General features: G+C 38.3%; 2 protein-coding genes, 1 non-coding gene and 2 pseudogenes across 6 annotated transcripts; 2 read left to right on the top strand and 3 right to left on the bottom strand.

Annotated features, from left to right (window-relative positions):
• Positions 1–4107: 4107 nt before the first annotated feature.
• Positions 4108–187439, bottom strand: SULF1 (sulfatase 1). 4 transcript variants are annotated; one of them, XM_077166959.1, is made up of 22 exons: positions 187137–187439; positions 178220–178313; positions 104535–104607; positions 104022–104245; positions 93257–93496; positions 83501–83652; positions 80778–80947; positions 70507–70657; positions 69434–69609; positions 68052–68180; positions 67728–67784; positions 66786–66915; positions 51050–51266; positions 34204–34456; positions 33289–33385; positions 32746–32840; positions 32352–32417; positions 31212–31384; positions 29752–29894; positions 29534–29657; positions 27664–27697; positions 6228–6372 (listed from the first exon to the last, which is right to left on the bottom strand). In XM_077166959.1, exons 4-22 carry the CDS (start codon positions 104191–104193, stop codon positions 6342–6344), a joined length of 2610 nt encoding a protein of 869 aa, XP_077023074.1. In that variant the 5' UTR covers positions 104194–104245; positions 104535–104607; positions 178220–178313; positions 187137–187439; the 3' UTR covers positions 6228–6341. The 4 variants fall into 4 exon arrangements, with proteins under 4 accessions (XP_077023071.1, XP_077023074.1, XP_077023073.1 ...); XM_077166958.1 differs by having other exon boundaries at positions 6228–6375; positions 187137–187438; XM_077166956.1 differs by lacking the exon at positions 27664–27697 and having other exon boundaries at positions 4108–6375.
• Positions 19278–19667, top strand: LOC143686290 (nuclear transport factor 2 pseudogene; annotated as a pseudogene).
• Positions 133653–133881, top strand: LOC143688711 (small nuclear ribonucleoprotein G pseudogene; annotated as a pseudogene).
• Positions 185812–185915, bottom strand: LOC143689203 (U6 spliceosomal RNA). The gene has a single exon (XR_013178664.1). It is a non-coding gene; the product is annotated as a U6 spliceosomal RNA (small nuclear RNA).
• A 3437-nt stretch (positions 187440–190876) lies between the features above and the next one.
• Positions 190877–211818, bottom strand: LOC143688710 (uncharacterized). The gene is made up of 4 exons (XM_077166960.1): positions 211497–211818; positions 210210–210240; positions 209125–209203; positions 190877–192351 (listed from the first exon to the last, which is right to left on the bottom strand). Exons 1-4 carry the CDS (start codon positions 211671–211673, stop codon positions 192252–192254), a joined length of 387 nt encoding a protein of 128 aa, XP_077023075.1. The 5' UTR covers positions 211674–211818; the 3' UTR covers positions 190877–192251.
• Positions 211819–234650: the final 22832 nt, after the last annotated feature.

Below are 234650 nucleotides of genomic sequence, written 5' to 3'. Positions count from 1 at the left end.
CACTTGCAGATTGCGGGGTTCTGTGCCTTTGAATATGGTTTGTAATAGACAGGATCGGCTAAGTTAGGTTGTCAATGGCGTGCTACCCTCCACATCACACTGGCTTACTAGCACAGAGGTGTATTTCGCATTCATATTAGATGTCTGTTTTGGGTCTGTTCCACATAGTCCTTCAGTGACTGAAACTGACCGAGGCCCCTCCATCGTCTGCAACTTTCAGGATTGGTCTTGGGGTTGCCGAGTCAGGGAAAGGAAGAGCCTACTGAATAGCAAAGGTGGCATTCTCTGCCACGCTTGAGAAATGTCACCTGTGTCTGCTTGTATTTCATTGGCCTGAACCAGCCAGCGGGCCCTGATTAACTGCTGAGCCCACAGGGAAGCAAGTGGTGAGAGTTAATTCATCTTTGCCACACAGCTGACGGATGGGTTAAAAATGATTTCGGAAGTCCAGTTTGTTCCAAACGCTTAAGGGAGTCTCACACATGCTAATAATGAACAAGAAGTAAATATCTAAACCTGGTCAACAAGGCAGTTAAAAACCCCCTTCCCCCAGTCTCTAGTGATCTTTGCTTAAGTGGTTTGGGGCTTTTCAAACTCCCCCCGGGAGAAAAGGTGCTGGACCTTGAGGTGTCTTCTGATCGACAGTAGAGTTTTCTAAACACAGTGGCATCTAAAACTTTTGGGTGAGAGGTGGAAGGAGGTAAAGGTGTCATGTAAATAACAGCATGACTCACAGACTGAAGCAGGAGGTGTTTATATTTAGAACCCTGCCTTGAGCGCTCTCTGGGAGGAAAGCGTGGGATTGATTTCCATTTCTCCCTTACCCACTACACACCTGAACTAAAGGGTCAGAATGGCCCAAGATACTAGGAGGCATTGTTGGGGGTGTGCGAACTTCTGAGTGACCCTTATTTTCCCCGTGGCTGAGTGCATTCACCAAGAAGCCATTGGTGCAAACAGCAACCCCTGAGCAAATATCTCCCAGTGATTCCTCCGTTATGTGTGCGTTTTTAGACCAAAGGGTTTTCTCCTAAATTTCTTACATTTTCCAAACTTTTTTGGGGGGTATAAACAGCCATTTTGGATATTGTACTTCTTAAAATAGATACATTAGACCTTTTCTCTAAGAAATATATAGAGAGAAAAGGTTGTGAATGTAGCCATTTAGCTTCCTTGCTTTAGCCCCAGACTTGGTACAACCTCAGAGTTTTAAGAGCTGTAAAAAAGCATCCAGTTCCTCTATTCTTTTTAAAACTGCCAGATGGGCAGAGATGGCCTGTGTGGCTTCAGTGTATGGGAGCCAAAAGACATTTTTAATTGCACAGAGTCATTGGAAAGCAAGGAGATCAATATTCGGTGCCCACTTTAAAATGTAAATGCCGAAGTTTGATGCCGTTCCAACTCATAATACCAGCATAAATCAGTACAAAGCTAAAATTGTTCTTTGGTCTGCTGGGATGGCTAAAATCCTAGGCACTGAAGAGAGAGTGGTCCTGCCATGGATCAAGTTGTTCTAGATGTGTTTCTGTCATAATGTTAGCTCTGAGAGAAGAGCTGCTGCTTTAGAAATCAAGAGATGGCAGCTTTGCCACAACCCAGACCTCTGGCGCCAAGTGAAGTCTTTAGCTGCACTAGAGCGCCACCTAATGGCTGAAGGAGAAATCATGTGCTCTACTCAATTTCTTCGACCTTCTGGTTTCAGGGTTTGGGGGTGTGGGGTTCTTGGGGTCCAGAAACATAGTAGAATGGAGCAAAGTTGATGATCTCTCCTCTTCTGCTGAAACCTATCAGAACTTGGAGTGGTTCCACTTTAGCTCTGGTCACCTGCCTTATTGGGGCTGGGGTCAGAGAGAAGATGGATGGGGGCAGATAATACAGGTTCTGGACTCCAAAGTCCTGGGAGGCCCACAGTGTGAGAGCTAGAAAACTCATCCCAGAGGGGAATTACCTTTTCTCAGCAGAAAAGCAGGAACACCCAGCCAAGAAACCCACAAAAACTGCAGTTCCCTTTGTCCCCCACCCCTCTGCAGTACTTTCCTGAACTTCAGGGGCCACAGTCTCTGGTTCCAACAGGAAAAATCTGAAATTTGAAGGTCATTCTCTCTAATTACTTCATACAGCAGGAGCTTAACTATAAGGCACGAGGTCCTGTACTGGTGAAGTCTCCAAAGTCAAGAACACAACTTAGAGGAAAGGGGTGAGCTCACCAGTTGCATCTGAAAAATCGTCACATTCGGGTAAGGAATGGGAAAGGATCAGTCATGCATGGGGCCAGTTATTCTCAACACTTTGGCCCCAGGCTTGGTATACATCAGTGCTTTCTTACTTGGGGGAACGTGGAAAATGGGGAAGATACTTGTGTCCAGGGGTAGGGGACTCAAGGGAAGTTTACATGGAAAAGGTAAAATGGGAAATGACAGAACTGAAAGGCAGATGAGATTTGTATAGGTTGGCATGGGGCATTGCAGTATATAATAAAGACAGAAGGGAAGATGGAAAACAAGAGAGGAATTCAGCCCTGGGAAGGTGGGGCTAATCTAGGGGAAGGGAATGGGGGTGTTAAGTATTCATTTCTTCTTCCTCTTTTTTTAAATCAAAATACCCTGCAAATGCAGATGGTCTTAGAATTCCTTTTTAAAAAAAGGCTAGGAGGGGCTTCAGAGATTATGTAGGTTGCACATGGCCAACAGGTTTTTATCTGGCACTCCAATACCGATTCAATAGTGTTGGTAGTAGGGAGTCTGAGAGCTGGGTTGAGGATTCTAAGGCTCCCTGCCCCCTGGCTCAGTGTCCTGATGGGTTAACAATGTCTGCCCTGGCACATTTTGGTAAAAGAAAGCACAGGGGCTATGTATCTGTCATCCTTGATTCAAATCTTGTTTTACAGTTGAGGAAGCTGTTTTAGATTATGTAAACTTTTTCATGATCACCCAGAGAGTAAAAACAGAGGTTAGAAAAAACATAAGTTAACTTTAAACTTACTGTCTATGTTCTTTCCACTGCTCTTTACTAAATGGGTTCCCGCTATGAACCCATTTCTTCCCCAGTCTAGTGTGTTTTTGGCATGCATGTGTGTGCACCTTTTTAATAGAGAGAGTCTAGATAGAGGGACTGGCCCTTGCCTCTGTTAAATCTTTTTCCCTGTTAAAGTAAATCTCTATTGTGGTGAATGGGAAGTCTAGAATAAGCGCAATCCTTCTGGGCATCAGCTTCTTCACAGAAAAAGGGAGCGGGTGGCCAGACGATTTCTAAAGGAGTGTCAAGAGCTGAGAGGTCCCTCTCAAGCCTCTTAAACAGAGTTAAGTATTGAGTATTGAATGGAACTAAAATGGAATCTCTTCTAGGTTAGCACATTTGGCATTACTGCTTTTTACAGGCAAGGGGCAAGGCACAAACACATACCTTTGGGGAAATAGTGTTATCTTGGATTCTGTTCTCTTGATGAAATTATCGTTCCCTCAATTATCCAATACTTGAATTTGGAGGTCCCCAGATTCTTTGCTTTTTCCCCTTTTAATCAGAATCTTCTGATTTTGGGATTTGTCACCAACTGTTAGCCCCTCTAACTGAAGGGGAAAAGCTTTCCCAGTACATGAAACAGAAGGAAGCATGTGGGATTTATTCAGCAGAAAACTTGGTCTTTGAAGTTGACTGGTTCTCCAGCAGTCTAAAAGAATGCACAGTGCCTTTGGTGGGCCTGGTTGTTTTCTTTTGAAAGTCTTGGTGTGTGCCGTTCAGGACTGGCTATCTAATTTGTAGGGCTCGGTGCAAAATAGAAATGCAAGGCCCTTTGGTTGAAATTCAAGGGTTCCACAGCAGAGCATTAAACCAAGCAAGGGGACCTTCTGGGCACTGGGCCATGTGGGGCTGACCGTACACGAGATACCAGGGAGCCGGCCAGGGGCTGCTGCTCCCATGTCCTTGCTGCTAGCACTCAGGTAAACCCATTTTGAAAATCATTTATCTCTGTTCTGTAGCACGGTGACTCTGAGCCATTTGTATAGACATTGCTAAGAATTCAACAAGGTAAAATGAAAATCAGGATTCAATTTTATTTGCAAGGAAAGGATAGACCACAAAAATTTAAGTTGCTATCTTTGAAACAGGTAAAGTTTAAACACCTTTTATTTCAAGAAATATTGCTTCTAGACTTTCCTGAAGCCAGAATTGTTCTATAAAAGTATCACAGAATATCATACAAGATTAAAAAACACAGTACGCATCCTAATAACTTGAAACCTCTTTACAAAGAACATCATTCATGATCATAAATATGTGTAGTCTGTCATTCAGCCAATGACACATATCTGATAAACAGCCAGTTAATTTTAACATATGTACAGAGTCAAAGATAAGACTTTTGGTAAGGTTATCAAAGATTCAACTATTACAAATTAAGGTAAGCTCTTTTAAAGAAAATTTAAACAGTTAAAACAATTTATGTGTTTGAATTATCTAAAAATAAAACCACTGTTATGTAAGAAAACAGAACAAACTAAGAATGAAAGTATGAATATTCTTGGAAAGTTAAATATGGTACTGCTAACTCTCAATGAGGTAATCTTTTTGCTGGTATTTAAAAATCTGACACCAAACAAGATTTTCAAGAATACAGATTTTCAACAACAATTTTAAATCATGCCTTAAAAAAACGAGAACTTGGTGAAGTCCTTAATCGCACAACACAATTTGTGAAAGTAACTGTGGTATGTTTCAGTCATAAAACATTTGTGAGTTTATTTTACTGAAAAACAGTTCTCTTATGTAAATTCAAAACTAAACATATTTTCTCAACACTTGCGCTTATTAACGAGCCCAAGAAGTTAAACACAATTTTGCAGTCTTAAGGATATGATGAGCACCTGGAGGCTAGATACAGAGAAAGCAGGCAACCTTTGTTTGGTTTATTTATTTATTTTTACTGCCAACAGCTTCATCCAGGCCTTTCTGCTAATCGAGTTTAGCAAGTCGAGGTAAAACACATGCAATATTTCCTGGCAAAAAGAGTAATGTGAAACTATCTGTGAGCTCTACCATGTGTCTGTCCGTGGGAGTTGGTTTTACTGCCACATTGGGAGTAGTGAGACTGTGACAAGCCATCAAGAAAAGTTGACTAACCAAATAGACACAGCATTCAGATATCAAAGTGCAAAATCACTTAACTAAATGGAGTAGAAAATTCCAGTGGTTAAAAGTGAATCAAAACTCCATTATGCAGGGAGTGGAAGTGTGCCGAAAAATTCACTCCTGTTCTAGAAACTTTGTCCTGTTTCTTGCCATCTCGATTAGATGACATTTATATTATACACATGTCCCCAAAATCTTTCAAAAGATAATACTGTTTTAGCACACACAAAAATCCTTTCTAGTTTTGAAAAATGGTAAATTAAAATACCGAGCCCCTGTGTGCATGGTGTTCATATGCACAGAAATTTCTACTGCATGACTGTATCTAGGATAGCTTGGAGTGCTGGTAACTATGATTGCCTTTATTAGTTTACTAATAAAAAGATAAAAAAAATACTGTGTATAGGGTAACAATGTCATCTAATGAGGGGAGAGTGGAGAGAAGGCACTGCCTTCTAAACTCTGTAAGTTCTCCCTTTTCTGAGTCTTCTCCACTTTGTCTGACATCCTGTCCCCCAGTGCTGGGGTCCAAAGGCTGCTCCACGGAGGACAGGCTGCTCACCTAAGGATCAGCGGTTCCATCAGAGCGCACAGGAAGATACAGCTGATCTTCAAAAACAGCTGTGTGTGCAGGGCCGTCCTGGGGGAATTCTTTCTGAAGCCTGTCACTGCGCTGCAGAAAGGGACTGTGCTCCATTGTGAGCTCTGTCCTGCCATTGCCACTGAAATCGGTTTCAAAACGATTCATCTCTTCCTGTCCCATCCGTTTTTCAGTTTTATGATATCTCCAGTGTTCAGAATTCAATCGACTGACTTCTGGAATGTCATTATTCCATTCAAGTTCATTCTCTGGACTTAACGTTGGTCGGTTCAAATACAGGGTTCTGAAGTTGGCTGGCATGGTCAAAGGAGGTAACGCCCCAGTTACAGGACTTGGGTCGTCGCCTGACTCAGCAGAGGCCGTCTCCACCGGCACAGAGCGCACAGGCGACAGAGCCAGGAACCCATCACTTTGAGCGGGTTTAGTCTTGTTTGTTTTATTTTGTTCATGGTGACTGTTCAGCAGTGCAAATACTCTATCTACATCCTTCAAGTAATTAGTCCAATCAATCAGACTAAGTCTATAATTTTGTCTGTACTCATAGATGCTTTTGTTGACACGGTATAAGCCATCCAGGCCTTGCCAGGTGATGTCTGCGGTAAGATTGGGCAGATTAACCTTCCCATCCATCCCATAGCTGGTCTCTGCTGAAAGACAGAGGAAGGTGGCTCATGAGTAGAGAAAATACCTACTTATCCCAACAAGCAGCTCATAAGAGTAAAAGGTAGGGACATGTGTGTGATAAAACCTTTACTTACAGAGCTGATAGGTGGATGATGGATTTAAAAGTATTTTAATGTAATATGCATGGTTGACTAGAAATTTTTATTCTACACACCCTACAATGACACTCTGTCTTTAATCAAATACTTGCATCTGTCTGTCTGGTTTTTTTGCCCTAAAAGTTCCATGCCCTAGGAAATCCATCCTGGAGTATTTTTCAGTGTATAAAGAATATACAAGCTTTCTCTCCCTAACGACCTTCCAAACCACTGTTCTGCAGAAAATTAGGTGTGGCCCAGATTAATGCACAAAACAATACAGAGCAGCAAGAACTACAATTGTACTCTAATGGAATCAGAAGACAGAAAATGCTCCATTCTTCAAATCATCTATAAGTAGAAAGTTAATGTCAACCCCCAGCACAGCTATATTTCACACAGCAGCCACAAGCCCTGGGGAAAGAGTGAATGGAAGAAACAAAAGGGAAATGAGGATGGAGCCAAAGACCAATCTAAAGCCATTGCTGTAAAGAATGTCAACTTTGAGTATAAAATGCTATAAAGGGATTCCATGAAGATGGTGGAATAAGGAGCAGCAGAACTCACTCCTCCACCAAAACACCTAAGGGACAGGCAGGGACAGACAAATGCCAAAGCAGCCGTTCTGGGGCTCGGGAGCCCAGGGAAGGACCTTGCAACATACCAGAAAGAGCTGGACAAAGAAACGGGAAAACTATGATGGAGAAACTTATTGACTCTACTCCAACAATTTTAAGGCTAAATTGGTTCTTGGGGGTCCCACAGTCTTGCCCCTTTCAGGACAGGTGCCTGTCATGCCATGATTTCTACCTCCCTCAGAGGTGGAACAGAGGGCTATAAAATAATAATTTGCCTGTATAGGGCCTGGGGGAATAAGTTGTCAAAGAGTGTCATCCGCCGGGCAGACTGGGAAAGTGTACTCTTTGGAAACGGCTGTCCTTGGTCAAGATCCTCTGGAACTGGTCTGCACACCCAGCATGGGACCCACCCTCTTTCCCTGGGAAATACCGATAGACCAAGCACCAAAGAAGAGCCTTCACATGCAATAAACCCAATCAACAACACAATCTTAGAAAAAAGGACACTGACTTTCAAATTTATATCAAGATAACCAGTTGTCCAGATACCAGCAAAAATTACAAGCCATACTAGGAAACAATGAGATGTGGCCAAGCCAAGGGAACATTTGGAACAACTAACCAAAGATATTTGAACATCTTTGTTGAACAAAGACTTATTTGAAAAAAGTCTCCTAAATCAATTCAAGGAGATGGCTAAAGAGATAAAGGATATTAAGACACTAGAGCATAAAGAAGAATTTGAAAGAATAAAATAGAAAATAATAGAACATATGAGAATGAAAGACAAAAGAGCTGAAATTAAAAATACACTAGATGAACACAACAGCACATTTAAAGATGCAGATGAAAGGGATACCGAGCTAGAAGACTGAGCAACTGAATTCAAATACACAAAAGAACAAATGCAGAAAAAATTGGAAAACCTTATATAGTCTCAAGAAAATGACTGGTAATACATAAGTGCACAAATACATACATCAAATTCGTTCCAGAAGAAGAAGGGAAAAGGGCCAGGGAGAATATCTGAAGAAATAATGGCTGAAAATGTCCCAACCATTATAAGAGACAAATACGCAAACTAAAGGAGGCTAATATATTCCAAATAGATTACTAAACCCACTCCAAGACACATACTGTCAAAAAATGCCAAAGGGACAGAAGAGGGTGGAACTAACTGACCCAAACAAATGCACTATACCCAGGCACTGCCCTGGTGGGAGAGGAAGGACCTGGTCTACTTCCCTTCCCCCTTCCTTGTTTAAGTGAAGCAATAGAAGCAGATGATCCCAGTGCTGGGGGGCTCTTGCCTGTATCATCTTTTGAGAGTATCCACCTGTTTTCTTACATGAGTATCTAATAAATTTCCTATGTACTTGCTCTGTTATCAAAACAAAACAAAAGCTATAAAGAGAAGGATAGAAACCTGCAGCAAAAGAAGAGAGATTCATCACACACAAGGGAAGCCATATAAGGCACAGTGCTGACTTTTCACCAGATACCATGGAGGCAAAAAGACAGTGGTATGATGTATTTAAGATACTGAAAGACAATAACTGCCAGCCAAGAATTCTATATCTAGCAAAGCTGCCCTTCAAACATGAGGAAGAGTTTAAATCTTCAGGATTAACAAACTAAGAGCATTTGTTAAGAGTCCTGCCAGCTGAAAAGAAAAAAACAGGCCCTACCAATCTCGATCTCCTATCAGTAAGTATAATTAAAGAGTAAAACTAGGGCCTGCCCATGTCACACACACACACACAAAATAATAATAAGATGACATAAAAAGCCAAAGGACAAAATGGCTGAAATACTGTCTTAACAGTAATAATAACATTGAATGTTAATGGATGAAACTCCCCAATCAAAACACACCAACTTGCAGAATGGATAAAAAGCATATGAGCCGTCCATACGCTGTCTACAAGAGATTCACCTTATACCCAAGGACACAAAAAGGTTAAAAGTGAAAGGTTTGAAAAAGATATTCCATACAAATCATAATCAGAAAAGGCCTGGGATAATATACAAATCTATGGACATTAAACAACAATGTTAAACAATTACTGGGTTAAAGAAGAAATTGCAAGAAAAATCAGTAAATATCTCAAGTTGAATGAAAACAAGAACACAACATGAAAACTTAGAGAATGCAGCAAAGGCATTGGTACAAGGGAAATTTATAGCCCTAAATGTCCACATTAAAAAGAACAAACATCCTATTATGATGATAAAAAAAAATATTTAAGCCTCTAGCCTCCTCTATTCTGGAGCAGCTGGCAGGAAAAATCTGAAAGGATGTTATGGTAGCCCATGACAAACTCTGGGATCTGTCCTGTAGCTGCTTGTTGAAGACTGTTTTGAAAACTACTGCTTTTATTTTTCTTTGTATATGCGCTATACTATACACCAAAAACAAAAACAAACAAAAAAAAACAAGCAAACATCAACAAAATGAACTAGAAAGAGAATAGCACACTTACCCCAAAGCAAGCAGAAGGAAGAAACAACAAAAATTAGAGCAGAAGTAAATGAAATTGAGAACCACAACCACAACAAAAAATCCACATCAGCAAAACCAAAAGTTGGTTCTTTGAGAAGATCAATACAATTGACAAACCCTCAGCTGGACTGACAAAACAAGAGAGAAGATGCAAATAAAATGAGAGAGGGAACATTACTACTGAGCCCACAGATTTTTTTTGGGGGGGGGAGTATTGAAAAAAACTTATTTTGTTTCATTAAATAGTAAACAAAAGTTTATTATTTAAACAGTAAAACCAGAAATTTAGCTAGTTGGACACAGAAAAAAAGAGAAGCTGCAAATAAACAAAATCAGAAATGAAAGGGGTGACACTACCACTGAACCCACAGAAATAAGTTCCTAATAGGATACTATGAATAACTCCATGCCAACAAATCAGATAACCTAGATTAAACGGACCAATTCCCAGGACACACCAACAATCTACACTGACTCTAGAAGAAACAGAATACCCCAACAAATCACTCACAAGTAAAGAGATTGTATCAGTCATCAAACACTTCCCAACAAAGAAAAGCACAGGATCGCATGCCCCACAGGTGACCCACAGAAATTCAAAAAGATTTTAAGAGGGTATTATGAACATCAATTGGACGACATCTAAATACACATTAACAGCCTACATGGACTCTAGATTAAAAGAGGACCTGAACAAACCAATCAGAAGAGACCAAAAACAGTCATCCATTACCTCCCAAGGAAGCAAGCCTTCTCGCATCTTGTTGTTAAGCCAAAAAATGAAAATAAATAAAAACTTTCCAACAAAGAAAAGCCCAGAACCAAATGGCTTCACATATGAATTCTACCAATCATTGCAAGAAGTATTAATACCAATCCCATTCAAACTCTTCCAAAAAAAATTGGAAGGAATACTTCCTGAATTCAATGAAGTCAACATCACTCTAATAACCAAACCAGATAAAGATATAAGAAAAAAACAACTTGCAGACCAATCTCTCTAGAACACAGATGCAACACTCCTCAAAAAAAAAAAAAAAAAAAAAAATAGTAACACACAAAATCCAACAGCACATTTAAAGAATTATACACCATAACCTGCAAGGGTAGTTCAATGCAGGGGAGGCAATCAAGCAATGCCATACACCATATTAATAAATTAAAGGGGTAAACCACATGATCATCTCAATTGATAAACAAGTCATTTTACAAAACACAGCATCATTTCCTGATAAAAGCACTTTGAAATATAGGAACATGACACATATGAAAGACACTGATACTGTTGTACTCAATATTTCCCTTTAAGATCAGGAATAAGACAGAGATGCTCATTGTCAGTACTGTTATTCATTAGTGTCCCAGAAGTTCTAGCTAGAGCAATTAGACAAGAGAAAAATAAAAGACATCAAATTGGAGAGGAAAAAGTAAAACTTTCCCTATTTGTAGACGGCATAATCCTATATTTAGAAAGGCCTGAGAAGTCTACAATAAAACTATTAGAGCCAATAAACAAGTTCAGCAGGGTAAAGGGATAAAAGATCAATGTGCAAATATCTAGTTTCTATATATTAGTCATGAGCAATCTGAGGAGGAAATCAAGAAAAAAAATCCATTTACAATAGCAACTAAAAGAACCAAATATTTAGGAATAAACTTTACATCCTTGGTTAAGGATCTGCCCACAGAAAACCACAAGACACTGCTACAAGAAATAACAAAAATAAGCAATAAATAAATGGAAAGACATTCTGTGTTCATGGATTGGAGGGGCTAAATGTTGTCAGTTCTGCCAAATGGATATACATATCCCTTTTCTTACACCTCATACAATAATTAAATGAATTAAATTAAAAATAAAACTCTTATAAGAAAACATAAGGAAGCATCCTAAAGATCTTGTGGTGGGGGGAAGGTTTTTCAACTTGACAGCCAAAGCCCAAGCAATGAAAGAAAAAAAATATATAAATGGAACCTCCTCAAAATCAAATACTTTGGGGCATCAAAGAATTTTTGAAAAGGTGAAAAGGTAGCGTCCTCTTTTCAAAAAAATACTTCGATGCCACGTATCCAATAAGGGTTTAATATCCAGAATATACGAAGAAATCCTACAATGCAATGATAAAAAGACAACCCAATTAAAAAATTGGCAACAGACTTGAATAGAAACTTCCAAAGATGAATTATAAATGGCTAAAAAGCAGCTCAACAGCATTAGCTATCAGGGAAATGCAAATCAAAGCCAGAATAAATATTTCATACCTCCTAAAATGGCTGCTATTAAACAGGAAACTACAAGTGTTGGAGAGAAGGTGGAGAACACCTTCTCAGTTCTTTTGAGACTGAGGATGATGGTGCAGCTGCTTTGGAAGGCAGTTTGGTGGTCCTCAGGAAGGTAAGTATAGAACTGCCACATCATCCAGCAATCCCACTGCGAGGTATATACCCAGAAGTGAAAGCAGGCTGAAAACATATTTGCACACTGATGATCACAGGGGCACTACTCACAATCACCAAAAGATGGAAACAACCCAACTGTCTATCAACTAATGAGTAGATAAACAAAAAGCTGTATATACATACAATATTATGCAGCAGTAAGAAGGAATGAAGTCCTGAAGCACGCACCAACCTGGATGAATCTTGAGGACATTATGTTAAGTAAAACTTGTCAATACAAAAGGACAAATATTGTATGATTTCACTAATATGAACTAATTATCATGAACAAATTCATGGAGTTAATATACACAATATAGGTTACCATGAGACCGAATGAGAGTAGAGAATGCTTAATGTGTGTAGCTTTTTAAAATAGGCTCAGTTTCAATGTTTGGAAACGGATAGAGATGACGGTAGCACATTAGCATGATTTTACCTAAAAGCACTGAATTATGTGTGTGATTGTGGTTGAAAGGAGAATTTTAGGGTCATGTATTTCACCAGAAGGAAAGCTAAAGGATGAAATGGGATTATATAATAAAGTGAACCCTGTGATGGATCATAACTGTGATTAGGAGCACAAATAAAAACATTCTCTCATGAAGTACAACAAATGTACGCCACCATTACAAGGAGTTAATAGAGTGGTATATGGGGAGAAAAGTACATATAGCAGACTACAGACTACAGTTAACAGTATATCTTTAATATTCTTTCAGCAACAGTAACAAATGTACAAAAAAAACACACTAATGCTAAGAGGCAATAATAGGAGATAAGAAGCATGGGATGTGTTGGTTTATTGAAAACGTACTAAAAGTGATTGTGGTGATCAATGCACAACTATGTGATGATATGGTAAACCACTGATTGCATACTTTGGATGGATTGAGTGATATGTAAATATACCTCAATAAAAAAAGCAAAAAATGAAAAAGGGCCTGGTTCATGACAGCACTGATGATGAGGAAGGGATTTCCAAGTGTGCATGATTCCATGTGGTAGTCCTTTACTCTCAAGGCTTCAGGGAGACAAAAGAGCACAAAGAAAGATAAAAGGACCTTTTGGAAAAAATGAAGCTAAAAAAGGAGTTTCAGATTCTGTAAGAACAAAAGAGAAAAACCTTGAAAGACATACAACCTCTCCTACCACAAATACATTTATTAAAAGATAAGTAGGTGAATTACAGAAGAGGATGTTTGTTCTTAAACATCAAATCTGGTAAATACTCCACATCCACAAAATTAATATAAGCAGTCAAAATTTTTACAAAATAGAAAATGAGAATCAAGACCTAACACCTTATGAAAATGTCCCTGTCAATAAACTGCAAGAGAACACTTCTTACACAATTAAATGTCCTCACAATCAAGGAATGTGAAGTCCATCTTATGTCAGATATTACATATGAACCAAAGATCATAGATCCATTCAAGCTCTACTTCAAATAGCAAGGCAACAGGCATCCAGAGAAAGATACCTTAACTCCAGAGAAAGGGCCTATAAAGTTTAGGGGTTCTCTCTTAGCTGGGAAGGCGCATGGTGACATCTGCTAGGTTTTCCCCCAGGATTCTTTAAAGGGCTTCCCTGGGGGCTTTTTCCAAAATAGTTCCTTCTTTAAGGCTCCAGTAAGCAACCCCACCTTGACTGGGTAGAGACGCATCTCCATGGAAACCATGTAACCAAAAGGTATCACCCACAGTTGGGTGGGTCAGATCTCCACAGAAACAATCAAGAAGCACCCACCTAGCAATAGTGAATGAGGATTTAAAGGACATGGCTTTTTGGGGTACACAATAGTTTCAAATCAGCACAAGATCAAACTCCAATTAAAGATGTGATGAAAGCAATCTGGTCCAAGAAAGGACTAGGCAAACTTCAGCAAAAGGATTAATAGTGAGCATTTAATGTGGTTATTAGTTCCAAAAGTAAAACATTCAAGAGTTACACAAAGGGAGGAACAAGAGTAGGATAACACATCCACACATACGATATATGAGACAAAGTAGAAATCATGAAACTAAAAATTGGAAGAAGAGCTAACAGAGAATAAGTTCATTGATTATAGTATCGGCAACAGTACATCAAAAAATGACATCAAAATATGGCCAACATGATGATAAAAAAAATTAAGAAAACAGAGGACTAGAAACAAGAAAAAGGTTTAAGTACAAAGGAAGCCAAGAGGACAAAAATACAAAATTTCCTAAGTTCCAAAGGAAATTTTTAAAAAAGAACAAGCATTTTTATAAAGAAGAAACTATGAAAAATATTAAGATAAATACATAGAAATATAATAATGGAAGACATGAGTGAAAACAGGTCAAATGAACTAAAAATAAGTAAAATGTTAGACCACAAAGAAAGGTAAGAATAAGTTGCATAAAATAGAAATATTATAAACAACTCTGAGAACACAAAATTAGAAATAAGAAAAACAAAAAAGCCCTTTCACCTAGAACTTAAATTTTCTATTAAACAACGCCTAGGTGAAGAGGGAAATACAATCCTAAAATTACAGAATTTCTTCAAATAAAAGAGATAGTCTATTTGCATTTGTGATACATTTAAAGCCATAAAAAAAAAAAAAAACACAACCTCAGACTCAAACAATTATTTATCAGACATGAATCGAATCCCAAACTCAAAAAACTAAAAAGAGAGCAATGTAAACCAACGGAAAACACAGGACGGAAATAAAAAGACAAAAGCAGAAATAAGGTAGAACAGAAAAATGATACGTCTAATAAATAAAAGTCCTGATTCTTGGTAAAGTATAACAAGATAGACAAATTACTAGATAACCTAATCAAGAAAAGGGGAAAAAGCTAAAATATACAAAATAAAAATGGAAAGAAAAATAATCATTGAAATATACAACACTTAAAAAAAATCACAGGAGGTTATTTGCAGACCACACTGTGAATAAATTTGAACATCCAGAAGAAATGGATAAGTTCTCAGATAAACACAATTTACTCAAACTGACTCCAAATAGAAGGCTTAAATTCCATAAAAGAAATAGGTTATCAAAGAACCAACTGACAAAGAAGCACCACGCCCATGATTTCACAGGAGAATTTTACCAAACTTTCAAGATAAAGAGAATTTCACTGCTATCTAAATTGTTCTGAATCCGTGGTGGACCCCAGAAAAGCCATGTCCTTTAATACTCATTCAATATTACTGGCTGGGAGCATTTTGATTGTTCCCATGGAAAAGTGATCTGCCCAACTGCAGGTGGTTAAGTTTTGTTCAGATAGTTTTCATGGTGTTGTGACTCCACCCATTAATCCTTTAAAAGAGGAAACATTTTGGAGAGAGTCTTTTTTGTAGAGTCATGAGAAAACCAGCAGACACTGCCATGTGAGGCAGGGAAGGCAGTGCTAAAGGAGAAGTTTATAATTCTAAATGCTTACATTAAAAAAGGCTTCATCAGAAAGCCGTCAGTGTTTTGGAGCAGCCAGAAGGAAAAATCTGAGATGAGGGCGTGGTACCCCATGACAAACCCTGGGAACTGTTCTGTAGCTGCTTCAGAAGTGTGCTTTGAAAATTATTGCTTTCTTTCGTTTCTTTGTATGTTGTATTTCAGAACAAAAAATGGTTTTAAAAAAACTGTAGGCAGTTATAATATTAGAGAAATTAAATTCTTGAATTTAAAAATTTGAAAATATTTAGTAACATAGCTCACTACCATAGCCAAGTTGATGTCTGTAGTAACTTTTTACTTGCTATTTTGAGAACACACACAATTGACAGTTAATCAGATGGTATTTAAGATAGTGCTTTAATATTTAGAATTTATGAAACTGATATCTGTATCTAGAGATTTTTTTTCCTTCCTTGCTTTAATTTTAAATTTGTTTATGAAACATATTTTACAAACAGGCTTTACAATAATTACTTAGATTTTTTTTTTTTTTTTACATAAGCCTATGGATAAGCTAACTAAGATATCCATTTTAGGTGGTTATAATTTTCATGTTAATTGTAAAAAATATTTGAGTCTTCATATTTTCCTGAAATCAGGAAAATATTTAATATTATAGGTCATTACTATAGCAATGCAGATATCTATAAGAACTTTCACTTGATATTTTGAGAACATTTACAATTTTGACAGCTGATCAAATGGTATCTAAGTTAGTGTTTAATACTTAGAAATTAAGAGCTTTGCTATCTAAATTTGTAAATTTTTTCCTTGTGGCCTTAATTTTAAATTGGTTTATGAAAGCTAATCTGCCAAACACAGGCTCTACAATACTTTTCTTAAATATGGCTATGGTTAAGATAACTAAGATACCCATTTCTGGTGGGTCTAAGTGTACCGTTTGTTTTCTTAAATAAAATAAATAAATGAAAAGCCTTTATCAGGATAGAATTAAGGTAATTCAGAACACAGGGGTAATGAAGACATATCTATATTTTATAACCTCATTTACTCTTTGAGACCAAAGGAAGAAAGGCTTATTTTGTCTAGAATCTAAGTTTTCTGTAGCTCATAATCTAACTTAACCTGTCTGGAGAGTTCATTTAAACAATCCAAACACAGCAAGCTCATAATAAGAATGAGGGCCTTTAATCCTATATAGCTTAATGTAATTCCTGGATACATCCCAGAATATATTAAGCAGATAATCAAAAAGTATTGGCAATGCCCCTTGAGGGATGGGAGAAGAAATATGGAACTATTTTAAACCTTACTACCAGGAGATCCCTGGATACTGTGTCAAACATTAGGGGTACCCAAATCAATAGACCTTGATCTTTGAGGCTCGTTCTTATGAAGCTCATGTAGGTAGCGGAAAAGCTTAGCCTACCTATAGGTATGCCTAAGAGTTATTTCTGGAGGACCTCTTTTGTTGCTCAGATGTGGCCTCCGTCTCTCTAAGCCCAACTCTGCAAATGAAATCATTGCCCTTCCGACTATGTGGGAGATGACTCCCAGGGATGAGACTGGTCCTGGCACCGTGGGATCAACAAGGCCATCCTGACCAAAAGGGGAAAAAGAAGTGGCAGAAATAAGGTATCAGTGGCAGAAACATTTCAAATAGAGAGGCTACTCTGGAGGTCACTCTTACTCAAGCCTCAGTTAGACATTGCTACTTTTCATAACTTGCCAAATGTCAATCAAAACCATTCCTGCCAATCCTAAAGAACACCTAGGGTAATATATAAGATTGTATATATATATAAATATATATACAAAGGTTCCATGTACTAGAGCAACTATCCAGAAACCTACAACCTCCAGAGGGGTTCCTGGACCAGTTAAGTCCTACAACCTAGAGGGGTCAGGGTCCCCAGAACATTAGCTAGTTCCATCTCTCTACCCCATATTATTGACAGCCCCTTCCAACAGAGAAAAAGTTTAAAATGGCCATAACCCAAATACCCCTAAAGAGAGGGATGGAAAGATCGAAGGTGCTAAGTGGAGTTATACAGAGAAGGTAGAGTTTAACAAACGAATATGACTGCTGAATCAATAAACTGATATTTCTTTTAGTCTCCAGTATCTCATAGCGGCTAGAAGTAAAAACCTAAAATGGTAGAATTGTAATCCATACCAAACTCTGAAATCTGTTCTACAACTAATTGTGATGTGCTTTGAAATTTAGTATTTTTGTATATGTTATTTTTCACAAAAAAAGAAAATAAAAGCTGACTGTGATGATAAAAGAAAAAAAAAAATCTTTCTAGCCTCCCACCATAGAGATGATGGTATGGTAGCCCATGACAAACTCTGGGATCTGTCCTGTAACCACTTGTTGAAGAGTGCTTTGAAAACTATTGCTTTTTCTTTCTTTGCTTTGTATATATGTTATGTTAACAATTTTAAAAAGTTAAGGGAAAAAAAAGGCTTCCAAACCTCAAAACTGGAAGACCTAGAAAAGGTAGAACAAACTAAACCCAAAATGAGCAGAAGAAAGGAAATAACAAAGAGCAGATCAGAGTGGATGTAAATGAAATAGAAAACAAAAAAACAAAGCAAACAAACAAGAGAATCAATAAAACCAAAGGTTGTTTCTTTGAAAAGATCAACAAAACTTTAGCTAGACTGACAAAAAAAGAGAAAGGATACAAATAAAGAAAATCAGTAATGCAAAGGGAAACATAACTGCTGACCCTGCTGAAATAAAAAGTATTCCTAGAGAATACTAGGAACAACTATATCCCAATAAATTAGATAACACAGATGAAATGGACAAATTCTTAGAAACCCAAAACTACCTACATAGCCTCAAGAAGAAGAAAACTACCTACATAGCCTCAAGAAGAAAAATAAAGAGATTGAATCAGTAATCAAAAACCTCTTAAGAAAATCCCATGAGATAGTTTCAGAAGAGAATTCTACTTAACATTCCAAGAAGACTTATTTCCAATTGTGTTCAAACTCTTCCAAAAACTGCAGTGTAGGGACTTCCCTAACTCATTCTATGAGGCCAACATTACTCTTACGCCAAAAACAGATACTACAAGAAAAGAAAACTCAGGCCAATATCTCTTATGAATATAGATGTAAAAATCCTCAATAAAATACAACCCAAATTCAACAGCATATTAAAAGAATTATATACCATGATCAAGTGGGATTTACTCCTGGCATGCAAGGTTGGTTCAACATAAGAAAATGAATTACTGTAATACACAAAATACTTTCCTTAGTTGCAGATACGATCCTCTATATGGATTTAAGTCCTGAAAAATCTACAGCAAAGCTCCTAGAGCTAATAAATGAATTCAGCAAAGTAACAGGGCACAAAAATCAATGCCCCAACATCAACAATGAACCATCAGAAGAAATCAAGGAAAAAAAAAATCCATTTCACAACAGCAACTAAAAGAGTCAAATATCTAGGACTAAATCTAACCAAGATGTAAAGGAGGTTCACAGAAACTAAGAAGACTTGAACTAAATGGAAGGACATTACATGTTCATGGATTGGAAGACTACTGTTGAGATGTCAGTACTACCCGAAGCAATTTATAGATTCAATGTAATCCTGATCAAAATTCTAACCACACTCTGCAACATTTACAGAAATTAAAAGCCAGTCATCAAATTGATATGGAAGGGCAAAGGGTGAATAGTTAAAACCACCTTTAAAAAAAATGAGGTTAGAGTACTTGTACTTCCCAATCTAAAAACTTATCACAAACCTACAGTAATCAAAACAACTGGTACAGGAGACCGTGCTGGACTGCCATTGTGCTGCCATCATGCCAGCCTCTAGAGTCTCAGTAAGGCTGGGTGATGCTCCTGAATGGAAGTCAATCCAGTCTGGAAGCAGATTGGCTCCAGCTTCATTCAGCCTTACTACCAGTTATTTGATAATGACAAAACCAACTAGGAGCAATTTATATTGACACATCATGTTTTAAGTGAAAACGACAGCAGTTCCAGGGAAAAGCTGCCACTGTGGAGAAATTGTCTAGTCTTCTGTTCCAGAAAATCCAGCACAGCATCACAGCACAGAATTACTAGCCTACGTCACATAGCTGCATCACCAGCATGGTTGTAGGCCAGCCTAAGGCCAATGAAGACCCCATCGTGGGGTTCCACCGGATGTTCCTATTAAAGAACATCAGTGATGCTTGGGTTTGCACCAATGATATGTTCAAGCTTGGCCTGCACAACTTTGGCTGACAGACTCCCTGCCAGGCACATATGCTGTTTCCTTCTCCCTCCTCTTCATGCTACTATTTACACTCTCCTCCAGATGCTCCAAATATCATAAACAAGAAGGCCCCAATGAGAGTGGGAGCTGCCACTGAGGTTGTACATGATGTTTGGATGCTAGACTAGTTGCATCTGACAGGTTTGTGTTGGGCCAGTGCATGCATTGGAAAAACTTAAGGAATTCCAAGAATTTTTCTTTTTTTGTCTTAATCTACTGACAAGTTGCTCTAGTAACCCAAAGAAGTGAAGGAGAAAGTAGCTGCCTCACCATCCAGATGATGATTTGTTCAGACTGTTTCATTGCCCCATTATACAATAGATGTTTTCTTAACAAAAACATCAGCATGTTACTGGCACCAGGACAGACCTTGGAATAGAATCGAGAGCTCAGAAATCAGCTTCCCCATTATAGCCAACTGACTTTTGACAGGTGACAAAGACCACTCAATTGGGAAAGTATAGTCTCTTCAACAAATGGTTGGAAAACTGGACCTCTATTTGCAAAAAAAGAAGGACGATTCCTATCATCACCTCAGATCAAAATGGATCAATGGCCTAAATATGAAAGCCAAAATCGTAAAATGCCTGGAAGAAAACATAGGGTAGCGTCTTTAGGATCTTGTATTAGGCAATGGTTTCTTAGACTTTACACCCAAAGCACAAGCAACAAAACAAAATATATAGATAAATGGTACCTCATCAAAATGAAAAATTTTTGTGTCAAAGGATTTTATCACCAAGTATAATTACAGCCTACACAATGGGAGAAAATATTTGCAAACCACATATTTGATAAAGGATTAGTATCTAAAATATATTAAGAAATGCATTATTCACAACTGGTAAAAAAAAATGCAAACAACCCAAATGTCCATTAACCAATGAATGGATAAACAAAATGTAGTTATAGATACAAAATAAAGTATTATTTAGCTGTAGGACAAAATGAAATCCTGATGCATGTGACAATATGGATGAACCTTGACTATATAATGTTGAATGAAATAAGCCAGACACGAAAAGACAAATACTATATGGTCTCACTGATTTAAAAATAATTAGAATGAGGAGACTCAGAGTCAGAGTCTAGAATACAGATTACCAGGGGATGGGGTAGGGAAAGGGAATGCAGTTAAGGCTTAAAATAAACAGGGTTCCTATTTGGAGTGATGAAAATGTCTTTCTCATGGATGATGGTGATGGCAGCACAATTGTGAATTTCAAAAACCTGTGAAACTACACTACACAGTGAGTTCTAAGTTGAACACAGACTTTAACAGTACAAGTATAAAAATGTGTTATCAGTTATAATAAATGATCCATACCAATACAGGGTTGTCAGTGCTATATGGGAATCCTGTATTTTATGCATGATTGTTCTGTAAACCCACAACTTCTCTAATTTAAAAAAAAAGAAGAAGAAGAAATGGAGCCCTTTAGAGAAATGGCTCATTACAGATATGGGCAGAGAAAATACAAGCTGAACCTGGAACATATTTGTAGGTTAAAAAGCAATGAAGTGCTCAAAAAATGCACTAAGAATATGTCAAAAGGATACAATAGCCTCCTGAAAAGGACACCCATTGGCCATTCTTTTGACATTTTGAGTATTAAAACAAATGAGTAAAAAAGAATATCCATGGACTAAAATAAGTATAAGTCCAGGCTGATACAAATAAATAAACTTATAAGGGAGAAGGGAAATCTCTTCCTTATAGAATACCACATACACGAAATGTAAAACAAATGACAATTGGAAAAATCATTTTGCAGCTATTATATTAACAATTCAGGCAAAAAAAAAATCACAAATGCATTTAGAAACTAGTTGATTAAAGTTTGATAAGGAACAGGGTATTACATGTTCTAAAAGCCTTCCCTTATAAGGTACCTATTACTTAAAGAGAAAATGATTATATAATGGGTTAACCTAGCAAAGAAGACTTCCACCAAATAAGCAAAGTTAATGCCACCAAACAGAGGTCATGCACTTCCTACCAGATCGCCCAAGGGGACTGTATGACTTTTGTGGTATTCTTGCCCAAAATGCATAATCTCAGTCCAATCTTGAGGAAATATCCAATAAACACCAAATGAAAAAAATTTTTACAAAATATAACTAGCCAGTCCTCTTTAAAATGTCATGAAACACAATGAGAAGTTGAGGAACTGTTTCAGATTAAAGAAGACTTAAAAGATATAAAAGTTTACTATAATGTATGATCCTTGACTGGATCCCAGAGGAGAAACCATGTGAACCAGAAATGTAAACATGACACTACTGGGACAGTTGGCAACATTTAAGTAAGGAATGTTGATTAGGTAAGTATATTGTAGCAGTGGCAAAATGCCCGCTTTTAATAAATGTACCATTTAGGTAACAGACAGTTCTTGCTCTTGGGAATACTTGTCTTTATATATAACAGAGTATGGGATCTCCAAATTACTCTCAAGTTATTTTTTTTTTTAAAGGTGTATTTGTGTGTATGTGTAGATGTGTGTGCAGAGAGAACAAGAGAAAATGATGGTGCAAACACGTAAGTTCTTGGTATTCTTACAACCTTGATAGAAATATGCAATTATATAAAAAATCTTTTAAACAACTTATCAGACATTAGAGCAAGTTTTCCATCCATGTGTCCTGATTTCTGCCAATCACATCCCACAAAATGAAGCCTTTTTCTTGAAAAAAGTTCTGAAATTCTGTATTTAGAGAGGAAGGGTGTGGATAGGTTTGTTCTGAAAAGTGAATTTTCAGAATAAATGTAGATGATTTCACTTTACAGGTAATTCTCATCTCAATCCCAGAAGTAGAAAGGCAGTGAAACCAAGGAGAATTCAAGAACATGAGCAGGTGGCAAGCACAGCCGCCTTCCTCTCTGGGTGATGTGCTTTTAAAACCATGGCCAAACGGCGACATCACACCTGAGTCTACAGGTGGATAACAGACAGCTTTTACGCATGGAGTTTTTAGGAACAACAATGAACAGTGTGATAAGCAGAAAACGGTTGTTTTATGGAGAGGACATGACTGTTACCTGCTTTTTCAGCCTCACTCCTGCCCTTCTCCACATGCCACCACCCTAGCGTCACAGAAGCTTCATACTGTTTTAGCAAAATGGACCCAAAATTGGGATGTGATGGAGCCAGGTCTGACCCGTTCTGACCCCCAAAACCCAAACTATTCATGTCAACCAATCTGAATGATCAAAATCCTATTGTATTATTCCCTCAGTTCAAAGCTCTTCAGTGTCTCCCCGGTTTCAGGAAAAAGACTGAGACTCTCCATGTGGCAAATAAGGAGGGTGATCATTCTTTCTGGTTGCCTGGGGCAGTCCCAACTTCTGGTCATTGCACTGAAAAACTGGTTAACAAATCATATGGTACCTATATATCACACGTTCCCTAAAATAGGCCGTTGAGCTCAAGAGTCAATTCTCTCTCCTCCCTTCCCTATAGTCTCACTGAGCTGACTGCCGTCCCTTAAATGAACCTCGACTTTGCACAAGCTGTCCCTACCGGGTGGGCTTTTTTCCTTCACAATCCTGTGTCTAGGCCATTCCCAAGGGTTCCTTCAGGATGCTGTATTCATACCACCTCTTCGGGAAACTTTCCTTGGTTCTGTGAATGGGGGGGGGGGGGGGGGTTGTCTCTGTGCTCTTTTAAACTTACTTTGCACACAATTATAATATGTGAGTGGAATCCCTTTGAAGGCAGCACCTTACACAGAGGCAGTCACTTACTACAATAAATATTTGTTGAATGGATGAATGAGGACAATTTTTTCCCTGTTTCTTTTCTCTCTCTCGAAACAGATTAAAGGTAAATTTCTTTCTTCAGTTTGAGGAGGATCTTAGAGTTTTGTAAATGCTATACTTCAGATTCCTCTGTGGGACAAGGACTGCAGCACTTTGAGTAGAATTCATGGGAAAGTAAGAAAAAGTTAAGAACGTCCTCTCAGAGTTTAGATTAACCCAAACCCAGACTCATCCAAGCTGGCCTCTGCTGTGTAAAGAAAAACGAGGCCCTACGAGGAGCCGTGGTCCGTCCTGCGGACGTCGAGCTTTATTTCAGCGGTAACGTGCTCTTCAGCAGCGCATCTCAGTGCAGCAGCCCCGGCTCTGATCCAGGCTCAACAAGAAAGAGCCTTGGCCCCCTCGTCACCGCGGACGGCCCTCTCCTCGGTCCCTTTAACCCCACACCCTGACTCTGACCTGTCTCCTGAGGGAGCTCTATGTGGACTTCAGACTTGATCACATTCAACAGAAGAACCCAACAACGCGGGCCAGGCAGCTAAAACACAGAGCAGAGTCCCTGAGGTCTAACAAGAGAAGAGATCAAGGGGAAGCTGCATAAAGCTGCATGAAACAGGACAGTAAACGTTTGTTTTCTTCTTCCCACTCACAAGGCTTAGGCAGATCAGAAAATAGACTCGTATACTTAACTAGTAGCTGCCGATGAGTGATAACGGACATGGTAAAGGCACCATGAATCTTTTTTCTTTTAAGAATATATATATATGTCAAAGTATAAAAAATATATAAAAGTATATATATATTTTAAAACACTTATGTTATTTACATATCAAATATGTAAAATTCTATAGCATATAAACTTAACTTTATATAAATTTATAGAGACATTCTTTGGAATTATATCACTTATACTAGCCCTTTGTCTAAATACTTTGCGTGCCACCAATAATACCCTCATTTACTGGGGTTTAGTACAGACCAGACTCTGTTTGTTCAGGAACAAGCGGGTATTTGAACCCAAGTTAAGTCCACTCTCAGCACCCCTGTGTGCAACCCAACTGCTGCACAACCTCTCACACCCAGCTGCACCTGCAGGGCATGAACCGTCTCTGTATGGGGAAGAGAACCAAAATAAGCAGAAGCCATGTGGACGGAAGCACGGTGGCCAAGGTGGGAGCGTGGCATGGTCCACTGGCCTGTAAGGCTTGTAGTGAAAGGGCCAGGAGGACGCAGCCCTGGCCTTTTAAAGCTGCCAGGAACTGTCGGCCCTGCGCTGTCACTGGACACCGGGGGTTCTTCTCGGACCTCAAAGGGCATTAGCATCAGCTTTCACAGGCAACGGGGAAAATAAACACCCCTTCAACCTGTTGTTCCTCCTCAATTTTGCAACACCGTTAGAAATTATTGCTTTCAACTCGGGCCAAAAATTAAAACCTGAGTCATCAGCGACACTTTCTGAGCTGTGCCATTACTCTGAGCTTGTCCTAACTGGAAAATGACCCCTGTGAGTAAGTGCTGGCGTGACAGCTGACCCTGTCTTACACATAAGCCACAGTGAGAAACAGGACAATTAGATGACTGGGGAGCAAACCTGCTTTTTGAACACCTGGGTAAGTCTAAACACTGATTTTTTAAAATCCACGAAAAAAGAAGGCAGTTTAAGAATACACTATTATACAGGGTAATTTCCTACAGTACTATATTGAATTTTCAAATTTCAAATTCCTCAATTTGGCTATTCTTTCTTTCACACTCTTTTGTAATCAGTGTCTAGATTATTAACATACATTTTAATTAACAATAAAAAATTTTATATTAAGTCCTCTAAAAGTCTAAGCGGTAACAGCAATGTAGGGGTCTGCTCTGCCATGGAGAGAACAGATGGCCATTCTTTTCAGCAGTTCAAAGCATCAAGTAGCTTGCTCTGAATCCATTCCCTTTCAATCCAACATGATACGGCGATTAGGCAAGGCCACATCAAAGACTGCATTTGAGTCACCAAGTGGTACTAGGCATAGACTTTTTTTTTTTTTTTTTTTTTTTTTTTTTTTTTTTTTTTTAAAGGAAAGACAGAGAGAAGGAAGGAAGGATAGAAGGAAGGAAGGAAGGAAGAAAGGGAAACATCTCCCAAACATTTTCTTGTTTTTTACTGTATTCTGTTTCTCCGTTTTTGCCACACGGGCCGGGGCCGGGAATCGAACCGAGGTCCTCCGGCATAGCAGGCAAGCACCTTGCCCGCTGAGCCACCGCGGCCCGCCCTAGGCATAGACTTTTAATAACCCCATCTCCTGATTTCCTGCCTGTAAAACAGACATCAAATGAAAGGTGGCTTGCTTCATGGATTATGCAATGGTGGGGGCTGAAAATGCTAGTAATCTTGAGTTATAAAACACCTTCTGATTTGTCATTTGATAAAAACTTAGGGGAGGAAAAAAGCAACAGGCCACCCAGCATGCTTTCAGTGGCCACCTCACTTGAAAAAAGATTCCATCAACAATTATCTTTCCCTTGCCAAGGCTGCGTCTAAATGACCTCAGAAAAGATTGATCTGGCCCACCACTTATTATTGGTGGTGGCAGGAACAGGGATGGAGGCGAGTCCCAGATGTTTGCCATTTAATCAATATGTCTGAGGTGCAGTTAGATATACTGAATCTTAAGGTTGTACAGGGATGACTTCACGGAAAATACCCCCCTGACTGTTCTGACCAGACTTGTCTCAAATACCCCATTAATACCCTTTTACCTTTTTTATGGCAGATATAAAGGAAGTCAGATTGAAAATCCTTTATAGCTACAAAATTGAGAGCATCAAAAAGTCAATACTTAGTGTTAGGTCTATTTAAAATGTCACAACTCGGAGATTTCTTAATGTGACCCTGGGGAAAATCATCCTGCGTATGGAATACTACTCATCAGCCCACTTCCTGAGTGAAACCGGCTTTAAATCCAGTTCTTCTGCTTTGTCTTGTAAGGGGTGACACAGGGTTGGCATGGGGACAAAGTGAGAGAAGGAAAGAAGAAGAAAAGCAGTAGAGAGAAGAAAAAGGAGATATATGTAAACGATTATAAAGCATCCTCCAAAGTCCTGCTTCCTTCATTTGTTTGTTTGCATCTTCACCACCACCTTTCATATTGTCCTTTAACCTATAGTCAAAGTAAAGGGCTGGCCCCTAAATGGAGGGACCAGGGACAGTGACTCAGAGGCTGGAGGAAGTGGCAATGGGGGGAACAGGGGACCTGGAACAACAATACTCTTTGGTTTCTCTGAGAAGATATCGATATGGATGGTGCCAACAGTCCAAATTTCATTGGCAGAAGCTTTTCTCCCAAGAGGATTCACTAACTAGGGCATGGATACATTCTGTCCTCAGACTTCCTGCAGTCCCCACTTGGTAGGCTCATTTCTAGCAGATTCACCTGAGGTCTACACTGGAAAATTAGTAAGGGCTGAAGTTGCTGAGAGACCAAGTGACAGGGTCTGAGTCCCCCTTCAGAACACAGAGGTAGAGGCATGGGGGGCATAACTGGGGTGAAGGTTGTTTATGAAGTTCTTGAGCCTCAGGCACTATTGTCTTGGCACTATTCCAGCAGCACAGCCCATACACTATGTCAAGACCTTTCTTAAGTGTCTAGACTTGAGGTGCCCCCTCCCCAACTCCTGTCACACTCTTTGCAGTTGGCACCCCTCTGTGGAGTTTTCTAAATTGCATTGCCACTGCTTCTCACCACCAATGTTAACAAAAAAGCTCTCCTCTTTCCTCTTACCTCTGCTTTGGAGTCCTTTAAAATTCCCTTTTCTCCTTTTGTGCCTCTGTGGTGATGTTACATTTAATAAAAACCTCTAGTTTCCATGACACTTCCCTGCCAAATTAGCGTGTATGCATCGCAAGAGATGATTCCCCAGCAACTCCCAAGACACCATCTGTTTTCCCATTCACATCATTCCATACTTAAAAGCATCATTCAACAAGCAGAGAAGCATGGGAGTGAGTAAATGCTCTGAAAGACAACTTATTGTGACAGTGAACTGATTTAAAAGCAAAATGACAGATCTGTAACCAAGGACAAATATGGCGGAGAATATTGTTAGAACATGCATGCACCCCAAGCTATGTGCTGTGCAACACAGTAAGAAACAGAAATTAGTTAAAATGTCTGGATCATGCAATTATTGGGAAAGATGCTGCCAAGGAGAATAAAAAAGTATGAATACCTGTGTAGGTCATAGCTTCCTCCATCTTTATTTCCTGATATAGGAAAATACAAGAGTAACTTATGTTAGCTTTAGGACTCATAAAATCATTCACAGTGTAGTTTTCCATGCACAACATCTAAATCCTAGAAAGAAATATATTGTGTTAAATACATAAAGTGCTGGAGTCCAGCAGAGCTTTTCTATTAGGTTCAAAATGAGGATTCAAAGCTATAAATAGAAAAAGAAGAGTTCACGTGAAAATGGAAAAATGCAAAAATGGGCGGGGGGTGAGAAAAGGAGAAAAGCCAATTTTAAAGCAGTCAGAAAAGTAGAAATCCAAGTAATTCTCAGTAAAAGTTACGTTTGTTATTTTTAGACAAAACACTTGGAAAAAAAGTCTAATAATCCTATCTTTTAGGAACAGGCTAGATGATAGAGAGGGCTGTCTGAAGCATAAATACTAACTGGCTCCATGTGGTATGTCATTTCACCATTAAGAGATTCCATCAGATTTCACTAACTAGAGTTTGTATGTCATCACTGAGAAATTCGTCTGTGATGTTCTTTGGGGGAGAAACATCCGAGTGTAATATTTCTATTGCCTCTAATAGTTGGTTAGTTTCCAGGCCTTGGTGGACAATTTTTCTTTTTTTGGGGTAAGATTTGAGGAAAACAGATAAGTAGTATATGTGAAAAGATTTGAACAGAGTAGAGTCAGTGCCCGAAAGACGTTATTGTGCAAGTCCGGTCCTGTCCAGGCTGGCAGCTTCCTCCACTAACGTGTTCACAGACAAGTGCCGACTGACCACTGGAATGTGCCCTCTCCCAGGACATACGTCATATTATGGGACAGCCACATTTGGAAAGCTTTTAGGAGCCTAAAATGGTAGAAATGGTAGTGAAGTAGATCACTCTAGGATGGGAACCCTTTCTTCAAGCCACATGACTTGAAGAAGAGCTGCCTACTTTAATCATGACCAGAAAACTCAGATGCCAAAACCACTCAGAGGGCTGCCAGAAAACTCAGCCCCTTGAAAACAAAGGGCTCGGCAGGTTCCTGAGCCCAGCTCTCTTCACTGATGTAGATGCCAATGCCCTGACCAGCTTCAGCTGCTTCTCCTTTCTTCTATGGACAGTTAATATTAACATTTCTACAGGAATTATGGAAGAAAATGAGTCTTCTCATTCACCGAGAAAAGAGCAGGGCTGACACAAAAGAACTGCGCACCCCACGAGCCACAGGAGAAAGCAGTTGGTTAGTTTAACCCTGCAGACCAAGGAGCGACATCTGATTCGTTACAGAGACCTTCTTACCCTTTCAGATCCCAAGTGTACAAGCTGCCCAAATATGTTTAGTTTCAGATATTATCCACACTGATGCCTTGAAATATCCTTAAAGAGACATGGGGAAAATTGGCAAAAGAATTCTAATTCACTGTCATGGGCAGGGACCCAACTGGGGGAGCTCCAAACTGTGACAAGAAGAAATAGGATACTGTGTGCTTCCGTCAAAGCTGCCTTTAAAAAAAAAAAAAAAAGGGATATCCTCTTTTACCTGTAGTATATCTTATCACTGTTGACAGCAAGAACAAATTCCCAAAGCTTTCATCTCATCTTCTAATGAGGAAATCAGATTTACTAATAAAATAGAGGTGTGGAAGGAACTGGAATGAAATGCTCATTAAATCTTACCATGCATTAAGTTTTTCATTAATACATCCAGAGTCAAGTTAAAGATAAAGAGGATGTTTGGGATTGCCTAGAGAGCTTCCCCCGTAAGTATCCAAAACTGTATTTTCCTATACATGTAAGACTTTCAGAGGCAAAAATATTGGTGATACAAAGAATTTTCCAGATAACACAGAAAAAAAAAATTTATTTTCCTTACCAACTTCAAGGCCCTTAGGTCTTGGGTTGCACTGCTTATAACCTTGACAGCTTCTGAGTTCCATCAGTTGTACATGCAGCTGATTCAAAATGCCCCGTTCTACTGTGTGAACTGTATTTGTGAGCTGCAGGTGAGGAGGACAGGAAAATATAATTGAGCTTATTTCCTGGTTATTCTATTTTCTACAAACTTCATAAAATGAAAACATACCGTCTTACCTGATAAGGATCTGTATTCATATCAAAATACTCCAAAAAGCCAGTAGCGAACTCACAGAAGAGAAAGTTATGCGTCTCATTAACTGTACGCAAACACCAGTAAGTGTTATTGTTCGAGCTTGTGCAGGCACAAAAAGATCCCACTGTTGGGTAAAAAAGGAAAACACAAAAATGAAAAAGAATGGAAAAGAAAACTTCGGCAGGCTATCTGTTTCAGCATTTCACGCTCTTTACATTTTAAAGTTCACATTTTCTTTTCCGTAAACACAGTGGTTAGATGTTGAAGATAACTGTACTTCCCTCTGCCTGGGGTCCCCCCCTTTCACCCACACACCCCTTCCTCATGGATAGATGTCTCAACCCTATAGGCTTTGGCTTAAATTTCACTTCTCAGAAAGGCCTTTGCAGACTTGGTTTACCGTTTTCTTTACGGTATTTACTACTACCGTAAACTTATGTCATTTACTTCCCTCCCCCCCCGCTGTCAGAATGTGTTAGGAGGGCACAGGTAAGGTATATCTTGCCCACTGATGTGCTACCGGTGCCCACTGCCCAGCAGAAAGTACAGCCCCAGTAACTGAATGGATCACCCTCAGAGGGCCCCACACCCTAGACTACAGAACTGCCTTAAAAGTGTTTAACTTTTAAGTGCTTGTTCTAAATGTGATTTTAATCATAAAATCTTAAAAATTCTCAGGAACAGGTGTTAGAGGTCATCAAAGAATCTTCTGTGGATTCCTAAGAGTCTCCAAATTCCAGATGGAGAAACACAGACCTGGGTGGTCTCCAGTGATCCTTCAAATTCTAAGATTCTGTTTCATCGACTCCACGGGATGGCAAGCCTTCACACCAGATGGCGTACATAAGAAGGTAGGGTATGGTTTCTATACTGCTTTACGAAAAATTGTACAAGACAACTAAAGTGCATATAAGAATTTTAAAAGTGCACAATTCTTATGATTGTATATCCTCAGCAATGCAATATAAAAACCAATATTTTGTTGAGCCCCTATTATTCTGTAAACCAGATATTAGGTGTTGCAGTAGAATGGAAAATAAGTAAGATATGATCCCCATCATTTGTTTTTAAATGTCCTTTTTGTATTTAGAGTATCCATTTGAAGTATAACAGAAGCAAAACATATTTGTGGCAAAATTGCTTCTCCATTCATTTAGTTATTGAACCATCTTTCTGAGTAGGTATGCAGGTACTGGGCACTCTGTGAAATGACATTATAAGGACAAAAACCCAAAGAAAAGCTTGCCATTTTAAAACAAACGACCACCACCACCAATATTGAAGAAGTAATTTTTGCCAAAATGATGCGAGTTGACACCATAGAAAATAATACAATGCTTCCCTCTGGACTCTTTCTGGATTCCTAGCCTAAGTTGCTGCTGCACGAGTCACCGTTTCCCTGCATGGTGGAGCTAAGTGGGATTTGGGATGAACAACTTACAGTTCCAGAACGGGGCCGTCTGCCAGTGGTTGTTGTCGTGGGTGAAGCAGGTGAGGCCAGGCAGGCTGCACTCATCTCCTTTCCGCTGGCGTTTCTTCTCCTTCCTCTCCTTCCTCCTCCTGCGATTCTCCTTAAAAAGTTGGAGTTTGCTGTCTACTTCCTGAGCAGCCTCCCTATTCCAATAGAAGGGGTTTGTTAGTGCTCAGAAAGGACCTTCTTGACTAAAGATATGATTGCTGCTATGAATCTCATGCAGATATCTACATGCACGGTACTGGAGACATAATAAGAGATGACTTTTATTTTTCAGGGGCCTCAAAACATAATCAGCTACAGTGAAAGGAAATTCAAGTGGCAGCTCAGAGAACTTTACTGGGCATCAATAGGATCAACATTTTTCTTCCTTGCTTACATTCAAACATTGATGGAAATAAATGTGTAGGTGAATCTCTGGGATTCCCCTTTGTATAAGACACTTTATTTCCTCATGGCTCAGTATTTGTCAGACATAGAATCTGATTTGATTTAATTCAGATTTTAAATTTAAAAATGTCTTGGACTAGAAGATTGACTGAATTAAATGGCTTGGACTAGAAGATTGCTAATATTTTCACAAAATTCTACAAGATGACTTAGGAAGAATTTTCTTTTTCTTCATTACTTTGTTTTTCCCCTAAGCCACTCAAACACTGTTGAGACTCAAACACTTTTAAGTCTCATTCAGTGCAAATTTTACCACTATTTTAAAAATATGTATATTTCTTCCTACTTTCAGAATTCAACATTATTGCTGGCTGCCCCATAGAATATAGTGCCTTAATCATAAGAGTCTACATCTCTCAACCATTCTCTACAAAAAAGGAGAGCACTGAAATGCTATCTACCCATCCCCTTAAATGAGATCAAGAGTGCACACGGAATCAGAGTGAACTCCACTTGGCTTTCTCTCAAAGGACTCCAGAAGCATTGTGTGGTCCCCTGGCAGGGTGTGGGGCTTTGTTTTCAATTTCTTGAGCTCTACGCCCTCCCAGGTGAATGCACTTCTTCCGAAGAGGCACCGCTTAGAACACAGGAGCCCCTCAGCCTTTCAGAAGTGCATTACAGCTCTCAGTCCAGCAAACGTGGAAAACAGTTACTTACTTGAATGGGTGAAGATGGGTCTTTAATTTGTCTGGCTTTTTTACACCTTTCTCTTTATTGTAATAACTGCAGGCAAAAGGATTAAGAAGTGCTTCATAAACTTTCATTCAATTAAAAAATTCATTTTAAATGAAGAAAGCAAAATAAAAGGAAAACTTTATTTTGTTGTAACTCTTTTAGCTTAATTAATGGACTTTTTTCTTCCAACCTTTTGTTTGGGATTATGACATATCTAATTTGTTCTAAATATTTTAGATTATTACAATACATCATAATGCATTTAAATTTAAGTTTTAATTCATAAAACAAAGAAATATGCCTAGGGCTGGTCACTTTAGCTTGTGCAAATAGTAGTGAGTTTGGAAAGTAGAGAATGGGATGGGTAGATGCTTACTTCTGTTTACTACAGACACATTCTTCAGGCTTTCTTCTTTTTAGGTGACCTCTCACTTCTCTTAAATTCTTAATTTTATCTTGTAGAGCTTCAATCTGGAAAATGTATTTGAACAACTACCTTTTAGGACCAGAACTTTCTTTGCAAAGTACCTTTCTTTTCACCTTATTTTCTGTGCTCCATAATTATAATATTCATTTGAGATGATAATTAGTTAGGAAACAAACTGGGCATAGTAGCCACTGGCTACTTCTGTTTTCCACCCAATGTCCTATAACATAACAGATACTTCTTTTACAATTGCACCATTTTATCAGAGATTTCAAAAGGTCATCGAGTCAATCCTTGTTCTCGTCTCACACTCTATTTTGTTTTCAGTGAAGACTATCACTGATTTGCTGGGGAAATAAATACCTTGATTGTATATATTCTGTTTTTTATAATTATGTGAGAAATAGGAAAACAGAGTATGTTTTAGCAAATGGCCACTGCAGGCAAGTGTGAGTTTGGAATCTGTGCTCCCAGCACACACGCAGGGCTCACCTCTTTATCAATGTACGCCTTGTGATCCTTCCAGGCTCTGGAAGACTGATAGAGCTCTCGCTCACAATGGATTGTGTCATTTGGAAGTATAAAGCACCTGAAGAAACAAATAAAAAATATTAGAAATACTATAAGGGAAACAAATCCTGGTCTAGCTCCCCTCATGTATAACTTTAAAAACTATACAGCACAGGGAAAACGTACCCAAAGATAAAAATCCTCGCAGAGTTCATGGTCTTCCCCCACCCTGCTATCAGCAGAGTGATAAAATTGAAGAGAAAACAAAGATGTTGGCTAATTCAGGAAGAAAATAGTTCTCCACCAGGAGTGTAAGTAGATTTTGAAAGAACCAAAAAACCATGCAAATTCACTAAAGCTATGATAGAATTACTCCCTTCCTTGTTACCATGACTTCTGAGGCCCCTTGCTGTCTGTGATTTGGACAGGTTAAGTGTTTCTGAATCTTTCATCCTTCCCAATCCATGCCATCTTTTATCGAGGACCTACCATCCTTCCCTGGGCTGTGTTTCATTTCTCAGATTGTTACGGGGCAACCACTTTGAGCAACAACTGCCATGAGCATGGAAGAGTCCCCAATAGTCCCAGTAATTATTTCCATCTATTTTCTAGGCTCTTACAAAGAGTCATGCTTAATGGCATGAGCTCCATGTCTGCTAAGTCAAGACGTGGCAGGATTACTCTGGCTTGATTTCCAGCTGAATCAACCTTAATATGAAAGTGAACCCAAAGCACATGTCCAAAGCTATAATTGCCTGGGCCCTTTATGGCTTCTTAACCAACAAGTGTAACATGGGGCAGTTCCTCAGGCACCCTCTTGCCGAGTAGTATGACTTTTTGTAAAGGGACAAGGGGTAACTTTGAACTCAACCTCAATAGTGCACCCTTCACGCCTACTTGTGTGTCACTCGGACAGTGGTGGGCAGGGCCACGGCGTTGCCACTGTCTGCCAGCATCCCGTCTCCGTTCCCACTGCTGGCAGCCCGGCGACCTCCCGGCCTCCTGGGGCCCTCGTCATGGCGCTTGGCAATGTTCCTTGGTCTCAACACTTGCAATTCTTCTTCTTCTAGGTTTATGTCATATATCTTGCCTTCAAATTCAACTGACAAGGAACGTGTCTGTCGAGTATGGACAAATCTGGGCTTGTACTCTGGAAATGAGGGAAGATACTTTAATATAGCTGTCTAGAGTTAGTTTTGTAGGGAGGAAAATGATTACGCAGTATGGTGAGCATCTTGGCAAGGGACAAAGAACACATGCTACATTGCTGGGAAGCACTGTGGTGCTATGGACAGCTCACTGGAATTCACGCTGGGGAGAGCTGGCCTCTTGTCCTGGCTTTGCAGCCAAATAGCAGTGTAATGACCTGCTTCTCTGAGCCTTGGGTCCTTTTTCCCTCCAGTGAGGGAAATGGTCTGGATGATTTCTAAGGTCCTTCCCACTCATGGCAGGTTGTGACTTTCCAAAGTCAAATGCTAATAAGACAGTCTGTCTAAAACTAAATTCCCATATATGGATTAATAATGACTAGCATTTATTAAGCTTTTTGTATGAATTACTCACTTTATACTCATTTAAGTCTTGAAAGACAGGTATTATTTTAAATAATTACTTACCCATAAATAATCTTATATGATTACCAAATCAGACTCATGAATTTGCTGCTCTATCCCTATTTTACAGATGAGAAAGCTGAAGCTCTGAATGCCACACACATTTATGGTTACACAGCCAATAGCTGTGGGAACTAGAAACATATATGATCTGCTGAACTCCAAAGTCTGTGGTCTTTCTACTACATTGGGTTGCTTCTTCAAAGAGGCAAATGCTTTAGCCACATTCTATTTATACAAATAATGGAAGATTATTCAATAAGAAAAAAATTAAATGTTGCCAAGGCCTTCATCACACAGCGGACTTCTAATAATTGGCAACTGGAGGGCAATGCTGGGGGTGGGAGGCCAGCAAATTTTCTGATCTCTCTTGAACACTGTCAAGCACCCACAGTAAGATATGAACAAATGTTGGCCCATGTTTATCAGACACACTTAGGCTCTTTGGGTATGTACTCATACAGCCTTAGCTTTCCAGCCTGTTAAAAGGGGATGAAGGGGAGCACATTGGCCATGGAATCAGAATTGTCACACCTCTGCTACGGCTCTCTGTGGGATCTAGTTCTGATGGCAGATCCCAGGTTAGGGACTAGCCAGTGGGTCCCTGGAGGGTACTCACGAGTTCCACCACTGGATAAAAAGGAGAAAATCGACCTCTGCACCGAACACACACAAGTTTCCACGCAGCTTGAAAAAACTACATTATCTCCTGTCTGTGCCCAATGCTCTAAGATCAACATTCTTTGTGGTCAGGCCTAGGGATGCCACCGCTCACTCTGTGGGAGAGAAGAGGTATCCCTGCCACTCAGCTGGATGTTGGTAGCTGGCATCCATTAAAGGAGTGCCAGAGATCCTCACTGATTTTCTATTTGAAGATTAAAATTTCTATCAATTATTAAACCTGGCGTTTTCTCCTAGGGAAGAAAAAAAAATTCCCAAAGCAAGATTCTTAGCCTTTCGGGTTAAGGAGTCTTTTAGGAATTTGTTGACTGGAAGATGGAACAAGGAGTTGCAGGGCAGGGCTCACTCCTCTCCCCCAAATAGCTAATAGACTCACAGAGACCATCCAGAACAACTGCTACATGAAAAAGCCTATTTTGTCAAAGACCTAACTGCAAAGGAAAAATAAAAACTGCAGCAGATAAACCCCAAAGGCACAAGGAAAGAAAAGATTAGATGCCTCAGGTGTGGCACCTGTGGTTGGGGTCAGGTGGGTTAAGGGCCAGGAGTCTCAAGAGCACCACCTGCTGGGGAGGAGAGAAAACGCCAGCCTGACAACCTGCCTATCTGCCTCGCTCTCACACAAAGCCCAAACTAGAACTCCATTGCCCCCGTGATAGCAGGGACTTGGTCTCATGGGGAAAGACAGGCAAATCAAATCCAAACAGGGAGCTTCAAAGCTAATACAAGGAGATAAAAAATCTTAGATGAGGCAAGGAAATACATCCTCAAAGTTACCTTAAGACATTTAAATGCCCCATCTATGACAGAAGATCATAAAATATATGAAGGACAAGGCAGATATGGCTCAGCCAAATGACCAAATTAACTCATCTGAAGGGACTCAGAATTTGAACAGCCAATTAAGGTTGTTCATAACAATATAAAGGCTATCAAGCAGACACCAGAAGAGCATAAAAAATAATCTGAAAGAATAGGATAGTATCAGATATCACAGGGACGAAAGATACTATAGACCAAATTAAAAACATATTACAGGCTCACAACGGTATATTTCAAGAGTCAGAAGAAAGAATAAGCAAATTAGAAGACATGAAATATATTTGAATTTTCAGAAGAACAAACGGGAGTTCTGGGAAGATGACAGAACAGGATAGGTTGAGTTCACCCCTGCTACAAGGAACAGCTACAGAAGGGACAGGAGGGCGACTGAGATGTGATTCCAAGGGGTAAGCGACCTGGGAGGGTCTTCTACACCACACAGGGAGGCCCTGGTTGCAAAAGTTGAGGAACTGAGAAGTAGAGAACTGGAGACCATCTGGCTGGTGCAAATGGCCTAATGCAGAAGGCTGGAATGGGGGGGGGGCAGGGCAACGGGACCAGGAAGTAAGCCAAGCTGCGTTCCTTGATGCACTACCCTCACCAGAGCACCCCCATGACTGAGAACTCACCCCATACCCCACACACCTGAACCCCATTCACCAGCTCCCTTCTCTGCACTCCTAGGGCCTGCCCCACAACCCTACCCCAAACACATGCACACCTGCTCAGCCCAAACCACCTTTCCTGCAAAAGTGCAGTCTTGCCCCATTCCTCCTGAGCCCTACCTCTCAGTCCCTGCCCCCTGAAGGCGGTTGATAATGTATAAAGGCTGTGGGCACTTACCTGCATATTCAGACTATACCTGCCCCATACAGTCATGCAACAACACCCCCAAGTCCACCCCCAGCTCTGCGTAAGTGTACATCAGTTTACAGCCATCCCAGATCAGCGCATGCACATGGCCCCCAGTCATGCCTATCCCTCCCAGCTTAGAGCAAGCATTGACCTGCACATGCAGTCATAGTGCTGACCTGCTGACCTGAGCTCTGTGCATGCACACAGAGGGCCCCACACCCAAGACCAGCACACCCCAGAGCTCCACCATCCAGTCTTGTGCACCCACACAGCCACATCCTCCCACCACTGGGCACCTACACTCACAAGCACCAGCGTAGCATCCCCAACCTGTACCTATACCTGTGCTGCAATGCATCACCACACTGTTGTGCCCCACCCTGCATTCTGCTCCACACCCATCCCACAAGTACAAGGCTTTAGCTACTGAAGGAAACCAACTTCCAAACTAAACCAATCAAGATATTTACATGCTACAAACACAGCAGAAGGTCACTAAGCATATGATGCAGACAGATATAGCCCAGTCTAATGACCAAATTAAAACACCAGAGGATACCTACACTTTGGAACACCTGATCAAAGATGTCCATATAACTCTACTAAAAAAAATAAATGGGATGGCTAATGACATAAAGGAGATCAAGAAGACTTAAGAGCATAAAGAGGAATTTGAAAGAATAAATTGAAAAACAGCAGATAGATAGCACAGCGATTAAGGATGCTGTGGACCAAATCAACATACTAGAGACACACCACAGCAGATTTGAAGAGGGAGAAGAAAGTAAGTGAACTAGAGAACAGGACACTGATTTCAAACACTCAAAACAGCAAATGGCAAAAAAAGACGGAAAAAAATTGAATTGGATCTCAGGGAAATGATAAACAAAACAAAGCACACAAATATAAGAATCATTGGTGTCCCAGAAGGAGAAAAGAAGAGTAAAGGACTAGGAAGATTAGCTGAGGATACAATGGGGGAAAACTTTCCAACCTTTATAAAGGACATAAATATGCACATCAAAGAAGCTCAGCTAACTCCAAATAGAATAAATCCAAATAGGCTTTCCCTAAGACATACATTAGTTAGTCTGTCAAATGTTGAAGAAAAGCAGAAAATTCTAAAAGCTGCAAGAGAAAAAACAATCTACTACATACAAGGGAAACCACATAAGAGTGAATTCAGACTACTCATCTGGCACTATGGAAGTGAGAAGGCAGCGGTATGATCTATTTAAGATCCTGAAAGAGAAAGACTTCCAGCCAAGAATTCTGAACTCAGCCAAGTTGTCCTTCAAAACTGAGGGGAGATTAAAATTTTCACACACAAACAAATCCTGAAAGAGTTTGTCAACAAGAGACTGGCCCTACAAGAAATAATAACCAGAGTTCTGCTAGTTGGAAAAAAAAAAAAAAAGAGAGGGAGGTCTGAAGGAGGGCACAGAATTGAATGTACCACTAAGGGTAAGTTAAAGGATAAAAAGAGAAAGAGGGAAAAGAATATATAGATCTGACAAATAAAATCCAAAGATAATATAATGGACTTAAAAAACACCTTTTCAGTTATTACTGAATGTTAATGGACTAACCTTACTAATTAAAAGATACAGATTGGCAGAATGGATTAAGAAGTATAATCCAGCTGTATGCTGCTTACAAGAGACTCATCTTAGACACAAGGATACAAACAGACTGAAAGTGAAAGGTAGGAAAAAGATGTTCCAGGAAAGTTGTAACCAAATGAAAGCAGGAGTAGCTATACTAATAGCAGACAAAATAGACTTTAAATGTAAAGACATTGTAAGAAACAATGAAGGTAAAAGGGACAATTCACCAAGAAAATTTAACAATCATAAATGTTTATGCTCCTAATCAAGGAGCTCCAGAGTACAAGAAACAGATATTGACGAAACTGAAGGGAGCGATAGATGTTTCAACAATAATAGTAGGAGACTTCAATACAGCACTCTCCTCTATTGATAGTACAGTCAGACAGAAGATTAACAAGGAAATAGAGAAGTTAAACAACTTGATAAACTTTATCTAATTTGATAAATGAATTAGACCTAATAGATGTACATAGGTCATTACACCCAAAACACCAGGATATACATTATTCTCTAGTGCTCATGGAACATTCTTCATGATAGATCATATGCTGGGGCACAAAATAAGTCTTTATAAATTTAAAAACACTGAAATTATTCAAAGCCCTTTCTCTGATCACAATGGAATGAAGCTGGATATAAAAAAAGAACAAATGGCAAGAGAGATGGAAAAAATGCAACTCGATCAAGGAAATGATAGACAACATGAAGCATACAAATACAAAAATTTTTGGCGACACAGAGGGAGAAAAGAAGAGTAAAAGGAAAGCTTTATTTAAACTATAACTAGGAAGGCTAGTTGAAGACATAATGAGGGAACCCTTATAACAGACATAAATATCCAAACCAAACAAGCCCGACAAGTCCCAAATAGAATAAATCCAAACAGGCTTACTCCAAGACATACACGTATCAGAATGTCAAATCTTGAAGAGAAGCAAAAAGTTATAAAAGCAGTGAGTTAAAAGAAATTACATGCAAGGGAAAGCATACAAGACTGAGCAGCTCAGACTATTCCACAGGTACCATGGAGGTGAGAAGGCAGTGGTGTGATATCTAAACGAGAAAGACTTCCAGCCAAGAATTCTTTATACTGCCAAGTGGTCCCGCAAAATTGAGGGAGCAATTAAAATCTTCACAGATGAAGAACAGCTGTGAGAATCTGCCAACAAGAGACTTCTACAAGAAATATTAAAAGGAGCTCTGTTGACTGGAAAAAGACTAGAAAGGGAGGTCTGGAGGAGGGTACAGAATTGAAGAGTATTAGCATGGGTAACAAAGGACAAAAAGTGAGAGAGGGAAAAGAATATATAGATCCAATAAATAAAAATTATAGGATATAAGATGCTAGATCCAAGAACTGCTTTTACAGTAATAATTTTGAATGTTAATGGACTAAAGTCATGAAAGTTAAAAGACACAGATTGACAAGAACAGATTAAATGATATGATCTATCTATACACTGCTCACAAGAGACTTATCTCAGACCCAAGCATACAAACAGATTAAAAATGAAAGGATGGAAATTGATGTTCTATACAAGCTGTAAGCAAAAAAAACAAAAAACAAAAAACAAATATCTATAGCAATATTTGATGAAATAGATTTTATATATTATATCACAGATTTTCATGTTAATTGTAAAAACATTTGCATCTTTATATTTTCCTGAAATGAGAAACTTGAAAGCATTCAGTAACATTAACAATGTGTGCAAAGTGGATGTTTCTTATTACTTTCTACTTGATTGAGTGTACACGGTTTTGATAACTAATCAAACGGTATGTAAGTTAGAGTTTAATATTTAGAATTCAAAAAATCTGCTATCTGTAATCTGTAGATTTTTTCCTTGTTTACTTAATTATAAATTCGTTTATGAACTTACTGTACAGACACAGGCTTTACAATGATTATATTTTATTTAATATGCCTATGGATAAGTTAACCAAGATATACATTTTTGGTGGGTAAGATTTTCATATATTATTTGTAAAAACATTTGTATCTTTGTATTTTCCTGAAAGAGACTTGAATGTTTAATAACAAATAACATAGGCTGTTACTACAGCAAAGTTGATATTTGTAGTAACTTTCTACTTGATTCCGAGAATGTTCACTGTTTTGAAAGCTAATCACATGGTATATAAATTAATGTTTAATATTTAAAATGTAAGAAACTCTGATACCTGTATTCATAGATTTTTTTCCACGGAACATACTCTAGGCGAGGCCATAGTTACACCACAAAATAATCTTAATGCATTTTTAAAAGACTGAAACCATTCCAATTACACTGGAATAAAACCAGCAAGCAAAGAAAAACTGGAAAATTCACATATGAGGAAACTGAACAACACATTCTTAAATGACCAGCAGGGCAAAGAAAAAAACCCACAAGGGAAATGAGAAAATACCTTAAGACGGTGACAACGCAGCACACCAAACTTCATGGGATGTAGCTAAAGCAGTACTAAGAGGGGACCTGAGAGTTGTAAATGCCTACATTAAAAATAAGGAAACTCTAATCAATAACTTAACCCACAAACCCTTAGCTAGACTGATTACAACAGAAAGAGGAAAGATGCAAATAAGATCAGAAGCGAGAGGGGGGCAGTTACCACAGAACTTGTAGAAATAAAAACCATCTACAATTAGATAACACCATGAACAACCGTGTGCCAACACAGTAGGCAACTTAGACAAAATGAAAATCTCTTAGAAACCCATGAACAACCTAAACTGACTCTAGAACAGATAGAAAATTTCAACAAACCAATCCAAGTAAAGAGATTGAAATAGTCATCAAAAACCTCCCAAAGGCACAATTAACACCAAAATATATATCAGAATATGGGGTAAAAAGGATGAATCGCATGTTGTGTTAGTAATAAAGGTGTTTAAAAAAAAAAAACTCCCAAAGGAAGCAAGCCTTCTAGCCTCAAACTGTGAGCCAATAAATTGCTGTTAAACTGAAAAAGTAAATAAATACATAAATAATCTCTCTTAAAAAATGGAAACAACCCAAGTGTCCACCAATCCATGGATGAAGAAAATGTGATATATACATATAATAGAATATTACTCAGCAGTAAGAAAGAATGAAGTCCTGAAGCACATGACAACATGAATAAACCTTGAGGACATAATGCTGAGTGAAATAAGTCAGACAAAAGAGGGCAAATATTGTATGATTTCATTAATTTGAACTAATTATAATATGTAAACTCCTAGCCATAAAATGTAGAATCTAAGTTATCAAGAGATACAATGAGAATAGAGAATGGGGAGTGGTTGCTTAATATGCACAGAATTTTTACCTAGGTTAAACCTAAACATTTGGAAATGGAGAGAGGTGATGGTAGCACATTATTGGGAGTTTAAGATACAGTGGTGAATTTTCTGTGTATATGGTTGAAAGGGGTTGTTTAGAGTCATGTATGTCACCAAAAGGAAAGCTAGATGCTAAAATATGGGAATTGTGCAGCACAGTGAACTTGTAGTGGATGATTTTGGTGATTAACACTACAAACATAAATTCCTTCATGAACCAGAACAAATGAATGACACTTTTACAAATAATTAATAACTGAGTGGTATATAGAAAAAAAGTACCAATTGCAACCCATGGACTATAGTTAATAGTAATATCTTAATATTCTTCCAACAGTAAGAAATGGACCACACCAATAATAAGGGAATAAGTGATACAGGATGTTTGAGTTTTACATCCTTTTATGGAGTAATACACACTCAGCAAAAAATAGTTTACAAAAATCTAAAATTGACTGCGGCGATGATTACACAGCTATGTGATGACACCATGAGCCACTGATTGTATACTCTGGATGGATTACATGTTGTGTGAATATCTCAATCTGCATTAAAAGAAGAGGTAACATCTAGATAATAAATACGTGAATAGATAAAAACAAAAATCCTCTTAATAAAGAAAAGCCCAGGACCAGATGGCTTCTCAAGTGAATTTTACTGATTACTTCAAGTAGAATTAAGAACAATCCTGCTCAAACACTTCTAAAACATTGAAGAGAAGGGAACAGTAAATCAATCTATGAGGCCAATATTACCCTCATACCAAAACCTAATAAAGAAACTAAAGAAAATTAAAGACCAATCTCTCTAATAAGCACAGATGCAAAGATACTCAACAAATTACTTGCAAATCAAATTCAACAGCATTATTAAACAAATTATGCACCATGATCAAGGTATGCAACAATGGTTCAACACAGGAAAATCAATTAATGTAATATAGCACATTAACAAAACAGGAGAAAAAAAAAATCACATGGTCATCTCAATTGATGCCAAAAAGGGATTTGGCAAAATCCAGCATCCCTTCTTGGTAAAAACATTTCAAAAGGTTGGACTCGAACGAAACTTGATCAGCATGGTAAAGGGAACATATGTCAATCCTACAGCTAACATTGTACTCCATGGTGACAAACTTGAAAGCTTTCTAAGATTGGGAACAACACAAGGATGCCCACTGTCACCACTGTTATTCAACATCATGCTAGAAGGTATAGCTACAGCAATTATGAAAGAAAAAGAACAACAAAAAGGCATCCAAATCATAAAGGAGGAAGTAAAACTTGACTACTTGCAGATAATATGATCCTATATTTACAAAGTCTTGAAAAACTTAGACAACAAAGACACTAGAGCAGGAACAAGACAAGGATGTCCACTATCACCACTATTATTCAACATTGTGTTGGAGGTTCTAGCCAGAGCAATTAGACAAGAAAAAGAAATACAAGGCATCAAAATTGGAAAGGAAGAAGTAAAACTATCACTGTTTGCAGACGATATGATACTATACGTCGAAAACCCAGAAAAATCCACAACAAAACTACTAGAGCTAATAAATGAGTACAGCAAAGTAGCAGGTTACAAGATCAACATTCAAAAATCTGTAGCATTTCTATACACTAGTAATGAACAAGCTGAGGGGGAAATCAAGAAACGAATCCCATTTACAATTGCAACTAAAAGAATAAAATACCTAGGAATAAATTTAACTAAAGAGACAAAAAACCTATATAAAGAAAACTACAAAAAACTGCTAAAAGAAATCACAGAAGACCTAAATAGATGGAAGGGCATACCGTGTTCATGGATTGGAAGACTAAATATAGTTAAGATGTCAATCCTACCTAAATTCATTTACAGATTCAATGCAATACCAATCAAAATCCCAACAACTTATTTTTCAGAAATAGAAAAACCAATAAGCAAATTTATCTGGAAGGGCAGGGTGCCCCGAATTGCTAAAAACATCTTGAGGAAAAAAAACGAAGCTGGAGGTCTCGCGCTGCCTGACTTTAAGGCATATTATGAAGCCACAGTGGTCAAAACAGCATGGTATTGGCATAAAGATAGATATATCGACCAATGGAATCGAATAGAGTGCTCAGATATAGACCCTCTCATCTATGGACATTTGATCTTTGATAAGGCAGTCAAGCCAACTCACCTGGGACAGAGCAGTCTCTTCAATAAATGGTGCCTAGAGAACTGGATATCCATATGCAAAAGAATGAAAGAAGACCCATCTCTCACACCCTATACAAAAGTTAACTCAAAATGGATCAAAGATCTAAACATTAGGTCTAAGACCATAAAACAGATAGAGGAAAATGTTGGGAGATATCTTATGGATCTTACAACTGGAGGCGGTTTTATGGACCTTAAACCTAAAGCAAGAGCACTGAAGAAGGAAATAAATAAATGGGAACTCCTCAGAATTAAACACTTTTGTGCATCAAAGAACTTCATCAAGAAAGTAGAAAGACAGCCTTCACAATGGGAGACAATATTTGGAAATGATATATCAGATAAAGGTCTAGTATCCAGAATTTATAAAGAGATTGTTCATCTCAACAACAAAAAGACAGCCAACCCAATTACAAAATGGGAAAAAGACTTGAACAGACACCTCTCAGAAGAGGAAATACGGATGGCCAAGAGGCACATGAAGAGATGCTCAATGTCCCTGGCCATTAGAGAAATGCAAATCAAAACCACAATGAGATATCATCTCACACCCACCAGAATGGCCATTATCAACAAAACAGAAAATGACAAGTGCTGGAGAGGATGCGGAGAAAGAGGCACACTTATCCACTGTTGGTGGGAATGTCAAAGGGTGCAACCACTGTGGAAGGCAGTTTGGCGGTTCCCCAAAAAGCTGAATATAGAATTGCCATACGACCCAGCAATACCATTGCTAGGTATCTACTCAAAGGACTTAAGGGCAAAGACACAAACGGACATTTGCACACCAATGTTTATAGCAGCATTATTTACAATTGCAAAGAGATGGAAACAGTCAAAATCTCCATCAACAGAAGAGTGGCTAAACAAACTGTGGTATATACATATGATGGAATATTATGCAGCTTTAAGACAAGATAAACTTATGAACCATGTAATAACATGGATGGACCTAGAGAATATTATGCTGAGTGAATCCAGCCAAAAACTAAAGGACAAATACTGTATGGTCCCACTGATGTGAACGGACATTTGAGAATAAACTTGAAATATGTCATTGGTAACAGAGTTCAGCAGGAGTTAGAAACAGGGTAAGACAATGGGTAATTGAAGCTGAAGGGATACAGACTGTGCAACAGGACTAGATACAAAAACTCAAAAATGGACAGCACAATAATACCTAATTGTAAAGTAATCATGTTAAAACACTGAATGAAGCTGCATCTGAGCTATAGGTTTTTGTTTTGTTTTGTTTTGATTTTACTATTATTACTTTTATTTTTTTCTCTATATTAACATTCTATATCTTTTTCGGTTATGTTGCTAGTTCTTCTAAACCAATGCAAATGTACTAAGAAATGATGATCATGCATCTATGTGATGATGTTAAGAATTAATGATTGCATGTGTAGAATGGTATGATCTCTAAATGTTGGGTTAATTTCTTTTTTTCCGTTAATTAAAAAAAAAAAAAAAGAGAAGGGATAATTGGAGATGAAGGGATACAGACTGTACAACGGGACTGGATATAAAAACTCAGAAATGGACAGCACAATACTACCCAATTGTAATGCAATTATGTTAAAACACTGAATGAAGCTGCATGTGAGGTATAGGTTTTTTGTTTTTGTTTTTTTTGTTTTTTTTCTTTCTATTATTGTTTTAATTCTTATTCTGTTGTCTTTTTATTTCTTTTTCTAAATCGATGCAAATGTACTAAGAAATGATGAATATGCAACTATGTGATGTTATTAAGAATTACTGATTGTACATGTAGATTGGAATGATTTCTAATTGTTTTGTTAATTCTTTTTTTTAATTAATTAAAAAAAAAAAAAAGACACTAGAGCTAATAAATGAGTTCAGCAAAGTGGTAGGATACAAAAATCAACATGCAAAAATTAGCAGTATTTCTATACAGTAGTAATGAGCTATCCAGGGAGGAAATCAAGGAAAAAAAGTTCCATTTATAATAGCAACTAGAAGAATCAAATACCTAGGAATAAATTTAACTAAGGATGTCAAGGACGGATATATTCATAAAACCACAAGATACTGGTGAAAGAAATCAAAGTAGACCTAAATAAATGGGAGGATAATCTGTTGATGGATTAGGAGGCTAAATGTCAACTCCATCTAAATTGATCTACAGACTCAATGCCACATCAACCAAAATTCCAAAAGCCTACTTTGCAGAAATGGAAAAGCTAATTCGTAAATTTATTTGGAATAGTAAGGGACCTTGAATAGCCAAAAGTAGAATATGAAGTGGGAGAACTCACACTTTCCGACTTTAAACCATACTACAAAACTACAGTGGTTAAAACAGCATAGCACCGAGTTAAAGATACCATATTGATCAATGGAATTGAATTGAAAGTTGAGAAACAGACCCATCTGTGGTCAAAGTATTTGACAAACCTTCCAAGTCCACTCAACTAGGTGGATATCTGTATCAAAAAGAATGAAAGAGGACCCCTATCTCATATGCTATGAAAAATTAACTCAAAATAGATCAAGGACCTAAAAATAATAGCTAGTACCGTAAGTACCATAAAACTCCTAGAAGAAAGCGTATGGAAGCCTAGTCAAGAGCTAATAATAGGCAGTAGGAGCTTTTTACGCCCAAAGCTAAAGCAACAAAATAAAAAAAATAGATAAAAGAGATTTCAAAATTGAGGACTTTTGTACTTCAAAGGACTTTGTCAAAAAGGTGAAGAGGCACCTACTTATTGAGAGAAAATATTTGGAAACCACAAATCCAATAAAGGTTTGCTACCCCGACTAAAAAGAAATTCTACAACTCTGTAAAAAGACAAACATCCCAATTAGAAAATGGGCAAACAAAAATAGAAATTCTTCCAAAGGAGATATATAAACAGCTAAAAAGCAAATGGAAGGATGTTCAACATTACTAGCCATTAGGGAAATGCCAATCAAAACCACAGTGAGGGCATTACACACCTACTAGAATGGCCACTATTAAACAGAACACTACAAATGTTGGAGAGGATGTGAAAATTAAGAACAGACAGTCACTGCTGGTGGGAATGTAAAACAGTCTAGCTGCAGCGGAAGACAGTTTGGCATTTCCTCAGGAAGACACAGCTGCCAGATGATCCAGCTATTAGGCATACCAAAAACTAGCAGAGATGTGAACAGACATTTGCACACCAATATTCACAGCTGCATTATTCACAATTGCCAAAAGATGGAAACAACGCAAGTGTCTATCAACGGATGAATGGGTAAACAAAATGTGGTATATACATATGATTAATTATTAGGAATGTAAAAAAGGAATCCCACCCGATGCATTGAGAACATGGATGAAACTTTGAGACACCTATGTTGAATGAATCAGTCAGTCACAAAAGGACTGTTAATGTATGAGCTCACTGATATGAACTAAAATGAGCTAATATCTAGAATATAGGTTACCAGAAGATAGAATGAGGGTAGAGAATGGAGAGCTGATGCTTAATTTGCATAACATTTCTAATTAGGTTGATTGTACATGTTTGGAAATGGATAGAGGTGATTGTACACATTATGGTGGGTGTAATTAGCACTGAATTATTCATGTGATTCTGGGTGAAAGGGGAAACTTAGGGTCATGTGTGCCACTAGAAGGAAAGCTAGGGGTTGAAACATCAGACTGTATAAAATAGTGAGCCCTGTTGGGTACAAAGGTGGTTAATAGTACAAATATTTTTCTTCCATGAACTAGAACAAATGTTATGTCACTATTACCATGTATTAATAATGGGGTGATATTTCGGGGAAAGGTATGCACCTAATGCAAACTAGGGACCATTGTTAACAGCCGTATTGTAATATTCTTTCATCAACAGTAACAAGAGGTACCAGACCAGTGCTGAGTGTCAAACAGCAGGTATAAGGAGTATTGGGTTTTTCTTTTTAGAACAAGGGAAATGTTTTAAAACTTGATTGTGGGGGTGAAAGTACAACTCTGCGATTATACTGAGAGCCATTAATTGGATGGATTGTATGGTGTGTCAATAAAACTGCTTAAAAAAAAAAGACATGAATGGGCATTTTTCAGAAGTGGAAACATGAAAGACCAATTGATGTAAGAAAAAGATCCACCTACTTAATAATCAGGAAAATGGAACTCAACATCACATGATATACAAATTTATACAGACCAAGTTAGCAAAAATGATGAAGTCAGATACCACCAAGCATTAGTGAGAACCTGGGCCAATGGGAACATTCACACTCAGCAGTACCAGCACTTTGCCCTGTAAAAAACTGGTACCAGCACTTTGGAAAACGAGATGGCATCATTTATAAATTTGAACTTTTGCAGATTCTACTGGCCCAGTAATTTTTCTTAAAACAAAACAAAAAAACTCAGAACATATTTACAAGACTATTCCCAAAGCTTAGTTCCTTGTAGCAAGAAAATGGAAACTATCCCAGTATCCATTAGTAAAAAATGGATAAAAGAAATTTGTGGCATAACTAACAGTAGTAAAAATGAGTAAGTGTCAATCATCCTTCCAAACTTGGCAGAAACATAATGTTGGATGAAAAAAATCCAGTTATAGAAACCATACATACAGTATGAAAGCATTGTTAAATTAAAAAACAAGCAAGCTAAACAATATATTGTTTACAGAAATATACATATCTGATTACTCTATCTTGAAATAGGAAGGGAATAATGAATCTAGAACTTGAAAACATGTTACCTCCGGGATTTGCAGAAACAGATATAAGATAGGCAGGAGTTGACAAGAAGATGAAAACATGGGTGGTGTTGCAGCTATTATAATTTAAATTTGATTAAATAAAATCATAGTTGCTTAGTCATTCCAGCCTTGTTTCAAGAGCTCAACAGCTACCTGTAGCCAATGGCTACTACATTAGCATAGATTTACAGAACATTTCCATTACTGTAGACAGTTTTATTGGACTGCTCTGTTCCAGAACAGGGGTCAGTAAACTTTTTCTGTAAAGGACCAGATAGTAAATTTGGGGAGTTTTGTGGACCATAATATCTCTGTTTTAGCTACTCAACTCTACTGTTATACCTCAAAAGTAGCCATAGGCAACATATAAATGAATGGACAGGACTGTGTTCCAGGAAATCTTTAGTTGCAAACAGGGAGAAGACCAGATCCAGCCTGCAAGCCATAGCTGAGCCACCACTGTCCTAAATCTTAGGTTGAGTCACTGGATGACAGATGATCATTTTTTATGCTTTATAATTTTCAAGCATTCTTACTTATCAAGCATTAAATATTTTAAAAGTGAATTTTAATGTACATATCTAAGGGCAATTGGCAGAGTCTTATTAAGTTCTGTAAGTTACATAACGGCATTGTACAGTGTGAATAACCCAACTTCTATCATGGTTCTGTGGTCATGTAAGAGGATGTCCTTGTTTTAAGGAAATACACAATAGAAGTATTTAGAGGTAAAGGAGCATCACACATGTAACTTACTCAAATGGTATAGAAAAAAATTATATACTTATATAATATAGATAGAGAAATAAAGCAAATATGGTAAAATATTGTTAATCTTTTAAAGGATTTAGCAAATGTACAGGGATTTTTTTGTACTATTTTTGTAATTTTTCTATAAGCCTGAACTTATGTCAAGACTAAGAACTTCACACATACAATATAGTCGTACAAGGTTTAAGATTGTAATTAAAATTTTACAATGACGTAAAAAAAAATCGTTGAACGTTATGGACATCCAAGAAAATGTGCATACACAGAAATTTTGGATAAAAATGCCAGGAGGATGATAACTCCTAAAATTCAGCTGTGAAGATTGGGCTAAAAACACCTTTTCTAAAGGCTTCATTGTTCTAGTGATTGATTTGATTTCTACATTTTAGACATGAAATTTATGTACGTTATTTCCACACCAACAAAGAAAGGAATAACCACAGAAATGAGTCACTTTGTGTATTATTCCACTAGATGGCACCAGACTCTCATTCTTTTATGGAAAGCGCTCGACTACTGGTTCTCCTATTTCTCATCACAGGTCTCTCAGAGCTGCTTATTTTAAACAAGGAAACCGCTAGGCAATGCTTTTCATACTGCATTCAACTAGTTTGACCCTGTCAGTCAAGAAAAGGCAACATCCAAATTTTACATTATATATAAATATAAAATTATATTATATATAGTACTAAAACAATTTAAAATACATGCCTTAAAAAAAAGTTTGTTTTTCCTATTAAGTTAATTTCTTATATACTAAAACCTTGGGATTTGTTTTTTAGCAACTTAAGGCTCACAAATCAGTATGTTAGTATTAAGGCAAACTAAAACTGACCTAAATCATGGCTGGTGCCCTTGGAATAACCACTTCATAACTCTCATGTGTGTGGGTATGTTTTGTGCTTCATGTTTTTATTGAATATATTTTCACTCAGTGCTTCAATGAGAAGGATGTTAATAAAGCAACATTTCAAATTAATCTCAGCTTTCTTATTTTGAACTGAACAAATGCTTGTTTTAGCCCGGCTGGCTAGCAAACAGTAGCCTAAAACTGTACTCTGATAGTATCACAGGTGTAGCAGCAATCATTTTGCCTCCCTCAAGTCCTCTCCCATGGCCTCAGCCTGCCACCAAGATGGTTCCAAGTGAATGGCTTACTTGGCGTCCCTTGGCTTCTCAGGAAGTGCCTCTGACTTTTCCTCTGGCTCCTGCTGGCCCGGTACCCAGCGTCCGCACAATTGCAGTCTTTGTCTTTGCCATGGAAGCCGCGAGAGTAGAGGCTCCGTGTGCTCTGCCTGGCCGTGAGCAGGTCACTGGGTCCTTTACACTTGTGAATCCGAAGCTTGCCAGACGTATCCTCGATGCACTGCCATTTCTGCAAAAGCCAACGTGAAAGCAGTTTACCAATTCTGATCCACGTGTTACTTATTAGGGACTGTTGCTTTAGTCTTCAAACACTGGCAACACCATTAGAAAGTGAAGGGGGAAAGGCAAGCTTTCCAGTGACCCTGCAATAACTCAGCTCCCTATTCTCTCCATTATTCCTTTCATTGTAGGCAAATGCAAGTGACAGTGAAATCTTTGGAGACCAGAACTACCTCAGTGACCTGAGAGCCAAGAAATGATACCTAAATCCTCAGCCCCCAGACTAAACAGTCTTGAATTGGAACATGTAAAAGCCCTTAATTCACTAAACCGCAGAACACAGCTGTCAGCGCTGTTTTCACCAGACCCCTCTTTCTCTAGAAAAACAAACTTGGCTGCTTTGTTCTCTGCCAGTGAATTTCTGATGCAAGCCAGGGAAGAGTGGCATGTGAGGAAGAGGGCAAATGAATTTAATTGGAGCCCCTCACAAAGAGGGCCAACTTTTATAGACTCAATATTTGAAAACTTACCAATGCTCTTTCCTGCCTTTCCTTACCCTCCTACAAACACTGTGTCCTCTAGAAGTGAGAGCTGCTATGTGATAAGCATGGGTCACCTTCTCAAGAGACACACGTACACAGGGAGATTGCATCACTTTCCAGATTGAGCCCATTTACTGAGCCTGGTGCACGAACTTCGGTCTCAATTCTGAGTAAATTACGGCACAGAAGCAGGTGTAAGTGTTCCTCGATGCCTCCCCACCCTTGGGATCCTTTGTACCACTCATAGAGACCTAATAACCTTCCTTTCACTTTTTATTTTCCCTCCCTAATATGTTAATTTGGGAGGCTGGAAGAACATAGGCCTGAATTTTAAGTTGACCACGGCTGTTACAACCTGCTGTAATGCAGCATTACCCTATGGGTGGATTTTACTTCTGTATCTGAGTATGACGTGTACTTTTACTACTTTTCCTTATGTTGACTCATTTTTAAACTGTAACCAAAACAGTATCTGTATCATGTGTTTGTTGTGCCAGTTACGTGTTTTCAAATATATATTAAAATAAATATTAAGTAAAAGTTGTTCTTTCATGTACCATTTAAAATGACCTCAGACCCTAGGTACCTGTACCATACCTTGGGTAAAATCTTGATTGCAAAGTGTCCAAAGGCAAGGTGAAATCTGACCAAGGGTCCCAACCAGGTGTCAGTAGACAAATGACACTCCAGTACAAAATGGGACGCGCCATAGACAATCAGCCCAAATGCGGGGTGGGGGTGGGTGTCATTTTCTCTTAAGAGAACTGTACAAGTTCAATAAGTGCTGAATTATCAGAACGGCTACACTTCTACCATATATATAGATGCCCCCAATCTCTGATATGTAGAGTTTGTTCTGGGATCTCACTTCAGCCCCTCCACACCCTCGGTGCTACCACTCTGGTTTCTGCAAGCCACCTCAGGGTACAAGCCTTCTTTGGTGGAAATGTTCATCATCTCCATCCAGAGAAGTGGGAACCCCAGAGACCAGGCAACCAACTACCTGTTTATAAAGCCATGAAAAACCAACATGGACAAGAGGAGCCTTAAAACTGAGAGGTGATTCAAAAAAAACAACACGAAGTCAACTTGAACAGGCACTCAGAAGTTATGTGAGATCTGTGATTCTCAGACCCAGTGGAGTGTGAGATTTTTTTGAAAGCTCTACAAGTGATTCTAATGTGCAGTTGGAATTAAAACCTCTCCTGCTTTAGATTAGCAACTGGTACTGGACCTCTTTGCAGCTGGATCCCATGTGCAAGGCAGAAGGGATGTATTTAGGTCTACACAGCTCAGATGAATGAGTCTTTGAGAGAGATGTATGTATTGTGTGAGTGGGTATAAAAAGGCAGCTGTGTCTAGAAAATTATTGACCTAATCAGGTCAGAAAATGACTCCTGCCAGTTCATCTATACCTGCAAAACTATGTGCTATATTTAAGAGTAACTAATTCTCCTTACTCTCTTTCCACAGTTCATTGACAAATGACAGAACTTAGTCTTAACAAAAACTACCTGTGTTTTGTTACGTTGGTTTTGCCCTTTAAGGTGAAGACCAGAGATTCCCAGGCCTGGGTGTGCAGCATTCACAGATAACATCAAATTCATTTTAGGAGTGCCTATGAAATACCTCTCAAAAATGATATATACACAAAAAACCTTATATAAAATCCATTAAGAAACAATTAAGACATAGAAATCTGGCTAGTGAAAACTGTCACCAAAATAACTTTTCATAGCTCTAAAATGTTTGGGAATCAGTGGTGCTTGAGTATCTATCTCAAATCCAAATGATCCTGAGAATCTCCACCTCCAGAACTGGCTACTTAATGCTGATGGTAGAAAAATGAGGAGGCCCTACACAATTCACAACTAAGTGGAAACTTAAGAAATGTTCTATTTTCTGGCAGACGGAAAAATCTGGCTAAGTGTGCCTTTGAAAAATAATGCCCTTATGTCTTTATATGGTTCCAATCTGCATCAACTTCTGTACAAATACTAATCTTTAAGGCACGCAACTATAGTGAAAACTTTCCTTAATTATAACCATAATGCATAAAAAGAAATTCTGCTTGTTTTCTTTCAACCTGGAACAGCTGAGGTACAAGTAGATTCCTATAGAGCAAAAAGATGTAGGAAGACTTTTTAGAGACTCGGCCTATCTGGAACCCAACCAACATTTTCCTTGATTTCCTATGGGATATGGAAGAAGAGAAAGAGGGTTTCCTTCTGTGAAGAGTTGAATTTAACCACACCTGTGTTCTGGCACTGACAAATCATGCCATACTGTTGTCGTCAGCTGGCTTGCCAAAATGCAATATAACAGAAATGGGCTAGCTTTTAACAACGGGAATTTATTAGTTTAAAAGCTTATTAGGGTACCCACAAGATGATACCTTCTTCCTGAAGGCAGGTTACTGATGACTGCATCACATAGCCAGGCAATGGGCAGTGTCTGCTGGTCTCTCCCTTCTCTTCTGGGTTTCGTGGCTTCCAGATTCAGTGGCTTGTGCTCTGTTTGCATGGCTTTCTCTCCCTTTCTTTGTTTTCATTCCATTTATAAAGGACTTCGGTAAGAGCATAAGACCCACCTGAGGCATGCCTCAACTGAATTAACCTAATCTAAAGGGCCCACCCTCAATACTTTTATACCCACTGGAAGGAAGTAGTTTTCAAGAACATGATTTTATGGGGTTCATTTGGTTTCAAACTACCACACCTACAAAAATCAAATATACGTACATACACATATGCACGAATACATACAAATACAATGCACACATACAAATCCATGTAGGAATATATACACATTCCTACATACATACTTGGATAAAGAGTCAGTGACAAAAATGGCAGTTATTTTCCATGCCATGGAACCTATGAAAAACTTACTAGACTTTTACATATATGATATATGTATTTCATATATATACATACACCTATAAATAATTAGCTAGAGGCTTTGAAAATTTTAGTTGCAGGTATACTAGGAATTTTAATGAAATGCAATTACCACACATTTGCCACAGTCATTTTAGTGTTCGATATCATGACAATTTTTATGGCTGAGCAATAAAACCTTGAAATAGCTGCAACTAAAATGGTCATCAGAATTTATAGAGGAAGGAGAAGAGAAATTTTAAAAGAATTGCTCTGAAACTCATGCCTCAAGCCATTTCAGTGGCCATAATAATGAGAAGTTTCAGGAATTTCAGGAAGGCCTGAGCTCAGGTGAGGCTCCTGCTAAGAGGCCGTGGGCCATGGGGTCAGGCCTCAGACATGGGCTTGTCAATCAAGTGCCCTAACCAAAATGCAGCTGCCACGCTGCCTCACTTTCAGCTGCTCCCTTGAAGCTTATCAGTAAATCACTTAATTGCCAAATTCAAAATTGTCTCCAGTCTTCTACAGCATACCCCTTCTGCTAATCCCTTTTCTGCTTTCTGAAACTACACTATCTCAATTTTCCACTGACCTCCCTGACTCATTAGTCTGTACCAAGAATTTAGCACACTTTTATCCCGCAGATATTTCCTTACATCTGCTGTGGGCTAGGTGCTAGGCAATGCCATCATTTAAATAATAACCTAAATGTAATTGAAGCCATTATTTCATTCTAGTTTTTCCCACCACCCTGGAACTTGGAATTAAGGGCAAGGACCATGGCTCATCCTCCTGAGTCTTTCCCACAAATCAGCTCAGCACAAAAGGAGTAAACTGAGTAACAGTGCTTTTGATTAATTAATCTACCTACATGTAAATCCTACTGGATGAAGTAGAGAAGGCTGGTTCTTTTGGTACATAGATTCATGCATACAGCTGGTTTGGTGGAATCAAGTCTAATGAGAAATATGGGCCAAATGCCTTCAGAAAAATTCCATTATTCATCCTTTTCACCACCATCTCAGCCTCTATTGACCTCTTGCTTGATGAACAATTTCTATGAATTCATCCTCACAACAAACTAAAGTGCTGTCAACTCATTTTTTGAAATAGGATTTTGTACTATATTATCAATATTCTGCCTGGGACTTGGGAATGGTATTTTATACCCATATTGATGTGGTTTAGTGGGAAAAGCTTGAACTTTCAAGTTTGAAATGCCTAGATTTGAATACTGGCTCCATCATGTGGCTATGCAGCCCTGAGCAGCTCAGCTACATAGCTGGAACCCTTGCAGGGCCATGAGGATCAGAGATAATGCATGGCCAGGAGCTCAGCAAAGGCAGATTTAATCTATTATTACTAGTTTTAGTCTTTAAATTCCCACATACTGATTATTGCTCATTACTTAAAGAATTTGATCTAATGTAAACTTGGTGAGGGGCAGCCATTTTTGTTGGTGATAAGTATTGGGTTGGGGATCTGAAGACCTCAATTTTAATTTTCTCTCACTGCTGACTCTATGGCCTTGAGCAAATTGCAGAATCCCTTTGTTCTTCCAGAGCACACATCTGGTAAAATAACACTTGTTCCTCCTGGCCTCAAGGATTTGTCATGAGAATAAATTGTTGAGTGTTTTCAGAGTTCTGAGAAAAAGATATATTATATGAATTCAAAGCAGGATTCTTATAAGTGGCTTTTTAAAATGTTTATCCAATCCTGGGCAAGTTCATGTTTCTGTTTACAAACTGTATATAGCACAGTAATTATTATTTAATGGAGAGCACTGGCTTTTGAGTCATACAGACCTCTGTTTGATCTCTGCTGACTTTGATCAAATAACTTTTCCTTTCTGAGCTTCAGTTTCATCCCATAAAAAATAGGCACAATATCTTTCTTATAGTTTTCAGGTATAAAATATTCCATGTAAAATGCCTAGCACTATATTAGATGATGGTAGAACTCTGATCACTTTCCATTCCTGAAGCAACCACTAGATAATCATTATGGTCTCTACATTTTGAACTGTATACATTTCCCAGATCAGGCGGGGATATTCTATATTCTTATCTATGCTACTTTTGCCTGTTTCCATGAGTAAGAAACAAAAATTTTGGCTATACCTTTTCAGAAGGTACACTCCAGGTAACTGATTCATTCAGTATAATTAATGCAGTCAGTAACCAACATCATAATTTCACACACAAAAGATTAGTTCTCCATTATAATATGTTCTCTGAAATGTACTAAATATACAGTAATTTTCTGATACTTTGATCATCCTTTATGCCAGTGCCAATATCATCAAAACTTACATGTGGACATGAGTATAACATTTACATCTCAATACTCATGTAATATAAAAAGACCATATATACATTTTTTTTTGTCTCAATGGCTATTTAACTCAAACCACTGTCAAATTTTATCATCAATATGGGTTGTTACTTGTGCCAAGGAGATCTACCTCCTTTTTACTTTGAGGAGAGGTGAGATTAGATAGTGAGGGGAAGGGAGAGTGGAAAGAGCAGAAGAGAGAAAATGTTTCCTCTTTTAGGCTGTAACCTGGGAAATCATGTGGAAAAGTCAGTGCTGGAATGTTGGAGGTATGGTTCTTACAGTTCAATGAAAATATAATTGGTTAACTGACTGTGTCCAATAATCCAGAGCCAGGCACTATGCAGGTCCTTTATACAGTTTAATCTATAATCTCTGCAGCAACCCTCTGAGTGAGTTGTTACCATCATCCCCATTTTATAGATGAAGAAGCTGAGGCACAGTTATGTTAAGTAACTTGCCCTAGTCACATCTCAAAGAAATGATGGGGCCAGGAAGCAATTCCATGGCTCTTGACAAGGATGCCAGTGACATCTGGGAAGACTGAGGCAACATTTTTCATGCAAATGAGAAACTGGGAATGAGCAAGCTATGTTTAAGACATGGGGCGGGGGATGCATGGATAGTGCAGTGGTAGAATTCTCGCCTGCCATGCAGGCAACCCAGGTTCAATTCCTGGCCCATGCATTAAAAAAAAGAGAGAGAGAGAGAGAATGAGATGGTGAGGAAGGGAACCTGACCAGGGTGAGTGGGATTAGGGAATAGTACAAGATAAGACAGTATAAATAAAACAGGATGGGAGGCACCTTATGCAGTTTATGAGTGGTGTGCTCTTATATTTGCCTGTTTCTAACTTGTTTAGAGCATCACTTAATATGGTTTGACTTTTAAGCCTGCTGTTGCATTTTGAAAAATGTAGAAGCCAAAACATTTTAGTAGATGAGTAATTGTTGTGATGCATCCTTCAGTAGAGGTGGAAGAAGCAACGGTCCAGGGCTGAGTGATGCATACGGGGGCCCATGTGCAGATGAAAGTCAGTAGGATTATGGATCTGGTGTCTCAGTTCTTCTGGCCAAGACCCTCTGGAATCAGGAGAGCCAGTGGGAACATCTGTGAGCCAGGCTGCATCTTTACCTAGGGTTCAGTGAGTTTCTAGAAACAGACTGTCAATTTCTGGCAAGCGAAAAATTCTAACCAGGTCTTACTGGTAAACATCTTTACATTGTTTCTCCAGCTGGTCACAAAGGTCAGAGGGATCGTTTTTAGATAAGGACATAGATTCTGGAACTAAACCACTTTACATTTAACAAGCTCCATTCTAATTTCCATTACAATAGTATCAGCTTGCTTGAGGTGGGTCCTTTCAGAATGTTAAGCGAATCTTTGATTTGATAGTATTATAATAGCAGAAGGAAATATATAAAGATTCTGGAATTTAACAGGTCAACGAAAGGATGTGACATTTGTTCTATAAAAACAAGGTGATTATTTCTTCTTAAATCCTAGAGAGTAAATAAAATGTACTTCAAAATTGGACACCAAGGGAATTTCACTTTTATTTAACACCTATTTCAAGAGACAATATCTATGCCTAGAAGAAAAACAATAGTGTTCACTCAACAACAGTGGTTCTCAATCTTGGCTACATATAGGAATCACCTCAAAGTTTGAAAACAAAACCAAATGCCTGGGTCCATCCCCGAAGATTCTGATTTGATCTGTCTGGGGTTGGACCAGGGTCTCAGTATATTCTTAAGCTGTCCATGTGTTTCTAACATGCAGCCAGGTTGAGAAACACTGCCCTAGATCCTGTGAGTGGGTCTTAAGATCCAGCTTTTGGCTCAGCCAAGCAAATGCCAGTTATAATTCCAAAGAGATTACCAACCATCTTATATTTTTGCAGAGACAGTATGGTTTAGACAAAAAGGATGGAACACAAAATGAACAGATGTAGGTTCTGGTTCTAGGTTTAGAGCTTAAGTTTTCTGAACCTAAAATTCTTATCAGTAAACTAATATAATTGAGCTAGACTGTTTCTAAAACGCTTTCCGACTGTGACATGTTACAATTTGAGGCCCATCTTTTATAACTGTGCCTAAAAAAAAATACAGTTGCCTTAGCTTCACCCCATGTTCTATGTTCTCTGTTGAATAGAAGATAGAATTTGGAAGGCCAAGATGGCGGCTTAGTGAGGTGTGGGATTTAGTTTGTCCTCCAGAGCAGCTAATAAATAGGCAGGAACAGTACAGAGCAACTGCTGGGGCCACGTCAGTGACCAGATACACAGTGAACACCAGTCTGGACCAGTTGGACGGGCTGCGAGCCCCCCGAGAAACATGAGCCCCCCAAGCCGTAGAGATGGGCACCCCTCCCCCACAGGCTGCTTCCCAGAGGGGAAAGGAAAGAGAGTTTACCAGCAGCAGGGGCTGAGTGCAACAAAACTCCAAATGTAGAATTAATTAACAAGTTCTGATTACTAAAAATAGGCCCCCAGTTCAGCTGAACCTCCAGTAAAAGCAGAGGTCGCTGGTTTTCACCTCTGCACAGAGGGGGCAGGGCTGATGGAAAAAAAAAAACTGAGGTTTTTTTGGATTTGAAAAGATCTGGCCCCTGAAGGAAAGGAGGGGGCACATAGGACTTGGAGATACACAGAGCAATGTTCCAATTTAAGCTCTTGATTGGCAATCAAGAGGAATGGGGCTTCTGCTCTGAAAAGGATTTTTCTCTTTCGTTTTGGTGGCTGTGTTTCTATGGCTTGAATGCTCTTTGCATACAGCTGCAAGGCTTCTCAGGCTTCACTGCTCCAGGCATAGGCAGAATTAACCTTGTTTAAATGTTTGTTTAGAGCCTATGTCTTCCCCAGGAGAGGGGTGGAGCCCAGCTCAGGTGGAATCCCTCCCTCGAGGAGTTCAGACCCCAGGGTCTGGAAAAGGGAAGCAATTAAAAACAGACTACAACCTCTCCTCTGTCTCCACCATGCCTCCAGCAGTGAGAGTCTGCTGAAGTTAAAGATAGGGCATCACCTTATGCCGGTGGGACCTGCAGGCACACAAGCACCACATACTGGGCAGGATAGGAAAAAACGGAAAGGCCAGAGGCTTTATGGAAAAGCCTTTCAATCTGCTGGGTCACACCCTCAGGGAAAACTGACGCAGGTGAGAAAATCTGGCTGGGGTCTATAATACCTAAGTAGAACCTCCTAAGTAGAAAGGTACCACACAGGCAGGGTAAGAAACAAAAAATAAGAACTGAAATATTCTGATCTGTTAAACAAAACCTAAGCTAGAGGTTCAGAATAAGCTGAACTGAATGTCAAAGAACAGACAGAAAACAAAGTCATCCAGCAAGAAAATCCTAGGTAAAAGAGTGAAAACAACATCCAGAATAAACTAATTAAGGTAATTAAATGCCTAGATGCCAACTAAAAATAACTAATCATACTAGAAAAATTGAAGATATGGCCCAGTCAAAGGAATACACCAACAATTCAAATGAGAAACAGGAGGTGAAACAGTTAATTCAGAATGTTTGAACAGACATGGAAAACCTCACCAAAAATCAAATCAATGAATTGAGGAAGGATATTAAGAAGACAAGGAATGAACAAAAAGAAAAGATCAAAAGTGTGAAAAAACAAATCACAGAACTTATGGGAATGAAAGGCACAGTAGAAGAGATGAAAAAAACAATGGAAACCTACAATGTCAGATTTCAAGTGGCAGAAGATAGGATTAGTGAACTGGAGGACAGGACATCTGAAATCCAACAAGCAAAAGAAAATATAGGGAAAAGAATGGAAAAATATAAGCAGGGACTCAGGGAACTGAATGACAACATGAAGCGCATGAATATATGTGTTGTGGGTGTCCCAGAAGGAGAAGAGAAGGGAAAAGGAGGAGAAAACTAATGGAGGAAATTATCACTGAAAATTTCCCAACTCTTATGAAAGACTTAAAATTACAGATCCAAGAAGTGCAGCATACCCCAAACAGAATAGATCCAAATGCACATACACCAAGACACTCACTAATCGGAAATTTAGATGTCAAACAGAAAGAGAGAATCTTGAAAGCAGCAAAAGAAAAGCAACCCATCACATACAAGGGAAGCCCAGTAAGACTGTGTATAGATTTCTCAGCAGGAACCATGGAGGCCAGAAGACAGTGGGATGATATATTTAAATTACTAAGAGAGAAGAACTGCCAACCAAGAATTCTATACCTAGCAAAATTGTCCTTCAAAAATGATGGGGAAATTAAAACATTTGCAGACAAAAAATCACTGAAAGAATTTGTGACCAAGAGACTGGCTCTGCAAGAAATACTGAAGGGAGGGAGCACTAGAGAGAGATACAAAAAGACAGGAGAGAGAGGTATGGAAAAGAGTGTAGAAATGAAGACTATCTGTAAAGGCAAAAAGAAGGAAAATTAGATATGACATATAAAATCCAAAACACAAAATGGTAGAAGAAAGTACTGCCCATACAGTAATAACACTAAATGTTAATGGGTTAAGCTCCCCAATCAAAAGACATAGATTGGCAGAATGGATTAAGAAACAGGACCCATCTATATGCTGTCTACTGGAAATACATCTTAGACCAAAGGATAAACATAGGTTGAAAGTGAAAGTTTGGGAAAAGATACTTCATGCAAATAACAATCAGAAAAGAGCAGGAGTACCTACACTAATATCCAACAAATTAGACTTCAAATGTAAAACAGTTGAAAGAGACAAAGAAGGACACTAGATATTAATAAAAGGAAGAATTCAACAAGAAGACATAATAATCATAAATATTTATGCACCGAGCCAGAATGCTCCAAAATACATGAGGCAAACACTGAAAAGAGAAATAGACACATCTACCATAATAGTTGAAGACTTCAATTCCCCACTCTCATCAATGGACAGAACATCTAGACAGAGGATCAATAAAGAAACAGAGAATTTGAATAACACAATAAATGAGCTAGACTTAACAGACATTTGTAGAACATTACACCCCTTCTCGACCAAAAGGGGGAGGAGCAAATTGAGACACAATAAAGTGTCAATGGCTGAGAAATTCCCAAAAGAGTCGAGAGGTTATCCTGGAGGTTATTCTTATGCATTAAATAAATATCACCTTGTTAGTCAAGATGTAATGGAGAGGCTGGAGAGAACTGCCTGAAAATGTAGAGCTGTGTTCCAGTAGCCACGTTTCTTGCAGATGATTGTTTAATGATATAGCTTTCACAATGTGACTGTGTGATTGTGAAAACCCTGTGTCTGATGCTCCTTTTATCTAACTTATCAACTGACAAGTAAAAAACATGGAATAAATAATAGGGGGAACAAATGTTAAAATATACTTAGGTTGAAATGCTAGTGATCAATGAAAATCCCATGTATGTATGAATTTTTTTCTGTTGTCTTTTTATTTCTTTTTCTGAATAGATGGCAAATGTTCTAAGAAATGATCATGATAATATGCAACTATGTGATGATATTGTGAATTTCTGATTATACATGTAGAATGGAATGATCAAAAGTTAAGTATGTTTGCATTTGTTTGTTGTTATATATATTTTTTCAATTTAAAAATTAATAAAAAAAAATTAATAAAAAAAATTAGGCCCAAGGGTCACCCCCAAGAGAATGTCTTTTGTTGCTCAGATGTAGCCTCTCTCTCTCAGCCAACACGACAAGCAAACTCACTGCCCTCCCCTTCTCTACGTGGGACATGACTCCCAGGGGTGTAAGCCTTCCTGGCAATGTGGAACAGAAATCCTAGAATGAGCTGGGACTCAGCAACAAGGGATGGAGAAAACCTTCTCGACTAAAGGTGGAAGAGAGAAATGAGACAAAAAAGTGTAAATGGCTGAGAGATTTCAGAGTTGAGAGGTTATCTTGGAGGTTATTCTTACATATTAAATAGAGATTACCTTTTTAGTTAAGGTATAACAGAGAGGCTGGAGGGAACTGCCTGAAAATATAGAGCTGTGTTCCAGTAGCCATGTTTCTTGAAGATGATTGTATAATGACATAGCTTTCGCAGTGTGACTGTGTGATTGTGAAAATCTTGTGTCTGATGCTTCTTTTATCTACTTTATAGACAGATGAGTAAAACATATGGATTAAAAATAAATAATGGGGGAACAAATGTTAAAATAAATTTAGATTGAAATGCTAGTGATCAATGAAAGGGAGAGGCAAGGGGTATGGTATGTATGAATTTTTTTCTGTTTTCTTTTTATTTCTTTTTCTGAATAGATGCAAATGTTCCAAGAAATGATCATGGTGATGAATATGTAACTATGTTATGATATTGTGAATTACTGATTATATATGTAGAATGGAATGATCGAAAGTTAAGAATGTTTGTGTTTGTTTGGTGTTTTTTGATATTTAAAAAAAATTTAAAAATTAATAAAAAATAAAAATAAATAAAGAATAGGGGGAACAAACATTAAAATAAATTTAGTAGATTGAAATGCTAGTGATCAATGAAAGGGAGGGGTAAGGGGTATGGTATGTATGAATTTTTTTTCTGTTTTCTTTTTATTTTTTTTCTGAATTGATGCAAATGTTCTAAGAAATGATCATGATGATAAATATACAACTATGTGATGAAAAAAGAATGTTCATATTGCATGTTGATTGGTTTTATTAATAAAAAACTTTTTAAAAATCCAAAACAAAACAACAACAACAAAAAATGATAGAATTTGGGATCTGCTGGGAGAGGGTGCTTGTGCACGCTTGTGTGTCAGGACATCAGTGTGCATGTGGGTTGATGTCCGGCTGAGAAAGAGATGGGAATCATACTCAGTCTTGTACCCATTCAGGAAAATGGAAGTAATGCAAACACACATGGCTATGTTGTCTTAATTAGTCCCTGCTGGTGGTTGTTTTCACATAGTTGAGAAGTGATGCCAAGTGTCTGGGATTCTAGCCCATTTGAATTTCCTGTTGGCTTTATCAGTATGAAAACAACAGGTAAGGTGGCATGGAACAATAACAACATCCAACATTTGCACACTGCCTTACAATTTACCTGGCATTTTACATATGATACTATATAATGCTCACAAGACTGAAATTAATTTTCTCCATTTTAGAGATAGAAGATTTGAGACTCAGGGGGAAAATTAAGTGACTTGTCCAAGAACACAGAACTAGAAATTGGCTAATAATTAGCCAATATTCTAACCCAAAACTTCTGACCCCAAATTCCTCTTTCCCCTATTTTATGCATTCACATTTGTTCCACTAAACATGGAGGGCAGGCAGGGGAGATGCATTAAGTGTTTGAGGATTAGGAGTGAAGAGAATGAGGCTAATGCTGCTGGTTTTTCCTCTCTGCCCCAAGAAAGGTCAGATCCTAGAGAGGATTGTGTTGCTTTGAATGAAGACATTTAACCTTCGTAAAAGGAGACAAGCCAGGTGTGAAACCAATGCCAAGAGAACAGGTTCCAAGCTACTCAGTTCTAGCCTTAACTGCCACTTTGATCCTGAATACTACAATTACATTTTTCTGGATTTTTTCTTCCTCTTTCAACATCTCTGTTATAGTAATCAAAATGATTATCTGTAAGCAGCCAGACAAATCAATGGTCCAAAATATAAAGATTCTACAAAATAGAATTTTGACCCACAGATTCAATAATAACCTTGGAGATGATTAAAATTTTTTCTTGAAGTGCTCAGATTTCTTAAACTATGGTTTAAGTACCAATAGGCAAAGCCATAGGTTAAAATAGTGGTCTTCAAATATCAGTGAGCTTCAGAATCACCTGGAGTCCTTGTTAAACCACAGATTGAGGGCCTCCCCTCCAGAGATTCTGATTCAGTAGGTCTGGGATAGCTGGAGAATTTGTATTTCTGACAAGCTCCCAAAAGGTACTGATACTGCCAGTCTGAGGATCCCACATGAAGAACCACTAGATTTGAGGAACAACTCACTAATGCCTTGGAAACACCAGAAAGTTGGATGATCTGAAATATTCTCCAACTCTTCACCTCCTGGGGACATCGTTGCTTTCCTAGAGCTCACTTCTGCCCAATTTAAAGAAATCCTATAGAAAGAAATCATCATCAGGCCATGAGGATGATTTGTTCCGCTAATTTACGCTACCAAAAGGGGCTGTTACCAATGTTCTCATATTCACAAGACTGAATCTAAGTCAAACTGATCCACATAGAAATAAGGCAGCAGAGGAAAATTCCAGGGAGCCATATATTAAAGCATTTCATAGGGAGAACAAGCTTAGAAACATATGAAAAAACGAGAATGAAGTTTAAAAATAGTTAACACTTAGCACATGAGTAAAGAGCTCATGTCAAAGTAGCATAATCTAGTTTATGCTGCATTCACCCTTTAGGACATATGTCCTAAAAATTCAGCACAAGCCATATGGAGAGGTTTGCAAAATTGCATATTGAAAGGTAGGGAATATACCTTTTTCCCCAAAGGGTATAATGCTCACTACCTAGAGGGCTAAAATAGTAACAAGATCACCAATTTGCATGAGATATATTTAACAGCAAGCATTTCCATCTCCTAAATAAAATAAATTAGCCTATTGGGGCTGGCTCATAAAAATCATTTTAGAGCTTCTAGACAATTTTGAGGTTTTATTCATAATGATATTTAGAGCTTCCATAAGTAGGATTTGAAGACTTCAAATTAAAATGTAATGAATAGGTCTAAGCTTCTTCACTAAACACTTGAAAATTAAGACCTGTTAGGAAGCCATGGTTTTATCCCTTCCTTCAACAGTCCTTACCCCCACCCCGTTACCTCCCAGCTTTGTCAGTCAAGATGGGGATGATAATACCTACATCACTTGAGGGATGTGAAGATTAAGTTGAGAAAAATACATTAAAAAATCCCATGTACAGTACACCTTAATAAGACACAGGCTCTATAAAGGTTAGCTCTTTTCAGTTTCCTCTGATTTTGTTTTAAGATGCATCAAATTTGGGCAGGCCATGGTGGCTCAGCAGGCAGAGTTCTCGCCTGCCATGCCAGAGACCCAGGTTTGATTCCAGGTGCCTGCCCATGCAAAAAAAAACAAAGATGCAACAAATTCAGTTGTCTCATCATGACACAGCATTTTCTTTTAGCTACTATAAATTCCAATCAAGAGTATTTGAAATTGTGCTCATACATACTCATGTTCCATTGCAACAGGTCTGTGTTAATTTATTTCTTTAGTTTGTATTGGTAAGCTGGTATTCTGGGTGGCCCTCGATTCTATAGTACTATTTCTACAAATGAAGAGGACTCATTCTAATGAAATATTGGATGTCAGAAACTCTGTGAACAGAGGTAGAAACAATAAATTGCTTCCCAACCTTGGTCACAGATTCTGTCCCCCACCCTAGTAAAATGTGTCATCAAAGTTTAGTCTAGAATGGGAAGACCTCATCATTTCCCTTGCAATGGCTCACTGCCCAGAGGCTCAGCACCCAGTCTTGACCAAGTAGTTGCCATCCCAGTCTTGACCAAGTAGCCCCTGGAGCACTCTTTGATGGTCAATTAATAAGACCCCTGGCGATGGCAACTTCTCTTCAGATAAAAGCAATCTCTGATCTTTCTGTCCCAGAACTCTAAGAGGCCCCAGGGTTAGACAACTGCTGGAAATCAGTCAGCTGAGTCTGCCCCCATGACCACCAAGAAAAGTTTATATATATGCAAATGTATGTTATTGTCCATGCTGAAAATCCTTTAAATTATAAAAGGGGAGCACGTGAGCAGTGGTGGCGAAAGGCTGTGTCACTCACCTGCCCAGGCTGTTCACAGGCTGTCTGGTATCTTGCTTGCTGGCAGAGCTCTTTGACCCTTTCATATTTGGGCAAATGATTGGACTGTTGGATATTCTTGCTGGATTCTTCCTTCTTACGTAGAAATTTGCTTTGACAAAAGGGAAAACGTTCTTACTTGAGAAGTGTTCTGAATTACCTTTCCTGCATCCTTTCTGGTCTCTTTTTCTTCCCTGTTACATTGACTCCACATTCTTCAAACAGCAAGAAATAGATGCTAAGGCTCTCTTCTCTCCAAAGGAGCTCAACATGTGATGAGTCCTTTGTGAAAAACATGCTGGGTACGATAAAGATGAGAGGACAGGATAGGCAACCATCCCCCTCCAAAAACAACATTTCAAAATTTGGGGCATAAATGTTTAGTTTTACGTGCTCAAATTCCTTCTTAAAAGAAGGCAATTATATACTTGCTTTCCCAATTTATGTACACAGAAAAACTGGACAATGAGTGTTATGAATCAAAAGGGAAAACCCATTCATGGTTATAGAAATAATTACAAATGCATACAATTGACATATTTAAAACTATAGAAGGCATATAGGCGGAAGTGGAAACAGGGTGCCAGGCTAAACTTTAGGGACTAAGAAAAGGACTTGGGAAGAATGTTTGAGAAAGTCAATCAACTGCATCAATTAGGAACCAAAGCTGAGGAATATACAGTAAATCCATACCCATTTAAACGTTTTGGTCCCATACTATGAAAATCTATTCTTTAAAGTTCTGATGCAACAATAATTACTTTGCTGGCTAGTGGAGAGTGAGTAGCAAACCATTCAATCTTGTGAGTAGCTAACAAAATCTGTATGCTTAGTAGAGCAAAATAAAGGGGAAAAAAAAATACCCAGAAGGCAAGCTGCCCAACAGGACTGGTTCCCAGAAGCACCCCAGGAACCAATAATTACCCTCTTTCCACTAGGAATGTATCACGCCAAATTTTGGCCTTCTTGTTTGTTCGAAACCTGAAAGCAAAATAATAATATTTACTGTTCACATCTGGACATTTTTTCCAAATGGATCTGCACTAATAGTTTATTGAAAGAACCACCGCTCATCCCACAGACCAGGACTGCACCTTCATTGCTGTGCTCTGCACAAACAGCCAAGAAATCCCCAGCCCAGAGTGATCCTCTTGGGCAAAGTTTGTTTTGCCTCCACTTTTCTCAGCTGCTGCCTGGCTCTAGTACCCGAGTGCCTGAGGTTGGAGGAGAGAAAGATTATTGACACACCTGTTACCTGGCTTTTCCAGGTCCAGAAGTTTGAGGACAGACTTGCCGTCCACATCAGGAGGGGTGTCGAGCCCAGCGATGTCCAGGATGGTAGGAGCCAGGTCAATGTTCAGGACAATGTGTGGGACTCTGCAAAGGACAGGTGGTCATACTCCAGACCCTGAGCCAACACCAGTGCAGGGGGGCACTTGGTGTTGCTTTTGCCCAGCAGTGATTCACCTGCCTCAGATCCTCTAACCCTCTCTGCTGCTCTCAGCTGATGGTTGCATTTGACCAGGGTGTGTGTGTGTGTGTGGTCAGTAAGGACACTCAAGATTAACCTGCCTGAGAACATCACCCCTGGGTTCTGGTTGCAATGCCAGATGAGATGTGGTTTAGTATGGTCTAAGGCTTCTAAAACCTGATAGTCTGTAACTCCTCCATTGAATAGAGCTTTAAAAAAAAAATCAATATTCTGAAAAAGGCCACATTTTCATAGTTGAATCTAATTCATGCTGCCCAGTCCTTCAAGTATAAAGCCTTCAAACTATAGATATGACAATTTCCAGGATATCCCTAAGAAACCCTTTAAGAGACAGAAAAACCCTTATCATTTCCCTCGCCGTCTCCCCAGGATACAGTGTATTTCAGCAGCAGGAAAGGCATATGGGGAGACTCAGAATATTTGCCTTCTAGAGCCCAATGCTGCCACTTCCAGGGGTGGGGGACTCTGAGCAGGAATTAAGCCCTCTGGCGAGCATCTTCATTGATATGTCAGGGGAGCAGGCTAGCTCTTTAAGGGCCATTTCAGCTTTTAAATTCTACTTCTTTTCTTTTCTTTTACTTTTTCCATAATTCATTCACATCCATGATCTCACTTCATATAAAACACTCTGATGGGATTGGCAGGGCATTTGAAATCCATTTTATACTGGAAAAACAAAGATGCTAAGAGGACTTGGGAAGGATTCAGTGAGTTGAAGCCAGGTGACAAAAAACAAACCTCTAGTACTTTAGGCCTCTCTTCTTAAGAAAATTGTGTTGTTGTTAAAATTTCTCTTAAAATAATTTTTAAAAATAAAAAATTACAGGATGGCATTGGTTGTTTCAAAAAAATGATGGTGGTATTTCTGATTTTAAAAAGCTAAGCATTAAGTTCCTAATTGTCTCAACTTGAGAAAATTAATAACTGCCGGAAGTTATTTTTTTTCTTTCAGTAGTATACTTCAGTCAATTTAATGTGATGTAGGAGGAAAATGGTTTTCATCTTCTAAATTACCAACCTACACTCGCCCTTTTTTGTTTTGGAGGAAAAGAAACCAGACACCAAGATTGGTAATCAAATTATTTTAGATGGACATGAACTTCGACAGCTGAATGTTGCAAACACAAAAAATACATACATTGATCCCGGTTCCACACTTGGACCACGAATAAAGAAAGGCACTCGAATATCAAAGTCATATGGCATGGATTTCCCCTTGACCAGTCCAAACTGTCCAATATGGTAACCGTGGTCGGCCGTGTAAATGATATACGTGTTCTCCAGCTCCCCCGTTTCCACTAGCATATTATACAGCTGAAACACAGCACAAGGACAAGGCAAACTTCACTGTGATGACATCAGGTGACACCCAATCATGTTGCCACAACTTCCCCCAAAGTTTTTTTCCATTATTTTTAAAAGGCTAGAGTTGCTTTAATAAGGCTGACAAACATAAATATTACCCACATTTTCTAACTGATTATAATCCTTGAGGGAGAAAGTCCAAGAATATAGTTGAAGTATAACTTTTTTGAATCTGGCATATTCTAGATACAGGTTTGTTTGGGAAAAAAACAAAACAAAACAAAAAAATCAAAACTTCTACCACCAAATTTATAGGTTTCAGTTTGAAAATCTATGCCTGAAGCAAATTTTACTACCTTCTCTCTTCTATCTAGTTACCAAGGGTTGAAAACAGGCTGCCTCTGAGACTGATTCAGCTAAATCCAGCCTTCAGGCATATTTTGTTTAGCTTATGCTATGTTTTAAACTTCAGGAAATTTCACATAAAAATTTTGTATTTCTTGTTTTTCTTAAGAAGTCAGAAAATCTGGCAAATACCGGATGCACATTTCTACACGGCAAAAATTAGCACAAGCTGAGGAGTTGCCACCGACCTAAATGGGGTAATTTCAAGTTCACCACAATCCCCACCATTCCTTATTGCCTTATCCCAGACCAGCTTTACTCATGCACATTATTTGCTTAATTCCCAAAGACACTTTAGGGTGTGACACTTTAATTCCAACGTTCTGATGTTTCTCTCCCTTTTGCCACTGGCTTCACAAAAACCAAGTGGGGAGAAGGAGACAGAACAGGGAAGGGGGGGGATGAAAAGGCAGTGGACACACACACATAGGTTTGGCAAGAGCACATCTGTACAGAAGAAGCTCACCTAAACCTATCACCGCGACAAGTTCATATGCTTACCTTTTCCACAGAATCATCCACTGACATCAGAGTCTGGAGCCTTTTGCGCTGCAGAACATTTGTGAATTCCATATGGATGGGCAGCATGGGGCCTGTGTACTGCATAATCCAGTGCTTATCCATATTTGGTGCATAGTTATAACTAGGAGTTCTAAAAAAATCCAGAAAGGAATCTTACCATTTATTTTTTATCTAGTCACTTAGAGAAATGTCTCAAATTAAAGGTTGTAAAATAATCACTCAGGAAAGTGCTGAAGTATTTACTCTCCCAAGTATCTTCTTTTTGTGTTTATAAAATCTGAAATCTTTATCACCCCAAACAGCATAAATTATCTGAAGGTATATGCACTCAAACTTTCAAAACAAGCCTGGAAGCTGACAGGCAATCGTTCTTTAAAATGTAATTAGTGCAAGTTGATTTGGGGTCATTGAATAAAATATATAATAAACACATCAAGATGATCATGTTTCTGTTACAAGTCTAAGGATAATACTTATTAACAGAGAAGAAAATGTTTTCATGGTGATGTTAACTCAAACAATTTTATTACTAACTTGGATTTTACATAGTTACAAATATATTGATGAATCGTAATTTCAACACTTTTCTCTTGAATTTATAAAAGTATTTTATCATTATATATCTGGTCTCTGACGACCTTTTTCTCATCCCTAATTTTACAAATAGATACCACTGATTTAACTGGATTTGCTGGAATTACACCCAAGTCTACTTCTACAATATATATTTATCAAAATCTATTTATTTTATAGATAAATCAACAAGAGTACAGGACACAATTTCTGTTATCCACAGAGACATGGGTCCTATTTTTTTTTAACATAAGTGATTTAAGCCTACTTTTAATCTATTCCAGAGTCCAAGTGGCATCCCATCCATTCTACTGGGAATCCACAAAATATGCTACCTCCTTAGAAGTCTTACTCAACTCCCTCAGATCATACTGTCCAGGGTACATATGTACACCAAAGCAATTTTCACATTGAGAATTGCATGTCCTAACCCTGCTCAACTATAATCTCCTTGAGATGTTATTATCCACATAAAAGTATTTATATTAAAAACTTAGAATTTACAATGTGTTAGACACTATGCTGTGTTTTATATACACTAACCATTTAATTATCTCAGCTGTTCTCTGGTTTATTATCCCCATTTTGTAGGTAAGAAAACTGAGGCTTAGCAATGTTAAATAACTTTTCCCAGATTCATAGTAGGTGGTACAACCAGGACTCAATTCCAAAACCCATCTGCTTTAACAAAATGAAAGCCAAATGAAGTGGAGAAATTCCTATATCTGAAATTATTTTTAATAGGAACCACAATGTTGCCAATTTCACTGAACAAGCAATAGCCTATGTTGATTGAAAAATATGATGACCAGTCTGCTCTGGGGAGGAGCTCATCGGTGAAAGATTGAAGATAATGATGACCGAAGGTGACCTAGTGCCATCATCCTGTATTATAAAATCACTGTGAACCCAGTGATTTTGGGAGTCTTGGCTGCGTGCTTTGTGAATCAGCTCTGGTGTAATGTCCCCTGGAAGCTTAGAATTTCTCAGATACATGACTGTGTAATGGGGCATTCTGATGTACACTGGGCCATATAAATACCACCTGTTGTTATACATTTTCTTCTGCCAGTAGACTTCTAGAACCTTTCTTTTGATAGTAGAAAATGCTCCTTTGGTACCACTGACCTGTTTGGTAGCACAGAGCTACCCTGATGATCAGGTGTGTACCTGTTCGAGGAGTTACCCACATGGGCCATACATGAATACTTTCTAGGTAAGTATCTGAGTTGAAAAAATCCTATAGTATTAAAAAAACAAACTCTTTGGGTATCATTTGACCTTCTTTTTCAGAGAAACTTGCAATATAAACTTTCTTCTGCCTGCCAAGTAAATGACTCATGAACCAAATGGTCCCGGTTTTGCGGCTGAAAGTGTTCCTCAGATCTGAGAGTGAAACACGGGCAGAATCGGAGTCCTCACAGCCCAGGAGCTGGTGAAGGAATATATGACTTAGTCTGTGATTCTTATTCTTCCCCCAGCACAGCAGGTCACACAACAAACAGGATTAGATAAGAGGTTGCAGAGGAAGAAAGAGCGGACTTTCAAGTCCCACCGAGATGGGTTTTCACCCACGGGGGTAGTTTGAGGTCAGAGAAATAAATTACAAGTTTCTTATGAAAGATCCCTAGCCATTTATTGATACATGCCCTGAAAAGTGAATACAGCTATAAAAGATTAACTGCATGGGGTTTCTTTCTAAGACCTAAACATCCTCTTCTTACTGCCGTTGATATTTAGTCAGCTTCATTTAAAAATAAATCTAGTTGACTTTTTTCAAAACCACACAACTTCAACACAAATAAAAATTACAATAGGGAACCGAAACGCAGGCTCACAATAGCAAATTATATCTTCCACCAGTTACCTTGATGTGCTTGGCTTCGCTCCACCTCACTTTGAGGAACAGGGAAGGTTGCGGAAAATTACAAACCTCAAATTGGACTCCCAGATTTACAGAATGACATGTGTTAAATCTGGATTCTATTAAAAGGGAGATTTCAGGGTCTGTTGTCAAATCTGTCTCTCCCCACCACCCCATTTTTTTTCTTATTTTTTTTTATATGGAAGATGGCCCCCCTGCTCTAGGGATGAAATCACACATGGGGTGTCAGCAGAAGGCAAGGAAGTTGGGCGGGGGGAGGCGGTACATTTGCCTTTTACAGAAAGAAAGACTGCTGCTGCTGCTGCTTCTCTCAGAGCAGCAGCTGTTCAGGGAACCTGCAAGGTGGAAGCTCGGGGTCTCTGGAATTGACAGTGGTGTTGAAAAGAGAGCTTTTGCCAAAGACTTGTGGCTGCCTCCTGCTGGGGTCTGCCAAATTCCTGGAAGATGCAGCCTTCTGTTTTCCAGTGATAATTAAGGTTGCTTCTGTAACTTAGGAATTGACTTAAAGTTATACAAACAGGGCCTGGAGTTGTCAGCGGGAAACCAAGCCATTGAAATAGGCAGGTAATGGTTTTAGGGGAAAGTGTAAATATATTTAATTATGCCATCATGTTTTAGAATCAGACCCAAATTCTCATCCCAGCAACGTCACTTACTAGTGTGTGATCTTGGGCAGGTATTTTCTCTAAGCCTCCATTTCCTCATCCATATAAAGTGAATAATAACTGCAGAGAATTCTTGTGAAGGTTGAGTTTCCAGAGCAAATTCTGGGACTATATCATACCTGAACTTACAAATGGCAGGAAAAGATCTTATCATCTATTCAAGCATTTGTTTGTCATGGCAACTCTGAGGAGTCGGCAGGGGATATTATCATCATTTGACAAAAGAGAAAAGTAAAGTGCATGGAGCTTGTTCAGAAAGAACGTGCTGAGGCAGCTCATAGCCAGAGCTCCTCCTGCTCAGTCCTTAACCACAGTGGTTAAAAGGAAGGTTGATGCATGCATTTCTCTCTATTAAAAATAAGTTCTAAAGTCCTTAGGCACCATCCTGATTTAAAATATTAGATGGTTTTGCTTCCCAGAAATACCTTCCACTCATTACTGAGTGTGTACTTTAATTGCAGTCACAAAATAAAGTCTGCCTTCCAAGTCACACTGCACGCATCAGCTGAAGGATGGGTAACACCAGCTTTTTGCTTTGAAATTGAGTGGGCAAAGGACCAGATTGTCATTTTTGAGTTTCTGCTTTCTTTAAAAAAAAAAATCTATGATGAAGATATGGTTACATGCTGCCGTGCCTGGTCTGGTGAGACTTTGTGTTGATTGTTCAGACAAGGGGTTCACCCAGAACGGTGTGGTCTAGACCTTAGGCACTCAAGAAAACATACCTGTAACCTCCAATAAACTGTTTCCATATTGAAATATTTCAGCTTTCTCCAGCAAGGCTCCCACAGAGATTGCTTTTCTATATTCATTGCTTATTTGGATTTATTACCCAGCACACCAGATCACAGAGACTTTAGACCACTGCATTTTTAAAACTCAGCCTTTGCCATCAATGCCAATTTTCTTTGTGGTTTGATTTTCTTTCCAGCATTGCTTATTGACATAACAGGAAGAAAAATTCTGAAAATCAGTAATGTCACCTTTCTTTTTTGACAGGTGGGTATTTGGGGAGAATAACTCTTAATAGTGAAGAAACAGTTTCAAGAAATGCTTGTGTTGTATATCAAATCCACACGTAGGGAACTGCAGATAACTTAGCAGTTCATTTTTATCACTGATGGCCTTTGCTGTCACCTCAGTAAAAATAAATATATTTTTGGTGGTTTTTATTTTAATGTGTTTTAGTCATCTCTTATTTAGTCTCAAAGGACAATAAAAACACAACTTACTCTTAAAGGGTACTGGTAGCAGGACCATCATTCTCTGAGAAATGAAATAGGTTTTAATTTCCAGAATAAACAATGATCCAGACAGAAGACCCATATTCAAAGCATAAAATTGGAAATTCTATATTTAATCTCCCAAGCTATACCATCTCCACTGTCACACAAATTGAAATTATTTGATTGACTTTGTGGAGCTGCTTCTCTCCACCCCCAGTTAAATGTCTTTAGGTAACATTTGAATACATGCGGAATGCCAGATAATCTTGATTACAGACAAATTATAAAGCCAAATTAGTTAGACTTTAAATTAAAAAGTTTTCTAATAAAAAAAAAAACAAAAAAAAAGTTTTCTAATGATGCTGCAAATGCCAGTTGGAACTGTGCAAATACATGCATAGGAACCACCTCTAATATTAATGGCGACTGTGATGGGAATTGAGAAAGCCTGGTACAGTGGGAAGAGCATGTGGGAGCAGGAGAATTGAGCTTTGGTTCCAGTTTTATCCTTGACTACTTATGTGATCTGGAAAAGTCATTTGATTCTTGATCTTTTAATCTAAAAGAAATACGGAATTAAACTAAATTATCTCTAGGCATCATTTTGATTTGTAAAGCCTATTGTATCGATATTGCAATACTGTTTCAAAATGTTTTTTGTGCCAGCTAGTTGTTAAGGTTCACACATTTATTCATTTGTTAAACAAAGATGTATTATGTAACTCCTGCTTCAGGAGTCAGGCTCAGCAGGCACTGGGCAAGGAAAGGGAAAGAGCTGAAAGACTTTGCCCTTCCCTCAAGACGCCAGAGCACCATTCACACAGTATTTTCTGCAAGTGCTGCCCCCTGGAGTTGTGCAATTCAACTTCAGTAATCTGGAAAAACACCTAATGTGACAGAACATGCAGTAAATGTTAGAGAGAAGAACAAAGTTGGGAAACAGAAGAATGAGCCTCAGTCATACCTAATCTTCTAAAGCATGCCTTCCTTTCTAAGCCAAATCAGCAGGTAAACTCACTGCCCTACGTGGGACATGACTCCCAGGGGTGTAAATTTCCCTGGCAACATGGGACAGAACTCCCAGGATGAGCTGGGACCCAGCATCATGGGATTGAGAAAGCCTTCTTGACCAAAAGGGGAAAGAGAAAGGAGACAAAATAAAGTTGGTGGCTGAGAGATTTCAAACAGAGTTGAGAGATTATCCTGGTGGTTATTCTTATGTGTTATATAGATATCCCTTTTTAGTTTATGGTGTATTGGAGTGGCTAGAGGGAAGTACCTGAAACTGTTGAGCTGTATTCCAGTAGCCTTGTTTCTTGAAGATGATTGTATAATGATGTAGATTTTACAAAGTGACTGTGCGATTGTGAAAACCTTGTGTCTGATGCTCCTTTTACCCAGGGTATGGACAGATGAATATGAATAAATATTCAAAAATATGAATAAAAACAAATGGGGGGTAAGGGCTAAAATAAATTGGGTAGATAGAAATATTAGTGGTCAATGAGAGGGAGGGGGAGGGGTATTATATGCATGAGTTTTCTTTTTTTAAATTTCTTTTTCTGGAGTGATGCAAATGTTCTAAAAATGATCATAGTGATGAATATACAACTATGTGATGATATTGTAAGTCACTGATTGTACACCATATATGGACTATATGTGTGTGAAGATTTCGCAATAAAAATATATATATATATATAAAAGAGCAAATTAAAAAAGCATGCCTTTTAATGTATTTGTGGAATAAAAGAAGTACGAATGAGTAAATTCTTTTTAAGACAACACATTTCTTCCCAATTTTAGGTAACAAAGGTATTTCAAAATTTTGTCCTGTTGTCCATAGGTGCATATTATTATACTGCTGAGGCCAGGAAAGGTAAGTGAGCTACATCAGTGAGTGAGGACACAGCATCACTATGGGGACACTAAGAAGACAGACAATTTACTGAAATGTACGGTAGTGGTTGAGCCACAGTAAAGCATTTTATGATTAGGCTATTATGTGTTATTTTTAATTACAGAGGCTTTTACAGATTCCTAGGAGGCCATGAGCTACTGTCTGAGTAAGCAGTATTTCCTAACCTGAGTGGGTGATAATCTGCTCTCATCTTTGGTTGATAGGTATAACCTTTAGTCTCAGTTTCTAAAGCCAACAAGTCAATATTCAATGGGATTCCATCCTCTGTGGGGAATGGTCAACACCATGGAAACATGATACATTCGCTCCAGTCTGAGAGGGTCAGATAGCTATAATCCAAGGCCAGACAAAAGGGATCCAAATAATGCTTGACCACCAAGGAAGGAGACCTGGAGGAAAATGTCTGCATTATTTTCATCCCCCCAACAGGGAAGAGACTACGGCATCTTTCTCTGTTTTGATAGGGCCTGCCAAATATTTCTGCAAAGCAGGCGACTTCTTGCATCCCTTTGCTTGAATGTGCTGCTAAAGTTTTTGCTAAGGAAATCTGCCATTCAGTAGCTCCATGCACACCAACTGGCAGCTTGTCTTCAATCCTTCTCATTCCTTTGTCAGTGGACTATCTCTGAACCCATCTAGTTAGTTACTTACTGTGATGAGAGGTGCACACTGACTCTCTTCCCTCAGTGGCAGCCAGGGAGGCCTTTCCAACAAAGACGCTAAGAATTCAAGGCTTCTATAGCTTGCAGGGAGACACAACCCATCTCTACATCCTTGGTGTACATAGTCCAAGGCTCAGCATCACATAGTAGCTGAGTTACTCAACCACCTACAGGCATTTTCATGTTTATGGCTAAGGGTGTTCTCCAAACTTAAGCAGAGCACCTTTTGCACCTGGAAAAGATAACCCCACTCAGACTGGTACTTCTTTTATCTTTTTTTATTTAAGGATGGTCAGCTGCAAGAGGTTCAGCATGCTGTGAGTCTTAGCACATCGAGAGATTTGTCATGTCGAAATGGACAAGTGTCAACTAATCATTTCTCTAGCTATTTCCCTCAAACATTAAGTTGAACCATATTACTGGCAGTTCCATATGGTTCACCTTAATAAAACAGGGTCAACAAGAATTACCTTCTGAATTCCAGTCGTCATGCCTCTGCTGTTTTCGTTCATGGCATCATGACATTACCCTCGTTTTATAGATGAGACGGTGAGGATTTGGTGAAAAGTTGATTGCCCACAGAGCTAGTGAGCATAGCCAGGACAGGAGTCAGGCTTGCATGGCTCTAAGGCTAACTTCTTGTCACTCTGCCATGTGAGGTCTCACTTTATAGGGTTGATAGTAAGAGAAAAAGTACTCCATTTGAACAACAGCAACAAAAAGGAGTAGCAAGTTATTTGCTGATGGAGATGACAGAGTCATCCCATATTACGTTATGACCCTCCCTCATGCCCTTCAGTGACTTTGCTGGCAATTATGTACAAACTCACCCAAATCCTCAATATTCGGCTGCAGTTTTCCTTTCTAGCTCTATCCCCTATGGCTTTTTATGCACCCCACACTTCAGTTCCTAGGTCCCATTTAGACTTTCTCTGTTATATGGTAACCACTTGCCTGACCCATATTCTTTTCTGAAATCATCTTCCCAATCTCTGTAAAGTCATTTGCAGAAACTACACTCATTCTTTGGGGCCCACTTTGTTGTTACCTGGTCCATGAAGATTTCCTGGTCCCCTCCAAAGATGTGAAAGCTTCTTCCTCCAAACGTTACAGCCCTGTAAATGCCCACCCCTGTACTTACCACTTCTATTACTGTTAGTGATGTAGCTATTTGGATACTTGTCTGCCCTCTCTGTAGAGCAAGATTTAGGGCAAAGTTATTCTCTAACGGATCAGACCATCAATATTTTAGGATTTGTAAGCCACATGGTATCTGCCATAACTACTCAACTTTGCCATCAGAGAAAGCAGCCATACATAATAAATAACAAGTGAGCATGGCTGTGTTTCAATAAAATTTTATTTACAAGATCTGGCAGTGAGCAGGAGTTGGACCACTGGCTCTGATTTGCTGACCCCTGTCCTGGCTTAGCAGGTCCTAAATGTTAGGAATTATGTCTTCCTTATGACCTGCCTGGCTATATAGTGCCACAGGCAGGGCTCATACATATTTTGTGGAGCTAAGCAGAATTTTTAATTTTAGAATTTTAAGAGGCTTTTGTATTTTTCAAGAAAATTTTCTTTAGCTATTATTGAGTCCTGGAGAGAAATGCAGACCCCTTTCCTAACACAACTGTTGTATATACATGCCACAGTGCTATCAGTACCTCTTGACCTGCAGCTGATTTTCTCGTAGGCTCAGAAACCTTGCCTTGAAGCTTCAAAGGCAGGCAGACTTCTAAGACGCCACAAAACATCATATTTTGTCAATCCCTTCTCTCCAAACTTAGGGAAGCACCTGTAAGGCTTACAGTTGCAGAGAGTGACCTCAGGCTTGGATTCTGCTAATACAACCAAGGAAGCTATGCAAAGTGATTCACAATTCAAAAGAAAAGGGGCAGAAAACTGAAGGAATCCACAAAGATCCTTCTCTTTCATTTAATGAGCTGGTTATTCAATTTGCAAGTGATCTGTACTGAGAGCCATGAGCCACTTATGAGCTCCATCTGTGAATTTAGTAAGACAGTTGTGTGGAGGGTCAAAATCTTCAGAGACTTATGTATCTGCCCACAGGTCTGATTCCAAAACACAAGGAGACATCCAGTTCACATTCAAGAAGGTGCTGGGGCAATCTTATTTATTCATTTATGATACTTTATGCATTAAAATATCTCCACCCTCCAAGTTCCTGAGCATGCTCAGCAGTTTATCCACCCTGGCTTTGCATTTACTGTTCAGTGTTGCCCTAAGTCAGCTCCACTCTCCTTTATTGTAGCCAAAACCACTGCAATGATACAGATGACCTTGTACTACTGACAAGGAATCATCAATCAATTATTAGGTACAAGATAAGAATATAAAGACAAAATTCCCCAGAGATATGCAATGACCAGCAACCTGAATGTCTTTGATAGTTACTAATTTTGTAAGCTTCTTTAGGTCTTGGATTTTGACTAGAAAATCAGTGGGGATGCAAACGGATTGTATTTAAGCACAAATAGATTAATAAACAATTTTGGAAGTTTAGTGATAAAGGAAACAGATGATCAACCCCCTGTTCCCTACCTCTCTAATGACTGAGATTTCAGCAGACAGACATGCTGTAGGTGGTAGGTTGCATATTGATTGCTAAGGTTGGAAAGAAAATGTGTTGAAAAGTAAGAAACAAAATTATGTTCTTTGTTGCTGAAGCATCCAGTCTTATCCTTCCTTGACTAGTGAGAATTATTGGCACAGTGTAACTCTCTGCGGCATCCATCAGCCTTCTTCTCTGTGTTTCCTCCTACCCTGCCTCTCAAAGCTAACACCTAGTTATTTTAAAGCTGTGACCTGAGGAGGCCTCGGGCAAGCCCACTCAAGCTGTTTTCTGCAGCCATCACAAATGCACTTCTGCAGCAAAGCTATGGCAGAATCTACCTTTAAAATAAATTCACGTTCCTATAGCCAGATGAGGGGCTTAGAACTCTGCTACCACGAAAAGCATACCTTTTCATCATCCTCATTATTAAATACTACTCATTAATATTATTTAAGACAACTGAAGGGAACTCCTGGTAAAAATCGCCCCAATTCACCTGGCTGCTTCTGTTCCTTTCCAATCAGATACTTAAAAACCTGGCAAATGTGAGTTGTAACCAAACTAGCAGGCAAGGAAGGCTCTTCGTTTCAGCCCAGGGTGGTCTGCAATAAATTGGTCTTCTCACTGCAGAAGCCGGCGCTTCTACCTTGTGGGTGTGCAGGGTCGGAGGAAAGGGGTGGGGTGAGAAGAGGGGTGGAAAGGGAAGGAAAGGCCCACGCCGCAGAGCTGAAGTTACTCACATGTGTTGGGAAGCATTGGGGTACAGTTTTGAAAACTGTGGGGCCGAGTCCTCGGGGCCATGGGGCGCAGCGTGGCTGATCACCATCATAATGGGCCTATGGGGATACATTCTCTTAGACATTTTGAAGTAATTAATGCTCTCGTTAGTGATTAAGTCTGTGAAGTAGTCCTGAAACATACATTTGACACAAAACAAAAATTACCAAAGGTGACATTCATCAGATCACATTTGAATACTGCTTTCCTCAGAAGCAACTCACTGAAAGAAGAGTTAAGGTCTAAAGGAGGAAGGAAATTTGTACCTCCCAAGGCAGCAAAAGATTGCCAAAAACAGAAGAAACCAGTTGCCAGTTACTCCCTAGGCTTGCTGACTTGGTAACACGCAAAACATTTATTTTAACTAACGCACAATTTAGCAATTAGAAAAGAAAAAAGTCATGTTTGTCCAAGATTGTGATCAGACTTGGCAATAAAAATGCTAGAACACTTGAAACCCCGGACACATACTTCATTCTTAGGTTTCTTTGACGCAATGTGTTGACTAAAAATTTAATTACTTCAAGGGCAGGAAACAATCACACCCACTACAAATTCAAACACAAACACGTGTGCAGACACACACACACAAATGCACAAGCAAAAGGAATAAGCTTTTCTTCAAATTAAAAATTCACCTGTGGGATTTACATCATAATTGCTTATTAGAGCGGAAGCCAAGTTCCCTGGTACACGGGGAAAAACTGTAACATATTATCAATTAATTTACTTTGAAACCTTTAAGTTAGGCGAGCAGTGGATTTCCTGCAGATTATAGTCTGTTAACTGTACAAATAAAGTGATACAGTTGCTGGGATTAGAGCCTGATTTGTTAATAAAATGACTTAGCCTGCAGTCAAGGGAGAGCTGGTGAAAGTCTGCAAGGGGAGGGGAGGAAATGGAATGAAAAGAAAAGAAAAAGACGAAAACTTAAATTAAACCACCTGCTTCCTCTAAGTGTATCTCATTGGCCTGGAGCTCCAGAATAAACTAAACTTCATTCAGAAAGTGCCCTGGCAATGCTGACAATTTCAAGGGCTTCCGGGCATGACTAATCACATGTTGTGGACTGAGGACCCCGACAGCTGCAAAAGCAGTGCCTGAGGGACAGAACCTGCGTCACATGCCATTGGTAGGACAAGCCTAAAGGCTATTGCCTTTTTTTCTTCCATCAGGGTGTCTGTTTCATTCCTTTCCACGCTAAAATAAAAGATACATGTTCTTTTCGGACACTTCAGTTTGTCTTTGACATGTAATTATCTGTGATAATGGGAGACTTAAGCTGGTTTAATATTTGGAGGGACTCATGATTACCTTGCTCTCCTCGGGATGGCAGGGAAAGAAAGGTTAATAGCTTGAACAAGGAGTATGTGAAGCCTCCCCACAGATAAAGGTATGCTAGCAGAGACAATTAACGTACATAGCATAGGGTGGGCCACAGTGGTATAGTGGCAGAGTTCTTGCCTGCCTTGCAGGAGACCCAGGTTCAATTCCCAGTGCCTGTCCATGCAAAACAAAAAAAAACATACATAGCACACATCCTCTGCATGCCAGGACTGGCTCAACAATTGGAGCTGTGACCTTGGGTGAGGGAGTGGAGGTGCTGCCCTAGGCTTTCTTTTCCCTGACTCTTAAAATGAGGACAGTGCTCAAGCTGCCCTCCGAAGTTTGGCCAACTCTCAACTTTCATGAGCCGGGAAGCCCATTAACAATGTTTGTGAATTCATTTGCATTCATGGTTTTCTGAAGGCTTAAGAAAAAGTGGGAATTTACACCATTATCTCCCAACAAGTTTCTTGTACTCAAATCTGGCCAAGTTTCCACTTCCAGTTTTGACCTACTGCTCTTTGGGGGTGCGGGAGCCTAGGGATTGCTAGACAGAGCAGATTCTGGGATTCTTTTAGACAAATGAGGAAGACAGAGATATGGCTAGAAGAGAAGAGAATATTTGAGGGCTGATTATTTGGCCAAATTAAAAAAAAAAATTTTTTTCAATCGTGTGATCTGAGAATTCTGCTTTAAGTTAGCAATCACCAAACTTGGTGAATTTTTAAGTCAAAATGAGAATTCATTTGCCAGCATTCAACTACTGTTCAAGACAGATGTTTTGGCTTCATTTCAGTGTCTATGAAATCCTGGGACCCAGAGCCCTGGACACTTCAAGGATTCTTTCTGCCAAGGGACCAGTATCCCGATTACATAAATATACCAAGCTTGGTCAGAGAGGAGTGGAAACAAGGAATGTGGTTTTCCAAACTTTGATAATTGTACTTGTCCAGTCTTATTCTTATGCCATCATCTGAAGTCTTAGACAAAATATACTTTCACCCCAATGGAAAGTAGAACAGTATAAGAGGAGCTTTAGATTATGGGGACAAGTCCTTCAGAGGGAGACAAAAAAATATTATAGAAAAGGTGAGTGGAGGCATCTGTGATTTTCTTGATGAAACTTTCATCAAAGGCTGATTGCCTTTCATGGTAACTAGGGGGAAAAAAATCACTATACAAAGCCAATGTTCCTCGAGAGTCTTTTCCTTGCCTGGAGTTTAAAATTACCTTAAGATTTCTCATTCTAATATTGTAAGAACTTAAAAAGCCAATCTTGTGGATAGGTTAACTCACTGAAAATGGCTTTCCCATTATGCATAAAGTAAATGGATGCAGTATAAAAGTGTGTGAAAATTACCTTTGCATAATCAAATCCATGCTTTTCTTTGATGCCATTGCGACAAACAGTGTAATTATAGAAACGAGAATTCTTGATTAATCCAAGCCACTCTCGCCACCCAGGAGGGATATAGCTGCCATTATATTCATTGAGGTATTTTCCAAAAAAGGCTGCAGTAGGGAAAAAAAAAAAAGGATCATTTCATATGAAATAATTTATCATAAATAAATACATAAACATGAAGTTTGGACTTGGAAAAGATGCAGAAAAACAAAAGCTAACCTAGGTAACAGCAAAATGACACTAGTAATGTTCTGACCCTTTAGCAAAGGACAAGTACACATTTTCCTTTAGGATAAATAAAAGGAACACTCAGGAATGTGGATTATGGTTCAATAAAATCACCCTACTGATCATAGCAGTCTGGTTGCATCTATTTCTTACAGTTCTACTGGAATAAAATCAAAATGTTCCCTTTTGTCAAACTGGTATAACAGTCAGAGATTGTAAGCAGCATAAGATTTGGAATGCTACCACTTGGCAAGCATTAAAGAACTGAAAGTTCAGTTACCGTAATAAAAAAGGTTTTCTAATTTGCTGTTTGAGAGGCATGACTTCTAAAAACATCATTAAAATCTTGTTTTTGTTTTTGCATATCCAGAGAGTACAGATTTTCCAAACCAAGGAACCAAGGTAAATGCCATTTTTATGGGATATGGTTAGAGTTTTTATGTCATGCACATTTCTTGTCATGGGTGTTTCTGTTATACATATCTTATACTGCATCTATTATTGAGAATTAAAAATTCTGGAAACACAGTTATTACATAGCTATTAGTACAATGCTCCATAGATATTATAGTACATTATAGTGTAGTAGAAGTACATGTGCCAAAAAATTGCAGCTCATTCAAAGACAACTAGAAGGTCATTACATTTATAACTATGGCATCTCACATCCAAACAAAGCCTACTGTCCAAACAAATTGATTCTTTTTTGAGGAGGGAAATGAAAATTCAGTCCTCTGCTCCAAGACAACATTAGGGGTGTAAGGGAGTTTAAGGAAGGTTGGGATTTCAGTAACTGTCAGAAGCGTAACCATGAACTGTACTGTTGGGACACTTTGAGAGAGACAGAGGGTTGTATTATAATTTTACCAGGAAAGGAGACAGAAGGAAGAACTGTCCAGGGTAAACCTGGATTGTTTGTTTGCCCTGTTCGCCTCACACATAGCCTTCCCTTCAAGTTTGAAGGGACTAGAGAAATTTTCTCTTATAGCTGTATATACAGGAACAGGTGTGTGTGTGCTTTAATTTTCCTGGTTTTGAAAAGACCACATTTTAGGTAGCGACATATTTCATGGACAGCTACTTCCAGGCTCATTAAGCCAGTTTGGCAGTTGACTTCAATTTAAATATCTGGAGATAGTCTCTGGAGGACTGGCTTGGGAAGTACTAGGAAAAAAAAATAATCCCAGATTCAAGGCATTTTATTGGTATTGCTTTTAAAGCATACATTTCAGAGTCTTATCCAAGGTACAGTATTTCTGTGCTACCATCTTTTTTTTTTTAATTTTTACTGATACAACAATGTACAAGCACATACATTCTCACCATACAAACATTCCATGCATGGTGTACAGTCGGTGGCTCTGCGCCGTCATCTTTCATATACAACTGCCCGCAGAACAGTTTTACCTGAATGTCTTACTTGCTCCTTAATGCAATTGCCCAAAGCAGGCACAATTTCCCCTCCCAAATTTACTTCTCCCCTCAGATGGCCTTTCTCTTAATGGTATTACCTTCTTTCTGTTCTCCAGACGTGGAACCCAGAGCTTCAGGATTCCACTGCTCCTTTCTTCTCACCTGAGCTGCCGTACCCCACAGGCTTGACCTCATCCTGGCTCTTGACACTCTCTCTCTTTCTTCCATTACATGGCACCCCCAGCAGCCAGGCCTTTGGTCACCCCACATACAGAAGCCCACAGTCCCCTGCCTAGACTACCCGGCTCAGGGCTCAGGCTCTGCACTCTCAGCCACCAGTGAGTCTCTCTGAAAAAGACCAGGACTGGCCACTTCATCCTCACGGTCACAGCCCACCAACTCAGATGGACCCTCACTGCCACAGAATCATGTTTAGGTCACCCACTCACCACTGGAGGCCTATCTTGGGTCTACACAAAGCATGTCCCTTTTCAACATCTCCTGTTTCTCAAGCATGCCTTTCTCTTGCTTCCTCCATGTGCTCTGTGACTTCTCACCTCTCTGTCTTGCTTGCACCATTCTCTCCAATTCCCTCTCCATATATCAAAACCAGAGCAAAAGCTACTGTATTCACAACATTTGTCCAGCAGCCCCCAGTGCACTCCATCCCTGGGGCTCTAACGCCATTGTCCTGTGTGGTATCACTAAGCTCATATATAAGCCTAACCCCCTTCAACTGTAAACTTTTTGAGGGCAAAAAAGCCCTTGCCTCATCTCTGTATCCCCTCCACATACTTGAACATAGGAGGGGCTCCATAATTTTTGGTTCTTGAACTGGTATTCATGGACCCAATATATTTTAGGGGATTCTACAAACTCGACATTTTAAAAATTTATGTTTTTATTGGTTGGGTCCCTTAAACCAAATACCTGATTCTCCTAAACATTTTCAGAAGAGAACTTCAGAGTTTCTGAAGCTGATGTTTTTTTTTTCATTAGTTTTACCTTCTTGGAAAAAGAGTTTGGACTGAAATTTGAGAAGTATGGTAATGCTTGTCTATTTGTTGAATAATGCTTGTTTATCTGTTGAATCTGGGAATGAGTGAAAAAATCAAGTAAGTGGTAAATTAGCTGCATGCTGACCACTCGGGGATGCCGAGGATTCCACCAGGGTCCTGAGCAGACTGCTGGGTGGGGCACCGAGGTGCAGGGCAGAGTGCCAGAGGGCCTCCCGTCAAGCTGGTTATGTACATGCAGTAGGATTTCTTCTCATAAGGGAGTCTCGTCTTTACAGACTAACCAACTTTTTCAAACGAAACTACAAGATGATTTTCCTTTTCTGGAAAAATACAAGAGGACTGGAAGTCATGGGCAATTAATAACCAATACTAGCTCAGACTGGGCTGTTTCTAAGCGCCTTCCAGGCAACCTTGAGCCCTGCTCTTTCCTCAGGCCTCCTTCTCATCCTCAGGGGTTTATTTTCACTTTTCTCTCCTTTAGTCCTTAAAGATGTAAAAGAACATAGTGGTTAAGAATACAAATCTGGAGCCAGCCTGTTTGGGTCCAAATTCTGGCCTTGTTTCTTGTTAGCAATACGTCCAAGGGCAAGTCACTAACAATTCTCTGCCCCAATTTCCTCAATTTTTCATCTATAAAGAACTTAAAAAACTGCCTGGCATGGAACCGGGGCTTACTAAAGACTACGACAGCTACATTATCAGCGTTGCTGACACCAGCCTTCTCCTTTCCACCCAGTGTTCGTTTTAAATAACTTACCCAGCTATAGTAAGATGCAGGGGAGACCTGGATCTAGACCCCTGCACTTGCGCATTTTAAATTTCTCCCTCCATCTCACTGATTTTTGTGGCAACACATTTTTTCCATTTGGCTTACATGTCCCTTTGCTCAATTCTTCCAGCTACCCTCAGGTTTTATTTTTTGTTTCTTTTTTTTTTTTTTCTTCCCTTTCAGGGCAGCTGTGCCTAGTCTTTCAGGTATTTTTCTCATTTTTTAATTTTCTAGATAATTTTGTACTGTTTTCTACCCATTGTTATGGCTATTGCCCTTTGCCTTAATCCTCCCCTTATAAATTATTCCTCCAGGGCTCTTAATACTTCTTGTCATTTGCTTCGGAACTCCTCCAGGTCTTTGGTATCTTTGTGTTAATGGAGTGTAAAAAAATGTGCTCGGCATTCCAGATGTGTTATGTGCTTGCACCCATCCAACTCGTTCCAGCAGCGAACACAGCCTCCCGCCGAGCAGCGCGCCACCTCGCTCGGCTCAGCCTCAGGTTACTCCAGCCTTTCTTGCCGGGCTGTGACATCGAGACTCATTTGTAATCACCCCAGCCCCTTTCAACGTTACGTTTCCTGGCAGCCCTCTGCAATTGATTATCTGGGCTCCTAATTATTTTCCTCCAGATGTATTAAACCTATTTCTCCCTCCTTAAGGTGAACTGCATTTTCATGCTCATATTGCCAGTACGACTACAGATCGTATATGTCCAGTTGGAAGTGTTTCTATCGTAGGCTTTGGCAATTCCACTTGACTAACTACTTTGTGAACACAGCACTACACGCCATTTACCATCCTTCCGTGTCGTTATCTTTGCTTAGGGACACCATTAAACCGTTCCCTTCACAGTTTTATGAGAAGGGTATGGGGACTTGGTCAACAGGGAGAAAGATCAGAAACACCTGGTTAGAATTATTGTCGACTCAGGCCATGCTACTTCTGCCAAGGACTATCAGCCACACAATGCTTTGAAAAATTTCCATGAACTATTGAAAGCAAAGGCGCTTATTTGTAAGGCAGCAGTAATAACTATACAAAAGATTTCTGAGGCTGTGGAGAAGTCAAACTGTATTTATTATGAATGATATATTAACCAAGCTTCTACTCTGTGTACTTCATAGACTCAGGGTGATACAATTTCACTGAAGTATCTATAAATGTACATAATTTTGAGCCAAGTTAAAATTGTAGGTTACTATTATGTTAGTTTGTATATATGAGTCTGGTTTCCCCAGCTAGGTTGTAAGCCTAGAAGATGGAGATTCTACTTTTATCTCTTCATATCCCAGTGTCCGGTATATCACACCATGGTACAGCAAGTGAATGCAATATTTATGTATCTGTACTTAGTAAAGATCTATAATTCTCTCACAAAAATAAGAATATTAGTATTTAACTTGAAATGAACACTACATTTGAATAAGTCTCATATTAGAAAATAAGTATTACTCTCTGTAAGTACTATAAATACATTTCATAATATAAAAGAATATGAAATTAGAAAACTAATTTGTTTAAATTTACTTGTTACAAAAAATGCTCTAGAAAAAAAATTCACTGCATGTCTAGTAAATATTGCCCCTTTCACTCCAGTGATATGAAGTAGAATGTATGATTAAAATTTAATGCATGTAATTTAATGTGTCATGAGTTACAATTGTAACTATCTTATGCTATAATTTTAAAATATATCAACATAATAAAGTGGTTAAAATAGGATTATAATTTATAATTTTGGACAGGGAGGAAAAGCAAGGAATCATTTAGTCTAATCTTTCCATTACATAGGCTGGAAGACTGGTCTGCCCAAGTTCTCAAATAAATTAAGGTTAGAACTACTACAAGGTGACTCAAGCTCTTCTCAGTTAGAGTTTCTCTAACACTTGCTCCCTCCCCAAACATGGATCATTAGTTTTACCTCAAAATTTATGTAAAGTTTTATTAATGATTACACCCTTTCAAGAAATTTGAACTAAAACTTTTTGAGCAGCATTTGCACAGAAAATTTATTTTTATGATAAATAATCCAATAGCACTTATGTCAGAACATAAAATGCAATTAGATGTTACTGTATTTTCCCTTTCTTGAACATTTAAGCTGTTGTAGAGTCATATTTTCCATGACTAAAGTTAGAAAAATTTAAGCTATAGCCAGTCCAAAAAACATGCCTCAGTCCTAAAAAAGAAAAATCATGTCATACAATGGTAAATATAACATGGGATCAATTCTATTCATTTAAATCCAAGAATTCTGGATGCCTCCCAAAATAAGCTTCTTAGTAATTTGTCTTTTCCGAGTTGTTCTTCATAAAACTTGTTGCCGCTTTGTGTTTTTTTCTAAATTGGGTATTTATGTATAATGCATATTTTGGTTCCCTTCATTATTATTATTATTATTATTATTTTTTTTACAGATGCCTAAAATAGGAAATTCCCTTAAGAAGATGGGCTTATTCATCTGTTAGCATATTGTTTTCAAAGGCAATGCTATCTGTGTATTTCTGATTCTATGAATGATACATTCTACCACCTTGATACGCTCTTTGCATACAAATACAATCAGAAACAAAATGTGATTCATTAACTTATGGTGCTTCTCCTCAAATCTCCCCAAATCTGGACACATTCTCTCTCCTGTTAGGTATCTCCCTTGTACCTAGCAGCTGCAATTTGGGAGAACAGGCTACATGATAGATTAAGGGCCTATCCTGCCCATTCTCATTTCCCCACCAGTCAGCCTTGTCAGAGCCAGACATTCCCCAGCCTTTTTTATTATTTTTATTAGGCTCTCAGCTAAGCGTTCTAAATAATATATTCGTTATTAGGAAAACAATAAAATATTTATACATTAGCTCCCACACACACACTAGTTTAGTGACTCATAAATAATTATTGCTGATTCAATACCTACTTGCCAATTCTCTTAATTTCCTAAGATGCTTGTCATCCTGTTGTGCTTATTTGGGTATTTTCAAATGGGTCTTTGTCCTTGGTTGGATCAATAATTATTACCACAAAGACATCTTCATTTACTAATTATCTGAGTCACTTTAATGTCTTCCGATCAAAGATAAATTTAAATTATATAGATCTCTGTCACCGCCATTTTTGTCTTCCAATTTTTAACCTTTCTGATTTACTAATAGGCACATCAAATTTCATTTTCCTGAATACATACCCTTTTTCTGTCTCCAACATCTTAAATATTTGGAAAAGTCCCTGTTTCTTTTTAAAGAATTCATTTTCAGGATGACTCACTATAAATTCCGATATTATCTAAGTGTCTACACCCCTGGGAAGAAGACTGGCTTCAGTATCAAACCTCGTTTTCATGAACAAATCTATGATGACTGGAGAAGACAAAACACTAAAGCAGGGCTGCTGGGCTGTACCAAAGGACCAGCACCGTTTCTCGGGACAGCCTTATGGTGTGTGCACAAGTTTCTTCCTCGATGCAATCCTTAAGGTTAGGGTAGCATACTGGAAAGGTCCAGATGTCAGCACTTCCCATTAGATCATCGACTCTGTCACTTCAGAAAGTCACTTTAAACTTTTGAGTCTATATTTGCCTACCTGAAAATAAGGGAATTGAACTAAATTATCTCTAAATTTTATTCAAGTTATGTAACCCATTGTAGGGTAGATACAGCATAGCACAATTTAAACAAATGCCAGAGAATATGTACTTCTTAGAAGCATTGGCTTAGTTTTTATCTTGGTGACACAGAGAACCTTCACAGTGGATGGTGTTTGTATGTTTGCTTTAGCCATCTGGAAGTTAAGTTCCAAACAGGCAGCCTTTCTCTACAGCTACATGGCAAGCAGTTTGGACACCAACCACTCCCTTGACTTAGTTAGTTTTACTCTTCAATTTCATTTGCCAGGGTCCTTGGTGCTCTGTATCCTATTTTATATATATATATATATTTTTTTTTTCTTTTTTGTATCCTACTATAATTTATGTGTCTCTATAAGACACTTATAAGATGACAGAAAGAGGAGACGCTTGGAGTCACAAGGGCTGCGTTCCTTCCATCACTGACCAGCAGTGTGGCCTTAAACAATTAACCTCCTGAAGTCTCGGTTTCTTCACGGATAACACAGGGTGGATCCTATCTTTCTTTCTAGGTTGCTCTAAAGATTAGGTGAGATAATTCAGGTAAAGTGTTTGACATAGAGTAGATAAGTAACAAAAGTTAGTTCCCTTCTTTTTCTCCTTTCCTGATTAAGTTCTGAGACAAATTAGAAACTCTGATAAACTGCTTTAAATCCTTGGCAGGGCTCTGAATCGCCCTCAGGTCTCTATTTCTCAGGATGAACACCGTCTGCATTGCCCTGATTATGGTGAGATTCCCTTTGAGCTCTGTGTCTCTACTAGAGATTATTATAGGAGGTCTGGGAATTAAAAGGCACTAATTTCACACAGTGCAATTTGGTGATTAAAATCAGGAGCCAGGCATCAAGGGGACCATATCTGATTCTGATTCTGATTCTGAGCTGGGCATATAAAATTTGAAATCTCCACCTCAGATATAAAACAGAGTCAAGTACATTTGCCATCTCTGAACCCTACAGGGATGTTTGCAAATCGTTTCAGAGTCAGATGAAAACTGTTATAAATTTAAACCACTAAAGGGAAAAAACACCTTCATGATAAGGTACTGTGTGGAACTTGGTTTCTTTCCTAAACATAAGAAAACAAACTTGATATTCATGACAGGAGTTTCCTTTGGGAGAAGAGATCTTGAAATGCCTGAGGATAACAGTGCTATCACACTCATAATCAATATCTCCACCCATAAACGACAAGTAATAAGTGCCCACTGGATGCTCTGCAAAGAAACAGTGGTCACATATTTCCCAAGTCCAGTAGGAAAGATTAATTTCATTTTTTAAAGAAAAGGATTAAGAGGATACATTTATCTGAAATCCTACTTAATCCTTCAGAATAGAGAATCTGTAGATGTGGAAATCACTTCCAACACGTTTTAATGATGACATCTTTAATTCTCATGAATGAATCTAGATGGTTCTGAAAAAAAATATTCTTGCATTGGAGCCATTCAATCAACATCCTTAATTTCCATGAAGAAATTCTTAGAAAACTAAAACAGCATCTAAATGCTGGGAGACTAAGGATTTGGGGGACAAAATTTTGAAAGGAGCATTACTTCTTTCTCTTAAAGACTGACATAATGCTTGGAATTCCTTTTGAAAGGAGTCTCCAGTTTGCCAAGAACAGACCAACTGAGACCTCTTTTTGTCCTATGTAGATTAAATCATGATAGTAGGTGTGGCAACTGGGTCCCAGGTTCTCCTGGAAAATTCCAACCCCTGGTATCAACGGGTACAATGCTTTCATAACACATCCACTGAGAGTCATTTTGACTTCTCTCTGTGGGACATTTTATTGTACATTCTTCAGAGTAAAAAGTAAAGGATGGATGTGGAAAAATTGGAACCTTCAGGCACTGCTAGTGGGAATGTAAATGGTGCAGCCATTGTGGAAAACAGTTTGGTGGTTCTTCAAAAAATTAAACGTAGACTTCCCATATGACCCAGCAATTGCACTCCTAGGTACATATCCAAAGGAACTGAAAACAGGGACTCAAACAGATACTCAGAGGCTGATGTTCATAACAGCATTATTCACAAGAGCCCAACGAGAGAGAGAAAGAAAATGTGGTATATTCATACAATGAACTATTATTCATCCACAAAAAGAATGAAGTCCTGATGCATGCTACGACATGGAAGAACCTTGAAAATATGACGCCACATGCACAAGGATAAACATTGTATGATTTCATTTATATGAAATATCTAGAATAAACAAAGTCATAGAGATAGAATGTACATTAGAGGTTATTGAGGGCTTGGGGGAAGGGGATTAGAAAGATATTACTTAATGGTAAAGAATTTCCGTTTGAAGTGATGAAAAATTTTAGAAATAATCATGGTGACAGTTGCACATCGTACTAATGCTACTGAATTGTAGACTTTAAAGTAGTTAAAATGACAAATTTTATGTTTTTTTATATATATACAAACACAATACAATTTAAAAATGAAAAGTAAAGGATAGGGAGGATGCTGACAGAACAGAGAAAAGCCTAGACTACTCCCCTTTACAGACTTTTTATAACTTCACTCATATATCTCATCACACAATGCAGGCAGTGAACTGTGCAATGACATATACACAATGTCTGTGTGTAACTCCTGTGCCAAAGACGTGTCGGCAGAGGCTCATGGGCTAGGAATGCAATCCTGTACCTGTCCTGTAGCCAGTGTTGTTAAGATAGACAGCGAACGTCCGCGGCTCGTGCACGGCCTGCCACGAGGGGGACGAGCAGTTCTCGTTGTTGGTGTAGACGTTGTGGTTGTGCACGTACTTCCCGGTCAGCATGGAGGACCGCGAGGGGCAGCACATGGGCGTGGTCACAAAGGCGTTGGTGAAGGTGGCCCCCCCGTGCTCCATGATCCTCCTCGTCTTGTTCATGACTTGCAGGGACCCTGAAAGGCACAGTTGCGGCGTTGTTTAGCAAGCGTAGGGCATGAGAACCCACGTATATCGTGTCACTCGAGTGATTCATTCATTTATTGCCCCCAGAGCCCTACCCTGGCGTGAAGGAGTCTACAATTTGATGAGCGCTCATTTCCAGAGCAAAATTGAACATTTGGGATTCTACCATCTCAAGTATTTTTCAGAATAATAAGCACATTTCTTCAGCCTTTCCCTTCTTTAATCAGAAAGAAGAAAATGCAGATCCGTGTGATAACTGAAGCTAGGATTGGATGCAGATTCAAAGGCCAGCAGGATTTAAAGGTTGCCAGAGAACAACTGTTTGTTACATGGATCACCAAAATCTCCTAAACCATGACAGATGCAAAATGCTAACGACACTGAAGAAATTACTAGATTTATTGTTCTAACTTAAATAAAGAAAAGAGGTAAAATAAAGAAGAAAGGTTAAAGTTCCCCCAAAATGCCTGTATTCAATTAAAAATTGATTTGTTAATGTAAGTTGGTATCCTCTAACTAGGTCAAATGCCTGCCAGTTTTTCTATCTGTACAGCACCATCAGTTTATATTTTCATCTGCTAATATGTAATTTTTAGAGACGGATTATTCCTTGTGAAAGGTCTATGATTCTACTGCATTGAAAAAATATTTGCAAGTAGTAAGAAATTCTATTTTAACTGTAAAAGGATGTAATTGGGCAGAAGATTGCTGAAGAGAAAAAAATTCTATTTTGATTAGTCTTTCCAGCCAAACACTGCAGCTGAAACACATCCAAACAGGCAAGAAAGCACAGGCCAGAATTCAATAGTCTTTTCACGACCTGTCAAGAAATGTACTACAGAGCATCACAGCCAGGACTATTGCATTTGAATCCTGGAGCCTTCACTCTCTAACAGGTCCCACTCCTTCCAAAGAAAGGGAGAGAGTCTATGTGGTTTTCCAGAAAGGAAGGAAATCATAATGCAAACCAGGCAAGCAAGCGTTCAGAGTTGATGAGACGCATGCTACAGCTACGTGGCTGAATTCTTCATATAGTAGCATTCACTGTTCACTTGAAGCATATGAGAATAGGAGGAAAATTTTTCTAATTAGGTCTCATTAGATCTCCCTAAAATACGCTTCAAGCAGAAGCACTTCTAAGTGCTTTTTCTGGTTGTCTTCAAGAGATCAAGTAACATTCTTTTGTGGTCAGTGAATAACATATCGTGCGTGGCCACGTCACCCCAAAGGTTTTAACCTCGGCTCTCTGGACTGATCCCTCAAGCTGAAGGAGTAACCAGAGAAATGGAAAATTCTCTGCCTCTTGTCTTCAGCAGTAAGCTATGTAGATGAGAAAACCCATATAAAAAATTCCTTCGGGATACTTCCAAAGCAACACCCTCACATAAATGCAACTCAAATGCAGCAGCGGCTCTACATTTCAATACAGGAGGGAACTTGGAGTGCACCTTGAAAAAGGACTATGAACCAAGAGGTGGACATGGATGGAGTGAAGGAAGAAAAGTGCCAGATGGGTGACTATTATGGGGAGCACGGGGAGGATTGTAAGGGTGCTACTCTGGAGGCAGGAAGAATATACAATGATGGGGAAACACACACAGATTTCCCAGAATGAAAGGGAATATGGAGAATTCTTTTGGTGAAATGAGGAGGCAGCGTTAGCAGACAGGCAAAATGAAGGTAGAGTAAAGTTCCTTGTCAAAGGTATGAGTGATGTGAGAAAAAGAGTATTTAAGAGGTGTTGCATAGCAGTGGTGACATGTAGAGTGACTAGAGAATAAGTTGGTCCATCAAGGGTATAACCAAGAGTGTGTGGATGTCGTCTAGCCAGCCATAAGATGGTAAGACCTGGATTGTGCCTCCCAAGTAGAGCCACTCTAAGAAGTAGATCCAAGCAACATCGTAAAGCATCAGATGGCTATGAGTTGACTAATACTTCAAAGTTTTTACATGGGAAGAAACTGGAAAAGTAATTGTTGCACTGATGGTAACTTAAAAGGAATATGGCATGAAGATCAAAATGGTCCACTTCAGAATTGTTAATGTTATGTTTTCCATTTGTGTTGGCTGATCTTACAAAGAGAAACATTTTGGAGACGGATAGAGACAGCGATGGGGAAAGTGAGTGAGAGGTAGCTGCTGATGACATCTATTCATTTCTTACTCTTCATTAGATACCTGCAATTGTTATTCACTGTAATCCTTTGGATTTGGGAATAACTCAGAAAACACTGCTGATTGATTTTCATTGCCTAGTAGACTCTTTATTTGAAAGAAGGAGCTCTCAGAATTTCCTTTACAAGCCTTAGCTGAATTTTAATGGGAAAAAAAAAAGTAGCTAGAAGCCACCCACCATGGTCCTGAATCACAAGGCTGCAACCCCCTATTTACTGACTCATTTCAGACTGTGACTGTGGGGTGGCAGGTGGAAATATGATCTGAGGTCAAAATAACATAAAATGGGGCTAAAACAGCCCCATTCACGATCTCTGGAATTGTTCTAGCAAGTACTCTCCTACCATTCTGAGAAGCCTTCTTAATTAACTGAGGAGATTGTTTTGTGGTCTAAACAATCCCTCCAAATGTTTTACTTCCCACCAGTAAATGGTGAGCCTCGGTCTGGGGTAGGACATGAGAATCTGCATTTTTGACAAGCTCCCAGGTGATGCTTAAGCTGCCTGTCAGTGACTCACACTAGGAGAATATTCTAGGTTAGACACAGAATCAGGGAAGCCTAGAGCTGGGAGAGAGATGTGAATGAGAGCCTTGTTTTAAGTGATGTAAGTAGGGAAGGCCAATTCCAAGGCTCTAAGATCTACTGCAGAGAAGAAGAGGAAACACTTATTTAGTCTGTATTCTGAGGCAGGTTCTCTTTTAGGTGCTTCATGTCTATCAGCTCATTTAATTCTGACAACACCCTTCATGATAGGTCCTATTATGTACCATTCCCGTGTGAGGTGAGGAAGCTGAGGCACGGAGGATATTAATGTGCCACGGGCCACACATCAGGAGAGGGCAGACACGAACACAGGCAGCCTGCTCCAGTGCCCGTGTTCTTGGGCTCCGTCTACACGGAGCACCTGCTGTCACACTGAAGTTTTTAGACTGAGAAACAACTCATATCGGCTCTCAGACAAGACATCCCACTTCGTGTAATGTAATTTTTTGTTTCATCCGGCATCTTAGGAGAGTTACCATCAGACCGTAAAGCTTGCCAATCCCCTCTCAAGGGCTGAAAGGCAGCCCAGGTGAAGGATGAATAGACTACAGGTCTGTTTGTCTTTAGTGGCTGACTGCCACGCTGGTATTAAATGCTACCTCTGCTCTCTGCTGGATTCTCTGGCTATATGCAGACTATGGTGTGCAGGTGTCTGTACCTCTCCACAATGCTGAGCTGGTGAGCACCAGTAAGGAAAGCATGAAGCACCTTCTTATCTTTTATGTCTGTACACTGATTAATGTAGGCCAGTGACATTGTCTTGACACTGTATCTATTGCTACTATGATTCCAACATTGATTTTCCACTGGCAAACGCTACCAAAAAGGATTCTATAATAAAACCCATGATTGCACATTTAAGGCTGTTGAGAACAGCGTGAGGGACAATGTTCTGTTCTCCAGTTGGAAGGGCTCGGTTTTGTTTTAAGCTGAAGTTCCTCATTTCTCTGGCTTTTGAGCCTTTGGCGCTTAAAATACAATAGTGTCAGTGTTTAATTACTAGAACAATTATTTCATAGAAATGCTATGAAGCTTAAGGCTGAACACTCATAAGAAGATTCACAAGATGAGGCATGGAAGGATAAGGAGATTAGAAGGAGCCTTGGATTTGAACTCCAATAGAATCCACTGATTAGCCTGAGTAAGTCATTTAACTTCTTTTGGTTTGCATTTCTCATCTATAAAAGAAATAATAATACTCCCCTGACTAGTCCACAGGATCGTTGAACAAATGGCTTCATACAAGGAGCTTTGCAATGTAGCTGTGATTGTGCTTTGTGAGCACCCCAAGCACCTCATTTAGCTTTCTCCTGCCTTTTCCATTTCCCTTTCTGCAATGTGCGCCTAAACTCCAACAGCTGGGATAAAAGTACAGGGAAATTACTGTTAGGCGTTCAAATACATCCCCAAAAAGATATGTCCAAATAACAAGATTATCTGGAAATCAGGTCATTGTAAATGGGATTTAGTTAAAATGAGGGCATACTTGAGTACTGTGGGCCCTTCATCCAACATGACCAGGGTCCTTATAAGAGAAAATGTGGACACAGATCTGTAGACAGACATAGGGGACAAAGTCATGTGACGACTGAGGTAGAGATTAAAGCTCAAGGATTAGGCTAGGAAGAAGCAAGGAAGGATTCTACAGATTCAAAACTTTTATCCTCCGGAACTGTGGGACAACACATGTCTGTTTGTGATTCCTTGTTACGGGAGCCCAAGGGAAACTAAGATGATTCCCTTTTCTATGCTTTAAGTCTTAAAGAGTTGATGTTGGCTTTCAATTATCAATTCTTCCCCACTCCACTCACAGACTCCCGCATTCCAAGCAGGAAGCCTGACTCTGCAATCATTCTTAATTGCTCTATGAGATGGAAGGCTGGACAGAATGCTGGAGAGCCAGGCGTAATTAGTCGGGAGTAACTGGCGCAGGACACTGGGACGGACAAGCTGTCCCAGTACCAGAGCTCCAGATTGAGACTGGGGACGCTACTCCTGCAGGGATGGGAGGTGACATAAAAGCAATCCATTGTGGACCAAGATGCTGCATAGCACTTGGACCAGCTGTTACGGGGAGTGGGAGAAGCGGTGCTATTCAGACACCGCACATAGCTCTCCTGTTGGCAACTTCCGTGGAGTTAAAAGTCAAGGTGCTTTGGATGGGGTATGTGATGGGTTACTGAGGCTGGATAAAACCATGTTGAAGAATTTAAGTCATTCTATGTACTCCAACTAATTTATTCCCAAGCCAACTCTATGAAAAAAGGTCAGAATAGAGAAAATGTCCCACTAATCTGAATGAATTTATCAAAACCACACAGAGAGCTTGCATCACTTGACTCACATGTTACATTTTATAGTAAGTCTTTACTATTCTTGGTTCAAATATATTAGACAATTACTATCCAATTTTTTGTGCTATTAAACATGAAAATTTTCATCAAATCTATATATCAAGTCTGGAAAAACTCACAAAAGTAGGAGTTTAATAATAAATAAATGTCTATTGAACTCCTAATTTTGTGAGTTTTTCCAGACTTGATAAATATGCATATATATATATACATAAATAAATGATCTATAGTAAATATATCCTTGCTATTTTCTCATTCCAACAATATTATTTCCATAGTAAAGTATGGAATACTAAATGGTATTTCCCATCATAAAATGGCTTTACTGATCTATTGAAAATTTTAATTCTGAAAACATAAGAAAAAAAAAAATCCCATGATTAAACAATATCCCTTTTCTATTAAAACTATGGAATTACTAGACAAAAAAAAATAGATATTTTCAGCCAAAACCAAAGAGGCAAAAACAATTTGGGGTAGGGGGAAAGAGAAAAAGAAGCAGAAAATAAATCTGTCTGAAATATTTCCAAGTCACTAAGACTCATTATTCCCACACCACCACACCCCAAAGAGCAAAAGAACATAAGTACAATGTTACTTAGGGGAACGGAAATCAAAATGCCTACAGAGGGAAGAGAGAAATAAGACAAAATAAAGTTTCAGTGACTGAGAGATTTCAAACAGAGTCAACTTCAAACAGAGTCAAGAGGTTATCCTGGAGGTTATTCTTATGTATTATATAGATATCCCCTTTTAGTTAACGGTGTATTGGAATGGCTGCAGGGAAGTATCTGAAACTGTCGAGCTGTGTTCCACTAACCTTGATCCTTGAACATGATTGCATAATGATATAACGATATAACTTCTACAGTGTGACTGTGTGATTGTGAAAATCTTGTGTCTGATGCTTCTTTTATCCAGGGTATGGACAGATAAGTAAAAAAATAAATAAATAATGGGGGGGTTAAGTGGTAAAATAAATTGGGTAGATAGAAATATTAGGGGTCAATGAGAGGGAGGGGTGAGGGGCATGGGATGTATGATTTTTTCTGTTTTTATTTTTATTTCTTTTTCTGGAGTGATGCAGATGTTTTAAAAATGATCTTGGTGAAGTATACACAACTATGTGATGATATTTGTGAGCCACTGATTGTACACTTTGTATGGACCGTATATGTGTGAAGATTTGTCAATCAAAATATTTTTTTTAATGCCTATAGGGGTAGAGAGGTAAAATAGGAAAGTGAATGCAGTGAGTTATAAGAAAAATCTCTGGGCCTATTTTTTTTCACCACTGATGGGGATGAGGGTTTACAGAATTATTTCCTGACTATAAGAAAAATAACAGTATAGCATGATGAAAAATGGCAGCTGCTACTCAGTTTCAGTGTCGGGAGCAATAGAGTGTGGAGGGGACTGGGATGTCCTGGGGAGGGCTGGCCCCTCCTAAAGGGAGCAGCTTTATCTTCTCCTTGAGTACCTAACTGCTAGCTGCTTCTTGGTAATTAATTTTCAAAACGGGTCAGAATCTGGATTTTTTTTTCTTTTTTACACATAATCAATTGATTCTAAACTGTTGGCTTAATTTTAAAAAGCAGGTGCAGCAAGGAAAACCCATCTTCAGCTGGCTCTGATCTGTAGACCCCATTTATGACTTCTGCTTTAAAAAATCAAAGTATTTTCATCTACATATAGTTCCTTAATTCCATGATCTGAAAGAAAACACCGGGTCAACACTAACGAGATGTTGAATCAAACTATTTCCTAAGAATGTAAGACATTCTATATAGAGTCAGATCAATGGTCCAATATGCTCAATATTTTGTCTTTCAGCTCAATATTTTGTCTCTCAGAATGGCAGTAAGTGACCATTTGGAAGAGATTTAGAGCCTAATCTGTTTAACTTTAGTCTCAGAAAATTAGGAGCATTCCCCAAGCATTTCTGATTTATTTTCTTCTTTTTGTTTTATAAAATATTTCAAATATAGAAAATAACACAATGGCTCAAATCCTAGCTTTATCGAAGCTTTGCATTTGATTAATAATTGCTTGATATATATATATATATATAGTTTTTTTTTAACTTAAAAAAATTTTTTTTATATTACTGATGCTCCTAGTTTACTGCTCCTTCCCCAGAGGTAACCATTATCCTGAAACATCATATCAATAATTTCTATGCATGTTTTCCTACCTCTAAAAAACTGGTAAAACCTTCACCCATTATCTTACTCTAAAGGCTTGAACTGGTTACAAGTACAGGCTTGAACTGGTTACTTGAACAACTTCGTAAGTCGTGAAAAAAGCAACTCCAGAGGGTGACCATTTGTTAAGTCATTTAATATTTCCTCAGATTGCTTTTTCCTAGGATAATGATTTTTATTTGTCCCACCCAGCCAACTTGGTTGGGATGACAAAAATATGTGATAATGTAAATGAACATTTCTTGGAAAAAGGTAAATTTTACATATTGTAAGGTTCTAGCACTTCTATTAATGAATTCCTTATTATATTATTCACATCACTAAGTACTAGTTTATTTTATTTATCCTCACGCTTACTGAACAACTCTTTTACTCTCCAACTTGATTTCATAAACTCTGATCACATCCCTTTACAGCCTTTGTCTTTCTAGACAAAGAGGTAAGACTGTTTTATTCTATCCCAATAGGAAAAGAATTATATTACAATTTTTATAACTCTCCTTCTAAGCTTTCTCTAAGCCAGTTATATCTTTCTGAAGGCACAGTAGCCCAAACTGTCGGCAGTATTACAGGTGCAAATGCTTAAAAGTCTTGCATACGTAAAGATTTATTCAAGTAACTGTCAAACATAATTAAATTTATATAAAAAGCAAGCCAAAACCCAACTCTAGTCTAGAGCAGTGAGTTCAAGAAGGCTTATGAGAATATCAATACAAAAGGATGGACAAACGTCTTCATCTAGTAGCAACCATTACCAAAAGGAATGGAGGTCTTTGAACTTTTCCCCCATAGTTCATTGGTTCACTACCATCTTGTTTTGCCAATAAGAGAATAGGCCCATGTGGGCAAGGATCTTAGCAAATGCTTCTGTTCTCTCTCTCTCTCCTAAAACTCTGAACCTAAAACTCTACTACACATTTTCAGATTGACTTTAGGAAGGGCTCAATAAATACCTGTTGATGGACTGACCGATGGAAGGGATAGTGGTCAATAGTGCAGCTGTAAAGACCTTGAATAAATACAGGTCCTAATTCCAGCATTTGCTAGCTCCCCACAAACTAAATAACTTCTCTGAGCCTCATTTTTCTCATGCATAAAATGAAGAGGGTAATAGCAACTACTTCATGGAATTATTGTGGGGACTAAATAAGCTAATGCTTAGCACAGTACATGGCTACAAAATCAAGCGGGGAGATCAGGGCAAGTATGTAAGAAACCCAAGGATATTGAGCCTGCTCTACAACTCTTCACCATTGTACACGCCTCAAATAGAAGGTACTATTTAGTAGTTGCTCAAAATATATATTTGAATCAATACATTAACCACAGGAATAAGAGTACAATTGTGCATTTTGTTAAAAATAAATTTATCAGTGTTTTAACTTATTTTAAAGACAAATGTCATACACCAAAGAGGTAGATCATGACAGGCACAAATATTCATTTCTGGAAAATGTATGAGCTTTTTTAGGCCTCTGTGAGTCCATGTGAAGTTTATTCAGTACCTGCTATATTTCCCCAGCAGTGCTATATTGAGCACTGGAGACTGTGACAATAAACCACACCCCTGCCTGTGTAGTGGCTCTCAGTCAAGTAGAAGCTTATGGTGGAATAAGAGCAAACATGGAACCAGAGCCAACATTTGGTGGTACAAAGGAAAGCTCCATCCACCCTGCTGGATGGGAGGTTGGTTTTGGTGAAGGAATAACTCTGAACATGAGGCAGCCTAACTGGATTATGAAGAGCACCAGGTAGGATATCAGGCCGAGACAACAAGGGGTGCAAGGTCATGGAATAAAGGTGTGGGAAATGAAGTGAGCTGCTTCCTTCAGGGAATGGTAAGTTGTTTCCACGAAGCATAGAATGGCGGTGGGGGGTGGGTAGGAAGAGCCTTATGGAGACAGGCAGGGGCTGTCTCATTTCCCTGCAGGAGATAGGGTTTAATTCTTTGGACAAAGGGAAATCACAGAGAGGTTTGAAGCAGAGAAGTGACTTGATCAGATGCTTGAAAGATGGCTCTGGCAACAGAGTGAAGAATTGACAGATTAGGGGAAAACCGTAGGCTGAGATAGGTCTAAAGGTCCCCAGTGCAGTGAGATGAGAGATGTCAAGGAAGGCAAATTCTAAGTATTTACCTCAGTTTACTTGTTCTGAAAGTGAATAAAAACATTTCAATCACACACATACTGAAGTCATACTCACAAGACTTTTCACTTTGGCATGCCACCTGAAAATCAATACTTTTGTTTAGAAAGTGAAGTGAGGGAGCAGACTGTATGAATCGACTTCAACATTCCTGCTGACTTTTAATGTATTTGCTTCCAGCTTATCTGGAATTTATCTTGATTGGGATTCCATAGTTTGTTTTCAAACGGGAGATAAAGTCCCCTTCCATGCTAATCAAATGCCATCATGGAGGATTTTATCCTCAAAAACCCTAGCCAGAGGAGCTCTACAGAGAAGTTCAAGGTGCTCTGCTGGCTAGAACTGAGTCTACAAGTTGCCGATACAGGTCAAGTTAAGGGCAACAGGTAAGCCTAGCTGAACGATGCCTAAAAGCTGAGGAATGTGGCACTAGGAATGGAAATAAGGAATGGTGGTGACAACTTGTAAGGTCAAGCTTTTAATCTGTCTTGCTAGAGAGGGTACCCAAGAAGAATTTCACCCAATGCTTACAGACCAATTATGAACCAAATCACTTATTCATTAAAGAAGGTCAGCAGATAATCAAGATCCAATTAATGTTGCAGTAGGTAGGTTGGTGCCACCAGATTTTTGTAGGCTTTCTAAGTGCTGCAGAATTAGCCAAGGTGAGCTAATTCTTCAGAAAAGGATTATACCTTTTCTGAAGAGCTAAGCTACTACCAAAAGATTTGTAGGATACACTTAAGAATTACTCTAAGAAACTGGATAACTAATTCACTCTAATGATAATAATAATTGAAATTAAATATCTATCACATTCATAGACATACAATATATTTACTCTCTCCTTCTGTCTTCTTATTCTTCCAGACCCCTCCCCAGGCTGACTAAAAGCTTAAGATCCTAACGCAAGGTTAATGTGCAAACAAAATGCCTCATAATCAGTACAAGTTCGTTTTTATAAACTAGGACATTGGAAAAGATACAACAATTATGTGCAAAAAACAAAAATGCTCATTCTCTATTATTTATACAGCTGAGGCTCAATAAATCACAACAAAAAGACTGATAAATGAAAAACTCCAGTCCTCACCCAGCTCTACATCTTGGTCATCGGTGAGTACAAGAATGATGTTGGGGCGGATGTTTTTTCGCTCCTGCTGTATGCGTCCTCTAAACCTCGGGGCTCTGACAGTGGAACTCAGGCTCCCCAGCAACGCTGTGCTCAGGACGGCCCAAACCAGAGCCCAGCAAGAATACTTCATTGTTTCAAGTCCAGTGTTGCCAAACGGACAAAATGTCTCAGACTCCTGGTTTCTGGAGGTTTGGGCAGTCAGAGAGAAAATGAGAGGGAGAGATGAAGACTAAATCCAAACACCAAAACACAGTTTCAGAAAAAGTGCTTCAAATAAGTAAGAGCCGGCATATAAACAGGCAGAGAAAGGATGAGTCAGAAGGAACAAACCCTCACATATGGGTTGGGTAGTTTTTTATCACTTATTTTGGAAATTCACTTTTGTCCTTTTTTCTCATTCCAACTTTTCATTGCCAAAATACAATTTCCAACACAGACCTCATATGCTAAAGCTCTGACAAGAGCTAATACCTTGAATTAGGTATCCTGGTTGAATAATCAATCTCTATACTCAGAGGTGATCAGAACATCTGCAGGTGGGGTCCTAGAAGGGGGAGAAAAAACACAAAGGAAATATCAGTCAAGGCTTTTAAAACATATTTTGGATCTGAAGTTGTTTCTTAAAATACCATACTATGCACGTATATTTTTGAGTGTGTATGTATGTGAGTGTATAATATCTTTTTCCTTTCTTACTCCAAAAAGGAGAAGCAGAAAAACAATCAAAACTGCTAACAATAGCTAAGATAATACCTTCATTTCATAATCAGTTCCATAAAGTTTATAAAGGATACATCACTGCTCACACGACAATAGGACTTTAAAGATCCCCACAAAACTAAGGATTGATTAGAATGAGCCAGCAGCGCTGTGAATCCACAGTGCTTTTGGACAAGAATTTGCATCTGGAGAGTGGGTGGAGTGAAGGGGATGTGCTCGGGGAGAGGTAACTCACCTGCATAGGATATTGAGTACATGTCAAACAGAATGAAAGGCAAAACTGTCAGCTGACATCTGCACTATGTCACTCACTACCCAGGAGCGTCCTTTCTGCTGACAAAGACTTCACAGTAAGTGACTGGGAGGGCAATCTTTCCCAGCCTCAGAAAAGCTCCCAACAGTCCCCATTAATCACCAGGGGAGGGGGTGCTTCCTCAAGGCAAGGCCAGTTCCTCTGTCCAGCCCATGTCCTTAGCGCTCAGCCAGGCTCCGGCACTGGCGCCTGAGCCCACACAGTCCTCCTGTCCCTCACCAGTCTCACTATTGTCACGACCCAGGGCCACCGCCAGCTCGGAGGTTTTGCCTTGCTGCAGCAGATCTAAACCTGCAAAGCAAAATGATTGATTGGCTCCGAGGCTGGAGGTTAGCCATTACACATCCACGTTAAAAAACAAATAAATATCATCCAGAGGGAAGCGCTGCAAAACCTTTGCAAAGCTTCACAGGAGGAGACTTTTGAGAGGGCTGGAAGTATGCCCCCACACTCTGGAACACTAACCTGCTGAAAGCTTTTCTCCTAGACTTCTGAAAGGTTAGTAAAGGTCTCATTTAAAAAATAAAAAAATCTGTCTCTTGTAGTCACAAGGGACAATCTGTATGGGAATTCAACCTGCCCTAAAAGTAATTAGAAGCCAGTTTCATCTGCCACTCTGTCGTCACACACATGAGGATCTGTTTTGATATGCAAAAATAAACTGGCATCAGATGAATAAGCATAACTGAGCAAGCATAAGCATTGCACAGCAGGAGAAATTTGGGGTTCTTTTGCTCATCTTCATGATTAAATTCTGGAGGGTGACATGGGGCAGCGAAAGAAGAGAGATGAAAGACTGCACTGCTTTCTTCCACCATACGCATAATGTTGTTTTACACACACATTTTAAGCTTTATGTTGTTTTATAAACAGTTCTAATGCTGATTTTCACTCTGCACCCTATAATTAATCTGTATGTGTAAGGGGGTGGGGGGGGAAGAGGGATGAAGAAAGGGTGGAAGAGAGAGAAAATGAGAGAGAGACTAACAAATAAATAGGCTTGTTAAACAGAAATCTATTGTCTGCAGCACAGCAATCCTGACTACATTATCTGCAGAGGAACAAACAAGCTAGCTCCGACTGACCCCCTGGCTCTGAGAGAATCAATGTCAGAACAAGAGCATTTCTTTAAATACCTCAGGGTTATTTCAGTGATTGCAGGGCATGCTGAGCATTGAAACTCTGCAGTTATTCTGCGCTGACTGTTTGGTGTCTGGGCATTTATTTGTTTTAAATCATGAGAAACCTGATACAAACATAAAAGAACAGACAAACGGAAGAAATCAGATGTCAAACAACAGCTTTTCCCCACAATGGGTGGATCAAGCTATATAGTTAAATATATTAAATTTCTATATTCATCTATATAGTTAAAAATAGAAAGGTCTTAAAGGGCGGGTTCTTTAAGTAATGAAACTTTGCTCAACTCTCACAGGCTGCAAAGGTGTGTGAAGGGAGAGTGAACAAGGGGTTTCTTGCATCTGCGATCCTATAAACCAACCTCTGCAGACAGCAGGCACCTGGAAAGCCAGGCAGCCTTAGGCGTTAAGCAAACAGGGGCGCTTGGAGTTTAAATAAGCAGCCACACATGAAACTGAAAATACTTGACAATTAAAATGTTGATAACATTCCCTGGAACCCAATCAAATTTACTAACCATTCTTTTCTTTATCTTATTTACTTTACGTCTTCCTTTAGGAAAAAGAAAATTAGCTTGACTGTTACCCTGTGTAAACACCTCGAAAATCATTTCCTAATAAAGAAAAGGGAGTAGATGTGGGTTTTGCCTATTAAATGACCTTCCTTTTTAGTGAGCTAGAGGGGCAGAAGGGACCTACTGTTTTTCTGCCACAGCTTCTTATTGACTCAGGTAATTCATATGTTAAGAGTACAATTCAGTGAGGAAAAAAATGAACTTTTAGACAGGTCTGGCTATCGGCTCTCCATCTCTTATCCCATTTCCCTTCACTAAAACACACACAAAACACAGTGCTCTAAAAAAAGGGGGGGGGGGGACAAAAAAAACACAGACTAATTCTTTTATTTAAAAATCACCTTTAAAACCTGTCATCCTGGGTGCACGGTTGGTTCAGAGGTGGAATGTTCGCTTTTCATGCTGGGGACCCGGGTTCGATTCCCAGACCAGGCACTAAACAAACAAAAACTGTCATCCTCTCACTGCCTGGTTTCAAGCCTAAGAAGGAAACCAAGGAAAGAAAGAATGAAGGAAGGAAAGAAGGAAGGGAGGGAAGGAAGGAAAGAAAGAATGAGGAGGAGAAGGAAAGAAAAGAGAGAGAAAGAGAAAACAAGCAAAACACAGAAACTTGCCAGAGGAGACAAAGAAATGATGTTTGAATTGCATACTTTTTGGTGGAAGATTACTGTCTTTAGGGAGTGACAATTTATTTTGAAAGATAGTAGAAAACAGGAGAAATGTAAAAAGAGATTTTTCTCACACATGGAAAGTAAGCTTGAGGACGATGTATTCAAAAGTCAGGACGGGAATACAAGTTGCCTTTTCCACAACCGATAAAATGAAAGCACCAACTGCGGTTACGTTCAATGGTGTGGGAAGCTGATAGAACTTTGTTTAGGGTAAACAAATCAAAATATACGTGTGACATTAAAAAGTTTCAGTCATATAAAAAAGAAAAAATAAGGCTTGGAAAGCTTCAGTCAATTGGAAAGAAAGTTGAGCTCACACATACTCAGCTAGCAAAAATTCAAACTAAATTGAAGACCTCATCACTCCCGCAGGTCTGACGGGATCACTCACTTGGCCTCACTTGCTGGGAAGCTAGTGATGAGTTAAAAGTGATGAGTTAAAGCGCAAAGTATGCTTAATCCATGGCAGCAGTTCTCAAAGTGTGGTCTGGGGCTTTTGGAGGACTCTGAGGCCCTTTTGGGATGCTCATAAAATAAAAAATATTCAGATACTAATATTGACATTATTTACTTTTTCCACACTGCTGACATTTGTACTGATAGTGCAAAGGCAATGGTGGGTACCCAATGGTGGGTAAAACCATCTTACTGTGAATAAAGGGAGTACCATATATTCACAATAAAAATTATGCCAGCTTCACTTAAGATGAGGCAGTAAAATGATTAGTTTAATTAAATCTTGACTTTGAATTACACATCTTTTCACTTTAATTTCCTATGTTATGAGCTGGGAGGTCAAATAAAGCACCTCTACTGTATACCAAGACATCATGGTGGTCTCAAGGAAAAGCACCTGGATGATGGAGTTGCCAGCTGACAAGCTATTTTTTTCTTCTTCATAGAACATCATTTTTTACATGAAAGAATTCTTTCAGCTTGGATATTTGGAATACATTTTCCAAAAAATGAATGAAATGAACCTGTCACTTCCCTAAAAAACCACTGACAGCATTTGTTCCATTTGCTGCCAATGTTAGAATTCTAGCTTTCACGCTAAAGTCAAAATTTTGGATAACATGTATCTATCCTGTGAGCTTAGATGCTTCCTAAACATAAAGACTTTTCCAATGACACTGGAGGTGACAGTAACAAATGTTCTTTTTTGGATATTGTAAACGTATCAACATTTGGAATATACACACAATTCAGTGAACCAATATTTTTCAAATGGTCACATACAGTGTTATAAAATCATACCTGAGTAGAAAACAATTCCGTTCAAAGTACAAGATGGTCATTGATGCTAATGTCACATAATTTGAAAAGTCAGTATGTTTCAGATCGCTTATTACAACTAACTTTTAAGAAACTACCACTTGTCAAGTTTTGGTGTAGTATCAAAGAAAAACGTGTACAAGTATTTGAAAGAGCTATTAAAATACTTCTCCATTTCCAATTACTTGCCTGTATGAGATCAGGTTTTATGCCTGATTTTAAAATAATGCAGAAGCATATATGAGAACCCAGCTGTTGTCCATTCAGCCAAACATTAAAGAGATTTGGAAAATGTAAACCCATATCACTTGACTCCACCAAAATTTTTTGGTTTCAAAAATAGTTATTTCTCATAAAACATGTCATTTAAGCTAACATATAATGGATTTAGGGTTGTTTTTAAAGGAATAAGTAAACATTTAGAAAAAATTTTCTATGTATCAATAGCTCTAATCCACAGAAACAAGAGCTCTTGGAGGTCCACAATAAATTTTAATATACAATGTCCCAGAGCACAAAGGGTTTGAGAATTGCTGGTCTATAGTATACCTGGTTCAATAGTTCAGTTCAGACATCCATTTATAGAGCTGCAGCCCTAGCCCTGTTCATAACCTATCATTCACTTTTTTCTCTCAGTTATAAATGCCTCAGTTCTGTATGCCTGAGCATGGCATACACCAGTTGTTATGGCACACCACTTGTTGATAAGTGATGGCATTCTGTGTTTTTTATCTGAAGGTATCTGAAGGTAATGCACATCAAACTATGGGAGGGACAGGGTCCAAACCATCCACTTGCCTCAGAAATGAACATCTCAGGGATGGGGCAAAAGAACAGTTGGTAGGACAAGGTTTACTGCTCCACAGTAAGGCCACAGCAAAAAGGGACTCTAGATCCAATCAAAACAGCAGGGGAGGTTACATCAGCAGCATGCAACTCCTTGAGGTTAAGTTTAGCCAGAACACCTTTAGCTGAGCATCAGAGTGAAGCAAAATACCAGCAAGAAGTTGGTATCTACCCCTCAACCTCCACCACCAACATCCATACTCACATTTCTTTGGGTCACCTTACACGGCCCTTAATTTTGGCTTTCAAGTTTCCCATATATCATTTGTTTTCCTCTGAGGCAGTCTTCAGAACATGTTTGCTTCCTCCTTAAGATATATGTGAAACCATGATGGGGCTAATTTTTTCTTTTAACAGCCCCATAGCTGGCAAAGTTCATCTGCTGTTAATCCCCAGAGAGCTTGTTTCCCAATCCAATTTATTACACCTCCAAGCAAAGAAGCTAGACTACAGTCTCCTTCTGGTACAGCAATATTTTTATACCCCACTAATAATAAATCCTCTTCCACCAACAAATGACAGCTGAAAAGTATATGTCTCTGACCTGTAGCACCATTAGGAAAATACTTGGCTAAAAGACGAGATCCAAATTCAACACGTTTGTTTTCCTTCCCTTTCTAATTGTTCTCCTACCAATACTGTGAATACTCAAATTGGAAGGAACCAAGAAAAGTCATGTATTTACAAAACCATTAGTGTCAATTATCCCTGGGTATGGTGCAGGAAGGAGACAGATTTTGTTTTTAACTAAAACCCACATAAAAACCAAAGGCATTTTAGAAAATGCACAAAGCCCAAGACCAAGATTTGTCCAGCTTTTATAGAACAAGAATTAGAAACACAAAGGAAAACAGAAAAATCTAAAAGTAATGAAAAGAAACCTGATATCCCTGAAGCAGATGTTATAAAACGTCTGGAGGGCATGATAGTGGTTACCAGTTTCAAAGATGGCAGGGAGATCCAGGAGAATAAAAACAAACAGATAATTAGATTTCCAAGAGAAGGGGCATTGGGAACATCAGTTAAAAAGGTTTTGGTTAAAGAACAGCAATATTGATATAAAGAACGACAAATATCTTAGCTAGGTCTTAAAGAATATGATGTATTACACAAAATGCCACTAAATTAGCCTTTGATTTTATATATTCTTAGCTTACTTGTATTAAGTGTCTACAAAGTACTGTATTAACCAGCAGAGGGAGTTCACTGCTATAACAAATAAATTCTGCTATCCCTTGACCCAATACCAGTGTATTTCTTGCTCATGCTACAAGTCTCATCTAGGGAGGCAGGGAGTGCTGCTCTGCCCAGTCCTGCATGGATGCAGGCTAATGGGAGCAATGCTGTCTTGTCCAATAAATGGGCCAGGAGGTGGGAGAAGAAAAGGGTGGAGAATCATTCATGAGCATTTTATGGTTTCTACCTAGAAGTGACCCAGATCAGTCATAAGACTTCATTGGCTGCCACTAGTCACATGACCACATTCTGGGAAATTTGGTGGAGCAGGTGCAATGTTTGCTGAGCACTACAGCAAATGTTGTGCCGCAAGTATAAAGTCTCATCAACCCTGTATAATTATTTTTCTCTTCATATATATATATATATACATACATACACACACACACACACACACTTAGATATAGAAATATACTTACACATTTGCTACAAATTCTTTTTAAAGATTTGGGTAAATGTTGACATGTTTCATTTCAGTTTCTTTCTCCAATGTACATAACCTGGCCCAATACAAATTTATTTTTAAATTCCATAATTTAAAATACTGAAGAAAATGCTTTTAAAAAGACAGTTAGACGTTATATTTATACTTCAAAAACATTTCTCCAAATATTATCTGCCAAAATCCATGTGAGGAAAGGACACCTGACCTTCACTCTAAAAATTAAGCCACAGTCAAGAGAATGCTGCTGACCTAGTTTCCATGCTATCGAGCTCGCCACCAATATAATGCCACTTTAACATTTTTGAAGGGTTTAAATACAGCAGAGTGGAAATACAAGTTTCTTCAGAAAGCGCCTGCTGGCCTCGTGAAGACTGACAAAGAAAGGCAGGTCTGGGAAATAGAGTGTGAAGGATGAATAAGCATTTCAAAACACAATATAAGAGAATTCTAGTTGCTAGCTCAAGACTTAGGGACAAATCATGGTGATTAACTGGTTTTTTGCAAAAATTTATTTCTTACAAGAGAATGTTTTCTTAAAAAATAGAAAAGAAAGAAAAAACATCAGATTCAAGTCAATCCCTTTGATCAGAAATATTTTCAAGGAAATTCAGATTAATTCAAGTATCGATATTTTTCATATCATCCCTCTTTGCAAGTTGTACTGAGAAATACTGTTTGAAGATCTTTTGTACTATCAGTTAAATATAGAATTACAAATCTTTTGATGACAAAAATCATCTCCAACGTGTACTTTATGTACCTAAATCCCTATTCTGTCTTTAGATTTCCAGGTTTCCTTTAGCTATAAACTTATCTACCAAAGACTAAGAAAAAGTGTGGCTTTTACATATATTAAGTAGAAAGAGCATCTCAAATTCAGGCTTGCAAAATATCACTACAGTAGAACAAGTTGAGTGAGTAACTAGCAGACCTCAATAGGAAAATTAATGTATTAATCTTAGCCAAAAGCATACATAAAGCATAGAGAGAATGAGAATTGTCTATTTTTATTGACATCCATCTGATTTATGACATTCTTGTTCAATCAAAATCATCTTTCTACTAATTATCTGGACATAGAGATATATATCAGTGCCTTCAGCTAGATTATAACCTGAAGAGAAACAGGAGATTTTTTTAAACTATAAATTCACTAATATTTACAGACTCAATGCTTTTTTGCGTTAAAGGCCTGTGATAACTTGAAACTTAAAACTTCTGTTTTAGTTCACTGTCAGGGTGAAAGCTAAGAAATATTTTAGCTAAGCAAACAACATTTTACCCTAGGGTTACAAAAGAGTAAGCTTTTGTAAAGTTTCATAAAGTTTTAAGCTGTGAGAATTTACAGAAAATTTTAACTGCCAGAGAAGCACTCTAAACTGTTATTCATCTTATTTGTAAGATGAATCTTCCTGAAAAAATTCAGATTATGATCTACATTCATGAAGCGTTGGGGAAAATTTATATTTACTGTTGCTGATCTTTAGAAACATATGTTCAGAGTTGAATCCGTCTTTAGAATTCATGTAGACTTCTACACTACAAACATTCAAGGGTGTTCCAGTTCCAGAATTTATTTCCTCACTAACTACTCTACCTTGTTTTAAACCTTCATTTCTCAGCACACACAAGAAGGCACTTGTCACACAAAGAAGGCTGATATAATTAAACCAGATGATGTGCCCCACAAGGAAAACCAGCCATTCATGAAAACTGGTCACCAGAGGCCATTTCAAACAATGCATATTTCAAAGTAATCTAAAGTAATCCCTTCTCTCTACTGATTTGGTTTTCATGAAGTTTTAAGCACATGTGTGCTGCAAAAAAGGAGGCTTATTAAAACCTGATGTGATATTAGAGATGATGATGCAACAGGATTGCACTGATTTTAGTATCTGAGTCTTCGAAAAGGAAAGCAATTTCAAATTATATTTGTAAGCTAACGAAAACACTTTGTACAAAGGTGGATGCTATTTATTAATTGAGGAAAAACAGGTAAAGAATGCTCTCCAGTTATCTGCACTGAGTTTACATACAAAATTTGTACATCAAAATGGGGCAGACGAAATACAACAGTTTTCATTGATGGAAGGATTAGCCAAACACTACAACAGTTTTATAACTATAAAAAGTGAGGGTCTTAGAATGTTTGGAAAATTCCTCATGTAGTTTTGACTCTCAAGTATATATCTTTCTCTTGGCTTGTTAATGTAAAACATTATGGAAATGGGTCATATAACCATCTTTCGAACCTTCAGAATATTAGTCGTCATCATTCTCTCCTGGATTCTTACAGCTACTAAACAACTCTGGTTGCCTAAGAAGTTTACTGTGACCCCAGGTTTACCAGGACTTCTAGTCCTGGTGGATCCCTGGAAGTTTTGTTTTGTTTTGTTTTTCTGAGGCTTTTTCTATTTCCTGATTGTATTTAGGTTTTTTTGTCTTGTTTTGTTTTTAGCATGGGCAGGCTCTGGGAATGTATTTAGTTTTAATCATGGCTAAAAGTATAAAGGATTAGAACTGATAGGTTTCTGAGCCTCTCTTTCAGGATCTCCTGCATCCTGCTTATATACTCTTGAAATGTACTGAAAAGGAAACATATAAATCATGGTGAGCTGCTTTGCAAAATCAGCACAGGCAATGAGGTTCTCATTGCAACGTGGCTTCACAGTGCAGGTTATATATAAGAAAAGAGGTTAGTGACATACATTTTAGAGAGGTAAAAAGGAGATATTGTAGAAAAATCCATTTAAAACTCTCCAAGTTTAAAAGGCATCCTGAAATACAGTTAGATCACCTTTAGACAATGAATAAATGACCCTGTCTAGTGATAAAGAACTCCCCAGTTCCCCTATTATTTGGGCATCCTTTAAAGTTAGACAGTTCTCCACTTTACTGATCAAAATTCTGTCTTCCTCCCTCCTCCCTATTGAACCGTACTGCACTTTTTCAGCTACACAAAATAATTTTATACTCCTCTATATAAAACATGCTTTAGATACTTGGAGACTGCGTCCATCTACCTCCTAAACCTTCTCTTCTTACAAAACATACTTCATGGGTTTAGCAGTATATTATGGGGTAGAGTTGGACGGCGTTATTTTGAATTTGGCCATTGGTTTGTAAAGTACTGAATCAACAGATCCTACAAAAACTAGTTAAACAAACAGGAATCTTACATAGTCAAAACTCATCTGGCTCAAAGAATTCAAAGTAGATTACTAATCAAAGGTTTTCATATTCATATTTGATTGAATTCAACTCAGAAACCCTCCAAAACTTATATAATTATATTGTGAATGAATTTGTTTTACTGGGAAGTAAGATCAAGTGAGTAAGACAGACTTTGACGTTCCAGGCTACGAGTCATAATTCAACTACAGGAGATTTTTTTCATCCCTTGACAATGTAGTCATTGATTTCCCTATAGCAATTAGGTTCTGGAGAAGGTTTCTTTTCAAGAGGAGATATTTTTCTTACCACACATTGTTCCCACTTTCAAAATAGTGGATACTTTAAAAGAGCTATGCAAGAAAACAACCATTACACCAGATAAGAGCTCAAATAGGGAAACCATAGGGATTTATCACAATCACCAGGAAGTCTTGTTAGAACATCCCTAGAGTTCCTAATTCAATAGTCAGGGGCAGGGCCCAAGAAGGTGCATTTCTAACAAGTTCATGTAGATACTATTGGTTCTGGTGATCATCAATCCATTAGCACGAGCAAAACGGAAAGCAAACGATTGAGCCACGCCCAGCAGTGGCTTCAAGTCTCTCCTATAGGTTGATCTCATGGTCCTTTACATTGCCTTGAGGTTGACAGGACTATTAACTTTGCTAATTATTTCATAGTCGGTTAATTGACTGTTTTGTAAGATCATCTTTTACAAAGTTGCCAAGGAAGCAAAAATTCCAACATGCTCAGTCTTTGCTGAGCATGGACAAGTGAAGAATTTTTCTATTGGAGAGCATTACTATAATCTCAGCAATACACAGAAGCGTTCTTTTGAGTGGATTTCAAATGACCCTCTAATATCTTTCTATGTATTACCTTTCAATGTCTGAAGAAACGAGTATTTCTCAAAGGCTTGCCATGGTATGTAACTAATGGAACCTGTGGCCCCAGAACAATGTTTAAGTTTGTTGCATTTATTAAACATGTTGTCATGTGCACATATGGGTTTGCCACTACCAAATTCATTAAGGTGCATTATTACTAGAGATTAAGGAGGCAGAGTAAGTTACTAGATTTTGTTTTAATCAAGTCGCTCCTCGCTTTTGATTCTATTCAGACGTCTGTGCCAACCGGCTGCTTTGGGCCCTGCACCTCCATGTCTTACCTCCTCTTAGACTCTGGCAGACAAAGAAAGTGGCTGTAGAAAATAAACTCAATCAATGAAACAACATGCCCCCAAATATAATGACTTGCTGTGATGTGCAAGAAACTATTAGACGCTCTGAGAAACTCAAGCTGAAATCTCCTTGTGCTGTAGGAGAGCAGAGAAAGGGATGGGAGCAGAGAAAGGGATGGGACCACATAAAAATTCAACTGGAAAAGGCAGTAGAACTAACCAGGAGTAGCTCCATGGGCTGAAACAATAAAAGTAATGTTCGTACCTTCCGACTACAATGTGTATCTTAATTTAGAGCATCAACTTCTTCTCGGAACCCCAAATTGAGACACATGGTTTGAGACCTACTGAGAAAGAGGCAGAATTTTGGTGTCTGCCTTTCCCAGGTGGCCGAAAGCTGCCAAGGACCTAAGCAAAATCTAGAAGTGACACATCTTATCTTCTTTGCCTCTCACCGTCCTCTCCCTTGTTTCCTCACTCTAGTTTCATTTCATCTTCTGCTTCTCTTTCTTTATTTCCCAGATATTACTGACATCTTTCTGCTCCTTAACTACCGAAAGGACCTCTCACTCCCCATCTTTCCTTCTCCTCTCCTGGAATTTCAAATTTCCATAATATCCCAGCTGTGGATGAGGCTCTATCCTTTATCAAGAAGTAACAATTCTCACTAATGATCACTGAGCATGTATCATATATTAAACCTTTTATGTCATTAGTTGTTTTATCCTAATCATGTACGTATAAAGTGGGCACTTTTCTACTCATCTTTTTGTATGAGGAGACCGAGATTCAAGGGAGTTAAGGAATCTGTCCAAGGTTACACAGTAAAAGTGGAAGATCTGGGAATACTCAACACCACAGTCTCTGTTTTTAACTGTTCTGTTCTTGTATTTACCCATGAAGTGCATTTTCACTTTAAAAGAACTTGTATGCCTAAAGAATTTCTAATTGGCAAAATTAATAGGGAGAATTGTTTACTGAGCAAAATGGGATTCAGGTGCTGCTGGTGTTTCCAGGCATCTGCCACTGCCTCTTAGAGCATGTGCCCAGGGGAACAAAACACGGCATCAGCGCTGCAGCCTCACACCGTGGGCAGCTCCCCTTTCACCTTACAGACAAGGGCACCCCCTACACCCCTACCCCCAGCTCAATAAAACAAAAGAGTCCTTGCTGGGAGGGAGAGTAGATTGGCATGGCTAAACATGAATATTCAAGACCACGAGTCACAACTCCATGAATTCAAGGGTCTCCTATATTTGTATTTAGTATTGTGTAGTCGCGAGACAACCTGCAAAGATTAATTAATTGTGGGTGCTGAGGCAGAAGGTGAAATAATTTGTGCATAGTCACGCAGTTGGTTATTCTCAGGCTCTGAGTTAGTACTGAAGTGCTTCATTTTCTAAAGACATAAAGGTTGGACTTGACTTTCCCCTTTGGGCCTTGTGATCTGAAAGATCTACCCCCACCCCTGAAATTTTCTAAAAGGAGGGCAGGTGGCTGCCAGCTGTCCTTAACTCACACCCTCATGAAATCATCCAGAGTGTCACCAGGCCATGGACATTCCATCCACTGAGGTCCTCCACTCCCACTAGGACCTGTTCCCCCAGCCCCACTGAGGCACACCCACAGGGGCCCTCCCACAGGCTTAGCTTCCTGGCTTGCTGGGTGGAGGAGGCACAATCTGGCTAATACAGTGCACTTGGCAGCCTGAAGCTGTTTTTCCACCATCTTCTCAAGTGCAATTTTAAACGAGGCGATTCCCAGTAATACCTCAATTATCTAACATCGTAGGGAGAAAGGAGGGTTTTCAAATATGTGAACTGACCCTACATTAACTATTTAAAGGCCCAAGCTTAAAATGAGCAGATAAACAAAAAGGAACCATTTTAAAACACACTGAATCTACTGAAACAACTCTCCAAAGCTCAGTGGGTTACAACACAAAAGGGCCATTCCTTGCCCTCCTTCCTTGTGCAGGGCAGGACGGCGATGGCCCTGCTGTGTTCCAGGCCGCCCCATGTGCTTTCTCACTCTGGACTCAGGCTGAAGGAGCATCCCAGCGTGAGGCGGGCCGTTCTCCCAGCAGGGGACGCGCAAGAGAGCTGGTGCAAGCGCCCAGGGCTGCTCACAGCTTCTCAGATGCACACAGGCCAAGTCTGCTCACACGCCATTAGCCAAAGCGAGTCACGGGGTCACACCCGGGTGGGTTCTGTGCTCTTCCCAAGGGAGGATCTGCCAGCGGCTGCAAGTGAGAGGGACCCACACCCCAGCGCTCTGCAGGGAACAGTGTAGCAGTAACGGGACTGTGATATAACCTATCACACACACCTCCCAAAATTAACAGCATTGCATCCTGTCTTCATAGAATACTGAAGATGCAGTAACTGTTCTTTGTTTTGTTTGTGGCTCTGGGTATTCACCCTTAACATTAAATAGAGCACTTGGCTGTAATTCAGACTTTCCCTCGGGAATACTGGGATGTAGAAAGTTGTTTGCCAACACATGAGGGACATCCTTATGGAAGCGTCTCAGAATTGTTCTGGCCTCATTTGCTATCAATCATCGCTTGTAGTTATTATCAGTGTGCCCACCTGTTCTAGTTTGCTATCTGCCGGAATGCAATATACCAGGAACGGAACGGCTTTTTAAAGGGGTAATTTAATAAGTTGCTAGTTTATAGTTCTAAGGCCGAGAAAATGTCCCAATTAAAACAAGTCTTTAGAAATATCCAATTTAAAGCATCCGGGGAAAGATACCTTGGTTCAAGAGGGCCAATGATGTTCAACATTTCTCTCTCAGCTGGAATGGCACATGGCGAACATGGTGGCATCTGCTGGCTTTCTCATGGCTCCACCAAAAGGGGGACTCTCTCCAAAAGGTTTCCTCTTTTAAAGGATTCCAGCAAGCAACTCCACTTTCAGTGGGTGGAGACACACCTCCATGGAAATCATCTAATCAAAAGTTACCACCCACAATTAGGTGGGTCACATCTTCATGGAAACGATCAAAATGCTCTCACCCAGCAATACTGAATGAGGATCAAAGGGGGCGGCCACGGTGGCTCAGCAGGCAAGAATGGTTGCCTGCCATGCCAGAGGACTGGGGTTCGATTCCAGGTGCCTGCCCATGTATTTAAAAAAAAAAAAAAAAAAAAAGAGAGAGAGAGAGAGAGAACCAAAGGGCATGGCTTTTCTGGGGTTCACCACAGATTCAGACCAGCACACCACCTCTTGAAACACCACCTATTCTCTTCTAGTCTGCTGGGTATATTAGACCATGTTAGATCTGTGTTTAACTTAAGAGGTAAGGTTCGATTCCCAGTGCCTGCTGATGCAAAAAAAACTATTTAAAGTAAGAGGCAAGACATAAGGATCACTCTCTCAAGTGGGTGTATTGGTAGGTTTACTGCATGGACTTGGTGACAAACGTTTGGGTGTGGAGGTTCATAGCTTGTTCGACTCCTTATTTTTACGTGTTCTGGCTGGTTGAGGGTGTTAGATAAATGAAGCTGGAGAAGAGTGGGTTTTGGATGAAGTGCTTTGTGAACCTCCGATTTTGCTATTCTCCATTCTTAACAGTTCTTTCCTAGGCCATGTGACTAAGCATTAAAACCACTTGCCATTTCTTGTTTGATTCCATTTCATTTAATGGCCATAAATATTTTAATTCAATAACGCTTTGTTAAACAGCTGTATAAGGCACGTTCTTAACAGATGAAAAAGAGCCTTGTCTTCAAATGGACAGTTTTTAAAGTGCTAGGAATAATTTTATTCCAGAATGTGATGGCAACTGCCTTCCTTCAAAAGACAGAATGGACAAGACAGTTTGAAAGGCTCCAGAACTTTTTAGAATGTACCTGATACTCACTTGGGGTTGATTTTACTCTGAAAGCCAGAGTGAAGTCTGATGTTCATCTTTTTCAAACAGAAACAAACCCCAAACCCCATATTAGTCAGTCAAGGTAGATGGAACGCCAATATTTCCAACTCAGCTAGTGGACAGCAATTTCTTAGCTAGCATTTTCCCTTAATACATAGTAAGTTATCCTCTGAAAGCCTGACCTTCCATTGATAATAAGTGGACTAGGAAAACAGACTTTTCATATGTAGGTGGTTTCCTATAGTTTAAGTCCCATTACAAATGCTTTAAATTCTTGGAGACTTGGAGGCTCCCAACAAACCACATTTTTTAACAAGGACATGTTTCTTGCTTATATTCTTGGTCCCTGCTGCCCCATTCCTTCTCAGTGGCATGGCTCCAGAAGCCTTGAGACAGAAGAATGGAAAATCAAATGTTTCAAGGATTCACACACTGGATGATCCACTATTCTGAGCTTAAAACATTTCCATCTCTACTCTTTCTCTTTTTTTTTTTTTAATTAAAAAGTAAGTATTAGGTCCTCTGGAAATTACACTTCATTACATTCACCCACACATGCTTATATTCATAATGCATGTATTAGCAAATTTCCCACTCTTCCTAACAAATATTTAGAAGAAAAGACCTTTAGAAGTGTTCTAGTTTGCTAGCTGCCAGAACGCAATATACCACAAACAGAATGGCTTTTTAAAAAGGGGAATTTAATAAGTTGCTAGTTTACAGTTCTAAGGCTGAGAAAATGTCCCAATTAAAACAAGTCTACAAAAATGTCCAATCGAGGCATCCAGGGAAAGATATCTTGGTTCAAGAAGGCCAATAAAGCTCAGGGTTTCTCTCTCAAGTGGAAGGGCACATGGCAAACACAGTCAGAGTTTCTCTCTCAGCTGGAAAGGCACATGGTAAACATGGTTAGGGTTCTTCTCTCATCTGGAACGGCACATGCTGAACACAGCATCATTTGCTAGCTTCTTCTCCTGGTTTCCTGCTTCATGAAGCTCCCTGGGAGGCATTTTTCTTCTTCATCTCCAAAGGTCGCTGGCTGGTGGACTCTGCTTCTCGTGGCTATGTTGTTCTGCTCTGCTCTCTCTGAATCTCTTATTCTCCAAAATGTTTCATCTTTTATAGGACTTCAGAAACTAATCAAGACCCACCCAAATGGGTGGAGACATGTCATCACCTAATCCAACTTAACAACCACTCTTGATTAAATCACATCTCTAGGGAGATGATCTGATTACAGTTTCAAAAATACAGTATTGAATAGGGATTATTCTGCCTTTATGAAATGGGATTTAGATTAAAACATGGCTTTTCTAGGGGACATACATCCTTTCAAACCAGCACAATAAGTTCTCCTCCCTCTGAGAATTGTGGGGTTCTTTGTAACTGATTAGTATCACACTTATCAAAGGAAATGCCACATAAAGGAGAATCATTACTTAATATGACTTGCTGTGATATTTCTGTAAATATGGATGCCACTTCTATTGACATTCAACTGAATTCAGTGAAAAATTAATGTACAGACCTGGAAATCCTGTCACCACCTTCTCTCCCCTGCCCCATCATTCACCCTTCCTTCACTGCCCCAAACACGTACTTTCCATTTCTTCCCTTCTCTTTTCCTTAATTCCCCTTTTCAGGAATTGTTTAGCTATGCCAAATAGAAAAGGCTATGAATTCTGTAGGTTACAGAGTCATCACAGAACTACAGATTTGATTTTTCAGGTTAATTTGGATAAGTTTAGAGTGAGTGATCCTAACAGAAGTATTAGTAACCTCCTAGTGACTTCTTTCATTAAATACTTCATTTATTAGTAACTTTCTACTGACTTCATTTATGAAATGTCACAAATATCTACTATGGCACAAGCCCAGTGAAAGTTACAAGGAGTACATTTACTGCAGGAACTCACTATTGGTCTTTCATAGGCAGACTTTACCTGGCAAAAGGAAAAAGAACCTATTTTGAATTGATTTGGTTTGAATCTATTATGTATCCCAGAAAAGCCATGCTTTAATCCTGATCCAATCCTGCAGGGACAGCTGTTTCTTTTAATCCTGATTCAATACTGCAGGGTGGAAACTCCTGATTAGATTATCTCCACAGATGTGGCACACCCAGTTGTGGGTGTGACCTTTTGATCAGATGGAGATGTGACTCCACCCATTCAAGGCAGGTCTCAATTAGTTTATGGAATCCTTTAAAAGAGGAAACATTTTGGAGAAACAGCAGAGCCAATGTAGATGGAAATAACCCGGGTGCTAAGTAAGGACTCACAGAAATAACCAGAACCTGAAGACAAGCAATCTCCAGCCCCAGTAGTTGCTAAGCTAAGAGATGAAATCAGAGTTTTGTCCCCAAGCAGCTAAGTGAAGGTCCACAGATGCTTAGAGAGAAAACCACTGGCATCAGAAGCTGAAAGCAATGGAACTGGGAACAAGGACCAGCAGACACCAGCCTGGTGCCTTCCCGTACCACCTTTCTCTGGACGCCTTAGTTAGGACAATTTATGGCCTTAGAACCATAAACTTGGAACTTATTAAATTCCCTTTTTAAAAGCCGTTCCTGGTATACTGCTTTCCAGTATCATTAACAACCTAATGCAGAAGGCACGGCAAATCTACTGTTGAGTGGGCTCTCCAATGGCATTCAATATACGTGATTAGTTCCAGAAACCTGGGCAAGAAGGGCAGGAAACACCAGGACCAAGACAGAAACAGCACGGCAGGAAGGCAGTTCTTTGCCAAAGGCACTGATGAGGGATGAGTTAGAAAGGAAGTTCTGAATCTGGGTTTCTTGTTCTCCCACTTACTGGATATTATGAACCATTGATTGTACACTTTGGATGATTACGTGGTATGTGAATATATAACACACACACACACACACACACACACACATATATATCAATTAAAAATAAATAATTAAAAAAAACCCAACTAAGATGAAAAGTTATTTCATGAGTCTAATAAGAAGGAGCTATAGGTGGTGTTGGAAATGTTAAAGAAGGATCCCTGTCCATAGGCAGTAACTCTGTCCTCAGTGGTGAAGATATTTAATTCCTTAAACTTGCTTCATGGAGCAATTCCTCCATCTATCTTTGCCTATGCTTCAGAGTAATTACTAGTAGTGTTACGTGAACATGGGCATAGGATGCTATCAGATTGATGCACTGAAATTTTCATTGTTACCAGTACTTAACAATTCTAAGTACATGCTAGTTGGCTGTTCGATACATAATGCAAAAAGCAAAGCGAAACAAAACAAAAAGAACCAACTGTGAGATTCCAGAACCTGCTGCTTGTCCAGCATGAGACCTGCCCCACCTCCGAGGATGTTATCCTGATGCCATGGAGCACAGAGCAGCTTGCATCTCCCTTCACAGCCACGATGCCTCCCTTAATTTCTATACATTGCTCCTGCTGCCCTTTTGCTATACTCCTTCCTGCCCATTTCTTGCTCCCACCAAAATGATTGATCCTTTTTATTCACTAAGAAACTGCATCATCAAAGAAGCCTGCCTTCGTTGACCTCCCCACTGCCACTCACATACCCATTTCCATTACCCAAGTGTTTCATATTCTTTCTTCCTCTGGACTGTAGTAATTCCTTATGCATATCTCCAACTTTGTGCTAGAGCCCACCTGGAGTTTGGCACACCAAAGGTCTTAGTAAATGGAATAAGTGAGTGATATCTAGGTAGTAATATACTCTATTATGGGTATTTATTCCATCTAAATATAAAATATTTTGAAAAATTGAACTGGCTACCTTAGTCTTTGATAATTTCATCATACCTAAATATATAGTTAGCAACTGCCAAGGGCAAGATCTTTTTATATTTTCCTTTCCTAGTATAATATGAGATAAATTAGGACATTTAAATACTGTTTTAATATATGAGATCTTTCTTCTTTAAAAACCTCTTCTATTTTAATGAGTCTCTATTTTTCTAAAAGACATTTTCATCCAGCAGACTCAAAAAAAACAAAAACAAAAAAACAGAAAAGTTGTGGCATTCTGACTTTATTTCCGTTTAGTTCCAAAGCCATTTCTTAGCTCTGAAGTTGTCCTTTTCCAGATCAAATGCTGAGGTATTCAGATTCTGAAGCAGCCCCTTTCAGCCTCCAGCGAGTCTGGAGGAGAGAGGTGAGTGAGCAGCGGAAAGAATTCACTGACAGATGTGCTCATTGTCTTCTCAAAGACAGCCCCAGAAACGAGAAGGTATTCAGCTACAGGGCATGATCCTGGCTTATCTCACTTTGTTTTGGAAATAAATTAAAGCTTGAGGGAAGCAGGAAGACTATAGTGCTGGAAGGCTGAGTCACAACAGGATTTGCTATTTTCTCTCACTGTCTCATCTTTGCTCAGTATCTTGGTTCCCAAGCTCCTCTCCAAGGAAACCATGACTAAGTACCCCTCCACCACCTTCTAGAGAGGTGTTTTCAGAATTCACTAAACTTACTATCTACTTCAGGGCAGACTCCTGAATGCCACACCTTCTAGAAAGGGGTTCTGGCCTTTGGGCATTACCACATTTAACCTAGAAACTGCAAACCAGATTTATAGTCACCAACTAGGGGTGGCAAGTGGAGGGTTATTTAACATGGTGTTGTGGGGGAGGGCTGCGGTAAGATGCCTGTTCCTGGGAAAAGAGCTCACTAGTTTAAAAAAGCCAAAATGGGCCAATCAACCAACCAACCAACAAAACAAAGAAGATGATTATTACTTTTATCCTGAAGAAAAACATCAGTTTCTCTGGTTGTGTAACATTTCAATTCCAGATGCACGATTAAAGGTCTCTAAAAGACAAAGCCTTTGAGGAATGTGAAAATCAGAGAAGGAAGCAAGAAGTCTAAAGTCAAAGTTGTCCTCCTGTAGTGTACACAGCACAACTTGTCTCGACCACATCTCAAAGGATTTTAAGGATTTCTGCAGGCCACATCATCCTTCATGGTAAAAATGGGAAGCACATGAGCTTTAAATATAGTAACTATCATGAGAAAGGATCTTCTCTGAATGATTCACATTCTTGATGTACCCCTAAAATGCACACACCCAACCTGATTGTAGAGCTAAGGATTTCTGTATCAATTTAATATTGTATACTCTTGGAGACCAGAAACTGAATCAAAACAAACAAACAAGCAAAAGCAAAAACAAAAACACCAACCTTTTAACAGAATTATATATATTTAGTGATAGTGTCTTACAACAGAAATCTATTTTCTCAGACCCTGGATTGAGGTTATTAAGATGAAATGTATGAAATGATCAAACTCAACTTATTGGGAGTATGGGAAGCAGTTTTCAGTCAGGGTACTGGCATTCAGTCAATAAACCAGCACTACTGGCATCAACTAGATGCTGTCAGGTCAGCCCAATAATCTGGGCATTTGCACCTAGTTCAATTAGCTAACCTCCTTCAGCCAGCAGAGAGAAACAGAGGGGCCAGCTCTTAACACCGTTATGGCAAAGTATCAACTTATTGCCATGACAGATGCTAGTAGAGAAGCGAATAGTGAGTCAGAACTGCAAGCTTTAAAGGCTCACATTCACTGAGCGCATAGTAGGTGTTGGGAATGGTTCATTAATTCCCCCACAAAACCCTGGGAGGCAGAAACTAGTTTTCCCAATTTGTCAGCTGAAGAAGCTAAGGTTCAAGGAGGTTAAACACCTTTTCCAAGGCTACATTTCTAGTAGGTGGTGGGACAAGTGCTAAACTTGGGTAAATCAAGCGCCTGGACCTTTCACCGGCTGATGACATGGTATCCCATGTAATTCTAGAAATATCAACCCCCTCTCTCCATGGACAGGAACATGGCTTTTTTTTTTTTTTTTTTTTTGCCAGACTTCCTGGCAGTTACAATTCTATGTCTTCCTTCTGTGGCTTAGACACATGATATACTGAAATATTTGATATTTTTGATACAGTTTCTGGTCTCCATTAAAAACATGGAAGGGGTGCACTGATGGTTCAGTGGTAGAATGCACACCTGCCATGTGGAAGACCTGGGTTCAATTCCAGGTCCATGCACTCAAAAAAAAGGAAAATATATCTGGCATGCTGCTCTAAATGAATGCAAAATTAGTCTATTAAAATATCAACACCTTAGTAATTTCATGTTTGTCAAATGATTGTCTTAAAAAATAAACCACTTAAGCCTGGGAAATGTGCCTTATGGATTATACTCTGCCACTTCCCCCAACCCCCACCAAGTATCTAGTAGCAGTGTGTCTTACTAATCAATGGTACTTAATAAACACGACCAGTAGGCTGCAAACAGTGCCTGTATTAGGGAAATAACTTATATCATGCACCCAAATGTCTTCATATGTGTAGTATTAATTGTAGAACATCAGCTAATTTTAATTTAAATGGCAAATGATGCTCAGTATCACTTAGTTTCTATGCAGTATAAATAAAATGAATTCTTACAGCATATTTTATGGGAAATTCCCTTTCTGCTCCTCTAAACATTGTTAGAATGAGAACAGGATGGTCACTTTCTATGACTTGCAAGAGAAATTTATGTCTGTGTGGGTAACTTCATCGACACACACATGGATAGCTTCTTGTACTCTTTATACCAAGTAGGCATCTGGCATGAGTGACAACCAGTAATACTGTGAGAACTAGTGAGGTGATGCTTGTAAAACACTTGGGCAAAATACTACTAAAAAAATATGAAATGCAATCAAATCTGTGCTGGTTTGAAGCTATTACATACCCCAGAAAAGCAATGTCCTGTAATTCTCATTCAATATTGCTGGGTGGATCCTTTTGGATCGTTTCCATGGAGATATAACCTACCCAATTCTAGGTGGTGACTTCTGATTAGATGGTTTCCATGGAGATGTGTCTCTACCCGTTCAAGGTGGGGTTGCTCACTGGAGCCCTTTAAGAGGAAACCATTTTGAAAAAAGCTTTAGAGTCCCAATAGCCACCAGAACCAACAGAACCCACAGAATCAACAGAGCCCCAGGGAAGCTTCTGAAGAGAAAGCTAGCAGATTTCACCATGTGCCTTTCCAGCTGAGAGTGAAACCTTGAACGTCATTAGCCTTCTTGAACCAAGGTATGTTTCCCTGGATGCCTTAGATTGGGCATTTTTATAGCCTTGCTTTAACTTGGACATTTTCACATCCTTAGAACTGTAAACTAACAACTTAATAAGTTCTCCCTTTTTAAAAGCCATTCCATTTCAGATATATTGTATTCTGGCAGCTTGCACACTAGAACAAAAATCAAATTGACCAAGGTTTCTAGAATCTGAATAATTTTCATTCCCAAGAAGAGTAAGTTCTTACCTTCCAGGTGGGAGGTCCTGATCCATACCCACTCCCCTACCCACCCCCTCAGAAAAAAAAAGAAGAAGAGAGATGCTGGGATCTCCTGCAGGAATTTCATGTGTTCCCCTGGGATGAACCGAGTGTGGTGCAGTGCATTTTCTAACACCCACACCTTATGGGCTCTTTAACTGGGACTTCATCTTAAGTAAGCCAATTTCATGGGTTTTATAGTCATAGATGTGTGTGTAAGGCTAGAGTCTTACTTTATTCATCATGGCACTAGAGGGGCTATTTGTCTTCTTCCTATCATATTTTTATAACTACCCCTGATTTTATTTTGAGGGAATCACTTCTCCCCCTTTGATATTCCACGTTCTTCCAGAAATATTAACAACTCCCTCTCTCCATAGTACACATTATCAACATAATCCAGAAATAGTGATTGTTTCAGAAACTGAGAAATGACCAAGGAAGGCCAGGTCATTCAGGGCTGATGAGACTTACTGTAGGAGGCGATATTGCTTAAGCTGTGAAGGGAGCTTGTGCTCTGTTTTCCACTGATTTAAGATAATGAGAATGTAAGGCTGGAGCTGCAGCAGCCACATTGCAAACAAGAAGGGAGAAGCCTGCCTACATGTGAAGCCCTCCATAGCAGACAGAGCCAAGAGATGTAGGGAAGAAAGCAGAGCAGGTGACTGTATCTGAGCTTCAGTGCAGCCACAGTTGCAGCAAGCCCTACCCCCTAGAATCATCAATTGCATGATCCTAAACCTTCCCTTTTTGCCAAAGCCAATTTGGGCCTTTCAATTTCAACCCAAAGCCTCCTAATCAACATATGCACCATGTAAAACTTTAATCTTTAAGATAAACTTTTTTTATGGAAACAATTTCGCTGAAATCTAAGCGAGGTTATTTCATTTCCTATCCTCACACCATCTGAGTTATTTAAAATTTTTCACTTAAGTACTAATTAATTATGAACAGTGACTTCTGTGTTTGGAAGAACTTGAAAATTCAGTTCTTGCTAAATATGTAAGACCTCAATTGTATAAAATATAACACATTCATTTCGTAGGCTTAGGAAATTTATAATCTTGCCAACTTCTCAAACTCTTAGAATTGCCTTTAGGATACTGCTCTTTTGGCCCATTTCTCTTGAATCTCAAAAGAGTAGTAGAATGAAGTCTTATAGTTCATTCATTTGTCAAGGATATGCACTCCATGACATAAGGAAGATCAAGCTGACCTCACCAATGTTGAAGTCTGAATTGGTAATTAAAAAGGTACAGGTAAAGGGGATGTAATATTCCTGCTTTCCTGGAACTTGTTTTTAAATATTATAAAATTTCAAAAGCCTACCAGTGCTATGATATATCTCTCTATTCTCCTGAGTTGGCATCCCCAAGTGCACTAGAAATATAAACAACTCCTTTAAAAATTGTGTTAATATTAAATCACCCAGAAATGGATGGGTGAAAATGGATGGCTATTGTGTCCTCTGAACTAAGGAGTTTCTCAAAGAACGCTTTGACTCTAAAGATGTAATATATTAAAGACATTTTCAACAATCATTTGTAAGTGCCTCCTAAAATTTTCATCTGGTCCTTGGAAACTGCCCATTTATAATTAGGAGCTACTTCCTGCAAGAACTACAAGTAAGATAACCTCAAAATTTAATAACATGAATTCTACATTAGCAAGTATATGCAGCCTGAAAGACGAACTTTAGCTTTTACTAAAGTCATTAACAGAAAAGTTTCCTAAACCATCGATCTCCTCCTTCTTGCTCTCTTTCCATGCCACAGTTTGGGTCATTATCAACTGCTGAGAATAAAACTTCCTAAAGCCAGGAAAAATAGTTGACTTTACAACTGAACCTTGCAAATATTTTCTCCTAGTTTGTTCTTTGCCTTTTAACTTTGTTTATGGTGTTTTAGGTCATTCAGAACAAAAACAGCCTTTGATTTCGTCATCACAAAAGGGACAAATTGGAGGTAAAAATAACCACATCCTTTCCAATTTGTTTGGTTTTGGAACAAAGGGCGCAAGGCCTTGCTAACCAGATTTCACTCCTCTCCACAGCCCAATCCAACCCCTACCTTGTAGGGATTATATACATCAGTGATAAGGTTTTTCAGCAGCTTTTGCCAAAATCAAGCACATAGAAGACTGTGTTAGAAACAATTGAGCCAAAATAAATCCTTGTCTTCTTAATCACTTGGCCAAACTTGGTTCTAAATTGTGATTTTCTTAATATTAGTACATTCAGATGAATTGATTTGCCAATTTAAATCTATTTGCACAAAAATTCTTCTAATTAGTAAAACTTTGGTGCCTACAAATCAAACAGGTAGTTTACCACTTTCCTCTTTCATCATTTTTCATCCTCTTACTGTAGTTGCAATTTAAAGCTCATACAATGTTTTATTCCCTTCTTTCAGATGGTAAGGAAAGCACTTGTGCCTTTCTGCTCATAAGCAAACTTCAAACAGTTATCAAAAGCAGCAAATATGTGTTTTAGAAAGAAAAGGGTGAGTGCCCTTTTTGTCACAATGCTAATGGATCTATTGTATTTATATTACTGCCCAGTTTTCTGTTTTGTTTTTAAGAATTGAACGTTTTTTTACGCCTCTAAATATTGAAAAAAAATTTTAAGTTTCACTGAAGCTTGAACCTTTTCATATATCTTGTATGCTTTGAAGCAATAATTTTCAGGCATAGAATGACTCATTTCTTTACAAGCCCCTCAATTTAAAAAAAGATGTCTTTCTATGCTCTTTTAATCCAATCTTGTAGGGACAGACCTACTGTTGGGTGGAACCTTCTGGTTAGACTTTTTCCATGGAGATGTGACCCCGCCCATTCAAGGTGGGTCTTAATCAGCTTGTTAGAGTCCTTTAAGAGAGCACACTGAGATGAACAAACTGGTATATGCATACAATGGAATATTATGCAGCTATAAAAGAGAATAAAGTCATGAAGCATGTAACAACATGGATGGACCTTGAGGACATTATGCTGAGTCCTTTAAGAGCACACTGAGATAAACAAACTGGTATATGCATACAATGGAATATTATGCAGCTATAAAAGAGAATAAAGTCATGAAGCATGTAACAACATGGATGGACCTTGAGGACATTATGCTGAGTGAAATTAGTCAGAAACAAAAGGAAAAATACTGTATAGTCTCCCTAATAAGAACAAACAGTAATGAATGAACTTGGAGAATTGAAGTTAATTATGCAGGTTATCAGGAGATAGAAACAGGATAGAGATTGTGCAATTGGTGTTAAGGAATATTGACTGTGCAACAGGACTGACTGCAATAATTCAGAAATGGATAACACATACTACCTGTTTGTAGCACAAGTACATTGAATGAAGCTGATTGTGACCATGATAAAGGAAGAAGGGCTGGGGGCACAGATGAAACCAGAAGGAAAGACACAGGATAAAGATTGAGACAATATAATTTAGGAATGCCTAGGGTACAAGGATGGTGGTTAAGTAAATATACAAATTAAAAATTGTTTTTTGCATGAGAGAGAACAAATGCATGTCAATATTGCAGAGTATTGAAAATATATAGTATACAGGAAAAAGAACAATCAATGTAAGCTAGGGTCTATAATCAACAGTAACATTGTATTAAGCCTCCACTGAATGTAACAATGGCATTATGCCAAAACTAAATGTCAACAGATGAGGATTGGGAAAGGGGTATGGATTATTTGTGGAAGAAAAGGAAATGTCTTCAGATAGAATATGGTGGTGAAGGCACGTCAATATACTTAGATTGGACTGTATGATGTGTGAATAAAACTTTAAAAATGAAAAAAAAAAGGACATATTGAAAGATAAAAAGAGAGAGAGCAAGAGAGAGCACACTGACAGCTGAAAGTTTAGAGAAGCTAACGAAAACACCCCTGGAAGAAGCCAGAAGGACCACTGGAGCTGAGAGCCATTTCAAACCAAAAGCCACGACAGAAGAATGAGCAGACATCACCATGTAAATTCCCATTTGACAGGGGAACCCAGGATGCCAGGTACCTTTCCTCCAAGAAAACATTCTCTTATTGATGCCTTAATCTGTAAATTTTCACTGGCCTTAGAATTGTAACTTGAAAGTTAATAAATCCCCTTTGTAAATGAAAATTAAAAAGATGGCTTGATAAATGAAATGTTTGCGGTTATATGTGTGACTTGATAGACAATAATGGAATTTGTATTTAATGAAGTACATAGCATTAAGAGTGTATGTTTTTCAATGTCCTTGAATGGAGAAGTGGTGAATTCCTCAATATTTTTGCTTCCTAACCTGTAACTTTTTCCTCTTGGAAGTCCTAACAAAGCTAGAAATGATCTCATCCAAGGTCATGATCAGATGGCAAATGAGTCTCAGGTCTTCACCCGAAAAGCTGTGTCTCCTTTGTAAAGGATGTGCATTCCCAAGTTCATCAGTACAGCTTTGCTCTCTTAGAGAGGAGGTGGTATATCAGGTCAGGAGAACCAAGAACTTTCTATGGTGCAACCTAGCTATGGAGACAACATAACAAACAGAAACTGAAGAGGAAAAGGTCTTGGTAATTACAGAGAAAGAGAAAGAAAAATTATTGCTTTCAATGGCCTGCATTTAAAAAATGATTCTAATAAGGTATCAGTGGCTGAGAGAGTTCAAATCAAGTCGAGAGGCTACTGTGGAGGTCACTCTCATGCAAACTTCAGTTAGATACTGCTACCTATCATAGCTGGCCAAACCCTAACCAAAACCATTCCTGCCAATCCTAAAGAATACCTAGGGCATTATATAAGATTCTGCAAAGGTTCTGTGCACTAGGGTGTCTTTCCAAAAACCTACAACCTCCAGATAGGTCCCTGGACCAGATAAGTCCTAAAACCTAGAGGAGCCGAGTTTATTTGTCCAGAATCTAACTTTTCTATAACACATAATCTAACTCAACTGGTCTGGATAGCTCATTTAAACAACCCAAACACAGCGAGTCCAGAATAAGAATGAGGGCCTTTAATCCTATATAGCTTAATAAAATGTCTAGATACATCCCAGAACATATTAAGCAGATAAAAAGCATTGCCAATGTCCTTTGAGGGATGGGAGAAAAAATATGGAACTATTAAACTTTACCAGCAGGGAAACCCCTGATACTGTGTCAAACATTAAGGCCACCCAAATCAATAGGCAAAGCCCTTGATCTTGAGGCTTGAACTTGTGAAGTTTATATATATAGCAGAGAAGGTTAGCCTACTTGTAGGTATGCCTAAGAGTTACTTCTGGAGGACCTCTTTGGTTGCTCAGATGTGGCTTCATTCTCTCTAAGCCCAACTCTGCAAATGAAACCATTGCCCTCCCCACTCTGTGGTATATGACATCCAGGGGTGAAAGTCTCCCTGGCGGCATGGGAAATGACTCCCAGGAATGAGTCTGGCCCTGGCATGGTAGGATTGATGAGGCCATGCTGACAAAAATGGGGACAAGAAGTATAACAAATAAGGTATCAGTGGCTGAGAGAGTACAAATAGAGTTGAGAGGCTACCCTGGAGGTCACTCTTATGCAAGCTTCAATTAGACATTGCTACCTATCGTGGCTTGCAAACCCCAACCAAAATCATTCCTGCCAATCCTAAAGAATACCTAGGTCAATATATAAGACTCTACAAACATTCCATGCACTAGGGTATCTTTCCAGAAACCTGAAACTTCCACATAGGCCCCTGCACCAGATAAGTCCTGATATGCAGAAGGGCCAGCCTCTCCAGAACATCAACTAGTTCCCCTATCCCATATTATCGACAGCCCCTTCTAAAAATGAAAAATTTAGAATGGGCATAGCCCGAATACCCCTAAAGAGTGGGAGAAAGATCAAATGGTTTAATAAATGAGTATGATTCCTGATTCCTGAATCATTCATTATATTGATGTTTCTTTTAGTCTCTAGTATCTCAGAGCAGCTAGACGTACAAACCTAAAATTGTGGAACAGTAGCCCATACCAAACTCTGATATTTGTTCTAAAACTACTTGTTGCAATGTGCTTTGAAATTTATTGCTTTTATATATATATATATATAATTTTCCACAAAAAAAGTAAAAAAAATACAAACCACATCCAAAATATATATATACACATTGCTCAAAAAAAAGGAAATAGCCAGAAACAATTGTTTATCCTTTTAAATTTTGTACTATGAAAACGTTATCACCTCATCAAAGAAATAAAAGCAAATAAATTATAAACAAATACACAAATTTTCCACCCCAAAGAAAAACAACATTTTGGGAAATGACAGCATCTTTGGAATAAGTATAAACTTTTCCAAGGTGACAAATCTGAAGCGGGTGATAATCATTTCCATTTTTAAGTTCTAGTGCATTTGTTTAAAATTGCCTTGTAACTTTATACTCAAATTTCAAGTACATGAAATAACTATTTTAAATTAAATAGTAGAAGCTTCTTGAGAAAGACAACATAGAGAACGCTGGGTGGCTACTGAACTGTAAATTAAAATAAAAATTAGATGATTTTTCTTATGATGAGTCGATACATGTTCATTGCAGAAAACAGAAGAGAGCATAAAAATGTTTTATGGTCACCCACAATTTCCTCACTCAAAAAGGAATTATAGTAACAGGTAACATCTAATTCTAGTCTTTTGTCTGTGAATATGTATGAATGAACAGTTTTAAAAACAAAAATGGAAATGTGCTACCAAAAAAAAAATAATTTTAGAACAAAATAATACTTTTACGATGAAATTAAGATGTAGGGTCCCCTGCAAATTCTGATTCAAGGTAGCACACTAAGCATGCTAAGTAGATACCATGAGCAAAGCTCACCTGCCTAAGTTGGAAAAATTTATGGACAAGAAGTTATCATTGAAATTAAATGGTGGTAAAGACATGTCCAAAGAATACTGCAGGGATTTGATCCCTTTATGAATCTTGGTGATCGATGAATGTGCGGAGGTGGCAACTAGTACAACAGAATATTGGAACGGTGGCAATACAAGGAAATCGTATAATCGTGTTAGAGGCCTTGGAACGAGTTTAAATAATGACTGTGCCCAGCAGAGAAATCAATTGCTTCCAAGTGTCTCCTCCCCAAAGAGACTTTTTTACTGTGATGTAATAATTAGGTTGTGTACATTCTTCATATTAACATTTGTTAAACTTTTGTTGTTGTTAAAAATGTTTTCTCTAGTGCTTTGCACATAAAAATAGAATATTAGCTTTTATTCTAATTTCTTCTAATAAATTTTTCCCAATGCTTGCAAGTTGAAACTGATTTCAAGGTTTTCTGCATTAAAATGGAAGAATCTTATTAAATGTGAAAAAAAAAAAAAGACATAGATTCCCCATAGACAATTCTGTCCGCCACAATAAAACAGACATGTCATCTTCTATATTAATTAGTGCAATCACATCCTAAAGAACACAGATCATGGATGTATTGGCTAAAAAGGACTTGCTTTGGCCACAGTATATTCAAATCTGGAGGAAAATAATACAATCTTTAAAAATGGGAAATGACTTTCTCTGCAAGAAAAAGGTTAAGGTTGGGTAGAGATGGAGGAGAGGCAGATGGCAGCATGGGCAAATCTGCTAAAAGAACAAAACAAAAATTTGCCAGAACACAGTTCCCCCCACTACTGGTAGGGAAAGGAAAAATTAAGGAGTACATTATTAAGGAGGTACTATATTTGGAAATACATCATTTATACACATATATAAACATAAAAATAAAATAGCTTTTAAGGCATGATACCTAAAAGCAAACTAGGGCAATTCTGAAGAGACGGCACCTAGGTGTGAATCAGTTTTGAGCGAGTTTGAAGGTTGGGGGGTAAAAACACAGGATCAGGCAGACCTGGATTGAAGTCCCAGGACTGTCTCTTGCTACCTGAGCATCCTTGAGCAAGCCACCGTCCCAATTTTCCCTCCTGTTAAATGGCGGTAATGATCGCACCTACTACCTTACAGCATCCTTGCAGGGATTACATGAGTTGGCATGGGTGTGAACGTGCTGGCACTCTTACTGGCACGTAGTAGGCCCTAAGTAAGTACCTTCTTCTTTTCTCATCCCACCGCACCCTTAGCAGAACCTCCTTGTGCACGATATCAACAGCCTTCAATCCCCTTGGAAAGTCCAGTTATCTACTTTGATACGTTGGTTAAATGGATAGAAAGTGTTAACTTAGTTTAGGGTCAACGCTGGTGTCGACAGTTAGTTAGATTTTCCTCTTTCTTTTTTTTTTTTTTTCTAACATGGTCAGGCACCGGGAATCGAACCCGGGTCCTTGAGCATGGCAGGCAAGCATTCTTGCCTGCTGAGCCACCGTGGCCCGCCCACAGATTTTCCTCTTTCTAAGATAAGGGGGTCAAATGACTGGTTCAAATAAAATACATGACTCTGGACTAAACCCTGGAAACAAGGTACAATTCATTCAAATGGTACATCTGGTTACCTTGGTAGGGGAAAAGTAATGAAATCTATATCTGGAGATCATTTTGAGCAGTTGATCTGGTATTGTGCTTCAATCTCATCACTAGGATGTTAAGGCAGTATAGGCATAAATAAGCATGTGATAATAAGCAAGTTTTAGTTTTCTGGGGACTTTGATTTTCTCATTTGTAACAATGGGCAGTGGATACTCTCGGTTGGTGATTTTTAATGATATTGGAGGCCCATTTTAGCAATAAATCCATAAGAATAGCAGACTAAGCCCACCCAATATTCATTTTGTCCAACATTCTACATAGACAGTGGTTCTGAGCATTAATGGGGATTCAATACTTGTCAAATACATGAAAGAACATGCAGAGTAGTCCTAAACATGCCAAATTTTTGTTTTCTAAAAGTACCTGGTAGCTGGGTATCTTCATGAGCCTTACACTCAGGGACGAGTCTTCACCCAGAGTCCACAATAGGGCAAGGAAAGATTAGAGGTGTAGTCCAGCAAGCCTCCTCAAACAAGTTGTCCTGGGACAGGTACAGGGAGAGATTTCCTATTGCAATTATAATTGTTTAAATGTGTTTACTATTTTTATTTCATCTGCCTGCTGGTCTTCTCTGGAAGCGGACAAATGACCCCAATTAACAGTCTGTATTTTATAGGTGTGGTAGTCAGCCAAAAATAATAATAATTCTTACATCCTGATAGTCACACTTTTGTGTAGCCCTCCTACATTGAATAGGGCTGATCTGGGGAACCAATGGGATTTGCAGAATTGACAGAATGGGACTTTTAAGATTAGGTCATTAAAACACATGTGGCTTCTGCCTTGCTTTCCTGGATTACCCCGACAGGGAGAAGCCAGTTTCCAGAGTGAGGGCACTCAACTGACTCCATGGAAAAGTCCACATGGCAAGAAACTGAAGTCTCTAATTTATAGCCAGCACCAATTTGCCTGTCATGTGAGTGAGCCATCTTGGAAGAATATCCTCCAGCCCTAGTCAATCCCTTGGATGATGGCAAATCTGGTCAATATCTTGGGTTCCAACCTCATGAAAAATCCTGAACCAGAACCACCCAGCTAAGCTTCTCCCAAATTCCTGATACACAGAAACTGTGCAAGATTATGAATATTTATGATTGCTTTAAGCCACTTATGCGTGGCTTAAATTATGTAGGATGAATACAATGGATAAATACAATAAGCTTCTAAATCGAAATCACCTTTCAGTTTTGTAGTTAGGGTTATGGTGGCAACTGTTGATATTTTGTAAAAATAGAGCAGAAGTGTCCTGAAAAATTAGCAGCTATATTTGCAATAGTCCAATGGAATATTCTAACAGCTTTTTCAGAAGGGCTTCACCTCTTTTCCCTTTCATATATACTCTTGCAGCATCTAGCATAATGTTTTAGAATAAGCAGGGCTTTGGGGCCAGGCAAACTGGGTTCCAATTTGCACTCGGTTACTTACTAGCTTTGACACCTGGGACAAGTTAAACCTCCTGTACTTCAGTTTTCTCATTCGTAAAGTTGGGGTCATAGTACCCAGCTCAAGGATTTTGTAAAATTTAAATAATCTAATACATATAAAGTGTTTATGAGAGTAGCTGGTTCATAGAAAGCTCCTAAGTAGTGTTATTTTTATTACTAACTTATTTTTCAGTTAAAATGCTTTCCAAACCTGACTCCTAGGGATGAGCTGGGACCCGGAATCATGGGAATGAGAAAGCCTTGACCAAAAGGAGGAAGAGAGAAATGAAACAAAGTCAAGTTTTAGTGGCTGAAAGATTTCAGAGTCGAGAGGTTACCCTGGAGGTTATCTTTATGCATTATATAAATATCCCTTTCTAGTTTATGGCATATTGGAGTGGCCACAGGGAAGTACCCGAAACTGTTGCACTGTGTTCCTGTAGCCTTGATTCTTGAAGACTGTATAACTATACAGCTTTTACAATGTGACCATGTGATTGTGAAAACCTTGTGTCTGATACTGCTTTTATTCAGGGTATGGACAGATGAGTTAAAAAAAATAGGATAAAAATAAACAGACAATAGAGGGAGATGAAGAGTAAAAATTGGGTAGATTGAAATAGCGTGGTTCAATGAGAGGGCAGGGTAGGGCGTATGGGACGTATGAGTTCTTTTTTTCTTTTTTCGTAGTAACACAATGTTTTAAAAATGATCATGGTGAAGAATACACAACTATGTGATGATATTGTGAGCCACTGATTGTATAATATAGTTGGACTGTATGTGATGAATATTTCTAAATAAAAAAATTTTTTGAAAGTATATGATGAATTCTAATCTGGAAAAAAAAAGTTTCCAAATTGAATTTCAAACCTGCAACAAACAAGTTAGTGCTGAGAACCACTGTGGTTCTTCAGATATTTTGTCTACTTTCTTTCCCGTCTGCACCAACCATGAAAAAGCCTCATCAGTACTGATAAGCTCAAAAAGCTGTACTGTGTTTGCCTTATTTCACTTCCATAATTAAATGACACACTATCTCAGGATCCATTGATATAACTGTTTTCTAAGAGTTGTATGTCTGAAAGTAAGATTTTAAAAGCAAAATTTTAGATAGCCAGTACTCCAGTTCACCAAAGAGTTTACTATATACTAATGAAAGAAAACCAAGTGTTATAGGGGAAAAATCAAGTTTCATCTCAATTTTAAAGCACAATGGCTAATCTTGAGAATTTGGTCTGACTTTTTCACTTTTTCCTCATAAGAGAGGGAGTTAAAATCCATTATTGTCTAAAAGCGCTTCCATTTCCATTCTTATTTGGATCATGGTGAAGAGTCTAGGACACTGAACCAATACTGGAAGTGCTGGATCAGGGATTTAGTGTGGTTCAGACTATTAGCATATTTATACGTCCTGCAATTCGGGGATGGGGGAAAGGGCTGAACAGAACAGTAGGCGTCTCCATCAAAATCACCCTGAAACTCTGGACTCTTCATTTTTAAGGTCAGGAGGCAATGTGCCAAAGGTCACGTAGGGGCAAAGGGCAAGAAGATTGAAAGGATTAGAGGAAGATAGAAACTGTGCAGATGGACATAAAAGAGCTTACTGGGAAAGCAAAAAAACTGGCTGCATAACATATTTTTATTATTTAACTTAAAAAATTTGACTCTCTTAAAATTAGCCTGCATCATATTGGAGGGAGATTATCAAACTATGTGCAAATTCCTTCTTTCTCATTTCCCCCATCCTTGTGTCTCTACCTGTCCCCACCCTAGTGATACACACAAGGGTTTTGTTATTCAATCATCATTTTAAATCACACATTTTCCCTGCAACACTTATGAAAAAAGAAACACACACACACACACGTGTCCCCACACCAAATGGGTAGAAACCATATAAATGAGAATCTCATTCACTTCTAAGCCTTTACATCTGTATAGATAATAGCTGTTTATTTTTTATTTAATCTATTTATCTATCTTTCTGTCTATCTCTTATTTACTTAGGAACTTGTAAAGAAACACATCTGTTAGAGATATGTACAATTTTGGTTTTTGTGTAACTGGTGTTTTAAGTAAACCGAAGCCATGTGCCCGGTTAGTCCCTAAGCTCCCAGGACTCCCTGCTGATACCAGCCATCCCCTATCTTGGGCATCTGGAATGAAGTCTTTCATCCTCTTTGCAGAGCCCTTTGTGTTCTTTCTGACCTCCAGTTCTCTCCCCTTGCTCTCCTGCTCATTCACCTTATCTTTTTGCTTGTCCCCAATGACATGGCTATTGTAAGGTTTTTGTGTTATTTTGTCCTCTACTACAAGGCTTTCTAAAGAACAATCTGCCAGCTCTAGGGGTTTTTTGTGTATTTTGTCTTCAGATATATTCTGTTTATAAATAATTTACAGATTCGTAATATAGTTATAAACTATTAAATATAAGGCTTTCAACATAAGCTCTGTTTGCATTTGCAACATTTGTACTAAAGAACACTTGACACCCTGCTTGTGTGAGATATCATCCTTGGGAATCAGGGCAAGAAGTCAATAAACCCTAGTGCATTTACAAGAATATCAGGTTTTTAGTTGACGCTAAACAAGAACTACTCACAAGCGTTATTTGCATTTCTAGAATGTTTAAAGGAATTTTAGATTACTCCTCTCTTTCAGATACAAGAGATTGTATGTATTTATGTAGTACATACATATTTATTTATTTGCTATCTTTCCTGTGCAGATCATTCTATACCCTGAGTGGAACTCAAGTTGCATCTCACTACGAGCTTCAGAAATAAGAAATATATTTTAAAACAGACACATGTTCAAAGCCTGACTAATAAAATTTAAAACCCAATCCTTCAACAGATTAACTTGTAATATAAAATTTAAGAAAAAATAGATTGATCTTTGGAAAAGAATAGTTCACAGATTTAAATTCTCCTTCGTACCCAAACATAGCCAACAGGCTTGGGAGGAAGTTCTTTATGTTTAGGTGGTCTTGATGGGGAACTCCCTGTCTGGATATCATTTGCACATCTGAGAACAGCCACGAGAGAGGGATTTTATGGTGAGGAGGATCGTGGGAAACACTTACTGCCACAGTCCTCAGCATCCCTAAGCTGTCAAGGGCAGGAAAAAGCCAGACATTTGTTTATGTAGCAATTTGTACCCACAAACTTTACTGTTTATTATTTTCACTATTCATTTCTAATCACTTTTCAGAAATATATTCTAACAAACAGAATTATCATACAAATAACTCAAACATAGAATTATCAAGAATTTCAAGAAATCTGTTCCAAGCTGCTAAAGACTGTCCATCATTTCTTTTAAAGATGCAGAGTCTTTAAAGATGTAAAGTCATTTAGTAAAGTCATTGCTAAATCACGAAGCCAGGGAGCATCGGTGGGTGTTACGCATGGTGATAAATTCAGCTCACATTATGGCCATTTTGTGGTCATTCCAGGATGTAAGCCAGTAGCTTGTCTATCACAACCTACATTTCAGTGCCGAGAACAGTACTCTGTACATATGAAGCTGGTATTGATATTTGTTAAATGAATGAATGACAGCAATATGTCATATCATATGAAGTTCATAGAAGCCACTTTGCATAGTGTTGGCTGAATAGGAAGCTTACTGCAATTTATAATATTATTGCTACATCCAGTAAAGTATAAGCAAGGGCCAAATTTATTAAAATCCTCCACTTAATGTTCCTTTACCATTTGAATATTTCTTTCTCCCTACCTCACTTCCTAGAAAAGTATAAGCAAGAAGGTTTTCTTGGGTTTACTGATTTTTAAAATGAGTCACCTGCAGTCATCTCATCATTCTTTATTACAGGCAAAGACAAAAATCAGAAACATGGAAAGGAAAATCACTCCAGGGAAAAATCTACCTGGCCATGTTCTTCATTTCACCTTAAAAGAAAAAAGGATTCATTTCCACTACAAAACTGAACTTACAACATAATTCATAATCAAAAGCCTTCTCATGGGCAGGCTACAGTGGCTCAGCAGGCAGAGTTCTTGCTTGCCATGCCAGACACCTGGGTTTGATTCCCAATACCTGCCCAAGCAAAAAAAAAAAAAGCCTTTTCATAAGCACTTTTTGAGTATCTGTGGGCTGAAATTAATATAAAACCTGTCCAAGGCATCATATCTAACTTCCAGGAAGTTTCTTCACATATTTATCTGGCATCAAGAATGGAATATGGCTTAATTAGAAAATACAAACATTGATCATCTCCTCTAAGATGACAGCAGGATAACTACTATGAATTGCCTTTGCAGACACTAAGTCTGTATAGGTATCATTGAAATAAGCTCATTTCTGAATGGTCAGTCTCTGTCACAGTAAAGAGAACACTCAATGCTTCATAAAAGGGAGCAATAAATCTATCACTATGCATAGCAAGAACTATCTACTGTCCTTTAGAGGTTTCAAGTCTTTTTTCTCTGTGAAGATACTGGCTTATTATTGTCATGAAGCAAGTGCAGGCCATCGATGTTTAAATTGCATTCCCTTCGTCTATACTATTGTTTGACAACTTTCTGAGGATTTTTCTACTTATTTCAGTGTGAAATAAGAAGCAGCACACTACTAGGCACATTGATACATTCTCGCAGGAAAACGACAAAGAATCTAATTTAGAATCTATTTTGGCAAAATGTTACTTTGTACAAAATATAACGATTTGTCCAGGCTTGTGTGTAACTATACTAATTTTGAAAAATATAATTGTAGCAAATTGAATAAAAAGTTGGGTGTTGTTTTCATTTCTTTGGCTACTCAAGCAAATATCATGTAATGGGCTGGCTTAAACGATGGATTTACTACCTCTTGGTTTTGAGGTTAAAAGAAAGTCCAAGTCAAAGTGTCATGGAAGCAATGCCTTCTTCCCAAAGGCTGGCTTTCTGGGGCTGGCGGCTGGCAGTCCTTGGACCTTGACCCCTTGGCTCCCCAATGCACCGGTGGCCTCTTCTGGCTTCTCCTTCCTCTTCTGGGTTCTGCTGAAATTCAACTTTTTGCTTCCATGGCTTTCTCTCCCTCTGTGTCTGAATTTCACTTCACTTATAAAGGTCTCCAGTAGTACAATTAAGTAAAATGCATCCTGACCCAATTGGGCCACACCTTAAGTGAAGTAACCTCATTAAAAGGTCCTAGCTCCAATGGGGTCACACCCACAGGGATGGATTAAGTTTAAGAGCATGTTTTTCTGGGGTACCTACAGGTCTAAACCACCACAGGTATATTCATTGAGTCAGTGTTATGCTAAAATCTTTCTTAAAACCTCCCTTCCTGGGGAGGCCATGGTGGTTAGGTGGTAGAGTTCTCACCTGCCGGAGACCGGGGTTTGATTCCCAGTGCCTGCCCAAGTTAAAAAAAAAACACCTCCTACCTCCCTTTCTTTGTCCTCCCCTCCCCCCACACACACATGAAGGAAGAAAACACTTTGTATACACAGACCATGTGTTTAGTAACTTGGTTAAACTGAAACAGTTACAAAGGTGATTTTGCCCTTAAGGCACCTTGTACAATATCTGAAGAAAGATTACAAAGTCACATGTGAGCAAGTCAAATAAATGTAATGCCAGCCAAAAAGCAATAATAAGAAGAGAGTCTCCAGTTGTATCAAGATTCTTTGCCTGATCCACACTGGATACTGAAAAATTTACATTGTTACTTCAAGAATAGCATCTTATTTCCTAACAGTTATTTAGAGAAATCAACCTTCAAATTCTGTACCTTAAAATCTTGTATCAGATATGCTGATTTTCAAATCTTTACTTGTCGAACTCTCTTTCATTTCCCTTTTCAGTTGTGGACCCACAAACGGAACAAGCATTTTCCAACATCACTTAAGTTTAAGGTCACATTATATCTTATGTAACATTTTCATTTATACATACAAATATCATACCTTATTTTCCCTCTATATGACAACATTATTGATTTAGACTGGCACTTGGTACATAGTGTTCAGTAAAGGTTTATTAAATACATGAAAGGAAGCAAAATATTTTAAAAATGTTTAAGGAAAATCATCACTTGTAAAATTGTTTCTTTCCCAACTAAATTTCTTTGGAGTCCTTCCTGAAATTCCCCTTGGTTAATTCTCTGATGCATTAACCCATCTAATCAGCTAGCATCATCATAAAAAATATACTTAAGTCCTTGCTATATTCCAGTCATCCTGAAAATGAAAACTATATTTCTTTCTAAGCATTTAAAAAGAATTTGTCAAATGTTGGTTTTTTTTTTTTTGCATGAGGAAGAACAAAGGAATGTCGTTACCGCAGGGTGTTGAAAATAGATGGTAACCAATATTTTAAAATTTTAACATGTGTGAGACTACAGCAAAAAAGGTTTATTTGGTACAAAATTTATCTTTTGACTAGTGCATTTCCTAATATAACTTACGTAGACAGCTTAATTGAACACCATAAGTAAATGGAACCTTGAGTAGGCCATGAGATTTTGTTGGTTTGTACAGTGATGGCCCAATAAATCCCAGAGTGATTTGAACAGTGAATAAAAAAGTGTTTGCAAAGTCCCCTTAGGGGAATGGTGAGAAAGGGGGAAAATCCAATTTCCCCAAGTTGAATTCTTGATATTCTCACAAGCAGTGGGGACAACCAATGCAATAGGCTAAGTCCCCAATCTTGGGGTTTGTTCATATGAAACTTAACTCCACAAAGGATAGGTCAAGTCTATTTAAAATTAGGCCTAAGAGTCACCCCCAAGAGAACCTCTTTTGTTGCTCAGATGTGTCCTCTCTTTCCAGCCAACACAACAAACAAACACACTGTTCCCTTCCCCCCACCCCGACTACGTGGGACTCCCAGAGATGTGGACCTTCCTTGCAATGTGGAATAGAAATCCTAGAATGAGCTGAGACTTGGCATCAAGGGATTGAGAAAAACCCTAGAATGAGCTCAGACTCAACATCAAGGGATTGAGAAAATCTTCTCGACCAAAAGGGGGAAGAGTGAAATGAGACAAAGTGTCAATGGCTGAGACATTCCAAACAGAGCCGAGAGGTGATCCTGGAGGTTATTCTTACACATTAAACAGATATCACCTTGTTAGTCAAGATGTAATGGAGAGGCTGGAGGAAACTCCTGCCTGAAAATGTAGAGCTGTGTTCTAGTGTCCATGTTTCTTGAAGATGATTGTATAATGATATAGCTTTCACAATGTGACTGTGTGAATGTGAAAACCTTGTGTCTGATGCTCCTTTTATCTACCTTACCAACAGATGAGTAAAACATATGGAATAAAAATAAATAATAGGGGGAACAAATGTTAAAATAAATTTAGATTGAAATGCTAGTGATTAATGAAGGGGAGGAGTAAGGGGTATGGTATGTATGAATTTTTTTCTGTTTTCTTTTTATTTCTTTTTCTGAATAGATGCAAATGTTCCAAGAAATGATCATGATGATGAATATGCAACTATGTGATGATATTGTGAATTACTGATTATATGTAGAACAGAATGATCAAAAGTTAAGAATGTCTGTGTTTGTTTGGTGTTTTTGGTATTTAAAAAATTAATTAATTAAAAAAAATGACCCCAAGACATTCTCCCTCATTTCTAGATTTTAGCTTCATTTTTATTTTCACTCTCTCCTGTATCCTGTATTCTAAATTTTTGATGATTTTAATGTTCATGGATGTGAGCTCTCAGCACATCAGCACCTCTTAGTTCCTGAACAGTCTCTTCTACCCTAGTCCCTCAGGGTCAATCCCCGGCGATTATCAGTACTGGTAACTGTCGCCCTTCCCTTAGTCTCAACTCCATATATCCTACTCTCTGATCATTACTCTGGGTCTTTCTCCCTCTAGTTTGCAAACCACTAAGAATTCTTTGATATAGCAGGACTCTATATCAAAGCCCTTTGATCCTACCACCCTTTCTCTGGCCCTCACTCCTCTCCTTTCCAGGTTAAATTCCATGGTCAAGCACCATAATCAGTCTTGGTAAACACTCCACCCTCCACCTCCCTCTTTGCTCTACCATTCTTGCTTGGAACTCCACAACCTTGGTTAAATCCAGCTCTCTGCCTGTTGTATCTGCACTGTGCAACTGAACACAGCTGGAGAAAACTACAAAATTACCTTGAATGGTCTCATATTGCAATTAGTAACATGAACCTAAAGCAGTCCTTAATGCTGCCAGGCAATCATACTTTATTTCCCAAGTCCATTTACTCTCCCAATTATGTCCATTTCACACTACCTCTTCTCTGCTCACACCCTTCCCTGAGTATCACTCTTAGCAGATAATCTTGGTTCAGGCATCACTGAGGAAACTTTGTCAATCAGTGGAGAACTTATCCAGGATCCCTTACAGTGGTTTTCCTATAATATCCTCTTCTCCCCTATATTTGTCTCCTCATCTATTTAAGTAGATGAACTATTCATATTCTTTCTTTCACTTGTATACTAGATTCCATCTCTTCTGACCCAGTCAAAATTGTAACTCCAGCAATTCTTCTTCTTTTCCTATCCTCATTTTCCATATCAAAATAATATCATGCCCATCAACTTATGAACATAGTATTATTTCTTGCATCTTTTAAAAACATTCTTGGCTCTGTTTCTCTCATCAGCTACTACCCCATTTCTTTGCTTCCCTTGCAGTAATCTCCTGTAAGAAGCTGCCATATTTCTATCTTACTTACTCTTTTCCCATTCTCTCTTATACCCAATACGATCAGGCCTTCTCTCCTTCCACTTCATCAAAGTTGCTCTCATACATGTCACCAGTGACCTCCAAGTAGATGACACCATCGGCCAATTCTCAATCCTCAGCAAATTAGACCTAATAGACACAGTTGATCATTTCTCCTCTTCCTTCAAAGACTGTCTTCATTTAGCTTCCAGGACACCAGGACCACCATCCCTCTCCCCCACTCCAAACACACATTTGTTTTCTTCTTACTTCACTGGAGGTTTTCTCAGTATCTTCTGCTGGACAAGCCTATTCTCCTTGACTTCTTAATGTTGGAGTACCTCAGTTACTCTTTAGTTTTTCTCTGTCTATACTCACACCCCTGGTGAACTCATGCTTGTGACATTCAAACGTAAAATTTATTCCCAATTTCAGATTCATAAGTTTAACTGCCTACTCAATCATATCTCCACTTAGAGGTTTAATACACATCCCAAACTCGATTTCCAAAGCTGGACTCCTGATCTTCCTTCCTACAAGTCTTCCACCACACAGTCGATGCCATCTCAATTAAAAGCAACTCCATCTTTCCAATAGTTTAGGCCAAAGCTTGGAATCATCCATGATTCTTGTGGTAGTTTAAGACTGTATTGTCTCTCAGCAAAGTATGTTCTTACATCAATCTATTTCCGTGGGTATTGACATTTTGTGCGTCGGACCTTTAAATTAGGTTATTTCAAATGAGATGTGACCCATCTCATTTGAGTTGAGTCTTAATCATTTTACTGGAATCATTTAATAGAGGGTGAAACACAGATTAAATTAAGAGAAGCACAAAGAAAAAAAAAAACCCCAGAGCAGCTGAGAGGAAGCCACTGAAGCCAAAAGCTGGATGCAACAAAACCTGGTAAAAAGGACCAGGAGACGCCACCATGTGCCTTAGCATCTGGCAGAAGAGCCCAAGCTCACCAGGAGCTAGTCTTCAAAGGCAGTATCATCCTACTGATGCCTTAATTTGGACATTCTTCACAGACTAGAAACTGCAAACTGTAAGTTATTACATCTACATTGTAAAAGCCAACCCATTTCTGGTATATTGCATTTCATCAGCTTTACCAAACCCCTCTTCCATTCTTCTCATACACCACATCCAATCAATCAGGAAATATGATTGGCTCACCTTCAAAAATAGCAAGCATCTGACTACTTTTTACTACTTTTCTGTGCCATTGCCAAAATGGAAGCACTCATCTCTTGCCATAAGGCTTGTAACAGGTCTCCTCATTTTATCCTTGCCCATCTATCATCCACTCAGAAACATGGCAGATAGAAACAGCCTCTTAAAATGTAAATCAGGGCAGGCCACAGTGGCTCAGCAGGCAGAGTTCTCACCTGCCATGCTGGAGACCTGGGTTCGATTCCCGGTGCCTGCCCATGCAAAAAAAAAGAGTTAATCAGAATGTGCCATTCCTCTGTATAAAATCCAGCAATGGCTGCCCTTTACATCCAGACTAAAAGCCAAAATCCTTACCATGGCCTATAGGTCATTTTCTGGCCTATTACTACTTCCTTGGCTTCATTTCCTCTACTTTCTTCTTTGCTGATACTCTATGCCTATCATAATGGCCTCTCTGTGGTTCCTCTAATAAGCAAGCAGACTTTTTGCTCTGGCTATTCTTCCTGTCTGGAATGTTCTTTCTCAAGACCTAGATGCCAACTCTTCACTTCTTCTAAGTCTTTGTTCAAATCTCATCTTCTCAGTAGGAATTTTCCTTGTGAATACCTTTATCCTGCAACTTACCCTGATCCTTAAGCTTGCTCTACTTGTGAACATTTCATAGTTCTTACTACCTTCTAATATACCATATATAATTAATCTACTGATTGTGTCCACTTTTTATTACCTGTCTCTCTACTGCTAGAATTAAAGACCGGCACCTCTGAGGCTGGAGGGAACTGCCTGAAAATGTAGAGCTGTGTTCCAGTAGCCATGTTTCTTGATGATGATTGAATAATGATGCAGCTGTCACAATGTGACTGTGTGATTGTGAAAACCTTGTGTCTGATGCTCCTTTTATCTACCTTGTCAACAAAGGAGTAGAACATATGGAATAAAAATAAATAATAGGGGGAACAAATACTAAAATAAATTGTTTGAAATGTTAGTGATCAATGAAAGCGAGGGGTAAAGGGTATGGTAGGTATAATTTTTTTTTCTTTCCTGTGTTTGTTTTATTTCTTTTTCTATTGTCTTTTTATTCCTTTTTCTGAATTAATGCAAATGTTCTAAGAAATGATGAATATGCAACTAAGTGATGATATTGCGAATTACTGATTATGCATGTTGTTTTATTTTGTTTCTTTATTTTTTAATTAATAAATAAATTTTTAAAAAAAGACTGGCACCTCTGAATGTTCTGTTCACTAATATATCTAGAAAAGGGCTTGGGGTACAGTAGGTACTTCAATGAATATTTGTTGAAATAATACATAAGTGAAGGAAAAAATGGATGAATGAATTTAACTGGTCTTTCTGAACTGTTTACTTAAAAACTCTTTTGTTTAGACTGAAAAAGAAATTCTTTCCCCAAAGTGCTATGCCTAACACAAGAGCTTCTGTAATTGAGTCTGTCTGGTTTCTCAATTAGAATCCGTTCCAAGTCACTGAGAAATTCTCTCCCATATTATAGTAAAGGAAGGTGCTGTCATGCCTCAGCTACAAGTACCTATTACACACACTCTGGGGATATTGTAATGAGAGCATTTTGAAAGAAAGAACTAGGTGAGAGGCCTCCTTTCAGGGTCTGACATAAAATAAAAACTCAGAGCAGGTTCATCTAAAGCTTGGCCAAGCTTCATGTAAAACTGGCTCACACTGAAAGAGAACTTGAGCTGATATATCATTTCAAATGGAAACTATGCAAAATTCAGTGGCTTCATGTGGTTTCAACCCCACACCAGGTGGAATCTGAGGCTTTGGCAAGCTTCACCTTAAATTCTTAACTGGGGAACATAAACTAAGGGGGGAGGGATGCTGGAAAAAAACAAAGTGAAATAAAACCTTTAGTCGTGAACAGTTCTGGAACACAAACCTAAATCACCACTCTTTAAACCTCATTTCATTCAGGCTTTAAATTACAATCATTACTTTGAAAAATTGCCCTCAATACTGAACTGATGTTTTGCTAATCCTATATTAGAATTTCAGAGGCCCTGAACACTCATGTGGAGAGCCTTCCACTAAGTAGGTTGTATAATCAAAGAAGAAAGATAAAAAGGTGATTTGCCAAAGGTAACTAAGAGAAGGAACCAACAGAGTTGATACCTAATTCACAGCTGAGTTTCTTAACCTAAAAAATTCCCACTTTTCTTCAAAAGAAACCAGAAACAAAGTCCAAAAAGAACAAAAGGATATTTTACAAATCCTGTAAATCAAATGAGATTTGAAAGATTTGTGTTACTGATAATAATGATATTGAATGAATCCTGATTGACCTAGAGAGTAGGAATGATTTATTATTAATGTGGTATGTGTGTGGACATACATGCATGTGTGTGTGTGTTGTGTGTGTGTGTGTGTGTGTGTCTGGAATATTTCTGAATTTTAGAACCGTTCAAATTATGAGTAAAGATATTCTACTTATAGGAGATGTTTACTCATTTTCAGGGATTTTAAGCATTATAGATATCTAAGAAATTTCCACAAATCCTACATTCTTGCAAATTCCAATACTTCTTATACAGCATCTCCTATAGAGGTATTATATAAAGGTTTCAGAGAGAAAATCTTTAACATGAAATTGCAGGACTTCTTTCCCTCCTCATTTCTGCTCTTTACAGAATTCTTTTTTGCAAATCTACTTTTTGATCATAGCAAAATAGCGATACAGGCTTTTAAAGACCAACTCAATGTATCTTGCTATTTAAATGAAAAGTCACCATGGTTCCTATGTTGGTTTGAATCTGTAATGTACCCCAGAAAAGACCATGTTCTTTTGATCCATTCTTGTGGGGGCAGATCCATTGTGGGTGAGAACTTTTGGTGAGGCTATTTCAATTGAGATGTGACCCAGCCCATTCAGGGCGGGCCTTAATCCTTCATTGGGAGTCCTTTATGAGAGGTTAAAAGACAGAGAAGTTTGGAGACAGAAAAAAAAACACCCAGAGACATTTTGGAGAGAGCCACTGAAAGCAGAACCAGGAGAGAGAAGGGCCAGCAGACATCGTCATGTGTCTTCCCATGTGCTAGGGGAACCTGGATGCCAGTAGCCTTTCCTCCGAGAAGGTATCTTTCTCTTGATGCCTTAATTTGGATGTTTTCATGACCTTAAGACTGTATATTTGTAAGCTAATTAATCCCCACTGAAAAAGCCAACCCATTTCTGGTATATTGCATTCTGGCAGCTTTAACAAACTGAAACAGTTCCTTTAAAAGACTAATGCAAATAAAACTACAGTCTGCAAGTGTATAATCCTGCTATATGCCTAGAGGCAGAAATCCCTGAAGGTATATATCGCATTTGCCAGCTTCAGGGACTGAATGCTAAAAATATACCCCAATGCTTTAAAATTTAGAACTTGTCATTACTTGTCCTGTGGTTACCTGAAAACATGGGATCTTTGCTTCTGGATCCTGGTGTCTTATAGCTATGAGGAATGTTAAATAAGCCTGGCATAGAACTAGCATCATTCTCTAGTTTATCTGGATTCTATAGATCAATAGATCACTTTGTTGTTTAAAAAAGCACATTATTGAAGTCTTTAGATATTTACACCAATGTTTCAACTAACTATAGATGCCCTAAATAGTTTAACAGTCATTCATGCTTTCATTCAATAATATTTATTATGCCTGGTAAGCGTTAAACTCCACATTAGGCATTCAGAGTACAGAGACTTGGAGACCGTCATTGCTTTGAAACGTCTCACTCACTACTAAGGATAAAAAGGAAATAGAAACAAAGATTGAATACAGCGTGGTATAAAAAGAAGAAACAGAAACAAAAATTGAATACAGCGAGGCAGGAATTCACAATTTTCAGTTGCGAGGCAGCAAGTAATACCACACTAGTCCTTCTGCCATAAACAACCAGAAAACTGGACAAAGACTATGAAGCAATTGATCTTGACAATAGGTATGATTCCTGAGAAAAGGGTTATAAGTGATGTAAGTCCCCTAGAGAAGCTTCCTGGACTACAGCAGAGGGAGGAACCCAAGGAGGGCAGAGGGATCTTGCTGAGCTAATGAGTCAGAAAGTACAGTTTAGGGAAGTGAGGTGGAATTTATGGCATAGTGTATGAGAAGAGACAGCAACAAATAGAAAAAAATCTAGAAATCTGCATAGGGATCCCCTTGAGTCCTGGCTGAATGCTATACTCGACATGTAGGGTGAGACGCCACAAAGTTGGGAAAAGAACAACCACCAGGCAAAGAACAATTACCAGAGAACTGTAAGCTTAACAGCTTCCACAGAGCTAGGAGACATTCACATTTCAACCAGCCAGAGCAAAAAGAACGCATTGAACATACACTGGGCATTCAGTAGTGACCTCCGAGAGTCCAGGCATTAGAAGTAGGGCACAGCTAGTCTACTGTGCCTTAGCCTAGTGCAGATAGCTCTAGATCTGACCTACACAACTAAAAATAAGACTTAAAAGATCCAGCTAATCCTCAGATAAATTAAATGCCTGCCAGAACAAACTCCAATATTCCTTAAAAGAAGACAGCAGACTCTTGGCATACAACAATGTAATAGCCACAATATCCAGTCAATCAAATACTACTAGATAGGTGAAGAAGCCAGAAAATGTGACCCTTAGCCAGGAGAAAAAAAATGGTTAATAAAAAGAGACTCAGAAATTACAGAGATGATGGAATCAACAGCTGAGGACTTTAAAATAGCCATTAGAAATATGTGCAAGGATTTAAAGGAAAATGTGACCATAATGAGATGCATAGAAATGATTATAAAGAGACAAACAGAATTTCTAGTGTTGAAAGTACAGTATCTGAAATGAAAGGCTTCACAATATTGAATGTGGACTCAGCGACCTGTGGAACAATTTCAATGTCAAGTGGTCTTACATAACACATAATTGGAATCCTGGGAAGGAATGTCGGTAAAAGAAATATTTGAAGAAAAAATGGCAGAAAATGTCCAGATGTGCTAAAAAAAAAAAATAGAAATCCCACCAATCCAAGCTCCTCAACCAACCAAAAGCATGAGAAATACAATGTGATGAATGCTGTAACAGAAATATTATACACTGAGTAGCTATGATAAATTTAAATTACTCATTTTATACCATAATTTGAACATTTATTTTTCTCCTTCCTTATTGTTGGAAATTAAATCATATTTCCCACAAAAGGCATGTCAGGTCCCAACCCCTGGTCCTGTGGGTGTGAACTGATTTGTAAGTAGGACTTTGAAGATATTATTAGTTAAGGTGTGCCCAAACTGAATTGAGGGGGGCTGTAATCCAATAGGGCTGAGATCCTTATAAAGCAAAGGAAATTGGACACAGAAAGGGAAGACATGGGGACCAGCCAGAAGCTGAAAGTCAATGGAACCTGGGAGAGAAAGAAGACACCACCACATACTTTGCCATGTGACAGAAAAGCCAAGGAACTCTAAGGCTGCCAGTCAGCCATAAAATACCAATCCCAGGAGGAAGACTTCTAGCCTCTGAAACCACAAGCCAATAAATTCTCATTATCTAAGCCAACCCATTGTACGGAATTTGTTTGAGCAGCTGGGAAACCAAACCACTTATGCACATCAACTGGAATATCCATCAAGTTCCTTTCTTACCAGTGCCTGCACAATTGGGGTCTGTGGTGTTGAGAAGGGCAGGGGGTAGAAGTAGAGAATGAAATCATAGAACAAAAATAAAGGGGAACTCCTTTCTATTACCTCACCATCTTCCATCAACTTATTATTAACCAGATATTTTTTCTTATTTTCTGTTCATGCCTTAGAACTATTTTGCCCTATATTTACTGTTTGTTTAAAACCACCAGGCCCCCATATCCTCAAGTTATTCCATCAAAGACCCTCAAGCTCATTTGCCCCACCCATCTACCTCCCATTTAGAAGCCTCAGAGTAAAACCCCAGCTCCTTTCCTACCCTCAAATCATTTCATCTTTTCTGAAATTATTGTTCCTTAGTTCCTTCATTTATGTCTCATTCTAATTCCAATCCTGTGTATGTCATCAACACTGGCTTATGAAGGAACAAGGAAAATTTACTCTCTTTCAAGGGCTGGGGAAGCATAAATGTGAAGACAAGTTTCTGATAATGTAAGCAGTCATTTGAAATTCCTTCCACACCACAAATTTAAACTCATACTAGAAAGGCCAGATAAAGTGTTTATCTTTTAATGTGTCTATAAACAATATGGCATCAATAGCATTATATTACTATGTAACATTATAACATAGATGTAACTACTGGTATACTGGTTTATACATTATCATCTTCAACACTGTCTATTTGTAAGCAGGGATCTGCTTATATTTACATACATCCACACCATCAAACACTTCATCTCAGTTGTTGAGAAGATCTCAGGTCAGTTAGGGTTTGGGGAAAAAATAATCGCTTGTATTTTCATCCTTTGTTCTCATCACCCCATTCCATGACAGAACCTAAATGAGAGGTACAATTCTTATTTCAACACAATATAGTAAGAGCTTAATCTTACAGGATTTGGTCTTGCACTCAGTTGGAAGTGATCCAAAGGCCAATGAACACCTTCACATTAAAGGAGAAAATAGAGGTCCAGGAAGGTTAAGTGATTTGCCCAATACTGCACAGACTCAAAGATATGCAGCAGTGACAATGCCCAGTTCTAGGGAAACTTTTCCTTGTGCTGTTATCTTTTCACCTACCTTATAGAGAACAACAAATATATATATTCTAGAGTCCCATCCTAGAAAATTTATTAGGAGTATATGTTTCTATTTGTTTTGGTCTGGAGAGAAGCATTTTCTGGCATCCTTTTCCTTTTCCTTCTCTCTTTGTAAACATGGCTGAAATGATGGAGTCAGACAAGGAGCCCCTGCCACACCAAATGCATGTCTTATGATCCAGCCATAGCTATGGTAAAACACCATTAGTGTTCTCTTTGGGTCTGTCTTTTTGCCTCTTAGGAGTCACAAGAGCTATGTTCTAGTTAAATCTCCTCATTTCAAGCACCTCACCACCAATATGGCTTTTCTGTTCTCTCAGTCTTGTTATCTCTCAGCCATGAATGGTTGCACCACAAGGTTGTCCCTGTAGCATCCCTCTGTCCAAATGACTATGGTCTTTAAGAGAGATCCTGTGTAGTCTATCTTTAGGAGACCTTGAGACTTCCAGGAAGATGGCCGAATAGAGTAGCACAAGATTAACCCTGTTCCACAGAAAAGTTAGAAAAGGGAAAGGAGGGCAACTGAAGTGGCAATTCAGGAGTGCGGCTGACCTGGGAGAGTCTTCTGTACCAGGTGGGGCAGCACTGGTTGCAGTGGCTGAGGAACTGAGAGGCAGAAAGCTGGAGCCTGGTGTGGAAAAACGGGGCCATGGAGCCCACAGGAGTACCCAGACAGAAGCTGGGAATTAGGAAGTAAGCCAGGCCGTGTTCCTTGGGCATGCTAACCTCACCAGTGCAGCCCTGTGACCAGCGACGCACCCCTCACTCCACACACCCAAACCCCATCACCTGCTCCCATTTCCTGCCCTCCAGGCACCCCCAATCCACCAGCCTCCAGTGCACATACCTGTCCCACACCCCCAACCAAGTGCAGCCCAACCCACCTCTCCTGCACCCCTCCTGAGCACTACCGCTCCCTCCCTGTTCCCCAGTGCATAAAGGCTGAGGGCACTAACCTCCATACCTAGGCTACCCTGGCAATCCCCCCCCCCCCCGCCACCAACCCATAGTGTCACACAGCCTCAATCCACCCCGCCTGAGCTCTGCACATTCATTTATGGCACTCACAGGCCCATGCATGCGCACAAGCCCCCAACCACATCATTCAGCTCTGAGAACCGCATGTTACAGCAGTCCTAGAACTACACATGCTCATGGCCCTCAGCCACACTTCCCAGACTCTGAGAAAATGCTGACCTGCACAGCTGGGTCATGTCAGTCCCCAAGCCACAAAAGCATAACGCCAACCTGTTGCCACATTCCTATGCGTACACACAAAGGGTCCCATGCCTTAGACCAGTGCACACCAAGGATATGCCTCCCAGATTGGTGTACCTGCACAGCTGCATCCTCCCTAGCCACTGGGTGCCCACGTTCACAAGCATCAGCGTAACATCCCCAAATTATGCCTATACCTGCCCTGAAATAAATTACAACACTGAGTTCCCACCTCATGCTCTGCTCCGTACTGTACAACCATCTGCAAACACAAGGCCTTAGACTACTGAAAGAAATCAACTCCCAAACTAAAACAATCAAGATATTTACATGCCATGAAGACAGCAGAAGATCACTAAGCATATCACAATGCAGACAGATAAAGCCTTGTCTAATGACCAATTTAAAACATCAGAGGAGATACAGATGTTGGAACAATGAATCAAACATGTTCGTACAATTCTACTTAATAAAATAAGTGGGGTAAAATGACATAAAAGAGATCAAGAAGACAATAGAAGAGTATAAAGAGTAATTAGAAAGAATAAATAGAAAAACAGCAGATATCAGAGAGATTAAAGACTCTGTTGACGAAATAAAAACACTCTAGAATCACCTAACATGAGATTTGAAGAGACAGAAGAAAGCATAAGTGATATAGAGGACAGGATAACTGACTTCGAAGACTCAAAACAGCAAATGGCAAAAAGGATGGAGAAAACTGAATTAGATCTCAGGGAAATGATAGACAAAGCAAAGCACGTTAATCATTGGTGGCCCAAGAGAAGACAGGAGTAAAGGGCTAGGAAGAGTAGTTGAGGATGTAATGGGGGAAAACTTTCCAACCCTCATAAAGGACATAAATGTAGAAGTCAAAGAAGTCTAACAAACTTTAAACAGAATAAATCCAAATAGGCCTTCCCCAAGGCACATACTAATTAGTCTGTCAAATGTTGAAGAGAAGCAGAAAATCCTGAAAGCAGCAAGAGAAAAACAATCTACTACATACAAGGGAAAGCAAATAAGACTGAGTTCAGACTACTCAACTAGCACCCTAGAGGCAAGAAGGCAGTGGTATGATATATTCAAGATCCTGAAAGAGAAAGACTTCCAGCCAAGAATTATGTACCCAGCCAAATTGTCCTTCAAAACTGAGGAAGAGATTAACTTTTTCACAGTCAAAGAAGTCCTGAAAGAATTTGTCAACAAGAACTGGCCCTAAAAGAAATACTAAAATGAGTTCTGCCGACTGAAAAAAAGACAGGAGAGGGAGATCTGGAGGAGGGCACAGAATTGAATAGTACCACTAAGGGCAATTTAAAGAATACAAAGAGAAAGAAGGAAAAGAATATATAGCTCTGACAAATAAAATTAAAAAGGTGAGATGGTGGAATCAAGAAACGCCTTTTCAGTAATAACTTTGAATGTTAATGGACTTAACTTACCAATTAAAAGATACAGATTGGCAGAATGGATTAAGAAACATAACTGAGCTATATGCTGCTTACAAGAGACTCATCTTAGACACAAGGATACAAATGGATTGAAAGTGAAAGGATGGAAAAAGATTCTCCACGCAAGCTGTAACCAAAAGAAAGCAGTAGTAGTTATACTAATATCAGTTAAAATAGACTTTAAATGTAAAGACATCATAAGAGACAAAGAAGGACATTATATACTAACTAAAGGGTCAATTCACCAAGAAGATATAACAATCATAAATTTATATGCTCCCAATCAAGAAACTCCAAAGTACATGAAACAGACATTTGCAAAACTGAAGGGAATGATAGATGTTTCAACAAAAATAGTAGGAGGGCAGGCCACGGTGGCTCAGCAGGCAAGAACGCTTGCCTGCAGTGCCCAAGAACCTGGGTTCGATTCCCGGTGCCTGCCCATGTAAAAAATAATAAAAATAAAAAAAAAAATAGTAGGAGACATCAATACACTACTCTCCTTTATAAATAGAACAATCAGACAGAGGATCAACAAGGAAACAGAGAAGTTAAAAAACTTGATAAAATGAATTAGACCTAATAGACATATATAGGTCATTGCACCCCTTAAGGTTATACATTCTTCTCTAGTGTTCATGGAACATTCTCCAGGACAGCTCATATGCTGGGGGACAGAATAGGTCTTGATAAATTTTAAACACTGAAATTATTCAAAGTACTTCCTCTGATCATGATGGGATAAAGCTGGATCTCAAAAACCACCAAAGAATGAGAACATTCACAAATACACAGAGATTAAATAATATACTCTAAAACAAGCAGCAGGTCAAAGAAGAAATTGCTAGAGAAATCAGCTGCTATCTCGAGATGAATGAAAGTGAGAATACAACATATCAGAACTTATGGGTTGCCATAAAGGCTGTGCTGAGAGGGAAATTTATTGCCCTAAATGCCTATATTAAAAAAACAAGAAAGAGCAAAAATCAAAGACTCAACAGAACACATGGAGTAACTTGTGAAAGAACAGCAAGCTAACCCCAAAGCAAATAGAAGAGAAACAATACAGATTAAAGCAGAGATGAATGAATGGGAGAACAAAAGAACAACAGAAAGAATCAATAAAACCAAAAGCTGGTTCCTTGAGAAAATCAATAAAATTGATGGGCCATGAGCAAGGGTGACAAAGAAAAAAAGAAAGAGGATGCAAATAAACAAAATCAGAAATGAGAAGGAGTGCGTTACAACAGTCCCTGAAGAAATAAAAGAAATCATAACAGAATAGTATGAACAACTATACGCCAACAAACTAGACAACTTAAATGAAATGAACAAATTCCTCGAGACACACAAGCTACATTGACTTAGGAAGAAACAGAAGATCTCAGCAGACCAATCACAAGTAAAGAGATTCAATCAATCATCCAAAATCTTTCTACAAAGAAAAGCCCAGAACCAGGTGGCTTCACAGGGGAATTTTATCAAACATTCCAAAAAGAACTAACACCAATCCTGCTCAAACTTTTCCAGAAAATTAAGGAAAAAGGAACTCTACCTAACTCATTTTATTAAGCTAATATCCTTTTAAAACCAAAACGGCATAATGATGCTATAAAAAAAGGAAAACTAGAGGCCAAACTCCTTAATGAACATTGAGATGAAATGAAAAAATTCATTTTTCATTTATTGAGATGAAAAAATTCTCAATATTAGCAAATCAAATCCAACAACACATTAAAAGAATTATACACCATGACCAAGTGGGGTATATACCAGGAATGCAAGGATGGTTCAACACAAGAAACTCAATTAATGTAATACAGCACATTAACAAATCAAAAGGGAAATATCACATGATCATCTAGATTGATGTTGAAAAAGCATTTGACAAATTTCAGCATCCTTTTCTGATAAAAACACTACAAAAGATAGGCATCAAAGATAACTACCTCAATATGATAAAGGGAATATATGAAAAAAGCAATAGCCAGCATTGTACTCAATGGAAAGAGACTGAGAGCTTTCCCCCTAAGATCAGGAATGAGACAAGGATGCCCACTGTCACCACTATCAGTCAATATTTTGCTAGAAGTTCTAGCTAAAGCAGTCAGGTAGGGCAAAGAAATAAAAGGTATCCAAATTGGAAAGGAAGAAATAAAATTCTCATTATTTGCAGATGGTATGATACCATACTTGGAAGATCCTGAGAAATCTACAGCAAAGTTACATGAGCTAATAAACAAATTCAGCAAGGTGGTGGGATACAAAATTAATGTACAAAAATCAGTAACATTTCTATACACAACCAATGACATGGCTGAGGAGTCAGTTAAGGAAAAATTCCATTCAAAACAGCAACTAAAAGAATGAAGTACTTAGTAATGAATTTAACAAGAGATGTAAGGGACTTCTACACAAAAACTGCGTAACACTGCTAAAAGAAATCAAAGAAGATCTAAACAGCTGGAAAGACATTCCCTGCTTGTGGATAGGAAGCCTAAATACAGTTAAGATGTCAATTCTCCCCAAATTGATCTACAGATTCAACACAGTACCAATCAAAATTCCAACAACCTTCTTTGAAGATTAGTAAAAGCTAACTACCGAATTCATCTGGAAGGGAAAGAGACCACAAATAGCTAAAGGCATCTTCGAAAAAACAAGAGATAAGCAGGGGGATTAATACTCCCTGACTTTAAAACCTATTATAAAGCCACAGTGCTCAAAGTAGCATAGTACTGGCACAAAGACAGAAGAATTGATCAATGGAATCGAATCGAGAGTGCAGAAATAGACCACCAAATTTATGGTCAACTGACTTTTGACAAGGCCCCCAAATGCTCTGAACTGGGACAAAATAGTCTTCAATAATTGGGCATGGAAGTACTGGATATCAATAGCTAAGAGAATGAAAGAGGACCCCTATCTTACACCCTACACAAAAATTAGCTCCAAGTGGCTCCAAGACCTAAATATAAGAACTAGTACCATAAAGCTTCTAGAAGAAAATGTAGGAAAACATCTTCAAGATCTAGTGATAAGAGGTAGCTTCCTAAACTTTATACCCAAAGCACAAGCAACAAAAGAAAAAATAGATAAATGGGAACTCCTTAAAATCAAATGCTTCTGCACCTCAAAAGACTTTGTCAAAAAGGTGAAGAGGCAGTCAACTCAGTGGGAGAAAATATTTGGAAATCACATATCAGACAAAAGTTTGATTTCCTGTATATACAAAGAAATCATACAACTCAACAACAAAAGAACAAAAACCCAACTATAAAATGGGCTAAAGATATGAATAGGCATTTTTCTGGTGAGCAAATGCAGATGGCTCAAAAGCACATGAAGAGATGCTCATTTTCATTGGCTACAAGGGAAATGTAGATCAAGACAACAATGAGATACCATCTCAAACCTATAAGAATGGCTGCTTTTAAACAAACAGGAAACCATAAATGTTGGAGAGGATGTGGAGAAACTGGGATACTTACGCACTGCTGGTGGGAATGTATAATGGTGCAGCCACTATGGAAGACTGTTTGGCAGTTCTTTAGAAAACTAAAGATTGAGTTGCTATGTGACCCAGCAATAGCACTACCTGGTATATACCCAGAAGAGCTGAAAACAAAGGCACAAACAGACATTTACACACCAATGTTCATAGCAGCATTATTCACAATCACAAAACATGGAAACAAACCAAATGCCCATCAACAGACAAGTGAATCAACAAAATATGGTATATGCATCTGATGGAATATTATGCAGCAGTAAGACAAAATGACATCCCGAAGCACATGACAAGATGAATAAGCCTTGAGGATATAATACTGAGTGCAATCAGCAAGACACAAAAGGATAAATACTATATGATTCCACTTTTATGACCAGCATAAAGGTATAATTAGAGGCTTATAATATAGAATATAGGGGACTTAGAGATACACAGAAACTGTAGATGGGCAAACTGTTAGCTGTTGAGTTTGAACTCCAATGTAAGGGAATAGATAGGAGTGAAGGTGATTCTCTAGTGTGTCTATAAGTAATATTATCATATTGAAGACAAACAAAATTGAAAGGGGTTGTATAGACCTACGTGTTCCACTGATCAACACTAGAAATATGAATTAGTTATCACAAGAATTACTTCAAAGATATGATCCTCATACAAGGAGAAGTTCAGGGTTCAGGGAGAAAACTGCTATTGCATGCTATGAGCTATATTCAAAAGGAAACCATCAGCACTACTACAGCAACAGCAGAGGTAAATAATGAGGGGAGGGACAAGAGTTAAGAGGAGGTTTAGATTTCCTGTTTGGCCAGGGTGTGTTTATTGGTTTTCTTCCTCTTGAGAACAATGAAATTATCTAAAATTGAGAATGTTGATGGACTGTGAACTTTGGGTCCTCTACATGATGCCCGATGAATGCAGGTGGCTGAAAGATGCACTGACGGAGAAGTAGATTGGTGAATGATGGTGTATACTTACGAACAAAAGTTGTGCTGCTACAAAAAGGAACAAAGTTGTGAGGCATGCACTGATGTGAATGAACATGTGGGACATTTGGTGACACAAAATAAGCCAGAGACAAAAGAACAAGAATGGTATGGTCACCTTAAGAAAATGCTTATAAGAAAACAGGGGCCTAGATTGTAAGCTCTTATAGCAGACATATTAAGTCCAGAGTGGTGATTATTATTTCTGGATTCTGAGAGGCTGTTTTATGTATATATATATATAGAGAGATAAGAATGAAGCTGAACAGGTTGGGGTTAAAATAATTCAGAACACAGGAGTAAGGAAGGCAGTGTCTATATTTTAGGATCACACATAGTCTTTGAGGCCAATGGAAGAAAGGTTTATCTGGAACTGAAATTTTCTGCAGTGCATAATACTGTTCAACCTATCTGTATAGCTCATTTGAACAATTGAAACACAGGAAGCACAGATGGAAAAGAGGTCCTTTAATCCTATATAGATTATTGTAATGCCTGGATACATCTTAGAGTATATTAAGCAGATAATCAAAAAGCATTGGTAAAGTTCCCTGAGGGAGGGGAGAAAGACTACGAAACTATTAAACTTTACCATTAGGGAACTCCCTGATACTTTAGGGACACCTAAACTTTAAGGACACCCAAATCAATAGGCCATGCCCACAATCACAAGAGGCTTACTCTTGTGAAGCTTATGTAGGTAGCAGAGAAGCTTAACTACCTATAGGCATGCCTAAGTGTTACTTCTGGAGGATCTCTTTTGTTGCTCAGATGTGGCCTCACTCTCTCTAAGCTCAATTCTGCAAGTGAAATCATTGCCCTCCCCACTACATGGGACATGACTTTCAGGGGTGAAAGTCTCCCTGGCAATATGGGAGATGACTCCCAGGGATGAATCTGGCCCTGGCACCTTAAGATCAACAATTCCATCCTGACCAAAGGGGGAAAAGAAGTGTAACAAATAAAATACCAGTGGCAGAGAGAGTTCAAATAGAGTCGAGAGGCTACTATGGAGTTTGCTTTTATGCAAGCTTCAGTTAGATCTTGCTACCTATCACAACCTGCCAACCCCCAAACAGGACCATTCCAGCCAACCCTAAAGAACACCTATGGCAATATATAAGATCCCACAAGAGTTCAAGGCACGAGAGCAACTTTCCAGAAACCTATACCTCCAGATGGGACCCTGGTCCTGATAAGTCCTGAAATCTAGCCCAGTCTCTCCAGAACATCAGATAGTTCCATCTCCCTACCCCATATTAGTGACAGACCCTTCCAATATGAAAAATGAAGAACGGTCATTGCCCAAACACCCCTAAAGAGAGGGAGGGAAAGATGAAAGCTGATATTGGAGTTATACAGAAAAGATAGGATTTAACAAATGAATATGAATGCTCAATCATTAAACTGATAAATTTCTTTCAGTCTCCAGTATTTTAGAGCAGCTAGAAGTAAAATCCTAAAATTGTGAAATTATAACCCTTGTCAATCTCTGAAATATGTTCTACAACTAATTGTGGTGCTGTGTTTTGAAATTTTTAGCTTTTTTGTACATGTTATTTTTCACAAAAAAAAGAAGGAAAAAAAGTTGATTGTGATGACAAAAAAAAATTTAAGCCCTCTAGCCTATATTCTGGAGAGCAGCTAGAAGGAAAAATATGAGAGGACCATATGGTCGCCCATGACAAACTGTGGGATTTGTTGAGTGACTACTTGTTGAAGAGTGCTTTGAAAACTATTACTTTTTTATTTGTTAGCTTTTTTTTATATATCACATAATAAAAAAAGTTAAAAATTAAAAAAAAAATGAGAGAGAGAGATATTGGTATATAACCAGTAGCTTTGGGGATTATACATTCATTATTCCATCGAGTCCTTGCTTTTTATAACAACTCTATATTTAGCCCCACCTCTCTGGGCAAGTTCTACAAGACAGACACCAGACCAAAGGACCGTCCCAAGTTTTAATTCTGGATGTATTGCCATCTGAGCCTTTCAAATATTTAAAGAAATAGGAGAAAAATTGTATAAGTGATTTTTAAAAATTATAGTAGGTAACTGGCCGGAGCTAAAGGATGACGCCTGTTCTAGAAATTCACAAAGCTCATTATTAAGGCAGAAGTTGACAATTGTGATTTCTAAATTAACATTGATAATTTATTATGAACTTAACTAGTTGCACAGTGTTGTGTTAAATGCAGTGAGAGATAGAAAGATGATACCCTAGCTTTAAAATGCAGACATCTAAAGTGAGGCAAAGACATGTAAATTACCCAGTATGGTATTAAAGAGATTTGTATAAAGGGCAGAACAAGAAACAATCCAATTACGGCTAAGAGGAATTCAAGGGATATTTTACAAAGGCTATGGGGCCTTAGCTTCTGATAAAAAGTGGCACAAGGGCATTCTGGCCAAATGTAAGTTACAGAGCTGGGCCCATGAATAAAGGGGGCCTTGGAAGAAGATTGAGGAGTGGAAGGTGGGGAGCATGGAGATTCTAGTAGAGACAAGGCTGGGAGTAGGTGGAGCCAGTTACTGAGTGGCAAGGGTGGAAGAGAACACTTTGAGCTAAGACAAGGGGAGGCCAGAAATGAAGGCTTATTGCATACAAGGTACGTGCCTGGCTCTGGGCTTGGTACTTTGCCTATACCTTCTCATTGAGTCCCTCACAAAAATATTAGGAGGTAAATACTCTTATCCACCATTTTTACCAAAAGGCAATCTGAGGCTCAAAAGCCTATGTAGTTTGCCCAAATCCACAAGCTACCTAATGATGGAATATCTTCATTGTCTTTTCACAATGTGGTATTTCTTTCATCATACAGATGGTCCCTTGGATGGCATTAAAAAGATTTGGACTTGATTCTTTACACAATAGGCAGCCACTGCATTGTGGCTCATTTATTGCCATGCAAATACCACCTTTAATTTTCACTGGGGAGACACGGGGACAGGGAGGAGCCATGTGATGTAAAATTTTTGCTCATTGAAGCAGTTTTTCTACTTTTTCTCCAGGGTAGCTGGGACTTGCCAACTCTTGGCACATCTCCATTCTTAAAGATGAAAAAGAAGAACCTCAAGTTTTTCAGTTTAAGATCCTGTGGTCAGTATTTGAAATATAATCATAATTTTGAATTGTATAAATAAATAAATATAACCAGGCAGAATTAGTGCTCTCCACTCTATAAAAAATTTCCAAAATACTTAGGAAACATGTCTTCATGAGACTTGCTCTTTTCATCATTGTTTTCCTAACTACTTTCATCGTAATAATGCAAGTAAGAGAACTGAATGCTGTTCATTATTAACCTGTAGCTTTGACATTACCTTATTATGTAAATAGCATAGCAATTAATTATAGCTGTAAAAAACATCATCAGATGTATATAATTTGCAAACAAAGGATTAGAAATTGTTTTGAAATGGCAAACCCATTTTATACTTTTGTGAATCTCAGCACCCAACTCTGACACTTCAAAAAACAGAGTACAGACTAGAGAATAAAAATATACAGCCGACTTCCGGAGAAGATGGTGGCTCAGTAAGGTGAGCGGGTCTTAGTTCCTCCTCCAGAACAACTACTAAAGAACTAGAAACAGTACAGAACAGCTCCCGGACCCACGACAGAGACCAGACACACAGCGTACCCCATTCTGGACCGGCTGGACTGGCTAAGAGACTCCACTGCGGTGAGGTCCCCAAGAGGTGCACGCTTCCCCGGGCCACGGCAGCTGGCGGCCGGAGCCCTTCCCTCCCTCCTTCCCGGGCCGGCTGGGAGCTTTGGATCGGCGGTTCCCCAAGCCGCGGCGGCTGGTGCTCCTCCCCCACGCGCGGATTCCCGGGCCGGTTGGGAGCCTCGGAACAGCGGTTCCCCAAGCCGCGGCAGCTGGCGCCCCTCCCCCACAGGCAACTTCCCGGAGGGAAAGGAAAGAGTCTCCAACAGTAGTAGAGACTGAGCCCAACCTAACACCAATAGCGGCATTAATGAACAACTTCTGACTACTAAAAATAGGCCCTGAGCTCAGGCGAAACTGATCAAGGTGGAAGTTGCTGATTGGGCTAACTGAAAAAGAGGAAAGGGGGCGAAACAGAGCCTTCTGCAGCTGTTTCTATGGAGGCTTCATTGCCTCTGGGCTCAGCGCTGGGATTACATAGGTTGCAACTGCCCCAAACGCAGAAACAGGCTGCTTTCAGGGCTCTCTACCACTTGAACCTTCCCTGAGGGAGGGGTGAAACTCAACTCAGGTGGAATCCCTCTCTCAAGGAATTCAGATCCCAGGACTTCACAATTTGAAGCCATTAAAACCAACCTACAACCTTTCCTCTGTCTCCACCACACACCCAACAGCGAGAGTCTTCCAAAGTTAAAGGAGCCACAACATCTTTTGCTGGTGGGACTCGCAGACAGACAAGCACCACATACTGGGCAGGATAAGAAAAACAGAGCCCAGAGACTTCACAGGAAAGTCTTTCAACCTGTTGGGTCCCACACTCAGGGAAATCTGATTAAATGCCCAGACCCCAGCAAAAAATAACAAATCACAACAGGAAAATTGAAGATATGGCCCAGTCAAAGGAACAAACCAATAGCTCAACTGAGATACAGGAGCTGAGACAACTAATTCTGAATATACAAACAGAAATGGAAAACCTCTTCAAAAACCAAATCAATAAATTGACATGAAGGACATGAAGAAGACATGGGATGAACAAAAAGAAGAAATGGAAAGTCTGAAAAAATAAATCACAGAACTTATGGGATTGAAAGACACAGTAGAAGAGATGCAAAAAACAATGGAAACCTACAATGGTAGATTTAAAGAGACAGAGGCTAGAATTAGTGAACTGGAGGATGGAACATCTGAAATCCAAAAAGAAACAGAAACTATAGGGAAAAGAATGGAAAAATTTGAGCAGGGGCTCAGGGAATTGAATGATAATATGAAGCGCACAAATATATGTGTTGCGGGTGTCCCAGAAGGAGAAGAGAAGGGAAAAGGAGGAGAAAAACTAATGGAAGAAATTATCACTGAAAATTTCCCAACTCTTATGAAAGACCTAAAATTACAGATCCAAGAATTGCAGCGCACCTCAAAGAGAATAGACCCAAATAGGCGTTCTCCAAGACACTTACTAGTTAGAATGTCAGAGGTCAAAGAGAAAGAGAGGATCTTGAAAGCAGCAAGAGAAAAACAATCCATCACATACAAGGGAAACCCAGTGAGACTATGTGTAGATTTCTCAGCAGAAACCATGGAAGCTAGAAGACAGTGGGATGACATATTTAAATTACTAAAAGAGAAAAACTGCCAACCAAGACTTCTATATCCAGCAAAATTGTCCTTCAAAAAAGAGGGAGAAGGGCGGGCCGCGGTGGCTCAGCGGGCAAGAGTGCTTGCCTGCTATGCCGGAGGACCCCGGTTCGATTCCCGGCCCCAGCCCATGTAAAAAACAAACAAACAAACAAAATATAATTAAATAAGAAAATGTTTAAAGATGTTTCCCTTTCTTCCTCCCTTCCTTCCTTCCATCCTTCCTTCCTTCTCTGTCTTTAAAAAAAAAAAAAAAAAAGAGGGAGAAATTAAAACATTCTCAGACAAAAAGTCACTGAGAGAATTTGTGACCAAGAGACCAGCTCTGCAAGAAATACTAAAGGGAGCACTAGAGTCAGATGCGAAAAGACAGAAGAGAGAGGTATGGAGAAGAGTGTAGAAAGAAGGAAAATCAGATATGATATACATAATACAAAAGGCAAAATGGTAGAGGAAAGTATTACCCAAACAGTAATAACACTAAATGTTAATGGACTGAATTCCGCAATCAAAAGACATAGACTGGCAGAACGGATTAAAAAACAGGATCCTTCTATATACTGTCTACAGGAAACACATCTTAGACCCAAAGATAAACATAGGTTGAAAGTGAAAGGTTGGGAAAAGATATTTCATGCAAATAACAACCAGAAAAGAGCAGGAGTGGCTATACTAATATCCAACAAAGTAGACTTCAAATGTAAAATAGTTAAAAGAGACAAAGAAGGATACTATCTACTAATAAAAGGAACAATTAAACAAGAAGACATAACAATCATAAATATTTACGCACCAAATCAGAATGCCCCAAAATATGTGAGGAATACACTGCAATCACTGAAAAGGGAAATAGACACATCTACCATAATAGTTGGAGACTTCAATTCGCCACTCTCATCAATGGACAGAACATCTAGACAGAGGATCAATAAAGAAACAGAGAATTTGAATATTACAATAAATGAGCTAGACTTAACAGACATTTATAGGACATTACACCCCACAACAGCAGGATACACCTTTTTCTCAAGTGCTCATGGATCATTCTCAAAGACAGACCATATGCTGGGTCACAAAGCAAGTCTCAACAAATTTAAAAAGATTGAAATCATACACAACACTTTCTTGGATCATAAAGGAATGAAGTTGGAAATCAATAATAGGCAGAGTGCCAGAAAATTCACAAATACGTGGAGGCTCAACAACACACTCTTAAACAACCAGTGGGTCAAGGAATAAATTGCAAGAGACATTAGTAAATATCTCGAGGCGAATGAAAATGAAAACACAACATATCAAAACCTATGGGACGCAGCAAAGGCAGTGCTAAGAGGGAAATTTATTGCCCTAAATGCCTATATCAGAAAAGAAGAAAAGGCAAAAATTCAGGAATTAACTGTCCACTTGGAAGAACTGGAGAAAGAACAGCAAACTGACCCCAAAGCAAGCAAAAGGAAAGAAATAACAAAGATTAGAGCAGAAATAAATGAAATTGAGAACATGAAAACAATAGAGAAAATCAATAAGACCAGAAGTTGGTTCTATGAGAAAATCAATAAGATTGATGGGTCCTTAGCAAGACTGACAAAAAGAAGAAGAGAGAGGATGCAAATAAATAAGATCAGAAATGAAAGAGGAGACATAACCACTGACCTCACAGAAATAAAGGAGGTAACAACAGGATACTATGAACAACTTTACGCTAATAAATAAAACAATGTAGATGAAATGGACAAGTTCCTAGAAAGGCATGAACAACTTACTTTGACTCAAGAAGAAATAGATGACCTCAACAAACCAATCACAAGTAAAGAAATTGAATCAGTCATTCAAAAGCTTCCCAAAAAGAAAAGTCCAGGACCAGACGGCTTCACATGTGAATTCTACCAAACATTCCAGAAAGAATTAGTACCAACTCTGCTCAAACTCTTCAAAAAGATCGAACTGGAGGGAAAGCTACCTAATTCATTCTATGAAGCCAACATCACCCTTATACCAAAACCAGGCAAAGATATTACAAAGAAAGAAAACTACCGACCAATCTCTCTAATGAATATAGATGCAAAAATCCTCAACAAAATTCTAGCAAATCGAATCCAGCAACACATTAAAAGAATTATACATCATGACCAAGTAGGATTCATCCCAGGTATGCAAGAATGGTTCAACATAAGAAAATCAATTAATGTAATACACCATATCAACAAATCAAAGCAGAAAAATCACATGATCATCTCAATTGAGGCAGAGAAGGCATTTGACAAGATTCAACATCCTTTCCTGTTGAAAACACTTCAAAGGATAGGAATACAAGGAAACTTCCATAAAATGATAGAGGGAATATATGAAAAACCCACAGCTAATATCATCCTCAATGGGGAAAAATGGAAAACTTTCCCCCTAAGATTAGGAACAAGACAAGGATGTCCATTATCACCACTATTATTCAACATCGTGTTGGAGGTTCTAGCCAGAGCAATTAGACAAGAAAAAGAAATAAAAGGCATCAAAATTGGAAAGGAAGAAGAAAAACTATCACTGTTTGCAGACGATATGATACTATACATCGAAAACCTGGAAAAATCCACAACAAAACTACTAGAGCTAATAAATGAGTACAGCAAAGTGGCAGGTTACAAGATCAACATTCAAAAATCTGTCGCGTTTCTATACACTAGCAATGAACAAGCTGAGGGGGAAATCAAGAAACAAATTCCATTTACAATTGCAACTAAAAGAATAAAATACTTAGGAATAAATTTAACTAAAGAGACAAAAGACCTATACAAAGAAAACTACAAAAAACTGTTAAAAGAAATCACAGAAGACCTAAATAGATGGAAGGGCATACCATGTTCATGGATTAGAAGACTAAATATAGTTAAGATGTCAATCCTACCTAAATTGATTTACAGATTCAATGCAATACCAATCAAAATCCCAACAACTTATTTTTCAGAAATAGAAAAACCAATAAGCAAGTTTATCTGGAAGGGCAGGGTGCCCCGAATTGCTAAAAGTATCTTGAGGAAAAAAACGAAGCTGGAGGTCTCACGCTGCCGGACTTTAAGGCATATTATGAAGCCACAGTGGTCAAAACAGCATGGTATTGGCATAAAGATAGATATATCGACCAATGGAATCGAATAGAGTGCTCAGATATAGAACCTCTCATCTATGGACATTTGATCTTTGATAAGGCAGTCAAGCCAATTCACGTGGGACAGAACAGTCTCTTTAATAAATGGTGCCTAGAGAACTGGATATCCATATGCAAAAGAATGAAAGAGGACCCGTATCTCACACCCTATACAAAAGTTAACTCAAAATGGATCAAAGATCTAAACATTAGGTCTAAGACCATAAAACAGTTAGAGGAAAATGTAGGGAGATATCTTATGAAACTTACAATTGGAGGACGTTTTATGGACCTTAAACCTAAAGCAAGAGCACTGAAGAAAGAAAGAAAGAAATGGGAGCTCCTCAAAATTAAACACTTTTGTGCATCAAAGAACTTCATCAAGAAAGTAGAAAGACAGCCTACATGATGGGAGACAATATTTGGAAACGACATATCAGATAAAGGTCTAGTATCCAGAATTTATAAAGAGATTGTTCAACTCAACAACAACAAAAAGACAGCCAACCCAATTACAAAATGGGAAAAAGACTTGAACAGACACCTCTCAGAAGAGGAAATACAAATGACCAAAAGGCACATGAAGAGATGCTCAATGTCCCTGGCCATTAGAGAAATGCAAATCAGAACCACAATGAGATATCATCTCACACCCACCAGAATGGCCATTATCAACAAAACAAAAAATGACAAGTGCTGGAGAGGATGCGGAGAAAGAGGCACACTTATCCACTGTTGGTGGAAATGTCAAATGGTGCAACCACTGTGGAAGGCAGTTTGGCGGTTCCTCAAAAAACTGAATATAGAATTGCCATATGACCCAGCAATGCCATTGCTAGGTATCTACTCAAAGGACTTAAGGGCAAAGACACAAACGGACATTTGCACACCAATGTTTATAGCAGCGTTATTTACAATTGCAAAGAGATGGAAACAGCCAAAAGGTCCATCAACAGACGAGTGGCTAAACAAACTGTGGTATATACATACGATGGAATATTATGCAGTTGTAAGACAGAATAAACTTATGAAGCATGTAATAACGTGGATGGACCTAGAGAACATTATGCTGAGTGAGATCAGCCAAAAACAAAAGAACAAACACTGTATGGTCCCACTGATGTGAACCGACATTCGAGAATAAACTTGGAATATGTCATTGGTAACAGAGACCATCAGGAGTTAGAAACAGGGTAAGATAATCGGTAATTGGAGCTGAAGGGATACAGACTGTGCAACAGGACTAGACACAAAAACTCAAAAATGGACAGCACAATACTACCTAATTGTAATGTAATTATGTTAAAACACTGAATGAAGCTGCATCTGAGCTATAGTTTTTTGTTTGTTTGTTTGTTTTTTTATATATATTTTTTGTATTTTTTATTTTTATTTTTTTCTCTATATTATCATTTTATTTCTTTTTCTGTTGTCTTGCTATTTCTTTTCCTAAATTGATGCAAATGTACTAAGAAATGATGATCATACATCTATGTGATGATGTTAAGAATCAGTGATTGCATATGTATAATGGAATGATTTCTAAATGTTGTGTTAGTTAATTTTTTTTAATTAATAAAAAAACCCAAAAAAACAAAAAAATATATACAGCCTGTTTGAGGACCAAAATCTGGAAGCAATGAATCGCAAGTCACTATAAAGAGAACCTTTTTATTGGATTTTAGTAATTATTAACTTGTACTTTTCAATGTATACCAAATCATGTTTGGATGGGGGATAGGGAGCTGAACCTAAGGCCAAACAAATCTAAAGAGATATCAGGATGTACAAAATTAAAGCTGGCTTCAAGAAAGTTTTTCAACTATATGTGTGCTGACGATATACTCCCAAACGTATTTTCCCATATGACAGGTCATTTGACTCTCTCAACAACTGTTGCAAGTGTAAAAATGTATATTTTAGGTGTATAAATGTAAGTATTGTAATTGCAGGCATTTTGCGAGGAGCATGCATATGTCTCACTGCTATCTAGCATCAGTATCTACACGATGGAGGGGGCATTCCTGACTGGTTTCTCTACAGGGTCTAGTACACTGATGGAGTGTATGTGTGTGTGTGTTTGTGTGTTTAAAAGTGTATGGAATTATGGGCAGATACTGCTTTGGGAACTTCTTATCTACTTTGTGCATTTTGTGAATTTTTTAATTTCCTCAAGTAATAACAACACCTAACTATATACAGCACTTAGTAATTGCTCAGCATTGTTTTGAGTTCTCCTTACAGGTAGACTCATTTAATCTTCAAAACAACCACCATGAAGTTGGTACTGATCAGTTCCCCATTTTTCAGATGAGGAGACTGAGGCACAAAGCAAAAACAAGATATATAGTTAGCAAATAACAGAGAAGGATTCAAACCCAGGTAGTCCAGCTCCCAAATCTGTGCTTCTAACCTCTATGCTATACTTCTCTCATGCATCACTGTAAACTGATGAACGAAAGAGAACTCAATTTTAAGAAGAAAAGATTGCCCTTTGTTGGTGATAACTCTTGAACTCTTCCCAAAGGCTCCCTATAGTAGGAAAGGTTTTTTTTTTACATCACCATAGAACACATCCCAGCATGGTTTCAGACACTCACAAAAGCCAATAGCTCAGCCTTGTTATTACCAGGTAGATGTGTGGTCTTGCTGTCTATATGAGTCACAGGGAAAAAAAAATCCATGCTTTCATACAATTATTTACTGTCATATTTAGGGTTTGGTGGTCACTAGCCCAGTTGTTCATATATATATATACAAGTCATACCATACAAACACCGTTTCAATATTTCTACAACCAGAGAGAAAGTTCTTTAAGCTAAGATGGACTTCCAAATGAGAAATGTAAATTAAATTCCTTTCCTTTCACCCAGAAGGCACATTTCAACACTTACAAACTACTAAGGTGATAGTGTATCTGACATTTGAAAGAAATTCCTCTATAAGTCAATGCTTGGGGATGGAAAAAAACAACAAGAAAACTGAATATTTCCCTGAGAGAAAGAGAGTCTCATGACATGCACTGACAGTAAGCAGAGGAATGCCATTTTTTGCCTCTGGCCTCCATCTGGGGTATCAAGATGATGGTAGGTTCTCAATCTGTTTTAGTACACACTTGGAGCCAATCAACAAAACATTAAAAAACAGTAGCATACGTCTGGTGAATTAATCTTGTACATCTTTTTTCCTAACAGTAAAGATTATATGGAATCAATCATTAGCTAAATTCCAACAACTGAAAGTGTATATTGTACTTTTTTTTTTACTTCATTTTCAATGCTTAGAAGACAGTAAAGGTATTTCATTATAGAGCTTTTTTTTTAATGGACTGAACATGGTTATAAACCCATTTCAAATGTTTATAAAACATTTTTGAATCTTTGCCAACAATCAAAAATACACATTGGGATTAGTTTACTGGCAGAGACATAAAACTAAAAGAATAATGAGGGAGAAATAAGGTGCTGGAAATAGCCCAGAAGGATGGTAACTTATGATCACCACACAATATTTTATCCTTTTAATATTAAAACAATACCAGTAGTTTGTATTGGAGCAGCTCTATAACTGCTACTCCCCTCTAAAGTGCCTGCACATTCTTTATCTTATAGTTACAACATCCCAGGAAGGGAAGTGTAAGTAAGTACCTTCTAATTTTGTAGAAAGTTACACAGTAATCCAAATGCCTAAAATAAGAACTCACATCTCCTGACTCTCAGCCCAGTGCCCTTTAGGAAGTAAAATCCTGTACCTGATTACATCATCACTATCATTAGGAGAGCTACACAAAATATCTATAACCCTTACGAGTGTGGGCACTGACCCACCCACACTGCTCCCAGCTCTTCTCCCATGGTTAATGTGTACTGCAGAGCATTCTTATGCTCATAACCCTGGCCAGACCAGTCTCCCATTGTTGTAGAATGGATTTGTTCTCCTGAGGTATCCTGACTTCATGTAATAAATAAATTCATTCCTTAAGCATAAAATGCATTGCCATTTTTTTGGTGAAAATGTAAAAGCAAATCATTTAAAAATTAATTTTATGGTGAATCTCATTCTAAGAAGCATTGCTTACCTTATTTGTTTTCCAGATCACGGATTTGCTTAAAATAACACCTGTACTTTGGGTGCCACTATCCACTGACTATGGATAATGAAGTTAGATCTTTATAAAGGCTACTAAAAAGCAAACAGAAAAGAAAATAAAACCTAGTCTTGAGTCCTGGGGAGCTTCAGATGGTGCAAACCATTTGTTGGAAATATATATTTTAAATATATATCTATTTTAAGAATTCTCCCCTCAAAGACTCAGCTTAATTATCTTCCATTTAAAAAAAGGTTAGCAAAAATACCAAAATTCAGTTTAGAATCTGCCCAAAAAAGGACTCCTCAAACGTGTCTCTTTCCATTTTTATAGCCACAATCCAAAGTTATTTTCAAACATATTTCTCATATACGTCACCACTTCCCCTACACTCTGAATTTTATTACAAGACTCCCTAGTAGTTTGAGAGCAAAGCCATGGAGCAAGTATGACTTCCCACTTGTAAAGCTTTTTTGTTTGTTTTTTTTAACATTTCCATCTTGCCTGTGAGAGGGAAGGGTCTTGTCCAATAATACGACACATGCACATACATACACCTCTAGACCAATATGAACATTATGGTTTGCAAATTCTTGAAATTTCAGATGCCAATGTAAAAACCCTACAGTATTTCAATTATGTGATTACAAACACCCCTGCAACAAAATATTTCTAGACCTCAATGGTCTCTTTGTTTTAAGCTCAATTAACGCAATAACAACAGAATTTGACCCTCCAACCTAATTATTCCAGGGATGACTTCTCAGAAATTCTAACCTTCATTTATAATTGTGATACCCTCTTGTGAAATCCAAGCAGGATGAATGCGGTCAAATTAGGATATTACTGAGAGGCAGAACCTAAAATTGAACAGAGGTGCCATTGGAACTAGGAACTCAAAATTGACACAGATCAAATGCTTCCTCAGTAAGCAGTTAATCAGCCTTATAAATGCTCTAACATGGTATGAGGCCATATTTCTTTGTAGGAGTGTCAACTTTCTACTGAGCTCTTTTCTACATTCACTCTTAACTTCAGTATGCTATTCAAAAAATTGCTATAAAAGAGCCCCAATGTAAAAATCCTGCCTGCTTGATAACAAGTTGGGCAATTGCATTCTGCTTCTTAAAATCAGCTGTGCTGTATCAATCTAGACACTTTTTCTATTTAAATAAATACTATGAACTCAGTGTGAACCCTTTCAACACTGAATGGAATGGCCTGCACTCTCACCTGTCCTAAAGGTATCCTGACAGACTATCTTAATGTGAACAGGGAAGCATCACTGCAAAGCAATCCGTTTTAACAAACTGCTGCTCTGGGCATAGAAAAAGACCATTGTTGTGTGGCCTCATTTCATTTCTGTAACTGCCCAACTAAAGAATGACATCATCCCATTCTTTTTTTTCTTGATCTCGACTTGTGAATATTCCCTAGGCCCCACCCCCATCATAATTAAACTGCCTCTTTCCCCCACTCCTGCCAGGAGAGTAGCTATTTTCATTTTAATGTCCTGCCTGAAACTATCATTATAGAAGCCAGCTCTCCAGAGGAGAGGAAAGGGTTTTTCCTCTAGTCAATCAACATCCCTGGAGTTTGCTTTCTCATCATATTGGACAAAGCACTATTGGTACTCGCGTTGGTCCCCAAAGTATACTGTGAGAGCCATCTGCTGGGACAGGTCTCGATCAGATGACAATAGAGAGAAGCCAGTGAAAGGCAGCACAGCTTGCTATGCATGAGGCTTCTAATCCCACTGGAGTTTGGTATTTTCTTTAAACACAACATCATGGGCTTTGTGGATATACTGTACAAATAGATCCATTTACATATGCGCATGCATATGTGCAAATCTGTGTGCTTGTAAATACTAGCTCTTGCTTATCAGTTAAAATGGTCTTGAAGACCCACATGTGAAAGTCTTTCATTTCAAAACATAAAAGGATGACACAGAAGGCACTAGTTTAAAAATCAGCATTAGAATGCAACTAAGTAGAATGGCTGAATTAAGGAAGGTAAGGATTATACTATTGGAACGTTATCTCTTACAGGGAAAATGCAAAACAACTTATGTGTTTCACATTCATGTAACACAATGTGATGTGTTTAAAAGAATTTAAAAGAACTCTAAAGACAATGCAGAAAACATAAACTGTTCTGATACAGGATAAGTGGGAAAAAATCAGAATAAAATTGTACATTCTCCATGTTTCCAATTATGTAAAATATTAGGTTGTACCATATGAAATTGCTGCATTTGTGGGTCAAAACAGTCAAAGGCACATTTTCCTATGATTCCACCTAATATATGTTCATACCAAAAAGACTGATGGGCTTGGGTCCAATTGTATGGGTTTTTAACTTTTTTTTTTTAAAAATCATATTAATAATTCTATGGTTTTTACAATAAAGGTGTAATTTTCAAGGATATTAGTGTTTTATGCAAAAAAAAAAAAAAAAAGAGGGAACTGCTTAAAGGTAAGGGCGATCATAAAGGAAAAGAGTCTGCTTCTGAACACACCCAAATTCAGCTCTTCATATACTGCAGCAAGATTTAAATGTTTATAAGATATCAAGACAAGGATAATTTTAGTGGGCTTAGGGTCAATATGGATGCTTAGAAAAGATGTAGTTTACTATTATAGTCTATGGGCAATTTTTAAAAAATCATTTAAACTTAAGTAATTTAATTAAAATAGTATAAAAAATGCCAGGGAGGCACAACTAAAATTAAGATAAAAATTTCCATCCCAAATAGGTGTCAACAGGACTAAGAAAGGTCTTAATTTCCTTATACACAACATAGCCACTGTTCTAAGTCACCCAATCTGTGTGCATCAAGCCTTGTCCAAAAGTGCAGTACTCGAGTCCAGAAGGTACAATAGTGGCCATTCATAATTTGACAGGTGTATTTCAAGCTGAAAGTCAGGCTTCATAAAAACTAACAGTTGTTCTATAGGTGTGAAGATTTCTGATGAAAACCCCTAAAATTTCCACCCCCATCCCCTGTGAAATTTAATTATCCTTTTGGTGTCTTATTGTATGAGAATACAACATTTTGCTCTTTGGAAAAAGATAATCTTCTGCAATCTGACAAAGAGGAGATTCATGAACAGTTTCCAATACTTGCTAATAACATCTCCGGTCTCTATTTCTTGGGTTATGTATTTTGGAGGTGATGCCAAGTTCCAAGAACAGTTCTCAAAGCTGGAAAAATATTAAATGAATGAACTTTATACTCAGAGAGGCAGTCAAAAATGTACAAGATGGGAGAAGTATTTTGAAACCCTTAAGACCAATAAATTGGGCCTTTATTTTATAAATCTGACTGTCTATGCATAGAAAAAGAGGACGCATCTCTTTCTACAGAATTTATTAGAGATGGGAGAATTGTGGATATATGAATACTGGAAGTGACTCAGCTGCTTATCTAATATTCAGTTCTAATGATGGAGCAGGATAATGAGGGGCAGGACTCTCTGAAGTTGGCAGCTGGTCAGATACTACTTGTGAGTTTTCCAGGCCAAAAAGGAAAAAGCAGATTGCGGCCAGGTCTCATAGGGGTTCCACAGATTTTAAGAAGTGTCCTATGTGTTAAATTTGAGCAAGTGATTCTAACTTGATCCAATATTTAAGACACACTCATTTCTATTTTCCCATAAGAATATGCTGAGAAATGGAAAGAACATAATGCTTAAAGTTGTGAAATTGCACATTAAAGAGAGAAAGGTATGAAATGAAAGATTACCAGCCAGATAATAAACAACACAACATTCCAGAAAAGAGGCCTCTTCATAGCACAAAAGAAACTAAGGCAGATGCTTTGAAAAGTCAGGTCTTCAAAAACCTCTTGGGAAGTAAAGCTTTATCATCCTCTTCTACAGTTAATTTTGAATGTCATGATACTGAAGATCAACCTCTTTCTTTCCCACAGAAATATTTATGCAAGGAGCCAAAGATTCAGAAAGAAAAGCTCTGGCAAACTGACTCAAGAAGATAAAGAACTCTTAAGAAGTCACAGTTCTGTTTATTAAGCTAATTCCTAAACAGATTCTCTTTTCAAGTTTCTGTTTTGGTTTATTTTCTCTGTGTGGAATTTTGAAGAAAGGAGACCTAAATTTCACTGTCTTCTCTTACTATTGATTTTGTTTGTGTATAATAAGTAGTACTGATGGTACACCAGTATTTGCTGACAAAGCTCTGAGAACTATAGAAAAACCATGATGGTCATGATTTTATGTCAAGAAACTGATCCCAGTAGCCCATACACTTCAAGCCATTCCCTTTCTTCATTTGCTATTTGTACTATGAAGATAAAATATTTAATTCCACAAGTATTAGGAAGAGAAGTTGGATAAAACAACTCTCAAAAGACAAATGTGGAATTCAGGCCAGACTTGAAGATTTTGTTTTCTTTCGGGTGTGTGTGTGTGTGTGTGTAAGAGAGACAGAGAGGGAGAGAAGTTCATGAACTTTTTGGTGATTAGCGCACTTATTCCAAGTCAACCTAGGTCAACACAAGGCTTGGAATGAAAATCAAGTAAAGAGCAATGATTTTGAAAGGCTGCAATTTAAAACCAAGAACAACTCAACAGCTTCCATTTCATTAGTTTTGCTTGGATTTGGAGGGGAACAACTTTCAAAGTTGACATTTGAGAAAAGACTCAGGACAGTGTAAACTCATATGAACTGACACCCTAGAGAGTGTTTTTGCAACCTAGGTCATGTTGCTGAGGTGGACCTCCGTCACTCTCCCTTCCCCCTCAACACACACATTCACATTTATCTGGCCAAGGCAGAGAAACTGTGAAGAAAAGCTGTGAACAAAATAGGTGACATTCATACATTTTTCACTTCTAATGCTGGGCTGCCATTGAATGCCCTTCCTGGATCTGTTCAGGTTAATAAAAGTCACATGATTCTTTGGAGTCCCACTTTTTAGATGCTTTTCCTGCCATTCTGAAGGACTGCTACATGTAATGTCCTTTTTAGTGTTTTCAGTAAAGGATGAGAACACTATAGGAAGGTGCAAGCTCATTTATTCCTCCATTTCTGCCAATTCTTAAAACTCTCCACCACGAAACACCCCCCTCTTCAAGCTACAGAAAGTACTCAGGTAGCCCTTGGTTTAAGTAATCAGGAGATAATAAATATTTGATATGAGTACCTTTGAAGATTTCCTGCAATTATTCAGCCTTGGAGAACCTGCATGTCATTTACCAAATTCACTTTTTCAGAAGATGGTGGAGGACCATCAGCACCTACAGGAGAGGAAAGCAAAAGTGCTATCAGTTGCATTTATCAGCTGTTTCTCCCATCTTTCAGCTAGTGTCCTTTCAGAGCTTTAAGCAGGACACCATTAAGAATTATGTTCTCCAAATTCTGTCTAGATGAATTCCTTCCAAAGATTCTCAAGAGTCTTTTAAGCATTGTGGGTGATTCAGATCTTTTGTGGAAGTTCCCGTTTGACCCTCACTTCATCAAGAGAAAGACTTTCTATTAGATTCATTTTATAGTATTCTTTAACTGGATTTCACAGAACCAATAAAGAAACATTTCTTTTTAAAAGTTTATAAAGCATTTCATGTTTAAAGGTCGAGTGATGTATAATTTCAGGTTAGGAGAGCTATTTTAAAAGAAAAGGTGGTGAATCATAAAATCTAACGTTGCTGCATGCAAGCTATTATGTGATGAATAGCAAAACAAGCATTTTACAATGGTTAAATTTGTTCCCAGGCCGCATTTAAGACAGTTAGAAAAATAAGCTACTAAAATAAATGTAGATATCTTAATTGGGGGAAACACCCACTTTAACACATCGAATATTTAATGAAGAAATCTTGCTGCCATGAATAACACATTTTAACATATATGCAACATATAAGATAGAACGGTATGTCCTACTTAAACTCATAACTTCCTTTAAGTTTTAAAAAATATTTTTCTTACCCATGTAAGTATTAATGCCTAACAAAGCATTTTGTCAGTTTTCTTACCTCTTCACTAGAGAATACACTTGTATGCTGGCATTACACAAAGGGGAATCTCAGAGCTAATAGGTGTAGAATGTTTCCCTAATAGACCTGGAATCTCTTGTGCTGAACTGGCCCTGCTAATTCAGGTCCTTCCCTGTTCTGGAAGATTCACTCTCATAGCAAGGTTGCTAGATGGGGTGCCTTCCTGGAGCAGGCTTGTCACTGCAGTACTTATCTTCCTCCAGGGACACTGTTATCATGCCTTCCATTCCTGACAGCAGCTAAACTCTTCAGCCTTTTTTACATCACTCTCTGTAATATCCCATCCTGGGAACAGGTGAGGCTTAGAACTTTCACATTCTCTATCCCCATGCCTCTGTTAATATTATACATTATTATAAGCATTACATAGATGCCTACTTTTTAAATATGGTCCAGGAGAACATATTTATTTTTATGTTTGTAATTATCCATAGCACCCCATGATCTCTTGAAATTAAGAGTTTAAATTTGAATGTGATACTAAATCTATCTGGCAGTGGTCATGCTAGCATAGCCTAATGTCAAAATAACAAGTTTTGAGTATGTTACTGGGAGCAGTAAACTCTCAAATTAGGTGTCTGAATTTACAGCTATAGCATTCATTGGCTCTGTGACTCTGAGTAGGTTACTTGATTGTCCTATGCTATAGTATCCTTCTCTGAAAAATGGGGATTAAAAATGCTATCTCTCCCCTCGCAACATGGGACATGACTCCCAGGGTGTAAATCTCCCTGGCAACATGGGATAGAAATCCTGGGATGAGCAGGAACCTGGCATCGTGGGACTGGGAAAGCCTTCTTGACCAAAAGGGGGAAGAGAGAAATGAGACAAAATAAAATTTCAGTGGCTGAGAGATTTTGGAGTCAAGAGGTTATCCTGGAGGTTATTGTTATGCATTATATAGATGTCCCTTTTCAGTTTATGGTGTATCGGAGTGGCTGGAGGAAGTACTTGAAATTGTTGAGCTGTGTTCCAGGAGCTTTGATTCTTGAAGACTACTGTATAAAGATATAACATATTTATAATGTGACTGTGTGATTGTGAAAACCTGGTATCTGATGCTCTTTTTACTCAGGATATGTCAGATGAGTAAAAAAAATCAATAAAAAATAAAGAAACAACATGGGGGACAAAGGGTAAAATAAATTGGGTAGATGGAAATGCTAGTGGTCAATGAGTGATAGAGGTTAGTGGTATGGTATATATGAATTTTTTCTTTTTATTTCTTTTCTAGAGTGATGTAAATGTTCTAAAAAATGATCATGGTAATGAATGCATGACTATGTGATGACATCATGAGCCATTGATTTACACCACATATGGCCTGTATGTATGTGAAGATTTATCAATAAAAATATTTTTTTTAAATAGGTCAAAAACAAACAAGAAACAAACAAAAAAAATGGCATCTCTCTCTTAGAGTTGATGTGAGGATTACATGAGAATTCATGTGAAAATATTAGAAGCATTTCTGGCACATAATAAACATTAAGCAATCTTGACTCCTTGAGGTGAAATATATATATATATATATTTTTTTTTTTTTTGCATGGGCAAGCACCGGGAATTGAACCCAGGTCTCCAGGATGTCAGGCGAGAACTCTGCCTGCTGAAACACTGTGGCCTACCCTGAAATTACTTTTTAAACCAGATGCAACTTTCCTTGAAGAGCTCATTTGCAGTCAGAAGACATTTTCATAGAATGACACCAGTTTTCATAAATTTTATAAATGGAGACTTTGTCATCATCAAAATTATAACATGGTAGAATAATGTAACATTTTAATCGTTACAGGCCATTGAAGAAAGAAAAGAGGCAGCCTAAATACCTGCCTGATACATGTGGACACTGAGAGTCATTTCCAGCAGGAATAGAAAAACTTTTTGGTTCCATACTCTCAATCCAAGCAGATGTATTGCAAAGATCCTTTCTTTCTTTATATGTGCCATATAAAGTAGGCATAATATTATGCGGTGAAAATTTTTTTATTAAAATGATTTTTTTCTAACTCCATTAATGAATGTTTGGTTAAAACAAGCGTATTCTATATTTTCAACAAAACAGCATCACCTGGCAAATAAAATTAATATTATTTAGAATATTTTTGGTTCATGGTTTTGTTTATACGTAATTAGCAATGGGGGGGAATCAGTTGTGCAAATGTAATTTATTAATGTACAGTTATAGCTCTATGAATGTGTTTAAAGGAATTTTACCTAGTTTTGCTTGTACTTATATAATATCATAACAGCTAATAATTTAAGTCACTGTTGGGTCTCCACTGTCAATTGTTTGGGTATGAAAAATGCTGCTGGTGAGTTCCCATTATGCTGGCTTCCTTAGGGTTTTACTGATAAAGACACTCCATGCTTTCATTTTTCCTGTTCATCCTTACTTGGGAAGTCTGCCTTTCTTTCCTCCACATATTAAAATTCCAAGCACTCCTCTAGGACCAGCAAAAATCTCATTTCCCATCAACCTGCATTCTCATTAATCTCTCTGCCCAGAAATCCTACAACACTTCAGATCTGTGCCACACAACGTGGCACTTAGCACAGACTATCCTGTATTGTGGCTGTCGACTGTACAGCTGGTAGTCTTGTCTCTTTAGTCAAGTTTTAAGATTCGCAAGAACAAGGGTTCTACCTTGGCTTTTGTCTACATCTTAGTCTCTAAGCAGCACGAAGTGGTCCCAGTAGATACACACACTGATTGAACATTGCTATAATATATTGTCAGGAGCTGAACCATGTGTTGTTCCCTGGTTTGTTTCGGAGTGTATTCAGGTTTTATTCCAAAATATCTAATCCAAGACTCCAAATCATTCCTCAAGCAAGAATAGATTGCCAGACGACACCCCAAAGCTGGGACACACAAACTTGTAGGGAACAGGAACTCAGTGGCCTGGCTGTGGGTGATTCTTAAGCCAGACCTATGATATTTTCTGTAGGCAATGACTCAGCACACAACATACACATACACATGTATAAGAGGAGAGATCATTTAAGTCTCAGATTCTTCCTTTGCAAAATGAAAGGATAAGATCAGAAAACCTCCAAAATCCCTTTCTGCTTCAAAGTTCTAAAAATGTTGGGATGTCCACCCATTAAATTGACATTAATATCTATAACTGAAGTGTGTATGCCAGAATTTCACCTGCTAATACTATGTCAGGAAGTTAGCTTGATAGTTTAAGAGCTGCACTTTAGAAGTTTGGTTTGGCATCTCTCTCTATTTGTGTTATTGCACTTAGCACTTATGAATTCATGCTATAAAAAAAAATAGAAGTTTGGACTTAACTTTCTTGGTTTTCTCAGTTGTTCAGGAGCTGAGCTGCATTTCCTAACTCTCAAACTTCATAAGTTCATCAGATGTTGTTGCAGAGAAATGTTATTAAAATAACAGTCCTTGGTGGAAAACACTAACACCATTCATGATTAGTGAAATGTTGAAATGTAACTGATATTTTAAAATTGTGAACTGAAGTCACTTTTCTATACCGTCTACATATACATCTTTAAATAGATGTGTAAGGTAAATGTTTACTTTTCTTACACAGTTGTCCCTTAATTGTGTCCCAAAAGTGGCTTCAACTCATTGAAGTGCATTCTATCTTTACTCCCTTCATCTTGGAAAGTAATAATCGGTGCCAAACTGCTTTCCCCAAGGAGTTGTTGGAAGGTCCAAAATGTCCTCATTAGAAAACTTGCACTGAACCACACAAATCTTGCCATTGTGGATGGTGCACACACATGGGATTATTACTTCATGCATAATGACATGAGACCTGAAAACATGTGAACAGGAAGCCTAACCCAAGTGAGGGTTGGGAAGCTTCCAGCTTTCTGTGGAACACAGAAATGAACCAAAATCCAACAACATTCTGGACTCAGGTATCTGGTGGACTGCACAGCTGTGAACTATCTGCTTTTCAAACACTGTGTAAGCGAGCACAGTGGCTCAGGCAGCACCCAGCCTGTACTAAATCACTGTGTCAACAAACTCAAAAAGACTGTGAATAGTACAGCACTTGCTTATGAGCCAGGACTTTAAATGGTTTGAGTAACCTAAATGTGGAATGGTGAACACCATATATGGAAGCTCACTCTATGCCTCACAGTTGTGCTAATGGGAATTCCTCCAAATATACCTTACTCCTTCTTTAAATAATAAAGTTTCCCATAATGCATACTCATCTTATTCTAAAGCATACATTTGGTGATTATTGTACATAGCTGAGATGTTAACAGTTCCTTTTTGGGACTCTTCATTGTTTTATGGCAAAACCATTTTAGCAAAATTAGAAACCCTTTTTACTATTCCAAAGGCAAACATAATTTCTGAAGTGTTGCTGAGTCCTGAGGTAAGCCATCAGAAGCCAGATGGAATCCCAGCAATAACCAAATACTATCTCTCTAGTGAACAATAAATACTTTTTATATTCAGAAATGGAAATAGCTTCTTTAAATGTGTAGATACAGTTTACCTACCAGAAAGAAATATTAAACAACTTTGCAAGACCAGCCATAGAGTCTGGGGCTAAGCCCCTCTCATAATAAATGGCATTTGTTTTCTAGTGTTCAGATGGGGTAAGAGTTCTGAAACCCAGAAAGTCTAACAGAGGATTGCCCTAAAAGATTAATTGCTAAGGTTATGAGAAAACTAAGGCTATCATGTAATCAGACCTCAAAAACTTACAGTCACTACTTCTTGTCTGCTAACCAGATTGTTTTCTATTTCTTCTAAACGTTAAAATTCTTCCACTTGTCACCTTCTAAAAATTAACAAGTTACTCCTTTCCAAGTAAGCACCATTCAAGAGCATGGGGAAAACTTACTCATCACACCGTTGAAGGATGAACAGGTCATAGGCTAAGTAATATCCAGGTAAGAATTCACCTCCTTAGAAATTACTTCTTTACCTTGGTCTCTGAGCATGTCCCTTAACACAAGCAAAGTGAAAAATCCTAGCTAAGGAAAGGGTTTCTTCTTGATCAATAACTGTTCAATCTTTATTGATATGTGTTCTTTATGAATAAGTGTTTTTTACTAGCCCACAGATATTTTTTCTAGTCTTTGCTCATTTCTGAAGGCTCAGAAGAAGTAAAAATTATTCTATTTGAGCATCTACATAGCCATTGGCAAAACTGCCCTACACATGGCTTTCCTGTTGAAAAACTAATGGGAAAACAATCTATTCAACAGCAACGATACAAGACAATTTAAGGTCAGGGTCCAATGGTTCAGTGGTAGACTGGCCACCTTCCATGCAGGAGACCTGGGTTCGATTCCCCTACCATGCACCCAGAACTGAACCCTGAACTTTGGTGGTGGTGGTGGTGGTGGGGGTTCAGGGTTCAGTGAGCCCAGATATGGAAGTTTCTTAGGGGTAGTGGAGCAGACTAGGGAGAGTACCGTCTTTATGTTTTCCTCTCAAAATTTCAAAAGGAAAAAGTTTGATATTTTTTATTTTAATTCAATGTTACAATCTAAACTCTTACTGTTACCTAACCTCAACATTACCCCAATTGTAAACCTGTACTTCCTCTTGTCTTATTATATTCCATTATAGCTACTCAGCTGCCGAAGGTCAATACTAGAGACATTTCTTTTCTTTCTTTCCCTTCATCCAGACCCCAAGCATCTTCTGCCTCCTAATTATCTCTGGACTCTGCCCCTTATTGTCCACCTCCAATGCTCAGGTTTTCATATTTCTCATTTGAACACAATAATAGTCTCTTAACTGGTCTCCTAGTTAATAGGTCTTGCCACCCTGGAGGCACCAGATGATAATATATATAATCTTTGTAAAATGCAAATCAGATCATATCTACTCTCCCCATTCAAAATATACCCATTTGTTAAAGAAAGCTCTTGGGAGGGCCTGACTGGTTGAGTTAAGAAGCTGGTACCAAAAAGCCACTGTCATTGAGAGGGGCTCAGTACAACAAATAAGCAAGAGCCTCTTACCCAAACATTATCTTAGTGATATAGTTGTTTACATTCAAGCATAAACCCCTTATCTGGTGTAAACCTGTGGAGCAATTTTGTAGACCATGGGCCATCCCTGGACAGCAATTTGAGTTTCCCTAGAGTAATAGGTCCAATTATCTCAGCATGAAGCACCCAAATACTCATGACTGTACCCTGACTCAATCTTCAGGCCCCTACATCAACACTCCAGCACCATTTGAACCCATCCATGCTCTCTCACACCACCCACTCTCCAATCTTCACCTGGAATGTCCTTCTACACCTCTTCCAAGGAGCAATTCCCAGCTTATTCTTTAACACTCAGACAATGAACATATTTGTGAAAGCACCTTTGACTTTCACCAGGCAGACTTAATCACTTCGGCCTCAGTTCTGCCACTTAATCTTGTACACACTTCTATTTTTGAGTGTATTAAATTATTATCGAAATTATCTGTTGTTTTAGGCTCTCTCCTCAAACTATGAACCCTTCAAGGGCTCATATATATTTATTAGAGAAGGTGTGGGTTTACAGAACACATACATAAAACACAGATTTCCCCTATACCGCTCCACCACCACCATCTTGAATTGATGTGGAACATTTTTATAATTGCACTATTAAAGGACGTAGTTTAATTTAGGGTTCACTATGGAGTGTAGTTCCATGAATTAAAAAAAATGTTTTTGTTACCATATATATAATCTAACATTTCCCCTTTCAACCAGAATCAGATCTCTATTTCAGTGCTAATAATTGCAATCACAAAAAATAACGGAATGCTTCCTGAATTTGCATGTCATCCTTGTACAGGGGCCATGCTAATCTCTGTTTTGTTCCAATTTCAGTATATGTGCTGCCAAAGTGAGCACCGAAGGTAGGATATTACTGTTATTAATCTTTGCATCACCAGTGCTTAGCATAGTATGCAGTTCATAGTGGATGTTCAATAAATGAATGAGTTGAGCAAAAGATGAAAAGAGTAAGCAGAAAAGTCCTAAAATTGATTGAAACACTACTACTTTCCAGACACTGGGCAGATATTTTATATATCTTGTTTCCTTTTAGCCTCTCAACAATCTTCCCTTGGGTAAGTAATATATATCTCTATGGATGTGAAGCCTGAGTCTTGGGAAAGCCTAGCCTCAAACCCAGATCTCATCAAAGTCTGTGTTCTTTCTACTAAGACTGAATACTATGCCTTTGAGGCTAATGTTGAGATACTGTGGCTGATTTTTATAATCAAATTAACAAGAGTATAGAATCTAGTATTGACAGATCATTTTTAAATGTAGTCGTAAAAGCACTAGAATTCAGACTCATTTTCTATGGTAATTATGCCTTAAAATTTCTTGGAGGCCACAGAGAATTCTAAGTGGAAAGGTCGTTTAAAGAGAATCTTAAAAAAAAAACATGATTTTGTGTTTCCCTTGAATAAATGAATGAATGAACAGCTGTACAGCATTCCAAAATTTGGTATGTAATTTCTCCTTTTGGTCCATTTTTAGTCATAAACACTAAACTAAGTAGTAAAGAGATACAACAAATGTCGAGCGTTCAGGGTAATTTGCACGCACACAGGCACACACAGGCACACACACACCTCGTACTGGAGAGCTACTCTACTTATTCACCTGACTTGCCAGGCAACTAGAAACGATGCCAAAACTTAGTTCTTCAGTTGCGCTGCCTTCAGTGCTCACAATTTCAATCGGATGTGTTGCTGAAAGTTTCTTTTCGCACTATGAAATGAATCGCATCTTCCAGGGCAGGTTTGAAACTTGCACCGACTTGTGTAAACAGTCCAAAACACTACAGACACGACCAGGGCTCTTGAAAGGGACCAAATACAGCAGGGTGCCATCTGGCTGAGGGAATTACCAACAGAAACCTCTTTCCCTCCTATGATTGTTAGGAGAGAGCCGATTGGGTGAAGGACTTGAGCCAGAAACACACTTTCCATCCTCTAAGACTCTGGATGAGGGATGCGATTCCAATGAATAAATCATATAAAAGGTACCCAGCAGGCAAGGAAAGGCCCCCACCCCCACCCGCACCTCCCTTTTAAAGGAAAAAAGGAGCATCACACTTACAAAAGCCGCCTTCAAAATCTTCTCCAGAGAAAAAGCTCTGGGAACAAGGACTATGCAGAGGAGCAGAGATAAAGTGGCAGCTGGATTTCCTTCCTCCTCCCCGGGGCGCGAGTCATTGTTTCTTATCTCCTCTGACCTCCGAGGGGCGCCTCTGATCCTCACCGCCCTCCCTCTGGCCTCTCGGCCCCGGGCTTCCTATTTGCTGCCGGAGCCGCCCGGCCCGACAGCGGCCCGAGGGCTCCTTGGGAACTGGGTGAAGTGCTAGCGAGATGCGGAGGGTTATATAAGCCCGCGTTGTATTATCATCGCACACCCCCATAGAAGCGACGCTGCCAGACAAACAAAAGGCAGTTCCAAGAAGAGGAGGAGCAGAGGCAGAAGTTACATTGGGGGTGAATTTCGGGACACCGCTGAACTAACAGAGAAAGAAGAAGAAGGGGGGGGAAAAAAAGGGCAACTCAATATGTGCGAGCCGACCTCGGCAAACAAGCAGCGAGCTGCAGCTGGCGGGCCGGCCTCCGCGGAGGCTGAGCGGGAAGGCGACGGCTGTCCCGGCCTGCGGCGCCCACTCCCGGGCGAAGCGGCGCGGCAACTGCCGGCCGCGGGAGGAAGACGTGGTATTTGGGAAGCGGGCTTGCCAGCCCCCGAGTGCTTAGTAAACACTGATGTGCCTCAGACTCGGACCAGGTGCGCCTGCTGCTTTTCTTGATTCCTGGTCTCCTGTTTACCTCCTGTCGGTGGGCAGCGGGTTCCCCGTGTCAGGGCCGAACAGTCTTATTTGAATCCTCTATTTTCAGCTTCTGTTGGTCCCTGCTCTTTGTGGGGGCAGTTCACCTAGCCGCAGGGTTTCTGGCACCAGAACTGGGGTCAGTCGAGAAAGTTCTGGTTTAAGGCCGGCACCAACCACCCCTCAAGCCTCTGCTCGAATTGCTGCCTCCTGTTTTCTTTAGTTCATGCCTGTCCTGCCCTGTTCCCGGCACTGCTCCCCCAAAAGGTAAAGAAGTTCCTCGTCCTGGGAGATATTGCAGGCTTGGTTCCAAAAAGTGGCAATAGCCAGTCACAGGAATTTTGTTTTTGGTTTTCCAGCGCATATAAAAATTATGTTTACACTATACTGTAGTCTATTAAGTGTGCAATAGCATTATATCTAAAAAATCAATGTACATACCTTAATTAAAAGGTGACAGAGACAGGAGGTGAGCGCATGCTGTTGGGAAAATGGCAAAACTCATAGATTTGGTCAGCGCAGGGTTGTCACAAACCTTCTATTTGTAGAAATAAAAAAAATAAAACCTTGCAATATCCGGGAAGTGCCAAAGAAAAAAAAAATCATGCCTGTATTTGTCTCCAGACTAATTTCCCACTTCCCATCCTACCAGGCCTCCTTGTCACCTACTCCCAGCACATTCGAATATGAATCACTCTCTAAAGATGGCTTTTATGTCCCTTCATTTCCTTCCTTTCTTATACATCCCCTCCGCAGTGTGAATGTCTTCATGCACATTTCCTTCAAGGCCCTGTTCAAATCCTGTCTCCCCCTCAAAAGCCTTCCCCAGTTTCCCCTCTTCTCCCTGTTTACTCTGCTTCTGTAATTCCTTTCCTGTATTGTCGGGTTGGTCTCACACAGTGCCTAGGACTGGGCCATGCCAGCAATAAACAGGTGCTTAGTGTTAATTAATTTAACGGACACCTGATCTTACCTGGTGCATCAGTGATGGGTGAAAGGCGTCATAACCTATGAGCTGTCACACGTGTGGTGACGGACTGATGGTTGTTGAAGCTGTTCAACAGGTTCGTGAGTTTGTAATACTTCCTACATTTTGTACCTGTTTGGAAATTTTCCTAAGTTAAAAATAAAAAAGGAAAGTTTTTATAAAATGTGGAAAGGAGCATCTAAACCCCACTTGAGACTGCTTCCTTTAGGGTGTAATCTGGCGCACCTGCTGAGTCTCTGCTACTGTGTGTTTGAGGACACAGAAAGTTGAGTTTACTTTTTTGGAATGCCAGACAAATTCCCCAAAGGTGAAATTTTCAGAAATCACAGTTCTGGGATGCAATGTATGAGGAAACTCCCCCACTATAGAATGAATGCAGGCTGTCACAACAGCAGCTCTTTGGTGCATTGTTTTATGATATGGGGTGATATACAGAGCAGATGCTGTCAGGTAGTGAATTTCTTGTGGCTTTGCATTAAAGTGTTCTTAATGACATTTCCCCTGTTATTCTTTGGTAAAAGCAACATGCTTTAAATTCCATCTGTAGTGGCTGGATCAGCCATGGTGTCATTTAAGAGGCTTGGGGTGTGTCTAAACAGTACATGCTCCCCAGTGCATACAGAATGTTCAGGGAATTAGAATATTTCCGCCTCTATGAATTTGGAACAATAAAAATTCTGTTTCTAAAAGCAGATTTCAGCCTCAATTTCTTGAGGTTTTGGCTTCAGCAAGTGTAAAACGTTCCATCTTATTTTTTTCCTCCTGCTCAAGTCAGGGCCATAACTTTTATTACAGCTACCGTTTATGGTATAGATACCTACTGCATTTTAAGCACTGGGCTACATGCATCACATGTATTGGTACCCTAACAACCATCCTAAAATACTGCTGCTTTTTTTCCACTTTACAGATGGGGAAACTGAGTCTGGTCACAGTTTAGGAAGTGCCAGAACTAGGATCTGAACGTAAGTTTATCCAACTCGATAGTTTAGAATTTTCTCATTTTGCCCCAAACTAGAAAGAACCTTAAATATGAGCTCATCTGCTGGTTTTCAAGCTGGATTCCTAGGCTTTCATGGAGATGCTTCAGGAGCCTTTAGAGGCATGGAGAGGGAGCAAATATGAAGGGGAGGCCAGGCCAATAGGATTTGAATCCCACTCACTCACTAGAGTCAAACGAAGAAGCTTAATTTCTTGTTTTTACAGAGTGACATTCGATTTCATGTGAAACAGGTTTTTGCTGCAGGGAAAAAAAATGTTTAAAACTCCTGATCTGGTTTAACTCTCTAATTACAAAGGTACAGAACTTGGGGTCCAGAGACATTAAATGCCCTGCTTAAGAATTTATACCTGAAGATGGCAGGTTTAAGATTAGCTTCAGATATCCAGGCTCTGCCTAAAACCACTGGCATCCTCATGTCCTTGATCTCCTCACTTGTTAATCCTCAGGGAAAGTTAGCAAGAATCTGCAGCAAGACTGAGCTTTCCGACTTGATGGTATTTCCTGAGAATATTCTTGAAAAAACAGGTGACCAGGCCTTCACTTTGACAAAATTGGACCATATTTTGGCCCTTTTGCATAGTAAATCTAAAGTTGGTCAACATTTACCTCTTGTCAAATCAAAATCAAGTGGAATGTTGACTATAACTTGTCTGGATGATTTAGAGCCCCCTTCCTCTTTTCATTTAAATTGAAGCAAGTAATGAGATATGCTTCGGCATATATTTCTGCATCATCTAATTCTGTGGCCGTAGCCTCAGAGTCTTCTTTCTCATTAAACTGCTTAAAACCTTTGTTTGTCAATCCAGCTCAAAGTGGTTCTCTCTTTGACATGAAACCCAACAGACGTGGGGAAGACATTACTCCAAGAGAAGTCAAGTATGGCTGAGAGAACAGGATCGAGTGGCAGCTGGTCTGCATACGTGTAGGTCCACCAGACGTTCATGCTAATACTAAAATGGAATTTTCACAGAAATCAAGTGTAAAATATCTCACCCTTTGGAGTTTTGTTAAGTGTCAGGCTATTTGCAAATAGAAATGAATTTTAACTGGAATTATGTCAACTGGAACCAACCTTTATTAATTTCAAGGCCCCTGAGCTTTCCCATCTGCTCTTTTTAATTTTTATCATTCTCACCTGGGGATTTTGGGAGCAAGCACATTTTCCTCTTTTCTGGGATTGCTTAAATGCAATCCTGCCTAAAGGCAAAGGAACAAAAAGTTGACCCTTCTATCCCTGTCACTGAAATCTTTACTAAGTACATCCTTTCAGTAAAATATAGCAGAAAGAATTTTTCTCATCTCTGCACATTAGAGGTTATAATAAGCAGATCTTGTTTTTCCATCTGAAAAATCCTAGTATTAATATAGTTTTGAATTCTCAACCCTACAAACAAAGCTTAGATGTAATTTCTTTTCCTATTCATGAGATTTACAGTAGGAAGGTCATGTTTATACTAGACTTTGGTTTGAAATTAATCTTCTTTCCTCTTCAGCATTTCCACGGAATCCAGGCAAATCATTATTTAGTCATTTCCAAATAGTAAATACTTGTCATTCTTGAACAATCCTAATAGTCTGTTTTTGGGTGGGGAAACTGAGTTGAGGAACTTGCAAACCACTGCCAGGACATAGATCAGTCTAAGCTGGACCCACTCATTGGAATGCTTTGCTTTACACTTTTAGGCTACAAAATAAAAATGTACATTATTTCATTAGCAGTGCATATGATATCCATTAAAAGGTATTTTTCAAAAGTTCATTTGCATCCTGCCTTACTAGAGATGATTTATGGATTAAATAAATATATTCAAACCCTACAACCAATCTCAATACTATTCTATAATCTCTTCTCTCTTCTGTGTTATGCCTTGAGCAGATCTAAATATATTCTTAGCTCAGTTGAACAAGGGTTCATTTAAACCACATCTGTTGCTCATCAAACCTCTATTTTAGGAGTGGGGAATTCCTTTTCGGAGATAGATTCTGTCTGTTAGATTTTATGGCAACAAATAGCTCTCATTAAATTTTACATTTTATCAACATACATACAGTACCTGCTTTTATGTGATTATAGAATTCAGGCAGAACCCTGCACCCCTACTTCAAAGGAATTCTCACTTGACTAATTCTAAAGAGTAAATTGATTTTCTCATCAATTGTTGTGTTTGACAATAGAAAGGCTGACACAGCATCACTGCTAAAATGACAGCTCCTTTCTATTCAAGGGGAAAGAATTTGCATCAATATTCTTAATGACTGGCATCTTTATGAGAAATGTGAAATCATTTATCCTCAGCAATAACCTGACTAGGATTAAAAAGTACTTAGTACTTAGAACGGAAGTAATCTGTCAGGAAAAATTATTTAGACTGATGCAAATTAACTGAATAAATTGGCTTACTGTAGCTTCCCAATTATGGCTTGTGGATTCAAGTTCGTTAAAGTTAGTTTTAACAGAAGAATTTGGAAAGGCTCTTCCATGAAGTAATCTGAGATTCTGTTGGAGGAAAAGATAATATATGGATTTGATAAATTCTGTTCACATTTATTAAGAATTTCTGAAATAATATAAGAAATAAGGACATATAAATCAAAGAAAGATCTATTAAGTAAGCACATACATGCCTTTGCTTATTCAGAACAGCAGTAGTAATAATATGTACTGAAAACACCAGGCAGCATATTCATTGTGATACCCTATGCCCAGTTGCATGGGGGAACTGCACCAATCTCTTCTTAGGTGCTGCCTTGGGCACTAACCCAATGGACAAGTCTAAACGAAGTGAACACTTAGGCAGCACTTAACACACGATGTATAGACCGGTCTCTGTATTCTGTGGGGGAGTTGTTCCACTCTTAATAGGCTGGGTGTTTCACACCAGTTAACAAGTTTTTACTGGAATCTCAGTCTTCTCTTCATCACCACCTTCACAGCAAACCTTCATTGAGTTCTTTTCCAAAAGGCCTAGTAAATGGTGGGAAGAGGCACTTTACCGGTGTTGGAAATTTAATTAGTCTGGAGAAAAGGTGTAAATGGCAGCAAAATGCAAACTGCCTTCATGAAATTAATGACTGGGTTTTACCAGTCTTTAGCATTTATATAGGACTTTTTAGGAGAGAGAATGGATTTCTGGAAACAAACTGATTTGGGTCCAATCTGAGCTCTACAGTAGTGAGATTTTATTTTTAGCCTAGGTTCCTTTACTTGTACCTAGGATGGGAATCAAGTCTGATAGTGACTAGCCCAGCATGTGACAGGTACTCATTCCTTTTCTCAGACTCTTTTAGTATGATCATGTCCTAAAGTACAGCTTCACCTAGTATCATTAGCCTTAGTGAGCAGAAACTCTTTTCAACAAGCATGAGCTAAGGATGACTCTGACAACAGTTGCCTAAGCTTCTGCATTTAACTATAAATATGAAAATGCAATAAGGATGTCCTTAAGAAAGATGCTGACTGATTATCATTAATAGTCGGAGAGGTTATTGTTGTGACTTCAGTCATTCAAGGGGATCAGGTAATCAAGGTGTTGGAAATCATAGGAAAGCTTCTGAAAGAAAACAGTGGATTAGAGACAGAAAACATGAACAGGTGGGACATGACTCCCAGAGGTGTGGATCTTCCTGGCAACGTGGGACAGAAATCCCAGAATGAGCTGGGATTCAGCATCAAGGGATTAAGAAAAACTCTAGAATAAGCTGAGACCCAGCATCAAGGGATTGAGAAAACCTTCTCGACCAAAAGGGGGAAGAGTGAAATGAGACAAAGTGTCAATGGCTGAGAGATTCCAAACAGAGTCGAGAGGTTATCCTGGAGGTTACTCTTATGCATTAAGTAGATATCACCTTGTTAACCAAGATGTAATGGAGAGGCTGGAGGGAACTGCCTGAAAATGTAGAGCTGTGTTCCAGTAGCCATGTTTCTTGATGATGATTGTATAATGATAAAGCTTTCACAATGTGACTGTGTGATTGTGAAAACCTTGTGTCCGATGCTCCTTTTAGCTACCTTGTCAACAGATGAGTAGAACATATGGAATAAAAATAAATAATAGGGGGAACAAATGTTAAAATAAATTTAGTTTGAAATGCTAGTGATCAATGAAAGGGAGGGGTAAGGGGTATGGTATGTAAAATTTTTTTGTGTGTTTTTGTTTTATTTTTCTGTTGTCTTTTTATTTCTTTTTCTGAATTGATGGAAATGTTCTGGGAAATGATCATGAAGATGAATATGCAACTATGTGATGATATTGTGAATTTTTGAGTGTATGTGTTGGGAATGTTTGTGTTTCTTTCTTGTATTTTTTTTAATTAATAAAAAATTTTAAAAAAAGAAAACATGAACAGCAGGAACCATCATCCAAGAAATTCAGTTTGTGCTGGTTCCAGTTTATCACCTCCAATCTTTTAGTCAGGAAGTAGAGGAATAAATTGCATATGCAAAAAGATATACCAGAAAACAGGATCTGGGGATGGGGAAGGGCATAGGAGCAGAGACAAAAGCAGAAGATGAAAGCAGGAGGTATGGAGAACACAACCCTGACAAGAGCTACCCCCAGAGGTTACAGTCTTGTGGAGATGCTGACAGAGGGGGTGCCTGAGACCCAGATGGGGAAAAACCCCCAGTTCTGCAGAATCGGCCAAGGGACCCACGCCTGGCACTGGTAGGCAGATTAGTAAAGAACCAAGAGGCTAAGGGTCAGAACCTAAGAGCAGATGGGCTGCAAGGGGAGTGATAAGGGAAAGTGCCTGAAAGGGATTGTTTCAATGCTTTAAACTGGGGCCAGGCTGAGTAACATGAGATCCTGATGTGTGACTTGCCTGAGTGAATGCAGTTTTTACCCTGAAATTCCTTTACACTGCAGTAAAGTGAAGTGTCTATGAGCTGTCTTGGAATGGACAGGCTAGGACAAATGTTACTCAAGGAGGAGAGGAAGTAGGTGAATGTGTCCTCCAGCATGCCTAACCATTCTTGTTTTGGAAAAATGTATAAAATGAACATTATTGGAAACTTTGGAAGAGGGAGAAATCACAAGAGACAGCCAGAAGACTGAGTTGGAGGAAGAGAGGTGGAAAGGTTATATCCTGCCATTTTTTAAGCTCATCTCTGACTCTCTCCCGAGTTGTTGCTCAGCTGGCAGCTGTGAGGTGTGCCCTAAATACAGCCAGCTGTGTGTCCCAGAGTTGGTTCAGCTCCTGGCCTGGGAACCTGGTTCCATGGTCTTTGCCAGAGAGGGCACCTCTCTTTATGCTAAGAGGTACAGCAAAGGGAAAAATTGTGAAATCCAACCAGTAGTGAGAATGAGCATCATTTTTTTGTCATATGAACAAGTGATTACAATCTAAAAGATGTTATCCAGAAAGTCAAAGTCCATATCTGTCAGATTATCGATGGAGCAGTTCAACTTGGCAAAGGCTGACTTAAAGTCACTGAAAAGTACAATTTACTTTTTCCTTTTCTGACTTTGAAACTCGGTACTTTTGCTGCAAAGCTGAGATTTGGTGAATTTACTTTTTAGGTCTAGAGTTTAAATATGTAAATCATGATGTGCTAAAGGTTTTCTAATACAGAACTTCAAACATCATTCATTCATTTAACAACACATATTGAGTGTTTAATGTTTGCCAGGGGCTGCTGTTGATGCAAATAAGATGTGGTAACTGCTTTTAAGAAGCTTACTTACATAGCTGAGTGTTTTCATACAAACTACATTCCTGGAAAGATTCCTCTGGTTGCAGAATTATAAAAATTGCTGAATATATGGAAAAGAAATTGGATAAAATATCAACTAAGCTTTAAAAAAAGGACAATTTGGAAGGACTGTTTAGTTCATCAGGTTTGGTGTCAGAGTACTTAGGTCTAAAAGTCCCACCTTGGCCTCTCCATCTCTGTAACACTGCCAGTTAATCAAGTCTTCAAAGCCTGTTTTTCTGTTTGTAACACAGGGGCCACATGAGTTCTATGTTGGAAAGATTAAATTAGATGTCATAGGTAAAGCACTTGCTTATACACAGTCGTTAGGTACTTAATAACTCTTAGCTGTTAAAATAAGTCTTAGCTGTTATTACATAATATTATGTATGTATGTTATTATATAAAATTATGTAAGTAGAACATAGGCATCTTTCTCAATCATTTTGTCCTGCTCTTTCAAAGGTCCTGCTCTTTCAAACTTCTATTGCCAAGTGCAACCTGAGCCCTGGAAGTCTCTAGGTCATTAGGAGTATGAAAGGCATTAGAATGTCAACAGGATATTCAGGAAGAACACTGGTTCTGGAATTTTAGGACACGGGGTATCTGTCAACTCTGTGTCACTTATTTGCTATGAACATGAATGGTACAACTAACCTTCACAGCCTGTTTCTTAATCCGTAAATTGGGTCTGACAAAATCTGTCCTATTTATTCCATGCAGAGTTATAAGGATCAAATAAAATAATACTGGTACAATGTATTTGCAATATATAATGATATATAAATACAGGTTATTATTAAATTGTAACTATGAGCTTTCCCTGGGCTATGGTACTGATTATTGATGACTGATTGGCAAAAGTGGAGATAACTTTTCAGTTTATATAGCAATAAGTTAGTTACAGGTTTGGAGGATTTGTAGAGAGAGAGAGACCTGGATTCTAGTTCTTTACTATCCTCTAATCAGTTTTGTTAGCATATGCAAATTATTTAACCACCCTTTCTCCTTTTTAAAAAAAAATTGAATTCAAAAGTAATTTCAAAGTTATAGAAAAGTTGCAACAATAGTAGAAAGAACACTTGTGTATACCATTTACCTAGTTTCATCTATGGTTAACAATTTGCCCCAGTTAGGCTCACTTGCCCTCCCTCCATCCTCTCTTCCTGTCTCTCCCCTTCTCCCTTCACCTCTCCCTCCCAGCCACACTCCCACCCAACCTTGTCCTTCCCTTCCCCCGCCCCCCTTGTTTTTCTCTTGAACTCACTGAGAGTAAGTTGCTCACATCATGGCCTTTTACCCCTAAATATTTAAGTGTGCATTACCTAAGAATGTGTCCCAGTTTCTCATTATTTAAAATGAGCACAGGTACTTAACTGTAGTTTGCTCCATAGGGTTTTCAAAATCAAATGTAATATTTTAAAAGCACCTTGGACAGTATAAAGTGTGACACAAATTTAAGGGGCATACGTTCAATAAACTATGGGAAAAATCAAATCGCATATAACTTCATATGACTTAAAATTATAGTAGAGTACAAACTAAGAAATTCCACTGTCTATTTGCATAACAAGCAGACAATTAGAGCCATTTGAGTGTCTCTGTGGGGAGCTAGAGAAAATGGAAATTCCCTCTAGCTCAGTAACATGCTCTTTTAGTATTTCTCCTACAAGGACTTTTGTGTGTGCCATTTTATATTGTCTTTTTTAGTTGGAGATTATGAGCTATGTTTGAGAAAAGATCATAGAAATTAAAGGGCAGTTGCTCAATGGCAGAACAAGAGTGCTCTGAAGAGTTTAGTAAGAAATCAGCATCATTTCATCTGGTTATTCCTTTGAATAGTGAAAATGGCACACTTTATTTTCCTAATAGATAACAGATACAAATAGGAAATAGCAAAGCATTGTTTTAGAGATGTGGTCAGTGTACAGGCTCAGTTGAAAGCAGTACTAAAAAGGCATGCTTATGGCCCAGGGAAGCTACTTTTTGTAGCCTCTTTTGTCAGTATCTACTGTGATAAGATTGGGCAATAGCAAATTATTCTGCCACATCATCTCCACATTCTCAATAGCATTTTCCCTTTCATCAGAAGTTGTAATACTGTTAAGCCTGATTTCTTTATAATTCTAACCAGATTTGCAATCATGTTTTCCAATGTATTGAAACATGATCAGTGACCCAAAAATATAAATGAAAATGCTTTTTCTTATGACATTTCTTTCACTGCTCTAAAAATCATATTGGCAGGCGGTATGACCAGGGCTCAGTGGCAGAATTCTCGCCTGCCATGACAGAGACCCGGGTTCAATTCCCAGTGCCTGCCCATGCGGGGGGGGGGGGGGGGGGGGGGGGGGGGGGGGATCATAATGCCCTCTTTAGAAAAAAAAAGAGGCTGAAGAGCAACTTTAAAAACAAAACTATTTTTCAAAAACTCAAAATCACACTTTAGTATTCTAAAGTAATCTTTTATTTTGAATTACTAAATTGCTATTCCTTATAGTACAAAATGAAAAATGTAAGTTAATGACTATGAAATACATTTATAATCCAGTAATGATTCACTGTGCTTCCTTTACAAATAAATCAGTTTAAAATATAAATTATGTAGATATATAATTATATAAAATGTATATATAAATATATGCATTCACATAATTTATTAAACTACTAAGGATGTTTATAATGTATATATAAATATATGCATTCGTGTAATTTATTAAACTACTAAGAATATTGCTCTTATACTTCTCTTGGGAAAATTCCAGTAACTGACGAGGTATTTTAAAGGTTTATTTCTTAACAAAGTGACATTCTGAGGGACAGCTCAAATATTCTAACTCAATAGGTTCCCCTAATATTGATAAAATAGGATATATTTCAAATCACTCTAATAAGCATTTAGTGAAAGGCAGGCTCTAAATTACTTAGAAATGTGAATTCAAACACTGACTACTCAACTTACTAGTTATTTAGACTCAGGCAAGTGGCTTGTGCTCTCTTAGATTCAGTTTTCTGGGGTGCAGAAATGGCCTGTCTGCTTTGCTTACAAATATTCCAAGTTTCGATGAGGTAAGTCAAGTGAAAATACTTTGACGGTGAACACTGTTGTCTTCATTTGTGCAGTATTCGTTTGGCATATGTTAAAAAAACACCTTCAAAAGAAGATTCTCTATAACAAAGCTAAGTTCTTTCAGTTCATCTAGGGCAGTAGTGCTTAGTTATTTCCATTAGAGTGAATTTTCCATAAGGAATACATCTGAACAATAAATACTTTCTCTTGTATTCCAGCTCCTGAGTACACACTGTAGACCCCAGCAAGAGGATCCAAGGTCAGATAGAGAACTGGGCTGATACTTTCACATTTCTTGTTAGGTCCTGATGTAAAATTGACATACAAACTCACTGTAGAATTTCACTGATTTATACTTTTTTTGATAAAACCTGGATTAAAGAACTCTTTCTGCTAGGAATGAGTTTTGCAATTTTCAGGCAGTTTCTCAACATCCACAGACCTCAGTTTCCTCAGATGTGAAATGATGGATTCTGCTTAATGATCTCTAAGATCCACCTCGAATATTCTGTATTTCTATGATAACATATATGCCCCTCCTAGAAAAATCATCCCAAATTCTAAATTATTTACAAAACAACAAATAAGATCCAGTAGCTTTGATAGAATGTGAGATAATTTCATCTTGCTTCTAAGTAATTTAGAGCCTTTCTCACCTCACTTGCTAATTGTCCTACAAATGAGGATGTAATTCCTGGCCAAAGAAATTTTACAATCAAATCCCACTACAAATAACAACAGGTTGTAATGGAGTTGATAATGTGTTTTAATTTATGGTATGCAGCATATACTGAATATATTCATTCAGATGGGACAGATCTATATATGTAGTCCTAGCTCTGAAATCCTGGATTGGCCACAATTTTACAGTCTTCAGTTCAATAGCACTTGGGAGAAATTAATTGATAATGTAGAACCCTGTGTGACTGGCATGTGAGTGACACCCAGCTACACAATCTCACATCTAATGAAGTGAGATGGGAATTCTAGCTGGCCTATTGTCTATCTGAATCTGTTTCTGGATGAAATCCAACTGACCCAAATGCAGCTCTGGAAAAGGATGCTGTGCAGAAGATGGAAAAAAAATTTTGAACCAGAGAATTGGTGCATGACATATAGCACCTTCCCTCATTATCAAAAGAATGCTAACTGTAGCTGCAGATTTCTATTGACTTATTTCCTAAAATTTCTCAATGATTATATATAATTTTCCATCCCCAGTTGTCTTTGACCATGGGATCAAACTGTGACTATGTAATGAAGACCTTATTATGTGCTAGAGACACAACTTTAAATTATGCTTGATAAATACAGAGGTTTAAAACTCAACTTCTGCCTCCTTCCTAGGAGAGGAAGCAATATTAAAAATGTATGAACCAACTTTAACCATTCCAGCCAATCCTAAAGAACACCTAGGGCAATATATAAGATTCTACAAAGGTTCCATGTACTAGGGTTCCATGTACTAGGGTAGCTTTCCAGAAACCTACAATCTCCAGATAGATCCCTGGACCAGATAAGTCCTGTAACCTAGAGGGGCCAGCCCCCCCCACCCCCCCACACACACACCAGCTAGTTCCATCTCCCTATTATTGATAGCCTTTCCAACATGAAAAAGTTAGAATGGGCATAGCCCAAATACCCCTAAAGAGTGGGAGAAAGATCAAACGTGATGGTGGAGTTATACAGAGAAGATAGGGTTTAAAAAATGAGTATGAGTGCTGAATCATTATACTGTTATTTCTTTTAGCCTCCAGTACCTTAGAGTAGCTAGAAATAAAAAACCTAAAATTGTGGAATTGTAACCCATACCAAACTCAGAAGTCTGTTCTACAACCAATTGTTGCAATGTACTTTGAAATTTATTGCTTTTATGTATTTATGTTATTTAAAGAGAAGGAGGAACATAACAGAAGATAGGATTTAACAAATGAGTATGATTGCTAAATCATTATATTGGTATTTCTGTTAGTCTCCAGTGTCTTGGAGCAGCTAGAAAGAAAAATGAAAAATCGTGGAACTGAAACCCATACCAAACTTCAAAATCTGTTCTATAACTACTTGTTAAAATATGCTTGGAAATGATGGCTTTTTTGTATATGTTATATTTCACAATTAAAAAAATGTAAAAAAAAAAAATGAGGGTAATTGGAGCTGAAGGGATACAGACTGTGCAACAGCACTAGATACAAAAACTCAAAAATGGACAGCACAATAATACCTAATTGTAATGTAATTATGTTAAAACACTGAATGAAGCTACATCTGAGCTATAGTTTTTTGTTTGTTTGTTTGTTTGTTTGTGTCTTTTTTTTCTTTTTCCTTTTCTTTTTTTATTATTATTTTTATTTTTTTCTCTATATTAGCATTCTATATCTTTTTCTGTTGTTTTGCTAGTTCTTTTCCTAAATCGATGCAAATGTTCTAAGAAATGATGATCATACATCTATGTGATGATATTAAGAATTACTGATTGCATATGTAGAATGTAATGATTTCTAAATGTTGTGTTAATTTCTTTTTTTTTTAATTGATAAAAAAAAAAAAAAGAAATACTATATCTAATCCATATTCCTGGGAGCAGATGTTCCCATTATCCATTTTTTCTAAGTAACTTGTTCTTTCTAATTTTTCCAAAATGATATGAATACATTGTAAAAGTAAAAATAAATGCAAAATAAGAAAAAATAAAAAAAATAAAAATAAATTTCTTATGTAATACTGAGAGAGAAATCCATTACAAACTAATTTCAAAATTTTAACCTGAATTTTCTAAATCTCTATCTTTATAACAGAAACTTCTAATGTATACTGGCACACTGCATATTCAACCAATCAATTAACAAGACTTATTGAGTTCTTAATTTTGCTTCCCAAATTTTAGTGCTAAATATGGATAAAGGCCATATCAAAGACCATATCTTATTTCTTATTCCTAATGTATTAAAGCTAGTCTAGTACCTTAAACATGAACTAAGGTATTAAGTTCAAACTAAACGGCTGTGTGTGGATGGAATGTGAAGCCAATATATACCTACTATATTGTGCACTCCAACATTCTTAAGAAGAAGATAATTTTTAAGAAATCATATCTTACAAATAAGTATGAAATTGCCTATTACAGGTTCAAATCCTGACTCTCCCACATTCTAGCTGTGTTGTCTTGGACATATTTTTTGTGGTGGGTTGAATTATGTATCCCAGTTGGGGCATGTTCTTGATCTTGATTTGCATTTTGGTGGATGTGGGAACATTGTAAATAGGATTTTGTCAAGGGGTTTCTTTGCTAATGTGTGACCCCACTGAACAGGCTGGGCTTATATCCAGATTACTGGAGTCTTCTATAGGCAGCATGAAAGGAAGATGGCAAGAGAAGCCAGGAAAGGCTGCCATGTCCTATGCCTCATGACAGAAAATCCAAGGACCATGGGTCACTGACAGCCAGCACGAGCATGCCATAATCTTTGGGAAGAAAATATTGCCTTGCTAATGCCTCAATTTTTTACTTCTCTTAGCTTCAGAACTGTGAGCCAATAAATTCACATTGTTTAAACCAAAAAAAAAAAAAAATGAGGGAGTTAGAGAACTTTTCAGTATCATAGATTATAAAAATAAAGGTTAAATTTTACTTAAGTAATATGACTCTGTGACTGTGAAAACCTTGGGTCTGATGCTCCTTTTGTCTACTTTATCAACAGACGAGTAAAACAAATGGAATGAGGGAGCAAATGTTAAAATAAATTTAGATTGAAATGCTAGTGATCAGTGAACAGGAAGGTTAAGGAGTGTGGTATGTACGAATTTTTTTCTGTTGTCTTTTTATTCCTTTTTCTGAATTGATGCAAATGTTCTAAGAAATATGCAACTATGTGATGATATTATTAATTACTGATTATATAAGTAGAATGGAATGATCATAATAAAAAAGATAGAGTAAAACTAAAAAAATAAAGTGTCAATGGCTGAGAGATTCCAGACAGTCGAGAGGTTATCCTGGAAGTTATTCTTACACATTAAATAGATAATCACCTTTTTTAGTTAAGGCAGAACAGAGAGGCTGGAGGGAACTGCCTGAAAATGTAGAGTTATGTTCCAGTAGCCACGTTTCTTGAAGATGATCATATAATGATATAGCTTTCGCAATGTGACTTTGTGATTGTGAAAAACTTGTGTCTGATGATTCTTTTATCTACCTTATAGACAGATGAGTAAAACATATAGATTAAAAATAATCCATATTTTTCTCCTTATCTTCTTTTCTCTTACCCTTTTTCTTGTCTTCTCTTTCTACTTTTTCTCTGTCACTCCTGTTTTCTCCCCCTGCCATCTTCCTCTCCTTTGCCTAGTGACTCCTTCGTTGTATTCCCAAATTGCATCTATGCAAATCTTTCGGTTCAAAAATATTTGAAAATGATCCACTCTGTATAGATTCTAAACCTTAGCTTGGACATTTCCTTTCTCCATGGGGGCGGGGCCGGGGGGGCAGGAGACCCAGCTGTGTCAGCACTTACTATGTTTTAGGTTCTGTATTAAGCATCTTACTTTTATTTTCTCATTTAATCCTGAAAACAACTTTCTAACCATATTCCCATTTTACAGATAAGGAAATTGAGTGAAAGGGAGAGAAAAATTCTCCAACACCACACAGCTTGTGAACAATGAAAATGAATCACTGCTGTAACAATCAACAAGGTCCTGCCCAGATCAGGTTCTAACTCCTCCAATGGGGTTAATAGCCCTTGTATTTTGAGTAGTACTATAACTGATATTTAACCACAAAATTCTTTGTATTACTATTGAAAAAAATTTTGTATGCATGGCTTTCCTTACTAGATATTTCTTTAAGGCAAGGAGAGTAACTTACCTCATTTTATATTCCGCTCAGCATATAGGACAGAAATACATACACAGGAAGTTCTCACATATATGTGGAAACAATAAATTAAATTGATGGAGATAAAAGCAGTATTATGCCTGTTCCTTTTGGCTCTTATTCTATTTAGAAGGCATTTTATGGCTGTTCCTAGACAACTCAATTGCTAAAATGTAAAAAAATTAAAAATGAATAATTTAAGCTATTTGACATTGAGTATATCCACTAAATCTTTAAGTGATTATAGTCATATGAAAAAGTATGTGATAACATGAGTAAAGCCTGTAAGTGTCTCAAATTTAAAAATTACATATCCTATGCTTTTATTCATCAGCTATATGCAGAATGCCATCCCTTCTCTTGCCAGCAGGAAGCGCTCATGAGGAAAAAAGAACAATTTGCAGGGCTCACTTGTCCTGGACTCCCTTCTCATAAAATGAAAGTTAAAAGCTGATGTTTCAAGAATTTCTTGATGTAATACAAAGCACATCTGTTTACTAGGACATTCTATTCAGGGAAAGATTGATTATCGGCGGGTGAAAGTTAAGGGGGAGGCTGTATGCTGGCAGGAAGTCCATTCCGGGGACACGTTTTATTGAGAAAGGTGGTTTGGGTGCTAAGCCATATTAATGATAGAAATTTAAAGATAATATCCACCTCTAAATGAATTTATCAATAAATGTGCACTCTGAATGCAATTAACCTTTTCTCACCATGACTCTAGTATAGTTAACATCTTGCAACAGTTGACGCTTGTTTTATTTTACATAAATATGGCAGATGGTGCCTATGAGTTATAAATCCAAACTACAAAAGTGAGCAATGAAGTAATCGCTCTGTGATTCAGATTTCTATTTTGGTTGTGAGGAATGTGATATTATTGCTTAGAAAAACTGGAAAGCTGTTTAGACTGGATAATAGGTGGATTTCTGTCTACTGTCTCTTCATCATGGGAAATGGAGGGAGGGGAGGGGAGGGGTTTTCATGAGTCCACAAAACTAATTCGTTTCAGGCCTTCTTACATATATTTATTCTATGATGTGGAAAAATTACATATATTAGCAGCCCTATTTTCAGAAGCAAAAAAAATCATAGACTTAAGTAACAAAAACTAGTTCAGGGTCTTATCTCAGTTAATTGTATCAACAGAACTAGTATATAGCAACAGCAGTTTCTAGAACGTGTAAAGATATAGGAAATACCAACAGAAGAATAAAGATTTAAACCGAGAAGAAATAAAACAAAGGCAAAAATACATTAAAGTAGATGAAAACCTACATCAGAGTCAATTGCTTAAAAAAGAAAATGTAATTTATAGTTTTATAATGTGTTTGACTATGTGATAAAGATACACCCTATCTTATTATGACACTCTTCTCTTACAAAAATGTTTAGGCTTCCTTGCTCATAAGTTTACTGTCCAGATGAACTTTAGAATTTGTTTTTATTTTATGTTCAACAAGTGCCATTTGGCCCGTTGCCCATTTCCCACTGGCCAATCAACCTTTTGTTAGAATCTGATTAATATTTCCTAAAATTTGTAGGCCAACTTTGGGAAAATTTTCATCCAAAAATACAGTGTGTCTCTTACTTATTCACAATAGCAGTTTATTTTAACCTCAGATATCAGAGCTAAACAGTGGCAAGTCCAAACCTGTAGATTATATTTAGAAAATGTAGAGATAGTCTCCTATAGATTTATTACAGTATTGCAAAAAGGCATATGGTACAAGAAAAGGTTTTGTCTTTGATGGTAGAGTGGAATCTGCATTTTTTCTAATTAACAAGGGTTTAATACACTATCCCACAGTGGCACATGGAGCATATATTCTGAGGGCTAGCTTAGCTGTTACTACTGAAAATGAGGTCAAGGAACGTAACTGTCAGTGCTTCTCTCTGAAAGTTCTATAAACATGTTTGCCAGAGGCAGGGAGGGATCTCCAGAAATACTGCTGTATTCCTCATCCTAGAGGCAGTTCCATTTCTGAGGCAGGTGGACGCCAGATGAGCAGAGTTGGATAGAATATCCTTTGATCTCTCCCCAGATCCTAAAATCTGGAATGGAATGACCAGTGTCCAAGGACATTTGCTAAGTGACATTCAGTGCTTTTTTAGCTTCTCAGTCAGCCATCCTTCTGAAAAAAGGACACACATAGAAACTCAATGTTTGGTGGTGGGTGCAGAATTTGGGAACAGGAAAGAACTCACGGTGATTGTTTTTAACTTCTTGTTAAACTATGTTTGGAGGTAAAGAATGGCAAAAGTCCAGCCCCTTGTTCTAAGTGTTATCTTGCTTTACCAATTACTTCTTGAAGTCTGACCTGACTCTCCACAATGTTTTGCCTAGTTATTATTTCTTTCTAAATTGGGTGCTGCAAGGAAGGAAAAGGAGCATGACCCTTTGGTGAATTCACAGCTCCCTGCTGTGGGGCCATGGAAAGCACCCTTTGTTTTTCCCCAGCATTGCTCTTTATTAACCTTTAATGCAGGAGACTGGACTTAGCTCCTCCTGCAACATGCACTCAACTGTCACCATTGCCCCTATGGGCCCATTAACTCACTTACTCCAAATGCCTAAATACCAAGAAGCAACTTGTTCTGTGATCCCCCTACCTCTCCACCCCATCCCATCTCTGTCCCTCCCTTCTTCCTGCTTTCTTTAGTGGCAGAAGAAAAGGCTGAGGGAAGTTACACCATTAATAGACAGGTTTAGTAATTGACATAATTGAGATTATACAGTCATATATTCTAGACCTATATCTATAAATGTCCAAGGCAGTACAGCTGGGGAGAGATGGCTTCTAGATTAGAATACAGATCTATCTGAATCCAAAGACTATACTCTCCTGCTTCCCAAATCATATAGGGACTCACATGATAGAGTGGCAAAATAGATCTAATTTCGATTATAGTTATAGTTGGGGATTGCTCATAGTTTGGGGCAATAATTTCACATTTCTGCCTAACTGGTATTTTTCCTGAGGTTCCCCAAAATGAAACCAATTGAGCTTCATCATTTTTTCCTTCCTTCCAATGAATGGGGAATGGGGACACTGCTAGAGATTTTATTGGCTCTAGAGTGGGGTTAAAGATATAGAAGAAAGTGCCTTGGATGGTTGAATATATCAGTGATTTATTCAACACACACACACCTTCTGTCTAAAAGTACTTCACCCTGCTGAGGAATCAAGGGGTAAAAAGGCAAATCACAGAGCAGGAGAAAAGATAAAGCAATTGTACCAAATGTAATCTATAGACGATCAGTGGTCAGCATAAAGGGAAATAAAACATTATTGGCTCTCTCACCTACTAAACTGTCAACTTCATTAGGGGAAGGATCACTGTCTGTTTTCTTTCTTTTTTAAAATTTTGAAAATATGGTAACCTATATACAATATTTTAACCACATTTCCCATTCTAACCACTTTCAAGTATACAATTCAGTGGGATTAATTACATTCACAATGTTATGCTTCCATCATCATCTAATACCAAAATTTCTCAAGATTTCATTTTCTGAATTGATGCAAATGTTCTAGAAATGAAGACTATGCAACTATGTGGTGATATTGAGAATTACTGAATATATATGTAGAATGGAATTATATGTTAATGTTTTTGTTTGTTCTTAATTTTTTTAATTAATAAATAAATTTAAAAAAAAACATTATTGGGAGATGTGGTGGGCAGGAAAGATTTCATGAAGGAAGGGGAACTTAACCTGAATCTTGGAAAATAAGAAATAGAAGTGATGGGGATTGACACACATAGGCATATATTATAAGTCTAGCACCAGAAGGAACATCACACAAGATTATTTCATTTTTCATATTTCAGATGAGATGGAAAACTAAAGTGGTGAGGGGTAAGAGAAGAGACCAGGAGGAGACACTGAGCTGGCTACTTGAGCTGAATGGAAGGGTGGGCTTCTAATGTAGGAATTTAGTAGGAAATGTAGTTGGAAAAGTATGCTGGGGCTAGACAACAGAGGGCCAGCAAGTCAGACTGAGAAGTCCCAACTTCATCTGTAGATAAGGAGGGTTCATTTGGTAATTATCAATTTAGGAATGCTTTGATGGAAGCAGTATTTTAAGAAGCTCAATCTGCAAGTAGTGTGCAGAGAGGGAAATGGAGGCAAATGCAGAAGATAGAAGGTTGTTGTAATGACTCAAGTGTGGAGGGGATAACTATATTGGCGTAGTAGCTGAGGGCCAGATGTAAGAACATTTTAAAAAAAAAGACAAAAAAGAAAGAAAGACTGGCAGAATTTGAAGACAGATTGGCTATGGGAGAGAAGGGAAATTAGAAAAAAAAACACTAAGAGGCCAAAGCCTCAAATCCTCAGCATTTTGTGAGAGAATTGAAAATATTCTAAATAAGAGACATATTTCAGAAAAAACTTCTCCACACAACACCGTCTATATCTTCTTTCAAATATCATTTATTTATTTATTTATTTTCCTTCACAAATCTAACTGAAAGTAAAGGTAAATTTACTATATGACCATAGAATTAATTTCACATATGAGCTTCTTTTTCCCCAAAAATCAATGATTATGATTAAAAATAATGAAAATCCATTTAGAGTTGATTCTTAAAAAATTTTAATCTCCTTGTATCTATTCCATGCTTTCCCCACAAAAACGTTGCCTAGGGAAAAAAAACCAGATCCATTGGTTTGACTCTTCCATATGACAATGATTGGGGAAATGTCAATACTACAGCGCAGTATCAGAAATTCTGCTTTATAGATTTTTAAAGAGTAAATCCAAAACACAAGAACCAAGGCCCTATTCATTCCTATATGGATACATAATTATGGCAGGAAATAGAAAATGTCTCCGCTCTCTGCACATTTCCCACTTGTCTCTACCATAATGATGAAGTAAGTGTCCTTGTTGATCTGCCTGAAGTCACACATTTCCCTTAAAGGAAACAGGGTAGAACCTTTTTTAATCCCTTGATGAAGGCCCCCACTCATAATCCATCACAAATTCAGAGGACAGATGAACAATATCTGCTAATATTAGGGTATTTTAGTATTGTACTCCACCATAAAATACACAGGTTACCAGGAGATGGGGTGTGGATAGGGAATGGGAAGTTAAGACTTAAAATCCACAGAATTTCTATTGGGATGATTGAAATGTTTTGGTAAGGGATGGTGGTGATAATAGCACAACATCATGAACATAAAATAGCACTGAAATCTATATCTGAATGTGATAGGATATGTTAGGTTGTATATATGGTAACAGAACAAAATAAAATTTTAAAAATCCATGGAATTACACTATACAGTGAACCACAGATTAATATATGGACTATAGTTAATGGTACAACTATAAAAATGTGCTCTCATCAATTGTAATTAATGTTCCACAACAATGCAAAGTGTTAATTATAGGGTAGTATATGGGAATCCTTTATTTTATGCACATTGTTCCATAAACCCACAACTTATTCAGCAAAGAAAACAGAAAAAAAACTTTCATGGATCAAGTTTTCAGATGACTTTTTGCCTCCAAGATTTCCCACCTTAATGGGTGCACAGATAGCAGCACACATCAATAGTGCAAAGTGTGATCTCCGCCCCCCCCCCACCTCCCTCCTCTCCAATTATTTTTAACTTCACCTTGAGGGATATCCCGTGTGTTCAATTTTACAGCTGTTCAATCCTGATGAGAACTTCATGTGTGTTACCAGCACAAGTGCTGTCAGGAAGAAACCAAATGTCAAAATGAAGTATGTACAAGTCACCACTAATATGTCTCTGAATGTTTACCATCTGCAACAATAGATTTGGATTTTGACATGAAATGGGGATTGCCCTTGGGCACTTTCTTTTTAAACGAGCGCTTTTGGTTCACTAAGTAACATCATATTACCATAGTCTTATTGGGTCTTATCAAGGTGTGCATTTATGATTGCTCAGCACTTCCTTTCTTCTAGTCATCCTGCCTAATCCTGCCTACTACTGATTTTTTGTGAGTGAATTTCTCCTATTTTCCAAGTCTATAGAGGCAAATTGTGCTTAGGTTGCAACACTAGCAACATATGCTTGTGTGACTCCTGTTGCTTAAAAAACACCTTGTCTTGGTTAGAATGTCATCAAGCCACATCTCCTCATGAAGAACAATTTGTGAGAAGGAACTTGACTTTCTCCGCACATATTTCTGTGATAGTGAAAGACAGCATTGGCAGTTAAGCACCATATCTGCCAATGCTGTCATGCAGTCCTAATCCGGACCCAGCGTGAGATGTTTGTCTTTCTACCTTGATTTTCTAAACTCCAGTCCCATAGTAAAGCCAAAATGGAATGATTGGAATTCTCAAAGACTTCAGCCTATGAACTTAGTCCCATTTTGGTTATATAATATGGGATAATACATAATCAAAGTAACTGCTGTATATTTATGAGGATATTTCCCCACTGAAGATTTTTTAGACTATTACCAAAGAACATTCTGAACTACATACCACACTAAAAATGTATTTTATCAAAACATTTTTTAAAAGAGGATGAAAATTGCTATATATATGTAAATATATATATACATATATATATAATGCTACTTGAAACATAAATTTATAGGCATCTTTATGCAGTGGAACACTAAAATCACAGGGCACTAGCCATAAATCCTGTTATCCAACCTATTAAACAGATCCTATTTCAGAATAGCTTATATACAGTATTAATCATACAATCTCTCTCACCTGCAGAGGGTGAAGCCAGTGTTGGTTTTCTCTATAAAATAAAAAAGTGCAGTAAGACCTAGAACTCCTGAGCCCCGCAGGTACTTGAACACTGCTTTAGGAACACAAGTCTGCTAGAGGAGCAAAAGAGTAACTCATTGACCCCATATAGCTTGATTGAAATTTTGAGAAATGAAAATTTTGTTCTCTGATCCCTGTAAAAGTATGGCAACAATTTTAAAAACTTGTTTTATACCATACATGAAACACAGTATATATACCTCATTGTTATATTCAGCTCCATTTAATTTGGGTGGGTGTTTTTGGGAAAGTGGTCAAGTTAATGGCTATGCACATATATGCTGACATTTCATTTTATATTGTTTGTAAGTACCGATGACCATTAATCTCCAATGAGTAATTTACATTTAAAACCTTTTTGTTGTTGTTGTTTATAACCAGGCCTGAAAAAATCTATTTACATTTAATTAACACTTAAGATAGCCTGTTTAAAACCTATAAATGTAGTGACTTTAATGATCCATTTCAGGGATGCTACTTTAGTTTTCAATGACTTGTAAAACTTTCACAAACAGCCCAGCAAATGAATTACCTCCATCTGCTCCCCCTGCAGCTGTAACAGGGCTATGTTAAAGAGCTTTTTTCCTACTTCCTCCTTTTCTGCTTTTCTTGTAGCTCTAAGCATTTTTGTTTTAAAGCCGATCTATCTACTCCCAGTCGGCTCTGAGGGGGAGCCCCTTGTCTTTAAGTTTTCCAACTTTAGAGTCTCCAAAAAAATTTAAAAGCGCTTTGCTCCACTCTAAGTCAGCCATAATTCACATGGCAAAAAAACAGTTAAGAAAGCATTTCCATCTCTGCCAGCAACTAGTAATAGACTCTTAGAAGAATCTTCATAAATTGAATGGTAAAATGCAACAGTTTTGAAAGCGAACTCCAATTTTGAAAGCTAAAATAAATAATAAATGCTTTCTCGGCCTTATTCATCCTCTATGAGCAATTTACAGCTCCTGTTTTGAGTATGTAATGGGGTTATTAAGAGCACAAACACCGCTCCGAAAGACGTTTTCTTACCACACCTTCAAAAGCCGCGCAAGGGGAGTGTTAGTTTGATAAAGATAGCCAGGCAGAGAGCTCCGTCCGCTGTTATCTGTCAGCCCTACAATAGCAGCATTGATAGGACAGCAACAACTGGCTTTGACAAGTGTGCTGCGCTAGCATTCCATTCAAAACTATGTTAAAGAGAGGGGAAGAAAGAGGGAGAGAAGCGTGGAATGTCTTTTCCTTTACCTGAAAAAAACTGCTTTTCTTGTGGCTGCTGGAAACGAGTTCCTCCTCTTCTTTCAAAAGCAAAGTAGTTCTATTGCCTGCAGCTCTCGCTTGGAGAAGACCACACAGCTCCAGCAAGGCAGCCTTCCTTCTCTTAATCCCCACTCGAACGTGATGACACACACTAACCCCAACCATCTGTTGAAACACGTCCTCAAGCACTCAGCACAGTGGTGTGTCAAGACAGGCTGCCCAATCCAATTGCTGGGGCTGGGTGTCTCCTAAAGATTGGAGGCTGAGGGCAGGACAGAAACTAGAGGTCTGAGAACTCGCAGTCAAGTAACCTGAGATTTTCAGAGAGAAAGGGCTGCTATAAAAAGAGGAGGAGTGGGAGGGGCCACGGAGAAGGTGGAGGGAATGGATTATTCTAGCGGCCACTTGAGCGCTACTTTTCACAACTCCTTGGGCTCCCGGGGGACGTTTGGGACCCTCGGTAAGATGCAGAGGCACATCAGAAACACTAAAAATCTTTACTGCCGATCTATTGAGGGCAATCCTCTCAGCGAGGGGCGACCCCCACTCCCCTCCAGCCTGCCCAAGGAGATAAAAGATCCAACTTGACATGCTGATAAAGTGTTAATGTAGGAGTCGTTTGCACTGAAATGTAACATCTACATTTTGAAATCTAAACTCCTACCTTCCTTTGATTAAATTGTGGCTGCCTCCGACATTCCTGGGAGGAAGGAGTGGGGGTGCAGCTAAGAGCATCAACTTCTTTATTCCCACTGTTTACCGTAGGCTGAACTTCAGAAATAGTGAAAATCGTTTTCCTTTCCTACTCATGTAAAATAGCACGTGCCCCCATAGATAAAGGTGGCTTTTTAAATCACTTGCTGCTTTCACAGACATCTCTTTGTAAAAGCACTTGGTACCAGAGGGCTGCACTCTGTCATTGATTATTTTTATTGGCTTCTAGTTAATTGCATTTATAACGTCCATATAGCTCAAACAGCTCATTAACAATTTTGCTTTGAAATGTCTTCAATTTTTGGTCATTTCAATACTTCTTTTTTACATGCTTTTTTTTTTAAAGTTTTCTGAACTGTTTTATAGAGCTAATTACTTTGATTATCAGTTTGAACTATAATATGGCCATACTTGTTAGAATACTTTAAGAAGATGTCTGGATAGAAATTAATTGCTGCAAATCCCACTGTTTAAAAATCCCATCAAACTTGATAATCTGAAAAAGAAAATTTATAGGAATTGAAAATATTATAAAACCCCTAAGTGTCTATGAGAAGCCTACATTTTAAGTATGCACCTTTTGAATTTCTTTGAAATGGGAGTGGAATCACTGGGAAAAAAAAACTTTTAACTTGCCTAAAATTAAAATCCTGACTATAAATAGATATTTAATACTCAGAGTGTTGGTATCATTAAAATAATTATTTGAATGTCCAGCAATACTGACTTGATTAGCTTGGTTTTTTTTCTTTTTTTCCTCCACTAATTGGTGTGTGCTATTACGTCAAGATACTTAAAAATTACTCCTGGTGCAATTTTCTGAAGCACGGGATTAGAAAATTATAACTTTTGTACTGTGAATTTTTCCTACAATTGGGCTGTAGAGAAGAAGGAGGTTAAAAAAAGAATTAGAGATTGCAATCCTGATTTATTTGCTCACTTTCTCCTCAGAAGTGATTATGAGGTGTCTGTTTCAGAATATATAGTATATTCACTAAACCACTACTTGTAATCAGCTAAATCCAAATAAATAACCATAACAGAAACATTTTCAACAATGGCAAGTGGCACAGCTAAAACTTCCCTTGGGGAACGTAAACATAAAATTTTTAATAGTGCCAATTATTGCAGGGAAATTGCACACACACACACCCTTTTTTTTTTCTTAATACAACCAGACCCATGTCTGGACATCTGGATTACCTTAACTGCGTAGATCTTGAAGACCCTGAAGACATTATTAAGGTAGTTTGCATTTTCTTAAACTGTAAATTGAGTTACAAAAGTAAAACCTAAGAAACTGTAAAGGTGTCAAATCAATATGTTCTATCAACTCTGTGCTCCTAATGCGCCTTCTATTTTTCCCAAATGTTTCTGGCTCTGGCCTACTTTGTTATTTAAAGTGTATTTTCACATGAATATTTTAATTCTATTCTTAACTGTAAATCTTTTCATTAAATGAGTCACTGCTTCTCTTTTATTAATAACTCCAGCTATTGACATTAGTTAATACTTGCTTACAGATAAAAAAATATAAGTTGCATGCTATATACAGGCTTTTTCCTGTGATCTTAACACTTATTCTCTACAGCACCTATAAACATTACTTTTCAGAAGAATTGTAAAATGAGCCCACAATGACAAATTTTTGTTGTTGTTCTGAAATGCTTTCTTTAGGGAAAATCAGCTCAAACAAAAACCTGAAGCTGGTGCTGCAGGATAAGGAAGGTCCCAGCTCCCCTTCACTCTGTAGCCAGCTTTAGTACACTCAGCAGTGTCAGTTTAGAAGTTAAGAATTTTCCATTACCTCCCTTCCTTTCTCCTTGCCATCTGCAAACAGTTTATTTTTTAAGAAGGAAAAAAAAAAATCCCTGAAATTGATTCTGTCTTGAAAGATCTAAACCTAAAATACAATGCATTCTAAAAGATATGATATTCAGTATTTTAAAATAAGTTGAGCAGGGTCAGGTTGTGCACAGATAAAACTCATAGCAGAGTGAATAGATTCATCGTTGGAAAGAAGTAAGGACACTCCTAAAATGAAAAATTAATTGTAGGTAACGGTGATATTGAAAAATAGCCCCTCCTATTCTGTTCCCACAGTTAAAATGTCCCTTTACTTATTAGCTCCAATTAGTTTCCATGGTAACCGACCAGCCCTGTAAACCCCGCACTCTGAGCTACTCATCTTTGTCTAGACTGAGCTCACCACCCTTCTTCCCCCACAGATGGCAGTTTAGCTGAATCTATATCTATATCCATATCTTTGGTGCACACATCCCCGGCATATAAGCGCCCACATGCACTTTATTAGATGTACAATGGGGGACCAAGGGAGAATGGAAGTGGCATTTAATCCCCATGCTACAACGCCTGCATCTGCTGCCACACTAATTTTTTCCCCTCTTGGTTATTGTTTCTTCCAGTCTTGTTCTATTATCAGCTGTTTGCTGTTCGTAATTTCTTTTCAGAGAACCCAATACAGTATAATAAAAACCTCATTAAACAGAAACACCTATCAGCCGCAGAGAAAGCCCTAACTACCCCCTTTTTGTCTAAAGAACCATTAAAGTGAAAAAGAAAAACCACTTGTTTGTCATGCCTGGAAAAAAGAGAACAAAACCAACATAAAGGTTTACCAAGCCAGGGGGCTAATATGAAGATTTAATGCACTTAAGAAAATGTGGCTCTTTCCCCCATGTGCTGCCAGTTGGCCGAGAATCCCAATTTGAGCACAGTAAACAAAAGATCAGGGGGGCTGAGGGAGCTGGCCACACCGGCTGAGGGAGGTAAACGGAATGAATCTGCAGCATCTTGGCTGTCCCAGCCTACACTGTGCCACATGCTGCAGGCAGGTGATGCTACTGAAGTTCCCAGAAATTAATGGCACCACAGAAACCAGATGTAGAGCTGGGGAGGGAGTGGGGCCTTCAGAAATGCTTGAAATTGTGAGAACCCTGCAAGCCACAGGACCTCATAATTTGTACTGACTTTATTTCCTTGGCCACAGCCCAATCTTAATTCAGTGTTATTCTGAAGTAGATGATCCCATATTTATGAGAACTGAGAAGATTCCAACAGTTTAGAAGCCAACCTTTTGTGGTGACCACGTTAATCTTGGTAAAAGGAAGTCAAATGACAACATTAGGTTTCTCCTTTTCTTATTACCTCTGCTACCAGCATTTTTCCAACCCCTTGTTTTGACATGGGAATAACGATTGGAAATAAGATTACCCCAATTCTGGTGAAATGTTTTATTCTGAAATAGTTTCTGAGGTCAACTTTGGTACTATCCATAATCTGAGTGTTAGAAATAGAAAAGCAAACATTCTGATGCTGATAGTATTTGGGAATCTGCAAAGTTCTCTATTCAGATGAATGTTTTTCTTTGATGGTAGCATTCTTTTAAGTTTTTTTCTATTAAAACAAATGACCAAGTCCCATGATGCTAGAAACATGCATAATGATTATCCCATCACTGTTCGTATCATAAAGTATCTGTAGATGCATAGTAAATCTTGCAATCTGGGACATACTACACTTCTAAGTTACTCAGCCTACAAAGCTTCAGACATTTCCTTATTCTCCTTCTACTAAGTTTTATTGCCTTGATCCACACTGAACCAAATCATTCTCAGAAAAGGGGGGAAAATTATTGCTTGTTAAATGAAGTCACATGCTATACAACAAGCGTTAGAATTGCTCATGTTTTCAAGGACTGCACAGCTCTATGGGGGGTTGCACTAAAGCCTAGAGCCAGTGGTGGCTTTCAGTCAGATGAAGGGTTTTATCTGGCGTAGATCCCCCTGGAAAGCACAAGCCTGAAGTATGCTGAAAACGGTTGTGTAGCTGCCCTGTAAATAATTTTGGAAGGATGGGGTGAGGTGCTAAAGCACTTAGGATCAAACTGTGTCCCACAAAGGGGCGATTTAATTAAAACTACTGGTTTCAATAAAATTATGGCAAATAGGATAGTAAAAATTATAAAAATCTATTTTAAATCCTTATTTGTGGAAATTAAGTGTTTGGGGTATTGGCCATTAGCTCTCATTTAAGCATATAGTTAAATTTATGAGCTATAATAATGGAAAATAAGGATGTCAAGAAAGGGGAAAATATGAATTTCAGCAATAGGAATTTGCAGCCTTATTGGACATACCTGGTGGTGGGAGTGGGGCTGTCGGTCCTTGAGATGGGGGTATATTAAACTATTGAATCAAATGATTATCTTTCATTTGTAATTTGTACATTCCCCAAGACAGGTAAATAGTGTGAATGAAGTGTTATAAAAAAAACTTTGCAACAACATGAAATTTAAGAATTCACAGCTTTATTGGGTAATTCATGTATGAGGTGGCATTCCACTCAGAAAGTAGAGGGGGCTCCACCAAGGGAGTGGGAAGGGGGACTTATATAGGGCAAATGTGGAAGCAAGTAATGAAATGTTCTGACTGGCATTAAGTTCCCATAATTTATATTATATATGGGGGAAAAGTCCTCCTGACTCGGGAGCAAATACTCATCGATTAATAGGATATGCTTGTCCATTCTCTCTCTCCTGAACCGAAACTGGCTTATCACCAGGTGGTGCTTATCTGCAACCCTGTAGCATGTGATCCACTTTCTCAGAAAGCTCTGCAGTCAATTGTTTTGTCTTCTGGAAAATCCTCTGGAAAGGGGTCCTTCCTGGCTACACCCCCTGCAGGAGGCCATTTTATTTTCCTTCACACAAGTGTGGGGATGGGCATCATTCATACCCAGAAAATATGACATTTTGTTTTTCAAAGGAAGAATGGACAAAATCTAACCCCCTTATTTTAGAAGTAACAAAAGTTAGGCCCAGGAAGAAAGGTTATGTTTAAATCATTGGTAGAACTGGAAATACATCGCTTAATTTAATTTATATAATTAAACACATATTTTTCTATCAATAACAGCACCTACTCTATTAGAAAGAAAATTAAAAGTGGCAAAGATTCTCTTAAGCTGGAGTAATTATGCTTTACTGATCATTAAATGGTGCAATTTGAGAAGTCAGTATGAATTTAGATACACAAAATACCTTTAGCTATATATCATTTCTTCTTTAAACTACCATAGTACATAAAGGCCTGAGAATTAAGCAGATGCAATCATAAACGCGACGGAGCTTTACTCAATAATTATTGGATAAAGGAATTTTCTTATAGTCATGTTTTATTGTAGGGTAGATCCCAAGGGACACATGACTTCTCTTTCTTATTTTCATTTTTTTTTTTTTTCAGTACACAGGATTAGAGAGTTTGGGATATCTCAATGAGATTAATGCTATGTAAACTTTGGAAAAAATGGACATCAGACCCTGAACTGAAATGTTTCCTTGCTAGAGCCATTGGACAATTGGAATGTAAGGCAGGAATATGTCCCAGTCATTCACCTACTATCCAGAAAATGAGCAAAGGTATACTGGTCCTCAACAAGGAGTTTTAAAAAGTACAACTTTCTGCTTCTTTGATATTTATTTGAAAATCTGTAAAATGTAAAGTTGGGTTTCAGAAAAGTTGAAGATATAAAAAATTTAATGGCAAGAGGGTACACAGGTGGTTCAGTGATAGAATGCTCCCCTCCCATCTGGAGTCCCAGGTTCCATTCTTGGCCCATGCACCAAAAAATGAAATAAAATAAAATAATAATAATATGACAAAACAATAATCACTGAACCAACAGAAGACCTAGAATAAAAGAAAATAGGGCAAAAGTAATTCTATAACATTGGGTGGGGGTGATGTGGTTTTCCCTGCTCCTGAGCCCCAAAGCCAATCCACTTCAAAATCATGAATTCTTTGGCGGCAAAAGCTGTTTTATTCGTCATTGCATCCCTTCTCTATGGAACGGAGCACAGTGCTTTCACATAAGTCTTCAATAAGTCTCCAATGCTAGTGGATTGCTTGGCTTGGTAGAATTTACCAGTCCTGCCTCTTGAACAAGACAGCTCAGCTTGTCTGAAGAGATTAAGTCGTTTTTTAAATCATTTTGCTGTAGGACCTTAAACTGATCTGCTGAGTACACCTGTTCAAAAGCAGAATACAGTCCTCGAAATGATATTCTTTCTCCATTTAAGGAAAGTAATATGGTTCTAGTACACACTAGAGTACTGCGGAGAAAGTACTTGTATGAAAGTTTCTGAGTAACAGATGGAAAACAGCTGCACACTTATACTTATTCCTATTACAGCCTTGACGGAAGAAATAGAGCTTGTACATGTTAATTTTTTTAATGTTCATTTTCATGAATATATAGAAGTTCTTGAAATGAACAATTAACTATCTTTGGTTACTATCTTTTTTTTATTAATTAAAGAAAAAAAAAGAAATTAGCACAACATTTAGAAATCATTCCATTCTACATATGCAATCAGTAATTCTTAGCATCATCACATGGTTACTATCTTAATAGGCCAATGTTATTCCTGCAAGCTAAATAGTCTTGGATTGTGTGGGATTCTTTTAGAAAGATATTCCACTATCCAACATTGTTAATTTGTCCTTATGCTAGTCTTTGTTAGTCATTGCACACTTGGATGCAAAAAAAAAAAAAAACGCTATAAAATAGAAGACCTGGTTCTTTGCCTCATATGCTTGTAAAACATAGTCTGCTTATTATTTTGACACCCATGATTTCTTTAAATCAGCTAATTTTCATAGTAAGACTGTCAAGAGTAGTCACAATATTTTTGAAGTTGCTTCTAAAGACAGATTTCTCAAGTATTTTCCAACAAATCTCTTTCTTAAAAACAGGATATCCCTAAACTAGTGTTAACTCTTTCTTATGCTAAATAGCCTTCTGGTTTAACTTGACAAAAGCTTTGATTTCAAGTGTAAATATGTCAGAAGCTAAAGCTGAAGCCGTTTATTTCCTCACTGCTTTGCATCAATGCAGATTTCAAATTAATGTTTAATTGCGTCTAATGTCATTAATTACACTATTAAAGCCAGCAGTTATAAAACAATACACTTTCAAGGTTCTTGCCATGATTCTTATTTGTTTTGAAGACAAGCAGAATTAATTTTTAAAATCTATTCTCTAGAAGGACTTTTTTGCATTTTATTTAAAAATTTTATTTAATTTTCTCCTGCTCTAGTAAATCTTGCAAACATTGACATATCATTTAACAGCCTATAAATATCAATTTTAGTTTTGACTTTTTCTTTTTTCTGATTTAACTCATTAAGAGGACTGTTTCTTCCCAATTCTTACAATAAATGATGGTAGTAAAGATAATAATCTTGGAATATTCACTGAGTGAGGCATTTTAATGTCTTTATCTGGGTTAATTTAATTAACTATCACAATAATCTGATGAGGAAGATCTTATGGTTATCTCTGTTTTACCGACAAGAGAACTGAGATTTAGAAATATCAAGTTCCTTACTCAAGATCAAACATCCAGGAAGAAGCAGATCCTGGATTTTGTATTCCCGCCTTCAGTGTTTATATCACTAATGAATCTGTCCTTGACATATCATTCCAAGTAATTCCCACTTATGAGAGTTTTAAGGTGGCAGGGTCCTCAGTCAAAAGCCTCTATGCCTCTACTACAGTCTAACTGCCCTCATGTGTATATATGTGTTTATGAAGTAGAAGAATACTTTCTCAAGGAGAGATTTCTGTAAATTGTAGTGATAACTCCCCATTTTTGAACTAAAAAGAGAAGCAAGTGAACCACAAAGAAAAATTTTTCTATAATTATCTATTTCTTGTGTTCAACAGTCGGGATCTTAATTTCCTCACCACACCCAATGCCAATAGAAGATTTAGGACCCATCAGGTACTCAGGTAATATTAAATAACACTGAGGCAGGAAAATCCACCTATTTACACCTGCATTCTCTACTTTAGAGACTTAGTCTCCTTTCATTTCTTTAAGGTTTTATATCTTTCGCAGGACCTAATAGCCACATGCATTTAATTTTTTTTTAATATGGTAAATATCCCCATAGCCGTCATTAAATACCATTCTTAATCAATCATTTCCAACTCCTTTAATTAATCCCAGGAGAATTTAATTTGGCATGCCTTAGTTTCTCAGGACAAAACCATGCATGATTTTCTGATGCTTCATTTGAACCAGAAGTGAGTTCTAATCCCCAAAAGATGTCTGATAACAGTTTAAACCACTGTGAACTCAATTATGGGATTAGAAATTAGATTTAAAAGTAACCAAAGGGTAAATATAAACGGTTTCAGCATTTTTTGGAAGTACCCTACGGTTTTTATTTTGTAACCCCCACCCCCTAATATTTTTTAAACGGTTAGTCTAAGCATGATAAAAAAGAAAATTTGACATGGTATGTTATCTTTTACTTTCATTACACTGCTGTCTAAGCAGCCTAGGAAATTGATTAAAGTTGTATTCTCTTTGCAAAAATCTCTTGAGTAAAGTACTTCATTTGTCACAGGTTCCTTTACTGACTAAATTAAAAAAAAAACAATTCCAAGAGGAAACGCATTTGGGTCCTAATTTTTGAAGTGGCTTAATGTGTTTAGAAGGTGTACTTAGGCATTTGACCAGAAAGTCATTTATAAGACATTTTCTGGGAAGGATCAGTTGAATACATTTAAGGCATTTTTGGAGAAGTCAACTTAAAAGTAAATAAATGGAAAGATCTGAATTTGAGAGAAATGCATTTTTAAAGAAAAGTCCCTCCAGGGCTCTGTAGATAGAATGTGCAGTGTTTTCACACATACTGAGAGCTTCCCAAGGAAGGGAAGGCTTCAAAATCCCTGTTTTCTGATTCTCTTTTAAAACAGGGTGTCAATCAGGCATTCACATTTTGTATTTTGGTACCCTGGAAAACAAAGTCTTTAAAAGTGACAACCTAAAGCATTTTGTTATTGCCTCAAATGCTACTGTTATCTGATATGCACTATATTCTTCCCCTGTAAATATCCAACACTAAGCACAAGTGTGAAGCTACTTTCCTCGTAGTTTGATTGACTGGAAGGTAGGAAGTCCATCTGGAAAAAATATAGAGAGAATTTTAAAAAAAATAGAAGAGAGCTCATTATACTCTATTAATGCGAGCTCATTATACTCTATTAATGCTGTTTGAACATCATCAAAATGAACTCAATATATTATCCAACTCAAAATAGAACCTCATATTTAGTTCTTAACTTAAAAGAACATCTGGGGTCTAAAGTTGACATGATGCTTCCTGTCATTTAAAGATCCACCAACACTGTCAGTCTCCTAACTTGGAAAGCCTTGAGGGTCACTATGAAAACCTTGGAATTTTATAATATGAGAGTGATAAAGTGGAAATTTAGGGGAACTGATTCTAACAGAAAAATCTTAGCCCTGCTGACTTCTATGAGAGGTCTAATGTAGCTTTATTGGTTGTAATAGGTATGTTTTTTTTAAAAAATCTATTTTTAATGTATTTCCTTTTGGAATTTTTTTTCAAACTTATTTTGCCCTTTATGCCTCAGAGATGATATCTGCCAACTCACGATGAGGATATTGGATTCTTCATGGGAGGGGTACCACAGGTAGGATGGGAGGTAGGGATGGCAGGGAAGGCAGAAAGGGGAGCAGGAAGATAGCAAATAAAATCTTCGTCTATTTCAAAACTGTGCCTGGAATTGACCTTCCATTAAGCAAGGGAATAGCCTCTGTCTAGACTTCTTGTAATATTAGGGCTCATTCTTCAGTTCAGCGTAATTGAGTTATCTATTGATCAATTAGACTTCTGACACTTGTCTTAAACTCGTTTATAGCACTGTGTCACTGGGAAAATGCTTTCTTAATTTCCAGACACCAGGAATCCAAACAGAGTTGGGCACAAGTGTGCTCTTTACATTATTTCTGGGATGTTAAAATATATAAATTAATATAAAGCTAATGTTAGCAATCTGCTGCATTTGTAAAAATTCAGGCAGTCCCAACTTCTTTCTATACACCCTTGAAAGTCGCTGTACTCTCTCTCCTCTCTCTTCTCCTTTCTTTCATCCTTATCTCTGGAGTCTCATCCTTATCCCTGGAACCAAATTCTGCAGATCCCTGTTACCGACAGTGGCTGGGGAAGAAGACAAGGTTCAAGAAAAGTTTCTGGCATATTAAAAAAGAAGAGAATGGCATATATGCTTTTAATACATATTTAGTGTTTAGTGTTTACATTTGAAAATTTATGCTTATAACCCACAGACATATAATACAACATAATTGTGCTACTCACACTATAATTATAAGATTTATCAAAAATAGCAATTCTTAGTGCTTAACAGAGACCATGAGCCAAAAATAGGACATGAGTTTAAGTCCAATGACAAACATCTTTTTCCAATCCTCTCAGAGTACTTCTAGGTCTGCAAAAATAATCTAATTTAGAGATACTATCAAAAGTCTGAATTTGAGTCTCTTTGTAGATGTAGGGCTGGGCCCACGGCAGAGCATGACCATGTACAGCAATGGAACCAGACATATGGGAAGCGTCTGGTTGGGGAGGAAGGCTGGCAGAGTGGGTTCATGAGGCAGGGGCAGGCAGGGAGAAGAGAAAGGGGGAGGGAGGGAGACAGAGAGAGAGACAGACAGAGGAAGAGAGAGAGAAAGAGGGTGAGAGAGAGATAAGAATTTGAGGTCCCACGCATTGGAGAACACAGGTTCAGAACAAGGTTCAGAATTCAAGTAGATTGTCTGAGGTCAGACATCTCTAGAGGTCTTGGATTGGGTTTGAAGGTTCATAATGATTTGAGAGAAAAATTTACTTCAGACCAGGAGAATGGAAAAGCATTGCAGCATCTGGCAAAGGTGCATGTGTTTTCCTAATTAGCATATGATGGCTGCCAGGCCAGTGGCTTTCTTCTTTGCCCTGATTTTCAGCACTTTCTAGGAGATGGTGGAGGAGGGCTACATGGACCAGCAGTTTTTGCACATACTGAAACAAGGCTCCTGGGCAGGAGCTCAATGTGTAAGCAATGAGCACTGTTCTCCAGTAAGTCGTTATAATTCCAGGAGTTGGGGGTGGTGAGGTCCAATGTTAAAATACTGGCATGTATCATGAACATACACACTTTTCCTATTGTTTACCTGTAGAACCTCTATTCCTCTTGGAGAATCCTGCTCAGCTGTCACCTCTGAGAACCTTTTCTATCCTCTGCAAATGGAGACAATCATGCCTTTCTTTTTACTACTCATCCACTTTTTTCATCACCTTTGTTGTACTTACGAGGCAATTACAACATGAGGTGATGATCTATTGACACCATCGTCTCCTCTGCTACCTAACCCAGTGAGCTTTTTGGGGGCCACTGCACTCCCAGGCTGCCCATTGCTTGTGGCAGTGAACACCTAAGGCCTCCACCTCCAGGGAGTCTTCAGAGGATGGGATCATGAGGTCAAAACTGTGGCAGCCCTATGACTATCATCTCACCCCTGGAACTGACAGGTGTAGAGTTTTCGGAAAGAAGAATATTGTGGATAATGTTGCTGCTTTGATATTTTTCAAGTGTCATCTATTAGGAATATTACTTTATTATGAGAGATTGTTGTGAGGCATAATGGAATGCAAAATAGCTTGATTTGGGAGGCAGGTAATCTTAGTTCTGTTTCAGCTCTGCTACCAGTTGAACCATCCTGGACAAGTTATGTAGTATGTCTGGGGCTCAGCTGTCCCATCTATGAAAGGTGGATGTCAGAATGCGTCCAGGTCCCCTTTACCTGCGCCCCTCAAGGGTCCTCCTCCACTGGGCAGCCACGCACTATTGAGACGGGACTTCCAAACTCCCCAGAAATAATCCTTTGGGAAAATCCTTTGTTTCCTTTATTCTGATATCACAGACCCAACGTAATGGGAGGAAGACAGATGGTACTTGCACCCTGGAGCTCTTAAAACCCCAAGTCATAGTTGCCCTTGAACTCCCTGTTGTGGTTTGGTCAGGCTGGCAGTCTGTGGGGGACCGTGATCATATTCAAATTCATCCTTGAAGGTAATCATGTCAGGATTAAGGGAATTCAGAATACAGGGGTAAGGAAGACCTTGTCTACATTTTAGAATCTCATTTACTCTTTGAGACCGAAGGAAGAAAGATTTAGTTTTGTCCTGAACCTAAATTTTCTGTAGCACATAACCTAACTCAACCTGTCTGGATATATTATCTAAACAATCCAAACACAGGAAGCCCAGAATAAGAATGAGGTCCTTTAATCCTGTATAGTTTATTATAAGCTATGTATAGCTTAATATAAGCTATACATCCTGGATACATCCCAGAGTATATTAAGCAGATAATCAAAAAGTATTGGCAAAGTCCCTTGAGGAATGGGAGAAAAAATCTGGAACTATTAAATTTTACCACCAGGGAAACTCTGGTACAGTGTCAAACATTAGGGACACCCAAATCAATAGGCCAAGCCCTTAATGTTGAGGCTTGCTCTTGTGAAGTTGATGTATGTAGCAGAGAAGTTTAGCCTACCTATATATATGCCTAAGAGTTACTTCTGGAGGACCTCTTTTGTTGCTCAGATACAGCCTCTCTCTCTCTAAGCCTAACTCTGTAAGTGAAATCGTTGCCCTCCCCGCTATGTGGGATATGACATCCAGGAGTGAAAGTCTCCCTGGAGGCACGAGAGATAACTCCGAGGGATTAGCGTGGCCTGGCACCATGGGATCAATAATGCCATCCTGACCAAAATGGGGGAAAGAAATGTAACAAATAAGATATTAGTGGCTGAGACAGTTCAAATAGAGTCAAGAGTCTACTCTGGAGGTCACTCTTGTGCAAGCTTTAGTTAGACACTGCTATCTATCATAGCTTGCCAAATCCGAACCAAAACCATTCCTGCCAATCCTAAAGAACACCGAGGGCATTATATAAAATTTTACAAAGGTTCCATGCAGTAAGGTATCTTTCCAGAAACCTACAACCTCCAGATGGGTTCCTGGACCAGATAAATCTTAGGCAAAAGGGCCAGTCTCTCTAGAATATCAACTAGTTCCATCCCCCTACCCCATATTATCGGCAGTCCCTTCCAATATGAAAAAGTTAGAATGGTCATAGCCAAATACCCCTAAAGAGTGGGAGAAAGATCAAAGGTGATGGTGGAGTTATACAGTGAAGGTAGGGTTTAACAAATGAATATGATTGCTGAATCATTAAATTGATATCTCTTTTAGTCTCCTGTATCTTACAGCAGCTAGAAGTAAAAACCTAAAATTGTGGAATTGTGGTCCATACGAAACTCTGAAATCTGTTCTACAACTAACCACTGTGATGTGCTTTGAAATTTATTACTTTTTTGTATATGTTATTTTTCACAAAAAAAGTTGATTGTGATGATAAATACACAGCTATATGATGATATTGTGAACCATTGATTGTACACTTTGGATGATCACATGTATATGAATATATACTATATATCAAGTAAAAAAAAATTCATCCTTGATTGCTTCTTTTCCCTTATCTTCATAGTTGAGGCAGCAGTACGGACCTTAGCAGGATATATAGAGGTTTGTTCTGGTTCTCATATTCTCTTGGTTTAGTATACCCAGATTTCATGGTCTCCTAAAACCTTTCTGTACAAATGTGCTGTGGTTTCAGCCATACCCACTAGACCACAGTGTGCTGGATGGATTTAGAGACCAGCCAGGAGGTCACGAGGTGCTGAAAAACCTGAATCTGGGGGTTGGCCATGAGGATGCAAGGGTGAAGAGGATACAAACTCCATCTGAAGGAAAGATCAACAAAATTTGGTGACTAACAGCAGATCCTGAATGGAGGAAGAGAGCAAAAGATATTGTGAATCTTCAGAGCTGGCTCTATCAGCTGGCTGCATGGCTGTAACAACCCATTCATACCTCCTGGATTTCCGATTCTAGAAGTTAAGGTGATTGGGCAAAAAAGAACAAAAGAAAAGTAGATATATAGGAGCTGTCTTCAGTGGCAATTGTGAATATATTAAGTATGATATGACAGTGAGACATTCAAGTAGAAGTACCCAGGGAGGGTTGGAAATACCGATCTCTGAGCTCTTCAGAGAGGTAAGGACTAAAAATGTAAGCTGCAAGGAAAGACAATGCTTCTGAGGGAGGAAGGATATTCACAACAGGTTTATGCCTGAGGATTAAGTTGAGAAGGAATATTTATTTTTGACATGGGAGAATCCAGGGAAGAAAGTTTTAAATCAAATATTGGAGTTGTCACAAAAACAAAACAAAACAAAATGCAGGGTTGTTGAGTTTCAAATAAGTAATTTTTTTTAGAATCCTCTTTTACCTTGACTTTGTCAGTGACTTTTTATTTCTCTTTGTGTCTCTGCCTGTTTCTTTCCTTTTCCTTCTGTTTCTCCCTTTCTTTTTTTTTTTAAAAAAAAACCTTTAAAATATATATATTTTTGTGGTATAATACACAAAAAATTTACCATTTAAAATTTTACCATTCAGTGGCGTTAGGCACAGTCACAATGTTGTGCAACCATCACAACTATCTAGTTCATTACACCAAAAGGAAATTCAATACCCATTAGCAGTTACTCCCCATTATCCTCCTTTCCCCAGCCCCTGGCAACTTCTAATGCTTTCTGTCTCTATGGATGTGCCTATTGTAGATATTTGTATAAATTGAATCATATAATATTTGGTCTTTTGTGTCTGGCATCTTCATGTAACCTACTGTTTTCAAAGTTCACCCATATTATAGCATTCCTTCTGATGGCTGAATCATATTCCATTATATGTATATATCAGATTTAGTTGATCCATTCAAGAGTTGATGGGCATTTGGGTTGTTTCCACTTCTAGCTTATTGTAAACAATGCTGCTATGAACACTGACATAAAAGTACCTGTTTGAGTCCCTGTTTTCAGTTCTTTTGGGTATATACATAGGAATGGAATTGCTGGGTCATAGGGTAATTCTATGTTTAATTTATCAAATAATTGCCAAACCTTTTCCAGAGTGGCTATCCCACTTCACATTCCTATGAGAACATGGCAAGACTTCCGGTTTCTTCATATCCTCTTCAATATTTGGTACTTAAAAAAAAATTTTTTTTTCACTTAGCCATCCTAGTGGGTATGAAGTGGTATCAGATTGTACTTTTGATTTGTATTTCTCTATTGGGTAATGGGGTTAAGCCTCTTTCCATGTGCTTGTTGTCCATTTGCATATCTTCTTTGGAGAAGTGTCTATTCAAGTCCTTTGCCCATTTTTAAAAACCATTTTTATTGACAAATCTCCACACACATACATTCCATACATGGCGTACAATCAACAGCTCACAATTTCATCACATAGTTGTGTATTCATAACCATAGTCATCACTCCAATACACCAAAAACTAAAAAAAGACATTACTGGGAGTAATGTCTCAGTGAGTTCACCTGCCGAGGTGGCTTGGAGAAAGAGGCTACATCTGAGTAACAAAAGAGGTTCTCTGGGGTGACTCTTAGGTATAATTATAAGTAGGTTTAGCCTATTTTTTTTTTTCTTTTTTGAAATTTATTTATTTATTTATTTATTTGTTTATGGAACATAACCACATATAAACACAAACATTCTTACCATATGATCATTTCATTCTTGTTATATAATCAATAACTCACAATATCCTCACATAGTTGTATATTCATCATCATGATCATTTCTTAATACACTTGCATCAATTCAGAAAAAGAAATAAAAGAAAACAGAAAAAAATTCATACATACCATACCCCTTACCCTTCCCTTTCACTGATCACTAGCATTTTAATCTAATAAATTTATTTTAACATTTGTTCCCCCTATTATTTATTTATTTTTAATCCATATGTTTTACTCGTCTGTTGTGCTGGTTTGAAAGGATGTATGTCCCCTAGAAAAGCCATGTTTTAATCTAAATCCCATTTCATAAAGGCAGAATAATCCCTATTCAATACTGTATATTTGAAATTGTAATCAGATCATGTCCCTGGAGGTGTGATTTAATCAACAGTGGTCGATAAACTGGATTAGGTGACGGCATGTCTCCACCCATTTGGGTGGGTCTTGATAAGTTTCTGGAGTCCTATAAAAGAGGAAACATTTTGGAGAATGAAGGAGATTTGGAGAGAGCAGAGAATGCTGCAGCACCACAAAGCAGAGAGACCATCAGCCAGTGCTTTGGAGATGAAGAAGGAAAATGCCTTCCGGGAACTTCATGAAACAGGAAGCCAGGAGAAGAAGCTAGCAGATGACGCTGTGTCTGCCATGTGCCCTTCCAAATGAGAGAGGAACCCTGACTGTGTTCACCATGTGCCTTTCCAGATGAGAGAGAAACTGACTGTGTTTGCCATGTGCCCTTCCACTTGAAAGAGAAACTCTAAACTTTATCGGCCTTCTTGAACCAAGGTATCTTTCCCTGGATGCCTTAGATTGGACATGTCTATAGACTTGTTTTAATTGGAACATTTTCTCAGCCTTAGAACTGTAAACTAGCAACTTATTAAATTCCCCTTTTTAAAAGTCATTCTGTTTGTGGTATATTGCATTCCGGCAGCTAGCAAGTTAGAACATCTATCGATAAGGTAGATAAAAGGAGCATCAGGGCACAAGGTTTTCACAACCACACAGTCACATTGTGAAAGCTATAATCATCTTCAAGAAACATGGCTACTGGAGCACAGCTCTACATTTTCAGGCAGTTCCCTCCAGCCTCTCCATCACACCTTAACTGAACAGGTGATATCTATTTAATGCATAAGACTAACCTCCAGGATAACCTCTGGACTCTGTTTGGAATCTCTGAGCCATTGACACTTTTATCTCATTTCACTCTTCCCCCTTTTGGTTGAGTAGGTTTGTTCAATCCCTTGATGCTCAGTCCCAGCTCATTCTAGGATTTCTGTCCCACATTGCCAGGAAAGTCCACACCCCTGGGAGTCATGTCCCACATAGAGAGGGGGAGGGCAGTGAGTTTGGTTGTCATGTTGGTTGAGAGAGAGAGGCCACATTTGAGCAAAAGAAGAGGTTCTCTTGGGGGTGACTCTTAGGCCTAATTTTAAGTAGGCTTAGCCTATCCTCTGTGGGGTTAAGTTTCTTATGAACAAACCCCAAGATTGAAGGCTCAGCCTATCGCTTAGGTTGTCCCCACTGTTTGTGAGAATATCAAGAATTCTCCACTTAGGGAAGCTGAATTTTTCCCCTTTCTCACCATTCCCCCAAGGGAACTTCGCAAATACTTTTTTATTCACTGTTTAAATCACTCTGGGATTTAATGGGGCATCAGTCTGGGCAAACGTACAAAATCTCATGCCCTATTCAAGATTCCAAGTATTATGGTGTGCAATTAAGCTGTCTACATAAGTTATATTAGGAAATTCACTAGTCAAAATATAAATTTTTTACTGAAAAAACATTTTTTGGTTTAGCCTATCTTTGGCAGGAATAAATTTCATAAGCGTGAACCCCAAGATCTAAGACTCGGCGTATTGATTTGGTTGTCCCCACTGTTTGTGAGAATATCAGGAATTCTCCAAAAGGGGAAGTAGACTATTTCCTCCTTTTTCCCCAGTCCTTCAAAGGGACTTTGCAAATACTTCTTTATTTGCTGCCCAAATTACTCTGGGGTATATCAGGGCATCGCACTAACCTGGACAAACCAACAAGATCTCACGTTCTAGTCAAGATTCCATGTACTTATAGTGTTCAACTAAATTGACCATATAAGTTAAATTAGGTAATCCTTCATCCATTTTTAAATTGTGCTATCCTTTTGTTGCTGATTTGCAAGACGTCTTAACATATTCTGGATATTAAACCCTTATATATCCAATTTTCAATTTGTTTTTACTTTTCTGTATTGTTGTCTTTTCACTTTTTTGATAATGTGCCATGATGTACAAAAGTTTTAAATTTTGACAAAGTCCCATTCCCATTTAACTATCTATCTCAATTGTACTGGTCAGCTAGAAGTGTACATTTTTAAATAAGCTTGATTCTTAAGAGCAAACTGTCAGGCTGGGAGTGCTTGATTTCTAGAGCTTTAAGGAAGCAACTTCCTGTATTAGCTGTAATTTGAGGGTCATTCACATTAAAATTCTAGGTTCTCTCCTCCACACCTGCCTGAAATCCCCCCTTCTAATCAAGTGCTTTACCTCCAGGGGTGGCTTTGTTTTAGTTTTCCCTAGTGACCAGGCCATCTGTTATTTTCATGATGTGTCTAGGAATTCTTCAAAAGAGTAAAAATTCCTCCAAAGTCCGAGTCCATTGTCTGTCCTTATGACAGTTAGCTCTAGTTTAAGATTTTTCATACAGACTTGCGCATTTACCTTCAGGACATGCTAACTGCAAATCTAGTGCTACAGTTGTTTTAATGTTGGTATCACTAGTCAGTCTCATCTCTAGATGACTGCTTTTCTCTTTTCTTCACAATAAATATAGAAATACATGCCAGTATATCAGCTAAGTTAAAACTCGAGATGAACCAACTATCCTTGTTAATTAATGTCCTTCTATAATCTTTTCATTTTATCATTTTTTCTTGCCTTTTCTTAGTCTGTTAAATATTTGCATTTAAAGGTTAAATCAAGCTTTTGGTCTGCTAGGTTTTTTCCTCCTATTCTTTGATCCCACCTTGAAATCACAATCCTGGGTTTTGTGACGTCATGCTCAATTGTTTCCAGATGGTTTCTCAGACTGATCAAAAAGAAGGTAAAGCCAATATATGTTAGTAAAACAGTAGATCTTCAAAGAGTGAGATGATTCAGAGAAAAAGAGTAGAGCAATAATGTTGGGAACACAAAACAACTATAGGTAAAGTAAATTGCCTTTTCTCTCTATCTTAAAGTCTTTGATCAATTGAGCCACTGTATGAAAATTTAAACATTAAAGGGGCCAGGCAGCTTTCTAAACCCAAACATCAAAAGCTCTGCTTCCATTAGAAAAATTTAAACCCATGATACTTTGAATGGATTTGAAATACTCTAAAATGAGCTCTAATAATAACCTTTGCAAAAAGAAAGGAAAAGAATAGTAGGTTATGTGGCTTCATGCTACCATTTTCACTGGTACATTAGTTTTGCAAAGATGGCATTTTGGCTTGTACCAAATAAAAGGGCAAAGGTTACCAAATGCAAGCCTAGGGAGGCCAGAAGAGAGAATGGCTGTTACAATGAAGGGGGAAATCTGAGCTGTCAGAACTGAATGGATAGGAACTGCATGTGTGAAATTGACAATCAGTATTAGCATGGAATGGTAGAGGGCCCAGGAAAGGACTGCTAGCAGAGTTCCTGTTTACTATATAGTTGTAGTTCTGTAGAGGTTTATTCAATATTAACAGAGAGAAATCCCCAGTTCTTTGATACTTTTTGTAATGTTCAGTTGTCCTTTGGGACGCAATTTAAACAATTAAAATATTAGAGTTAGAATGGGAGAAAAAGTAAACAGAGAAAAACATAAAGAATAAGAATCGCTCATCATCCTACCACCCAAGAGTCACTGTTAACAATTTGCTACATTTGCCTTCTCTTATGTACGTTGTTTTACAAAGTTGAACCAACACATAATATATAATTTTGACTTCTGCGTTTTTGTTTAGTATTACATAATAAATAATTTTCCAAGTCATGAAAATGTCTTCATAACCATTGTTGTTAATTTTTATTGAATATTCCATCATATGAATATAAGAACCTAAATTTACTTAAACATATTTAATTCAACTGCTAACTTTTTTCCCCACTTGTTTGTCCTGATCCAATATATTTTCTACTCATTAACTAGAGAGGTCTTTTAATAACTCAAACTTGTTCTTGTCACTCTCTTTTTAAGAAAACATTCAATAACTTTCCATTGTTCTTAAAAAGAAATCAACAAACCTAAAGAGCTCTTTGAGTTTTAAGGCTCTTTATGGTCTTATTATTACATTGGTACCACCAGGGAGCTTATTAGAAATGCATAATCTCAGCCCCTGAACAGAACTAATGAATGAGAATCTGTATTTTTACAAGATCCCAGGTGATTCCTATGTACATTAGGATTGAGAAGTGCTGGGCTTCATGGTCTGACTCCTGCCCACTCACACCAGCCTCACCAGCGCTCTCTGTGATCCAGACACAGTAATCCACCTTGAGTGCTTCAGACAGCATGCTTCTTCCCCTGCAGCCTTCACAGATTGCATTGCATTCTCTGCCCGGAAAGGTCTTTCCAAAAGTCTTCACCACATTAACTTCCACTTATCCTTCTGAGCAGGCTTCAAAAGAGGAGGAGGGTCTAGTATCCATAATATATAAAGAACTCCTACAACTCAACAACAAAAAAACAACTACCCAATTAAAAGATGAGCAAAGGACATGAACAGGCATTTCTCCAAAGAAAAATATAAAACGGCCAACAAGCAAATGAAAAGTTGCTCATCATTAGTCAATAGGGAAATGCAAATCAAAACCACAATGAGATACCACTTCATACCAAAGGAGATGGGTAAAATAAAAAATAAAAACCAAAACAGAAAATACTAAGTTTTGGTGATGATATAGAAAAACTAGAATCCTCCAGCATGTCTGGTAGGAATGTAAAGTAGTGCAGTCAACTGGAAAACAATTAGGTGCCCCCATATTAGTGACAGCCCCTTCCAACATGAAAAAGTTAGAATGGCCATAGCCCAAACACTCCTAAAGAGAGGGATAGAAAGATCAAAGGTGATGGTGAAGTTATACAGAGAAGATAGGATTTAACAGATAAATATGATTGCTGAATCATTAAATTGATATCTCTTTTAGTCTCCAGTATCTTACAGCAACTAGAAATAAAAACCTAAAATTGTGGAATGGTAACCCATATCAAACTCGGAAATCTGTTCTACAACTAATCGTGGTGCTGTGCTTTGAAATGTATTGCTTTTTTGTATGTATGTCATTTTTCACAAAAAAGAAAAAAAAACCCAATTGTGATGATAAAAAAATATATATTCCTTCTAGCCTCCCATATTCTGGAGTTGCTAGAAGGAAAAATCTGAGCAGATCATATGGTAACCCAAGACAAACTCTAGGATCTGTCTCATAACTACTTGTTGAAGAGTGATTTGAAAACTATTGGTTGTTTTCTTTCTTTGCTTTGTATATTTGTTATGTTATACAATAAAAAAGTTAAAAAAAAAATTGGCAGATCTTTAATAAGCTAAACATAAAATTACCATATGACCCAGCAATTCTACTCCTAGTTATATAGCCTAAATAACTGAAAGCAAGGATTCCAATAGATACTTGTACATTAATTATATACAGCATAATTCAGAAGAGCTAAGAAGTGAAAACAACCTAAATGTCTGTCAACTGAGGAATGGTAAACCACAATAGTATATACATACTATGAAGTATTATTCAGCCATAAAAAGGAATGCTACAACATGAGTGAATCTTGAAAACATGGTTCTAAGTGAAGAAGCTAGACACAAATAACCACATACTGTATGATTCCATTTATATGACTCTCCTAGAACAGGCAAATCCATACAGATGGAAAGCAGATTAGTGGATGCCTTTGCACAAGCACACCTTGTGTACCCAGTACAAGATTAGTGGTTGTCTGGGGCAGAAGGGGAGGGGAATGAGTTGTTACTTCTTAAGGGGTATTTTACCACCTCACACCTATAAGAATGGCTGCTATTAAGCAAATAGGAAACTATAAATGTTGGAGAGGATGTGGAGAAACTGGGACATTTATGCACGGGTGATGGGAATGTGCAATGGTGCAGCCACTATGGAAGACTGTTTGGCGGTTCCTTAGGAAACTAAAGATTGAGTTGACCCAGCAGTAGCACTACTTGGTATATACCCAGAAGAGCTGAAAACAAAGACACAGACAGACATTTGCACACCAATGTTCATAGCAGTATTATTCACAATCACAAAACAAGGAAACAAATCAAATGCCCATCAACAGATGAGTGGATCAACAAAATGTGGTATATACATATGATGGAATATTAAACAGCAATAAAACAAAATGATGTTCTGAAGAACATGGCAAGATGGATGAGCCTTGAGGACATAATGCTGAGTGGAGTTAGCCAGACACAAAAGGATACTGTATGACCCCTTTTTTATAACCAGCATAAAGGTATAATCAGAGGCTTATAATACAGAATATAGGGGACTTAGAGATACATAGAAGCTAGAGATGGGTGAACTGCTAGATCATGAGGTTGAACGCCAATGTAAGGGAATAGATAGGAGTGAAGGTGGTTCTCTAGTGGGTCTGTAAGTAAAATTACCATATTGAAGATAAACAAGATTGAAAGGGGTTATATACACCTACATGTCCCACTGATTAATACTAGAAATACGAATTAGTTCTCACAAGAATTACTTCAAAGATATGATTCTTGTGTAAAGAGTGTTTAAGTCCAGGGTACAAGGGGAAAACTGCTATTGCATGCTATGAGCTATGTTCAAAAGGAAACCATCAGCACTACCACAGCAACAGCAGAG

This window comes from Tamandua tetradactyla, chromosome 6 (genome assembly GCF_023851605.1).
Source record: "Tamandua tetradactyla isolate mTamTet1 chromosome 6, mTamTet1.pri, whole genome shotgun sequence".
Taxonomy (NCBI): domain Eukaryota; kingdom Metazoa; phylum Chordata; class Mammalia; order Pilosa; family Myrmecophagidae; genus Tamandua; species Tamandua tetradactyla.
This window is presented reverse-complemented; position numbering and strand designations above follow the sequence as displayed.

Excerpts from the sequence above, each read along its gene's own strand:
- SULF1 (XM_077166956.1), bottom strand. The coding sequence starts at position 104,193 with ATGAAGTATTCTTGCTGGGCTCTGGTTTGGGCCGTCCTGAGCACAGCG. Across the intron at positions 31,385-32,351 it reads ACCCATCTTCACCCATTCAA|GGAGGCTGCTCAGGAAGTAG; the intron begins GTAAGTAACTGT and ends CTATTGGAATAG. Across the intron at positions 29,895-31,211 it reads GACGGCCCCGTTCTGGAACT|TGGGATCTTTTTGTGCCTGC; the intron begins GTAAGTTGTTCA and ends TTTACCCAACAG.
- LOC143688710 (XM_077166960.1), bottom strand. The coding sequence starts at position 211,673 with ATGGTTGGGGTTAGTGTGTGTCATCACGTTCGAGTGGGGATTAAGAGA. Across the intron at positions 209,204-210,209 it reads ACTGGCTTCACCCTCTGCAG|CACTTGTGCTGGTAACACAC; the intron begins GTGAGAGAGATT and ends TCTTCCTGACAG. Across the intron at positions 192,352-209,124 it reads CACACGGGATATCCCTCAAG|AATCTCAGATTACTTCATGG; the intron begins GTGAAGTTAAAA and ends TTCCTCCAACAG.